Source organism: Lutra lutra, chromosome 5, assembly GCF_902655055.1.
Source record: "Lutra lutra chromosome 5, mLutLut1.2, whole genome shotgun sequence".
Classification (NCBI taxonomy): Eukaryota; Metazoa; Chordata; class Mammalia; order Carnivora; family Mustelidae; genus Lutra; species Lutra lutra.
In genome coordinates this window covers 145,472,962-145,761,319 of record NC_062282.1, presented here as the reverse complement: position 1 = coordinate 145,761,319, position 288,358 = coordinate 145,472,962, and the positions used below count along the sequence as shown (strand labels likewise).

General features: G+C 37.4%; 3 long non-coding RNA genes across 3 annotated transcripts; 2 read left to right on the top strand and 1 right to left on the bottom strand.

The window, feature by feature from the left end:
- Window positions 1-82,316: 82,316 nt before the first annotated feature.
- Window positions 82,317-200,479, top strand: LOC125100577 (uncharacterized). Its single transcript, XR_007127600.1, has 3 exons — window positions 82,317-82,483; window positions 118,399-118,499; window positions 200,449-200,479. It is a non-coding gene; the product is annotated as an uncharacterized LOC125100577 (long non-coding RNA).
- Window positions 104,482-143,120, bottom strand: LOC125100579 (uncharacterized). Its single transcript, XR_007127602.1, has 4 exons — window positions 143,085-143,120; window positions 132,451-132,515; window positions 120,079-120,157; window positions 104,482-104,635 (listed from the first exon to the last, which is right to left on the bottom strand). It is a non-coding gene; the product is annotated as an uncharacterized LOC125100579 (long non-coding RNA).
- A 207-nt stretch (window positions 200,480-200,686) lies between the features above and the next one.
- On the top strand, window positions 200,687-211,880 carry LOC125100576 (uncharacterized). The gene is made up of 3 exons (XR_007127599.1): window positions 200,687-200,743; window positions 211,342-211,515; window positions 211,616-211,880. It is a non-coding gene; the product is annotated as an uncharacterized LOC125100576 (long non-coding RNA).
- The last annotated feature ends 76,478 nt before the right edge of the window (window positions 211,881-288,358 follow it).

Genomic DNA, 288,358 nt, shown 5'->3' with positions numbered 1-288,358 from the left:
GCTGTTTTCCAGAGTGGCTACACCAGCCTGCATTCCCACCAACAGTGTAGGAGGGTTCCCCTTTCTCCGCATCCTCACCAACATCTATCGTTTCCTGACTGGTTAATTTTAGCCATTCTGACCAGTGTGAGGTGGTATCTCATTGTGGTTTTGATTTATATTTCCCTGATGCCGAGTGATGTGGAGCACTTTTTCATGTATCTGTTGGCCATCTGGATGTCTTCTTTGTAGAAATGTCTGTTCATGTCCTCTGCCCATTTCTTGATTAGATTATTTGTTCTTTGGGTGTTGAGTTTGATGAGTTATTTGTAGATTTTGGATACTAGCCCTTTATCTGATATGTCATCTGTGAATATCTTCTCCCATTCTGTCAGTTATCTTTTGGTTTTGTTGACTATTTCCTTTGCTGTGCAAAAGTTTTTGATCTTAATGAAGTCCCAATAGTTCATTTTTGCCCTTGCTTCCCTTGCCTTTGATGATGTTTCTAGGAAGAAGTTGCTGTGGCTGAGTTTGAAGAGGTTGCTGTGTTCTCCTCAAGGATTTTGATGGATTCCTATCTCACATTCAGGTATTTCATCCATTTTGAGTCTGTTTTTGTGTGTGATGTAAGGAAATGGTCTGGTTTTATTCTCCTGCATGTGGCTGTCCAATTTTCCCAACATCATTTGTTGAAGAGACTGTCTTTTTTCCTTTGGATATTCTTTTCTGCTTTGTCAAAGACGAGTTGACCATAGAGTTGAGAGTCCATTTCTGGGCTCTCTATTCGTATCCATTGATCTATGTGACTGTTTTGTGCCAGAACCATACTGTCTTGATGATGACAGCTTTGTAATAGAGCTTGAAGTTTGGAATTGTGATGCCACCAACTTTGGCTTTCTTTTTCAACATTTCTCTGGCTATTCAGGGTCTTTTCTGGTTCCATATAAATTTTAGGATTAGTGGTTCCATTTGTTTTTTAAAAATTGGTGGTATTTTGATAGGGATTGCATTAAATGTGTAGATTTCTTTAGATAATGTAGAAATTTTCACAATATTTGTTTTTCCAATTCATGGGCATGGAAAGTTTTTCCATTTCTTTGTGTCTTCCTCAATTTCTTCCATGAATACTTTATAGTTGTCTGAATTTAGATTCTTTGCCTCTTTGGTTAGGTTTATTCCGTATCTTATAGTTTTGGGAGCAATTGTAAATGGGATCGACTCTTTAATTTCTCTTTTGTCTCTCTTCCCATTGGTTTATAAAAATGCAACTGATTGGGGCACCCGGGTGGCTCAGTTGGTTAAGCGGCTGCCTTCGGCTCAGGTCATGATTCCAGGGTCCTGGGATCAAGCCCCGCATTGGGCTCCCTGCTCAGCGGAGAGCCTGCTTCTCTCTCTCCCCGTCTCCCTGCCGCTCTGCTTACTTGTGCTCTCTCTCTAGCTCTCTGTCAAATAAACAAATAAAAAAAATTAAAAAAAAAAGAAGAAAAAAAGCAACTGATTTCTGTGCATTGATTTTATATCCTGGCAACTTACTGAATTCCTGTGTGAGTTCTAGCAGTTTTGGAGTGGAGTTTTTTGGGTTTTCCACATAAAGTATCATATCATCTGCAGAGAGTGAAAGTTTGACTTCTTATTTGCTGATTTAGATTACTATTATTTCTTTTGTTGTCTGATTGACTTCTAGTACTATGTTGAATAACATTAGTGATAGTGGACATTCCCTGCCGTGTTCCTGACCCTAGGAAAAAAGCTCTCAGTTTTTCCCCATTGGCAATGATATTCCCTGTGGGTTTTTCACAGATGTCTTTGATGATATTGAGGTATGTACCCTCTATCCCTAACTTTGAAGAGTTTTGATCAAGAATAGATGCTGTACTTTGTCAAATTCTTTTTCAGCATCTATTGAGAATATCATAAGTTTCTTCTTCTTTCTTTTATTAATGTATTATATCACATTGATTGATTTGTGGATGTTGAACCAACCTTGCAGCCCAGGAATAAATTCCACTTGGTCGTGGTGAATGAGCCTTTTAATGGACTGTTTGATCCTATTGGCTGGTATTTTGGTGAGAATTTTTGAATCCATGTTAATCAAGGATATTGGTCTGTAATTCTCCTTTTTGGTGGGATCTTTGGTTTTGGGATGAAGGTAATGCTGGTCTCCTAAAATAAGTTTGGAAGTTTTCCTTCCATTTCTATTTTTTGAAACAGTTTCAAGAAAATAGGTATTAATTCTTCTTCAAATGTTTGGTAGAATTCCCCTGGGAATCTGTCTATCCTTGGGCTCTTGTTTGTTGGGAGATTTTTGATGACTGCTTCAATCTCCTAACTGGTTATGGGTCTGTTCAGGTTTTCTTTTTCTTCCTGGTTCAGTTTTGGTAGTTTTTATGTCTCTAGGAATGTATCCATTTCTTCCAGATTGTCAAATTTGCTGGTGTATCATTGTTCATAATATGTTCTTATAATTGCATAGCTTTGGTATTGGTTGTGATCTCTCCTCTTTCATTCATGATTTTATTAATTTGGATCCTTTCTCTTTTCTTTTCAATAAGTCTGGCCAGGGGCTTGTCAATCTTATTAATTCTTTCAAAGAACCAGCTCCTAGTTTCATTGATTTGTTCTACTGTTCATTTGGTTTCTATTTCATTGATTTCTGCTCTGATCTTTATGATTTCTCTTCTCCTGCTGAGTGTAGGCTTTCTTTGCTGTTCTTTCTCCAGCTCCTTTAGGGGTAGGGTTAGGTTGTGTAATTGAGACCTTTCTTGTTACTTGAGAAATCCTTGTATGGTTATATACTTTTCTCTCTGGACCACCTTTGCTGTGTCCCAAAGATTTTGAACAGCTGTGTTTTCACTTTCATTTGTTTTCATGAATTTTTTCAATTCTTCTTTAATTTCCTGGTTGACCCATTCATTCTTTAGTAGGATGCTCTTTAGCCTCCATATATTTAAGTTATTTCCAAATTTCCTCATGTGGTTGAATTCTAGCTTCAGATCATTGTGGTCTGAAAATACGCAGGATATAATCCCAGTCTTTTGGTACCAGTTGAGACCTGATTTGTGACCCAGGATGTGATCTCTTCTGGAGAATGTTCCATGTGCACTAGAGAAGAATGTGTATTCTGTTGCTTTGGGATGGAATGTTCTGAATATATCTGTGTTGTCCATCTGGTCCAGTGTGTCATTTAAAGCCTTTATTTCCTTGTTGACCTTTTGTTTAGATGATCTCTCCATTTCACTGGGGGGGGGGGCATTATAAATACTATTATTGTAGTATTGTCAATCCATTTCTTTGATTTTGTTATTAATTGGTTTATATAATTGGCTGCTCCCATGTTAGGGATCTAAAATTGTTATATCCTCTTGTTGGACAGACCCTTTGAGTATGATATAGTGTCCTTCCTCATCTCTTACTATAGTCTTTGCCTTAAAACCTAATATCTGATATAAAGATTGCCACCCCAGCTCTCTTTTGATGTCCACTAGCATGGTAGTTTGTTTTCCACCCCCTCACTTTAAATATGGAGGTGTCCTTGGGTCTAAAATGAGTTTCTTATAGACAGCACATCAATAGGTCTTGCTTCTTTATCCATTCTGATACCCTATGTCTTTTGATTGGGGCATTTAGCCCATTTATGTTCAGGGTAACTATTGAAAGATAGGAATTTAGTGCCGCTGTATTGCCTATAAATTGACTATTATTGTATATTGTCTCTGTTCCTTTCTGGTCTACTACTTTTAGGCTCTTTGCCTAGTAGAGCCCTTTCAATATTTGCTGTAGGGCTGGTTTGGTGTTAGCAAATTCTTTTAATTTTTGTTTGTCCCGGAAACTTTTTTTTTCCATTTTAATTTATTTTATTTTATTTCTTTTCAATGCTCCAGCTTTCATTGTTTATGCACCACACCCAGTGCTCCAAGCAGCTTTTTATCTCTCCTTCTATTTTCAATGACAGCCTGGCTGGATATAGTATTCTTGGCTGCATATTTTTCTCGTTTAGTGCTCTGAATATATATATATATATATATATATATATATATATATATATATAATTATATATCATGCCAGTCCTTTCTGGCCTGCCAGGTCTCTGTGCATAAGTCTGCTGTCAACCTAATATTTCTACCATTGTATGTTACAGGTCTCTTGTCCTGAGCTGCTTCCAGGATTTTCTCTTTGTCACTAAGACTTCTAAGTTTTACTATTGCATGATGGCGTGTGGACCTATTTTTATTGATTTTGAGGCGGGTTCTCTGTGCATCCTGGATTTTGATGCTTGTTCTCTTTGCCATATTAGGGAAAATTCTCTATTATAATTTGCTCCAATATACCTTCTGCTCCCCTTCTCTCTTTCTTCTTCTTCTGGGATCTCAACTATTATATTTTTCATCTTTTGGTATCACTTATCTCTTGAATTCTCCCCCTCATGGTCCAGTAGTTTTTTCTCTCTCTTTTGCTCAGCTTCTTTATTCTCTGTCATTTGGTCTTCTATACCATTAATTCTTCTATATCACTAATTCTCTCTTCTGTCTCATTTATCCTAGCAGTAAGAGCCTCCATTTTTATTGCACCTCATTAATAGCTTTTTTTTATTTCAACTTGTTTATACTTAGTTCTTTTATTTCTCCAGAAAGGGATTTTATTTCTCCAGAAAGTGTTTCTCTATATCTTCCATGTCTTTTTTGAGCCTAGCTAGCACCTTGATCATCCTCATTCTGAACTCTAGTTCTGCCATATTACTAATGTCCATCTTGATTAGGTCCCTAGCCATTGGTACTGCCTCTTGTTCTTTTTTTTTTGTGGTGAGTTTTTCCACTTTGTCATTTTATCCAGATAAGAATGTATGAATGAGAGAGTAAAATACAAAAAGGGTGGCAAACACCCCAGAAAAATAGATGTTAACCAATCAGAAGAGACCTGAAACCAGAAGGAGAAGAAAGGGGTGTAAAAATAAAAAGATAAATATATATATATAAATATATATCTTTATAAAGATAAATATATATATCTTTATAAATAATTTATGTTTATAAATAATTACAAATATATAAATATATATTTTTATATATTTATAATTTATTTTATTATATTTATTATAAATATATTTATTATATATGTATAGATAAATATATATAACCGATATCCATTTATACATATATATGTATAAATATATATATATATATATTAAAAAAACAGAGCCACCCCCTTGATTACATATATATATGTAATCAAGGGGGAGGCTTGGTCTATTCACCACTCTAATATATGTATATATTAGAAATATATATGCATATATGTATACATATACATATATATACATATATGCACCACTCTAATATATATATAATATATATAATAATATATTAGATATTAGATATATACATATATTAGAGTGGTGAATAGAATATATATATATATATGTATATATATATGAGTGGTTTTATATATATATATATAGAATATATATATATATTAGAGTGGTGAATAGAATATATATATACATATATGTGTGTGTGTGTATATATATATATATATATATATATATATATATATATATATTAGAGTGGTGAATAGAACCGAGCCATCTTCTTGATTTTGGGTGTATTCTGGTCTCTTAGAAGAAAAAACCTCTCAAAATTTTAAAGAAGGAAAATCTTACATATATACAAAAATAAGGGTAAACAGGTTGAAGGAATGGAATATGATTTTAAAGATGAAAATTTAAAAAGATTCTAAAAAAAGGAATTGATAAGTTGCTTGGAAAATTTTTTTAAAAAGAGAGAAGTGCTGAGGCTGGAGCTAGATTTAAGGTATACTTTGATCTATTAGAAGAAATTATATCCCAAAACTTTAAGGAAAAAAACCTGTATGTTTACAAAAAATAAGATTAAATACAATAAAGGGATGAAAAATGACTATAACAATGAAAATTTAAAAAGGTTTTTTGAAAGAAGTTATTGATAAGATAAAATAGTTAAAAAGGAAAAAAATACTTAAAATGGAATAAAAAATAAAATTAAAAAAAATTTAACTTAGGTTCCTGGGTGGCTCAGTTGGTTAAGCAACTGCCTTTGGCTCAGGTCATGATCCTGAAGTCCTGGGATCAAGTCCTGCATCAGGCTCCCTGCTGAGCAGGGAGTCTGCTTCTCCCGCTGACCTCTCTCCTCTCACGCTCTCTCTCATTCTCTCTGTCTCTCTCTCAAATAAATAAAATCTTTAAAAAGAAATTAATTTTGCAAGACTAAAAGATCATGGGGAAAAAGCCATGAATTCTATGTGTTGCTTCCCCCAAGCTCTGGAGTTCTGCAGTTCTTTTTGATTGAAGAACTTGGTCTTGGCTGGATGTTCTTGCTGATCTTCTGCGGGAGGGGTGTGTTGCCATGATTCCCAAATGTCTTTTCCTGAGTCGGAATTGCACCACTCTTGTCAGGGGCCAGGCTAAGTAATCTGCTTGGGATCATTCTCAGAGCTTTTGTTCCCTGAATGCTTTCCGCAGAGCTCTGGAGGATGGGAATGAAAATGGCTGCCTCCCAATCTTCGGATGGAGGATCTGAGAGCTCAGGACCCCACTCCTCAGTGCACCCTCAGAGATAAGCAGTCACTCCCTCCCATCTCCCAGTTCTCCAGCCATGCTCCGAGCTCACCCAGCCTGTGACCAAGCATTTCTGTCTCTCGCTCACAGCCCCATTTGGAGTCTCCAAACCCCACAGATTCCTGCTGCATGCTCTCGCACCACTCCTCCCTGCTTGAAGAGCAGTGTCTCAACTGTGCCTCGGATCACAGTTTACGGTAACCCCAAGCTGAGAGCCCTCTCCTCGGCTCCGTCTCTGTAGCTGGCTTTTCTGCTCTGATACCTATGAGGTCTGCCACTCTCAGACACCACTGGTCTTTCTGTGACCCCAAGGGTCCTGAGGCCACATTGTCCCCACAAGGGTTCCAGCCCCGCTTAGCCTCTGAAGCGATGTCCCTCAGTGGAGCAGACTTCTAAAAGTTTGATTTTGTGCTCTGCTGCTCTACCGCTTGTCGGGAGCCAGCCCCTCTACCCACTGTCTTCCCGTTGCTTCCAACTCACTTCTCTGCATACCCTAGTTTTCAGAAAGTGGTTGATTTTCTGTTCCTAGAATTGCTGCTCTTCTTCTCTTCTGTTTCCTGTTGAGTTTGTAGGTGTTCAGAATAGTTTGATAACTATCTAGCTGAACTCCTGGGAACTAATGCTGTTTCAGTCTGCTACTCTGCCATCTTGCTTCACTTTAGTTCTTGTTTTTTGTTTTTGTTTTTTTTTTAAAGATTTTATTTATTTATCTGACAGAGAGAGATCACAAGTAGGCAGAGAGGCAGGCAGAGAGAGAGGAGGAAGCAGGCTCCCTGCTGAGCAGAGAGCCCGATGCGGGGCTCAATCCCAGGACCCTGAGATCATGACCTGAGCCGAAGGCAGCAGCTTAACCCATTGAGCCACCCAGGTGCCCCTAGTTCTTGTTTTTTAGTTCTGGTAAACTTTTGGCTGTTTATTATTTGGTTTGTGTTGTGGAACTACCATCTTTCTCTTAGTTGTTTTCCATGAAATCCCCAGTGCTCTAAGACATGTAGTTCTCCATGTTCTGTTTCACATAGATTCAGGCCCCATCAATACTCATGGCCTGCCTTTACCCTGAGCAGAATCCCAGAACTATGGCACTGGACTGTAGGGGTGGAGCCCGGTTTTCCTGAAGTGACATCCTCATTCTAGGAGTCGTCATGGAGTGGACATGACACCTCCTGGTCTTCTTTTTCACCCTTCCAGCATAGAATTTCTACCCTAGAAGTAATCTGAGGAAAGACAGTTGGGGCCTCTTTATTCTTACCCTGACACATTTACAGTAGAGCTTCTATCCTTTGCATAGGTGTAGAATGGGAGGCTACAGACCTTATCTTTTCAGTGTACTTAGCTGGAATAGAACTTCTGCAATATACAATGGGGGATGAGAAACTCTAACATCCTGCCTTTCCATGGGTGAAATCCTATCCCCAGAGTGGATGTGAAATAGAGAGCTCTTACCTTCTTAATCCTCACTTGACAATTGTAGGATGTTTAGGGTAGAGCTTCTGTATTGCAGAATTGGCAAAGTCAGGGAATTTGGTGGTGGTAAGACCATGGTCAAAACCACAGTCATGTTCTTGCTGAAGCTTAGTAGATTTTCTTTAATGAATGTTTCTGCATTTGCTGTTTTCCCTTTGGACAAATTCCAGAGACTTTAAATAATTGGTTTGATATTTTTTATTTAATAAAATGTTTACAAATTAAATTGTTGGGGTTTTTTTGGTTTTTGTTTTGTTTTTGTTTTTGTTTTTGAGTAGAGGGCTCACCAAGCTTCTTATGTTTCCATTCAGGAGGTCTTACTTCCTATAATTGTTGTTGCCCATGCGTTATTTTTTCATCTCTTAGGACAAAGCATTCATCACTTCTGTAGTTGTGTATTTTGCCATCTATTTTTATAATAAACTACATTTCTTCATGTTTGTTAAGCCCCTGTGTAATTAAAAAGTAGCGATGTGGTCATATGTTTTGAATCTGTCTTATAGGCCCCTCTTAGATAGTCAAATTTCTAATTAGAATATTAAAGGATGTAACAACCTTACACAGAGGAAAATAGACTCTATAAAGCCTCTTTATAAAGCAGTGTTTACTGGAAATGTGACAGTGTTAAGCAAGAGTCTGTAGACAAGAATAGAACAAAGTGTGTGCTCTTGAAATTGGAGACCATAATGGAAACAGAGACATAATAAAGGTTATGTGCAGAAAACTCCCATTCAACAGAGGTCAGTGGAGGTGTATCTCTGTGGTAACAACATGAAACATATACCCTCTATACCCCAGCTGCTGCCATCCCAGCAAGGAGAAAACCCTTACCTGATCATAAATTTCCTGCCAGAGACTCAGTTTTAAAGTAAAACTGTTACTTTGAATACACAAGGTTAAATTTCCTCTCTGGCATAGACTGAATGTTCATGTCCCCCCAGAGTTCTTTGCTGAAACTTAATCCCCAGTGTGACGGTATTGGGCACTGGGGACTTCGACCCGTGACTGTCATGAAGGCAGAGATGTCATGAATGGAATTAGTGACATTATAAAACCAACTCCAGAGAGCTCCCGTGCCCCTTCTGCCATGTGTGGGCCCAGAGAGAAGTCCTCAGTCTGTAGCCCAGGAGAGGGCCCTCCTCAGAACTCAATTATTCCCATGTCTTGATCTCAGACTTCCAGACTGCAGAACCACTAGAAATAAACTTCTGTTATTTATACGCCACCGAGTCTATGGTGTTCTGTTACAGCAGATACCCTCCAACCCTGCATGAGGAAACCAGATCAAAGTTCATTTCAGTTACAGACATAAAAGGAAGTTTCCTATTTGATCACTTGAATTTTGTGATTGAAAATTCATACCAGCTGCATTGTCTTGCACATTCCCTATGTGGATGCTGCTTGAAAAATAATAATCTAAAATACAAGGTGAAAAGAAACATAATGAATCAAAATTTGCCCTCGTGTTTTTAAAAACACTAATATATGGTGCTGAAATATTAAACATAATAGGTACCCTCTTAGACCAACTCCCACTGACACACACACACACACACACATGCACACACACGCTCAGTTTAAACATACTTATACAAAGTTGGCTCTTAAATTTCTATTACTATTCCAGACTAATGTTGACAATGCATTAACATTAAATGACTGAAATTATATATAATAATTCCCAAGATTCCCCATTATATAACACTTATAATAATTGGGACAGATAAACCAGACTAGAATTTTTTTCTCTCCTTTTTCTGTGAAGGAAGGATATGTTCTAAAAACCCATAGTGTGTAAGTAGACCACTTGGGAAATGTCTAACAACTTAAGAATACACAAAAACTTTTGAAGCAGCACCAGATAATTTATAAGCTTTTATTTGTAAAGGCATTGCTGCAAGTTAATGTGGAAGACATTCTTATCTTTTCATTTAAGCGAGCCCCTTAGGACGATTAAAATGCAACAGTGAGGTGAGTTCTACTTACTGTATTCTGAAAGAAAGTGCAGTTGAAACATACAGTTTTATGCCCGACTGCTGAATTCAAGGCACAATAGTTTTCTATAGAGATTTATGAGTTCTCCCTTATTCTCACACTTTGATCTTGTCAATTAGCACCTATTCTTTTTGTATCTTTCTTCAGTTACATTATCTTTCATTCTCAACATTTTTTTTTCAGAGCTCAGTACTTTTTCTTCTCCTTTGTATATTTTCATCCCTTATACCTAAATCCCTCCTCCACAACATTTCTTCAAATTGGAGCTTTCCAGGTGAACAGAACAGGAGTAAGCAATTCCTCTTTGGGGACTGTGTCTTTAGTTCTCTCCACAGACAGAAACTATCTTACCTGATATCTCTCTGCCACAAAATTCTGCATGTGAAATAAAGGACTCGGGCATGTTTATACTGTGATGCAGTGGTTTTTTTTTTTTTTTTTAATAGCTCTGAATGCTGCATTCCATGATGTAATAGTGTCCATTAGATTTTAAAGGCCAATAAAAGTGGTGTGAACCCACTTCCCAACAGCAACATAGACTTCCTTATTCCTTCCAAATGGATCTCCCACTGGGATTCTCTTGGGAGCTGGCAAGGGACTGCTATGTAGGAATCGGTTCTGCATTCTGACACACACTTGGATAATAAGACAGTCATGATCAAATCTGCCTGCTGGAGGATCATGGCAACCCTCTGTGGTTTCTCCAGAGGCCATAGCCATCAGCAAAGACTTTTTGTTTTTATGAGCTATCAATAGTGTGCTATCCTCCAGAAGATAGAGTCACACTTATTTCTCTTATACAAACTTTACTGCAAGGAACAGCACTAAAGATTATTCATACATATCCAGTGTCACATTGCTAATAGGAGTTTTGAAATTGAGGATAAAAAAGAGTTTGGCTATTTAATTTGCATGTGTTTTCCATCACCTTGCAAACCTTTTAAGATTGCTTGTTGGGAATTCCTTTCTAGGAAACACTTCATCGTTCTTATGTAATAAATGATACACTTTCTCAATAAATTAATGTTTGAAAATGTTTCTTGTATATATATATATATGTGTGTGTGTGTGTGTGTGTGTGTGTGTGTGTGTGTATTCTTTATTATTGCCGAATTCTTTTAAACCAAGTACTCTAAAATAGGGATGACTTTTTGCATTGTGGCTAATGTGATCACTGGCATAAGCTGTCAAGTCTCCTTGGCATATGTCCTAAATCTCTAAGGTGCTGTACAGACTGGGTCTGGGCAGTGCTGTCTGGTTATTTTCTGTTTGTGCAGAGCCTATATTGAATTTTCAGAAAGAAATAGGTGGTGTAGGCTTATTCTAATTTCATAAGAGCTCCAATACAATAAGTCATATATTATTCTATATGACCTCACACAATTGGAATTTTATGTTAATATAATAATAGAGTAGAATGTTTAAGACCTCTTGAAAGCACATCTAAGCTTCAGTTAAGATGTTGTCTATAAAGGAACCCCTGGCATTGGGAAAACCACACAGTTAACAGCCTTTCTTCTGCTTGTGGAAGCTTGTGAGTCTTTCTACCCTCACTGCCAAATATTTCAACTCACTCTTGGAGGCAATGGTTTCCTCAGAAAATAAAAAAAAAAATTGTGTTATGAGTAGTTGATATTAGGTATTTTACTTATTACATGGAAAGCCAGCTGACCTTCCACTGACATGAGAATGAAGTCTGTGGCTCTTGTGGGCAAGATGTCCACCTTGTAGAAGGGAGCTGTGATCTCTAAATCTATGGCCACAGGTTTCTTTGATATTCTTCTCTAGTCAAGAAGCAGGCCATCCCCTCCTTTTGAATTTGAATGCCTTATGAATGACTCCATTGCTCAAAAGGGTTTGGTAGAGGTAAAGCTATTTGATTTCCCAGCCAAAGTTACAAATGCAACACAGCTTCCAGCTTCCTTCTGGATCAATCAGGGTTTTTTGACCCCTGAACTCCAAACAACTTTTGAGTCTTCAAGCCACGAAGAATGGCTTCATGTAGGCAAACTTTACAATAGTCAAAGCTGGGCACACAGCAGATAATGAGAATTAATTGCTAGTCACATGAATGAGCCATCTTCCAGTCCCAGCCAACATCTGACCACAGTCACATAAAGAACCCAAGCGAAAACTGTCCAGCCAAATACTTCCCAAATTCCTGATCCATAAAATAGAGAGCACAAGAAAATAGTTGAATTCTATCAGTTAAGTAATTTGTTACACAACAATAAACAACTACAATAGGAAGTAACCGCTAGTTGTCTCAAAGCTCAAAAGAGATGTCTTAAAATGAATAATAGTTTGGAGTTATTATATTTGGGACTGGGAGAATTTTTTTATCATTTAAAAAATAAAGACCATTAATATATTATTTGAAGATATCAGAGAAAGTAATGAGATTGTCTTAGATTTCATCCTGAGAGGAAAGGTGTGCCTACAGAGCTGATTAAAGATAGCAGTTATAAAAAAAATTATGCTTCCTTACATCCTGCTGAGTCTAGATTTTTTAATAAATCCAGTTCCAATCTACACAGAGTACCACCACCTCCATCACCACCATTACCATTACAAGAAATTAGTGTGTCCTGATTAAGTTGTTAAAGTCCTCTACTAAAACACATTTATTTTGGCAGGCATAAAGGACACATCTTCATACTTCCTCCTTAACCCATTTTTAGTGATTAACTAATTACCGTTGGGTTAGTTGGAGATGATTCCATAAAAGAAATCCTTTGGGAAGAGATATTGTGGTCCAGGGAGCCAGACTCAGTGCCTCAAAATAATGTAGAGGAAGAGAATTGAAAGAATCAGAAAGACAGAATAAACCTAAAAGGCAATGATTTGGTATTTTCCTAATTCCATCGATATACTGAAATTATATTATATGTGAATTATCTTCTGCTTCTTTTTATGTGAGACCCATCTTCTTCCCCGAACAATAAAAACAATGAGTTTAAGCTTCCACTGTGACCTTGCACAGCGGTAGAATCTTGCTAGCCAGGATTCACCTCTTTATTCTAACGGAACATGAGGAAGACTTTAAATGAACTGCTCTCTTAATTATCTTACAAAAAAGAATTCTCTTCGTTCCGATGTCCTACAAATTTGACTCAGAGTAGTAGTTCAAATTCTTTTTTTTTTTAAGATTTTTATTTATTTACTTGACAGAGATCACAAATAGGCAGAGAAGCAGGCAGAGAGAGAGGAAGGGAAGCAGGCTCCCCGCTGAGTGGAGAGCCCAACGTGGGGCTCGATCCCAGGACCCTGAGACCATGACCCGAGCTGAAGGTAGAGGCTTTAACCCACTGAACCACCCAGGCACCCCAGTAGTTCAAATTCTAAGGTAATCTCCAATGATGCACATCCTTGTACAATCTCCCCCACTTTGAGTGTGGGTCCGCCCTGTAAATATGTTGACATATCATTCCAGCACTGAGATTTATAAAGGTGGATTCTCTCTTTCTGGTTTTGAAGCTTTGAAGATGGAGGCTCGAGCAGGAAGCAGAGGGCAGGGAGTACAAGTACCATCTATGATCTATCTGACAGCCACCACCGGCCAAAAACCGGTGAGAAAATGGGACCTCAGGCCACGACTCATAAGAAACTGATTCTGCCAACAACTCAGTGAGTTTGCAAGCAGATTCTTTCCCGCAGTCTCTAGAAAGGAGCGCAAGTCTGCTGACTCCTCATTTTCACCTAGAAGGCTCTGAGTAATAGACCAGCCACATCATGCCCAAACTTGTGACTTACAGAACTGGGGGCTAATAAGTAGATATTCTATGAAACTGCTAAACTGAACATAATTTGTTCATAGCAATAGAAGACTAACGTGAACAATAGATTGTAATTTTACTCTATCTAATGTGGTTCCAGAAACATAAAGTTAATTGCGTATCAACTTTTTTTTTTAAAGATTTTATTTATTTAGTTGACAGAGAGAGATCACAAGCAGGCAGAGAGGCAGGCAGAGAGAGAGGAGGAAGCAGGCTCCCCGCTGAGCAGAGAGCCCGATGCGGGGCTCGATCCCAGGACCCTGAGATCATGACCTGAGCTGAAGACAGAGGCTTAACCCACTGAGCCACCCAGGCGCCCCGTGTATCAACATTTTTTAGCATTAGAAATCACTTTTGTATTAGTGTTAATGAGTCAAAATAAGGGCCAAATACACCTCAATAAAATAATTATTAGGTATCTTTGGGAATTAGCTTTAAATAAATTTATCCTATAACTACTTTTTTTAAATTGTTTTAATCATGACAAGTGTCTTATTTCAGCCATTCCTCCCCCCTCCCTGTTTGTTCTTAAGTTAAGAGTCTGTTTCTTGGTTTCTGTCTCTTTCCTTTGCTTGTTTGTTTTGTTTCTTAAATTCCACATATGAGTAAGATCATATGGTATTTGTCTTTCTCTGACTATTTCACTTAGCATAATACTCTTCTAGCTACCTCCATGTTGTTATAAATAGCAAGATTTTATTCTTTTTATGGCTAAGTAATATTCCAGTGTGTGTGTGTGTGTGTGTGTGTGTGTGTGTGTCTATACACAGACACATTCGTCTTTATCTATTCCTTAGTTGATAGACCCTTGGGCAGTTTCCATAATTTGTAACATTTATTTTTTTTATTTTTATTTTTTTATTTGACAGACAGAGATCACAAGCAGGCAGAGAGGCAGGCAGAGAGAGCGGAGGAAGCAGGCTCCCCGCCAAGCAAAGAGCCCGATGCGGGGCTCGATCCCAGGACCCTGGGATCATGACCTGAGCCGAAAGCAGAGGCTTTAACCCACTGAGCCACCCAGGCGCCCCCAGTTTCCATAATTTGGCTATTGTAAATAATTCTGCAGTAAACATGGGGGTGTGTATAAACTTTTGAATTATTGTTTGTGTAATCTGGGGGGAGGAAATACCCAGTAGTGGGATTACTGGATCATAATGCATTTCAATTTTCACTTTTTTAAGGAACTTCCAAACTGCCATACTGTTTTCCACTGTGGCTACACCAATTTGCATTCTCACTAGCAGTACACCACTGTTCTTTTCTCCACGTCCTCACCAGCACTTGTTGTTTCTTGTGTCTTTGATTTTAGCCATTCTTACAGGTTTGAGATAATATTTCATTCTTAGTTTTGATTTTCATTTCCCTGATGTTGAGTGATGTTGAGATCTTTTCATGTGTGTGTTGGCCATCTGGACGTCTTCTTTGAAGAAATGTTTTTTCATGTCTTTTGCTCATTTTTTAATTAGACTGTTTTTTAGGTGTTGAGTTGTATCAGATCTTAGAAATTTTGGGTATTAGTTCTCTGTCAGATATATCTTTTGCAAATATTGTGTCCCATTATATAGGCTGCCTTTTAGTTTTGTTGATGGTTTCCTTTGCTCCACAGAAGTTTTTTGTTTGTTTACTTGCTTGTTTTTGGTGTAGCCCCAGTAGTTTTTTGTTTTTTGTTTTTTTAAGATTTTATTCATTTATTTGACAGAGATCACAAGCAGGCAGAGAGAGAGGGGGAAGCAGGCTCCCCGCTGAGCAGAGAGCCTGATGTGGGACTCGATCCCAGGACCCTGAGATCATAACCTGAGCCGAAGGCAGAGGCTTTAATCCACTGAGCCACCCAGGCGCCCCTAGCCCCAGTAGTTTATTTTTGTTTACATTTCCCTTGCCTCAGGAGGTGTATCTGGGAAAATGTTGCTATTGCTGCCACTGATGCCAGAAAAATTACTGCCTGAGTTCTTTTCAAGGATTTTTATGGTTTCAGGTGTATATTTTGAGTTTATTTTGTGTATGATGAAAGAAAGTGATCCAGGTTCTTTTTTCTTTTTCTTTTCTTTTCTTTCCTTTCCCTTTCCCTTTCTTTTCCCTTTCTTTCTTTCTTTCTTTCTTTTTGCATATAGCTGTCCAGTTTTCCCAATATTGTATGTTGAAGATATTATTAATGATTAATTGACCATGTAATTGTGGGTTTATGTCTGACTTTCCTATTCTACTCCATTGATCTATGCGTCTATTTTTTATACCAATACCATACTGTTTTAATTACTACCACTTTGTAATAAAACTTGAAATATGTCCTTGTAATACTTCAGTTTTGATTTTCTTTTTCATGAATCCTTTGGTTATTTGATGTCTTTTGTGGTTCCATACACATTTTAGGATTGTTTTTTCTAGTTCTGTGAAAAATGCTCTTGGTATTTTGATAGGGATTGAATTAAATATGTGAAGCCTTCGAATAGTATAGGCATTTTAGTCATAATTTGTTCTTCCAAGCCATAAGCATAGAAATATCTTTCAGTTTCCTTGGGTCATCTTGAATTTCTTTCATTAGTGTTTTATAGTTTTCAGAGTACAGGACTTTCACCTCTTTGGTTAAGTTTTTTCATAGATATTTTATTGGTTTTGGTGTAATTATAAATGAGATTGTTTTCTTAATTCCTCTTTCTGCTACTTCATTATTACCGGATAGGAATGCAATGGATTTTTATACACTAATTTCATATTCTGTGACTTTATTGAATTCATGTTTTAATTCTAGTAGTGTTTTGTGTAAATCTTTAGTGTTTTCTATATGTAGGATCATGTCATCTGCAAAAAGTGAGAGCTTTACTTCTTATTAGTTTGAAGTCCTTTTATTTCTCTATGTTGCCTAATTGCTGTTGCTAAGACTTCAAGTACATGTTGAATAAAAGTGGTGAGAGTGGACAGCCTTGTCCTGTTTCTGACATTAGAGAAAAAGCTCTCAGTTTTTCTCCCTTGAGTGTGATGTTAAATGTGGGTTTTTAATAAAAGGTTTTTATTATGTTGAAGTATATTTCCTCTAGACCTACTTTGTAGAGAGTTTTTAATCATGAATGGATGTTGTGCTTTTTCAAATGCTTTTTATGTATCTATTTAAATGATCATATAGTGTTTATCTTTTCTCTTATTGATATGATGTATCATGTTGTTTTGCAAATGCTGAACCACCCTTGCATCTTATGAATAAATCCCATTTGGATTGTGGTATATGAATTTTTTAATGTATTATTGGATTCTGTTTGCTAATACTTTGTTAAAGTTTTTGCTTCTACATTCACAAGAGATACTGGTCTGTAGTTCCCTTTTTTTGTGGTGCCTTTATCTGTTTTTTTGCATCAGGGTGATACTGGCCTCATACAATTAATTTAGAAGTTTCTTATCCTCTTCTTTTTTTTTTTAATAGTTTGCAAATAAAAGGTATTCACCCTTCTTTAAATGTTTGGTAGAATTTGCCTGTGAAGCTGTCTGGTCCTGAACTTTCGGGTTTTTTGGGGGGGTTGTTGTTGTTTTATTATTATTATTATTATTGGTTCAGTTTCATTGCTGTAATTGATATGTTCAAATTTTCTATTTCTTCCTGCTTTAGTCTTAGTAGGTTGTTTCTCATAATTTATATATTTCTGAGTTGTCCAGTTGTCTTGACATACAGATTTTCATAATATTCTATTACAGTTGTTTGTGTTTCTGTGGTGTTGGTTGTTTTCTCTTCTTTCATTAGTGATTTTGTTTATTTGGATTCTCTTTCTTTTTTTAAATAGTCTGGCTAAAGATTTATCAATTTTGTTGAGCTTTTCAAAAAACCAGCTCCTGGTTTCATTGATTTGTTCTATTGTTCTTTTTAGTTTCTACATCATTTATTTCTGCTCAAATCTTTATTATTTCCTCCCTCTGGCTAGGTTTGGGTTTTGTTTGTTGTTCTTTTTCTAGCTCTTTGAGGTACAAGGTTAGGTTGTTTGAGAGGTCTCTTTTTTCTTGAGGTAGTTGTGTACTGCTATGTGTGTCTCTCTTAGAACATGTTTTGCTGAATCCCAAAGGTTTTGGACTGTTGTGTTTTCATTTTCATTTGTATCCATTTAATTTTTTACTTCTTGTTTGATTTCTTCGTTGAACCATTTGTTGTTTAGTAGCATGTTATTTAAACTCCATGTTAATAAACCTTCTCTCTCTGTTCTTTCCAGATTTTCTCTTGTGTTTGACTTTAGTTTAATAGTGTATGACTACTTTTCTACTCCAATACATATGCTGTGTCTCACTGTTGTCCTCTTTCACAAGACATGTTTAGGCATGTTAGCAATTAGTTCTCTGCAAAGAATTTAAATAATAACTCTGACCAAATTAATTACCAAAATATGTTCTTTACTCCTTCTTTGGGGATAAGTTTGATTTCAACTAACACTTCAGTGGGACATGAGTCTCAGCCCCTTCTCTCTTTTGTGATATTTTTTCCCCTAAATGTTATTTTCTCTTTTGGAAGGGTGTATATCATGCATTCATGTCTGTTTGTGTCTCCTGTGGTTACATATGGACATTCTGATCCTGGATTCACTTAGATGCTATCTGTTCTACACACTTACATTGACTGAATTTCCAGAGGGTCCGGGTCCATCAAAAGCCCTACTCAGTAAGTGACTAAATATGGTTCCCAGAGAACTTCTTCACTCCTCTTGAAAATACTCTCCTCACTTCTCTCTCCCAATGATTTATAGCCAGTTTTCTAGAAAACACAGTACAATGCAAATGGTTACATACCAACCCTATATCAGAGAATGCAATCCCAGAGAACTGTTTGTGATGAAGAAAGAGAAGTATGGCAAGGAAGAACAGAGAGCAAGCGCATGAAGATATTGGCTGAACTAGTCAAAGATTCAAGATAAATTCATTGTTCAGACTCATGAAATATCTGTAGAGAGACTATATAAGAAACTACTACATTTTATAGTATCTGGAATATTCTGGACCTGGGGAAGGAAGGAAAAAACTTTTGCTAGATTTCTTTTACCTCATCTCCATGTGGTCAAAATCCACCCCGCAGGGCCTTAATACCTGTGCTGTTGTGGACTGTGACCAAACTCGACAGGCAACCACTGAGGAGCAAAGAGCCTGTATGAATCTATTTTTGCCAACTCTACCATGTAGGGCTTTTCTACAAGTAGCAGTACTAATAAAAGTAGCAAACATCTGACAAATGACCACACAAATGAAACAAGCCATTTTTATAACTCTTCTGCTAGAAAATGAAAGAAGAGCCTGAGGCTTTGGGTATGGGTGTAGTAGAAATGATCTGAAGTTTCACAAAAAACAGAGTCAGGAACATCCCAAAACTCATTACCTTATGTGGAGATATGTATAAAAGACAATCAGGATTTGTGCTTTACCTCATAGTTTACACAGTGAACAGAGGAGACACAAGATATTGAGGTGGTATCTTACCACTGGATTCCTGCTTTTATACATTCTCCTACATCCTTTAATCCATGCCTTCATCCCTCCTTAACCACTCACTTTTCCATGGTGATCTGTGAAACTTATGGTCTGATACCATCTAATTCTTAAAATTCTCAGTCTCCTCTCTGAAGGAACCTTTCTATATGTCTCTCAGTTTATCCAGAAATTAACTTGCAATTATCACAGAGCTAAATGTAAAAGTTGCTACCATAACATTTCTAGAAGAAAACACAGGGGAAAAAAAATCTGTTGGCTTTAGATTAGACAGCTACTGGATACCAAAAATATGAAAACTGGTTTTCATGAAATTATAAGTTTTATACTTCAAAAGAGAAAGGAAAACTAGCCAAATACTAGAGAGGAAAATATTTGCACATTATATGTGTGCTTAATGTCTTGTATCCAGCACTGATAACTCAAAGCTCAGTGTTAAGAAAATAACTCCAGGGGCACCTGGGTGGCTCAGTGGGTTAAGTCTCTGCCTTCGGCTCAGGTCATGATCTCAGGGTCCTGAGATCAAGTCCCACATCAGGCTCTCTGCTCAGCAGGGAGCCTGCTTCCCCCTCTCTCTGCCTGCCTCTCTGCCTGCTTGTGATCTCTCTCTCTCTCTCTGTCAAATAAATAAATAAATAAAATCTTTAAAAAAGAGAGAGAGAATAACTCCATACAAATTGGCAAAAGTATTTTAACAGACACTCAACCAAAGTCATGTAAATGGCAAATAAGCACACAAGAAGATATTCAGCATCATTAATCACTTGGGAAATGAAAACCTACATTCACACAAAAATCTTTACACTAATGTTTATAGCAGCTTTATTCCAAATTAATGAATTATTAAAACAACCTGAATGTACTTCAGCTGGTGAATTGGATAGACAAGTTCTGTGATATGTCCATACTGTGGAACAATGAAAAGAAGAAATTCTTTTTGTCAGCAATCACATGCATAATTCTCAAATGCATTACGGTTAATGAAAGGAACCAGGCACAAAAGGTTACATATTCTATGACTGAATTTATACAATGTTCAGGAAAGGGCAAAAAAACCCACAAAACCTACTTATTAAGAAGATGTGGTATATATACACAATAGAATACTATGCAGCCATCAAAAGAAATGAAATCTTGCCATTTGCGACGACGTGGATGGAACTAGAGGGTATCATGCTTAGCGAAATAAGTCAATCGGAGAAAGACAACTATCATATGATCTCCCTGATATGAGGGAGAGGAGATGCAACATGGGGGGTTGAGGGGGTAGGAGAAGAGTAAATGAAACAAGATGGGATTGGGAGGGAGACAAACCATAAGTGACTCTTAATCTCACAAAACAAACTGAGGTTTGATGGGGGGAGGGGGTTGGGAGAGGGGGGATGGGGTTATGGATATTGGGGAGGGTATGTGCTATGGTGAGTGCTGTGAAGTGTGTAGACCTGGCAATTCGCAGACCTGTACCCCTGGGGATAAAAATATATGTTTATAAAATAAAAAAAAAACCACACACAAAAAGAAACAATTGATGTACATTACTGTATAAGTTGAAGATATACAGTGTGATGATTTGCTTTACAGATATTGTGCAGTGATTGCCATATTAGTCAATGTCTATTGGCTTACAGAGATAGAATAAAAAGAGGAGAAAAAAAAATTCTCCTTGGGGCGCCTGGGTGGCTCAGTGGGTTAAAGCCTCTGCTTTCGGCTCAGGTCATGAACCCAGGGTCCTGGGATCGAGGCCCACATTGGGCTCTCTGCTCAGCAGGAAGCCTGCTTCCTCCTCTCTCTCTGCCTGCTTCTCTGCTTACTTGTGATCTCTCTCTGTCAAATAAATAAATAAATAATCTTTAGAAAAAAATTCTCCTTGTGTTGAGAACTCTTAGGATCTACTCTCTTAACAATTTCCTGTATATCATAATAGCTGTAGTCATCATGTTGTAAATTATATCCTTAGTACTCATGTGTCTTCTAACTGGATGTTTATAGCTTTTGACTACCTTCCTCTAAATTCCCCAAAGTGAAGTGAAGATAATTGTAAAAGACAAAGTTTTCAGAGAAAAAAAATAGACAAATATTTTCCAGATATTAAGGGCAAGAAGTAGTTCACTAAAATGGATAGGACAAGGGAACATTCTGAGGGTGAAGGAAGTGTTCTGTATACCGAATGTGATGTTGGTTTATACAACTCTGCATTTTTCATAATTCATATAGTTCTTTCTTCATCTTAACTTTGTGTATTTGTGGGTTTTTTTTAAAGTTAGATCATAAATTTACTGTACAGATTTTTTATTTACCTAGAGTTTCTACTTGTTGTTCTACTTTATTATTAAGAGTATTTCTGCTTCTGTAGAATGGAATATCTTTCTAAATGTGGAATTTTGTGAAATTTTCTTGAACTTATGCATGGGAATAGCCATGGGATTTATTTTCCTTCTTGATCTAGTTTAATTGTTCCTTGCTGTCAAAGTTTCTTTAAAAAGTCTCAGTTAATTTCTCTTAGTTTTGCTAGAGTTGAGGATTCAAGATTGATTCAAAAAAGGTAAATCATTAAAAGATAAAATGATTTAGCTATGCTCTTATTTGATGAATTAGGGTTTGTTAATCCTCCAATGGTGAAGTTACTGTTACATTGTCTTCCGGCATCTTTTGCTAAATTAATACCTTGACTAAAGAAGATTATCTGCCCTTTGTATGAAATCTGTTTATTCTTTGTTCTCTGTGACTTTCTCTCTCTCTCTCTCTCTCAGTAGTCTTTAGTACTGACTGTTTGTGTTCTACAACTGAACCATGATCTGTCTAGACATGGTTTTTATGGTTATTCATTGTGCTAGACATTCCAGTCTTGTCTTCCAGGTTAATTTTTTTTTCAGATATAGAACTTTGTTTTTTCTGTTATTTCTTTAGTTTTCTTTCCTACCCTCTCATATACACCCTTTAATTTTCTTTGTTCTTTTTGCAGAAGCTATTTGAGAAGGTTAAATTGCTTGTATTCTCTTGTGTTTCTTGTATTGATTCATATGTCCTCACTTTTCTCTTAGATTTTTCATCTTCCAAATTTTGCTCTTTGGTATAAAAGATTTGCTGGATTTTTTTCCAGGTCTCCTACTAAACTGTTTCATTTTGACAAACACATGTGTGATTTCAGAAATGGCCCCATGATCCTCTGATTACTCTGTGTACATAATGGCTTCCAACAATTTCAATATGTTTTCAAGTTTTTTTCTATCAGAGTATTAATCAGAATTTTCCAAAATTATTCTTCTAATTACCCTAAATATATACTTTTTTGAAGCATTATTGTTTAATTTATTTATTTGGATTATTATATTTGGGCACATTGTGTTTTTCTCTAATCTCAGGTCATCCTGGTTTTCTGTTCATAACTATAAGGAGAAAGTGAGTAATCAAAATCTATTGTTGCTCAGCTTTTTGTTGTGAAAAGGAAGTGTTGACTATCAGACTGTATTTCTAATTGAACTTTGATTTGGAAATTATTTTCAAGATAACAAAACTTTGTAAAAATAAAAATGTTATGCAGAATGCCCATATCCTTCATCTACATGTACCTGTCACTAGCTTTTTAGTTAATTTTGTTTGTTCTATCTTTGTATGTATAGATATGTAGGTTTAGCTACTTCAGCGTGAGTTTCATACATCATTGCCTTTTACCCCTAAATACTTTATTGTGCATTTCTTAAAGATGAGATAGTCTAATGTCTTTATAGCATTTTGTCCTTTCCAGTACAGGACCCCATCTGGAATCAGGTATTTCATTTAATTGTCATGTTTCTTTATACTCCTTTAATCTACAGCATTCTTATAGTCTGTCTTCCTCTTCTATGTCACCGATACAGTTTAAACAATATATCCTCTCCCTTTGGGAAAAAAAAAAAATTCTTACTTTGTGTTTGATCCTTCCTCATGATTGAATTAAGGGCCTGCATTCTCACCTAGGATAATGCACAGGTGAAGTTTTGTCCTTCTCAGGGCATCACATCTGGAACTACATATGATCATCTGTACCTGGTTAGTTAATGTTAATTTTGATCACCCGGTCCCAGTCTTATTAGATTTCTTCACTGTGTAATCATTGTTTTTCCCCCTTGCAATTAATAAGCAGTCCGTGGGGAGGTATGTAAAGATCTTGTAAATACTTAATCCTCATCAAAATTTTCCTTGGACTTAGCATCTATTGATGATTCATATTTTATCTAATCTGTCCCAACGGTTACAAAATAATGATTTTCCTCTGCATTTATCAGCCAGCTTTTATGTTCTCCTATAAGCAAGCACCCTCAGTACTACTCCATTTATTTATGCGCTTAATATCTTGTTATTGTTGGTGAGTGTGAATTCCTATTTCACACTCACACACACACAAAAATGTAATTTTTTTTTTTGCTGTATTTTATTATTTTGCTCCTCAACTGTTGTAAGTTTGACCAGTCACATCTCCTTTAGGCTGGCTCTTTCATCCCTGTGACATTCCCTGATCATTTTGGTGGGGGTGGGGAGAGGGACACTTGCTTTTGTTTTGACACAGCAAGATGTTCCAGGGTCATCTTTTACCTATTCTGTCCCTGCCCTAAAAAACTCTTCTCTGACAAGGTCTTCATTCCTTTTTTGTTTTGTTTTATTTTCCTTTTAGGCTGTGGGAAATTTCTGCCTATGACAGTTCTATGTTTTGGGAGATGAGAGGAGAGGTAGATACTGCTTTCATTGTCTTCCAATTGTTCCCTCAAAGCTCAGCCTCAGTTTTTATAACTCTGTTTAACAAATAATAATTGGAGATTCGGCTCTGTGGATTGATATTATTTCATGAGTCAAAAGACTTCTGCTCATTGGAGACTAAAGAATCTTTAAATTGACTTCCAAACTGAAAGAAAGCAAAAACAATAGTTATACATTTAGAAGGCAAAAAGGAATCCCTATGGAATTTTGCTTTGATGAAGAAAATGATATTAGTTGATATTCATGGTAATGGTAGACTATAATAAGATATACTTTTCTTTCACATTCTTTTTCATTTTAGGGCTTACTGAAAAATTCACTCATCTTATTTTATTCTTAGGGGAGGAAGACAACCATTGATAAACATTGGTGGCTCTTCCATTCCCAGTATGTTCATGTGGGTATGTTTTGTATGGAAGACAAACTGCTATCAGGCATTCACAAGTATGTGTTGAATGAATAGATAAAGACAAGCCATTGACATCTTTTGTAATGAAGGAAATAATTTTAAAGTCAAGATAGAAAAAGAAATTGGAAAAATTCTTATCAGTTTTATTTATATCTTTCAAAGCTAATTACATCAGGAAAAATAATGAAATTTTGCCATAATAACATATGCAAATTATATAATACATAGCCACATGGTGCATTTAATTTCATTTTTAAAGCAAAGCAAAACAATGATAATTTGTCCTTCCTCTGGGTTTAGCCCAGAATGCAATTTTTTTTATGGTAACTTATTTAACAAGGATGGTCCCTGTCTATAATCTTCAAAGTATATTGGATGATGAACACTTTCAAATTACATGGTCTGCAGTTCCTGGTTCCACTACATTTACACCTGCTTTCAGACTCACTGAACTGCATTTGATGAGGCTGCATTTGGTCCAGAATCTTTCTTTGGGTACATAATTGAAACTGTTCTACCAAATCTGTTTCACTTAGACAGTCTATAGTCACATCATTCTGTCAGCCACCAAGAAATACCTACACTGCCACAGACGCTTAGCATGTGTGTTAAAATGCCATTTAATCTCTTTTCTGGGGTGTGGGTGACATTGCACCCAACAGTTTAGTGACAGTCTAGGATGACAGGTTCCATGATGAAAAACTGACTATTCCAATGGGTACAGTCTCTGGGGATCATGAGTAAGAATTCAGACATGAACATTTTGCATAAAAAGGAGTATTAAACACACTGGTCCCCAGTTTCAAAAACACATGTCTATAAAGCTTAAAGTGAAGACTTTCATCTGCCCCATCAGTTACAGATCTTGTTTGGCTCCCAATTCCTCCAACAGGGACTTTATAAAGCATCAGAGGGCTTAGTTACATAAACAGGTACTAACTACACTTCTCTCAACCCCCCCCCCCACCTTTTTTTTTTAACTCACTACTTAGAAAATGATTGATTCATTTCTTTAGTCAGGCATAGAGCAATAATGGCCAGCTTCTACGTTTGCCTTTATTCTGTATCAGAAGAAAATCTCCGTCTAGGCTTTCTTCAGTAGTACATGTTTACCCAAAAGGGAAAAATGAAAAAATGGTACTGATTCACTAGAGGAATTAATAACAGAGAAGACATGCTAAAGCAAAGGGCAGTGTTTGTTTTATTCTGGTTGTTGTCAAGATGAATATGAAGAAAATTGGATGATGTTTCAGACTAAGCCCAAAGTCTCTGAATGAAAAATGGATGGAAATAGCAGGGTTTTGAGAATGTACCTCCCGGTAAATGCCGAAGAACTTATCAGCAGCCCTCTTTGATGGAAATGTGAATCAAACATGTAGACTAATTTTGTTCAGTTTTTATTAACACGCAGGACTCTGAAATGATGCATGATAATGGCATGGACTCTAAGAAAACCAAGAGAGAATGGTTTCTAAACATGGCACAATAGAATTCTACACTCTTAGCCAGAAAATCTAGGCTAAAATCCCATTGCCTTATCCTCTATGGGACCTTAAGCTAGTCCCATAAACTGTGCTGTACCTGTGCTTTCTCAAGTGCAAAACATAGCTGTAGTGATGTCATCTCTATGCCCCAAACATTCTCAAAATGGCCAAATGAGAATACATTTTGTCAACTAGAAAGTGTTCCACAAATTGAAGCTGTTTCTAAAACAGTGAGCTCTCCTCAAGGAAGATTTCTTTGCTTCCTAGGTTGGGTTAGTTGCTCTATCCTATATCATTTCATGGTGTACCATGCTTTCCTCTAACTCAAAGACATAATTATAACATAGTGTGATGAATGCTCTCTAACTTGAAGACAATGAGCTAATGTGGGAGTGTTTCTGATTTACTTCTATATCCCTGGTGCCTAAAAGAGTGCATTTCACTTAATGGACCTTCCATAAATTTGTCATCATATTGTTGTGTGACCAAGTACAATCAATTCAGAATAGAATGTGAATACACTTAAATATACACAAATCATAAGTGTTGAACAAAAAGGTAAACACAGAAACCCCAAAGTTATTCCATCACTCCCCCATCCCAATCAAAATTAGTTCCCTATGGCATAAAACTATAAAAATACATAATACACAAAGACCATGCTTTGTCCTTACAGGAGGCAGTAGAAGACTTGGTAATGTAATTTAAAATCAGGGTTGGCTGAGTATTTGGACAAAAGTGGGTCAGAAAAATTCAAACATCACTTTCTAGCAACCAAAAAAGAAAAGTCAAAAAGAAAAGAAGAAAGTATTAGCACAGAGAAGAAAAAATACAAAAACTTGGACTTGATACAAGAACAGGGAAACCAATTCTTTTTCACCCTTCCTTTATATGTTCAATGAGTGAGCAGATGTTTTCAGAATATCCCAGTGATTGCATAGGTGATGTTTTGCTCTAGGAAATTGTGTCCTTTTTGTGTTCTGAACACCCAACTTCCAATGTGTGAATGTTAAGAGAGGGGTCATTTTCACTCATACCAACAATTAATTTTTGGGTAATACCTGGGTGTCTGAGAATTCAGCTGACACAATGTTCCAGGACATAGAATCATATTTTACAAGTGGAGGGTTCAGTCCTACAAGGCTGCTCAGCCTCCGCCTCCTACCAACCCCCCCCCCCCACCAACCTTCAGATGTCAGCGGCAGGTCCAGATTGTTACCTATATTACAGACCAACTGGCTCTCACTAAGAGGTTCCTACATCCTCTTCCTCAGATTTGATTTATTTGCTAGAGTGACTCACAGAACTCAGAGAAACACTTTCTTACTAGATTACCAGTTTATAATAAAAGGATACAACTCAGGCACAGCCAGAAGGAAGAGAGACGTAGGACAAAGTATGCGGAAGGTGTATGGAGCTTCTGTGCCCTCTGTAGATGCGACACTCTCCCCAAACGTCACTGTGTTCACCTACCTGGAAGCTCTCTGAACCTTTTCCTTTTGGGGTTTTTTGGAGCCTTTACACGGGCATAACTGAATAAACCATTTACCATTGGCGTTTGACTCAACCTCAAGTCCCTATTACCTCTCTGGAGGTCAGAGAGTAGGCCTGAAATTTCCTGTCCTCTAATCACATGGTTGGCTCCTTTGGCAACCATCCCCATCCACACCCTTTGCAAAAGTCGCTTCATTAACATGACAAAGGCACCTTAATCATTACTGACACTTAGGAAATTCTGAAGGTTCTGAGAGCTGTGAAACAAAAATGGGAGACAGAGACCAAATACACATATATTCACACGACAATATGACGGCAACTTTGTGGAAGGCCCATTAAGTGAAATGCACTATTTTAGGCATCAGAGCTATAGAAATAAATAGACACATTCATATAGATAGATAGACACACACACACACACACACACACACACACACGTATGTATGTACGTGTGTGTGTCTATCTATCTATCTCTCTATATATCTTAAAATCACAATATCGCTACATGGTTCCTATTATAATGGCCCAAGAATACAAGGATAAAGAAAGAAGCCACTTAGATTGGGAACTTGATAACATTTAATGACTTACATATTATGCTTTTTCTCACTAATTAAACTTGAATTCGTATAAGTTGAGGTAACATATGTTAGCAAGAGAAAAGCCTCATCAGAGTACTTGTCCAGGGTTGCTAGTAATATTCATATGACAGCAAGGCATACAGTCTTAACAGAAAATGGACCGAAGTTTGTCTGGTTTTGGGTGTTATTTATAATTCAAACCCAATTCTTTGTTAGCTTATTTTAAATAATGCATGGCCTAATGTTTACTCTTCCCCTAGGATACTATTCTTTGATGATTCCATTCTTTTCCCCCAACTTAGACTCATTTGACTTTTCTTAAATTACATTTTATTATTTTTACCAACTTTGAGCTCAGATACAAGATTTTCATTTTTGAAGTATTCGTAACACTCATTTGCTTATTATTTATTATTAGCCAATTAAATACACATGCTCCTTTAATCTTTCCTCATGCATAAATTTCTCCATTATATGTATCATTATTTTTCTTTGAACTATTTCTAGATGTTCTCTGTTTCTGCCTCTAGGATCTCACTTATCTTCTGGGGTTGTTAAGTGCTTAGAAACCACTAGAAGACCACCAATTAGGGCTGATCACCTAACCAGAGTGATGAAACGCGAGATTTAAATTATTGAGCTTTTATTTTTCTTTAATAATGTTTTATAGTTGATAAAGGAAAACATTCCTTTCTACCTTATGGAATGGTTGATTCATCTACTGATCTTGTGTTTTTTTTTTGTTTTGTTTTGTTTCTTTTTCTTCCTTTTTTTTTTTTTTAAGAGAGGAAGGAGGAGAGAGAGAGAAAGGGAGACAGAGTGGCAGAGAGAGAAGGAGAGAGACAAACTTAAGCAGGTTTCATGCCCAGTGTGGAGCCTGATGGGGGCCTAACCTCACAACCCTGAGATCATGGCCTGAGCCAAAATGAAGAATGAAGAAGAATACACTTAAATGACTGAACCACCCAGGCATCCCTATCCATCTCATTTTAAATAATGTCTAAGACTCTGGGGGAATGTCATGATTTAGGGAGTAGAATCTTGAACTGGCACTCTGGAAACCTGAGACCTAGGGACTCTGCAAAATATGACCATAGGCATCAGAGAATGTTTTTCATTTACCTGTACAAATAAGGAAATGATATTACCACTGTAAATGGCTGCCTTGCTTTCTTTGTAGAGCTGTTGTGAGCTCCAAGAGCTCCAAGTGAGATTCAGGTGATAAACTTGCCTTGTAAACTATATAGTACATTAAAATTCTAAAGTAGGATTAGTCCTTCATGCTTCGCACATTGGCGTATGAAACTGGTAACACTGCTACTTTTTCATGCCATCATTTATAACTGAGTTTAACTCGGTGACCATGAATTCACATAAAACCATAAGACTCTGATGAGAAAGTATTTCATAGATGACATCTCAAGCTATTACTAGGAAGAGGGTTGAGAAGGTTACAAATAGCCACATTAAGAGGGGGAATGACGAAGCATTTGAAAAGAGAAGGAAGAATGTGATTATTTTATTAGAAAGAAGGCAAGAGGTCAGAAATAAAAAAAGAAGAAACAGGAAGCTCACAAATGGGAAAAGAAGAGCCATGGAGTCAATTAGGTACGGAAAGGCTGTTCCAGATGGCCAGAGGAAGCGTGGGAGAGGAGTCTTCTGGGACAAGGACTCAGACAATTGCAACAGACTGTGACTGAGGCTGATGGTTGTAAATCAGACACTGTTTTCTTTTGGGGGGAAAAATAACACCCACAGAGAAACATTACCCTCTACCTCTTGTCATACCCCAATTTTAACCTTTTCTTTTAGGGTACACTTATAAACATTGTCGTAAAATCTTTTTAAGTCCTGTAGTTACATTAAAAAAAAAAAAGTCTTTCTAGAAATTAACGACATTCATAGGATTTCCCAGTACCATAAGGGGGAAAAATACAAATGGCTCAAATCAATACCAGGTTAACAGTCTTGCCCACACACAGCATGGGATTCTCCCAGATGACTTAATGTTGTCATATTCCAATGCTTCTTAAGAAAAGCTTCCATGAAGTTTAATAGCTGGATCAAAAAAGAAAAAATCCTATTGGGCTCAATATGTTGAAAATCTTGCAAGCAGGAAGTAAAACAAAATTGGGTTTCTCTGAGGTCATAGTAGCAACAGCCATCTACTAGGGACACTGCTTAAAAAACTCAGACATTAACAGTAGATTTCTACCAATTCAGTGTCCTCCAAATCTCTGGAATCCCACCTTTCCTCTTTATCCCAGAAGCAGCAGTTGAATTAATGCTTCTGTTTGTTCTCTTTCTCTGGGGAGGGTTAGCTCTCTCAGCAGCTTCCTGTCTACTTTCCTTACAGACAGTCTCTGCCATCTTTGTTGTTCTTCTGGGTAGCTTTCTTTAAATAGCAGTTTGTAAATGTTGTTACCAAGATGATTTTACAGTTGAAAATGATGGAGGACCCCAAAGAGTTTTTGCTTATGGGGGCTATATCTTTTAATATATTTACTCTACAGATAGTCCTCATTTGCATGTTACCACATTACCTGTAACTCAAGAATGTCCGAGATTTTACCAGAATTACCACAAAGCTGTGTAAGAAGCAAGGTCACCACACGAGTAACCATGGGTTTCAGTCAGCACCGCAGAGTGTAAAGTAGAAAATAACTTGTATTAGAAATGTGAGTTAAAACATTTACGAAGAATCTAGTTACCAGTTTATTTTAAAATAACAATAACAAATCAATCATAAGTAAACATAAATAGAAACCATGTTTTCCAAAACAAAAGAAATGAGCAGGAACACATTGTTTTACATTTTTGCAAATTTCTTTAATGTAAGGCTTCATAGAAGCCTGCTAAGTCAACTGAATTATCTAGTTCTGCATTTTATCTGTTGAGACCTGTTTTGGTTAAAGTATATGAGAAGAATATGGACTCAACAGACTCGTAGTTGGAAAAACGAGAGGTAGTTTATTAGTCTTTTCAGGTAATTGTAAATATTCTTTGATATGACATTAAAACACAATAAGAGGTAGAATCTTAAAGACTAGATGCAATGAAGAATGTCAAACTGTATCAGTTACCTTTGGATAATCTCTTACATTAAAATCCACTGGCTTATCTTCCATTTTAATGGATTTTACCTATGCACTATTTTTAGCATCATGCACTGGTCATTTGCAAAACATGAATTCATTGGATTATGTCAGCCTTCCAAATGCTGGGACATTTCACTGTAAAATATGATTAAAACACCATTCATTTATCACATTGATCTCATTAGGCATGATTGGAATTATTAGGAAACCAATAAACCATCAAAGGCAAATACAAGTTTTCAAAAATTCCAGTTTTCCTTTGAAAACATTATCATTTGCTACAAACACTATTATTTTCCTTGTATAAATGCTGCTGAAACAAGCACACTCTGTTGTCTTCCCTGTAGTGACAGCCTCGCTTCATTCCTTTTTTTGAAATCTATAAACTACCAAAATCTGAACGACAATACATTATCTCTTAATTCTTCTTTCAAGTAAAAATTATTTTTCTGTAAACCAGTTCAGCCTGGCATTCCAACAAAAATGTTTTTCCTTGAGACAGTTATAGTTTGCATCAAAAATGCCTTATGCCTTACATGTGCTTTCCATGTTATCACACAGAATATTAAAAATGCATGTCGTAATTGAATAAAATCTGTAATTTGTACCTCATCAAGGACATTCCTACGTGAAACCGGCTCACTCTTTCTAACTGCAAGTGTGTTGCAAGGAAGAATATTAAGACTACTAGCGTTCTTCACTGCTCTGAACGTCATGAGGGCAAAGGCACCAGGAGTTTTAGCCACTTTTGCTTTTCAAACATGACTCCAAATAGCAAGCTACTGGTGGTGGGGGAGAAAGAATGTCAGTATTATTTTGAAAAATGTTTTAAACTTGCATGCCCCCAGAATGTGTCTCTCAAAGGTAGAGGTGTTCCACAGACCACATTTAGAGAACTATTACATTAAAACAGATCTGATCTTATCAAGCCCCTGCTGTAAAGTCTTTAATCTTTTGTCCTAATGTCAGGCAAACAAATTCCAAATTTGACATACAGAACTTTGATGATCTGGATTCCACCTGCTTCTAGACTTTCGGCTGCCATGACTTCTGAAAGCGTACCTCCTCCATTCTGAGCTATTCACTACACATCTCGGTCTCTGCCTTTCTTTCATCACTGATTTCTGTACAGGCGTTACTTACTGTCTGGTATCATTCCATCTCTGCTTACCTCAAAAGATCCTCAATTCTTTAAGATCTAATTCAACTCTCAGCACCCATAAGAAGCCCTTTCTCTCATTCCTGGCCAGCTGGCCAGCACTAGAGACTTCTTCCCCTGGGTGGTTTTTTGTTGTTGTAGTTTTTTGTTTTGTTTTGTTTTGTTTTTTTAAATAAGATATTCATTTTTTTTAAGATTTATTTATTTATTTGAGAGAGAGAGAGAGCGCATTAGAGGGAGGAGATCAGAGGGAGAAGCAGACTCCCTGCCGAGCAGGGAGCCCAATCCGGGACTCTATCCCAGGACTCCGGGATCATGACCTGAGCTGAAGGCAGATGCTTAAGGAACTGAGCCGCCCACGCGCCCTTCCCTGGGTTTCTATAGTACTTCATTTATTCATTCAACAAAGTATTGAAAGGTGGCATTCTCAGAACAGAGATGAACAAGACAGAAAAGAACCATGATTTTCTCTATTAGAACTGATCTAATAGAACTTAAGTATTGGTGGAGTCACAGACATAATACAATGAGGTGTAAGGATGTAAGGTTTCAGATAATTGCTTTGAAAAAAAAAAATAGGAGGGATGGAGAATCACTGAATACATCACAGGGACCAGTTAAAGTGTTCAGGGAAGATCTCTCTGTGGAGGTAAGGTTTGAGCAGAGGCCCAGGAAATTTAAAGGAATGAGATGGGTCCAGAAAAGGGAAAAGACGTTCTGGAAGAGGAATTGGTAGATGTAAGGGGCTAAAGATGCCCTTAGGGTGCTGGAAGAATAGACAGAACCCTAAACCAGCTGCTCGCTGTAAAGGACTCAGATGCTGAATGGATCTACTCAAGTGAAGGCAGTAGTAGAGACATTGGTTTTCTCAAGGTTGCCTGGGAAAGCCCAGGAGAGACCCACAGTGCCCACACGGATGGCAGTGCAGACAAAGCATGCCTACCGTCATGTATACAGTGGAGCAGTTTGTGGTTTAGGGAAACCACCATGCCTGGGTCTCTGGCTCCACAGATGATGCTTTGGGCAGCTACATATCCCATAATAAATTCTCTGTTGTCTTGAATTAGCTAAGCTGGCTCTGTTGTCAGTTGCTAAGAACCCTGAGAGAAGGGGTGCCTGGGTGGCACAGTTGTTAAGCGTTTGCCTTTGGCTCAGGTCATGATCCCAGGGTCCTGGGATCCAGCCCCACATCGGGCTCCCTGCTTGGCGGGAAGCCTGCTTCTCCCTCTCCCACTCCCTCTGCTTGTGTTCCCTCTCCCGTTGTGTCTCAATCTGTCAAATAAATAAATAAAATCTTTAAGGAAAAAAAAAAAAGAACCCTGAGAGAAGAGTCCTCATTATGTATTTTTGTGGTACTTAGGACAAGGTAATCTAGGGAGTAAATAGGGGTGAGAGAACAAGCAGACTCTCTTCACTGCAACTCATTACCTCCCCAGAGAGGTGAGGCCAGCCAAGAAACTCCTTCCTGTTGGTCCCTTCTCTTCCTCCAAATTTGAGCAGTTATCCTACTTGTGTGGACACGTGTTCCCCAAATAACCTGTTATTTGCCATGTCCTCTGTAGACCGATTATTCCACACACACAACCCTTCCCCTCTCTCCTACTCAGGTCCTGACAGCAGCTGGGATTCATCTCGGATGGTACGGGCTATTTAAAAACAAACAAACATGGGAGATGGAAGCACCAAGAAACTCAGGAAAGCAGATGGCTTTCCCTGGTCTCAGAGTAAAGCAAGAAAGCAAGGAAAAGATACACAGTTAAAGGAGTCCCGGGAGAGACGAAATTTTGGTACCAACTAGAAATTCAGAGCTGATGCAGGGAGACTTAGCCTCCTGTAGGACAAAGCAGGGTGGAGAATGGATCTGGAGAGGAAAAATGGAGAAAGAACAGTATCCTCTTTTCTTAGTCTGCTCGGGCTGCCATAACGAAATCCCAGACTGAGGGGCTTACACAATAGCAATGTGTTTTCTCACAGTGTTGGGGGCTGGGAGTCTAAGATCAAGGTGTCAGTAGGGTTGTTTGCCTCTGAGATTTTTTCCTTTGGGTCATCGATGGCCATCTTCTCACTGGGTCTTCACATGGCCTTTCCATGTGTGCATCTCCCTGGAGACCTTTACTATGTCCACATTTCTTCTTCATTAAGGACACTAGTCCAAGATGGGGTTAGGGCCCATTCTAATGGCTTCATTTTAACTTAATCACATTTCTAAATCAGCAGATACATTCTGATATACCAGGTTTAAGGACTTACACCTATTAATTTAGAGGGGACAGAATTTAGCCCATAAAAACCCTCACTGTTACTGATGTAAATTTCTTACTTATCAGTTTTAAGAATATCTGTCGTCCTTTCTTTTTTTTTTTTTTTTTCCAAAGATTCCATTTATCCACCTGACAGAGATCACAAGCAGGCAGAGAAGCAGGCAGAGAGAGATAGGAGGAAGCAGGCTCCCCGCTGAGCAGAGAGCCTGATGCGGGGCCCGACCCCAGGACCCTGGGACCATGACCCAAGCCGAAGGCAGAGGCCCCAACCCACCGAGCCACCCAGGCGCCCCTCTGTTGTCCTTTCTTTTACCTCCTTTTCTTCTGCCCCTGAACACCCCATTCAGTTCCTACCCAGATTATCTGGGTGGGACATAGTAATTGTTTTCTAAATAATGAGTTTTATTGATAACTTACAGTTTGACAGACTTTGTTATAAATATTTTCAAGTTTTGGGGGCACATGCGTGGCACAGTCATTTAAGCATCTGATTATTCGTTTTAGCTCAGGTTGTGATCTCAGGGTCATGAGATCGAGCCTCATGGCAGGCTCTGTGCTCAGGGGAGAGTCTGCTTGAAGTTCCTCTTGCCCTGTCCTTCTGTCCCTCCCATAAAAAAAGTAAGTGTTTTCAAGTTTTATCTCATTTAGTCATGAATTGTAGTTGTGATATGGATGTTATTATTTTATAGCTATTTTCTGGATGAGGCAACTGAAATAGAGCTATTAACCAGTTTTCCCATAGAGGAACAGTCAATAATTTGTGAAGCCAGTATTCAAATCATGGAAATCTGATTCCAGAATGTGGGGTATAGTCAGCATGCACTATTGGCTGCCCTCCTTAATTATTTCTGAACAAGACCCAGAACCTGTCTGCTTATACACATGAAGTTCCTTCCTTCTTTTCTGATAACTTGAGATTGAAATCTGTGCTCCAGAAAGCAAATACTAGAAGAAGTTCTTACGTAATGTATTAGTTTTCTATTGCTGTATTATAACTGACTAAAAATTTAGCATGTTACAAGAATGCCCATCTATTATCTCAGTTTCTATGAGTCAGGGTTTATGACTTAGTGCAGGTGGATTGTCTGCCCATGGTCTCAGTTAAGTGAAAGGCTGTGGTCTCATCTGATTTCAAGGTTTCTTCAAAGATCATTTGTATTGTTGGTGAAATTTAGTTCTTTGCATATGTGGGACTGAGGTCCTAATTTTCTGTTGGCTTTTTGTTAGGGGCCACTTTTAACCATTATCATTACCACCCCTCAGGCCCTGGATATGTGGTCCTCTTTGAGGTCAGCAAGGGAATCTTTCTTTCCAGTCTCAAGTGACACTCTTATATAATACACTCACAAGGATCACAAGACATTATGATGAACATCTTATGAACAAGCTGAACATACTGGAAGGAATGGATAAATTCAAAGAAACATAAAACCTACCAAAGCTGAAACAGGAAGAAATAGAAAACCTGAACAGCATGAGAGCAGTAAGAACATTGAATCAAAACTTCCAAAAAGAAAGGCTCAAGACCCGATGACATTGGGATGAATTCTGCCAAACATTTAAAGAATTATTCCCAGTTCTTCTCAAATACTACCAAAAAACTGAAAAGGAGGGAACACTCTGAAACACATGTAACAAGAGCAGCAGTACCCAGAGAGCAAAGTCAGATAAGGATATTATAAGGAAAAAACACAACACAACACACTATAGGCTACTGCCCTTGATGAATACAGCTACAAAAATGTTTCAAGAAAATACTAGCAAACTGAATTCATTATCACATTGGAAGGATCATGCATCATGGTCAAGTGGGATTTATCCAGGGATAAAGATGGTTTGATATACGGAAATCAAGAAATGTAATGCACCACATTAATAAATAAGAGATAGAAATCTTATGACCAGCATTCAACACAATTCAACATCCTTTCATGGCAGAAAGTGTCAACAAAGCAGGTATAGGCTGAACAAAACTAGTGATAATAAAAGGCATATGTAACAAGTCCACAGGTAACATTATACTCAATGGCAAAAAATTGAGATCTCTCTAAGATTAGAATTTAGGGTGTGCACTCTCACTCCTCCTATTTAACATAGTATTGGTAGTCCTTGCCAGAGAAATCAGTTTAGAAAAAGAAAACGCATTGGATTCATATTTTCTCTACATAATAAATTGAATTGAGTTCCTGTGTTTGGATTCAGTGTATGCTCATGGTTCCAAAATTTATTTTAAAATCCGTTTAATAAAAAAAGGAAAAGCAAAGGCATCTGAATCTGCAAGTATGAAGCAAGATTGTCTCTGATGATGACGTGATCTTGTATATAGAAAATCATAAAGACTCCATCAGAAAACTGTGAGAACTAATCAGTGAATTCAGTAAAGTTTCAGGACACAAAATGGACATTTAAAAATCATTTGCATTTCCATACACCAACAATAAACTATCTGAAAAAGAAAGAAGAAATTCTCATTTACAATGTGTTAAAGCAATAAAATACTTGGGAACAAATTTAACCATGGAAATGAAAGATCTACACAGTGTGACAGTGAAGGAGGAAGTCAAGAAGACACAAATGAATGGAAAGATACCCTTTGTTCATGGGTTGGAAGAGTTAATATTGTTAAAATGTCCACGTTATCGAAAATTGTTTCTAGATTCAGTTCAACTATTAAAACTCCAGCTGCGTTTTTCACAGCAATAAAGAATGCTGACATTTGGGGGCGCCTGGGTGGCTCAGTGGGTTAAAGCCTCTGCCATCAGCTCAGGTCATGATCCCAGGGTCCTGGGATCGAGCCCCGCATCAGGCTCTCTGCCCCGCAGGGAGCCTGCCTCCACCTCTCTCTCTCTCTCTCTGCCTGCCTCTCTGCCTACTTGTGATCTCTGTCTGTCAAATAAATAAATAAAATCTTAAAAAAAAAAAAGAATGCTGACATTTGTATGGAGCCCTACAAGATGCTGAAAAACGCAAAACAAACCTGGAGGCAAAACAAATATGGAGGCATCACCCTTCCTATTTTTAACTCCACAACAAAGCTATGCAGTCAAAACAGTACGGCACAGGCATTAAAAACAGACACATAGACTAAGTGAACAGAATCCAGGGTCTAGAAATAAGCCTATGTATATATTGTTAATGAAATACTCAACGGAGAAGTGATGATCTCTTCAATAAATAGTGTTGGTAAAACGAGATGCCAAGGTGCAAAGGAATAAATTGAACCCCTATCTTATACTACCCACAAAAATAAACTCTTAATAGATTAAGGATTAAACATAAAGCTAGAAACGGTAAAAATCATAGAAGAAAACAGAGAGGAAAAAATCTCCTTGGCATTGGTTTTAGCAATGAATTGTGGTGTGTGACACTAAAAAGCACAAGCAACAAAAGCAGAAACCTGCAAATGGGGCTCCATCAAATTAAAAATCTTCTGCACAGCAAAGAAACTATCAACAAGAAAAGGCAACCTACGGAATAGGAGAAAATATTTGCCAACCTGTATATCTAGTAAGGGATTAGTATCTAAAATATATAAGAAACTTCTATAATTTGAGAGCAAAAACCACACAAACTAATTGAAAAGCAGGCAGGAAACTTGAATAGACAATCTCCTAAAGAAGATATATATGTGACCAATGAGGGCACGAAAACAGTTCAGCATCACTACAGTCAGAGAACAGGTAAAACAGAACCATGAGATAGCATCCCCCAGCTGTTAGAAGGCCTATTATCAAAACGGGAAAAAATTACTAATGCTGATAAGGATGTGGAGAAAAGGGAACCTTAGTACACTGTTGGTGGGAATGTTAATTGGTATAGTCAGTATGGAAAACAGATATTCCCCAAAATGTAAAAAAAAAAAAAAAAAAATAGAACTACCATTGGATGCAGCAGTCCCACTTCTGGGTATATATTCAGAGGAGATGAAATAATTATCTTGAAGAGATCTGCCCTAACGTCACTCAATAGCCAAAACATGGAAACAACCTTATAGTACATCCATGGAAGAATGGATAAAAGAAGGGTGGTGTGTGTGGTGTGTGTGTGTGTGTGTGTGTGTGTGTGTGTGTGTGTGTGTGTACATACACAGTAGAATATTATTCAGCCATGAGAAAGAAGGAAATCCTGCCATTTGTAACAACATGAATGGACTTTAAAGGCATTATGCTAAGTAAAATAGGTCAGAGAAAGAAAAGTATTGTACAATTTCACATACATGTGGAATCTAAAAATACCAAACTCATAGAAACAGAGAAGAGAAAATTGCTTGCTGGGGGCTGAGAGGTGGGAAAAATGGGGAGATGATGGTTAAAGAGTATGAACTTTCCATTAAAAGATAAATAGATTCCAGAATCATGCTGGTAGCCAGCAGTACTATATTGTCTTCTTAACATTGCTGTGAGAGTCCAGTTTTAATGTTCTTACTGTATCAATAAATAACAGCAATACCATAATTCTGTGAGGTGAAGAATCGCTTAACGAAACTCGCTGTGGTAATTATTTTGCAATAGGTACTTGTATCATTTATTCCACTCAAAGTCTGCTTATTTGAAAGTTACCCTCATCCCAAAGCACACTCACAGAAACAACCAGAAAAATGTTGGACCAAATATCTCAGCACCATGGCCTGGCCCTGCCAAGTTGATGCATAAAATTAACCAACACACCCACTCATTAACTCTGATTTTGGATAGAATTACCCAGTCATTGCACTTTTTTTTTTTAAACAGTGGCACACTTTTTAGTTTTTCAGGTTTTGGGTTTTTTTTTTTTTTTTTGTCTGAAGATCTGTGATTTATGGAATGCCAATGTGGAATGCCTCAGAGTGAATCATGTAATCACTGAGTATGTCTTCAGGCAATTACAAGGAAAGGTCAAGGTAAAACTCCTGTTGAATACTAAAATCATATTGAATTTAAAGTGAAAGTTGTTTCAACCCTGGTGAAAGTCATCCTGACCCAATGGAAGTAGAATGCTTTGAGATGGATAACCCAAGCTCTACTTCCTTTATAAATCTGTCTGCTAAACATGCAGCGATTAACGGCAGCATTCCATCCTGGGGAGGGGTAGAAAAAATGCGATGTGCACTTTGCTCTTGAAGGACCCACAAATTAGTAAGGGGGAGAAAAAGTGATAATTAATATAGGATCACAATGCCCACCCCAACAGGCCCAGACACATTCCTGGTTAAGTGTTGTTTTTTCATAATTCAGAGAATGAGATTCTCTATTAAAAACTAAAAAATATAAAATAAAATAAAATAAAACAAAATTTAAAAAAATTTAAAAAAATGATACATCATAAAAAAGAGACACCAAAAAAAAAAGAATCCTTAACCACCAAAGTCATCTCTCGTGGACATGAAGATGGATAGGGTCTGAAAAATCCAAGGCTACTGAGGAGCCGAACAGTGGCAACAAATGCAAGATGAAGAAGGTGACACAGCTTGGCTGGGAGTAAATAGGAGATGGCTTGAGGGAGAATAAATGTAATAATAATGAGACCTTCAAGTTTCACGAAATTTGCAAATGTCACTTACAGTTCATTTCACCTTCCATAAATTCAGTGAAATATAACTGCTGAAAAATTTATGAAAGTTCTCCAGACACTTAATTATCTTCAAAATACAAAAGCAAAGTTTTTAGCTGGAAATCACCACTTCTCTGACCTCTTTAATTTCTGGTCATTTGCATTAGCAACAATTTCAGTTATTTTCCTTCGCTGAGACATTTTATGTAAAGTGCAAAACAATTTATTGGGTCATAGGAACTCCTGTATAAAGAAACATACCAAAAAAGAAAAAAAAAAAAACATTTCTCTTTGAACTCAAGATTTGCTCCTGAAAACCAGCATCACAGTATGTGCAATTAGAAGCACCTGAGTGGCTCTGTAGTTAAGTGTCTGTCTTTGGCTCAGGTGGTGATCCCAAGGTCCTGGGATGGAGCCCCACATCCGGCTTTCTGGCAGGAGGGAAGCCTGTTTCTCCCTCTCCTACTCATCCTCTTTGTGTTCCCGCTTTCACTGTCTCTCTCTGTCAAATAAATAAATCTTAAAAACAAACAAACAAAAAACAATAAACAGCATATGCGATCAGAATACATGTTTCAAAAATGGAAGGAACCACAAATCTCAAACAAGCGATGTCATTTATAGCATCACGTTTAACTGTAGGGCCTCTGGACCGAAAGTGTCTTTCCGTATTTAGTATTTCGTATGGAACATGATAAACATAATAATTTCAAGCTATTAATCCTCTTTTAGAAAAGTACAGGCTATCTGGAGCTAATTGGCAGAATTGAAAATCTGAGAAATGTAACATTCAGGGAGAAGACTTCAAAAGTGTTTTTCTTAAATAAAGGTGAGGGTAAAATATGTAGAAAATGCAATGTTTATGACAGTTTTTTCCCCTCACCTTAGCATGCTGGAATTTTGCAAAGACTATCAGATTAAGCCAGGTGTAACGATCTTGTTTGAGCCAAGTTCTAGAAATTTCTTTCCTCCTACTTCATTTTTCTCAATCATCCTATTTTAAAAAATAGATGATTTCTTTCTAGAAAGCATATTCCTATTCCTTTCCATGAAATGAAATTCAAGCCTCAAATGCTGATAACACTCAGTTATAACCAGCATTCCTGTAAAGGAATATAAATTGTTTTCAGGATTTCTATGTTATTCACCATGTGGTAGTTAGAGCTAACCCAGGCTGTTGTATTTTCAAGGGCATTGCTTCTTTGCAGAGCACAATGCTGATTTTCTTATCTCAGCAATGCTGCCTTCAGTAATTTTTGTGATCTTGATTCTCCTGAATCCTTTTTTGTCAAGATTCAAAACACTATTTCTTTTGTCCTGATTTTCCTCATGAGTTTAAAATAGCATTTTGACTTTGAGGGCTTCGGGTGTACATAACAAAGAAACCTGAAAACTTTCTTCATGGCGTTGTGATTGATTTGAATTCTTTAAAGGGAGCTTTTTTTTTTTTTTTTTAATCCTTTTGCTGTTATAGGAATCATAAACCTTTCTTGTATCTAAAATAAAAAGCACCTCCCTAACCAGTTCTTCAGTAATGTTGGCATAGCATATGCACTCAAATCAGTAATTTAATGACATAATTTCTACTCAAAACATACATCATATTTTTACATGGTCATGACTTATTGAGCTAAAGTGAAACTATCTTACTATTCCTTAACTTTACTAAATATTTTCAACTCTGCATATACTAGGATATATAACCCCCCAAATATTAGCCTGATAGATATGTTCCTTTTACTTTTGTGTGAGTACATATTTTCTAACTCTGTCTCCAAGTAAAGTTTTCTAAAAAGTCAAAAAAGGTTGAGCTCCTATTCTGTTTCTATAAACTGTCCTAATACATCTTACTAGATGGAAAATAACATTACCAGCGTCCCTTGGGCTTCGAGATGCTGTCAGTTGGACACACTGACCTCTTACAAAAAAAGAAATGGAAACATTCAGCACTATATTTTTAACAGGATACCTTTGGTGAATTTAGTTAGACAAGGCTACAGCTGTCAATTGGAAATGCCTAGTCTTACTTTTCTCATTTTCCTTCTGCAAGGAAAAAAAAAACATTTCTCAAGACAATAGAGAAGTTTTCCCTAAATGAACAAATAAGGGAAGTGACAACATGCCTGTATTTTCATTTTAAGTCATTTGTTTAACTATGTATCTTTGTATAAGTTATTCCGAACTTATCTCACTGTGTAAGGTCATGTTGTAAAATTCTGAGATATGCAAAATATCACTAATTTGTCTTGGGAAAGTGAACTATGTTTCCTTCAGTACTTAATACTGAATGTACTGTATTTTTTTATTATTTTAATTTTAACTTTTTTTAAGACTGACTGCATTTTAAAGTCCCTGGATGGAACTTTTGAATTCTAGAATAGGTTAATTTGAAAAGTTATAAATATCTTACTATTAAAAGCTTATTCTCAGTATAGAAAATTCCTGACAGGAATGCAAAGCCATTTCTTCACTTGTTATATTTCTTATAATTTTAAAAGTATCCTTTCCAAATTGTTAAAATGATGAATTCCTAAAATTTTAAACCATTATTTTTTGGTGCTAACCACAGCTAATCACTAAACAACCTATGTAAGCCTGTTTATAAAGAATCTGTTTTGGGGGCGCCTGGGTGGCTCAGTGGGTTAAAGCCTCTGCCTTCGGCTCAGGTCATGATCCCAGGGTCCTGGGATTGAGCCCCACATCGGGCTCTCTGCTCTGCAGGGAGTCTGCTTCCTCCTCTCTCTCTCTCTGCCTGCCTCTCTGCCTACTTGTGATCTCTGTCTGTCAAATAAATAAATAAAATCTTTAAAAAAAAAGAATCTGTTTTTTATATAATAATTATATTTATATACTTATATTGTATATATAATTATCATATATATGAAATTGGTTCATATATGAGAAACAATTTTTAAGTGCATATAAAATTTATATATTTATAACTTCTATATTATAGATAAAATTTTCTGTATATGAAACAGTAAAACTATACAAATATATCTGCAGATATAAAGAAGTGCTATTATTGTGCAATCCCAATTCGTGTTTTAAGAAAAAAATGATAATGTAAACATAAAAGTTAGAAGTAAAGTTTTGAGAAGAAAATATGAACATGGGCAATAATGAACAGGAAGTAATTTTAAGTAACCAGAGCTACATTTATAGCAGAAACCACTGCACATCAGGAGGGTGGAAAAGCACGAGGAGGGTATGGTATCTAAGATTTGACAGATGAGGAGGAGGTTGTCCAGCATCACTATGGGGGGAGGATGGAGCTAGAGCAGGCAGGGGCTCATAGGTAGTCAAGTGAGAGCAGAATGTGTTCCTGGAGCTAAGAGAAGTTGTGACTACAGCTAGGGGGAGCCGGTGAGCAAGACAGAGAAGTCAATAGCTGGTAATTCCCAGAGGACCTTCTAAGCCATATAAAAGGCTTTGGACTCTCTTCTCAACATAGTAGGGACCCTGTGGTAAGCTTTTAAGCAGAGGAGCTTCATCCTCAGATATGATTTTTGGGATAATTCCCATGCTCTACTGGGATTGGATAGAGAACAGGGTGTATATAACATAGGAGGACAGTACTTTAGTTAGCAGACTTCAGTGTACGCTCTGAACGAGCTGATGATGAGCTGAGGTAGTAAAGAATCATTGAGACTTGAGTGTGGAGAGTGGATTCCAGAGCTATATTGGTATATTGGCATAAGAGCATGAAAGGGAGAAGAGAGAATTGTGAACGGCACAATGTACCACCAAGCAGGTGCCCAGAGCTCTGTCTTGGGCACCTGCTTGGTGGTACATTGTGCTGTCCTCTGGAAGAGTAGACCTTAAAATGAAAGAGTAATTGAGGGGGACATGGAGGATGGTTATCAGAGAGTTGATGAATTCACATTCAAACATACTGATTTAGGATCTTCAATTGGGTCATTTAAGTAACACTGTCCTTAGGTAGTTGGATAAACAGATGAAAGGTTTAGGGGAAGAATCTGGACTCAAGTTAAGGACTTGAAATTCTTTATTAAATGTACAGTTGAAGCTTGAACAACATGGATTTGGACAGCATGGGTTCACTTACATACCTGTTTGTTTTGGTAAATAGAGTACAGTGCTGTGAACTGTATTTTCCTAGTAATTAACAGCATTTTCTTTCTATAGCTTACTTCTTGTAACAATATAGTTTGTAATATGTATAACTACAAAACACGTGTTAATGGACGGTTTATGTTATAGTTTATGTTATAGTTAAGCCAACAGTAGTCAAATTTGAGGGAGTCAAAAGTTAGACATGAGTTTTCAGCCATGCAGGAGGAGGTTAGTGCCCACAACTCTCGCACTGTGCAAGGTCAACGGTAATAGAAGACAGGAATGGTTCAAATCTCTCAGAGAGAATATGGAGGAAGAAGAGTAAAGAATTACAAAGATGGAACTCTAAGAAAGCTAAGAGAAACCTAAGAGAACCCTAGGAGTAAGCTAAGAAAGAAAAGCCTGAAAAAGGACTATAGGAAAGGTACAAGGGAAACTTAGTTACAGCATGAAAAAAATCACTATAGCAAGGAGATACTTTGTATCCTCTAAGGCTAATCTACATTTTTTCCTAATTAACTATTTTTATTAACATATAACGTATTATTTGCCCCAGGGGTACAGGTCTATGAATCATCAGGCTTACACACTTTACAGCACTCACCATAGCACATACCCTCCCCAATGTCCATAACCCAACCACCCTCTCCACAACCCCACTCTCCCCAGCAACCCTCAGTTTTGTAAGATTAAGAGTCTCTTATGGTTTGTCTCCCTCCTGATCCCATCGTGTATCATTTTTTCCTTCACTGCCCCCCAAGCCCCCAACTCTGCCTCTCAACTTCCTCATATCAGGGAGATAATATGATAATTGTCTTTCTCTGGTTGACTGATTTTGCTCAGCATAATACACTCTAGTTCCATCCACATCATTGCAAATGGCAAGTTTCACTTCTTTTGATGGCTGCATAGTATTCCATTCTACATATATATCATAACTTCTTTATCCATTCATCTGTTGATGGACATCTAGGATTTTTCCATAGTTTGGCTATTGTTTATTGCTGCTATAAACATTTGGGGGCACGTGTCCCTTCAGATCACTACGTTTGTATCTTTAGGGTAAATATCCAGTAGTGTGATTGCTGGATCATAGGGTAGCTCTATTTTCAACTTCTTGAGGAACCTCCATGCTGTTTTCCAGAGTGGTTGCACCAGCTTGCATTCCCACCAACAAGTGTAGGGGGGTTCCCATTTCTCGCATCCTCTCCAACATCTGTCATTTCCTGACTTGTTAATTTTAGCCATTCTGACTGGTGTGAGGTGATGTCTCATTGTGTTTTTGAGTTGTATTTCCCTGATGCTGAGTAATGTGGATCACTTTTTCATGTGTCTGTTGGCCATCTGGATATCTTCTTTGTAGAAATGTCTGTTCATGTTCTCTGCCCATTTCTTGATTGGATTATTTGTTCCTTGGGTGTTGAGTTTGATCATTTCTTCATACATTTTGGATACTAGCCCTTTATCTGATATGTCATTTGTGAATATCTTCTCCCATTCTGTCAGTTGTCTTTCGGTTTTGTTGACTGTTTCCTTTGCTGTGCAAAAGCTTTTGATCTTGATGAAGCCCCAATAGTTCCTTTTTGTCATTGCTTCCCTTGCCTTTGGCGACATTTCTAGGAAGCAGTTGGTGCAGCTGAGGCCGAAGAGTTCCTGCCTGTGTTCTCCTCAAGGATTTTGATGGATTCCTGTCTCACATTGAGGTCTTTCATCCATTTTGAGTCTGTTTTTGTGTATGGTGTAAGGAAATGGTCCAGTTTCATTCTTCTGCGTGTGGCTGTCCAATTTTCCCAACACCATTTTTAAAGAGACTGTCCTTTTTCTATTGGACATTCTTTTCTGCTTTGTCGAAAATTAGTTGACCATAGAGTTGAAGGTCCATTTCTGGGCTCTCTATTCTGTTCCATTGATCTATGTGTCTGTTTTTGTGCCAGTATCATACTATCTTGATGATGACAGCTTTGTAATAGAACTTGAAGTCTGGAATTGTGATGCCACCAACTCTGGCTTTTGTTTTCAACATTCCTCTGGCTATTCGCGGTCTTTTCTAGTCCCATTTAAATTTTAGGATTATTGTTTCCATTTCTTTGAAAAAAAATTGATGGTATTTATATGGGGATTGCATTAAATGTGTAGATTGCTTTATGTAGCATAGACATTTTCACAATACATGTTCTTCCAATTCATGAGCATGGAACATTTTTCCATTTCTTTGTGTCTTCCTCAATTTCTCTCATGAGTACTTTATAGTTTACTGAGTACAGATTCTTTGCTTCTTTGGTTAGGTTTATTCCTAGGTATCTTAATGGTTTTGGGTGCAATTGTAAATGGTATATGTGCTGCCGAAGCGAGCACTGCAATTGTAAATGGGATCGACTCCTTAATTTCTCTTTCTTCTGTCTTGCTGTTGGTGTATACAAATGTAACTGATTTCTGTGCATTGATTTTATATCCTGGCAATTTACTGAATTTCTGTATGAATTCTAGCAGTTTTGGAGTGGAGTCTTTTGGGTTTTCCACATAAGTATCATATCATCTGCAAAGAGTGAACATTTGACTTCTTCTTTGCTGATTTGGATGACTGTTACTTCTTTTTGTTGTCTGATTGCTGAGACTAGGTCTTCTAGTACTATGTTGAAAGCAGTGGTGATAGTGGACATCCCTGGTGTATTCCTGACCCTCGGGGAAAAGCTCTCAGTTTTTCCCCATTGGCAATGATATTCGCTGTGGGTTTTTCATAGATGGCTTTGATGATATTGAGGCATGTAACCTCTATCCCTACACACCGAAGAGTTTTGATCAAGAAAGGATGCTGTACTCTGTCAAATGCTTTTTCAGCATCTATGGAGAGTATCATATGGCTCTTGTTCTTTCTTTTATTAATGTGTTGTATCACATTGATTGATTTGCAGATGTTGAACCAACCTTGCAGCCCAGGAATGAATCCCACTTGGTTGTGGTGAATAGTCCTTAAATGTACTGTTGGATCCTATTGGCTAGTATTATGGTGAGAATTTTTGCATCTGTGTTCATCAAGAACATTCTCATTTTTGGTGGTGTCTGGTTTTGGGATCAAGGTAATGCTGGCCTCCTAAAATGAGTTTGGAAGTTTTCCTTCATTTCTAAATTTTGGAACAGTTTCAGGAGAATAGGCATTAATTCTTCTTTAAATGTTTGGTAAAATTCCCTGGGAAGCCGTCTGGCCCTGGGCTCTTGTTTGTTGGGAGATTTTTGGTGACTGCTTCAGTCTCCTTACTGGTTATGGGTCTGTTCAGGTTTTCTATTTCTTTCTGGTTCAGTTTTGGTAGTTTATATGTCTCTAGGAATGCATCCATTTCTTCCAGATTGTCACATTTGCTGGCATATTGTTGCTCATAATATATTCTTATAATTTTTGTATTTCTTTGGTGTTGGTTGTGATCTCTCCTTTTTCATTCTGGACTTTATTAATTTGGGTCCCTTCTCTTTTCTTTTTGATAAGTCTGCCCAGGGGTTTATCAATCTTATTAATTCTTTCAAAGAATCAGCTCCCAGTTTTGTTGATCTGTTCTACTGTTCTTTAGGTTTCTATTTCATTGATTTCTGTTCTGATCTTTATGATTACTCTTCTGCTGGATTAAGGCTTTCTTTGCTATTCTTTCTCCAGCTCCTCTAATGGTAGGGCTAGGTTGTGTACTTGAGACCTTTCTTGTTTCTTGAGAAAGGCTTGTATGGCTATGTACTTTCCTCTCAGGACTGCCTTTGCTGTGTCCCAAAGATTTTGAACAGCTATGTTTTCACTTTCATTTGTTTTAATGATTTTTTTTCAATTCTTTAATTTCCTGGTTGGCCCATTCATTCTTTAGTAGGAGCTCTTCAGCCTCCATGTATTTGGGTTCTTTCCAAATTTCCTCTTGTGATTGAGTTCTAGCTTCAGAGCATTATGGTCTGAAAATATGCAGGGAATGACCTCAATCTTCTGGTACTGGTTGAGACCTGATTTGTGACCAAGGATGTGATCTATTCTGGAGAATGTTCCAGGTGCACTAGAGAAGAATGTATATTCTGTTGCTTTGGAATGGAATGTTCTGAATATATCTGTGATGTCCATCTGGTCCAGTGTGTCATTTAAGGCCTTTCTTTCTTTGTTGATCTTTTGCTTGGATGATCTGTCCAGTTCAGTGAGGGAGGCAGTGTTAAAGTCCCCTGCTATTGTTGTATTATTGTCAATGTGTTTCTTTGATTTTGTAATTAATTCATTTATATAGTTGGCTGCTCCCTTGTTAGGGGCATGGATATTTAAAATTGTTAGATCCTCTTATTGGACAGACTCTTTGAGTATTACATAGTGTCCTTCCTCATCTCTTATTATAGTCTTTGGCTTAAAATCTAATTTATCTGATACAAGGATTGCCACCCCAGCTTTCTTTGATGTCAATTAGCATGGTAAATTTTTTCCCACCCCCTTACTTTAAATCTGGAGGTGTCTTTGGGTCTAAAATGAGTTTCTTATAGAAAGCATATTGATGGGTTTTTGTCTTTTATCCATTCTGATATCCTGTGTCTTTTGATCAGGGAATTTAGCCTATTTACATTCAGGGTAACTATAGAAAGATAGGAATTTAGTGCCATTGTATTGCCTGTAAAGTGACTGTTACTGTATATTGTCTCTGTTCCTTTCTGGTCTAGTACTTGTAGGCTCTCTCTTTGCTTAGAGGACCCCTTTCAATATTTCCTATAGGGCTGGTTTGGTGTTTGCAATTTTTAAATTTTTAATTTAACTTTTTAATTTTTATTTTTCCTGGAAGCTTTTTATCTCTCCTTCTATTTTCAGTGACACCCTGTCTGGATATAGTATTCTTGGCTGCATATTTTTCTCATTTAGTGCTCTGAATATATCATGCCAGTCCTTTCTAGCCTGCCAGGTCTGTGGGTAAGTCTGCTGCCAATCTAATATTTCTACCATTGTGTGTTACAGAATTCTTGTCCTGAGCCACTTTCAGGATATTCTCTCTGTCATTGAGACTTGTAAGTTTTATTATTAGATGATGTGGTGTGGACCTATTTATATTAATTTTGCAGGCTCTCTGTGCCTCCTGGATTTTAATGCTTATTCCCTTTGCCATATTAGGGAAATTCTCTACTACAATTTGCCCTTATATACCTTCTGCCCTTCTCTTTTCTTCTGGAAACCCATTATTCTACTATAGCTTCGTCTTATGGTATTACTTATCTCTCAAATTCTCCCCTGGTGGTCCAGAAGCTGTTTGTCTCTCTTTTGCTCAGCTTCTTTATTCTCTGTTTTGGTCCTCTATATCACTAATTCTCTCTTCTGCCTCATTTATTCTAGCAGTAAGAGCTCCATTTTTTATTACACCTCATTAATAGCTTTTTAAATTTCAACTTGGTGACATTTCTTCAGAAAGGAATTTTATTTCTCCTTTATTTCTCCAGAAAGGGTTTCTCTAATATCTTCCATGCCTTGTTCAAGCCCAGCTAGCACCTTGAGAATTGTCATTCTGAATTCTAGTTTTGACATATTACCAATGTCCATATTGATTAGGTGCCTAGCTGTTGGTACTGTTTCTTGGTTTTGTTGGTTTTGTTTGTTTGTTTGTTTTTGTGGTGAGAATTTCAGCGTTGTCATTTTATCCAGATAAGAATATATGGATGAGAGAATAAAATACTAAAAGGGTGGCAAGGACCCCAGAAAAAAATGCATGCTAACCAAATCAGAAGATAATCCAAAACTGGGGGAGAAGTAAGGGGGAAATAAGAAAAAAAATACATATATAAATATAAATATATGTATATGTATGTATATTATATGTATGTATATATACATACATACATTAGACTGGTGAATGGAACAGAGCCACCCACTTGATTTTGGGTGTATTTTGGTCTCTAAGAAGAAACTACCTCTCAAAAGTTTAAGGAAAGAAAAACATATGCATACAAAAATAAGGGTAAACAAGATGAAGGGATGGAATATGACTGTAAATATGAACATTTTTTTAAAATTCTAAAAAAGAAATTGGTAAGATAAGTGGGTTGGAAAAAGGAAAAAAAAAGAGAAGGGAATGTGTTCAAGCTGGAGACTAGAACAAAGCCATGTGCTTGATTAGGGTATATTTTGATCTATTAGAAGAAATTGTATCCTAAAATTTTTTAGAAAAATAAAACTTTATGTGTACAAAAAATAAGGTTAAACACAATGAAGGAATAAAACATGACTATAACAATGGAAGTTTAAAAATATTTTTTTTTTAGGGGTGCCTGGGTGGCTCAGTGGGTTGAGGCCTCTGCCTTCGGCTCAGGTAATGATCCCAGGGTCCTGGGATCGGGCCCCGCATCAGGCTCTCTGCTCGGCAGGGAGCCTGCATCGCTTCTTCTCTCTCTCTGCCTGCCTCTCTGCCTACTTGTAACCTCTGTCTATCAAATAAATAAATAAAATCTTTAAAAAAAAATAAAAGATTTTTTTTAGAAAGGTATTGTTAAGATAAAGTAGTTAAAAAAGTTACAAGAGGAAAGAGGAAAAGTTAAAAAAAGTAGGATAAGAAAAAAATAAAATATAATAAATTATCTTTGTAAGACTAAAAGATTATGGGGAGAAAGCCATGAATTCTATGCATTGCTTTTCCCTAGCTCTGAATTTCTGCAGTTCTCATTAATGGGTGAGCTTGGTTGTGGCTGGATGTTCTTGCTGATCTTCTGGGGATGGACCTATTGCCATGAATCTCAAATGTCTTTGCCCGAGGCGGAATTATGCTGCCCTTGCCAGGGGCCTGGCTAAGTAATCTACTCTGGTTTGCTCTCGGAGTTTTCATTCCCTGATTTCCATACTGCTTTGAAGGACAGGAATGAAAATGGCGGCCTCCCAATGTCCAGCCTGGAGGAGCCCAGAGCTGGGGGCCCCACTCCTCAGTGCACCCTCGGAGAAAAGCAGTCGCTCCCTGCCTTCTCCCTGGTTTCTGGCTGCACTCCAAGCTCACTGGCCTGTGACCATGTGTTTCTGTCTCTGGTGCATAGCTCCAATTGGAGTCTCCAAACCCAGCAGATTCCTACCAATCACTCCTGCCACTCCTCGCAGGAGGAAGGTGAGTCTCCAGGTTCCACTTGGTGGGTCCCTGCTCAAAGAGCAGTGGTCCGACTGTGACTTGGATCAAGGTTTAAGGTAACCCGAAGCTGAGAGCCCCCTCCTCAGCTCCGTCTCTGCAGCCACCTTTCCCACTCCAATACTGGCAGCTCTGCCACACTCAGACAGCCTTGGTCTTTTTGTGACCCCGCAGGTCCTAAGACCACACTGTCCCTGCAAGGGCTCTACCCCCTGCTTAGCCTCTGGAGCGATGTCCCTCGGTGAAGCAGACTTCTAAAAGTTCTGCTTTTGTGCTCCGCTGCTCCACTGCTTCCTGGGAGCCGGCCCCTCCCCCCATGGTCTATCTTCCTGTCACTTCCTATTCACTACTCCACACGTCTTACCTTCTAGAACGTGGTCAATTTTCTGTTCCTAGAATTGCTGCTCTTCTTCCTTCGATCTCCTGTTGAGTTTGTATGTGTTCAGAATGGTTTGATACCTATCTAGCTGAACTCCTGGGATCTGATATCATTTCTGTCTGCTACTCCAATGCCATCTTGCCTCTTACCCTACATTTTTTTTTAAGTTAGAACAGTGTTTTTTTTTTAACATGTCCTCCTTAACTTTATTTCTATTTAATTAAATTTATTCAATGTTCTGAGATGCATTGTTTATGCACCACACCCAGTGCTCTATGCAGTACGTGCCCTCCCTAATACCCACCACCAGTCTCACCCAACCCCCATTCCCTCCCTTCCAAAACATCAGTTTGTTTCTGAGTCCACAGTCTATCATGGTTCATGTCCCACTCCAATTACTTTAATTCACTTTTCCTTTCCCTCTCCTAATGTCCTCCATGTTATTCCCTGTGCTCCACAAGTAAGTGAAACTATATGATAATTGATTTTCTCTGCTTGACTTATTTCACTGAGCACAATCTCGAGTCCCATCCAAGTTGATACAAAAGTTGGGTATTCATCCTTCTGATGGAGGCATACTACTCTATAATATATATGGACCATATCTTCTTTATCCATTCGTTCATTGAAGGGCATCTTGGCTCTTTCCACAGTTTGGCTATTGTGGACCTTGCCGCTATGAACATTGGGGTACATATGACCCTTCTTTTCACTATATCTGTATCTATGTTTTAAGAGTGTTACTGGAATATGTCAGAAAAGGAATGGAAATACACAGAGCAGTATTTGTAGGCAGCAATATTGGGAAAATGAAGTGAATGTATTCATTCATTCATTGATACATTCAGGAGCATTGTGTTAGGCATTCATTCTGAAATCTTATAAAAGATGTAGCAAATATAAACATGAGTTACCCACTGCACTGAGTCTAGCTTTCAAGAGCTTATATACTTTGATATGAGATGAGACATGTGGCTTAATAAATGAGCCACCTGGGTGGCTCAGTGGGTTAAGCATCTGCCTTCAGCTCAGGTCATGATCCTAGGGTCCTGGAATCAAGTCCTGAATTGGATTTCTTGCTCGGCAGGGAGCCTGCTTCTCCCTCTGCTTCTGCCTGCTGCTCCCCCTGCTTGTGTGCTCTCTCGCTGATAAATAAATAAAATCTTTAAAAAAGAAAGAAAAGATAGAACAGGACATGTTCCTAAAAAAATTGCAGAGAACATCCTACGTGAGGTTAGAGAAGGAAAACAGTGTCAGATACAATGTAGCTTCTCAGTGTGTACATACTGAAAGTTTGTGCCATCTAGGTGGAGCCTCACAAAAGGCTTTCTGTAGCAGTTGGTATTTGCCACTTAGGTTTTAATATAAGAGCAAGGATTTGAATAAGTCAATGGCAGGTAGGAGGACAACAGCTGGAGCTGCTTAATCTGGGGCAAAGACTGAGAAATGGCTTTATTTTAAAAATCTGTTTAGCATCTATGCTAACCTCAAGTTATAAACTAAAGAAACAGCTCATTTATTTGTGGCCCTGGCAATTTCAATGATCAGGAGCTAAGCATGGTATGATCATGTCCATTCAACAATTTATAGTGCCCCAAACCTTTTAAATATATATCCTATTTAATCCTCAAAGGCAACTTTAATGATCAGGAGTTATTTCTATGGATGTGACCTGAGATCTGAGTGATAAAATGTAATAGAATGTAACTCTTTGCATTGCCCTCCATCTTATGTTTTAGAATGTTCTAGGCATTTTCATGACATCCTCAATAAATAATTTTTGAGCAATTAAAGATTTATAAGGGTAGTAAGAAAAATATAATTCTTGCTCATATCAGATAAGCATAAAAATTTGTGTGTTTGGTTTTCTGTCTTGTGTAGGTTGAAGGCTTCAGATGGAAATCCTGAAATGCTCCAAATTGAAGGGCTTCCACTGAGGCTCTCCTTCTTAAATAGGGGACTTAACCCAACACAGTGAGGAAATATAAGTGATTAGCAGTTTGGGTGATCATTTGGAAGCATAATGTCTGAGTCTACATTCTTGGTTTTATCTTTGGTCATTCGCGGACTCCCTGATTAAAGCAGTCTTCCTTCTCTAGGGTGTCATAATAATGTAGGTTAGTGAGGGGATCGATGAGAAAATGACAATACTCTGAAGACCCCTTTGGGAGACGGTATCATCCAATGAGTAGAGGTGTTTTTACATGCTGTCAAGTGTCTGTGCATGTTTATACTGTGTACATTTATCCAACTCTGTGATGTATCAGGTGGTCCTAGCTACTTATCCTGCTCTAGCTAAGTAGATGTCCCTGTTATCATGCATATCGTAAAATTCATGATTCAACATCCAAAAAGCTACTTTTTAGGGGCACCTGGGTGGCTCAGTGGGTTAAGCCTCTGCCTTCAGCTCAGGTCATGATCTCAGGATCCTGAGATCAGAGCCCCACATCAGGGTCTCTGCTCAGCAAGGAGCCTGCTTCCTCCTCTCTCTCTGCCTGCCTCTCTGCCTACTTGTGATCTCTCTCTCTCTGTCAAACAAATAAATAAAATTTTAAAAAAAGCTACTTTTTAAAATTAACATATAACATATAACATATAATTTATTATTATTATTATTATTATTTGTTTCAGGGGTACAGGTCTCTGATTCCTCAGTCTTACACAATTCACAGTGCTCACCATAACACATACCCTCCCCAGTGTCCATCACCCAGTCACTTCATCCCTCCCACTCTCCTCCCCTCCAGCAACCCTCAGTTTGTTTCCGGAGATTAAGTCTCTTATGGTTTGTCTCCCTCTCTGGTTTCATCTTGTATCATTTTTCCCTCCCTTCCCCTATGATCCTCTGTCTTGTTTCTCAAATTCCACGTATCACTGAGATCATATGATACTTGTCTTTATCTGATTGACTTATGTTGCTTAGGATAATATCCTCTAGTTCCATCCACGTCATTGCAAATGGCAAGATTTGGGGGTGGGGGGGAGGCTGATGGCTGATATATATATATATATATACATATACATACATATCTCACAACTTTTTAAATCTATTCATCTGTTGATGGATATCTAGGCTCCCAAAGAGCTACTTTTTATTTGAAATAATTCTTCATAGGGTATTAAATCTATAAATAATAGCACTTGATTCTTTAAGAATGCCTGTTAACTTAGTGGTCTGAATTTGAAAATAGACACACATTTCTTTTTGAGTAAGGTATTTTTTTGTCCTCTCTCTTTTTTTTTTAAGATTTTATTTATTTGACAGAGAGACCACAAGTAGGCAGAGAAGCAGGCAGAGAGAGAGGGGAAGTAGGCTCCCCACTAAGCAGAGAGCCCGATGTGGGGCTCGATCCCAGGACCCCGAGTTCATGACCTAAGCCGCACGCAGAGGCTTAACCCACTGAGCCACCTGGGTGCCCCTTGTCCTCTCGTCTTGAAATAGTATAACAGATAGCAGTTAATTTACTTAAACTCCTACTGAACTTTCTCTAAGAGACCCCAAGATTTTTATGTGTGTGAACTGATGGTATGTTCCTGATGTACGGCAGTACTTCTATTTTATCTCTTGCTCCCTATTAATATATTAAGGTTATATTATAATTTTTAAATGCCTGCCCTTGATATGTATTGCATCAATATAATATCCCTAATGTAAAGGATGCAATATCCCACTTTGGTTCTCTGACAAGGAATAGAGCAAAGAAATGTGTGAGGTGCCTCTTAGGCCCTCAGCTAGCTTCCTTGATCAGAGAATGTGCTCCACAGCACCTGAAGACAGAGTCACTGGTTTCTGCCAAACTTCCATTTACCATTCTTGAACAGGAGCCAACTCGAGCTTTCTGCCTTAAGTTGAATGCCTTTGTCTGACACGCATAAAGTAGAATTGCTTCCAAAGCTTCCACAGAGAAGCATCCCTACATAGGAAGTCAGAAGGATGTATTATTTTCATGTTCAGAGTAGCAGTGGGAATAAAGAAGAGTTAGCTGTGATTCCAAACATACAGATCAGAGTTACTCTTAGCCAAAAAGCACTCTTCTCTTCAAGCTTATTTTTCATATCCCTGTACTAAATCATTATTGATGTTTTTGAAAATCTTAGATCTTGCTAGGAGTTCTATGGGCTCTGAGAAGAAACTATAGCATCCCCCCCCCTTTCTGTCAGTGGAATACACACAAGAACAAACAATCATGGATTTCCAAACCTGAAACTACATGTGTTTTCTGAATGGCAGGTCATGGTGAAGACCTTAATATGTGCCTTAATATGAAGACCTTTAATATGTGCCTGTGCTGGTGGGTATCATCTGGGGGTTGATAAGGTGGTGTGTGTATGCATTCTTACATATGAAAGTCATCAGCAAGAAAATAGAAGTTATCCATATGAAACAAGTACATAGGAAAATTGTCTACTTTGATTTCCCTGAATGTCACTTAATATCCGATCAAAAATAAAAATCTGTAGGAAGCAAATTTGGGGGGGGGAGGTGCAGACTGTGTAGTTTTCCAAGGGATAGATCTTTTTATTCCACCAAAGCAAGACCACCCACCAAAGCCCACTAACTTCCTAGGTTTAGAAAGTGCATTCTGTATTCTCATAGCAGTAAGATTATAGATCACGTTTAACTATGGGCTTTTTTAGGGTATAGTCAAAAAGCTTTTGATAATAAAATCTCTGGTCTTAGAAGTTTATCATGCCTCTGGAGGCCTCTGGGTTTGGTCCCATCAGCTAACAAAAGGAACTATGTCATATGAGCCTGTCATGAACCTATTTTGAAATTCAGTTAATTTGACAAGAAAAAAATACATGTTTTCTGTCATCCACTTTTATTTCTTTCCACAGTATATCATGGCATGAAATTTTGCCACAAAGAGCACAAACAGATTGCAATAGAAACGTTCTACCGAGTCCAAATGAGTTAGATGTAGGGTAGAGTATGTAATTTGATTGGACACATTAGTAAAAAACAAGGACTACTTTCCTAAATTGGAAATTTAGAATGTGAAATTTCCAGGGTGACATAGTAAAAGTTGCTTGTGTGTCTGTATATGTTGTCCTGCAGGAAAAGAGATCAAGTTCATTTTGATGACATTAGCCAAAAGCTCACAAGAACACACAAAAACTTTTTAAGATGCCTTTACATATTTAAGTAAAGACCAAGAAGGGGGATCTTTAAGATATTAGGGTCCATGCAAACCATGGATTTTATAGAATTGTAGAAAAATCTGTGGAATAAAAAGTAATTTGAGACTACTTATATACCACCCCCCAATTCTTGCTCAGACATACATGTTTCATTGGCAACATATTTATCCTTAATGATTTATTTAATATCTTACTTTATATTCTCTGTTAGAGTTGAAATGTGTTTCATTTAATACTATACCCAGTACCCAGTATGGTACCTGGCCTATGATAGGCTCTAAATAAATAACCCCCCACCCCATCCTAGCCCCCACAGTGATAAAATTGACCTTTCCTCCCACCTCTGTTCTTCCTGTCCTGACTAAACTGCCTGTTGAAGGTGTCAGAATTACACTCCCCAGGCACTCAGGAGCCAAACTTTCAGCCAGATTTCCACAGTTTCTGTTCTTCTGTTTCTTTCCATTGTGATACCAAATTCAGACAAATTCTCTCAGATTTTCCCCTTTAATCTTTTTGATTCTACCTTTCACTTCCTATCAAGGACTTTGATGGTCTTTCTCCAGTATGAAGCCTGTGGTGATGAATGTTTTCAGAAAGTGATGTAGATTCCATTTTATGTTGTGTTCCTGCTGTGTGGTGATGCATGTTTTCTTTCCTTCTTCTTGCCTTTTTTTTTTTTCCTTTCTTTCAGGGATGGGGTTTGCTCTCCTTAGCTGTAGGCATCCCATTGAATTTCCTCATATCAAACCAGAATTTCATATGTGTAAGATGTCAGCAGTATTTCCTGAAAGTTCTATAAAGAGGGAAAATTAATAATATAAGTATATAAAATAGGGAAAATTTATATATAAAAGTATATATAGGGACGCCTGGGTGGCTCAGTTGGTTAAGCAGCTGCCTTCGGCTCAGGTCATGATCCCGGCGTCCTGGGATCGAGTCCCACATCGGGCTCCTTGCTTGGCAGGGAGCCTGCTTCTCCCTCTGCCTCTGCCTGCCACTCTGTCTGCCTGTGCTCACTCTCGCTTCTCTCTCTATGACAAATAAATAAATAAAATCTTTAAAAAAAAAGTATATATAATATGCTCTGAATATATAAAAAGTGAAATTAATAATACTATCACCCAAGCAATGATATTACAAATGAGAATATATCTAGGTTAACAAGATCCTCAAAACAGCTATGAATGGATGTCACTAAAAGATCCAAGTCCATGAAGCTTCCCTAAGTAGGAAGTTGGGCTAATAAGCCTTTATTCACCTTTGAGAGTCTGAGGCTGATTACATTTATTTTTCCTGAATATACGACATGATAATACTAGTTTTGTAAATGTCCAAGTTTATTGGTATCAGAGACAATGTAAAGGAATTTCCAGTTTCTGGTAATGGCATACCAACATACCAACCTTCCCTCAGCAAGAATAATTTTAACTACCCTATGAAATATTTCTTAACTTTTTTTTTTCAAAGCAAGGGTAATGTGAAAAGATAATAGGGAATCACTAGGATAAAACTATAAGGAAATTGGGAACCATGGGTGCAAGCAATGATTCAAACTATTTTTTTTTTATCTGGATGGCATTTGCTGATGCCAGGCAATTTGGACTTCTGTTTTGAAAGCCTTGTAAGGCAAGAGGAACAAAAATCAAACTCTGTGCCTGCCAACAGTAAAGTCTTCCAATGGAAGCTTAACACAGTAGGCTGGGACCCCAAAAGTCTCAACCCTCACGATGTGATGGTAAAAATAGTCACTGTGTCATTTTGAAACTTAAAATTCGATTTAGGTATTGTTGAACATATGGATGGGGGTAATGATGAACAGGAAGTAGTTTTAAAGAACTTGAGCTGGGTTTATGGGAGAACCCAGTATATATCGGAAGTGCACGAGAGTGGCATGGGGTCCGAGATTTGAGAGATGTGGGGGAGGGAGTCCTACACCACTGTAGGGTGGGTGGGGGTGCAGGTGGGATGGACAGGGGCTCGCTTATATGTGGAAAGAAAATACAGGATGTGTTCCAGGAACTAAGAAAAGTACACTTTCTAAAATACTTGGTGAGATACATGTCTTTTAGGCTTCTTTTCAAATGTCTTTCCAACTTATTTTCACTTAGGAAAAATTGCCATATGAGTCATAATTAGATGAATGTAGTGAAATACATGACTTAGATTGTAATCCAATTCAAATATATTCACTGGACACCCTACAGACCCCTCTTAAAAAGAGGTGTCTTAAGTGTCTCAACATACTAGACACTTTAAACATGCTTTATTATTAAAATGAACTGCATTGAAACAGTTTGTTTGGGGGGGAAAATAAGAAAAAAGAAGAAATGTGTGTAATGCCAGTTGTCCACCAGGTAAAGAATGTCTGCCCCAAGTGAAGAGAATGCTAGAACGGTAGAATTTGACTAAATAATCTTCCAAATAATAAAATATGCCTACTATTTAGTGGGACTCACTTAAACTGCTACCCTTGACCCTGAGGTGTCCCTATATGTGAACAAATAGATGGTTATTTAAATTCCACATTTTCCACACTGGGCTTATCCAAAGAATAATTCTTCCATTTTCCCACTTCCCAAAGTAGCTCTCTTTTGGCCTCTCCTGACTTCTAAGTCTATCTGAAGTTCATTTTGTCCCCTTACATTAAAGACCCATGAAATGATTTGAGTTCCTTCACTAAGTTAGAATGCTCTAAAGGGAACTTCCCATGCCTGACACTTCTAACTATAGGATTATGCAAGTGATGCCATGGTTGACAACATTTTAAAGAAAAGTCAACAAAATAACCATCATAATGGAAGGATGAACATACTTCTTGGAGTCATTGATAGAATAACAGATCAAAATTGGTAGGAAAGAGAACATTGAAGCAACACTACTAATAAGCTTGAGTTAATACAAAGAAGCCATAGAAAAATGTCATTTTTCTCCAGTGACTATCCATCTAGTTTTTCTTTTCCCTTTCTTTTATTTTGACCTTATATTTTAAGTCCATCTGTTGTAAATAGCCCAAAGGTATTTTTTTTTAAAAAGTATATTCTTACAATCGCTGCCTTTTATTTGACAACTTTATGGATACTGTACACAATGGCATTTTTAGTCTTTTAAAAAATCATATTCTCAGATGTCTGGGTGGTTTAGTCATGTAAGTGTCTACCTTCAGCTCAGGTCATGATCTTGGGAGTCCTGGGATCAAGATCCATGTCAGGCTCCCCGCTCAGCGGGGAGTCAGCTTCTCCCTCAGCCTGCCTCTCCCCCCTACTTGTGCTCCCTCTCTCTTTCTCTCTGTCAAATAAATTTTTAAAAGCTTAAAAAAAAATCCTATCCCTTTCTTCTGTTTTTCCTGTTTTCTTTTGCTTCTTTTCATTTCCTGCTTTTCTATGTTGGGATAGATGGCTTTGTTCTCTCTTTTGCCTTCTTTATTTTCTCACATCTTTTATAAATTTATTATTCTCTTCTTATTCCTTTGGTTCAAACTCTTGATAGTTTCCCACATTTATTAATGAATTGTGGACTATATCCATATCCTAACCTCTGCTAACACAGTAAAATTGTTACTCTCTAATTACATTACCTCTCTGACTTACATACGCTTTTGTAAAATATTTTTTGTTTTTGTCCTATTTATTAATCTCTCTCCCCCACCCCTTTCTCTTTCCACATTTAGTTAAATGCTCTGTTGGGTTTTTTCTCTCTGTTTCCAAGCTGTAACTTTTCACAAGTGTCTAGTGAGTCTTGGTTGCTAGTTCTTATTTAAGAGAGGCATGAAAAGCTCTGGTTTGGGGCGCCTGGGTGGCTCAGTGGGTTAAAGCCTCTGCCTTCGGCTCAGGTCATGATCCCAGGATCCTGGGATCGAGCCCCGCATCGGGCTCTCTGCTCAGCAGGGAGCCTGCTTCCTCCTCTCTCTCTGCCTGCCTCTCTGCCTACTTGTGATCTCTCTCTCTCTCTCTCTGTCAAATAAATAAATAAATAAAATCTTAAAAAAAAAAAAAAAGAAAAGCTCTGGTTTGTAAGCAGGCTTTGACACTAACGGGCCTCCCTTCAGTATGAAAATGAAGCCCTTCTGGCCACCGTATTTCAGTATTTGTGGGTCTTTTCTCTGAGATCTTTGAGCTGTCTAAAAGAACACAACACGTGATGAAATAACACAGTCAATCAATACTACTAAAATAGAGGAAAGAGATTGAACTCGGTTCCTCTGCTATGAAAGATGGGAGAGCACTGGGGTAACCTACCAGGAAAGTACTAGAGTTTGCTGGGAGGAGGCTGGTCAGTGGGATTAGGTCACCTATGTTAGCCCATTGACCACCCATAGAAGTTAGACTCCCATCCTTCCACAGAGACTGGGAGAAGGAGGCGGTGTCTTTCTTGATGATTGCATTTCAAAGACATAACTTCTGTGTTCTGGAAAAAGACATTCCTGGGTGGTTGAAGATTTATATGTCAAAGGGCAAAGAAAGAACTTAGCATTGCCAAGTTTTCCGAAGTAAGTGCTCTAAGGAGAGGAATGTCATGGGCCTTTAGTCGGGAAGAAACCTGTCTGAACTTCAGGGGACGTGAGGGAAACATTAAGGTTACCTTGGTCAGAGCTTTAAAGAAAAGTATTAAACCAACTGAATTGTTTGCTTTCTGAGAATGAATGGGGAGGAAGTGTGGGGGACCTCAGAGTTTACACGCAGACTTGTCCATGTTATCCCCCAGCATCAGCCCTGCTCTGCAAAACACCCTTCTTTGTGTGATGCTGGGTTTTCTGCAGTCAGATAACCTCTGGTCTCCTGCAGGCATTGGGGTGGGTAGTGTCTGGTTGTATGGTAATGAGATACAGACTTCTTTCATTTCACCATTTTTGTTCTATCCTAAGCCTCATCCTGGCCTTCAGCATTCCCAGGAACTCTCTGGGGCTCTAACTGGCAGACTTTTCCTCCTCATTCTGCCTTTCTAGAAGTATTTAGACCTTAGCCTTTTCTTCTTAATTACTGCTCTGCTGTCTGGCCTCTATCTTCCCACAACTGGTCAGATTCCCTAATCTGTTGTCTCATTGTCATTTTCTTGGTCCTATCTGTATATAACCTTTTGTGTGATAATGTTTCCCTTTCTTCATTAGATTGCGATTATTCATGTGAGCATAAGGGTACGTACATGTCATCACCTTGGTATGATAAACTAAAAATGTAAACCCTTGACTTCCAACTTTAACTCACATTCAACCACTCCTAGCCTGCAACATGGCAAGAGATGACCACGAGTGAACAGAGTTGGATTGTACCTGATACTTTTGCTTGCTATGAAAATAAGTACTAAGTGGGTAAGCAGACAGGGTGCATGATGGCAGAATGTACCCAAAGGTTGTTCTCGCTGGTAATGGGGACCATACAAGAGGTCCGAGGACTTGTCTTCACTTTGCCTTTGAAAAAACACTCTTGCAAGTGGTGTTTCTTCATGATGCTATATTAAGTATAAAAAACATAAAACTGGGCCTATAAAATGATATTATGAGAGAGAACCAGGAATTTGAATTATTAATATTTTCAATAAAAATTTGAAAATGTCTCAGAGGGCAAATAAAAATCCTGAGATTATATATTTTTTTTAAACAAGCTCTGAAGAAAAGCTACTGAGACTTAAGAGTTAAGTTTCCCAGAAGAGCCCGCAACGATTGAGACAGGAGCAGAATATTTATAAGAAATGTCCATGAGTTGACAAAGGGAACTATTTCTACAAATCACATGTGTTCCAGGCAAAATTATTGTAAGGAACATGCTGGCATAACTTTGGAATTTCAAACATAAATTTTAAAAATCCTAAAGTCTTCTATGTAGGGAGAGAGAAAAATGTAAGAATGTTGTTAGCTAAAAATAATTGCAAATTAGGCTGACTTCAGAAATCAGACTTAAAATCTAGATTCTAGATTTTAAATCTAGACTTAAATCTAGATTCTAGTAATGTATTTTGTTTTGTTGTTTTGCTTGGTTTTATTGTTGTTGTTTTGTGGTTTTTGTTTATTTTTTAAGACTCAGAGATGAGAACACAGGATACAAAAATGACTATATACTCTGATCCCCAACGGGTAAGATAAAAAATTTGGAAAAATAAGAACATTGGGAGAAACTATGCCAAAATATTAGTAGTGGTTGCTTCTGATTGGTGGCAATTTCATTAATGTACGTTCTGATATTTTATAATTTTCTGCTACTTTTCAGATGTTCTAAAATGGTCATGTATCACAATAATAACTAGGAAACATAGAGTTAAAAATTAAAGAAAAATTAAAAAAAAAAAACATTCTTTTCCCCACTAACATTCTTCCGGGCTAAGATATGTCCAACTGGGATCACAGAATTCTGAAGCCATTTCTTGAGCTCGCTCTTTAGTAATCTCTGACTATACCTTAAAGGCTTAAGTAAGGCTGTGACATTTCAATCAAGTGTTAGATGAATCTGAACATCTTACCATGAGCTTCCTACAGCCTTAAAGTTTTTTTAAAAAGTTTTTTGGAGGGCGCCTGGGTGGCTCAGTGGGTTAAGCCGCTGCCTTCGGCTCAGGTCGTGATCTCGGGGTCCTGGGATCGAGTCCTGCATCGGGCTCTCTGCTCAGCAGGGAGCCTGCTTCCCTTCCTCTCTCTCTGCCTGCCTCTCTGCCTACTTGTGATCTCTGTCTGTCAAATAAATAAATAAAATCTTAAAAAAAAAGTTTTTTGGAACACTTTGGAGTCATAAAAGCAAACTTTCCATAAAAAACACACACACGCTATTTTTTCTTGAGAACTAAAACTTAAAATTTCTGCAGAGGCAATGATTTGTCAAAACAGAATTCCCTCAAAGGTATAAATCATGGTGGCTTGCCCTGGGTCCAGTTTGAGTTGTTTCCGCTTGGGTTAGACTACAGATAAAGAACCATCTCCCTGGCACTGGTGGGTTTATGTTTTTTGAAGGCTAGTGGAAAAACCACACAGTCTATTTTATATAGGCTGCAGTGACATTATAGATGTAATAAAATTGTAGTCTTCTACGGTAGAAGTTGCAAAATTACAACTAAGACACCCGATACAACTTATATACATGCTTTGCATGACTTGGATATTTTTTTTAAATGGATTGGTGACCAAAATCATTAAATTATAAAATGGTCCCCCCAGAATTCTGGGTTTGGAGGCTTCTCTTAAAAAACTGGAAAGCCTGGAAATATTGGGCAGCAATTCCCTGGAGGTTAGCTTGCTCTTCTTCTTTAAGAGAGGTCTCTGTTCTCCTGGCTTCCAAAAACCTACCTGACTCATTCAGGTTAACTGCCTGGCTCCAGTAGGCATTTGGATTGGTGAGTTCCGTTTAAAAAGAAGGATGTTAATCCTAATTGACAGCTATATTGATTAAGTGAAAAATGGATGCCCGTGGAGGCTACCTGTGGTGTTTCTGTGAAAAGCTATTGCTGGTTTTTGACTCAGACATCCTGGATTGTGTGTCAGCTAGAATGACTTTAGATGGAGTTCACATGGTAAATGAATTTCTCCTCAAAGTAAAAAGGCCTGAGCTGAAGTGACTCCAAGGTTGGTCAGTTTAGGAACTCAACATTGTCCACAAGGATCTAGAAACTGTCTCTTACACTGCTTGGGCATCCTCAGAGAACTGGTCTTACTCTCATGCTGGCTCCCCTCAAGGATGTAAAATGGCTGACACAGCAGCTATCAACATGCAAAGATAGTACACGGCAGAAGAAAAGTGCACCTCTTTTCTTTGGGTGTGTTTAAAAACACAACAAAACAAGCAAACAAAAAACTCGCCAGAATCCCCTTCTCGCATATCTTCCCTATTACAACATTGGCCAGAACCTTGCCTTAATGTTTAATGCTAAACCAAACATGGGCAAGGTGAGTACAAAACCTGTGATAGGTTTAGAAGAGTCAAACCCTAACAGAGACATAGTTTTGCCTTCCCTCACTGCTGGGCAGGTCACACTGGGGATAAATGGCCCCAGAGTAAAACACTGACCTATCACAGGAAAGGAACTGTGGGAAGGGGGAACTGATTTTAGATATGTAACTAACATAATCTGCTACCAATTAAAAAGGATTCTCTAGCTTTGTAATGGCCTTGGGCATATTGAACTTCTCTAACTTCAAGTTCTTTGTCTGTAGGTTAGGAATAACCATGCCCTTTCCGTGTGCTTAGCATAAATATTAAATGTGACAACATATGAGAGAGAGTAGGTATTTCATATATGGTAGCTTTTTTTTTTTAAGAAAATGCCAGATATATTTCTGAAAATGGAAAATAGTAAGAAATAAATTAGAAGGGTTGTAGAAATTCAAAACTAAACTTATTGAAATCTTTGGAAAACTTGCAAAATCCTGTTTTAGTTGAAAGTTTACCTTAACCTTAAGACATATTTTAACTTCCACTTAATCAATGGATGAGAAGTGCCATTCAAGATTTTGAAGTAGACAGCTGTGTTCGTGAGGTTTAGATCTTTGTGTGCTGGTGTATTTTATGTAAGAGAAAAGTGGACATGGTACCCTTAGCGACACAGCTGAAGTTTGGCCGAATTCGGTATATCCCCTTTCCCCACCCTGTCAGTTGGATAAATGAGAATATGGGGTTGTTTGATGTTCCACCAGAAAGGATACTGCGTAGCAAGGTACAATATAAAGCAGGTGTTACAACGTGCTCTACTGGGCAGGATGACAAGTGATGGCTTCCCCAGAGTCATAGCCAAAGACAGATTTAGTGAATCTTGCTTTATGATGGAGAATGCACACACCAGGGCTGCAGATGAAACTCTGCCTGCTGAAGTGAGAGTATTTGCATTTGCACTCCCAAGAGAGCTTTCATCAAGTGGCAGGAGAGAGTGAAACTCTGAAGTCGGCATGTAACACAGTCACCACCTGATGATCTCTATCAAGAGGACTACAAAATCAAATTAAGACCTCGGAAAACCACAGATGTAAGAATCTTGCAAATCCCTCTGGTTTTGAAGACATTACTATTTCCAAGGGGGAGAAAAAAAAAAAGTACAGAAAGCTTGCAAGGTGATCCAAGTAATAGCCGGGCATTCCAGCAGATTCTGAACGTTCTTTGCATTTACATGTTTGCAGAATTAATGCTCCTTGGAGATCATCTATCAAAGGGTATGGCTTGCTGACATTTTCGGTCGCTTGTGGCCTCAGTGATGACAGTGTACTCACGTTAGGCCTTGAAAACAAAATGAAACTACCTGCAATGGCTTCAGCTTCTACTTAGGCAAGCATGTTCCAAAAGATTTTAAAGAAAGAAAAGAAAAGGAAGAGATTGCCTTGGTAAGAAGACTGTGATTCTAATTCTAGTTTCTTCTCCAGATATAAATGCCTCAGATCCCTAAGCAAAGTCTTCTAATTCTATACTCCCTGATTTCTACACCTTCTTTAACTGTATGATAAGGATAGTAATATCTATACTTCCTGTATTATTCCTGTTCCAATTAAATTCTCAATAGGTTTTCCATGGGAATATTCCAACATTATTATGGAACAAATACTGCCAAGAATGATCAAGACGTGTACACTGATCCTAATAAAATAGTCATGTTCTTTTTTTAAAGATTTTTTAAAAAAATGTATTCATTTGAGAGAGAGACAGAGCACACAGGCAGGGGGAAAGGCATAGGGAGAAGCAGGCTCCCCGTTGAGCCATCCACAGGAGCCTGACGTGGGGCTTAATCCGAGACCTGGAGATCATGACCTGAGCCAAAGGCAGACACCCACTATCTGAACCACCCAGGTGCCCCAGTAGTCACATTCTTATTCCTTGAGGGAGAGGGACTGAAACATCTGACAGTAAGTCTCAGAGATTGTCATGACCCTTGGCCCTTAAATATTGCTCTCACCTAGCCATTGAGCAAATTTAAAAAAAAAATTAACATTGATATATCATTATTATGTAATACAGTGTACATTCATATCTCACTGATCATACAATACTGTTTCTCTCCTTTAATATGGGACAGCCTTTCCCCCCCACCCCCTTTTTTTTTTTTTTGTCTTGTCTTTCATGGCCTGTCCTTAGTGTTAAAAGAGCACAGTCTCAGTGGTTTGTAGCATATCCCTCAGTTTGGGTTTTTCTCATTGTTTTTCCATTCAATTCAGCTTATGCATTTTTGTCAGAAATAGTACATATGTGATATAGCTTCTTTCTCAAAGCAACATATCCAGAAGCACTTGATGTCAGTTTGTTCTCTTCTTGGTTCTATCAACTTGATTAATTAGTTCAGGTAGTTTCTGACAGATTTCTTTGCTTTAAAAGAAATAGCTTTGTAATTGGTCAGTAACCTGTTGGCCAGCAAATTTAAAACTACCTAAATATTTTATTGGTCAACAAACTTGAACTTGTGGTTTTAGCATCCAGCAGTGGTGATATTTATCCCTATCAAAAAAAAATTTTTTTTTTCCAAATCAGTGGTTTTTCTCTCATTTGAGAAAGTTAATGCACACATCAGGACTCTCAGTGGCCTGGCCATGTCACAGGTCTAAACATAAGTAAGTCAGCATGGATTTATAGGAAATACCTTGACAAGGAATTATAACAGGAACCAATCAAAATCCTCCCACTCACCTTGTAGCTGCCAATTCTGTTTTGACAAATGCATTCTACCGTAGAGAACAGGACCTGCTAGCCTTCTAAGGAAACCCCTGACCTCCTAGCCAAACATGCTCTGTTTCCCAGTCACGTGTCATAATTCTTTTTGAAACTTACACTTGCCCCAGATACCCCAGCAGGAGTGCTTATGGGGCTCTGTGCTCTTCCAGTCCATGGATCATCTCCCTTTGAATGAAGGACGTTAAACTCCTTACTAAATTGTATTATTTTTGTCATTTGACCTATCCCTTTCAATTTTAACATATATTCATTACTTGTTTATTGGTAAAAGCTCTGTTTCTTTTTCAAATATTACAGTCATTACAGTCATTTTTCATTTTTTTAATTTTTTTTAAATTTTTCTTTTTTAAGATTTAATTTATTTATTTGACAGACAGAGATTACAAGTAGGCAGAGAGGCAGGCAGAGAGAGAGGGGGAAGCAGGCTCCCAGCTGAGCAGAGAGCCCGATGCAGGGCTCGATCCCAGGACTCTGAGATCGTGACCTAAGCCGAAGGCAGAGGCTTTAACCCACTGAGCCACCCAGGCGCCCCTCATTTTTCATTTTTGATGCTTAAATTGTTCTAGATTTGGCCAGTGGAAGCCCCATCAAACTGGTTCCTGTTTGGTTCCCGCCTTTTTTTTTTTTTTTTTTTTTTTTGGTACTCTTTGGAGTAAGGAGACTCAGGCTCATCACAGGCTTTCCCTGAAGCAGTCTGGCGTTTCCTAAGAGCCCTGGTTCAATTTTGTAAAGAACTATATTTGGAAACCAGGAGCTTGGGGTGGATGTTGTTTTGAGGTGTCATTTCTTCTAGGCTCAAAAACACCTTTCATACCTAAGAGAAAAAACTAATATCAATCCTTATTTAAGAATTTTAAAGAAAATTAAAATGAAAAAGTAGTCACGGAGGAGGATAAAATGGGAAGTATGTCCCACTGCTACTGGAAGTTTAAACCATTGTGGAAAATAATCTGTCAATATGTAATGAGGTTGAAGATATTCATACCTGTTAAGACAGCAATTTCTTCTTCAGGCAGCCACCCTGGGGATGATGTTCCATCGATGCAAAAAGAGACATGTTGAGGAATGTTCACTTGGCAGTACAGATTAACGTAAAATTATGGGCTGTGATAAAGAAACTCTGGTGTATTTATCTGATGGAGCCCTTTTTAGCAGTTGGAATTCAAGGATTAGAAATATATGTTTTAATATACAATTCAAACCGAAAATGTAAAAATGAAAAAAAGCCATACTAAAGAGATCTATAATATGATATTATAATTTGTCTAAAACACACAGCAATGTTACTTATGGTTAATGTGTATACCCACATGCATTTCCATTATAAAAACATGAATTAGAATGATAAGGGCCAACTTCAGGTTAATGGTTGCTTTTGGCCAAAGGAGAGTGGAGGCAATTAGATAAAGCTTCAGCTCTCATTCTTAAGCTGCATTGCCTTACTACTAAAAGCAGAAATAGGTAATTTTGTAGATTTTGAAATATTTTATAATTTATAAAAATTTAAGTGATTACATATTATCCTATGGGATTTTTTTCTAACAGTATGGATATTTAGCAGAATTTTTTTTTCATTTTATTTTATTTCTTTTCAGTGTTCCAGAATTCATTGTTTATGCACCACACCCAGTGCTCCATGCAATACGTGCCCTCCTTAATACCCACCAACACGCTCACCCAACCCCACACCCTCTTCCCCTCCAAAACCTTCAGTTTGTTTCTCAGAGTTCACAGTCTTTCATGGTTTGTTTACCCCTCCGATTTCCCCCAACTCACTTCTCCTCTCCTTCTCCCAATGTCCTCTGTGTTATTCCTTATGCTCCACAAGGAAGTGAAACCATATGAAAATTGACTGCTTGACTTATTTCACTCAGCATAATCTCCTCCAGACCCATCCATGTTGATATAAAAGTTGGGTATTCATCCTTTCTGATGGAGGCCTAATACTCCATTATATATATGGACCACATCTTCTTTATCCATTCATCTGTTGAAGGGCAACAGTTTGGTGATTGTGGCCATTGCTGCTATGAACATTGGGGTACAGATGGGCCTTCTTTTCACTACATCTGTATCTTTGGGGTAAATACCCACTAGTGCGTTTGCAGGGTCATAGGGAAGCTCTATTTTTAATTTCTTAAGAACTCTCCACACTGTTTTCCAAAGTGGCTGCACCAACTTGCATCCCCAACAACAGTGTAAGAGGGTTCCCCTTTCTCCACATCCTCTCTAACACATGTTGTTTACTGTATTGTTAACTTTGGCCATTCTAACTGGTGTAAGGTGGTATCTCAATGTGGTTTTGATTTGAATCTCCCTGATGATGAACATTTTTTCATGTGTCTGTTAGCCATTTGTGTATCTTCTTTGGAGAAATATCTGTTCATGTCTTCTGCCCATTTTTTGATGTGATGATCTGTTTTGTGTGTATTGAATTTGAGGAGTTCTTTATAGATCTTGGATGTCAGCCCTTTGTAGTGTCATTTGTGAGAATCTTCTCCCATTCTGTGGGTTGCCTCTTTGTTTTGTTGACTGTTTCCTTCGCTGTGCAGAAGATTTTGATCTAGATGAAGTCCCAAAGGTTCAGTTTTAATCTCCCTTTATCTCTGGAAAGTTGAGTCCTTTAACAAAGATATCAAGATACACCCAGGAAGAATCAAAATAACCTTCCTCTTTTTTTTTTTTAAGATTTTACTTATTTGACAGAGAGAGAGCACAAGCAGAGGGAGCAGCAGGCAGAGGGAAAGGGAGAAGCAGGCTCCCTGCTGTGCAGGGATCCTGATGTGGGACTCGATCCCAAGACCCTGAGATCATGACCTGAGCCAAAGGCAGATGCTTAATGCACTGAGCCACCCAGAAGCCCCTTACCAGAACTCTTGAGAAGCAGATAGGTAGAGCAATGATGAGAGAACCCAGAAATCCAGAAACTAAGGAACGTTAGATCTTTTTTAGCTTAAGTGTTTTCTTTTTTGGAGAATGTATATCTTCCGCCCTCCCCACCCCCTCATCCCACCCCACGCCTGTTTTTCAGCAAGGCATGTAAATGTGGGATCCTCACAGTACCTTCCTGTGAGGGAGAATGGCATCTACAACACCCTGTTCAGTCATTTTGAGCTGCAGTGGAAGTAAATGTTAACATTGCCTCGAAATGCATATATACATTTTATGTCCTAGACTACAAAATGTTTAGAAAATTTAACATTCTTGAGAAGGAAGGTCATTTCAACTGAACCTAGTGTTTGAAGATATCAGAGGAGGCAGAATTAGGAACCAGTTGTCTGAGGAGAAATTAGCCTTACACAAAGACAATCAAACCTGGCAGATCTAAAGTAGAGACTAAGGAAGTACTTATCAGTAGGAACCGCACAGAAAGGAGAGGAAGGTATTCAGTGAGCAATAGGCCAGTTACTTTCATAGGCCATAATTATGAGATAATAAGACAATTTTCTCTCTCCCCCCCACACACAAAAATAATGAGAGAGAAAAAGGGAGATTTGTCCTAAACTACTGTGTGGGTGGATGGGCACAGGAAGTAGCCAGCACAATTCACAATGGTGCAGAGCTTTAAGGTATATGGAATAATTTGAATTATATTAATTAAATCATTCCTAAGCCCTAGATTCTAATTCCACTCTCAATTACTTAATGACCACTAGTGAGACACCTGACTTCCTTGAACCTCAGCTTTCTCATCTGTAAATAAGAAGGATGTACTCAGTTATCTACTTCCTTTCCTACTTTAGCATTTATGAATCTGTGAGATTCAAATCATTTAGTCAATAGATATCATACTTATCAAGTATCTGCCATGTACAAAGTACTCTAAGTTCTTTAAATGTATCCTCTCATATCATGAGGTTTTACCAGCTTTTTTGTAGAAGGTCCAAAAATTTGTTAAGATTTAATAACTTGCTCAAGATCCCTGAGCTTGTTGGTGAGGGAGCTGGGATAGACTGGGACTATGAAGAGTTCTTACTTGAAATATTTTTCCATGTAAAGACTCACTTGGGTAAGCAAGTTATATATAACGCATAGAAATCATTGTATGATTTCGCTCCTCATGTGATGCACCTTAGTGTGGATTGTGTTAATGATTTCATTTATCTGAGATACCAGCATTCCTCTTATTGTGTAGAGAAGAAGGAAGGAAGAACATGAAGGGTATGGTGGGGAAGTACACAGACCTATAGAATGGGAGATTTCAAATAACCTAGAGCAGCACCGAAAGTCACTGGAGAGCTTATAGGACAGGGAAGAAGAACTGAAGATATGAAAAGAGCTCAAAAAAGAATTCCAACTGCAAAAAAGGACTCCATCTGAAAAATACACCAGAGTGTCTTAATCACAGCCCGTATTTTGGCTCTAATCAGTAATACCCAGTGAACATTCCAGAATATGCCTCTTTTTGCAAGGACGTGATGGCACCCCCAGGGTGAAAGCCTAAAGAAGCAACAGAAGGTATAAAAAGAGTCTGACATGTGAGATTTCAGAATTAACCTTTGTAATCAACCAACTGAAGTCCAGAGCCTGCTCTACCTGCCTTTGTGGTATTTCGTAAATACTGTCAAAGCGAGAAATGGCCTTCTTTTTTCCCTTTTCTCTTGCTTATTTTACTTTCTAGTTTGTCAGAAAAAAATATTCAGGTTCAATGATAGAAAGGATGGATAATATCAATATTTTTCCCTAAATTTAGATTCCTGAGAAATACTTCCCCTACACACACACACACACACACACACACACACACACACACTTTTATCTAAAAGGGGAAAAAAGAGGAGTTTTTTCTTTAATTTAGGCAAAAAGAACCTTAGTTCCAACTATCTTACTATTTTAAGTCAAAGACGATTTGTATCTGAATGAAGGGGACATATTTTTCTTTATTCAAGAAGACTGATTTAGACGCATACTCTAAAAGACTCTGCTGGCCATGTTTAAATTATTAGAGGCCTTGGTGAGTCAGTTGTTTTCTGTTTCTGGATCATTTACATTTGTCTGTTTATTTGTTTGATGGTGTTCATATTCTAGCTACTGAGTTCAAGTACCAGCATCACAGTTCTAAATTATATTTCAATCCATGCTTCATATAAACGACCTGGTGGAAGGATGCAATAAAAGTGTACTTTGTAATACTGAGTCTACTCATGCCATTATAGAAAGTACAATGTCAGCACTTTCATTTCCATTATACACCCTATTTGTTCAGAAATTATATACAGAGCCATAAAAATTTGCTTGGCTGCGAGGTATTAGCTCAGCCCACGGATAAACAATTAGATAAAAACCATAAAATGGCTAAGACAATTGATTAAGAGTAAAGTTTGGGCCAACTGTGTATGTGACCTGGGTTCAATGTCATTTAGAAACTCTTTCTGCCATAACAAGAAAAGAGCTGTGAGACAAGGATTCTAGGCTAGAGAAAAAAATACCAAGGCATAGACACAGATGCCTGAGGCTGGTTGTTTACTAGGTAGGTTTGCATATTTCTTTGCCTCATTTGCAAAGTAAAAGAAATTAAGGTGAGAATAAAATTTCTACTTTGATGATATTCAGTATATCAGGAGAGCTTTTGTGTGACCCAAAGATCAGGAAAATTATCTTGAAAGCTCCTCAGTAGAGAAAAAGTTCCATCTTATAGATCAAGGACTGGAAGAATTCTAGAGGACAGATATCAATTAGTACTTTTTAATTTCTTATTATGTCTTTTATAGTTTGGAAAATATTAAGTAGGAATCTAGATACTGCTCATGTGGATTTCTCAACCATCTGGTGGTGTTCTAGACAGCTTGGCTACAACAACAAATTATCACAGACTGGGTGGCTTACACAGTAGACATTTATTTCTCATAGGTCTGGGGGTTAGAAGTCTGAGATCAGGTGTCAAGCTAGTGTGGGCCCTTTTTCTGGCTTGCAGATGACCTCCTTCTCTCTAGGGGAAACAGAGGAAGGGGGAAGGGTCTGGTCTCACTTCTTACTCTTGTAAGGATACCAATCCCGTCCTTGGGGAGGACCAAGGACCTCCTCCTTACCTCATCTAACCTAGTCACCTCGCAAAGGCCTCTCTTTTAAACAGCATCACACTGGGTATTAGGATTTTAACAAGAACTTGGAGGGGATAGATACAAACACTCAATCTGTAACATACAGTTAGGTTTTCTCTTTGGGCTGATTTGTTTTAAAAGATCAGACAGAGATTCCAAAAGTTTCAGTGGTTACTTACCTTGGACAAGACCTGATTGCACATGCAGAATGACTGACAGGGTTAAAAGCAATTGAACTATTTTCTTTCTCATTTGGGTCACTGAAGGGTGATCTTCCACTACTCTCTAAAAAAATGTTTTGAAGTACTATATGTTAAAAAAAAAAAAAAAAGCCCTCATACTATATAAACACTTTGGAACATTTCATGCTCTGTTATATTCTTAAAGCCCTACTGTTAAGATTTAAATTTCTATTCTGCAACTTAACAGGTATGTGAATATGGACAAGCCACTTAATCTCTCCATCCTCTAGCTTCCTTATCTCTCATACAAAGGTAATAATAATAGTATCCAGCTCAGATGTTGTTATAAGTATTATATTAACTGATAAATGATAAGTACTGCCTTCTCTCTAGGGGAAACAGAGGAAGGGGGAAGGGTCTGGTCTCACTTCTTACTCTTGTAAGGATACCAACACCTAGTAACAACTAGCTAACTGCTAGATGGGGAATGTAACAGCTTGTTCTGCCGAACCATGTTCTCCTAGCAAGGGTTCTCTGAATCCATATATTCCTAGATTTAAAAAAAAGCTTCACAATCTCATTGACCAGAAAAGAAATCCTCATCCTGTGGCACTAGACTGTACAGTAGTCTGTGACATAAAGGAAAAACAAAATGAAAAAAGAAAAAGACAATCCATTTTTCCCTCTTCCTTTGAGTTTCAACTAATAGGCTTCATTTGAGAATACAAAAATAGGATATCCATTATTTTAAAATTGTGTAAGTTCATTGTCAAGTATTAAATAATCAGATGAGACACTAAAATACTTGCCTGAACTGTTAATAGTTGCTGCTTTTTTTCTTTTAAAAAGTTGAACAAATGCAACTATTAATGTCACAGTCAGTACTTTTTCTAGAACATTTCACAAAATTTGTTCTCAAAGGTAAGATTATAGTTAACCAAAATCTACTTATTCTTTACCATCACAACAAATATATTTTAAAAATTAAATATGGAATTGTTTCAGTCAAGTCTAGACTGACTTGTAGACAGATTTTGGAAAAGTATGTAATTTGCTCAAAAGAAAATTAATATTTCCTTTAGCTTTTCTGAAATAGGCAGCATTCCATTTTTCTCATAGACAATTATGAATTTCATTAGAAGAGCTGATTAATCCAAAAGCAAATTGGTTTGGCTTAAATAAAACTGTAAAGCTGCTTAAATTAAATCAAATCAAAGTATTAGATTTAATGTCTTTAAAGACAAAAAGCATTAAACATATTTTGTTTGGTTGAGAAATATAGGTGTCTAATACAGAATTCTATTTCTGAAGCTACACATTTAAACTGAAGAAAGGAGCAAGGTCTTCTCTTCCAAATTGTTCCCATTTGTAGTATTAAGTAAATAATCACATATGGTGGTGTTATGAAGGAATCCATGAAACTTAAGTCCATTCACCAAATGTACTTCTATTACAACATGAAGACATAACCTACAAGGTAGGTTGAACCTTAGAAGGAATTTGTTGCTATACAAATGTTTTCTGGTGTTCAAGGTGTGTACTTGTCTCTATCACTGGGTAAATCCCAACAATGGCTCTACTTCCAACAGGCTACAGACAGAGAGCAATTCAATAAACTCATATGGATTGAAGGTGAAAAGTGCCAGTTCTCCAGCAAAGTTCTTGGTGCAGTGAAGACACTCCAGACAGAAAACCACCATTGCACATGTCAGGGGATTAAACAGAAATGAAATGTAGAGGACACCACTGACCACCTAAACCAGAGGATCTACTCCAGAGCTAAAATGATGAACTGCTATTCTCCATGACCATCCCCTTAGCCTTTCATCAAAAATGCCTGCAAGATGAGGGCCTCCAGTGGCTCTCTCCCAGCACCTGCACTACCTCACCGCCCTCTCCAGCTTTTCTGCAAGTTACAAGAACACTGCGGCTTGGGCATGTTGTATTTTCCTGCAAGCCCATAAGTAAGTCCTATTTCCAGTGTGAGAGCTAGAAGAAGACCAAGTGAGCACTACTTTGGGAGCAAGTTTTCCTCTCTAAAACTTCCATGAAAAGATCTAAATCAGGAAGAAACATGAATAATAAAAGGAAAGTTGGATCCACGTTGGAGACGATGAGAAATTTCAGCTAATCCTAGAGAACATGAGACGAAATGAAGGGTGGTGGGGGTGGGATGCCTCTTGTTTGCCCAAGAATAGGCTGCTTAAGAATAACTAAAGCCAACAATGGTCCAATCCTGTCCACATCCTTGACAGGTAGTATAGACTCAGAGGTGAGGCCAGCTGTGGGAAATTCAGGAGACCCATTTCTAACCAAGTGATGACTGTGGAAAGGGGTCTGTTTCCTAAAACCATATTGAGCAAAAAGTCTCATGCTCTGCAAAAGGGACCCCATAGGTACTGGCTTCTGACCAGAGAAGCCCTGGCAGGCCCTTTACAAGACTCCTGATGGTCTTGGGAAACACAAAACCGAAACTTTCCATTGCAGAGCCATAAATTTTAATTCCTGCTCTCCTTTTCTCACTCTTCCCAGGCTGACATATCCCTGGATTTGCATAGAAAATGCTTTCAATCCAGATGAAAGCCTGAGGAAATAATAGATTTACTGTAATTTAAGATAGATATCCTCACCAATCCCAAAGGAAGTTTATTTCTATTTCAACATATTCATCTTTATCAATGAGATTAATACTTGCACAGTAAATAGAAAAAGAAATACCGTATCTTGAAAAGAATTAATACAATATGTTCCAAAGAAACCAGAGCAAATATATCCTCTGAAATAGAATAGTGCAAAGGAGAAAATGACATTTTCAAATGTTTAATTTGTATTTTTAATAAGATTTTGAGATATCACATCTAGGAAACTGCAGTAGCCCTATGTAGAAAAGAGGTGCGGAAAAGCATTCCTTCAGCAAGTGTTCCTCGATTGGCTGCCCTGTTACAGGCACAGAGCTAGGCTCTGAGGACCCCATTGTGAGTGAAAAAGACACCTTTCCTGCCCTTAACAAAATTACATTTAGATGATAGCTATTCACCTAATACCACTTAATTAAAATTAATTAGAAGTGTGCACAGTGCTATGGAGATGAACTGTACCATAAATAACACAGAAAGCAGGGGAGTGCTGATCAAATCTGTGCAATCAAGGAAGGCTTCTCTGAGCAAGTGATATCTAAACCAAGGAAGAAAACAAGAGTTGGAATTAGCCAAGACTTGGGGAAAATATGAAATGTGTAGAGGGAAAATCAAGTGGGAATCAGTAAAAATGAAAAAAAAAATGGCAACAAGAAAACAAGGGTCCAGGAGAAAGTAAAGATGGAAGGCTACAAGATTAGGAAAGGGAAGCAAGAGCCAGCTCATCTCTGGTCCAGGAAGCCATACTGAGGAGTTTGAATTTTATCCTAAGAATAATGGAGGCCACTAAAGAATTATAAAAAAGATGGGGCACCTGGGTGGCTCAGTGGGTTAAGCCGCTGCCTTCGGCTCAGGTCATGATCTCAGGGTCCTGGGATCGAGCCCCGCATCGGGCTCTCTGCTCGGCAGGGAGCCTACTTCCTCCTCTCTCTCTCTCTGCCTGCCTCTCTGCCTGCTTGTGATCTCTCTCTGTTACATAAATAAATAAAATCTTTAAAAAAAAAAAAAAGAATTTATTTATTTATTTGACAGAGATCACAAGCAGGCAGAGAGGCAGGCAGAGAGAGAGAGAGGAGGAAGTAGGCTCCCTGCCGAGCAGAGAGCCCGATGCGGGGCTCGATCCCAGGACCCTGAGATCATGACCTGAGCCGAAGGCAGCGGCTTAACCCACTGAGCCACCCAGGCGCCCCTAAATAAATAAATTCTTAAGAAAAAGAATTATAAGCAAGAAAATGACATGATAAAATGTGCTTTTAGAATATTCTTTCAGCAACTCTGGAGAATAGATTGACGGAGGGTGGGAGAAGATGGGATAGTGAGGCCAGGAAGGCAACTGAGTAGTCAGAACAGGAGGTAACAGTTACTTGTAGGATAGAGGTATTCTAATATATGGGAGTCATTGGAATCCTGAAATAATTGATGGAAATAAGAAGCATTATTGCTGATGAAAAACTGCAGTGGAGGAAATTAGTTATAAATGGGGGGAAAAAACTTAAGCTGGAGGTCATGCCATTCTCTTAGAATCCAGAGGAAAAAACCAAAACAATAAATATTGTGACAGAAATATTAGGAGGAGTAGTCCAAGAAATCATACATTAGGGGATCTAAGAGGTGAGAATGGCTAAATGAAATGGGGGGGGGGAGAAGGAGCAGAGAAATGATATAAGATGGTACAGATTCAAGAAATGACCTATCAAGTGACAAAATATATGGAGGAAACTTAAATCCATCTTGATAACTGAAAGAAGCTGATTTGAAAAAGATGTCTACTGGAGGACTATGTGATATTCTGGAAAAGTCAAAACTACAGAGATGATAAAACATCAGTGTTAGAGATTCAGAGAGGGGGTGTAGGGATGAATAGTTGGAGCATACAGCACTATTAAGGCAGAAAGACTTTTATGGTTCTGTAGTGGTGGAAAAATATTCTAGATTTGTTAAAACTCATAGAACTGAACAATACAAAGGATGGAACCTAATAGATTTTAGTTAATCTTTTATCAGTATAAGTTCAATAATTATAAAACATGTACCCACCACACGAGTGAAAGATGTTAGTTAATAGGTAAAACTGTGTTTGAGGAAGTTAGGGGTGGGTGGAGAAGGGAGTATATGGGAATTCTGTATACTCTGTATAGTTTTTTTTTCTGAAAATCTACTATTGTTCTTTAAAAATAAAATCTAATAAATAATACAAGACAACTGCCCAAAGTCAAAGAAAAGCCAGAATTTACAGAAAAATATTTACCATGTATCTGGTAAAGTTGTTTGGCCACAGGTATGTGACATCAAAAGAAGGAAAGCCAGACTGAAAAATGAGGTGTTCCATAGAAATAAATTCAGCTAAAGGAGAAACAGAAGAAGGGCATAGAAGGAGAGTAGGAAAAAGTGGGGAGAGGGATGATTGTGAATCATCTTAATTACCCTTTAAAATACACAAAACATAAGGGAAAAAAATATCAAGAATATCTTAAATGAGACAGTAGAGCCCGTTCCAGCCACCAGTCAGAGCGAAATGGACATGGAAAAACAGCATTTCCTTGGGTCTGGTCTGTATGGTACAGTCAGGTGGCTCTGGTCACAGGTGATTCACATAGAGCTGAAAATGAAATAGTGAATCCTATCTGTTGAGCAAAAGCATGGGCAGACTAGACAAAAGTGAAATGAGGAGAGACGGTTTTTGGAAGACATAAATACATATTTTAGAAGTGAGGATTCCTACACATGGCTCATTGTTTCAGGCAGAGGGATCAGCTGCATGGTACAATCAGACTGGTTAGAATTGTATGCTTATCAGACATGAAGTAATTATTTTGGGGCTAAAGTAAAACTAACATAAACTCTTTTTTTTTTTTTTTTTTGCCTTCTACCAGAATAATCCATTTTGCTGGATCAAAAAAATGTGTATGTATATATTTTACTCTTCCTCGTCTATTTTATTCTGGTTTAATCAGCTATCCCTTAGAGGCACATTCCTAGCAATAAGCCCTGTATATCCTTCTTTATCTAAGACCAACTATTTCTCAGACTTTTGAGTACTTTGCACAGTGTTTTCTCATGCTGCCCCTAGTGTTCCTCTATAGTAAGAGAGACTGAAATATTGAGAATTGCACAATTTCTCTGAAATACATTGGCTAGATCAATAAAACGAGGCCTGTTTGAATGTCAAAACGTGAAAGAACCAAAAAGTACAATGGGAGACTGCATTGGTGATGGGGCTAAGGCCAACTTTTCCCTACGAAGTACTAAAAATCATTCGTGTGTGACAAACTCAGGAAGCTACTACCAGGAGAGCTGAGACAAGGGGATTCTACTCTGTGATTCTCCATGTGAAAAATCTCTCAAGGCATAAAGGCTAACAGTGATGAGGAAAAAAAAAATTCATATTGCAGGGGCGCCTGGGTGGCTCAGTGGGTTAAAGCTTCTGCCTTCAGCTCATGTCATGATCCCAGGGTCCTGGAATTGAGGCCCACATCGGGCTCTCTGCTCAGCAGGGAGCTTGCTTCCTTTCCTCTCTCTGCCTACTTGTGATCTACCAAATAAATAAATAAAATCTTTTAAAAATTCATATTGCAGAGGAAGGGAAGGAACAATCTCCTTAAAAAGAGGCATAATAATCAAATCCATTTACCAGGATTGCAATATTATTTCAGAGGTTGAGTAAGAACTTAAACTTGTATAGAGCTAGTTTTTCTTAGAGTTGCCGCCATTTTTTTTGGTTGTGAGCAAGGAAGGAAATCTTTCTAAGTATCACAGTCATTTTTATTCCTAATGGGGATTCTGCCTCAGTCAGTGTTTTCATAAAAGCAATTTTTAGGCAGAAAGAGAAGCTGACCAAATTGAATGAAAGAATATACTTTACAACACAGCTAAAAGAAGACAGAGATCAATAAATCCCTAAAAGCTAGTCCCTGCTCATATATTTAGGGCCAGGTTCAGCGGAAATCACACGGATTTTTACATAAATCCCAATGATTATTTCTGAGAGAGAGGAAAAATGAAAAGGATACAAGGGCATTGATAGTATTGCACAAAACTTCTCTTTGATGAAACAGTAGCTCCAGGTAGAAGAATCATGAAGTTTTGGGGAGAGTGATTCTTGAGTTTATCTTAGCTGTGTAAGAAAGGAAGAGAGAAAAAGATCGGAGAACCTCTGGCTTCAGTGTTTAACCAACCATGCCTTGAATCTCTGACATTGACCAAACTTGGACAATTGGCTGAATCTTAGCTCAGACATACTCATGAGTATTAATACTACCCTGATTAAATTCTTCCAGAAATTTTATCAACTGATGAAAGTATAGATGCCAGTTTTTAATTCCTTGAGTGACACAGAGAAAGAGAGAGAGATAGCACAATTTAAAATACTAGATGAGGGGTGCCTGGGTGGCTCAGTGGGTTAAAGCCTCTGCCTCCGACTCGGGGCATGATCCCAGGGTCCTGGGATCGAGCCCCACATCAGGCTCTCTGCTCGAGAGGCAGCCTGCTTCCTCCCTCTCTCTGCCTGCCTCTCTGCCTGCTGGTGATCTCTCCCTCTGTCAAATAAAGAAATAAAATCTTTTAAAAAAAATTTAAAAAAAATACTAGATGATTCGTAAAGTGACTTTCGTAAACCCAACAACTTAACATGTAATAAATAAGGCATATACTTCAACTCAACGGCTAGTTCTTGGCTCAGTTAGCTGTGGACAGAGGAGTAAATCCTGTAACACAAGCTACTGCAACCTATGATTAAAACACTGTTCAGTGTTGCTAGTACTCCTTGAGGTTGGAGTAGAGTTGCCTATGCTGATTAATGATTAATATTGAGTGTGACTGATTCGTCCAGTCAACTTTATTTTGAGGAGATTCCATCTGAGGATTCAATCTTCCATCTCAGATTATCCTTCTTCTGCTGGCCATCTGGGCTTCCATATTGGCATCAGAGAAGAGGAATAATCATGTCTCTGTTTGAAGATTGCAGGATCAGGTCACCGTAGCATTGCTTATTATGAAGGTCATTTGGAGGACTATAAATCATGAGTATAAAACTATATTCCTCTGTGCAACCTCTAAGGCTCTTGAGAAGTTTCCTTGCTTTCTTGCACATATTTATAATAAGGTACATTATGGATAACAGCTAATGTGAATATATGTGGTTGATGTTTCTTGAAACTACCTAATAGATTTGTGGAGAATTTCTTAAACTCATCCACTCGATAATTAAATAAAATTAAACACTAGACACATTTAAATAAAATTAACGTTGAAAATTTTACTGCAAGACATCAGAATGTTAAAGAAGATACATTATGAGTGTTGTGACTTTGTTAAATGAGTATTTCTTAAGCTGAGACCTGAGATGTTAGATGGTTCAACAAAAGCAAAAGAGAAATTACAATAGGAAAGTTTATTATATGGAGATACTGGAGGAAATGTATTGCATGCTTCAAAGGGCTACGTGGGGAGGGCAAGGCAGAGTACAAACAGAGACACAGTACTTAGGGTATGACCTTTATTCGGGCTCATGAGTGGAGTATTTGGGATTCTAAGACTGGATTGGTCAGTTCAAACCCCCAAAGATAAATAATTTAAAAATAAAGTTTTGGTAAGTTCCAAAGAGGTCTTGTCTCAGGGGCACACAAGAGGAAAGCCCCGGGGTGGACTGTTGCTCAAAAGGGCTGCTGGGAAGTCATACCAGCAACTTTCATTTACTTGTGCTGTCACCTGTTGGAAGGTTCAAAGCTCTTGCAGGCTACTTAGCCACAGTAAATGGATGCTGAGGAAGCCAGATCATGGAGTTATCTGAACAGTGGGTTTCCGTTAGGTGGACACAGTGTGTAGTGTATTATGACTTAATGTGACTACAGAGTCTTTCCATGTAGCAATAGTGCCATACTTAGAATAGTGCCATTCTTTAAAGATTTTTATTTTATTATTTATTTGACAGAGATTACAAGTAGGCAGAAAGGCAGGCAGAGAGAGAGAGGAGGAAGCAGGCTCCCCGCTAAGCAGAGAGCCCGATGAGGGGTCGATCCCAGGACCCTGAGATCATGACCTGAGCCGGAGGCCGAGGCTTTAACCCAATGAGCCACCCAGGCGCCCCTAGAATAGTGCCATTCTTATTTCCCTTTGATTTCACATTTTAGGAAGTGCTGCACTTGAACACCCCCACTGCTGCACTGTGTAAAAAAAGCATGAAACCAGATAAACCACAGGAATTCTTCTCGTTTTCTCATTTGTGATCAAAGAAAATAACTAAAAGAGTGTCAGAAAAATCTTCATGTAAATTATGAACTTCGTCCGGATTTTCCTCCTTTGGGTAAGTGTATCTTATTTGAAGAAAATGTCCTCATTTAGAGTGGTTAATTGATAACATCAATCATCACATAGCTTACTTGTAGTTGGTCAATGCATATACTGATCTAAACAAAGGTGAGGCATGAAGCCAATATGTCTGTGCTATAGAATATAGTTTTTGTTTTGTTTTCAGGTAAAGATGGCAGCCAGTGCCAGCCAGGCCACTGACTAGCTAAATATTCTTTGTTTTATCATGCTTTAATGAATAGTTAGGAATAGCCCCAGTAAACATATAAAAATATTGATATATGTGCGTATGTTTGTGTGAGTATATATATTGGTATATGTGTGTATATGTGTGTTTATATTATTATATACTTATTGTTTATAATGCAATTGCATATAAATTATTTCTAAGAATTTCAATTTAGTTTCTTTTTAATTTTCATATTTTAAAAGTCTTTATTGAAGTATAGTCTATATATAATAATACTTTCAGATGTAAAACATAGTGATTTGACTATTGTATACATTATGAAATTTTATTATGATAAGTATAATTGCCATCTGTCACTATATAGAGTTATTACAATCTTACTGACCATATTCCGTATGTTGTATTTTATATCTCTATGACTTACTTTATAACTTGAAGTCTGTATCTCTTAATTCCCTTAATTTATTTTGCTTGTGCCCTATACTTAGAATAGTTTCAAATCTGGGATTGTCATACCTCCAGGCTTCTTCTTTCTCAGAAGTACTGTGGTTATTCAAGATCTTGTGGTCTTGTACAAATTTTAGGATTATTTCTCTTACTACTGTGTAAAATACTATTGGTATTTTTTTTAAGTTTTTTAAAATTTATTTGTCAGAGAGAGCGAGTGCACACACAAGTGGGGGGAGTGGCAGGCAGAGGGAAAAGCAGGCTCCCCACTGAGCAAGGAGCACAATGCAAGACTCCATCCAAGGTCGCTGGGATCATGACCCAAGCCAAGGGCAGATGCCCAACTGACTGAGCCACCCAGGCATCCCAATTGGCATTTTGATAGGGATTGAGTTAAATCTTTAGACTCTTTTCAGTAGTATGGACATTTTAGTAATATTCTTCTGATCCATGAACATGTTATATCTGTTATTTGTGTCATCTTTATTTCATCAATGCAATTTTAGGTATAAGGTTAGATTGCTTATATGAAATTTCAGTTGTTTCTTGAAGTTGTCCTATGTCATGAGAAACTTCCCTCTTAGAACTGCTTTTGCTGCTTCTCAAAGATTTTGAACCACTATGTTTCTATTTTCATTGGTTTTCTAACTATTCCTCCTTGAATTCTTTGTTGACCTAGTTGCTGTTTAGTAAGTAGCATGTTGTTTAGTTTCCACGTGTCAGTGGGGTCTTTTCTTCCCTCTACTTTTTTACTGGTAATTGATTTTCAGTTTCATACTATTGTGGTCATAAAAGATGAATATGATTTCCATCTTCTTAAATTTATCAAGACCTATTTTGTGGCCTAACATGTGATGTATCCTGGAGACTATTCCATGTGCACTTGAAGAGAATGTGCATTTTTGCTGTTTTGGAGTGGAATGTTCTATATATATATATCTGTTAAATTCATCTGGTTTAATGTGTCTTTGAAAGCCATCGTTTCCTTATTGATTTTCTGCCTGAATGATCTATCCATTGATGTAAGTAGGGTGTTAAAGTCCCCTATTATTATTATATAACTGTCAACTTGTCCCTTTATGTCTATTAATATTTGCTTTTTATATTTAGGAGTTCTTCTGTTGGGTACATAGGTATTTGTAATTGTTAAATCTCCATGTTGAATTGATTCCTTTATCATTATGTAATGTCCTTAATCTCATTATATTTTTATTTTTTAGTATGTTAGTCACCATACAGTACATCATTAGTTTTTGATGTCATGTTCCAAGATTCATTGTTTGCGTATAACACCCAGTGCTCCATACAGTACGTGCCCTCCTTAATACCCACCACCAGGCTCACCCATTCCCCAGCCCCCTCCCCTCTAAAACCTGTTTCTCAGAGTCCATAGTCTCTCATGGTTCATCTTCCCCTCTGATTACCCCTTTCATTTTTCCCTTCTTTCTCCTAATGTCCTCCATGCTATTCCTTATGTTCCACAAGTTTGTTTGTTTTTAAAGATTTATTTATTTGACAGAGAGATCACAAGTAGGCAGAGAGGCAGGCAGGGGTGGGGGGTGTGGAAAGGCTCTTTTTCCATTGCTTTTTTCTTGTTCTTTCATTTGGAACATTTTACTGTTTCATTTTGTCTGGCTCTCTGTGTTTGTTGCTTTGTCCGAGGTAAGTCAGTTATGGTCCTTAAAATAATGGCCTTATGGAAAAGGAATTCTCTGCTGCCCTGTGGTAAAATAATCCCTTGTCACCAGAACCAGACGCCCCAGGGCTGTTCCTTGTGTGGCCCGTGTTTGCCTTTCTGTTCTGCCTGGGCTCTGACTGCTGCAGCTGCACTGGTGGGCAGAGCATGCGCTCACCTGTAGCTGAGGCAGGCACACTGGTGTTCAGGCCTAATTTCCCTCTCCCTGGGGCTGGAGTTGCCCTGGAGGGGTGTTATTTCACACCCAGTGGCCAGGCCATAGTCACTCTGTGGAGATGCTGGTCCAACTGAGGCTGCCTATTGAGTGTGGCAGGATTCGAGCCACATGGAGGGGCACTTTCCTGGGTGGTGGTGTTGGGTGGGACAGCTCTACCGGGGATTGCACGTCAGAGCAATGTATGTTAACAAGTTGAGATGGAGTGTCAGAACCGGCTCCTGAAAATGTCCAGCTAGGTAAATTGAAAGCAAGCAAAAAAAGAAATGGCACCTACCAGCACTTCTGCCTTTGGAGAAAGCTCCTACAGATCCTTCTTCCTCCAGGACATGTCCTGAAATTAAGCAGTAACTCTCCATGTATATCCCAGGCTCTTTTCATGCTGCTGTCTCTCTTCTGGGCCTCAGACTGATTGATACACCATGTTGTCCCTTTATGTGCAAAGAGTCAGTTTCCAGTAGCCCTCTGATTCTCCCAGAGGTAAGCCCTGATGATTTTTGAAGCCAGGAATTATGTGATCTCCTGTTCCTAAGAAAGGTCCTAAAGTCCAGGGGTGCCCAGTGTGGGGTTTGAGCTGCTCACTCCTCTGAGCTTATAATATCCCTCCCATTTGTGAGTAGCCACACTGAAGGTTTGGTTCTCAACCGTGTCTCTGTTGCTTTTGCCCTTCTCTGTGTGGCCTTCTCTCTGTATTTTTAGCTATGGAAGATCTGTTCTGCCAGTCTCTAGGCCTTTTTTGGAGTGAGATCTGTTACATGGAGTCTTGGATTGTCTGTGGGAGGATGTGAGCTCTGGGTCCTCCTCCTCCACTGCCATCATCCCTGAGAGTCTGTTCAATAGTTCACTTTCTCAAACAGGTAAACACATACCTTATAATTTCATTCACTTTAGTTATTTGTTTAGGTCCTTTGTCCTTGCCTTTTTTTTTTTTTTAAGATTTTTTATTTATTTTGAGAGAGAGAGTGACAGAGAGAAAGAGTGAGTGCAGGAGCAGAGGGAGAGAGCCGACTCCCCACTGATCAGGGAACCCAATGTGGGGCTCCATATAATGACCCTGAGACCATGACCTGATCTGAAACCCCGGTGGATGCTTAACCAACTGAGCCACTCAGGTGTCCCATCCTTGCTTTTTTGATATGAAGAAAAGCTATTTATATTATTCTAAGTTAATAAGGTATACTATGCAACCAGGATAGCCTCAGGCTCTGAATGAAGCAGCAAAGACTACTGGTGGGGAGGGGGAGCAAAGTTAAGTTGTCCATTATGGACATATACTTTCCAGCTATAACAGAATACTTAAAAATAGAATTCCTATTAGTCTTCTGGTGTACAGGTTTTGATCCCCCCAAAACTGATCATTTGGCTCAGGATAAATGATCCATATGTGGAAATGACAACTTGCAGAATATCCCACTAGTAAAATTAGGTAGAATCCTTTAAAAATGTGTGAAAAAAAGAACTCTGCCATTAAATGGAACAAATGCTATTTCTTTAGAGGACTATAGCTCTCTGATTTTCTAACTTTACCCACATTATAGTCAAGTAAAAATATTTATGCACAGATAGAGGATTAGGTAATGAACTATCCTGTGGGTTAAAAGAACTCTCGGGGCGCCTGGGTGGCTCAGTGGGTTAAGCCACTGCCTTCGGCTCAGGTCATGATCTCAGGGTCCTGGGATCGAGTCCCACGTCGGGCTCTCTGCTCAGCGAGAAGCCTGCTTCCCTCTCTCTCTCTCTCTGCCTTCCTCTCCGTCTACTTGTGATCTCTCTCTGTCCAATAAATAAATAAAATCTTAAAAAAAAAAAAAAAAAAGAACTCCCCAGGTCAAGAGTTTCATCTTAAAAACTGAACACATTCTTGTAAAATTTTTTTTTTTAAAGGTTTATTTATTTGACAGAGAGAGATCACAAGTAGACGGAGAGGAAGGCAGAGAGAGAGAGAGAGAGAGAGGGAAGCAGGCTTCCCGCCGAGCAGAGAGCCCGATGTGGGACTCGATCCCAGGACCCTGAGATCATGACCCGAGCCGAAGGCAGCGGCTTAACCCACTGAGCCACCCAGGCGCCCCCATTCTTGTAAAATTTAATGGACTTTCACACTGGTTGGTTAAATACATAATAAATAAAATTTAACCACCAGCCAACATGTATTTCTTATAAAAGCAAATGTAAAAAAAAATTGAAAGAGCTAATCTCTTTTCTGTGTATTTTCTGACTAAAGATATGTCTATTGCTATAACTCAGCCAGTGATTTTTAAAAAGAAAAATAGCAGGTATTTTTTTAACGTTTTTATGAGCTAATATTTCTAAAGGATTGATTAATTAAAAACTGCTTAATTAATGTCATAATTAAAAATTGTGGTCCAAACTTGGTATTTGTTTTGAAAAATCAAAATTTAAAAAAAAATGATAGTTGTAGCCCAGACATAATGCACAAGATCATTAAGGAGATGGTCTTATTTGGTTTAGTATTTATTAGTATTTATTCAGCATTATGGAGACTGTTCATTAATGAGAAACATCTCAAAGGGGTAACAATTGAGGTTTATTTTTTTAAGATTTTATTTATTTGACAGATAGAGATCACAAGCAGGCAGAGAGGCAGGCAGTGGTGGGGGGTGTGGAAAGCAGGTTCCCTGCTGAGCAGCGAGCCTGATTTGGGACTCAATCTCAGGACCCTGGGATCATGGCCTGAGCCGAAGGCAGAGGCTTTAACCCACTGAGCCACCCAGGAGCCCCGAGAATAACTGAGTTTTATAAAAGGAGAGGGTCATGAGGAAATGTAAAAATGGGTGTTGAAATACACATGGGCAACATGATACTTTGCATTTAGCATTTTCTCAGTATACAAATGACATATATATGGGGGATGTTCGGAGAAAGAAAAATGGTGGAGATTTTCTTAATTACTGATTTTTTTTCTGGTAGTATAGGGTCAAGTAAAGCTCCACATTGACACTGTCACTTCTGAAATCTTGAAAGACCTTGCTAGAGTCATCACACATTACACATCCACATACAGATCTCAAAATTCTTTAATATTTATCATCTCCAGTTTACAACTGCATAGGTAAATGTACTTGGGAGCAGTTTGAATTAGTGTACCAACTGGCTCCACTCAAAAATCGACTTGGGTGTGAGAGAGTCAAAGGTTATTGTCTCAACTTTTGCAATATCCACAGAAGTTCTACCTAATTGCAATGGAGTAGCTGCTTCCTAAAATTTATTTTTGTCAGAGTATGGGTACAATACAATTTTCATTCTTGATTTTTCATGATATGAAAAAAAAATTGTCATGAAGTATTTAAGAGGTTTTGGAATGACACACTGACGCAACTGGGCTTCTAGACACAGAAGAATAGATGAAGGATAAAGGAGAAGGCCCGGGGGCTGGACATGGGCCTCATGTTGAGAGCATGGGCTCCTGGAAAATAATGTGCATCAGGTAGGGAACAGAAACAGGTAGGGAAACAGAACATCAGAAACATGATGGGAAACATTTTGATTTTTAATGTGATCTTTATAACAATGACTTGAGTTTCCGGAAAAGGTAACTATACAGCAGCAATGAGCATGACTGATGATGCCATTGCTACAAGGCCAGTCTGTCACAACCTGTGTATCATTGTAGCTAGTAAGCTCTATGAATTAAGTAATTCAGAATGATCTCTAGAAAGCCTCATATGAGAAATCTCTCTGGGACACTATCAATGTTTGCCTTAGTCTAAGGAACCAATGGGCTTTCCCTTATCTGAATGTGATGATTACGTATGTAATCACAGAACCCTGTTTGTTTTGGTTTCTGGGAAGCTCAAAGGCAAACTTAAACACTCTTGAATTGTGTTCTCCCAGAACAATATGTTGACGTCCTAATCCAGTACCTTAGACTGTGACCTTATTTGAAAATAACAGAGTGATTCACAGGCTGTGTCAGGAAAATGAAGGTCCACGGATAGATATTTAAGATGATAAATGGAGGTGATCAATTTTACTGCTCCATTCAATTGTTACTTACTTGATCAGTACAAAGAATTTACTTGACAATTCAGCGTACTGCAAAGAGCTGGATTCTGTAATGAGCCCACATGATAGTCTTGAGACCTGGGCTGCTGGTGGTGTCCCATCTACATAATAGCCAGTATTGATGCAACTCAACTTCCCTCAACAGCTTTGGTTGGCTCAGTGAGGTACTTACCCATTCCTAAGTCCAAATGTCCCAGTTTTAAAATTTTAGGTCCATTCAGGGGTGCGTGGGTGGCTCAGTCAGTTAAGCATCTGCCTCTTGATTCTGGCTCAGGTCATGATTTCAGGTCTCAGGGTCATGGGACCCAGCCTCGCATTGGGCTCCGTGCTCAGTGCAGACTGCTTATCCCTCTCCTTCGGCTCCTCTCCTCTCTTTCTCTCTCTATCTCTCTGTCTCTCAAATACATGAATAAAGTCTTTCAAAAAAATTTTAGGTCCACTCAGTATCTGTGTCTGCCAGAGATGCTAACAATTATATATAAAGGCCACTGCCTCTGATTTTCCTAAGTGCTACCAAAGTGAATTAAGCAGGCTTCTTCATACTAGCTGGGAATTTGACCTGCCTTTCAATAGCATTTGTGGGGGGGGGGAGTATGTTGGTTTCTTAGGGCTGCCATAAGAAAGTACCACAAATGGGGTGACTATAGAAAACAGATTATTCTCTCATAGTTCTAGAAGCTTAAAGTTTGAGGCAAAGGCCTTTCTTTCTCTGAAGGCTGTAAGATATAATCTGTTCTATACCTTTCTCTTAGTTTCCGGTGTTGCTGGCATTCCTTGGCTTGTTGATGCATCACTCCAGTCTGTTTCCAAGGACACATGGCATTCTCCCTCTGCATCTCTTCATATGTGTTCTAAGATTCCCATCTCTCTGTGTCTCTTATCTTCTTGTATCTTCTCTTAGGGACACCAGCCATTTGTGTTAAAAGCCTACTCAACTCCAATACCACCCTACAAGTACATCAGTGGGCCTTTATTTTCCTAATATAGCCTGGGAATCACACTGTAATTTTTAGACTTTATCTTCATTCACCTCCTTCACTGTATAGTGTTCAACCTCACACACACACACACACCTTGCCAAATGTCTTTAAAAAACACACACACAGGGGCGCCTGGGTGGCTCAGTGGGTTAAGCCGCTGCCTTCGGCTCAGGTCATGATCCCAGGTCCTGGGTTCGAGCCCCACATCGGGCTTTCTGCTCGGCAGGGAGCCTGCTTCCTCCTCTCTCTCTGCCTGCCTCTCTGCTTACTTGTGATTTCTCTGTCAAATAAATAAATAAAATCTTTAAAAAAAAAAACACACACACACACACACGTGTGTGTGTGTGTATGTATCTATTTTTAAAGACATTTGACAAGGCGTATGTGTGTGTGTGTGTGTGTGTGTATGGAGTGATTCAAGTTAATTGGAAAAAGAACTAAATTTCCAAATGTTAATGAATTGTAGCAGAAGACTTTTCCCTTCTTGTTTTCTTGGTTCTTTGGCCTATAATTAACTGAAGCCCCAAAGATGTGAGGCTCAAAGAAGTGTCCAGAGCAGGCAGCTTTGATACTTTTTAGATAAAGAGTAAATTTGTGAAGAATTGACAAAAGAAAGGGTTTGAACTTGGTGTAGTAAATTAGTGAAGAAGTAACAAGATGTGTTTATACAGCTTTCTTGGTCATGAATTTCCTCTCTCGTGAGAAGGTTGTCTTCTTCCTTCCCCATATAAACAAGGTGCCATCCTGTGGGAAACTCAGTTCCTGCTTTCAGGGAGACAAAGGAGGTCAGAACATCCTTGTACCTGCTCTTTCTTAAATAACTTTAATTCTCAACAATCAATATTAGAGTGGCATATTCTGCTCCCCTCGGATTGTATTCAGTAAATTCTTACTTTACAGCACAGGAGTACCCCATAAATGCATGAGGCAAAAAAAAAAAAAAAATCACAGCTGGACCCTGATCTTCAGTTAGAAGGCAAGGGTAGCAAACAATAATGAGCTTATTTCTAGCCAAATGAGCCTATTATTACTTACCCTTAACTTCTGAATATTTCATCAGTGCTTCACTGAGAAAGAAATGACACTGTATTATTTTTTTAAGTAAGGTATCAGTGAATACCTGGTAATGGTTATTGAATCAGAAAATTTGTTCTAAGGAGGGTATAAATAAAGGGTATGGCGAGGAAGCTGTAGCACCTTTATTGCACTGGGCCTTGATTCCAAAGAACCAGACTTTTGATAAATGTGCAGTCTGGTTGCTTTAATAAGATGGAAGTTTGCAGTGGAGCTTAGATCACATCTCTTCAGAGTGGCTCATTAAATCCTACTATTATTGCTTATCCATTACTCAACAGTGTCCAGCTTTCCCAGGAGGGAGGAATTGGGGGAAAAGTGCTCTAAGGTTCTTTATATAAAGATATTACTACATTTTATGCTGTGTCCATAACTTTTCCAACTTTTTCAGTAATGCAAGTTTCAGACACTTTTTTTTTCTGTTTAAGACACAGGTAACATTAACTCAAATTATTAAATTTTCCAACATTCACTAAGTTTACATCAGTTATCTTTAAGATCTATGGAAAAGGCTTTTCTGGGGTTGGTTTGTTAATAAGGAAAAGCTACAAACGATGACTGTACAAAGTATTTGTATTTACATTTAGTCCATCAGGAGTTGAGGTCATTGTTGTATTTTATCCCATGTGGAGTTTACCAGGTGCCTGCCGCATTAGGATCACCAAACTAAATAACAATGAAGTTCTTTGTACATTCATTCGAGCTGCCAGTTTCCCAAACACACCTTCCTTTGGAAGATGCCATTGATCTTCAGAGCTCTGTTTAAGTATTTCTCTTTGAATTAAAGAAGAACTTAATTTCTAGCCATCCAAGTAGTGAGATCATAATAAGCCACTCCTATATTAAAAGGCTGGAAATAAAAGTGGCCCCTATCCCCAGACAACCCCCTCAAGAAGAAGAGATAGAAATGGCCACTTTCAACTCCCTTTTTAGAAACTCATCTCCTAAAAGTCTTTATAAGATGGAATACAACTAATTCTGATTCACCTAAGCCTTAACCATGTTCTTTCACTACCAAAGTATGTAAATATAGAATAAGTAATAATTATAGCATACTTAGAGGTTTTTTTTATGGCTGTTTGATGTTGCATGGCAGACTCCTTGAAGACAGGGATAATTTCCACTGTTTACTTGTAGCTTTCCACAATGTTGACTATTAAATCATACATAATATTAGTGCTGTTTTTCATGTGTTTAAGATATATTTTTTTCTTTAGCTTTCTAATGAAATATCAAGGAGTGGTGTTAGACACTCAAGCCAAGCATACAGTAACTACCAAATCAAGTTTATAGGTGTACTCCCTAATATTTCATTTTGGAAAGTCACAAAGACTAGTCAAGGCATTACCTGCCATGTTCCGCACTTAAAATAATGCTTACATTGGCCCTTTCATCTGACGTAAATGAACACTTCCTACTGAAATGTGTATTTTTTTTTTATTTTTACCCGTTTTTTCCAGGCCATCTCTACTTACAACTTTTCTGAGAGATAAGCTTCACTTACTAACTAGATAACTATAGTAATTCCTTTAAAATGTAGAAAAACTTAAAAATCTGCCTTCTTTTTTCAATAGTCTAGATTACATGAGATACTATACCTTTGTACAGTCATCATTTGTAGCTTCAATTAATTGTCAGTTTTCATGAAAATTTACTTCTGCATTCTTCCCATAAACCAAGAATTAATTCTGGATATTAGAGTGATAAGGATAGATATTAAAAACAAATACACATCTGATTTCAGTTTTAATTTAAAGAGCATTTTTTAAATTAATGACCAGAATTCATCTGAATTCATATTATTCATATAAAATTATTTTGCAAAAAACACAATTACATTCTGCATAAGAAAGTGGAGTGAATCACTTTATCCCCATTTAAGAAGTTTGACTGTCAATAAAAGCTTCTCAAGGAACATTCTCAAGGATTGAGTCAAAAAAGTTTGACTGTCAATAAAAGCTTCTAACATTCTCAAGGAAAGAGAAATGACACTATATAATCTATATCACAGTAGTATTTTTTTTAAGTACCAATTCTGTAACTGGAACAATATATACCTTCAGGAGTATTTTTTTTTATTTTTTTATTAACATATAATGTATTATTAGCCCCAGGGGTACAGGTCTGTGAATCGCCAAGCTTATACACTTTACAGCACTCACCATAGCACATACCCTTCCCCAATGTCCATAACCCAGCCATTCTCTCCCTACATCCCTTCCCCCCAGCAACCCTCAGTTTGTTTTGTGAGATTAAGAGTCTCTTATGGTTTGTCTCCCTCCCGATCCCATCTTGTTTCATTTATTCCTTTCCTACCCCCCAAGCTCCCCACATTGCCTTTCAACTTCAAATCTCATAATAAGGAGATCATAGGATAATTGTCTTTCTCTGATTGACTTATTTCGCTGAGCATAATACCCTCTAGTTCCATCCACGTCGTCGCAAATGGCAAGATTTCATTTCTTTTGAGGCTGCGTAGTATTCCATTCCATAACATTCCATTCCATACCACAACTTCTTTATGCATTCATCTGTTGATGGACATCTAGGTTCTTTCTATAGTTTGGCTATTGTGGACATTGCTGCTATAAACATTCAGGGCATGTGCCCCTTCAGATCACTACATTTGTATCTTTGGGGTAAATACCCAGTAGTGTGATTGCTGGGTCATAGGGAAACTCTATTTTCAACTTTTTAAGGAACCTCCATGCTGTTTTCCAGAGTGGCTGCACCAGCTTGCATTCCCAACAACAATGTAGGAGGGTTCCCCTTTCTCTGCATCCTCGCCAGCATCTGTCATTTCCTGACTTGTTAATTTTAGCATTCTGACTATACCAGGAGTATTTTTAACTAAAATTTAGAAAGGTATATATAATGAATAAGAACTCTGTTTATATATTGACACAAATGACAATTGAATTTTTTCTTCTTATGAATCTAGCTATAATTGGATATGTTGAATGAAAGATTTAGGGAAAGTTTATTTTTATCTGAAATACCAGTGTAAAATACTGTATTAGTTTTAGTTGTACAATATAGTACACTGACAATTGCATACATTATAAAATACTCACCACAATAAATGTAGTTACCATCTGTCATCATGAAAAGTTAGTACAATATTTTTGTTATGTTCCCTATGTTGTACTTTTTATCCCCCTGACTTATTTATTTCATAACTGGAAGTTTGGACCTTTTAATCCCCTTTGCCTATTGCACCTGTGCCCCATACCCTCCCCCCTGGCAACTACCAGTTTGTTTTCTATAATCATGAGTCTCCTGTTTTCTCTCAGTTTGTTTTGTTTTTTTTTAGATCCCACATTTAAGTGAAATCATATGGCATTTGTCTTTCTTTGACTTATTTTACTTGGCATGAAACCTTTGAGGTTCATCCATGCTGTCCTGAACAGCAAGATTTTCTTCTTTTTGTGGTTGAGTTAATAGTCCATCCCATACACCACATATTCTTTACCCATTCATCTATCTGCGCATACTTAGGTTGTTTCCATATCTTTGCTACTGTAAAAAATTCTGCAATAATCGTAGGGGTATATATATCTTTTAAAATTAGTATTGTGATTCAAGTAAATATTCAGACATAGAATTAGATCATATGGTATTTCTACTTTTAACCTTTTGAGGAATCTCTATACTGTTTTCCACAGCGGCTGCACCAGTTTACATTCTCAATAAATAACTGTGCACAAAGGTTCACTTCCCCACATTCTCTCCAGCACTTGTTATTTCTTGTCACTTTGATACTAGTCATTCTGATTAGTATAAGGTGACATCTCGTTGTGGTTCTGATTTGTATTTCCCTAATGATTAGTGATATTGAGTATCTTTTTGTGTGCCTTTTGGCCTCCAGTATGTCTTTGGAAAGACATAGCTGTTAGATATAGATATAGATATAAATATGTAGAATGTCTATTCATGTCCTCTACCATTTTTAATCAGATTGGTTTTTTGTTATTGTTGTTGAGTTGTAGCAGTGCATTTTATGTTTTGCAAATTAATATCTTAGCAGATATATCATTCACAAATCTCTTCTCCCATTTAGTTGGTTGACTTTTCATTTTGTTGATGTGATGGTTTTCTTCACTATATAAAAGATTTTTAGTTTGATATAGTCCCAACTATTTATTTTTGCTTTTGTTTCCCCTGTCTGGGGAGACCTAGGCAGGAAAAAAAAAAAAAATGCTAAGGCCCATGTCTAAAAGTTCATTGCTCATGCTTTCTTTTAAGGGTCTTATGGTTTCAGGTCTCACATTTGGGTCTTCAATCCATTTTGAGTTTATTTTTCTGTGTGGTCTAGAAAGTGGTTCAGTTCCCTCCTTTTGCACATAGCTTTCCAGTGGTGCCAGCACCATTTTATTGAATGGTCTTTTCTCCATTATGTATTCTTGCCTCCTTTGTCATAGATTCATTTACCATAAAAATGGTAAGTGGACTCTCTATTCTCCAATGATCTATGTATCTGCTTTAGTGCCAGTGCCATACTGGTTCCAAGTAGACGTCTAGTGTATCTTGAAATTCAGGGGTTGTGATGCCTCCAGCTTTGTTATTTACCCAGTTTGCTTTGGCTATTCAGGGTCTTTTGAGCTTCCATACACATCTTAGGATGTTTGTTTTAGTTTTGTGGAAAGTATTCTTGGTATTTTGATGGGCACTGTATTAAATCTGCAGATTACAGTGGGTACTATGGATATTTTAACAATATTAGTGCTTGTAATCCATGCACATGGAATATTTTTCCATTTGTTTCTGTTGTCTTCAGTATCTTTCATCGATGCCTTATAGTTTTGAGAGTACAGGTATTTCACCTCCTTGGTTAAATTTATTCCTAGGTATTTTATTCTTTTTGATGCGACTATAAATGGCATTGTTTTCTTAATTTCTCTTTTTGCTATTTCATTACTAGTACAAGAAAACACAACAGATTTCTAAATATTGTGTTCTCCAACTTTACTGAACCTATTTATTACATCTAGGTTTTCCCCCCAGTCTTTTGGGTTTTCCATATACAGTATCATTTCATCTCCAAATAGTGACAGTTGGACATTCCTTATCAGTTTGGATGACTGTTATTTTTATATTTTTATTTTTTGTCTGACTGGCCTGGTTAGGACTTCTAAACCATGTTGGAAAAAAAGGGGGGGTTAAAAGTGGACCTCTTGGGGCACCTGGGTGGCTCAGTGGGTTAGGGCCTCTGCCTTCGGCTCAGGTCATGGTCTCGGGGTCCTGGGATAAGCCCCACGTCTGGCTCTCTGCTCGGCGGGGAGCCTGCTTCCCCCTTCTCTCTCTGCCTGCCTCTCTGCCTGCTTGTGATCTCTGTCAAATAAATAAATAATCTAAATAAATAAATAAATAAATAAATAATAAATAATCTTTAAAAAAAAAAATAAGTGGACCTCTTCGCATTGTCTCTGATCTTAAAAGATTTTAGCTTTTTCCCATTAAGTATGAAGTTAGCTGTGGTTTTGTCGTATATGACCTTTGTTATGTTGAGGTAGGTTTCTTCTATTTCTACTTTGTTGAGAATTTTTATCAAGAATGGGTGTTTTATTTTGTCATGTACTTTCTTTATGTATTGGCATGGTCATATGATTTTTATATTTCATTTTGATAATGCAGTGTACCATCCTGATTAAATTACAATAATTGAATCATCCTTGCATTCCTTAAAAAAAAAATCCCACTGAGTCATGGTGTACAATCCGTTTAATTCATTTTTAAATTCTGCGTGTTAATACTTCATTGAAGATTTTAGCATCTAAGTTAGTCAGGTATATAGGAGTGTGTGAGTGTGTGTGTGTGTGTGTGTGTGTGTGTGTGTGTGTATTTCCTAGCATCATTATCTGGGTTTGGTATCAAGATAATGCTGGTTCTACCGAATTAATTTGGAAGCGTTCATTCCCCTTCTGTTTTTCAGAATAGCTTGAGAAGGGTAAGTATTAACTCTTCTTTAGATGTTTAGTGGAATTCACCTGTGAAGCCATCTGGTCTCTTTCTGTTGGCAGTTTTTTCTTACTCATGATATATTTATTAGTAATTGCTTTGTTCAGATTTTCTAATTCTTCATCATTCAGTTTTGGGAGATTATAGGTTTCTTGGAATTTATCCGGTCCAATTTAGACCTGTGATGTTTTTCATAGCAGTGTCTTCAAATCCTCTTTCTGTGGTGTTGGCTTTAACGTTTCTTTCATTTGTATTTGAGTCTTCTTTCTTTCCTTGATGAATCTAGCTAAAGGTTTATCAAACTTTTAGTTTTATTTATGTTTTCTATTGTCTTTTTATGCCGTATGTCATTTATTGCTGCTCTAATGTTTATTATATCCTTCTTTCTACTAAATTTGGGCTTTTTTGTCTTTTTTCTAGGTCTTTATGTATAAGGTTGAATTAGCTTAGCTGAAATTTTTCTTGTTTCTTGAAATGGACCTCTATCACTAGATACTAGATACTTTCCTCTTAGAACTGCTTTTGCTATAAACTGAGATTTTGAACTGTTGTGCTGCCATTTGCATTGGCCTCGAGGTGTTTTTTGACTTCTTCTTTGATTTCTTCATCAACCCATTGGTTGTTCAGTAGCATGTTATTAACCTTAGATTACGGTTTGGGTTTTTTTTTTTTTTCCATGTTTCTTATTGTAATTGATTTCTAGTTTCATAACCATTGTGGTTGGAAAATGCATGTTATTATTTCAGTGCCCTTAAATTTTTTGATACTTGTTTTGTGACACAACATGTATCTTGGAAAATAATCCACATGTACTTAAGAAGATTATGAATTCTGCTCCTTGGAGATTCTGTATGTATCTGTTATATCCATCCAATCTAGTGCATCATTCAAAGCCACTTTTTCCTTGATTTTCTGTCTGGATGAACCACCCACTGATATTAGTGAGGTGTTAAAGTCCCCTACAAATTACTGTGTTACTGTCAGTTTCTCCCTTTATGTCTGTTAATATTTGTCTTATGTATTTAGGTGCTCCTATGTTGGGTGCATAGATATTTATAGTTGCTATATCTTACTGCTGGATTGATTATATCATTATGCAATACCCTTCTTTGTCTTTTGTTTCAGTCTTTGTTTTAAAGTTTACTTTGTCTGATATAAGTATTACTATTGAAACTTTTCTTTTCACAAGTATTTACGTGAATTATCTTTTTCCAGTATTTCACTTTCAGCCCATATGTGTCTTTAGGTCTGAGTCTCTCTTTGGTAAGCAGCAAATACATTGGAAGTATTAGTCTATTTAAGTTTGAGGCAATTATTGATAGATACAGATACTGATTGCTATTTTCTGGTTACTTTTGTAATTCTGTGTTCCTTTCTACCTCTTTTGATCTCTTGTGATTTGATGACTTTCTTTAGTGTTATTCTCAGGTTTCTTTCTATTTATTTTTTGTGCATCTTTTGTAGGGTTCTGGTTTGTGAATACCATGAGGTACTATAACATCCTCTGTATATAGCTGTCTGCACTAAGTTGATGGTTGCTTAAGTTTGATCACATTCTAAAAGCAATGTATCTAGTGTATGTCATATATGTGTATTTTTTAATTTTGTGTATTCTTTGACAAATTTTTGTAGATATATTGATTTTACTGCTCTTTTATCATTCATACTAGCTTTATAAGTAATTGATTTACCACCTATACTGTATGTTGTTTAATCAGTGAAATTTTTTACTTTTATAATTTTATTCCTTCTCATTATGGCCTTTTGTTCTCCACTTTAAGAAGTACTTTTACCAGGATGCCAGGGTGGCTCAGTCTGTTAAACATCACACTCTTGATTTCAACTTAGGTCATGATCTCAGGGTTGTGAGATCAAGCTCTCCATTAGGTTCCATGCTGGGTGGGAAGTCTGCTTGATATTCTCTCTCTCTCTGCTCCTCCCCACCCTCAAGCATATGCTTGCTCTCTCTCTGAAATAAATCTTAAAAAAAAAAAAAAAGATTTTCTTCCTCCCTTTGCCCTTGCCCCCTCTGTTCATATACTCTCTCACTCTCTTTAAAAAAAAAATGTCCTTATATCATTTCTTGTAAGACTTGTTTAGTGGTGATGAATTCCTTTAATTTTTGTTTGTCTGGGAAACACTTCATTTCCCCTTCAATTCTTAATGATAACCTTGCAGGTTATCCCTGGATGTAAGTTTTCTTGTTTTTTTTTTTTTCCCCCCTTTTTATCACTTTGATTTTATCATGCCTTTCTGGCCTATAAATTTTCTGCTGAAAAAAATCAGTTGTTAACCTTTTGGGATTTCCCTTATGTGCAACTGTTTGCTTTTTTTTTTGCTGCTTTTAAGATTAACTTTTGCCATTTTCATTATTGTAGGTCTTGCTGTGATTCTCCTTGAACTCATATTGTTTGGGGCTTGGTGTGTGTCCTGAACCTGGGTGTCTCTTTCCTTCCTCATGTGTTCTGCCCCCTCTTGTCTCTCTTCTCCTCCTGGGATCCCTATAATATGAATCTGTATTCTTAGTGTTATCCCAGAAGCCCCTTAACCTATTCTCATTTTTTTTAAGATTTTATTTATTTATTTGACAGAGATCACAAGTAGGCAGAGAGGCAGGCAGAGAGAGAGGAGGAAGCAGGCTCCCCACTGAGCAGAGAGACTGATGTAGGGCTCGATCCCAGGACCTGGGATCATGACCTGAGCCGAAGGCAGAGGCTTTAACCCACTGAGCCACCCAGGCACCCCCTATTCTCATTTTTTAATTTTTTTTCCCTTTTGTTACTCAGCTTGGGTGCTTTCCACTCATTTTTTTCAGATTGGGTTCTGGTATTCTGCATCCTGTATTCTGGTGTTGATTTCCTCTAGTATATTTTTCATTCAGATCTTATACTCCTCAACTATGACTCATTCTTTTTTATATCTCCTATTTTTCCTGCAATTCTCAGTGTGTTCATCCACTTTTATCCAAGCTTATTGAGCATACATATGACTACTGCTTTGCACTTTTTATCAGGTGCTTTTCTCTGTATTGCTTAGCTCTTTTTCTGAGATTTTGTCTTATTTATTTTTTTCATTTATAGCATTATTTCTCTGGCTCTACATCTTGCCTTTCTGTGTTTGTTTCTATGTATTAGGTAGGTCAGCTATATCACTTGGTCTTAAAAGTAGTAACCTATGTAGAAGGCATCCTTTGGTGCCATCTAGCACAATATCCCCTTGTCACCAGAACCAGGTACCCTAGGCATGTCCCTTTCGTGGACTGCCAGTGCCTTGTTACTGTGGCTGGCCTGTGTCTGCTGTGGGTACACTGGTTGGCGAGGCTGGCCCCCAGCCCAGATGGTTGCAGGGCATACTTGTGACTGCTTTGGGTGCACCAGTGGGTGGGACTGGTCCCCCCACCCTCCTCAGGGCAGGAATCACTCTGGACGGATACCAGTCCCAAATGATGCTGCCAGCTGGGTGTGGTGGGGTGGTAATCACTCTGTGGGATGATGGTCCTTACTGAGGCTGCCTGCGAGGTGTGGCAAGGTGGGAGCCACTTTGGAGGGGCACTTGCTAAGGTGAGCATGTTGGATGGGGTAGATCCAATGGAGAATGCCCGGGCAGAGCAAGCAGTGCTAGCAGGACATATAGACAGCTTCATAACTGGCTCCTGCAAGCATCCAGTCAGCCTGGCAGAAGAAAGGCATACAAAAGAAACGGTACCCACCAGCACCTCCATGTCCAGAGGAAACAACAGCAGATTCCTGTCTCTCTAGTATACCTTGTAAAATTAGTCAATAAATTTCTTCCTTGCATACATCAGGTTCTTTTCAAACTGCTGCTTCTATGCTGTGTCTTAGACTGAATGATATAGGAGGCTGGTCCTTTAAGAGGGGAGACTCATTTTTCTTTAACCTTCTGGTTCTCCTGGAGTTCAGCCACACTGATTTTTAAAGTTCCTAGGGGCAAGCTCTTACTTTTCAAAGCCGGACATTATGAGGGATCATGTTCTAGTACAGGCTGCATTGCTCGATGTGGGGCCTGATCGCCTTGCTCCTCCATGCTTATGCTCTCTGATCTCTGTCCTACTCGAGGGGCACAGTGCCGGGGTTTTGTCCTTGACTGCTTTTCTGCTGCTGCTACCATTCTTGAGGTGGCCTCTTTTTTATGTCTTTAGCTGTGGAAGTCCTGCTCTGCTAGTCTTGTCATTTTCCGAGCAAATTGCATTTCATGTAGTCGTTGCTCTAGTGTGCCTGTGGGAGGAGGAGAGCTCAGGGTCCTCCCACTCTGCCATCCTCCCTGAGAGTCCTGAAATGCACATTTTAGATGCCGAAAACATAGCTCCGGCATATACAGAGCTAACTGAAATGCAAAAGCCAGATCTAAAAAGTCCTAGAAAGACTTTTATAGTCTAACAATTAAAGACATAAATGAAGCTAACATAAACTTTTTTCTTAATAATCTGTTGCTTATCAAAGCCACTATTCAGTTATTCAATTCCTAGAATTAGACATACTGGCATCTCCTTTGTTTCACTGAATTATATAGAACTCTTGCTCAAAGTATAAGGGAGGTTTAAGAACTGGCTCTGATTGACTTATCTCGCTAAGCATGATACCTTCTAGTTCCATCCACGTCGTCGCAAATGGCAAGATTTCATTTCTTTTGATGGCTGCATAGTATTCCATTGTGTATATACTAGAGGGTATCATGCTTAGCGAAATAAGTCAATCGGAGAAAGACAACTATCATATGATCTCCCTGATATGAGGGAGAGGAGATGCAACATGGGGGGTTAAGGGGGTAGGAGAAGAGTAAATGAAACAAGATGGAATTGGGAGGGAGACAAACCATAAGTGACTCTTAATCTCACAAAACAAACTGAGGGTTGATGGGGGGAGGGGGGTTGGGAGGGGGGTGGGGTTATGGACACTGGGGAGGGTATGTGCTATGGTGAGTGCTGTGAAGTGTGTAAACCTGGTGATTCACAGACCTGTGCCCCTGGGGATAAAAATATATGTTTATAAAAAATTAAAAAAAAAAAAAAAGAACTGGCTCTGACTTTTTTTTTTTTTTAAGATTTTATTTGTTTATTTGACAGAGAGAGATCACAAGCAGGCAGAGAGGCAGGCAGAGAGAGAGGAGGAAGCAGGCTCCCTGCTGAGCAGAGAGCCCGATGCCGGGCTCGATCCCAGGACTCTGAGATCATGACCTGAGCCGAAGGCAGAGGCTTAACCCACTGAGCCACCCAGGCACCCCATGACTTTCTTGATGGAGTTGGGAAAAGAATGAATCTTTATTCCTCTATACAGTTTTCCAAGAAGAACACACTGGATGTCAACCGTGTGCTAGACCCTGTGCATATATTGTGGCTCTAAGTTAAATAAGACAAGAAACTGCCCGGGACAGGGTGACTGAAGACAGAAATTTAGCTCTTTTAAAAAGCACGTGTTTAAACTTTTTCTAACATAGAAACCTTTGCCAGGAAAATAACTGTGGCTTCGTAGAGACACGCTGTACTTTTTTCCTTAGTTATCAGATTTGTTCTGGTGGCAATTAAAGGTTTTCAGATTACTGGGAACAGAGAACAATTTTTTTTTTTCAGTGTGTGTTACTTTTAGGCTATTGATACTTAAACACAATTGTCAATATACCGGATTAGAGAAAGAGGGAGGGAGGTGGTCCGTAGGAGGAAGGTAGCATTACTGATGTACCCATTATGTTCCATGAATTATATTTACTTTATGTATTCATCTTAACAATTCCTCTGAGATAGCAGTTACTACCCCATTTACTGATAAGACATCTGTAACATTTAGAGATTGTGTAATCTGACCAAAATCATTCAGCAAATATAAAAACAAAGATTTGAACCTATGTATGCCTCTTCCCCAGTCCACCCTTATGTCTCTACACTGTGTCCTCTTCGACAATTAATGGAAAAATGTAAATAACCCATTAACAAGCTTGCTGGTTTTGTTACTAGTAGGATACTAAGCAGTTTGACTCTTTTCTATTGAAATGACAAATTGATTACTTATGGTTTCTTTGAAATGCCATGTTTACACAATATGGCTTCAAAGTTACTGCAGAAATAAAAGAAGACCACCCAAATGAGAACAAACAGAGGTTATTTATTCAGAGCCTGTTAGAGGAAGGGAGTCAGCCACTAGCACTTGCATTTGGCAGAAACTCCAAGGCAGGCAGTGTTGGAAGAAGACTTTTATAGTAAAAAAGATGGAAGTCTCCTGAGATGCTCCAATGGAAGGGTTATTGGCATGGGGAATCTGGTAGCAAGGTAACTAGAGTGTGGCATTTTTTGTGATTGGTTTGGGGAGTATCTTTGGCTTTTTCTTCTTGGTCCTGAGCTGGAATGAGGAGTAAAATATAGGGAAGCTTGATTCACTGACCAAGCTGTGACCGATCTATAGAGGGCTTTTTTTTTTTTTTTTTTTTTTTTGGCCTTCTTGGGCCAACTGCTGCAGAAGCTGTACATCAGAAATCTGTTGTCATTTGTGGGCTTGCTATTGTCCATTTGTATATTTAGCCTCAATATTAATGATGCAATAGTACTATTTCAGAATTTAAAGTATTTAATGCCATGATTGGGCTGTATAAATCTGGTAATATACACAACAGAATTCACGTGTTCCCATATTTTCCCTCTATACTTGCCTACTTACGGCAAGCTGCCTAAACCCTCTCTGCAAATTTCCAGATTCTAGTCCTCTGATATCAATACTCATTTGCTGACCACATTGACTATTTTGAAGAGAAAAAGGTATACTGAGGAAAGGACATCCATAGGTTCCCACTACTTCCTTTACTCATGTTCCTGTAAATGCAACTGTGTGTTCCATCTCCCTTCCTGCTACTCAAAATGAACTGTCTATACTCACACCTCAAGGCCAATTCTGCTACTCATACACTGGATTTCATGCCCTTCATTCACTCAGATATCCATCCAGAAATTATCCCCTTCCTCTCATGAAGCATTTTTCCATGCCTTCTGTATTATTTCCAGGAGCATACTTTACATGTTTTAAATTATACCATCTTAAAACAGTCTTCTTTAGACCTCACATTACCCTTCAATAGCCCCATTTCTAAGTTCCTCATAGCAAAATGCCATAAAAAATTTTTCTGTTCCATCTCTCTCACCATTCATATTTTCATGAATCCATGTCTCTTTGGTTATTACTGCTGAGTACTCATTTTCTGAAATTACATGGTTAAAAGAGGCCACTTGTTTTCTTGACGTATAGATAAATTGGGTGGTATAGACATTCTCAAGTTTTTTTTCAGAATGTAAGCAAAAAAATACATACTACAGAAGGCACTTGAAATACAGAAGGCACAGAAGGAGAAAGAAAATCTTCATAATCTAATTTTAATTCTATTTTTTATTCAAATATATACTTATGGGCAAAAAAATTACATACTGGGTGGAAAATTCTCAACCGGATGTATATTTCTGATCTTCTGGTAGAGTTTGGAGTTCAGTTTTTAGATAGGCTTTCTCTAAAAAAATAAGGAACATTTCCATAGATGTTTTAGGTGGGAAGCAGTGAAACATGAGAAAACATCTGAAAGTATAGAGAAGGTAACAGTTTATTATATTCCTTGAGGCTTGACATTTTATTATGATTCATTTTCCATTTAAATGGACTTTTAAGAAGAGTAAACTCTTATGATAATCATTATTTACTCAAGCATCATAAGAATTTGGTCTACGAAATCACTAATCATACTTGCCAAAGAGATTTACTATTTTTATCTTATATTTGAAATAACTCAAAACTTCATTCAATTAAAAGTGGACTAGAGTAGCTGATAAATAGAATTCTGTACACAAAAATTAAGAGGGTCACCTCATGACTCAGGCTGTAATACTCTGATATTCTACCTGAATGGACAGGACAAGCAGTTGAGGAAAATGTGTTGAGACATTCATCAATACCTATTTTTAATTAATTAATAGAAGGGAGTTGGGGGAAATTAGAGGGGGAGATGAACCATGAGAGACTTTGGACTCTGAAAAACAATCTGAGGGTTTTGGAGGGGCGAGGGGTGGAGGCTGGGTGAGCTAGGTGGTGGGTGTTATGGAGGGCACGTATTGCATGGAGCACCAGGTATGGTACATAAACAATGAATTCTGGAACACTAACAAATTTAAAAAATAAAATTAAAAAAATACATTATTATTTATAGCTATTTGAGATTTATAGAAAAAATGGATTTGAAAATCCAGAGAATTTTTATACACAACTTTCTTGACCCCATATTATTAAATCCATAGTTTACATTAGGGTTCATCTTTGTGTTGTGAAGTTCTATAGATTTTAACAAATGTATAATATGTCCATCATTATCATACCATACAGAATACTTTTGCTCTTAAACTCCCTGTTCTCTACCTACTCATTGTCCCTCCCTCCCTTCCACTGAATTCCTGAACTCTTAGCTGAATTTCTTCAGTATGCCATATTGTTGGAATCATATGGTATGCACCCTTTTCAGATTGGCTTCTTTGGCTTAGCAGCATGCTTTTAAGTTTCTCCAGGTCTTTTTGTGGCTTGATAGCTCACTTATTTTTATTTCTATATGCTATCCCACTGTCTGAATACGCAATAGTTTACCATTTACCTTTTGAAGGACACCTGATTGCTTCCAAGTTTTGGTATTTATTAAAAAAAAAAAACTGTTTTGAACATTTATGTGCAGGTTTTTGTAAAGATACCAGTTTTCAACCTCATTTGAGTGAACATCAAGGAGTATGATTGATGGGTTGTATGGTAAGAGCATATTTAGGTTAGACAGTAAGAAACACTGCCAAACTGTTTTCCAAAATGTCTGTACCATTTTGCATTTCTACCAGCAATGAATAAGAATTCCTCTTGCTCTGCATCCTTGTTAGCATTTGGTATTATTGGTGTTTTGAATTTTAACTGCTCTACTATATGCATAATAGTATCTTACTGTTGTTTTAATTTGAAATTCCTTCAGGATATAGGGTGTTGTACAACATTTCATGTGTTTATTTTCCGTCTGTATATCTTTTTTGCTGAAGAACACATTTTAATGACCTTTGTTTACTAAGCACGGCATCATATGTCAGGAACATTTGTTAATCTTTCACACAGGAAAATATATACTGAATTTGCTATATAGTTGCTCAGAAAAGTCAATTACATTCTAAGGAAAGTAGCAGTTAGCTAGTGGCAGAAGCTCTGTCATTTGTAGGGAAATTCACCATGGAGCCACTGTTTTCAAATTATGTGAGCAAGACACTATGTAAAATCCCATGTCCTTTTCCCTTCTAAAGTGGCTTGTCACACTCAGAAAAATGTGCATATGCTACATATTTATAAGAAATGTCAAATATGTATCTCAACATACAGATATCTTATTACATAGAAATTTCACTCATTAAATATACCCAATAAAACTGTATGTATATGTCTGTCAAAAGGCATGTAAAATAATCTTTAGAACAGCATTAGTAGGGCGCCTGGGTGGCTCGGTGTGTTAAATCCTCTGCCTTCAGCTCAGGTCATGATCCCAAGGTCCTGGGATCAAGCCCCACATCAGGCTCCCTGCTCAGTGGGGAGCCTGCTTCCTCCTCTCTCTCTGCCTGCCTCTCTGCCTACTTGTGATCTTTGTCTGTCAAATAAATAAATAAGATATTTTAAAAAAAGAACAGCATTAGTAATTTCCCCAAACTGGAGACACCCAAAATCTTTCACCTGAATACTGAATTAATAATTTGTGATATATGCATTCACACTGAATACAAAAAAAGCCAAGTGAATGAGCAAATAATTGCTTTAAAAAAAACAGCCTGAATAATTCTCATAGTTATAAGGTTAAAAAATAGAACCAGTCATAAAAGAACATAATTTGGTTTATGTGGATTTCAAAATCAAAAAGAAACAACCACAGTGCTAAATGTCAGGATAGTTGTCATCCTTGGTTATAGCATACCTGTGTGGAATTGGGCAGGTGACTAGGATGAGGCTTGGGGGGTGCTGGTAATGTTCTCTTTATTAGGAACACTTCAAAAAGTTAGTGTTATATTTTTTACTTTTTGAGGAACCTCCACACCATCTTCCAAAGTGGCTGGACCACCTTGAATTCCTACCAACAGTGTAGGAGGGTTCCCCTTTCTCCACAGCTTCTCTGACATTTGTTATTTCTTGCCGTCTCAATTTTTGCCATTCTAACTGGTGTAAGGGGGTATCTCAATGTGGTTTTGATTTGAGTTTCCCTGATGGCTAATGATGATGAACATTTTTTCATGTGTCTGCTAGCCATTTGTATGTCTTCCTTGTAAAAGGGTCTGCTCATGTCTCTTGCCCATTTTTTGACTTGATTATTTGTTTTTTGGGTGTTGAGTTTGGGAAGTTCTTTACAGATCTTGGATATTAGCCCTTTATCTATGGTGTCATTTGCAGATATCGTCTCCCATTCCATAGGTTGCCTCTTTGTTTTGTTGACTGTTTCCTTTGCTGTGCAGAAGTTTTTTATCTTGATGAAGTCCCAAAAGTTCATTTTCCCTTTTGTTTCCCCTGCCTTTGGAGACATGTTTTTAAAGAAGTTGCTGCAGCCAATGTAAAGAGGTTACTGCCTATGTTCTCCACTAGCATTTTGACGGATTCCTGTCTCACATTGAGGCCTTTCATCCATTTAGAGTTTATCTTTGTGTATGATGTAAGAGAATGGTCGAGTTTCATTCTTCTGTAGATAGCTGTCCAATTTTTCCAGCACGATTTATTGAAAATACTTTTTTTCCATTGAATATTTTTCCTGCTTAGTCGAAGATTGGTTGACCATAGAGTTGAAAGTCCATATCTGGGCTCTCTGTTCTGTTCTATCGATCTGTGTGTCTGTTTTTGTGCCAATTCCATGCTGTCTTGGTGATCACAGCTTTGTAATATAGCTTAAAGTCAGGCAATGGGATATCCTCAGCTTTGTTTTACTTTTTCAACATTCCCTGGGGAATTCAGGGTCTTGTTCCATAGAAATTTTCGGTTTGTTCCAGCACTTTGAAAGATGTCATTGGTATTTTGATTAAGATGTCATTGGTATTTTGATTGGAATGGTGTTGAAAGTACAGATTTCTCTGGGTAGCATAGACATTTTAACAATGTTTATTCTTCCGGTCCATGAGCATGGAATGTTTTTCCATTTTTGGTGTCTTCAGTGTCTTTCATAAGTGTTCTGTAATTTCTAGAGTATAGATTCTTCACTTCTTTTGTTAGGTTTATTCCAAGGTATCTTATGGGTTTTGTGCTATTATAAATGGAATTGATTCCCAATTTCTTTTTCTGCAGTTACATTGTTAGTGTATAGGAAAGCACTGATTTCTGTGCATTGATGTATCCTGCCACATTACTGAACTGCTGTATGAGTTCTAGTAATTTAGAGGGGGAGTCTTTTGGGTTTTCCACATAAAGTATGTCATCAGTGAAGAGAGAGAATTTGACTTCTTTGTTGCCATTTTGAATACCTTTTTGTTGTCTGATTGCTGTTGCTAGGACTTCTAGTGCTATGTTGAACAACAGTGGCTAAAGTGGGCATCCTTGCTGTTTTCCTGATCTTAAGGAAAGTGCTCTCAGCTTTTCCCTATCAAGAATGATATTTGCTATGAGTTTTTCATGGATGGTTTTTTTTTTTTTTTAAAGATTTTATTTATCCATTTGACAGAGAGATATCACAAGTAGACTGAGAGGCAGGCAGAGAGAGAGAGAGAGGGAAGCAGGCTCCCTGCTGAGCAGAGAGCCCGATGCGGGCCTCGATCCCAGGACCCTGGGATCATGACCTGAGCCGAAGGCAGCGGCCCAACCCACTGAGCCACCCAGGCGCCCTCATGGATGGTTTTTATGAAATTGAGGAATATTCCCTCTATCTCTACGTTCTAAGAGTTTTAATCAGGAAAGGATGCTATATTTTGTCAAATGCTTTTTCTGCATCAATTGAGAGGGCCATATGGTTCTTCTCTTTCTTTTTATTAATGTGTTATATCACACTAATTGCTTTGCTAAAGTTGAACCACCCTTGGACCCCAGGGATAAATCCCACCTGGTCATGATGGCTAATCCTTTTAATGTACTGTTGGACCCTATTAGCTAGGATCTTGTTAAGAACTTTGGTATCCTATGACCCAGCAGTTGCACTACTGGATATTTACCCCAAAGATGCAGATGTAGTGAAAAGAAGGGCCATCTGTACCCCAATGTTCATAGCAGCAATGGCCACAGTTGCCAAACTGTGGAAAGAACAAAGATGCCCTTCAACGGACAAATGGATAAAGAAGATGTGGTCCATATATATAATGGAATATTATTCACCCATCAGAAAGGATGAATACCCAACTTTTGCATCAGCAGAGATGGAACTGGAGGAGATTATGCTAAGTGAAATACGTCAAAGAGAGAAAGCCAATTATCATATGGTTTCCCTTACTTGTGAAACATAAGGAATAGCATGGAGGGCATTAGGAGAAGGAAGGGAAAATGAGGCAGGCAGAATCAGAAGGGGAGATGAACCATGAGAGACTATGGACTATGGGAAACAAACTGAGGTTTTCAGAGGGGAGTAGAGTGGAGGGGGTGAGTTGGCCTGGTGATGGTTATTAAGGAGAGCATATATTGCATGGAGCATTGGGTGTTATATGCAAACAATGAATCATGGAATACTACATCAAAAATGAATAGTGTACTGTATGGCAACTAATATAATAAGTGTTAAAATCTTTGAGTTATACACTTGAAATTTACGCATTTTTCTAAGTATTATACTTAAATGTTAATTCTAAAAACCAAATAATATAGTAAAATATATATTTTTAGTCCTTAATCTACATATGAAGTAAAAATTTAAGTAATTTAAGTAACTTTTGTCAACAAAATACAAAGGAGTAAAATCTCGAATCTAGCTGTTTCTGTATATACTTAGATGTTAAAAAAGTTTGAAATGAAATACAGAAACCATTAAGCATAAACATGTGTATTTGCATTCTACATAGGTTTTGTATTTGTATCTCGTGTGTGTGTGTATAATACATATATAGGTATATACACATATAAAATATATATATATATATTTTTCCACATCTTAAATGGCTTTCTACATCTATTTAATCCTTTTTTATTTGTAATTGAAGAATAGTTACATAGTATTTTATTCAGGTATACAGTGTAGTGATTTCCCTTTTATATACATTATGAAATGTTCACCCAAATAAGTATAGTTAAAATCTGTCACTGTACAAAGTTATTACAATATTATTGATTATATTCCCTATGCTACTTTTCATGACTGTGAGTTATTTATATTTTAAGTGGAAGTTTGTACCTCTTTTTTTTTTTAAGATTTTTATTTATTTATTTGACAGAGAGATCACAAGCAGGCAGAGAGGCAGGCAGAGAGAGAGGAGGAAGCAGGCTCCCTGCTGAGCAGAGAGCCCGATGCCGGGCTCGATCCCAGGACTCTGAGATCATGACCTGAGCCGAAGGCAGTGGCTTAACCCACTGAGCCACCCAGGTGCCCCAAGTTTGTACCTCTTAACCCATCACATCTATTACCTGTCCCCCCAAGCCCTCTTTGCTGGCAATCACCAATTTGTTCTTTGTATCTATCATTCTGCTCTGTTTTGTACTATTTGATGGTTGTTTGGTTGCTTTGTTTCTTTTGCTTTCTAGATTCCACACGTAAGTGAAGTCATATGGTATTTTTCTACCTGACTTATTTCATTTAGCATGATACCTTCTTGGTCCATCTATATTGTCCTGAATAGCAAGATTTCACTCTTTCTTAGAGTAGTATTCCATTGAGTAAATATATCTTTTTTTATTTAATATTTACCTGCAGATGGACATTTGATTACTTCTATATTGTGGATATTGTAATTACCAAAATCAACACAGAGTGCACATATACTTTTAAATTAATATTTTTGTTTTCTTTGGGTAAAAACCCACCAGGAGAATTACTGGGACACATGGTATTTCTGTTCTTAATTTTTTTTTTTTTTTACCTACCCACCAAAGTGCACAACGGTTCCTTTTTCCTCCACATCCTCAACAACACCTGGTTTTTCTTGTCTTCTTAATACAAGAAATTCCAGCAGGTGTAAGATGACTATCTCTTTGTGCTTTTGATTCACATTTCCATAATGATCAGTGATGCTGACTATCTTTTCAGGTGCCTGTGGCCATCTCTATGTCCTTTTTGGAAGAATGTCTATTTAGATCCTCTATCCATTTTTTACTGGGCTATTCAGGGATTTTTTTTTTTTTTCCGTTGAGTTGTATGAGTCCTTTATATATTTCTCCCATTCAGTATATTTGCTTTTCATTTTGTTCATAGTTTACTTCACTGTGCAAAAGCTTTCCAGTTTGATGGAGTCCCACTTGTTTATTTTTGCTTTTGTTTCTCTTGCCTACAGAGACAAATCCAGAAACATATTGCTAAGAATTATGTCCAGAAGTTTACTGTCTATGACATTTAGGGCTTCAATTTTGAATTTCTTTGTAGGAGGTAAGAAAATGGTCCAGTTTTCCCAGTACCATTTATTGAAGAGAATGTCTTTTCCTAGCTCTATATTTTTGCCCCCTTTTCAATAGATAAATTGACCATAAAAATATGAGATTATTTTGGAGTGTTCTATTAGCTGATGATTACTGTGTATTTTTGTGCCAGTACCATACTATTTTTATTATTAGAGTCTAGTGGTATAGTTTCAAGATTGATACATCCAGCTTTGTTCTTCTTCTCAGGATGACTTTGGCTATGTAGAGTGCTTTGGGGAACATGGGCAGCTTAACGTTATTAATTCTTCCATTCCATGAGCCAGATAAATCTTTCCATTTATTTGTGTCATCTTCAATGTCTTTCATCACTGTTTTATAGTGTTCAGAGTACAATTCTTTCACCTCCTTGGTTAAGTTTATTCTTAGGTATTTTATTCTTTTTGATACAGTTGTAAATGGGATTTTTTTCTGTACATGATTTGTATGTTACAACTTTTCTGACTTCTTTGATTTCTTCTGATCATTTCCTTGCAGTCTTTATGGTTTTCTATAAACATTATCATTTCATCTGCAAATAAGGAGTTTCACTTGTTCCTTATTAATGTAAAGGATTTTATTTCTTTTTTATTGTCTCATTGCTGTGACTAGGACTTCCAGGACATATAACGTAAAAAAAGTGATGAAAGTAGACAGGAATGTTTTGTTAATCTTGAAGGGAATGCTTTTAGCATTTCATCATTGACTGTGATGTCAGCTGTGGGTTTGTCATACATGGTCTTTGTTATGTTGAGATAAGCTTCCTCTATACCCACTTTGTGGAGAGTTTTTATCATGAATAGACATTGAATTTTGTCAAATGTTTTTTCATATCTATTGACATTTTCATATTGTTTTTATTATGGATTTTGTTAATGTGGTGTATCACACTGATTTGCAAATAATGAAACATTCTTGCCTCCTTGGAATAAATTGCACCTGATTGTGGTAAATGATCCTTTTAATGTATTGTTAAACTTGGTGTGTTAATATGTCGTTGAGGACTTGCACCTTATTCATCAAGGATATTAGTCCATAGTGTTTTGGTGGTATAGCTGTTTTGGTGTTAGGTTAATGGTGGTCTTATGGAATGAATTTGGAAGCACTACTTTTAGTCTGAGAAGTTTAAGTGTTAACTATTCATTAAATATTTGGTAAATTCACCTGTGAAACCACCTGAGGCAGGACATTGTTTGTTGGAACTACTTTGTTTAGCCATCCAATTTTATAACTAGCCACCAATTTGTTCAGATTTTCTATTTGTTCTTGATTCTTTTTTAGAACATTGTATTTTTCTTGAAATATATCCATTTCTTCTCAGTTGTCCAACTTGTTTGCATAGTTTTTCATAATACTCTAATCCATTTATGTCTGTGCTGTCACTTTTATCTTTTATTTCTGATTTTTCCCCCATCCAAGTTTTTATTTAAATTCCAGTTAACATACAGTGGAATATTAGTTTCAGGTATAAAATTTAGTGATTCATCACTTATATACAATACCCCATACTCATCACAACAACTCCCCTCCATACTACCCACCACAGATTTCACCCGTTCCCCCTGCCCACCTCCCCTCTGTTAACATCAGTTTGTTCTCTATAGCTAAAAGTCTGTTTCTGGGTTTTCCACTCTCACTTTTTATTCCCCATGTGTTTGTTCGGTTCCTTAAACTCCACCTATCAGTGAAATCATATGGCGTTGTCTTTCTCTTAGTGACTTATTTTGCTTATATTATATTCTGTAGCTCCATCAAGGTCATTGCAAAGGGAACCATTTCATTCTTTTTGATGGCTGAGGAATATTCCATTGTATCTTTATCCATTCATCAATCGATGGAAATTTGAGCTGTTTCCATAGCGTGGTTATTGGTGATATGCCACTATAACCACTGGGGTACATGCATCCCTTCAGTATCCTTTCATTAAATACCTAGTAGTGCAATTGCTGGATTATAGGGCAGCTCTGCTTTTAACTTTTTGAGGAACCTCTATACTGTTCTCCAGAGTGGCTACACCAGTTTGCATTTCCACTGACAGTATAAGAGGGTTCCCCTTTCTCCACATCTTGGCCAATTCCTGTTGTTTCCTGTCTTGTCAATTTAAGCCATTCTGACTGGTGTGAGGTGGTACCTCATTGTAGTTTTGATCTGTATTTCCCTGATGCTGAGTGATGTTGAGCATCTTTTTTTTTTTAATTTTTTTATTTTTTCAGCATAACAGTATTCATTATTTTTGCACCACACCCAGTGCTCCATGCAATCCGTGCCCTCTACAATACCCACCACCTGGTGCCCCCAACTTCCCACCCCCCACCCCTTCAAAATTCTCAGATCGTTTTTCAGAGTCCATAGTCTCTCATGGTTCACCTCCCCTTCCAATTTCCCTCAACTCCCTTCTCCTCTCCATCTCCCCTTGTCCTCCATGCTATTTGTTATGCTCCACAAATAAGTGAAACCATATGATAATTGACTCTCTCTGCTTGACTTATTTCACTCAGCATAATCTCTTCCAGTCCCGTCCATGTTGCTACAAAACTTGGGTATTCATCTTTTTTTTTTTTTTTTACAGCTTTATAAACATATATTTTTATCCCCAGGGGTACAGGTCTGCGAATCGCCAGGTTTACACACTTCACAGCACTCACCATAGCACATACCCTCCCCAATATCCATAACCCCACCCCCCTCTCCCAACCCCCTCCCCCCATCAACCCTCAGTTTGTTTTGTGAGATTAAGAGTCACTTATGGTTTGTCTCCCTCCCAATCCCATCTTGTTTCATTTACTCTTCTCCTACCCCCTCAACCCCCCATGTTGCATCTCCTCTCCGTCATATCAGGGAGATCATATGATGTTGAGCATCTTTTAATGTTTCTGTTAACCATGAGAATGTCTTCTTTGAAAAATGTATCTTCATGTCTTCTGCCCATTTTTTAAAAAGATTTTTATTTATTTATTTGACAGAGAAAGAGAGATCACAAGTAGGCAGAGAGAGAGAGGGGGGAAGCAGGCTCCCCACTGAGCAGAGAGCCCATTTGCGGGGCTCGATTCCAGGACCCTGAGATCATGACCTGAGCTGAAGGCAGAGGCTTTAACCCACTGAGCCACCCAGGTGCCCCTTCTGCCCATTTTTAACTGGATTATTTCTTATTTCGGGTGCTGAATTGGATAGGTTCTTTATAGATTTTAGATACAGACTCTATATCAGACATGTCATTTGCAAGTATCCTCTGCCATTCTGTAGGCAGCCTTTTAGTCTTGTTTATTGTTTTCTTTGCTATGCAAAATCTTTTTCTTTTGATAAAGTCTCAATAGTTTATTATCACTTTTGTTTCCCTTCCCTCAGGAGACATACCTAGAAAGAAGTTGCTCAGGCCAGTGTCAAAGAGGTTAATGCCTGGCTTCTCCTCCAGGATTTTGATGGTTTCCTGTATTATATTTAGGTCTTTCATCCCTTTTGCATTTATTTTTAGGAATGGCCTAAGAAAGTGGTCCAGTTTCATTCTTTTGGTTGCAGTTGTCCAGTTTTCCCAACAGCATTTGTTGAAGAGACTCTCTTTTTTTCCATTGGATATTCTTTCCTGCTTTGTCAAAGATTAATTGACCATATAGTTGGGGGTTCATATCTGGGTTTTCTATTCTGGTCTATGGATCTATGTGTCTGTTTTTGTGCCAGTACCATACTGTCTTGATCACTACAGTTTTGTAAAAAACTTGAAGTCTGGAATTATGAGGCCTCCAGATTTGCCTTTTTTTTTTTTTTTCCACAATTGCTTTGACTATTCAGGGTCTTTTCTGGTTCCATACAATTTTAGGGTTTTTTGTTCCAGCTCTGTGAAAAATGCCGCTGGTATTTTGATAGGGATTGTACTACATGTGTAGATTGCTTTGGGTAATATAGGCATTTTAACAATATTTGTTATTCCAACCAATAAGCATGGACTGTTTTTCCATTTTTTTGTGTCTTCTTCAATTTCTTCCATGAGTGTTCTATAGTTTGGAGATAAGAGACCTTTACCTCTGTGGTTAGGTTTATTCGCAAGTATTTTACGGTTTTTGTTGCAATTGTAAATGGGATCAATTTCTTGATTTCTCTTTTTGCTGTTTCATTATTGCTGTATAGGTATGCAACACATTTCTGTACATTGATTTTGTATTGTGTGACTTTACTGAATTCATGTATCAGTTCTAGCAATTTTGTGGTGTGTCTTTTGGGTTTTCTATATCGTATCTTGTCATCTGCAAATGGTTAAACTTTAAAAGGCTATATTTTGGAGATGGAGAGGAGAAGGGAGTTGAGGGAAATTGGAAGGGGAGGTGAACCATGAGAGACTATGGACTCTGAAAAACGATCTGAGAATTTTGAAGGGGTGGGGGGTGGGAGGTTGGGGGCACCAGGTGGTGGGTATTGTAGAGGGCATGGATTGCATGGAGCACTGGGTGTGGTGCAAAAATAATGAATACTGTTATGCTGAAAAAATAAAAAATTAAAAAAAATAAAAGGCTATATTTTAAAGAACCAGCTATTAATTTCATTGAACTTTTCTACTTTTTATAGTCTTTATTTCATTTATTTATGCTAGGATCTTACTTCCTTTTTTCTACTATTTTTGGACATTATTTGTTATTTCCCAATTCTTTTAGGTATACGGTTAGACTGTATATGTGAATTTTTTTTCTTTTTTCCTGGTTTAAGCCCATATTCCTATCAACTTCCCTCTTGAAACACTAAGTGTGTCTTAGAATTTGAACTGATGTGTTTCCATTTTCATTCGTCTCAGGATATTTTTATTTCCTCTTTGATTTCTTCATTGATCTACTGGTTTTCTTAGTGTATGTTGTTTAGCCTCCATGTGTTAGTATTTTCTTCTACTTTTTTCTTACAATGGATTTCTAGTTTTGTACTATCATGGTTGGAAATTATCCAGATATGATTTCAAGCCTCTGAAATTCATTGATACTACTTTTGTGGCCTAGAATGTGTGTATCCTGAGAAAGGTTTAATGTGACTTGAAAATAATGTGTTTCTGCTGTTTGGGGATTATTTCGGGCCCAATGTGTGGTTCAAAACCACTGTTTCCTTATTGATTCTCTCTCTGGATGGTCTATGCATTGATGTAAGTGAGGTGTTAAAGTCCTCTGGTAGTACTGTATTACTATAAGTCTCTTTATGACTGTTAACATGTGATTTATATATTCTGGAACTATTATGTTGGGTTCACAGGTATTTACAATTATATCCTCTGGTTGCATTGATCATTATGTAATGTCCTTCTTTGTTTGTGTTAGTCTTTATTTAACATCTGTCTAGTCTGTGCGTTGCCTGGGTAGCTTAGTTGCTTAATCATCCAACTCTTGATTTTGGTTCAGGTCATTATCTCAGAGTCCTGGGATTGAGCTCTGCCTCAAGCTACATGCTAAATATGGGGAGTTTACTTGAGGATTCTTTCCCTCTCCTTTGCCCCTCCCCTACCTATGTTCTTGCTTTCTAAAATAAATCTTTTTAAACAGTAAAATTTGTCTAATCTGATATAAATATTGCTATGCCAGCTTTTTATGTTTTTGCTTCTGTTTGCATAGAATACTTTTCCCATCTAATCTGCATGTATTTAGGTCTACAGCAAATCTCTTGTAGGCAACACAGAGATGGGCCTTGTTCTTTCAACCATTCAGTCATCTTTTGTCATTTGACTGGAGCACTTACTCTACTTACATTTAAAGTAATTATTGATTGATAGGTATTACTTACTGCCATTTTTCAAATTGTCTGATTGTTTTTGTAGTTCTATTCCTTCCTTCTTCTCTTGCTCTATTTCCCTTAAATATAGTCTTTGGGATTATGTTTAGATTATTTTTTGAATATCTAATTACAGATTTTTGGTTTGTTTTTACCTTGTGGTTCATATCTAACATCTTGTGTGTATAGTAATCTATAATAAGTCGATGGTAACTTAAGTATGAACACATTTTAAAAGCACAGCCTTTTTCTTCATACTTGTTTAATGATGTGATGTCATATTTTACATCTTTTAAATTGTGTATCCCTTGACTAACTTTTATAGATGTAATTGATTTTACTACTATCATCGTTTTAACTTCATAGTAGCTTTAAAAATGATTGATCTACTACCTTGACTGTATGTTTTTATAAGTGAAATTTTTTTCCTTTCAGTTTTTTTCTTCTAATTATGGCCTTTTCTTTTCCACTTAAAGAAGTCCCTTGAACATTTTTCACAAGACCAGTTTAGTGGTGATGAACTCTTTTTACTTTTCTTTGCCTAGGAGAGTTCTCATTTCTCCTTTAATCCTGAATGATAACTTTGCTGCATAAGGTATTCTAGGTTGCTAAGGCAGGGAGGGACTACCCTACAGTCTGCAGGCCAGAAAGGAGAGAGATGATATATTCAAACTTTCTTCTAAAGAAACCAGCTGATATCCTTATGTATTTTCCCTCTACATAATTCTCTCCTTTTCTCTTTCTACTTTTAACATTCTCTCTTTAAATTTTGCTATTATTGTTTTGCTATATTGTTTGCTATACTACAGAATTCCTTAAGTTCTTCATGTTTGGATCTCTCTGATTGTTTGGACCTGGATATCTGTTTCCTTGCCCAGATTAGGGAGGTTTTTTTAGCTATTTTTTATTCAAATAAGTTTTATATTCTTTTCTCTTTTCTTCTGGGACCCCTATTTTGCAAATATTAGTATGCTTGATGTTGTTTGCAGAGGTCTCTTAACCTATCCTCATTTTAAAAATTATTTTTTCTTTCCCCTGTGTAGCCTGGTTACTCTCCACTAGTCTGTCAGATTGCTGATCCATTCTTCAGCATCCTCTACTCTGGTGATTCCCTCTGAGTTCATCAAGTCTTTTCTCCAGTCTGGTGGGTACGTTTTTGAATTTTTTATTGGATAGATTGGTTATATGTTTCTTTTAGTTCTTTTCCTAGAGTTCCTTGTCTTCTTCCTGCAACTGTTTCTATGTATTAAGTAGGTCAGCTATGTCTCCTAGTCTTACAGTATGGCCTAAGGTAGAAGGCATCATGTAGCACCCAGCAGGTCAGTCCCTCATGGTTTTTAAAATCAGGTGCTCCAGGGACATCTCTGGCTGAGATGCATGCAGCCTTCTTTTGGGGCTGGGTTGAGATGGCTGCAGGTGCACTGGTAAGCAGGTCTTGCCCCCAGCATAAGTGCCTTAGAGGTTTGGCTACAGTCACTCTGAGAGCACTGGTGAGTGAGGATGTCCTCAGCCTGGCTGTTTGCAGTGACCAGTCACAACTATTTCAGGTGTGCTGCTGGCACTGTCTTACCCCACCTTTTCAAAGTGGTAAGTACTCTGCAAAGGCACACTCTTCTGGGTAAGGCTGCCTGTGCAATGTGTCAGGGCAGCAATCTTAAGTCCCAGCTGAGTATCCCCCTCCAACCCAGATCGGGGTGGGAGCTGCTTTGGAGGGGCACCTGACAGAGCAGGTATGGTAGGTGGGGTGGGTTCCCAAGGGATAGCTAGGTCAGGGCAAACCTATTAGCAAAATAAATGGAGTGTTGCAATTGGCTCCAGTTAAGTGTCCAACAAGCTAGGCTGGAGGGCAGGAAAGATGGTAACCACAAGCACTTCTTTTCCAATGAAAAGATCCCTCACCCCCAAATGCATGTCCTAAAATTAGTCAATAGATCTCCCTGATGTATATACTAGGTGATTTTTCAAACCTCTGCTTTGGTGCTGGGTCACAGGACCAAAGTGATATAGCATTCTGGTTCTTTATGGGTAAAGAATCATTTTATTATAACCTTTGAGCTCTCCTAGAGTATAAGACTTAGCAGTTTTCAAAACCAGACATTTTAGGGGTTATCTTCCTTGTGAAGGTCCCTGCAGCTGGGTGTGCTCAATATGGGGTTTGACCTGTTTGCTTTTCAGGGATATCCCTCCCACTGTTGGATTGCTACACTAGGCTCATTGTCTGGTTCCCAACCATGTGTCTCCCCTTCCAATCATTTTGAAAGTGAGTTCATTATATGTAGTTCTAGCTTTCTTGTGTTCTAGGAGGAGGAGAACTCAGGATCCTATTACTCTGCCATCTTCCATATCCTCTTTATTATCCCTTTGAATCATAAGATTTGGTTCAGTTTGAAAATAAGGCATAATGGCTATTAAGATTGTATAATGGGGAATATATTATTGATGGGAGATTCCTTCAGGACATAATTGTGTTTTTTTCTTTCTCTTGTCCATGATCTACAAAGTTAATAATTTCCCATGTTAGAACTAATTAATAGTGTTAATATATAAGATAGAGTCCAAGCAAAGGACATAAATGGGTCATACAATTCTATGGTGCAGTGTCTTCAGTTTGGGGACCATGATAGATATAGTGTCATAGTCTGGTATTACTGAAAATATCTTCTCCTTTTGCAAATAAATTAAGAAGTAATTATTCCAATTTTACAAGATTATGTTTAGCTCACCAATCTTTTATCAGGTTCATTTATGAATACTCCTCCTATTCATCCAGCTATTTTCATATCCTTCTCTTTCTTTGTATCACTAAGCAAAATAAATAAATAAATAAATAAATAAATAAGCAAGCTGTATTTACATATTCCTCAAACATGGTTAGCAGTCTGGGAAGAAAATATTTAATTTCCTAGAAAGGAAAAAGCAAAGGCAGGAAGAAACTTGGATAGTAAGGTGACATCTCAGACCAGCTGGTGATAGTGTGATTCAATGTCCTCTGTTTCATTAAGAATTAAATGGGATGAGGAGAGTGGGAAAAGATGGCAGGAGGATTCAGAGCTCACCTCCTTCCACAGAAACACCAAAGCAACAAGTACATGTAATTCAATTCACTCTGAAGATGAACTGAAGACCAGAGGAACATCTTCCACAGCTAAAGACATAAAGCTGAAGGGCTGGATGGGCAGAGACACATCTGGGAACTAAACTCCTAGAGCAGGAATGCATAAACAGGTGCAGAGGAGTAAGAGGGATCAAGCCCCACATCTGGCATGCTGGTGACCTGCACAAAGATGAGCTCCCATAATGTCCGGCTTTCAAAATCAGCTGGGCTTAGGTCCAGGAGAGTCAGTAGGGTAGGGTATATAAAACTGAGTATCTGCTCTTAAAGAGCCAGGGCTTTAGTACTCAATCCAAGACCCAGCTCAGAAGCATAGGTTTGAAAAGCACTAGGGTTACACAAGACAGAGATCTATTGACAACTTTTAGAATGTGTGCTGGAGAGATACCTATCTATAGGGCTTGCCCTGAGGATGGAAAAGCTGGCAGGTACCATTTTTATTACCCTTTATCCATCTATCTACCTTGATACTTGCTAGAGCCTGTTCTGACACTCTACATTTACCTAGCTAGCACTCTTTGCCCTACCCAGGCAGGGGCCCCTGCAAAACAACTCCCTGCTTACCACACATCCTGGGTACCTCAGTTGGGACTGTTATTGCCTTGGGGTGATGAGCACAATATCTCACCCATGGACCAGCACCAGTGCCCCTAGAGAACAAATCCTGCTTGCTCCAGAGATGGTCCCACCCACCAGATGGCCCTAGTATTTAAAATCATGCCTCCTAGGCAGCTATACCAGGGGCAAGCCAGCCTACCCATGTACACAGGGGAGTCTGCCAAGTCATTGATGATAGCCAGGTTGAGGGAGGAAGCTGCCTACCAGGATGCATGCAGGCACTGGGGACCTCTAGAACATTTGGTTCTGGGGACTAGAGGACATTGATAAAAAGGCATCAGAGGACACCTTCCATATCGGGCCACACATACAGACAAAATAAGGGGAAAAGGAGTATGTTGAAAATGAAAGAACAAAACTCTAGAGAAAGAGCTAAATGAAACAGAGAAGAAATTAACCTGAAAAAAGTTCAACGTAAAGGTCACAAAGATTTTCTTCAGACTGAGAGAAGACTGAACGAATTGAGAAGTTTACCAATGAGTCATATCTGAAGAATACAATTACTGAAATATAAAATCTATTAGAGGGAATCAACATCAGATAAGAAAATGCAGAAGGATATATCAGCAATCTGAAAGACAGGTTAGTAGAAAGCAACCAAGCTGACCAACAAAAAGACCAAATTTAAGAAATGAAATGGGCTAAGGGCCAAATTCAAGCATACTAAGATTCACATTATAAGGGTCCCAGAAGGAGCAGAGAAAGAGGCAGAAAACGTAAGTCAAGGAAGAATAGATGAAAAGTTCCATATCCGGGGAGAAAACAGACATCCGGGTCCAAGAACTAGAAAGAACCCCAAACAAGATGAACCTAAGTGGCACACAAAGATAAAGACAAAATCTTAAAAGCAGCAGGAGAAGAGGAAACAGGTTCATTTGGTTCCCATCAAATATAACAGTTGATTTTTCAGTAGAAATTTACAGGCCACAGGGAATAGTATGATATATTCAAAGTGCTAAAAGAAAAAACTCTACAACCAAGAATACTCTAAATGGCAAGGTTATCATTCACAATTGAAGGAGAAATAGTTTCCCAGACAAAAGTTAAATGAATTCATTACTCTTAAACTATACAGGAACTATTAAAGGGACCTTCTTTAAGTGGTAAAGAAAATGTCTTCACTACAAGTAAATTTCACTGGTAAAAGTAAACATAGAGTGATTGTGTCAGTCACTCATAAAGCAAGTATGAAGAGTAAAAGTAGTAGTGAAATTTAATGTACAAAATTAGACAACACACAAAGGAAAAAGATATAAAATATGACATAATGTACATAAAACCTGGAATGATAAACTAAAATTGTAGTGTTTTAGAATATATTTGAACTTCAGCAACCATCAAATACAGACTGATACATACATAGGATTTTATGTGAAACTCATGGTAACCACAAACCAAACACCTATAACGGATATATAACATATCACAAGAGAAAAGAGCAATAAAAGAAAAAGGGACAGAGAATACCCACACAAATAACCAAAACACCAATGTAAACAATGGTGCTAAGTACATAACTATCAATATTTGCTTTAGAAGTACTTGGACTAGGGGGCGCCTGGGTGGCTCAGTGGGCTAAAGCCTCTGCCTTCGGCCCAGGTCATGATCCCAGGGTCCTGGGATCGAGCCCCACATTGGGCTCTCTGCTCAGCGGGGAGCCTGCTTCCTCCTCTCTCTCTCTCTGCCTGCTTCTCTGCCTACTTCTGATCTCTGTCTGTCAAATAAATTAAAAAAAAAAAAAAGAAGTACTTGGACTGGGGTGCCTGGGTGGCTTAGTGGATTAAGCCTCTGCCTTCAGCCCGGGTCATGATCCCAGGGTCCTGGGATCGAGCCCCACATCGGGCTCTCTGCTCAGCGGGGAGCCTGCTTCCTCCTCTCTCTCTCTGCCTGCTTCTCTGCCTACTTCTGATCTCTGTCTGTCAAATAAATTAAAAAAAAAAAAAAAAGAAGTACTTGGACTACATGCTCAAAAAGAGAACACATTAAAAAAAAAAAAACAGCAATGTGCCTACAAGAGACTTGATGAAGACCTAAAGACACATATAGACTGAAAGTGAAGGTATGGAAAAACATATCTCATGCCAACGGTGTGTGTTTGGGGGGGAGAACCTGGGGTAGCAATACTTGTTCCAGACAAAATAGACTTTAAAACAAAGACTGTCAAGAAAGCAAAAAGGTCTTAATGAGAGACAAAGAGGACATAATGATAAAATGACCAACCCAACAAGAAGATACAACAATGGTAAATATCTATGCATCTAGGGACGCCTGGGTGGCTCAGTTGGCTAAGCAGCTGCAGGGGAGCCTGCTTCTCCCTCTGCCTCTGCCTACCACTCTGTCTGCCTGTGCTCATGCGCTCTCTCTCTCTCTCTCGAACAAATAAATAAATAAAATCTTTAAAAAAAAATATCTATGCATCTAGCACCAAAGCACCTAAGTACATAAGGCCAATATTAACAGAATTAAAAAGAAGAAATTTTTAGTTTTTACATATTAATAGCAAAGTGGCAGGAAGAGAAATTACAAAACCAATCACATTCACAGTTCCACTGAAAAGAAGGAAATACCTAGGAATAAATTTAATCAAGGAGGTAAAAATCTTGTACTTTGAAAATTATAAGACTTTAATGAAAAAAACTAAAGGCTGAAGGAAACACAAATAAGTGTAAAAACAAACCATGCTCATGTATTTGAAGAATTAATAAAGTTACAATATCCATACAACCAAAAGCAACTGCAGATTTAATGCTGTCCCTATCAAAACACTAATAGTATAATTCTACATTGTGTAAGGGACTACAAAAGACCTTAAGTAACCAGAGCAATCTTGAGATTGAGAACAAACCTGGAGATACCATGATCCAAGATTTCAAATTCTAAAAGGCTATCATAATTAAAACAGTATAATACTGACACAAAAATAAACATATGGAGTGATGGAACAGAATAAAGAGCCCAGAAATAAACCCATGTTTGTATGGTAAATTAATCAATGATAAAGGAGGTGAGAATATACAATCAGAAAGAAGTAGTCCCTTCAATATATGGTGCTGGGAAAACTGAACAGCTACAGGCTAAATAACTAGAGGATCACCTTTTTGGACCATACACAGAAGCTGGCATAAATACAAGTCCCTGAACTGTAAAACTCCTAGAAGAAAGTATAAAGAGCAAAGTCTTAGGCATTGGTTTTTGCAGTGTTTTTCTGGCATGTCTCTGTAGGCAAGAGAAATATAATAAAAATAAGCAAATGGGATTATATCACACTAAAAAGCTTTTGCACAGGGAAGGAAACCATCAACCAAACACAAAGGCAATCTACTCAATGGGATGAGATAATTACAAATGATATATCCAATAAGGGGTTAATATCCAAAATATATAAGGAACTTCTACAACTCAACCCCCCCCCCCAAAAAAAAAATCCACATCATCTGACCAAAAAAATGCACAGAGGACTCAAATAGACATTTTTCCAAAGAAGACATACAGATGGCCACTAGACACCTAAAAAGATCCTCAAAATTACTAACCATCAAGGTAGTGCAATTCGGGGTCTCTCCTGATTCCATACAAATTTTTGGATTATTTGCTCCAGCTCTTTGAAAAATACTGGTGGAATTTTGTCGGAATGGCATTAAAAGTATAGATTGCTCTAGGCAGTATAGACATTTTAACAATGTTTATTTTTCCAATCCAAGAGCATGGAATGGTCTTCCATCTTTTTGTGTCTTCTTCAATTTCTTTCATGAGTGTTCTATAGTTCCTCGAGTACAGATCCTTTACCTCTTTGGTTAGGTTTATTCCCAGGTATCTTATGGTTCTTGGTGCTATAGTAAATGGAATCAATTCTCTAATTTCCCTTTCTGTATTTTCAATGTTAGTGTATAAGAAAGCCACTGATTTTTGTACATTGACTTTGTATCCTGCCACATTGCTGAATTGTTGTATGAGTTCTTGGAGTTTGGGGGTGGAGACTTTTGGGTTTTCCATATAAAGAATCATGTCATCTGCGAAGAGAGAGAGTTTGACTTCTTCATTGCCGATTTGGATACCTTTTATTTCTCTTTGTTGTCTGATTGCTGTTGCTAGGACATCTAATACTATGTTGAACAAGAGTGATGAGAGTGGGCATCCTTGTCGTGTTCCTGATCTCAACGGGAAGACTGCAAGCTTTTTCCCATTGAGGATGATATTTGCTGTGGGTCTTTCATATTGGAATCAGAAGAGACCCTGAATCACTAAGGAAATGTTGAAAAACAAAAATAAAACTGGGGGCATCACGTTACCTGATTTCAAGCTTTACTACAAAGCTGTGATCACCAAGACAGCATGGTACTGGCATAAAATCAGACACATAGACCAGTGGAACAGAGTAGAGAGCCCAGATATGGACCCTCAACTCTATGGTCAAATAATCTTCGACAAAACAGGAAAAAATATCCAGTGGAAAAAAGACAGTCTCTTCAATAAAGGGTGCTGGGAAAACTGGACAGCTATATGTAGAAGAATGAAACTCGGCCATTCTCTTACACCGTACACAAAAATTAACTCAAAATGGATAAAAGACCTCAACGTGAGACAGGAATCCATCAGAATCCTAGAGGAGAATATAGGCAGTAACCTCTTCGATATCAGCCACAGCAACTTCTTTCAAGATATGTCTCCAAAGGCAAAGGAAACAAAAGCGAAAATGAACTTTTGGGACTTCATCAAAATCAAAAGCTTCTGCACAGCAAAGGAAACAGTCAACAAAACAAAGAGACAACCCACGGAATGGGAGAAGATATTTGCAAATGACAGTGCAGACAAAAGGTTGATATCCAGGATCTATAAAGAACTCCTCAAACTCAACACACACGAAACAGACAATCATATAAAAAAATGGGCAGAAAATATGAACAGACACTTCTCCAATGAAGACATACAAATGGCTATCAGACACATGAAAAAAATGTTCATCATCACTAGCCATCAGGGAGATTCAAATTAAAACCATATTGAGATACCACCTTACACCAGTTAGAATGGCCAAAATTAGCAAGACAGGAAACAACATGTGTTGGAGGGGATGTGGAGAAAGGGGAACCCTCTTCCACTGTTGGTGGGAATGCAAGTTGGTGCAGCCACTTTGGAAAACAGTGTGGAGATTCCTCAAGAAATTAAAAATAGAGGGATGCCTGGGTGGCTCAGTTGGTTAAGCTGCTGCCTTCGGCTCAGGTCATGATCCCAGGGTCCTGGGATCGAGTCCTGCATCGGGCTCCTTGCTCGGCAGGGTGCCTGCTTCTCTCGCTGCCTCTGCCTGCCTCTCTGCCTGATTGTGTGTACTCTCTCTCTCTCTGGCAAATAAAATCTTTAAAAAAAAAGAAATTAAAAATAGAGCTTCTCTATGACCCTGCAATTGCACTACTGGGTATTTACCCCAAAGATACAGATGTAGTGAAAAGAAGGGCCATCTGTACCCCAATGTTTATAGCAGCAATGGCCACGGTCGCCAAACTGTGGAAAGAACCAAGATGCCCTTCAATGGACGAATGGATAAGGATGATGTGGTCCATATACACTATGGAAGATGTGGTCCATATACAGTCAATTATCATATGGTTTCACTTATTTGTGGAGCATAACAAATAGCATGGAGGACAAGGGGAGTTAGAGAGGAGAAGGGAGTTGAGGGAAATTGGAAGGGGAAGTGAATCATGAGAGACTATGGACTCTGAAAAACAATCTGAGGAGTTTGAAGGGGCAGGGGGTGGGAGGTTGGGGGAACCAGGTGGTGGGTATTGGAGAGGGCACGTATTGCATGGAGCACTGGGTGTGGTGCAAAAACAATGAATACTGTTACGCTGAAAATAAATTTAAAAAATTTAAAAAAAAGGTAATGCAATTCAAAACCACAATGAGATGTCACTTCACATCAGCCAGGATAACTAAAAGAAGGTAAGAAATAACAAGTGTTGGCAATGACGGGGAGAAAAATGGCCTCTGTGCACTGATGGTGAGAATGTAAATTGGGATAGCCACTATCAAAAACATACTCTATGACCCAGTAATTCTACTTGTGGGTACTTGCACAAAGGAAACAAAAACAAAAAAACTCTGTGTTTTTTGTAGCATTATTTATAACAGCCAACATAATGAAAAAACCTGTGTACTGACAGGTGACTATACAAAGAAAATAAGGTATATAAACACGATGGAATAATATTGAGCCATAAGAAAGCAACATAGTTGGACCAAGAGAGCATTTTGCTAACAGAAAGAAGTCAAATGGGAAAACACAAATATTTTCATGATTTCATTTATTTGTGGAATATAAATATATATGTACATGTTTTTGTTGTTCATTGATATGTGCATATATACATATGTACGCATATACATACACATACACACATATATACACACACACATAACAATGAACAACAAAAATGAATAAGCTCATAAATACAGAGAACAAACTTGCCTGAGGGAAATATGTGGGGAAATGGATGAAATAGATGAAGGAAATTAAAAAGTACAAACTTCTAGTTACAAAATAAGTCATGGGGATGAGAAGTACAGCACAGGGGATGTAGTCAATAATATTGTAGTAACTTGGTTGACAGTGACTATACTTAGTGTTGTGAGCATTTTATTATGTATATAATTGTAGAATCAGTATGTTGTGCATTGAAACTAGTATTTATCAACTATACATCAGTGAAAAATAAAATTTAGAAAAAGAATTAAATTGGGTGAGACTGGAGGGCACTGGTCAATAATAATGGCCAAAAAAAGGTCCTATAACTTTTGTTGCTGTTAATCTAGCAGTAACTGATCATTTAGCTTCCCCAGATCAAATGATTATTTGAAAACTCCTAAAAATGGGGGCTTTGCATTACTTTTCTAAGTAACTGGGTCATTCTGTTTCCAAGTCTGATCATATTATAATTTCTACAGCAAAGAAAGAGCACTGATGCCCCAACTAAAATTAGTTATTATAAATGGAATAAGATATGGTCTTTAATACAAGTACTAGAAACAAACATTTTACAATTCTTAAAAATATTATAATATTTTTAATTTTAAAAAATACTAGGTAAGATTTATACTATGGTCATATACATGGTCCAATACATCCATAAGAAAAACTAAACCTCAAACGCATGTGTGATGCAATCATATATATACTTGTTCAGCAGCTATTTGTAAAACACAGGGTATAGGAAAATTTTTTTTTAATTCTTCTTGCATATTATTTAAATTGCAGGCCTGACTTTCTAAACAGACTAACTGCTGTTCAGATGTGCAGGTCTTCTTTATACAGTAAGTCCACTGTTTGCAAGGCTTTTAGAAATGCACGATTTGCCACTAAACTAGCTCTAATAAAACATTCCCTGCAGCTCTGTTTATCAGCAGGACATTCTACATCTTCCCAAAACACACAACCAAGCATTCATGCATATGCACACAGAAACATCTGCATACTTCCCATTCAGAGTTTACGTTTTTTAGAAGACACACCAAGTTGGAGTTACAGGACAGTTGGAACCAACTATTAATTAGATTTTAATTAGGAATACCATCATCCTTATTAAGCAATGATATTCTTGATGTTTGTTTTCTGTCCCACTGTTTCATAGAGATGATGGTGATGCTGCTAATCTCTAAATCTTACTTACCATGTGCTGAAGCTCTTAAGTATTTTCACAGGCAGTGTTATCATTTACTCCTCTCAGAAGTTCTATACAATTGCTATTTTACAGAAGAGGAAACTGCAGTATTCTAATGTTAAATACCATATAAATGTAAACAGGTTCTGTTTAATTCCATTACAATATGAATTTTGTTTTGTTCTCCTTTACTTTGTTTTATCTCAATACTAAAAATACTCTGACATATTTTTATATTCTATTCAACCCCTCTAATTCCATTTTTATTTATTTATTTATTTTTACTTAAGTTACATAGTTTTTAAATACTGAGGAATCTACGAAGACTAGCCTCAGAAAGTTGCTTTGTGAAGTGCACTGGGGTGAGGGCTGAATAAAGCCATGAATGAGGATTCAAACATCCTTCAAACCACGTCAGATAAAGTGCTTAAAATGTTTCTGAACACAATACATCCAAACCAAATGTAATGAAAATAGACAAATTCTAGGTGAATCTACAACGTGCTTTATATAAATACAAATATGTTAAACAGTTGAATAAATCAGGCTCAACAAAACACCAGAAAGTACATTGGAAGAAATAGTCTTGTTTAGGGAAGTGAATGGATTGGATATTACTGTGAAAAAAAAAAAAAAAGTTCACTTAAAAACATTTTTTAATGTTGACTAAGTAGCTAGGATTTCTAAGGCTTTTGAGGAGAATAAAGTCAGTACATTTTCTCCCACTGTGAACATTATAGTATTAATGACCTTGTATCAAAATTAAAAAGTCAACCTCAGATGGAAAATAAATCACATATTTAAATTAGTAAGTGAAAGTAGGAAGACAGTGTCTACATGTTGCTGGGACATGATGCTTTGGAAGTAGATGATGGTATAGGATTTAGCAACTGTGTGCTAAATCCGTAAGACCAGGTCCTGTTTTCTTATTGAATATCTGTGAGGAAGGTATACTACCTTACACAAACAGTAGACACATACAGAGTAAGAGCACATTATTCCAAGATAAAGTTGAGAGTTAAACATAGTGGGACCGTTCCAAGAAGGAAAATAGTGACACTGAGAAAAAGGATGAAATTAGATGAATACTGCTTATAAGAATGTAGAGTATGTTGTATTATTTTCAGGTCAACACAATAACAAATGCCTTGCCTGGTAATCAGACCATCGATAAGCCTGAGGTCCTCAGGCTGAGTATCATTAAATGATGAAGCAATAAACTGTTAAACCCGGCTATACCCATACATTTTAGGTTCCAAAATGCCAAATGCCATGTATTTGCTTCTTCATCAAGAACACAGGTAAAGGTAACATCTTTGTAAATGCTTTCAAGAAACAGATTCAAAGGTGTATTAGTTATGAAACTTCATGACACAAAAGGTACCAAAAGGCCTTATATAAAAAATTCGAATGGGCTTTAGAGGTCCAAGATGGCAGTGGAGGAAGAACCTGAACTCACCTTCTCTCCCAGCCACACAGAACCTACACCTAGAGGAATGCCTCCTGAGGAAGAACTGGGGGTTGATGTGAACAGCTTCTGCATGAGAGAAGGTAGAGGGAAGATAAAAAGAAGGCCAGGGACCTGTGCTAATGCTTTTTATGAAGAAAAGATCTATTGTATTTTTTCAAAGCCATACAAACTACACCTAAAAGATTTTATTTTTCAGAAACAAAATGGTAAATATGTCTCTCTAGATCTTAAGTTTATATACCTTTTATAGTTTTTTATGTGAAAATGTGTATTCTATCAAATAAAAAATGTTCAAGGACAAAAAAAAAAAAAAAAAAAGAAGGCCAGGGAGATAGAGAAACAATTCTGCTCCTGATGTTGCAAGGTGCAGTAGGGAGGGAGATCAATGAGGGACCCATGTGCAGTTTTCTTGCCCTGGGGCACAGAAAAAAATTGATTTGAGGAACAACCACACTTTAAAGGGAATCCACTTATTCACTGTACATTCCCACATGTGGGGGAACTGCTGGATCTGTCCCCATGGTCACAGCCACTGGTAAGATGTTCTCCCAACATGAAACAACAGACAAAGCAGAATCTACATGCTCTACCTAGTGAGCCCTAGGCCCGTAGTCATCTCTAGCTCCAGCTGTCCCAGAGCCCTCGTGTGGCCCACACCCCAATTTGTGCCCAATCTACCTTTTCACAAAAGGTAAAGATAAAGGGTCCTAACCATGATACTAAAGAAAGTCATCATATCACAAGGGAAGTGAGAAGAGAAGAAAAGAACAGAGAAGAACTACAGGAATAACCAGGAAAAAAAATTAAGAAAATGGTAATAGGTATATATGTGTCAATGATCACTTTAATGCAAATGGAATAAGTGCTCCAAATCAAAAGACACAGAGTAGCTAAATAGATAAAAACAAAACAAAACAAAACAAAAAAAGAACAAAAATCAAGAACCAACTATATGCTTTCCACAAGAGACTAACTTCAGAACTAAAGACATATACAGTCTGAGAGTGAAGGTATGGAAAAATATATCCCATCTAAAAGGAAGAAGAAGAAAAAGGCTGAGTTAACAATAGACTTTAAAACTAAAACTATTAACAAGAGACAAAGAGTACTAGGTAATGATAGAATAATGAATCCAACAAGATGATATAACAATTGTAAATATCTGTGCACTTAACACAAAAGGATCTCAATATATAAAGTAAATATTAACAGTTAATAAAAAGAAATTGACAGTAATGCAATAATAGTAGGGACTTTAAACACCCCATTTATATAATGGATAAATCATCTAGATAAAAAATCAGTAAGTAAACAATGGCACTGAATTACACATTAGACTAGATAGACTAAAAAGGTATATACAAAACATCCCACCCCAAATTACCCTAATACACATCCTTTTCAAGTTCCCTTGGACTATTCTCCAAGATACATCACATTTTAAATTATTGAAATCATAAAACATATTCTCTTGCCACAAGGGTATGAAAATAGAAATCAATTTTAAGAAAAAGCAATGAACAAAACAAACAATTGGAGGCAAAACGGACAAACAAATGTTTGTTTCCCTTGGCCCAAAACAAATGGGCCACGGAAAAAATCAAAGTGGAAATTAAAAATCTCTAGAGACCAACTGAAAATGGAAACACAAAGTTTCCAGTCTTTGGAATGTGGCGAAAGCAATTCTAAATGGAAAAGTTATAGTGATATAAACCTACCTCAAAAATAAGGAAAAAAATCTCAAAAAATTATATAATATAATCTTTACCTAAAGGAATTAGTTAAAAAAAAAAAAAAGGACAAAATCCAAAGTTGGGAGAAGGAAGAAAATAATAAAGATCATAAAATGTATTAAGGAAACAATGGGAAAGATCAATAAAACTAAGACCTGGTTCTTTGAAAATATAAATAAAATTGATAAGTGTTCAGCCAGAGTTATCAAAATAAAAAGAGAACGCAAATAAAATTAGAAATAAACAAGTTAAAACTGACACCAAGAAATACAAATGTTTTAAGAGACTCTTGCAAAAAATTATGTATCAAAAACTGCAAAATCTATCCTTGCCAAACTATTCCAAAAATTTGAGAGTTTTCCAACTTTCTATTATGAGCCACCATTATCCTGAAATCAAAATCAGACAAAAAACAACAACAAAGTGAAAATTACAGAACAATATCCCTGATGAACATAGATACAAAAATCCTTTACAAAATATTAGCAAACCAAATCCAACAATACCTTAAGATGATCATCCACCATCATCAACTGGGATTTCTTCCAGGGATGCAAGGATGCTTCAGTATCTACAAATAAATCAACATATACATCACATTAACAAATAAAAAAATCATCTGATTATCTTAAAGGATGCAAAATAGGCATTTGACAAAATTAACATCCATTCATAATTTAAAAATCTCAACAAAGTGGGATTAGAGGGAACATAGTTCAACATAACAAAGGCCGCTTGTGAAAAACCCGCATCTAATATTGTATTCAATGGTGAAAATCTAGAAGCTTTTTAAGTTCAGGAACAAGGAAGGATGTCAATTCTTACCTTTTATTCAACATAGTGCTAGAAATCCTAGACGCCGCAATCAGACAAGAAACAAAAAGTGTCCTAACTCACAAAGAAGTTATACTGTGACTCTTCATAGATGACATATTACCTACAGAAAACCCTAAAGACTCCATCAAAAAAAAAAAATCAAAAAAAGTAACAAACGGGGCACCTGGGTGGCTCAGTGGGTTAAAGCCTCTGCCTTCGGCTCAGGTCGTGATCTCAGGGTCCTGGGATCGAGCCCCGCATCTGGCTCTCTGCTCAGCAAGGAGCCTGCTTCCTCCTCTCTCTCTGCCTGCCTCTCTGCCTACTTGGGATCTCTGTCTGTCAAATAAATGAATAAAATCTTTAAAAAAAAAAAGTAACAAACAAATTCAGTAAGGTTGCAGGAAACAAACCAATATACAGCATGTTACATTCTTATACACTGAAAATAAAGTAGCAAAAAGAAGAATTAAGAAAACCGTCCTATTTTAAATTGCATCATAAAGAACAAAAGACCTAGGAATAAATTTAACCAAAGAGATGAAAGACCTGTACCCTGAAAATGATAAGATCTGGAAGAAACAAGTCAAAGATTATACAAATAAATGGAAAAACATACTATACTCATGGATGGGAAGAACTGATATTGTTAAAATACCAAACAAGCTACAGATTTAACGCAGTCCCTAACACAATACCAATAGTATTTTTTCACAGACCTAGAACAAAAAATCCTAAAATTTATAGAGAAAGACAAGAGAATCTGAAGAGTCAAAGCAATCTTGAGGTAAAAGAATCTATTCCCAAATTTCAAACTGTATTATAAAGCATAGTAATCAAAACAGTATGGCGCGATACAAAGTAGGTATATAAATCAATGGAACAGAATAGAGAACCCAAAAATAAACCCATGCTTATAGGGTAACAATCTACAAAACAGGAGGCAGGAATATACTATACAAAAAGACAGTATTTAACAAATAGTGATGTGAGAACTGGATAGCTCCATACAGAAGAATGAAACTGGACCACTTTCGACACCATAGAAAAAAATAAACTCAAGTGGATTAAAGACCTAATTCTAAGACCTAAAACTCCTAGAAGAAAATGCAAGCAGTCACCTTCTGGTCACCGGCCTTAGCAATATATTTCTAAATCTTCATCTTCAGGCAAAAGAAACATAAAGCAAAAAGAAATTAGTGGAACTGCATCAAACCAAAGAGTTTTTCAAAGCAAAGATAACCATCAACAAAATGAAAAGACAACCTACTGAATGGAAGAAGATAATTGAAAATGATATCTCTAATAGGATGTCGATGTCCAAAATATTAAAAAAAAAAAAAAAAAAACTCCTACATTTCCAAAGGAAATAAAAAGAAATTTAAAAATGGGAAGCGGACTCAAATAGATTATTTTCCAAGGAAGATTTAGAGATAGCCAAGAGACAAATGAAAAGATGCTCAATATCACTCATCATTAGAAAAATGCAAATCAAAACTACAATGTGATATCACCTCACAGCTGTCAGTGTAGCTAGTATCAAAAGACAATAAATGGTAAGTGTTGGTGAGGATATGGAGAAAAGGGAACTCTCATGCACTGTTCGTGGAAATGTAAAACTGGAACAGCCACTGTGGAAAACATCACGGAGGTTCTCCAAAAATTAAAAATAGAAATACCACATGACCCTGTAATTCCGCTTCTGGATATTTACCAAAAGAAACTGAGCTTGCTAATTCAAAAATATGTACACACCTCTATGTTTCTTGCAGCATTATTTACAATAGCCACAAATAAAGCAACCCAAGTGTCCACTGATAGGTGAATGGATAAAGACGTTGTAGTATGGAAAGGAATGCAATATTACTAATGGAATATTACTTAGTCATAGGAATAAATAAAATCTTGCCATTTCCAGCATCACAGATGGACCTAGACAGTATTATGCTAAGTGGAATAAATCAGACAGAAAAGGTCAAATACTATTATCATCTCACTTATATGTCCAATTTAAAAAGCAAAACAGACAACAAAGATAGAAACAGACTCTTAACTATAGAGAACAAAGTAGTGGTTGCCAGAAGGGAAGAAAGAGAGGATTAGGGAAATAGATAAAGGATATTAAAAGGTACAAACTTAGAGTTATAAAATAAATAATTCCTGGGCGTTTGAAGTACAGCATAGGAAATAGTCAATAATATTGTAGTCATTTTGTATGGTGACAAATGGTAACGAAACTTACAGAGATCATTTCATAATAGATACACATGTTGAATTACTACATTGTATACCTGAAACTAATATAATACTGCTTATCAACTATATTTTGATTAAAAATTTAAAAATACAAATAGAGAAGAAGAAGAACCACTGCCTATATTAAAGAGAAAGCATAACCCTAAAACTTGTCTTTTCAGACAGAAAAAGTGCTATGTCTACTCAGAGAGCTTGATACTTAGAAGAGCTTGAAGTCTGCAGGAGCAAAGATTTAATGAGTTTTCATTCCCAATATATTTCTGGGTACAGTATTTACTGTAGAATTGACTCAATAAATTTATTTCAAGTATCATATTATAATGTTATATCGACTATGCAATTTCCCTTTTTAAAATATTTAACCAGACCCTTAAAAATCCTTTACATTGACTTTCTGACTTACGCACAATACAATGGTTAGAAGAACACCTTCAATGGCATCAAGAAACAATGTGAAAAATCCAAAATGTAAGACATTTTATTAGACAACTAGTTGGGTCTCTTCAAAACTCTATAATAGTCCTAAGAAGGTATTTTTAAAAGAAACAAAAATTATAACAATAATAGGATATGATCAAGAGATTTTACATGAAATCGAATACGGCATAAATGTTAGATGATATCAGGGAATTATTGGTCTGTATGATAAAGGTAGTAAGTGGTACTTAACATAAAGTCATTACTTCTTATGATCCCATGCTGAAGTACATAAGATGAATGCTATGATTTTTTAACTCACTATAAAATTACTTTAGCAAACAGTAGATGAAGAAAACATGCCAAAGCTAACAACTGCTAAATCCAGTTTTGGATATACTGTTATTCATTATATAATTATTTTTGAATGTTTGAAAAGTTATAACTTTTATAATTTATTATAATATTATAAAGTTATAATGTTATTATAAAGTTATAAGAGAAAAAAAGAATTATGGTGGAGTAGGAAATACTTTTTCCCAATCTACATCAATTTATGAATTAAAATGGTTTAATAGAAGTCTCAAAATTCCTAATCGAGGGAACAGTAAACACTTCCTAAAAATCCTATCACCTTGATACATAAATTTCAGCTTTGATATGATACATTCTCTGATAGCATTTTTATGTGTTTTGTGCATTCATTACCTTCCTCTTCAAGAAAGTCTTCTAAGAAAGAAGAAAGAGAAGAAAGAAAAAAGGAAGGGGAGAAATGGGGAAGGGAAAGTAAATAACAGAAGGAAGGAGATAATGAAAGAAGACAGGCAGACAGGGAAGCAGGCTGAGAAGCTGGATTATACTTGCTTGGATGCAATTAAACTTTCCCATCAGGTAAAGTTTCCTTCAAGGTCCTTGCTTGAGTGCTTACATAGAAATTGACTCCAAAAGACGTAAGTCTCCTATGAAGGGCATGTATTTTCTGAGTATAATCTATGATTTCAGAGATGTCCCAGTGGTATCTTAGTACTAAGAAATTAATCACAGCATTTATTATGATAGATTTCATGGAATTGTTTTACATTTTTTGTTTTTGTTTGTTTTCTTGTGGCTGTCAATGTTGTTGTTTAAACAGTTCAAAAGCTGGTCGTCAATGGTTATTGCCTTTTAAAACTTTGTCCAAAAAGCTGGGGAAATGATGGATTAAATCAAAGAGGCAAATTTAGGTGTAAAACTTCCTGAACCTTAAATATACTATAAGATGTAGTGGTTTCCAAATTTATTTTGGAATAAAACTTAAAAAAATACTATATTGAGAAAGTTGTATTCTATGTAACATTCTGAGAAATGCTGCTTCCAATTTTTATTCCAGCTCAGGGACCATAAAATGAAAACCATCATAATGAGAGTCCCTCTGTAAACCAGAGCCCGAGACAACCTTCATTATATAGATAAATATACTATAGGAACTTAGGGAGCATGAATGAAAAACTAATTATTATGAAACTGGTAAGGCAGAAGTAATCAATCCAAGGATGCAATGACTTGCTTACTGCCATAGGCAACTTGGAATTTATGCTTTTTGGCATTCTTTATTGAACCATGGAGAAAAAAATTCTTAACTGACGAACTAGGAGACTGTAGTTCCCAATTAATAAAGGACTGTCTGATCAGTTGTTAACTCCACCATAGTTACGAGTTCATGCCTGAGTTAGAATGGATGCCTAGTTTTGTGTGAGTGCTCTACACCATATAGTTTTGGCAAGATGGTCCCAAAGATATGGGGCAGAGGTCAGGACATACCACAGTTCAGTGGGTGACAGAAATGGATACTGAGGCTGGATACTGAGATCACTGATGGAACAACAGAGAAGAGACCATAAATAGAAGAGAAGGAGTGAGACATCTTTCTCACTGTGCCAAAGAATGGAACGTGAAGGAAGGGGAGGCATGTATTAGAAGAAATACATCAAGTAAACCACTACTATGAAGATGAAGTGTGCTTGAGGACAGGTAAATATATAGGACCAGGGGACTGAATCCATGAAATCTGGGAAGAAAGGAAAGCAAGCCCTGAGTTGTGGCATTCTCACCACTTCTTGACCTTGTTGTGGTATCCGTGTTGTGCCTCAGCCTTGTTAAAAAGGACCGGCATTCTAAGTATCCTACTCCTGTGGCAGTCTTCACCGACAGTTACATGAACTGGTGTCCAAGGAGTTTAGAGCAGCAGTTCTTTTTTTTTTTTTTAAAGATTTTATTTATTTATCTGACAGAGATTACAAGCAGGCAGAGAGGCAGGCAGAGAGAGAGAGGGGGAAGCAGGCTCCCCGCTGAGCAGAGAGCCTGATGTGGGGCTCGATCCCAGGACCCTGAGATCATGACCTGAGCCGAAGGCAGAGGCTTTAACCCGCTGAGGCACCCAGGCACCCCTAGAGCAGCAGTTCTACTAGATTCACTGACATAGTGTATTTTTTTTTATGAGCTGTCTTCAAATGACTATGTCATCTCACTCCTAGCTGATTTGTGTTATCATTCTGTATTATTAATATTGGCATCTAAGATTCTAGATATACTAGCCACTCATCTGGTTTCATACTGTCAGCTTACAGGTTTATGCTCATATTATTATCTTGTTCTCCCGTCATGGGTTGTGTACTATTATTAAGCCTTTGCTCTTTGCAGCCACAGGTCCGGGGTCTTGGCTGCTCATTATATGAAGGTGAAACTTTTGCAACTGGAAATGAGACACTTTAAATATGCTTAACCCATTTTGATTCCTGATAGTGACACTTTATAGTACAATTTTGAGAGATTAAAAACCAGGTTGCATTATCCATTCTGGAAGTCCTAGCCTAAAGTAATTCTCAAGAGAAATGTGTCAAAGTGTTTTAAACTCCCATTTACATTCGTAGCATTTTTTTTTAACTGATAGGAGACAAAGTGAGCCATCTTCACTGCCTTTTTTCCATCCCTTACCTTTATTGGTTAGAAAAAATTTCCTTTGGGACGCCTGGGTGGCTCAGTGGGTTAAGCCTCTGCCTTCGGCTCAGGTCATGATCTCAGGGTCCTGGGATCCGCATCGGGCTCTCTGATCAGCAGGGAGCCTGCTTCCCCACTCTCTCTCTCTCTGCCTGCCTCTCTGGCTACTTGTGATCTCTGTCAAATAAATAAACAAAATCTCTAAAAAAAAGAAAGAAAGAAAGAAAGAAAGAAAGAAAGAAAGAAAGAAAGATTTTCCTTCTACCCTTCTAGGTTCTTTGAGTGGTCTAAAAATCAAACAAACCTAAGACAGATTCACAGGGAAAAAAGAAATTTTAATGACATGCACAGGGACCCTATGAAAATATGACTCAGTAAGAAGCTAAGCAACTGAGGCTTATATGCCATCTCGAGCTAAGGAATGGGACAGGACCCAGCCTTTAAATGGGAAGAGGGTAATTCACAAACATCACAAGAGCAGATGTTTGGTTATTGGTATTTCTCCTTCCAAAGATATAGGTCATTCAGGTTAAAAAGGTTTTTAACTAGCTCTCTCTCTGGGTGAGGCCCACTATCTCAATTATTTTAGGTATTTTGAGGGTCAAAATTCTTTCTTGAGTCTGGTGGGTCTTGATTTCCTCTAGTTCAAAACAGTCCACGTGGCAAAGGAGCATATTTTGGGGTGACATTCTGAATGCCTTCACCTTCAAAACTGTATTTCAAGCTTACAAAAGCATTTCTTTAATTTTCTTCTTTTTTTTTTTTTTGCATTTCTTTAATTTTCAAACAAAATGAAAAAAACCCACAAAAGACAGAAAAGAATGTATATATAAACTCCCAATTAGTTGCTGAAGAAAGCATGTTACCCCTATATGCATTTTATTCAGAAAGTAAAAAATCTGAATTTATAAACTGAGTTCACTCAAGCTTAAACTGCATTTGAGCTTCAAAAAGCTCACAGCATTTGGTTTTGCTTATAAATAGTGCTTGACACTTTCCAAATTCAATCAGCTTGGATTCTTGCAAAGTCACATTATAAGCAAAACTTGAGTCTATAAGTCTATTTTAAAATAGCCTAAGTATATTTTAGTGTGTGAGATTATATTTTCGCTTTGTTTTTTAAATTGTTACTTCATTTCAGGGAATAGATGAGTTCTTTTTTTTTTTTTTTTATCATGAGTATGGCTTTATTGGGTACTTGGGGGACTGGAGGTTTTGGTTTGATGCTTTTCAGTTTTTGGACTCTTTAATGACTTCATTTCAGTACTGAAATCAGAGAAACAATGAAATCAGTTTTTCTTGCCTTGTGTAAGCTAGAAATGCCTTGTTAAGTAGGTTTTACTTCCTGTATGGCTAAAAGTTCTATGAAGAGAATTTTTTGTTTACTTTTTTCTCTTAAAGACTCACAAGTGTTTAAAATATAGTAAGCAAACCTGATATATATTAAAAGCCAGGATAAAAAATACCCACTGTTTGTGAAAAGTTATTTTTGAAATGTCTTTTTCTTAAATCACATTTTGTCTCCGTCTAAGAGCCTGACTACAAGAAAAATAGAGTGCAAAAAGAGGGACAATCTCCTATTTATCTTTTTTTATTATAGTAATAATATACGTTTTACAGACAAACATTTAGAAAAGAGAGATCAGCAAAAACAAAACCATCTTCTATAATCTCCTCACTCAAAGGTAACTTTTATTAACAATTTTATGCATATCCTTACTGACTCCTCTCTATGCATATGAGATTAAAAATATAAAAATCACTTGAACAGTGCCAGCAGTGGTAGTACTCATCCTTATTATGGTTACATTTAGTACACTCCATTGTGGGCTGATCAACAATTCATATATTCATTTAACACATATTTGAATATCTATTATGTTTTAGGTACTATTCTTTGAGATGAGGAAAAAGCAATAGAAAAAGCAGGTAACAATCCTTATCCTTCTGGAGTTCACATTCCAGTGCAAGTAGACATCCAGTGTGTGTGTGTGTGTGTGTGTGTGTGTGCATGCATGTGTGTATGATAAATAAACAGATAAAGTAAATACAATAAACAGATAAACAGATAGTAGTCCAGTAAGTGCCATGAAGTGATAAGTGCTATGAAGAATCTAAAGCAATGTAGAACAGAGAAGCAACAGTAGATGGTAGGGAGATGTTATAATTTAAAATAAGTCAGTAGGGGAAGCACTGCTATCAAGGGAATATTTTAAAAGGCTTTAAAAAGGTTAAACACATGCACACACATACACACATGCACACGCACACACACACACACACACACACACACACGGCCTGGCAGAGCAGGGACAATTTGAGCAACAACATAAAGTAGTATTGGATTATAACCCAAAATATGCAATAAATCTCCATGAGCTCATACTGTTATCAATAAATATTGAGTGAAGAGAGTAAGCAAGTCTCCTTAACCGAAGAGTTCCAAATGATTTATGTAAATACTGTACCCTGAAGGAGGTAGATAATAACTCCACAAACTATAATAAAAAATAATAGCTGTGTGTGTTTTTGCTGAAAATATTTTTAATGAAAAATAAATTCATTGGTAATACAGAGAAAAATAAAAAGATAAGGGAAATAATCACACATAATTTTGGAGAAGAGCATTCCAGGAATCAGGTGAATGCCAAGCATGTCTAAGAAGAGCAGGAAAGCCAGTGTGGCAGAAGCAGAATAAGGAAGAAAGGAAAGAGCAGGAGATGAAGTTGAGTATAATAATGTAGGGATTTATGGTTACTAAAGGACTTGCACTATTTCAACTGAATATAACCATTTGCCACTGCAGAGTTACTGAACAGAGGATTAGCACATCCTGATTGGTAAAGTCCAATGTTCCCCTTGTATGCTGTGTTGAGAATGGATTACGTATGTAGGGGATGGTGAGATGGCTTGAGGAAATAAATGAGGAAATCAGTAAAGAAGCTGTTACAATAATCCAGGTGAGAAAAAATGAAGGCTTGAACCAGGGTGGTGGCAATACAGGTGACAGAAGTGCCTGAGGGCACATGTAAGAGAAAATGCAATTAAGATGGCTCCAAGGCTTTGGGAGGAAAAAGTTATCATTTATGTTAAGTTTAAGAGGTCCATTACACATCCAAATGTTGACAGTGAGTAGGCAGTGGAAGAAATGAGTCTGGAGTTCAGTGGAACCATCAGAGGAGAAACTGTATAATCGACAATACTTAATTGACAATCAAATGGGTGAATATAGTAGGGGAAAAAAAAGAGAAATGAGACTTAAGGGATAAGCAATAGCAAATTCCACAATTTAGAGGCTGTGCTGATGAGGGAAAAAATCTGGTAAAGAGCCTGAAAACATCAGTACATGAAGGAAGAGGGAAACCAACATGTGTGATGAACTAGAAACCAAGAGAATAAAGTATTTCATGCATGAAGTACTAAAAAAATGTTTTCAGTGCTACAAAAGATCCCTCCCCTTTCCTTCCCCTCGGTTCCCTTCCAGGTTAGACAACTGTTTAGCAACCTTGTAATCATTGGTAGGGTGACCACATGTGCAAGTTACCTGAGACAGTCCTGCTCTGCGCCCAGTTCCTCGGTGTCATAATCATTTGTGCTCCCTTTTCCTTTTCAAAGATGCCCAGGCTTGGAAACATGTTTCATTTTCAACCAAGCTATTGATCACCTTATAAGAACTGCTTCATGAAGTGATGTGACAGAAAAGCTAATTAAAATGAAATCAAATGATAAGGGAAGGTAGAATTAGAGAAACGAAATGGGCACCTTTTGGAAAGGATTTTGCTGTCAAGTAGAGCAGAAAAACCGAATGGTAGCTGAAAATGATTACAGGATCAATAGAAGGCTTTTTTAGGTGAGTGAAACGATAGTTTTTACCAAGCAAATTGGAATTATCTGGTGAGAGAGGAAAAAAAAAAAAGATGCAAAAGAGAAAGGAGAGATGCTGAAGTGCGAAGTTGAAAGGGGCTGTATCTGCTGCCTGAGTGGGATGCATGACCTCAGGTAGGAACACAAAAAAATCATCCCATACTAACAAGAAGAGAAACAAAATATACAGAGGCAAGTAAGTGAAGTTTGAAAAGTGCCAGAGTTATGTGTGAAGATCCACTAACTCATTTTAGGATGTGTACCAGAGGGCTGGGACCTGTACAAGCTTTTGCTGGAATGCAAATGCTGACAGGGCCATTTTTTCTTGGCCCCCCACCCCCTTCAACCTAGCTAGTCAGATGCTTGCAAGAGCCTGTTTTGGTTTTTTCCATCTAGCATGGAAAAATGGACCTGTGGACCTGTCCTTGCAGGTATACCTCCAAAATGGCTCCCACCCCAGTCAGGACCTGTCTTCCCCCGGAGTAACTACACTTTGTCAGCTCTGGCAGGCAGCTCCAGCTGAGATCTGCCCTCTCCAACACAGGTTCAGCTCTGGGGAAAGGGAGGTACCTCACCTACCAGCTCACTGCAAGCTGAAGTTGAGCCTCTCAGCCAGCCATTCTAGGGACAAGTTGTGGTCACTAGTGTATGCATATCATTTGCAGTCCAGCCACAACAGGAGGGTACACACAAGTAACAGAGGGCATGCCTGGGGTACTTGGTTCCGCTAATAGGAAGAGACTATGCTATTGGGTACCACAAGATATTTTTATTATTATTAATATTATTATTATTATTATTTTATGTTAGTCACCATAAAGTTTTTGATGTACCGTTCCAAGATTCATTGTTTACGTGAGTGAAATAAGTCAAGCGGAAAAAATCAATTACCATATTGTTTCACTTAGTTGTGGAACAGAAAATACTTTCTATGTAAGGCCACTCCTTTGAGAATAGAATGTGTAGGCAACTTACCTAGCCCCAAAGAAACACAATGAGTCAGACAAAATGAAGAGACCAAAAACTATGTTCCAAATGAAAAAAATAAGACAATTTCCGAGAAAAAAGAGATCAACAAAACAGGCAATCTACTTGATCAAGAGTTGAAGTTAATGGTCATGAAGGTGCTCATCAGACTTGAGGGGAGAGTAGATCGACTCAGTGAGAACTTCAACAAAGAGAAAGAAAATATTAAAATGAACCACTCAGACATCAAGAATATAATATCTAAAATGAGTGACACCTGAGTGGCTCAGTTGGTTATAATTGTGTGTCTTCTTCTCAGGTCATGATCCCAGGGTCCTGGGATTGAGTCCCACATGGGGCTCCTGCTCAGCAAGGAGTCTGCTGCTCCCTCTACCCTTCCTATCTGTTCATGCTCGCTCTCCCTCACTCAAATAAATAATTTTTTTTAAAAAAGAATACAGCTGAGTGAAATAAGTCAAGCAGAGAGAGTCAATTATCATATGGTTTCACTTATTTGTGGAGCATAACAAATAGCATGGAGGACAAGGGGAGATGGAGAGGAGAAGGGAGTTGAGGGAAATTGGAAGGGGAGGTGAACCATGAGAGACTATGGACTCTGAAAAACGATCTGAGAATTTTGAAGGGGTGGGGGGGTGGGAGGTTGGGGGCACCAGGTGGTGGGTATTGTAGAGGGCACGGATTGCATGGAGCACTGGGTGTGGTGCAAAAATAATGAATACTGTTATGCTGAAAAAATAAAAAATTAAAAAAAAAAAAAGAATACAGTACCTAAAATGAAAAATACCTCAGAGGGGAATCAATGACAGATTAGAGAATTCAGGAAAATGGATCAGTGATCTGGAATAAGTCTAGCAGAGAGCAACTAAGCTGAACTGCAGAAAGAAAAAAGAATTTTTTAAAAACAAGCGTATGTTAAGCAACCTCTCTAGCGACATTAAGCATACTAACATTTTCAATACAGGAATCCCAGGAGAGAGAAAGGGACAAAAACCTTATTTAAAAAAAGGAATAACTGATATGTTCCCTAACCTGAAGAAGGAAAAAAGATACACAGGTCCAGGAAGGGCTCCAAGAAAACTGAACTGAAGGAGGTCCACACCAAGCCATAAAATAACTAAAATGGCAAAACTAAACATAAAGAGAGGATCTTAAAAACAATATGAGAGAAGGAACAGTTGTGTAGTAGGTAAACATAAGTCCATTTTTCTGCAAAAACTTTGCAGGCCAGAAAGGAGGGCATGATATACTGAAAGTGTTAAAAAGAAAAAAAGGTATATCCAAGAACACCTTAGCCAGTCATGCTATCATTCAGAAAAAAAGGAGAGCTAAAAAGTTACTAAGAGAAACAAAAGTTAAAGGGGTTCATCACCACTAAGCCAGGCTTACAGGAAATACTAGACACTTCTTTAAGCGAAAAAGGCTAGAATAACTAGAAGAAAGAAAATTACAAAAGGAAAAAAAAAGCCACTAACAAAAAGCAAACATATGCTAAAGGTAGTAGATGTATCACTAATGAAGCTAGCAAGAAATTTAAAAGACAATGGTAGTAAAATCAACTTTATCTGCAGAAACTAGTCAAGGGTTACACAAAATAAAAAGAAAATATTATATCATTCACATATATATATACATATATACATATATATATATATATATATATATATACATACATATACATACATACACACACACACAATGTGGAGGGAGGAGTAAAAATGAAGTATTTTAGAATGTGTTTGAACTTAAGCTACTATTGACTTATTATAGACAGCTATATACATAGGATGTTATATATGAGCTTCAAGGTAACCAAAAACCAAAAACCTATAATAGCACTCAAAAAGTAGAGAGAAAGGAATCCAAGTATAACACTAAAGAAAGTCATCAAATCATAAGGGAAGAGAGCTAAAGGAAAAAGAAACGGAGAACTACAAACACAGCTAGAAAACAACTGACAAAACGGCAATAGGCACATACCTATCAGAAATCACTTTAAATGTAAGTGAAATAAATGCTCCATTTAAAAGCATAAGGTGACTAAAAGGATTAAAAAATATCTATATGCTGTCTGCAAGAGACTCACTTCAGAACTAAAGAAACATACAGGCTGAAAGTGGAGAGATGGAAAAAGATAGTCCATGCAAATGAAGGGAAAAATAACCCAGGGTAGTAATGCTTATATCAGAAAAGTTACACTTTAAAACAAAGACTGAAAAAGACAAGGAGGAGTATTACATAATGATAAAAGGAACAACTCAACAAGAGAGTAGAACAACTGTAAATATCCATGCACATAGCAGAGGAACACAGAAATATAAATGTAATAAGCAAATATTTACAAATATAAAGGAAAAGGTTGACATTAATCCAACAGCAGTAGTGGACTTTGACCCTCCTCTTATGCTAACGGTTATTTCATCCAGACAGAAAAGCAGTATAAAAAGGTAGGGTTACAATGACACGTTAGACCAGTTAGACTTAACAGATACACACAGGACATTCCATCCGAAAACAACTAAATACACTTCTTTTCAAGTGCACATGGAATATTTTCTAGGATGCATCATGTATTAGGTCACAAACAAGTCTCAATAAATTTAAGAAGACTGAAATTGTACCAAGCATTTTTTCCAACCACAAGAGTATGAACTAAAAAAATCAATGACAAGAAAAAATAAGGGGGGAAAAAACCTGCAGAAATATGTGGAGGCTAATCCAATCAAGAAATGGGCAGAGGACATGAACAGACATTTCTGCAAAGAAGACATCCAGATGGCCAACAGACACATGAAAAAGTGCTCCACATCACTCGGCATCAGGGAAATACAAATCAAAACCACAATGAGATATCACCTCACACTAGTCAGAATGGCTAAAATTAACAAGTCAGGAAATGACAGATGCTGGCGAGGATGCTGAGAAAGGGGAACCCTCCTACACTGTTGGTGGGAATGCAAGCTGGTGCAACCACTCTGGAAAACAGCATGGAGGTTCCTCAAAATGTTGAAAAGAGAACTACCCTATGACCCTGCAATTGCACTACTGGGTATTTACCCTAAAGATACAAACGTAGTGATCCGAAGGGGCACGTGCACCCTAATGTTTATAGCAGCAGTGTCTACAATAGCCAAACTATGGAAAGAACCTAGATGTCCATCAACAGATGAATGGATAAAGAAGAGGTGGTATATATACACAATGGAATACTATGCAGCCATCAAAAGAAATGAAATCTTGCCATTTGTGACGACGTGGATGGAACTAGAGGGTATCATGCTTAGCGAAATAAGTCAATCGGAGAAAGACAACTATCATATGATCTCCCTGATATGAGGGAGAGGAGATGCAACATGGGGGGTTAAGGGGGTAGGAGAAGAGTAAATGAAACAAGATGGGATTGGGAGGGACACAAACCATAAGTGACTCTTAATCTCACAAAACAAACTGAGGGTTGATGGGGGGAGGGGGGTTGGGAGAGGGGCGGTGGGGTTATGGACATTGGGGAGGGTATGTGCTATGGTGAGTGCTGTGAAGTGTGTAAACCTGGCGATTCACAGACCTGTACCCCTGGGGATAAAAATATATGTTTAAAAAAATTTTTTTTAATTAAAAAAAATTCCATATTAAAAAAAAAAGAAATATGTGGAGACTTAACAATGTGCTTCTAAACAGCCAATGGGTCAATCAAGAGATCAAGAAGGAAAAAAACAAAACAAAAACAAAAAAAACCTGGAGAAAAGTAAGAATGGGAAGCAGTGGTTCAAAAAATCTTTGTGATGCAGTAAAAGTAATTCTATGAGGGAAGTTTATACTGATTCAGTCCTACCTTAAACACAAAGAATCCCAAATAAACAATCTAATCTGACACTAAGTTCAAAGTTATTAGAAGGAACAGTAATAACGATCTGAGTGGAAATAGAGAACAACAAAAAAAAAAAAAAGAAAGAAAAGCAATAGAAAGAACTAATAAAACTAAGAGCTGTGCTTTGAAGAGATAAACAAAGTTGATAAACCTTAGGCCAGACTCATCATAAACCCATGCATATATAAGCAGTTACTCCTATATGACAGAGAAAACAAAAATATACAATGGAAAAACGACAGTCTCTTCAATAAAAGGTGTTGGGAAAACTGCACCAATACATGCAAAGAGAGAATGTGGACCACTTTCTTACACCAGATCCAAAAATAAAATGGGTAAAGACCTAAATGTAGGACATGAAACCATAAAATTCCTAGACAAAAGCCTAGTATACTAGTGGACATCAGCCTTAGCACTATTTTTCCAGATCTGTCTCCTCCAGTAAGGAAAACAAAAGCATCAACAGGCAGGGATTACATCAAACTAAAAAGCTTTTTAGTCTATGATGAAATTTATAACATCAAAGTGGAAAAAAAAGTATCTGTGCTATTCCTCTGTAGCTACAGAGATGACTACTACTGAATCTTATTTTAATCCTAAAGAATGGTCATTATCCTGTTCTAAGATAGGAGCTTATACTATGAAATGTTGTACATTCATTGTAATTTTAACTTTACATTGTATGAAGCTGTCCTGCAAAGTTGAGCTTTGTAAGCTTTTCATGTGTAATATATAAATTTATCTTTTGAACATAATAAATGCTTTCATATATCAAAAAAATCATGAAACAAAATCATCGAAATGAAAAGGCAGCCAACTGAATGGAATATATTTGAAAATTATATATCTGATAAAAGTTAATATATAATAAATATAAAAAATCCATCCAACTCAACAGGAAACAAAACAAATAATCTGATTAAAAATGGTCAAAGAACCTGAATGAACATTTTTTTAAAGATGACCTACAGATGGCCAATAGATACATGCAAATTTGGTCAACATCACCAAATCACCAAGGAACACAAATTCAAATCACAAAGAGGTAATACTTCATACCAATCACAATGTCTAGTATCAAAAAAGATAGGAAATAATAAAAGTTGCCACGGATGTGGAGAATAGGGTATCTTCATGCACTGTTGATAAAAATTTTAATTGGAGACGCCACTATAAAACAACAGTAGGGAAGTACCTCAAGAATTAAAAATATTATATAATCTAATAATTTTATTTCTGGGTATTTACCCAAAGAAAATGAAATTAATAATTGGAAAAAATATGTAAGTACCTCTTATGTTTATTGCAGCATTATTTACAATAGCCAAGATACAGAGCAACCTAAGTATTCATTAACAGATGATTAAAGAAGAGGTAGCATATACACATAGTGGAATATTACTCAGCCATAAAAATAATGAGATTTGTCATTTGTGACAACATGGATAGACACAAGAGGGTATTATGCTAAATGAAATAAATCAGACAGATTTATTTATATGTTTTATCTAAAAAATGAAGAAACTATCAAAATTCCAACAAATTCAACAAAAACCAAACAGAAACAGACTTGTAAATACAGAGAACAAAAACAGGTGACCGCCTTCTGGGATGAGGGGATAGGTGAAACAGGCAAAGGGAATTAGGAGGTACAAACTTCCAGTTTTAAAATAAGTCAAGTCATGGGGATGAAAGCACATAAAGGGAATAGAATCTATAATATTGTAGCAACTTTGGCTGGAAGAGTTTGTCACTATACTTACTGTGATGAGAGCATTTTATAAGGTATGAATCATTGAATCACTATGTTATATACCTGCAAATAATGGCAACTAGGCTTAAATTAAAAATTATTTAAAAATTGTATCACAGGTTTTATAATATCTAGATTATGACTATAGGAAAAGAATTAACATTGGAGAAAGACAGAAGATAAAATCCTCAATGTCTGATGGGGTATGGCTTCAGGTTAGTATATGACTAAGGGGTATTAGATTGTAGGATCTGGTGACATGACATTCAGGGCTGAAGATTTCTGGGAGAAGGGAGGAAAAATAACCTCAAAATGCTAATGAGGAAACAGGCAGTTTATCTCTTTTACTTTGGGTCCAATAGTAGGAGAGATATGGGAGGAACATAAACTTGAGAAGGTTTCAAGAAAACAGATGATTGAGGAAAAGGCAGGTTTTTATTAGAGCAAGAAGAGAGAAGAACAGTAAAATTAGAGAGGAGTTCACTAATTATTGATTTTGGCTGTTACAGAGCACAGTGTAAGGATTAAAGAAGTTATAGAATGGAAGAAGATTGTATTCAAAAACAAACAAAAAAAGAATAGTATTAAGAGCTTTAAATATATTGGAATCCAAGTTATCATGAAATATCTGGAAGTCGTGAGCTTCTGGGAATCATTGACATAGCGGTATCCTAATGTTACAGTCTGTTAGGCCTTATAATCTCAAAGCGGAGAGTGGTCTTGAGAGATAAGAATTAAGGGTAATGGGAGCAGCAATCTCCTTGATGGTGTCCACAGGAACATCTTTCTAGATATTTCTCTCAGGCAAAGGGAACAAATCCAAAAATAAACTATTGGGACTATACAAACAAAACAAAACAAAACAAAAAAAAAAAAACCCCAGCTCTTTCACAGTGAAGGAAACCATCAATAAACAAAAAGGCAACTTCCTGAACAAAAATATAAGAGTAACTCCTATAACTGAACACATACACACACCCCAAAATCCATAAATAATCCAGTTGGAAAATGAGCAGAGAACATGAATAGATAATTTTCCAAAGAAGACATACAGATACATGAAAGGATGCTCAGTATCTTTAATCATCAGGGAAATATGTATCGATACCACAATGAGCTATCACATTGTATCTGACAGAATGGTTAGTATCAAAATGAAAAGAAATAACCAGCCTTGGCAAGAATGTGGAGAAAAAAAACAGAAACAGTAATTTGAAAAGATATATGTATCTCTTTTTTTACTGTAGCAATATTTACAATAGCCATGATATGGAAGCCACCTAAGAGTCTATCAATGGATAAAATGATAAAGAAGATGACACACACACACACACACACACACACACACACCATGAAATATTACTCAGCCATAAAAAAAAAACAAGCTCCTGCAATTTAGACCAACATGGATTGATCTAGAGGGTATTATGCTAAGTGAACTCATGCAGAGAAAGACGAATACCTTATGATTTCACTTATATCTAGAATCTAAAATATAAAACAAACAAAACAGGCCAAAACCAGATCTATAAATAAAGAGAACAAATTGGGGCGCCTGGGTGGCTCAGTGGGTTAAGCCGCTGCCTTGGGCTCAGGTCGTGATCTCAGGGTCCTGGGATGGAGCCCCGCATCAGGCTCTCTGCTCAGCAGGGAGCCTGCTTCCTCCTCTCTCTCTGCCTGCCTCTCTGCCTGCTTGTGATCTCTCTCTGTCAAATAAATAAATAAAATCTTAAAAAAATAATAATAAAGAGAACAAATTGGTGTTTACCAAATGAAAAGAGGGTGGAGGTATGAGCCAAATGGACAAAGGGGAGTGGGAATTACAGCTTATTGTTAGGTAATGTATGTCACGGGGGTGAAAGGTATAACATAGGGAATATAGTCAATGGTATCATAACATATTGTATCGTAACAGATGGGGACTACACTGGTGAGTATTGCCTAACGTGAAAAATTGTGGAATGACTATGCTGTACACCTGAAACCAATGTAACATCGTGTCCACTACGACTGAATGAAAAAATTAAGTACTAGGTACTAGTATGAGGTAAAAGGATTATTGCTTTTGGTTAAATCTAAGTCATGAACTATTGTTTAAGTCATCAAATACTTTATGGCATAATTATAATGGATGAATTTAGTCTACTGTATAGACACAAAATAATTCACAAAGTTAATTCAGTGAGCATTTATTAAATACCTAAAAGGTGTTAGTCACAACAACCGCTAGGGATAAAATCCAGGAATTCAGATACAGATTTGCTTTGATTAAACTGGAAATACAACAGAGAAATATATGGAAGAACAATGGGAATGAGCATTCCTAAGTTACTACGGATGCTCAGAAGAGGCGGGCATAGGAAGAGGGTAGTGAGAGCTAAATGAAATTGAATTTACTAGGCAGAGATGAGAGGGTTGGATTGAATGAGAAAATATCTCTGGGAAAATAAAAGGAAATACATACATACACACATACATAAATACATAAATAAACAGACATAAAGTTTGAAAGGACAGTGGTTAATGAGTGGACAGTGGCATAAAGCAGAGGCAATGAGCAGGTGCAGAATACACAGCTTTGTAAATCTTGGTAAGAGGTGTTTCATTTTGTGTCTTTTCACTTTGCACTATTAGACACTTGGGTAGTTGTCACCTTTTCTCTATTATCATAACATGTTTGTTGTTTGTGATAATGACTGTCTCTTAGATAAATCTTTTCCTTTGGATACTCTAGAATTGTTTATTGGGACAAAAACAACATCAACATTTATTTTGTCAGCGGGGGGCCTTGGAGGAGAGGCAGAGGGACAGGAGAGAGAATCTTAAGTAGCCGGACACAGGGGTCAAACTCATGACCTGAGCTGAAATCAAGAGTTGGAGGCTTAACAGACGGAACCACCCAGGCACCCCACAACAACAATATTTTAATCTAATTTTAAAGTGTTAACAAATTATACTTTAAGTAGTAAGGCTTCTTCCCCCTCACTTTCCCCAAAACTGTACTGCCAGTTAATTCCATATGATAGATGAAACCTGAAGTCTCATTGTCTTTCTTTACTTGTGATACCAAGCACTTCTGTTGGCTATATTGTCTATATAAATATATAAATTGTCAACATATATCTCCTATTCCCTTAACAGTCAAGTATATATCTTTTGACTATTTTTCTTCTCTGTATCGTTCCAATTTTTGTATATGTGCTGCCGAAGCGAGCACTCTTTTGACTATTTTTATCAGAATTTTACTTTTAATTGATTTTGAGGGCTTTTTTTAATTAGTAAAATTAGTTCTTTACTTTTTAGTAATATTGTCCTGGTTTATCTCTGTCTCGACTTTTATATGATATTTTTGCTATACAAAAAATATTCATTTTCTTTCTTTTCTTTTTTTTTTTTTACATTTTGTTTAGATTTTATTTATTTAATTTGTTCATTTATTTGAGTGGAGAGGGAGAGAAGAATAAGAAGACTCTGCACTGAACCCAGAACCTGATGGAGGGTTTAACTGACTGAGCCACCCAGGCAACCCTACATTTTAATTTTTATAGTCAAAAATTTTATAGTCTTTTAATTTATAATATTTCATGTTATGCTTAAAAAGGCTTTTCCCATTCTAAGATCTGTGTTCTTTTCCCTAATGTATCTGTGATTTCTTTGTTTTTATTTTTATGTGGCTTTATTTTTTATTCGTAATTTTTATACAACTGAAATATGCAGTTTGAGGAAGAAAGAACCAAAGATGTCTCTGGGATTCAAACCTACAGATTAAGAAGCTAAATATGTCATTACCTAACAGAAAATATGCAAAAGGAGGTGCCAAGGAGTAGACCATAGAAGAAGCAGCTTTGTTTTGGGAGCTGTAATGTTACGTGTCTTCTAGAACTCTCAATTTACAACTCTGTAAAAAAAGGTTAAATGATCCTAACTGCATTAGTAAAATTATGACACTCAGCTATTAGTTACTTAAGTTCACAGCACAAGTAGCCTGTTGGATTATCCAAGCAGATTCTTGGTACAAGTCACTGTAAATTATGAAGAAAATAATTTCTTCCCTGCCCTCCATTAAAAGTGTGCTAGAGATATGCCCCTGAAAATGGCTATGATACATCATAGCTGGCTGTAATCTAAATTATATTTAAGCTAAGTGGTTCTGAAAGGAGATAAAATGAAAATTCATAAAGCCTTTCACAAGAGGCATCAAGTTCGTAATTATAGTTATTACTTCATATCCAAATTTTCTATATGAACTTCTGTAGCTCTATTTTATCTGCATATCTATAAGTACAGTAGCCTCCATTCCCATATTGTAGCCTTCATTTTAATATCCTTCCATGTTTATTCAGAGTCAAGAAGTGAATAAGTTTGGGCAACAATATAGACACGTTGTATCCAGTCATGATGGAAAGTCAGCACCTCATCAATATAATCGATAGGAATTGGAAACTATGGGGGAAAAGCTGCTGTTCTTGATTAAGTATAAGCATTAATATTTTAGTAATAGTAACTGTGAAATGTCCTTTCTCTCCTTGAATTCATTAAGCCACCAGAGAAGCTTTATAGACTCATTATCTTATTCATGTTGGGCTTTTCATCTATGAATCTCGAAGAGTAAAAATGAGACTTAATAATTTTTGAGGTCATGGTACTTTTCACATCTACTGAATTATACAGAAGATCTACCTCATCGACTTGACTTTGACTGGCAATGTGATCTCTGAACTTCAACAATTTAAATTCCACAGAGGTCCTTTTTTGTTCAAAGTATGGTACGAATACAAAAAAAAATGCACAAATCATAAAGAGATACCTCAATATATTATTGTAAATTGAGCACACCTGTGAAAGCCCACCCAATTCAATAAATAGAATATACCAACACCTCAGAACATCACCTATTTTAACATTAAAAAAAAGGATGCTTTCTTCTTCCCTCCCTTCCTGCCTTTTCTTCCTTCCATTATTTTTAACCTAAATTGAAGTACAATCTTTACTGAATTTGACTAGATACTCATAAACTTCAGAGAAAAGCATCCTGAGATCTCTGGGTTGAGGAATACTATTTATTTATATTTTCTATAAAATCCTAACCTGTGGCTTCAAGTATTGGGCAAATGAACTGATTTTTTTAGGATTATAAACTTCGCCATCTCCAGATGTGTTCAAATAGATGTATTCCTAATGATTAGGCAGGTTTTCCTACAGCTTGCAGTTATCCATAATTTACAATAAATAATTCTAATATTATATTTTATATCAACACAAAAATAAGTAGTTTGCATTTCAACAGCAAATTTTTGTAATTTTTCATCCAGTGTGAATTCCAAAACCCTAACTCTTATATAAGGGTCAATTCTTGAGTTCTAGGACAGATCCTGGGTGGACTTCACATCTGACTACTGGGATGCCTCATTCATCTTCATGAATACTTTATTTAATAAATATTTAATCTTACTTATGAAAACATTTTATGTTGCCCATTATTTTAAGTCCCCAATTAGTAAGTAGCTATTTTAGTTTAAGCTGTCAATAACATAAACAGTTACCCAATTAAATGTGTTTGTGTGTTTGATTAATACCTGTGCTTGACTTATGGAACTTTCCTATTATTTTCTTAATTTTATGAATTTTTCTAAGTGAAAAAAGTTATAGTTGTAGCTAAAAGCCCCACTCTTTACCATTTTTCCCTTACTGTCAGTTGGTATCACTCCCTACAAGTTGTTCTCTAAAGTCTCCATCTATATTTTTATATATTTTGAATTAATGTTTCTTTTTTTTTTTTAAAGATTTTATTTATTTACTTGACAGAGAGAGATCACAAGTAGGCAGAGAGGCAGGCAGAGGCGGGGAAGCAGGCTCCCCGCTGAGCAGAGAGCCCGATATGGGGCTCGATCCCAGGACCCTGAGATCATGACCTGGGCCGAAGGCAGAGGCTTAACCCACTGAGCCACCCAGGCGCCCTGAATTAATGTTTATTCTTATAAATATTTATCATATAATACCATATCCTTTTACAACTTGATTTTTTATTTTACATTTTGGCAGTTATTTTGTGTAATAAAATCATTTTTATATCTCTATAACATTTCATCAAGTGAATAATCCACAATTATCCATTCTCCTATTAGTAGAAAATTAAGTTGTTTGCATTTCTTTGCTAGTGTAACAGTGGTATAATGCACATTACTATTCCTGTTTCCTTATATACAGGGAAGTTTATTCAGGATAAAACTCAAAAGTAGTCTTTAACTTACTAAGAATATCAAATTATCTTCCACAACAGTTACATTAATTTTACTTAAAATAACAATATGCAAGAGTTCTCATTTCTCAAAACCTTGTCAATATTTTGCATTGTAAAACACTGTGTTGTTTCGCCAATGACTGAGGAATAGTGTATTTCCATAGCATTGACCCAGAGGTTGTCATACAACTTGCTGTAGGTACAAAAAATGTAGGAGGGTAGCTGGGAAGGGGAACTTCTATATGGCTTAAACTTCCAAAGTTGTGGTTTAGGTAAAAAAAAGAAGGAAAAAGTGGGATTATTAGGCCAATATTCTAATAATGTAGAGAGTTCCTTTTTCTGTACTTATGCACAGCACAGTAAGTGCTCTGGAAATACTAATGAGTATGAATAGATATTTATTTTTGTAGTGTGAATATGATGGCAAATTTATTTGTAGTATCATAAACTAGTGGGGAAAATGTACTCTTTTGAGCTAGACTGATGTTCTCTTATTTCATAAAGAAATTACAAATATCAGAAAAATATCTCTCTATATTTTTGCCCCAAACTGAATATTTTTATGAGATTTTTTAAAAAATAGTTCATCCCCTTCCTTAGGTATAGGAACAAAGATATCCAACTTCTTATTTAGTTCCTTTATAGATAATTGACATCCCAATGATTTCCTTCTTTTTCCTAAAGAACTTCATTTTGTCAGTCACATTTGCTTTTCTTTCCCTTGTATCTTTTGCCTTCTCATTGTTTGTGAGTTTTTCCATTAGCATTTCATCTAGCCTCAATACCATTCCTGAGAAAACAAACAAACCTCTTCTTGATTATCACCCCATGTTTTCCACCACTGCCCTCATACACTTTAACTTGATTGCTGAGGTACGTCAGAGTAGAGTGCCTCTTTAACACTCATTCACTACACAGCCTACTTATAGGTCATGCCTGTCATCAAGCTCCAGAACAGAGCTTCTCACCAGGTACTTTCTTTGTCACATTCTAGTGATGCATTTCAGTCCTTGTCCTAGTAAAATGTTGATAGTATTTGCCTCTGTTGATGTATCACTCCTTGAAATAAACTTCTGGTTATTGCGTGTGTTTCTGTTAATATAATGTACAATTTATTCTAGAATGTTAATGCAGAAAGTTATTTTTAATCACCTTATAATACAACCATGTGGGACAAATATATGTAATCTTTTTATTTTTTTTTACTTCCAGTTTTTAATTTTTATTTTATTTCTTTTCAGTTATACTATTACTATGATTATCTATACATATATTATGTACACTGTCTTTATACTCAGTATGTTGGAATTGCCATTAAGACGACTCTGAAATTTTACTTTAAAAGGTAACATTACTGAGGGCAGAGGAAGCTGGTAGAGTAGGAAGATACTGAGCTCGACAATGAGCAAGGAGATTAAGCCCCACATTGAGCACTACTGGCCACGGGGACCCATACCAGGAGAACGAGACCTCACATTTTCTGGCTTTGGTAAGTCTTTGCTCCAGGAGATCTGAACATCACTGGGGTTTAATTTTTGGACAGCCAGGGGGCAATGAGAAACCAAGTTTACCTCTTAGAGGGCGAACAGTACATCATTAGGTCTGAGACCCAGACCAGAAAAGGCAGTTTGAAAACCGTGTAGGGTACACATGAAAATTTATTGACTAGTTTTAGAACATGTGCCAGAGCAGCAGGGATCTAAAGGATCTTTCTCTGGGAACGGAAGTATTGGTGGTTACCATTTTGTCTTGTCCTCCTTCTGCCTAGCTGGCCAAATGCTGAGTGAACTTCATTCTGACACTCTCCATCTACCTTGCTATATAGTGTTTGTCCATCCCTGACATTCCCCTACAGACAGGTGCCACCCAATCCCTTTGTACTGGCAGGTGCCCCTGAAAAGTTCTCCTGCCCTGCCACACACAGAGGGCAACCACAGTTGAGACTGGTGAGTGCTGAAAGAGACTACCTTATTGCCACACCCTAAAGACCCTAGCAGGGGCCAGTGCCCTTGAAAGCAACTGCTACCCTGTGGAGGGGAGGAGTTATCCCCATACATGAATATACTAACTGCTGCTATCAGAGAACCTGTCAGCAAGCTGAACCAGGAGCAAGCTGCCCTCCAGAATGCCTGCAGCAGTCAGAGTCTGGGGATGACAGGTGGGTGCACAGAGCCCATACAAGGGACACCCCTGGAGCACCTGGTTCTGGTGGCCAGGGAAATTTGTGCTATTGGCCACCTGCAAGAACCCTTTTATAAGGCTATTATGTCTAAACAAAGAGACATAACTGACCTACCTAATACATAGTAACAAACTCAGTGAATCAGACTAAACAGTGAGATAAAGGAGTATGTTCTAAATGAAACAACACAACAAAACACCAGAAAAATGTGCTAAATGAGATGGAGATAAACAACCTACCTAATACAGAGTTCAAACTAATCATCATGAAGAAATTCACCAGTCTTGAGAGAAGAGTGGATGAAATCTATGAGAATATCCACAGATAGAAAAAATAATTCCTCAGAGCAGAAGAGTCTAATAACTTAAATGATAAATCAACAGCCGATTAGATGATGCCAAATAATGTATCAGCAATCTTGAACACAGGGTAGTGGAAAGCAACCCAGGTAAAAAGCAAAAAGAAAAAAGATTTAAAAATGAAGATAGGTACAGGAGTCAAGATGGCGGAGAAGTGGCAGGCTGAGACTACTTCAGGTAGCGGGAGATCAGCTAGATAGCTTATCTAAAGATTACAAACACCTACAAATCCAACGGGAGATCGAAGAGAAGAAGAACAGCAACTCTAAAAACAGAAAATCAACCACTTTCTGCAAGGTAGGACTGGCGGAGAAGTGAATCCAAAGCGACTGGAAGATAGACCGCTGGGGGAGGGGCCGGCTCCCGGTGAGCGGCAGAGCAACGGAGCACAAAATCGGGACTTTTAAAAGTCTGTTCCGCTGAGGGACATCGCTCCAGAGGCTTAACCGGGGTGAAGCCCAGGCGGGGTCAGCGTGGCCTCAGGTCCCGCAGGGTCACAGAAGGATCGGGGGTGGCTGAGTGTCGCAGAGCTCACAGGTATTAGAACGGGGAAGCCGGCTACAGAGACAGAGCCGAGGAGTGACTCTCAGCTCCGGGTTACCTTGAACCGGTCGCAGGCTCGGTCAGCTCGGAGCGCGGCCAGAGGCCAGGGTGGCAAGAGTCATTGGGCGCTGTTCTCTGGGGGCACACTGAGGAGTGGACCCCCGGGCTCTCGGCTCCTCCGGGCCAGAGACCGGGAGGCCGCCATCTTCATTCCCGTCCTCCGGAACTCTACGGAAAAGGCTCAGGGAACAAAAGCTCCGGAAAGCAAACTGGAGCGGATTACTCAGCCCGGCACCTGGTAAGGGCGGTGCAACTCCGCCTGGGGCAAAGACGCTTGAGAATCACTACAACAGGCCCCTCCCCCAGAAGATCAGCAAGAAATCCAGCCAGGACCAAGTTTACCTACCAAGGAGTGTAGTTTCAATACCAAGGAGAGCGGCGGAATTCCAGAGGAGGAGAAAGCAAAGCAAGGAACTCATGGCTTTCTCCCCATGATTCTTTAGCCTTGCAGTTAATTTAATTTTTTTTCTTATCTTTTTCAATTTTTTTTCTTCTTCTGCTAAATTTTTTTAACTTTTACCCTTTTCTTTTTTAACATTTTTTAACTAGTTTATCTAATATATATATATTTTTTTCCTTTTTATACTTTTTCTTTATTGGTTTTCTTTTTTTAATTTTTTTTCTTTTCTTTCTTTCTGAACCTGTTTTTATCCCCTTTCTCCCCCCCCCCCCAACGACTTGGGATCTCTTCTGATTTGGCTAAAGCATATTTTCCTGGGGTTATTGCCACCCTTTTAGTATTTTACTTGCTCCTTCATATACTCTTATCTGGACAAAATGACAAGGCGGAAAAATTCACCACAAAAAAAAAAAGAACAAGAGGCAGTACCAAAGGCTAGAGACCTAATCAATACAGACATTGGTAATATGTCAGATCCAGAGTTCAGAAGGACAATTCTCAAGGTTCTAGCTGGGCTAGTAAAAGGCATGGAAGATATTAGAGAAACCCTCTCGGGAGATATAAAAGCCCTTTCTGAAGAAATAAAAGAACTAAAATCTAACCAAGTTGAAATCAAAAAAGCTATTAATGAGGTGCAAACAAAAATGGAGGCTCTGATGGCTAGGATAAATGAGGCAGAAGAAAGAATTAGTGATATAGAAGACCAAATGACAGAGAATAAAGAAGCTGAGCAAAAGAGGGACAAACAGCTACTGGACCACGAGGGGAGAATTCGAGAGATAAGTGACAACATAAGACGAAACAACATTAGAATAATTGGGATTCCAGAAGAAGAGGAAACAGAGAGGGGAGCAGAAGGTATGTTGGAGAGAATTATTGGAGAGAATTTCCCCAATATGGCAAAGGGAACAAGCATCAAAATCCAGGAGGTTCAGAGAACCCCCCTCAAGATCAATAAGAATAGGTCCACACCCCGTCACCTAATAGTAAAATTGACATCTCTTACTGACAAAGAGAAGATCCTGAAAGCAGCCCAGGAAAAGAAGTCTGTAACGTACAATGGAAAAATATTCGATTGGCAGCAGACTTATCCAGAGACCTGGCAGGCCAGAAAGAGCTGGCATGATATATTCAGAGTACTAAACAAGAAAAACATGCAGCCAAGAATACTATATCCAGCTAGGCTATCATTGAAAATAGAAGGAGAGATTAAAAGCTTCCAGGACAAACAAAAACTGAAAGAATTTGCAAATACTAAACCAGCTCTACAGGAAATATTGAAAGGGGTCCTCGAAACAAAGAGAGACCCTAAAAGAAGTAGATCAGAAAGAAACAGAGACAATATACAATAACAGTCACCTTACAGGCAATTCAATGGCACTAAATTCATATCTCTCAATACTTACCCTAAATGTTAATGGGCTAAATGCCCCAATCAAAAGACACAGGGTATCAGAATGGATAAAAAAACAAAACCCATCTATATGTTGCCTACAAGAAACTCATCTTAAACCTAAAGACACCTCCAGGTTTAAAGTGAGGGGCTGGAAAAGAATTTACCATGCTAATGGACATCAGAAGAAAGCAGGAGTGGCAATCCTTATATCAGATCAATTAGATTTTCAGCCAAAGACTATAATAAGAGATGAGGAAGGACACTATATCATACTCAAAGGAACTATCCAACAAGAAGATCTAACAATTTTAAATATCTATGCCCCTAACGTGGGAGCAGCCAACTATATAAACCAATTAATAACAAAATCAAAGAAACATATCAATAATAATACAATAATAGTAGGGGACTTTAACACTCCCCTCACTGAAATGGACAGATCATCCAAGCAAAATATCAACAAGGAAATCAAGGCCTTAAATGACACACTAGACCAGATGGACATCACAGATATATTCAGAACTTTTCATCCCAAAGCAACAGAATACACATTCTTCTCTAGTGCACATGGAACATTCTCCAGAATAGATCACATTCTTGGTCCTAAATCAGGTCTCAACCGTTATCAAAAGATTGGAATCATTCCCTGCATATTTTCAGACCACAATGCTCTGAAGCTAGAACTCAATCACAAGAGGAAATTTGGAAAGAACCCAAATCCATGGAGACTAAACAGCATCCTTCTAAAGAATGAATGGGTCAACCAGGAAATTAAAGAAGAATTGAAAAAATTCATGGAAACAAATGATAATGAAAACACAACGGTTCAAAATCTGTGGGGCACAACAAAGGCATTACTGAGAGGAAAATATATAGCGGTACAAGCCTTTCTCAAGAACCCAGAAAGGTCTCAGGTACACAAACTAACCCTACACCTAAAGGAGCTGGAGAAAGAACAAGAAAGAAACCCTAAACCCAGCAGGAGAAGAGAAATCATAAAGATCAGAGCAGAAATCAATGAAATAGAAACCAAAAAAACAATAGAACAAATCAACGAAACGAGGAGCTGGTTTTTTGAAAGAATTAATAAGATTGATAAACCCCTGGCCAGACTATCAAAAAGAAAAGAGAGTGGACCCAAATAAATAAAATCATGAATGAAAGAGGAGAGGTCACAACGAACACCAAAGAAATACAATTATAAGAACATACTATGAGCAACTCTACGCCAACAAATTTGACAATCTGGAAGAAATGGATGCATTCCTAGAGACACATAAACTACCATAACTGAACCAGGAAGAAATAGAAAGCCTCAACAGACCCATAAGCAGTAAGGAGATTGAAACAGTCATCAAAAATCTCCAAACAGGGGCGCCTGGGTGGCTCAGTGGGTTAGGCCGCTGCCTTGGGCTCGGGTCATGATCCCAGGTCCTGGGTTCGAGCCCCGCATCGGGCTCTCTGCTCAGCAGGGAGCCTGCTTCCTCCTCTCTCTCTGCCTGCCTCTCTGCCTACTTGTGATTTCTCTCTGTCAAATAAATAAATAAAATCTTAAAAAAAAAAAAAAAATCTCCAAACAAACAAAAGCCCAGGGCCAGATGGCTTCCCGGGGGAATTCTACCAAACATTTAAAGAAGAACTAATTCCTATTCTCCTCAAACTGTTCCAAAAAATAAAAATGGAAGGAAAACTTCCAAACTCATTTTATGAGGCCAGCATCACCTAGATCCCAAAACCAGACAAGGATCCCATCAAAAAAGAGAACTACAGACCAATATCCTTGATGAACACAGATGCAAAAATTCTCGCCAAAATGATTCAACAGTACATTAAAAGGATTATTCACCACGACCAAGTGGGATTTATTCCAGGGCTGCAAGGCTGGTTCAACATCCGCAAATCAATCAATGTGATAACAACACATTAATAAAAGAAAGAACAAGAACCATATGATACTCTCCATAGATGCTGAAAAAGCATTTGACAAAGTACAGCATCCCTTCCTGATCAAAACTCTTCAAAGTGTAGGGATAGACGGCACATACCTCAATATTATCAAAGCCATCTATGAAAAACCCACCGCAAATATCATTCTCAATGGAGAAAAACTGAAAGCTTTTCCGCTAAGGTCAGGAACACGGCAGGGATGTCCGTTATCACCACTGCTATTCAACATAGTACTAGAAGTCCTAGCCTCAGCAATCAGACAACAAAAGGAAATTAAAGGCATCCAAATCGGCAAAGAAGAAGTCAAACTATCACTCTTCGCAGATGATATGATACTATATGTGGAAAACCCAAAAGACTCCACTCCAAAACTGCTAGAACTTGTAAAGGAATTCAGTCAAGTGTCAGGATATAAAATCAATGCACAGAAATCAGTTGCATTTCTCCACACCAACAACAAGACAGAAGAAAGAGAAATTAAGGAGTCCATCCCATTTACAATTGCACCCAAAACTATAAGATACCTAGGAATAAACCTAACCAAAGAGACTACAAATCTATACACAGAAAACTATAAAGTACTCATGAAAGAAATTGAGGAAGACACAAAGAAATGGAAAAAAGTTCCATGCTCCTGGATTGGAAGAATAAATATTGTGAAAATGTCTATGCTACCTAAAGCAATCTACACATTTAATGCAATTCCTATCAAAGTACCATCAATTTTTTTCAAAGAAATGGAACAAATAATCCTAAAACTTATATGGAACCAGAAAAGACCTCGAATAGCCAAAGGAATATTGAAAAAGAAAGCCAAAGTTGGTGGCATCACAATTCCGGACTTCAAGCTCTATTACAAAGCTGTCATCATCAAGACAGCCTGGTACTGGCACAAAAACAGACACATAGATCAATGGAACAGAATAGAGAGCCCAGAAATAGACCCTCAACTCTATGGTCAACTCATCTTCGACAAAGCAGGAAAGAATGTCCAATGGAAAAAAGACAGCCTCTTCAATAAATGGTGTTGGAAAAATTGGACAGCCACATGCAGAAAAATGAAATTGGATCATTTCCTTACACCACACATGAAAATAGACTCAAAATGGATGAAGGATCTCAATGTGAGAAAGGAATTCATCAAAATCCTTGAGGAGAACTCAGGCAGCAACCTCTTCGACCTCAGCCGCAGCAACATCTTCCTAGGAACATCGCCAAAAGCAAGGGAAGCAAGGGCAAAAATGAACTATTGGGATTTTATCAAGATCAAAAGTTTTTGCACAGCAAAGGAAACAGTGAACAAAAGCAAAAGACAACTGACAGAATGGGAGAAGATATTTGCAAATGACATATCAGATAAACGGCTAGTGTCCAAAATCTATAAAGAACTTAGCAAGCTCAACACCCAAAGAACAAATAATCCAATCAAGAAATGGCAGAGAACATGAACAGACATTTCTGCAAAGAAGACATCCAGATGGCCAACAGACACATGAAAAAGTGCTCCACATCACTCGGCATCAGGGAAATACAAATCAAAACCACAATGAGATATCACCTCACACCAGTCAGAATGGCTAAAATTAACAAGTCAGGAAATGACAGATGCTGGCGAGGATGCGGAGAAAGGGGAACCCTCCTACACTGTTGGTGGGAATGCAAGTTGGTGCAACCACTCTGGAAAACAGCATGGAGGTTCCTCAAAATGTTGAAAAGAGAACTACCCTATGACCCAGCAATTGCACTGCTGGGTATTTACCCTAAAGATACAAACGTAGTGATCCGAAGGGGCACGTGCACCCGTATGTTTATAGCAGCAATGTCTACAATAGCCAAACTATGGAAAGAACCTAGATGTCCATCAACAGACGAATGCATAAAGAAGATGTGGTATATATACACAATGGAATAATATGCAGCCATCAAAAGAAATGAAATCTTGCCATTTGCGACGACGTGGATGGAACTAGAGGGTATCATGCTTAGCGAAATAAGTCAATCGGAGAAAGACAACTATCATATGATCTCCCTGATATGAGGGATAGTAGATGCAACATGGGGGGTTTAGGGGATAGGAGAAGAGTAAATGTAACAAGATGGGATTGGGAGGGACACAAACCATAAGTGACTCTTAATCTCACAAAACAAACTGAGGGTTGATGGGGGGAGGGGGGTTGGGAGGGAGGTGGGATTATGGACACTGGGGAGGGTATGTGCTATGGTGAGTGCTGTGAAGTGTGTAAACCTGGTGATTCACAGACCTGTACCCCTGGGGATAAAAATATATTATATGTTTATAAAAAATAAAATTATAAAAATTAAAAAATAAATAAATAAAAATAAATAAATATTCGTACAAGTATAAAAAAAATGAAGATAGGTTAAATTACCTCTTCAATAACATCAAGAATAATACAATTCACATTAAAGGAATCCCCAAAAAAGACAGAGTGAATGGGGCAGAAAACTTACTGAAAAAGAAAAAAGTAATAAATAAGATTCCCCTAACCTGGAAAGGGAAACAGACATCCAGGTCTAGAAGTAGAGAGCCCTCAAAGAGATGAACTCAAGGAAATCCACACCCAGACACATAATAATTTGAATGGCAAAAATAAAAGGTAATAACTAGAACTAAAAAAAAAAAAAAAAATGAAAAATTTTCAATGGTGAAAGCAAATATACAATAAAGATAGTACATCATTTGCTTATAAAGCTAGTACAAAGGTTAAAGACAAAAGCAGTAAAATCACATCTATAACTATGGTCAAGGGAGGGTGCCTGGGTGGCTCAGTGGGTTAAGCCTCTGCCTTCAGCTCAGGTCATGATCTCAGGGTCCTGGGATCAAGTTCTGCATTGGGCTCTCTGCTCAGCAGAAAGCCTGCTTTCTCTCTCTCTCTCTGTGTCAAATAAATAAATAAAATCTTTTTAACAAAGGGTCAAGGGACACACAAAATAAAAAGATATAACATATGACATCATATATCCAGAATGTGGAGGGCAGAATAAAAATGTAGTATTTTTATAATGTGTTCAAACTTAAGCAATCATGAACTTAATGTAGGCTGTTATGTAATTAGGATGCTATATATGAAACTCATGGTAAACATACTAAAAAATAATAGTAGTATACAGAAACAGAGAAAAAAAGAATCCAAGTATAATACTAAAGAAAGTCATCAAGTTGTAAAGGAGAGATAAAGAAAGAAGTAAGAGATAAGAGGGACTGCAAACACAACAATGAAACAATTAATGAAATGACAATAAGGCCAAACCTATCAGTAATTATTTTAAATGTAAAAAGACTAAGTGTATGGAGTATTATGCCTCTATCAGAAAGGGTGAATACCCAACTTTTGTAGCAACATGGACAGGACTGGAAGAGATTATGCTGAGCGAAATAAGTCAAGCAGAGAGATTAAGTATCATATGGTTTCACTTATTTGTGGAGCATAACAAATAGCATGGAGGACATGGGGAGATGGAGAGGAGAAGGGAAGTTGAGGGAAGTTGGGAGGGGAGGTGAACCATGAGAGACTATGGACTCTGAAAAACAATCTGAGGGTTTTGAAGGGGTGGGGGGGTGGGAGGTTGGGGAAGCCAGGTGGAGGGTATTGTAGAGGGCATGGAGCACTGGGTGTGGTGCAAAAACAATGAATTCTGTTATGCTGAAAAGAAATAAAACAAAAACAAAAACAAAAAACTCCAGCCCATGCTAGTCTTGGCTCTAATCCTCTCAGCACTCATTTATTATAGGGATAGTCATTTTGCTTTCACACTTCCTTTGTTTCACTATAAGACACATGTTTCTAAATACTAACTTAATTTCATAACTCTCTTTTTTAATAAATATGGAGCAAAATGTAAATCGAAAAAAATTATCAAAAAAAAAAATAAATAGAAAATAAATAAATAAATAGAAAAAGAAATCCTAATAACAACAACAAAAAAAGACTCAGTGTTCCAATCAAAAGACATAAGCTAACTGAATGGAAATTCTTTAAAAAAAGAACTATTTATATGCTACCTACAAGAGACACACCACAAACCTAAAGACATATAAAGAATGAAATGGAGGGATGGAAAGAGATGTTCTATGCAAACGGAAGCAAAAATAAGCTTCGGTAACAATACTAATATCAGACAAAAATAGACTTATAAACAGAAAAGAGATAAAGAAGTGCATTTCATAATGCTAAAAGGATCAATTAAATAAGAGTATGTAACAATTATAAACATCTAGGTACTCAAGACAGAAGCAGCTAAATAAATACATAAAGCAAATGTTAAGAGACATAAAGGGAGAAATCCACAGTAATATAGTAATAGTAGAGTTACTTTTGCACCCCACTTGCATCACTAGATAGGTCATCCAGAGAGATAATCAATAAGCAGACATTGCCTTTGAATGACACATTAAATCAGATGGACTTAACACATATACAATGAACATTCTATCCAAAAACAGAAGAACAAATATTCTTTTGAAGTGCACATGGAACATTTTCCAGGAGAGATCATGTAAGGACACAAAATGGGTTCAGTAAGTTTAAGAAGACTGAAATCATATCAAGCATGTTTTCTAAACACAACAGTATAAAAGTAGCATTACAAGAAAGGCCAGAGAATCTGAATTTGTATTTTTCCAAAGAAGACATATACATGCTCAACAGGTATATGAAAAGATGTGCATCATCACTCATCATCAGGGAAATGAAAGCCAAATAAAAAACACAATGAGATATTACCTTTCATCAGTCAGCATGACTAGTATCAAAAGGATAAGAAATAACAAGTGTTGGTGAGGATGTAGACAAGAGGGAATGCTTGTGCACTGTTGGTGGGAATGTAAACTCACATAATCACTGTGAAAAACAGTGATTTTTCTGGGTCTATAAGTAGAGAGCCCTCAAAGAGATGAACTCAAATAATTTAGGTGATTCCTCAAAAAAGAAAAATGAGAGATACCATATGATCCAGTAATTCCACTTTTGGGTATTTATCAACAGACAGCAAAAACACTAATTTGAAAGATATATTTACTACAATGTTACTGTGGCATTATTTACAATAACCAAGATGTGAAACAGCTTGTATCCAGGGAAAGATGAATAGATAAATAAGATGTGGTATATATCATAATGGAATCTACTCAGCCATAAAAAAAAGAATGAGAGCTTGCCATTTCCAATAACATGGATGAACCAAGAAGGTATTATGCTAAGTGATATATGTCAGATATAAAAAGACAAAAAACGTATGATTTCACTTATATGTAGAATCTAAAAAACAAACCAATGCACAAAAAATCCGGACTCAAATAGAACAAACTTGTGGTTCCCAGGAGTTAAAGGGAGTTAAAAGGAGTTAAGAGGTACAAACTTCCAGTTATAAAATAAAGAAATCATGGAGATGAAGAAGTAACAACCAACAGTATTGAAATACAAGAGATTATAACAGACAACTATGGAAAATTACATGTCAAGGAACTGGATAACCTAAAGGAAATCAGTCAATTCATAGGAATACATAATCTTCTAAAACAATAAGGAAGAAATAGAAAATCTAAACAAATTACGAGTAATTAAACAGAATTAATTTTTAAAATTCCAAACAAAAGTCCTAGACCAGATGGCTTTAAAGGTAAATTCTACCAAGCATTTAAACCAGAGTTAATGCCTAACCAACTTGAACTATTCCAAAACACAGAGGAGGAAGAAATCTTCCAAATTCATTATATAAGGCCAGTATTACCCTGGTACCAAAATGAGACAACAACATTACAAAAAAAAAATTACAAATATATATCCATGATGAACACACATGCAAATACCCTCAACAAAATATTAGCAAACCAAGTTCAAAAATACATAAGAGGGTCTTTCAAGTGAGATGACTTCAAGGATGCAAGAATGGTTCCTTATTCAGAAATCAGTCAATCTGATACATTACAGTAAAAAAAAAATGATGAAAAAATTTAATGATCATCTCAGTAAATGCCTAAGGGTTTAAGAAAACTCAGCATCCATTCATGGTAAATACTATCAACAAAGTGGGTATAGAAGGAACATCCCTCAACATAATGAGGGCCATATATGACAAACCCAAATCTAACAGCATACCTGGTGATAAAAAACTGAGTTTTTCCTCTAAGATCAGGACAAGACAAGGATGTCCACTCATGCCCCCTTTTATTTAACTGAGTCCGAGAAGTCCTAGATAGCAGTCAGACAAGAAAAGGACAATACAAAGAGAAAAAATTGGTAACAAACAAGTGAATTGTCACTTGTCACTGCAGATAAAATACTATATATATAAAAAGCACCAGATTTCATTGGAAAGCTATTATACTAATAAATGAATTCAGGGAAGTTCCAGGGTACAAGATGAATATACAGAAATCTGTTGTGTTACTATACACTAATAAGAAACTTGCAAAAAGGGAAATTTAAAAATAATTTCCATTTACAATTGCATCAAATAAAATACCTAAGAATAAATATAACCAAGGAGGTGAAAGACCTGTACTCTCAAAACTGTAAGAATTAGATGAAAGAAAGTGAAGAGGACACAAATAAATGTAAAGATATACTATACTCATGAATTGGAAGAATACTGTTCTAATGTCCATTACTAGCCAAAGCAATCTACAGATTTAATGCAATCCCTATCAGAATACCAATAGTATTTTTCACAGGACTAAATTTTTAAAAATCCTAAAATGTTTACAGAACTACAAAGTACTTGATATTATAGGTCATATATATATCAATTTTTAAAATTATAACTAAATAAAATATAATAAAATGTAACATTTGACTAATTATAAATAAATAATACTGTAGCATACAAATAACTCAAATTTTAAAATGTGTCTAATGTCCTTCTTGAATGCACAATCATTTCTAGGATACTCAAGTGACTATCACAATAAGTATTTATTTCTAACCAAACAATGTATACAAAAAATGGGGAAATAATGATAATATCATAATCTATTAAATATTTTTCAAAAATAATATTTTTACTTGTCAAATACCACCCTTTCCTATGTACATAATTAGAGTAGCTTTGCTCCAATCACCAAGTGTTTTAACTGGTATGTTTTAAACTTTAGTATTACCTGGTGGTGGGTATTAAGGAGGGCATGTATTGCATGGAGCACTGGGTGTTGTACATAAACAGTGAATCTGGGAACACTGAATCAAAACCAATTGATGTATTTTATGGTGACTAACATAACAAAATAAAAAAAGAAAAATAATAAATGAACAAATTTTAGTATTATATTTCTCATAAGAATGTTTCCTTTTTCAAAATAATGTTTATTCTACTGGGTGAACTATTTGAGCTATATATGTATACACACACACATATATATATACATTTTTAACTTGCCAAAATTATTTCTAATTTAATGATGAAGGATTTATGGTGTTACAATACTAAGTTTTCAACTTTGATATATATATATTTCATTTTCTTCTTTTTTGTCCTTAGTAAGTTTTCAGTTTTTGGTCTATTTTGGTATCCTCTTTCTTTTTTTGATATGTGTAATTTAGTTTTGCTACTGTGAATGAAGTATTTCTTGTCAGTAAATTTCCAATGGGTTGTTACAATTTTAACCCAGCTTGTGCAATGTCTGTATTTATATTGTCTCTACTATGCTAAACTATTAGAATTAAGTTTTTGATTCTCAGATTAATTGAAATAATATTTGAGATAATCTGTTTTTCCTCATCTTTTACAACTTTTATATCTCTTTAATGTTTCTGGCTTACTGCTTCTTATTCAACTTCTAAAATAATATTAAATAATGATATTGATAGAAGGTGTACTTGACTTATTTACTGATACCAATGCAAATATTGAGTGTGGGGCCATTGTATGTGATGGGGACTGTTTTAGGATAAAGATCATTTGTTATGTTAAAGAAATACCCATTATTCCTAACTTATTAAAACTCTTAAAGAATGAGAAATAACTCAAGTGTTTCTTAAACATTTATTAGTAATATCAATAATGTAACTAATAACTGATGTACATCAAAATATCCTTAAATAGGGGCACTGATGGCTCAGTCGGTTAAGTATGTAACTCATGATTTTGTGTTTCAGTCATGATCTCAGGGTCATGAGATTGAGCCCCACATCAAGCTCCATGCTCAGTGGGGAGTCGCTCAAGATTCTGTCTCTCCCTCTCCTTGACTCTATGCCTCCCCCGCTTCAAATAAGTACATAAATCTTCAAAAAAAATTCTTAAAGCAACCCTGGATTAATAGGTTAAAACTGGAGTTCTGGATTTCTAGATACTGAAAGATAATAGTGGCCTCCAAATCTTGCAGTACAAGAGAAAAAAAAAAAAAAACGTAAGAAGGTCTCGCTTTCAGAGTAACCTGGAAGTAGAGAATTCCTAAGTATCAAAGTAATAATTACAAAGAGGAAAAACACGATTGCCAGAGCATGATCTCATATGTCCCTGCTCTACCTCATGCCAGCCACAAGCCTTTATAGTGGGAAAAGCGGATTCCCTGAGAGCAAATAAACTGATGAATCCCTAACCAGATTAACCAGGAAAGAAGAGCAACGACACATACTAACAGTAGCAGGATTGAGACAGGTGACATCTCTATAGTTTCTGGTCATTGTCCTCATTATGGACTTAGGGGAGGAAATGATACATTGGGGGGACATAAGGGAGAAACCTATGGGGCTGAACCGAAATTGGAAGTATGTGTATGAATTTAGTCACAGCTAAATTTCTTAGCTCTGGCCCTTGGAAGGTCCTAGAAGCAATAATAGCTCAGTATCCAAGAGCACACCTGGCATCTAGATCTTGGTTTCAAAAGAAGTATTTAAATGGCAGTTGCTGAGTTTTACAACTACTGACAAGCAGGTTGCATAGAAAAACAATAACATAACTGAGACAAGACTGATTCACACAACACATGATTTGAGTCCTTTAGTCCAGATATCAACACTCAGTTTTTAGGGTTTCCCCCACCCAGTACTTAATAGTAGATTCCCAACCACAGCCATTGATCTACTGACTTGGAACTTCAAAAAAATCACAAAAATACCCAAAGTCGAAGGTCTTATTGAAATCCCAAGATTTGGGAGTCATAATTGAGTCAGAAGACTGAATAGAAACCATTGTGTTTAACTTCGGAATGAGATCAGCACATTTTCTTTTTTTTTTTTTTTAATATTTTATTTATTTGACAGACAGAGAGAGATCACAAGTAGGCAGAGAGGCAGGCAGAGAGAGAGGAGGAAGCAGGCTCCCCACTGAGCAGAGAGCCCGATGCGGGGCTCGATCCCAGAACCCTGAGATCATGACCTGAGCCGAAGGCAGAGGCCCCAACCCACTGAGTCACCCAGGGACACCCATTTTCTTTTATTTTCAAAATTAACATTCATCTTACTCATTTAATCCATTCATAGTGATACATTTATGTGTACATCATTTTGCTCTTGAATTTATCACAAGTGTCTATTTAAATTGGTCTTTTCCTAGGAGGCAAGAGCCATGTTGTTAAATTGATCCATTTACGACTCAGCACAACAGATAATTTAATGAATTTTGCCTTAATGATAATGATGGTTTAGAAACACTACTAAATTGGAAGTTTACAGATTTGCCTCCTCTTACTTCTGATGGTCATTGCATTGATTGTGATGAACAGATGGTATGTGGAGAATCATAAGCTATTTCACACAGAGAGGATACTCTTTCTCAGCTTACCTCAGCCTCAAATATCACATAACCTTATGTTTTTTTCAGCTGAGAAATACCGCCAGGCATTCCACTGCATGCTACCAGCTTTTAAAAATCTTACCAACAAAATACAATAGCGATCAGGAACAAAATGTTAAAAGCATAATTGTCATAAATTCATGGTGAGTTTGTGTCCAAATTTTGTTTGAGTCATTAACAAAAAATCAATAAAAAGCAAAAATGGTTCAAGAGGGGAAAAAAATCCCCACATATAAAATAGTAAGTTTTAGAAAAAGCTTAGATTTTAAAAATGATTACTAAAATTATAACTTAGGAAATTACCTTCTCTGTAAGACAGAAATCAATTACATCAACAGTGTACAAAAATAACTTTCCTATTATCTATTTTCCTCAACTTAATCTCTAACTTTGCAGAATCTGGGTCCTGAGTAGTAGTAAATAGTGAGACCATTAAGTCATATTCCCTTAGAGATTCAGATGACCTAGTTTGATAAATAGCACTTTAGTATGATACTGAAAGAACATAAAGTCCTTTTGTGCCTTATTTCCAGGTTTTAAGTTTTGCTAAAAAAATATTACATTTATTTTTGGTATTAATTACAACGTATAAATTAATGAACTGTATACTACTCAGTGAACTGCTTTTTTATTTTCATAAAAGCAAATGATTTTCCAGCAGTTTAGTTTAAAATAAACTTTATTTCTAATCTTTATACCCATCAATCCCAGATATATGAAATATATGGTAAAAAGGACATTTTTTATGGCTCAAATGATATACATATAATACATACATGCATATATGCAAACACACTGATATGAATGTCACTTGCCACTTTTTGGGTACTATATAATCTTAGTCTAGTCAAAGAAGTAAAACACTATAACTGGAATGGAGAGTAGTATCTGATACTATTACTATTCATTCAGCAGTGTGATATGTAATGCTCCAACCTGAGTATGAAGGTACCAACAGGTTGTTTCCAATTCATTATCCAGAGGATAACATTAGAATTTATACCTGGTTCACACTTTGGAAAATACTTCTAGACCTGGTGCTTTTGCAGTTCAAATGCTCTGTAGCAGAATTAGTTAATTTTATACAATTATTTTTAATCCTAAGAATACATCTCTCACATTGCTTTTGATGGTTCTGAAATATTATCCTCACCCTGGTTTTTGCATATTGTTTGTATCTATGTTCTGTTTTCCTGACCACATTTGAATATTCATGTTTTAACTCAATGACGTAAACTCCTTTGTTTTGGTGGTAGCTTCACATATGGGTCACTGGCATGATTTGATTCATTTATTTTCTTGAGAGCTGAGACCCATGTTTATGTTATTTGGAAAAAGAATACATGATTCTGAAAGTGTTCTAAGGAAGAATTTGTTACATGTTCAGGTTAGGATACTGATCTTGAATGAATTCTTTCAAATGGCTGTCATATAAATCACTTCTTGCCTTCCAAAACTCATCAGCTACTGAGCAATTTCAAGTTTCAGACAATTGGGGCATTTGAAATGGTGTACTGCTTTTCTGCTTAGTCAGGTGATAAAAAATGCATTAACATCCATAAGATATATTTAATAAAGAAAGAAGATGTTTAAATCCTTAAATTGTTTTTCACTAGCTCTCAGAAAACTAAGAAGCTTTTAGCTCATGTTAGACTAACATTATAGTAAAAAGAAGGAAAGAAAAAAGAAAGGTGGAAGGAAGGAGGCAAGGAGGGAGAGAGAGAAGAAGGAAGAAAGTAAAAGGAAAGGAAAGGAAAGGAGAAAGAAAAAGAAAGGAAGGAAGGAAGGAAGGGAGAGGGAGCGAGGGAGAAAGAAAGAAAGAAAGAAAGAAAGAAAGAAAGACCGACCAACGGACCTTTATCTTAGTTATTCCTTGTTTTATTAGCTGGGCATCATTTGATTCCTTTTTGGTAACCTACTAATACTATTTCTAATCAAACATTCTCAAATGCATAGTGCCTGTTATAGACTCTAGACAGAAATCCTAACACAACAGTATTAATCAGCAGGATTTCTGGAATCCCATCTATTCTGTCTTCTGCAATTGGGCTATTGTTGACTGACGTTACAAATCCTTACTACAGTGCACTGTATGCTGCCAAAGAACATCTACAAAACTGGAATTTAGACTACAAATGAAGCATGCATTATTCTTTAAGTCAGAAACAACACACATCACTTCTGAATCCACCTTTCAACAAAGCCTAAAATTAATGATGGATGGGGAAATTTTTTAAATTCAGCCACTTGGAAACATAAACACAGAAAATGCTAGAAGTGGGTGACCCAATATATAAGCCACTGTCTTACAAGTGACTGAATTTTAATAAATTAAAATGAAATAAAATTAAAAGTTCTATTCTTCAGTCACAGCAGCAACATCTGAAATATTCAGCCACATTCATCGTTGCAAAATGTCTTATCAGTGCCGCAGTAAAGCAGTCACTATCAACTTCTCTATTAATCTGACTGTGTTATGTGTTAACTAATTTTTATTCCGATTTTATCTATACCAAGTGAATGTTTGAGCAGATCCATGATCTACATTTATAAGGTAAAGATACTCATTTCTATCCATTGGAAACCTTATAGTACTACTTTCTTGATACTTCTGTTCTTGGCAGAACAGAAAGTGATATATATTAACATTTGCTATTAATTGGCTTCCTTGTTAATTTACACTGGAATTTTTAACACTTTTTCCTAAATGTTATATTGCCAGTTTATTTAATGCATGGAGGATGGAAGCTGTAATATCTTCTGATGACTTGTAGCTTCCATTAATCCCAAAACTCATTTGTATCTTATTTCTCTTAAAAAAAAAAAAAAGTCCTGAGTGAATATGATGCTCGCTCTTAACTGAGAACAATGTTTTATAGCAAAAATAATTAGAAAGAAATGTTTCATTTCCTTTTACTTTCTATTGTGATTTGGAAGTCAGTATCCTGTTTTTTAATTCTACATGTTTGTAGAAAAAAAGTGTGCTTAATGCCCCCAGGCAACCATGCCAGCTTAAGGTCTTCCTGTTTCTACACCTGTGCCAATACTTAAACTAAATTGTGTGATTCACTATTTCCCAAGCCTGTATTGGGTTTCTGGCCTATTTGATTTTTTTTTCCAGCTTGTATCCTCGCCAAAATTACCACCTCACCCCATTCAAACTTCAATATTATTCCAGATTTTAACATTCTTAATACACACTGAGTAATTTTTATGTATATAATTCATTTCTTTATTCTCCTTCTACTTCATAAGCTTCTTGAATGTAGGAATTTGTAAGTTACTGGACTATGTTATTATCATGGAACTAAGTATATATTAGGTGCCTAATATATACTAGGTTAACTTAATTGACTTTTTTTTTGAGAGAGAGAGAGAAAGTGGGGAGAAGGATGGACAGAGGGAGATCTCAGGACCCTGAAATCATGACCTGAGCCAAAGGCAGAGGCTTAACCCACTGAGCCACTCAGGTACCCCCTCAATCATGTTTTTCAACTTCAGTAGGTACTGCCATGTTTTTGAGATGCACTATTAATCCAGAAATTATCTTTTAGAGGTGGGTTGTCCTTATGCACATACCATTATTTATGTTAAGATTTTAGTTTCAAGATTATGATTTAAGATTATTTTAGATTTCAAGATAATTTCAGATTTCAAGATCATTATTTAGTTTCAAGATTTGTCAAGAATTTAGTTTGAAATAAATGGCTTTTGCTTATTATTTAGAACCCCAGAGCATCAAAGAATATTTCTTAAACAAGCAGATAATTATTTCTGCTGTATTTTGTTTCTGAACTCTTTTAAGGTTTAAGTTAAAGAGAAAAAAACTGTATTCCTTTGTGAGGAATTTTTTTAATTGCTTTTCACTGACTTCACAGATAAATAAACAGTGGCTGCCAATTTCACTATTAGGATAATCAATCCAAATTATCCAGGCCAAAGCTCTTTGAAAAATGCAAACCACAGTCAATCCTTAGAAATATAATTGATTAAGGAGGGAGGAGTCAAGATGGCGGAGAAGTGGCAGGCTGAGACTACTTCAGGTAGCGGGAGATCAGCTAAATAGCTAATCTAAAGATTGCAAACACCTACAAATCCAACGGGAGATTGAAAAGAAGAAGAACAGCAATTCTAAAAACAGAAAATCAACCACTATCTGAATGGTAGGACTGGCGGAGAAGTGAATCCAAAGCAACTGGAAGATAGACCGCGGGGGGAGGGGCCGGCTCCCGGGGAGCAGCAGAGCAATGGAATACAAAATCAGGACTTTTAAAAGTCTGTTCCGCTGAGGGACATCGCTCCAGAGGCTTAACTGGGGTGAAGCCCAGGGGGGGTCAGCGCAGCCTTAGGTCCCACAGGGTCACAGAAGGATCGGGGGTGTCTGAGTGTCACAGAGCTTACCGGTATTAGAACTGGGAAGCCGGCTACAGAGACAAAGCCGAGGAGTGAGCTCTAAACTCGGGGTTACCTTGAACCGGTCGCAGGCTCGGTCAGCTCGGAGCGTGGCCGGAGGCCAGGGTGACAGGAGTCATTGGGCGCTGTTCTCTGAGGGCGCACTGAGGAGTGGGGCTCCGTGCTCTCGACTCCTCTGGGCCGGAGACCGGGAGGCCGCCATCTTCATTCCCGTCTTCCAGAACTCTGTGGAAAGTGCTAAGGGAACAAAAGCTCCCGAAAGCAAACCCAGCAAACCAGAACCGATTACTCAGCCCGGCCCCGGGTAAGGGCAGGGCAACTCCGCCTGGGGCAAAGACGCTTGAGAATCACTACAACAGGCCCCTACCCCAGAAGATCAACAAGAAACCCAGCCAGGACCAAGTTCGCCTACCAAGGAGTGCAGTTTCAATACCAAGGAGAGCGGCGGAATTCCAAGGGAGAAGAAAGCAAAGCATGGAACTCATGGCTTTCTCCCCATGATTCTTTAGCCTTGCAGTTAATTTAATTTTTTTCTTTCAATTTTTTTTCTCTTCTGCTAAATTTTTTTAACTTTTACCGTTTTCTTTTTTAACGTTTTTTAAATAGTTAATCTAATATATATATATTTTTTCCTTTTTATATTATTTATTGGCTATCTTTTTTTAATAGTTTCTTTTTTTTTTTCTTTCTGGACCCCTTTTTATCCCCTTTCTCCCCCCTCACGATTTGGGATCTCTTCTGATTTGGCTAAAGCATATTTTCCTGGGGTTGTTGCCACCCTTTTAGTATTTTACTTGCTCCTTCATATACTCTTATCTGGACAAAATGACAAGGCGGAAAAATTCACAACAAAAAAAAGAACAAGAAGCAGTACCAAAGGCTAGGGACCTAATCAATACAGACATTGGTAATATGTCAGATATAGAGTTCAGAATGACGATTCTCAAGGTTCTAGGCGGGCTTGAAAAAGGCATGGAAGATATTAAAGCAACCATCTCGGGAGATATAAAAGCCCTTTCTGGAGAAATAAAAGAACTAAAATCTAACCAAGTTGAAATCAAAAAAGCTATTAATGAGGTGCAATCAAAAATGGAGGCTCTCACTGCTAGGATAAATGAAGCAGAAGAAAGAATTAGCGATATAGAAGACCAAATGACAGAGAATAAAGAAGCTGAGCAAAAGAGGGACAAACAGCTACTGGACCACGAGGGGAGAATTCGAGAGATAAGTGACACCATAAGACGAAACAACATTAGAATAATTGGGATTCCAGAAGAAGAGGAAACAGAGAGGGGAGCAGAAGGTATGTTGGAGAGAATTATTGGAGAGAATTTCCCCAATATGGCAAAGGGAACAAGCATCAAAATCCAGGAGGTTCAGAGAACCCCCCTCAAAATCAATAAGAATAGGTCCACACCCCGTCACCTAATAGTCAAATTTATAAGTCTTAGTGACAAAGAAAAGATCCTGAAAGCAGCCCAGGAAAAGAAGTCTGTAATGTACAATGGTAAAAATATTAGATTGGCAGCAGACTTATCCACAGAGACCTGGCAGGCCAGAAAGAGCTGGCATGATATATTCAGAGTACTAAATGAGAAAAACATGCAGCCAAGAATACTATATCCAGCTAGGCTATCATTGAAAATAGAAGGAGAGATTAAAAGCTTCCAGGACAAATAAAAACTGAAAGAATTTGCAAATACCAAACCAGCTCTACAGGAAATATTGAAAGGGGTCCTCGAAACAAAGAGAGACCCTAAAAGTAGTAGATCAGAAAGAAACAGAGACAATATACAATAACAGTCACCTTACAGGCAATACAATGGCACTAAATTCATCTCTCTCAATACTTACCCTGAATGTTAATGCGCTAAATGCCCCAATCAAAAGACACAGGGTATCAGAATGGATAAAAAAACAAAACCCATCTATATGTTGCCTACAAGAAACTCATCTTAAACCTGAAGACACCTCCAGGTTTAAAGTGAGGGGGTGGAAAAGAATTTACCATGCTAATGGACATCAGAAGAAAGCAGGAGTGGCAATCCTTATATCAGATCAATTAGATTTTCAGCCAAAAACTATAATAAGAGATGAGGAAGGACACTATATCATACTCAAAGGAACTGTCCAACAAGAAGATCTAACAATTTTAAATATCTATGCCCCTAACGTGGGAGCAGCCAACTATATAAACCAATTAATAACAAAATCAAAGAAACACATCGACAATAATACAATAATAGTAGGGGATTTTAACACTCCCCTCACTGAAATGGACAGATCATCCAAGCAAAAGATCAACAAGGAAATAAAGCCCTTAAATGACACACTGGACCAGATGGACATCACAGATATATTCAGAACATTTCATCCCAAAGCAACAGAATACACATTCTTCTCTAATGCACATGGAACATTCTCCAGAAGAGATCACATCCTCGGTCCTAAATCAGCTTTCAACTGGTATCAAAATGAGATATTTTCAGACCATAATGCTCTAAAGCTAGAACTCAATCACAAGAGGAAATTTGGAAAGAACCCAAATACATGGAGACTAAACAGCATCCTTCTAAAGAATGAATGGGTCAATCAGGAAATTAAAGAAGAATTGGAAAAATTCATGGAAACAAATGAGAATGAAAACACAACGGTTCAGAATCTGTGGGACACAACAAAGGCAGTCCTGAGAGGAAAATATATAGTGGTACAAGCCTTTCTCAAGAAACAAGAAAGGTCTCAGGTACACAACCTAACCCTACACCTAAAGGAGCTGGAGAAAGAACAAGAAAGAAACCCTAAACCCAGCAGGAGAAGAGAAATCATAAAGATTAGAGCAGAAATCAATGAAATAGAAACCAAAAAAACAATAGAACAAATCAACGAAATTAGGAGTTGGTTCTTTGAAAGAATTAATAAGATTGATAAACCCCTGGCCAGACTTATCAAAAAGAAAAGAGAAAGGACCCAAATAAATAAAATCATGAATGAAAGAGGAGAGATCACAACGAACACCAAAGAAATACAGACAATTATAAGAACATACTATGAGCAACTCTACGCCAACAAATTTGACAATCTGGAAGAAGTGGATACATTCCTAGAGACATATAAACTACCACAACTGAACCAGGAAGAAATAGAAAGCCTGAACAGACCCATAACCAGTAAGGAGTTTGAAACAGTCATCAAAAATCTCCAAACAAACAAAAGTCCAGGGCCAGATGGCTTCCCGGGGGGAATTCTACCAAACATTTAAAGAAGAACTAATTCCTATTCTCCTGAAACTGTTCCAAAAAATAAAAATGGAAGGAAAACTTCCAAACTCATTTTATGAGGCCAGCATCACCTTATCCCAAAACCAGACAAGGATCCCATCAAAAAAGAGAACAACAGACCAATATCCTTGATGAACACAGATGCAAAAATTCTCACCAAAATACTAGCCAATAGGATTCAACAGTACATTAAAAGGATTATTCACCACGACCAAGTGGGATTTATTCCAGGGCTGCAAGGCTGGTTCAACATCCGCAAATCAATCAATGTGATACAACACATTAATAAAAGAAAGAACAAGAACCATATGATACTCTCCATAGATGCTGAAAAAGCATTTGACAAAGTACAGCATCCCTTCCTGATCAAAACTCTTCAAAGTGTAGGGATAGACGGCACATACCTCAATATTATCAAAGCCATCTATGAAAAACCCACCGCAAATATCATTCTCAATGGAGAAAAACTGAATGCTTTTCCGCCAAGGTCAGGAACACGGCAGGGATGTCCGTTATCACCACTGCTATTCAACATAGTACTAGAAGTCCTAGCCTCAGCAATCAGACAACAAAAGGAAATTAAAGGCATCCAAATTGGCAAAGAAGAAGTCAAACTATCACTCTTCACAGATGATATGATACTATATGTGGAAAACCCAAAAGAATCCACTCCAAAACTGCTAGACAGCATGGTACTGGCACAAAAACAGACACATAGATCAATGGAACAGAATAGAGAGCCCAGAAATAGACCCTCAACTCTATGGTCAACTCATCTTCGACAAAGCAGGAAAGAATGTCCAATGGAAAAAAGACAGCCTCTTCAATAAATGGTGTTGGGAAAATTGGACAGCCACATGCAGAAAAATGAAATTGGACCATTTCCTTACACCACCCACGAACATAGACTCAAAATGGATGAAGGATCTCAATGTGAGAAAGGAATCCATCAAAATCCTTGAGGAGAACACAGGCAGCAACCTCTTCGACCTCAGCCGCAGCAACATCTTCCTAGGAACATCACCAAAGGCAAGAGAAGCAAGGGCAAAAATGAACTATTGGGATTTTATCACGATCAAAAGCTTTTGCACAGCAAAGGAAACAGTGAACAAAACCAAAAGACAACTGACAGAATGGGAGAAGATATTTGCAAATGACATATCAGATAAAGGGCTAGTGTCCAAAATCTATAAAGAACTTAGCAAACTCAACACCCAAAGAACAAATAATCCAATCAAGAAATGGGCAGAGGTCATGAACAGACATTTCTGCAAAGAAGACATCCAGATGGCCAACACACACATGAAAAAGTGCTCCATATCACTTCGCATCAGGGAAATACAAATCAAAACCACCATGAGATATCACCTCACACCAGTCAGAATGGCTAAAATGAACAAGTTAGGAAATGACAGATGCTGGCGAGGATGCGGAGAAAGGGGAACCCTCCTACACTGTTGGTGGGAATGCAAGCTGGTGCAACCACCCTGGAAAACAGCATGGAGGTTGCTCAAAATGTTGAAAATAGAACTACCCTATGACCCAGCAATTGCACTGCTGGGTATTTACCCTAAAGATACAAACGTAGTGATCCGAAGGGGCACGTGCACCCGAATGTTTATAGCAGCAATGTCTACAATAGCCAAACTATGGAAAGAACCTAGATGTCCATCAACAGACGAATGGATAAAGAAGAGGTGGTATATATACACAATGGAATACTATGCAGCCATCAAAAGAAATGGAATCTTGCCATTTGCGACGACGTGGATGGAACTAGAGGGTATCATGCTTAGCCAAATAAGTCAATCGGAGAAAGACAACTATCATATGATCTCCCTGATATGAGGGAGAGGAGATGCAACATGGGGGTTTAGGGGGTAGGAGAAGAATAAATGTAACAAGATGGGATTGGGAGGGAGACAAACCATAAGTGACTCTTAATCTCACAAAACAAACTGAGGGTTGATGGGGGGAGGGGGGTTGGGAGAGGGGGGGTGGGGTTATGGATATTAGGGAGCGTATGTGCTATGGTGAGTGCTGTGAAGTGTGTAAACCTGGTGATTCGCAGACCTGTACCCCTGGGGATAAAAATATATGTTTATAAAAAATAAAATTAAAAAAAAAGAAATATAATTGATTAAAAGTCTAAAAGGGTATATGTTGATTTAAAAGCTATATATTTAACCAGACCTGGATTGTGCCCTTTAAGGATACACAGAGTACTCCTTTAGAAAACTCATGACTGAATCAGTGCATCTGGAGGGCATTTACCTAGGGTCTTTTAATGGCAGAACACTGAGCTAGGTATGTGTGAGAGAATACGACAATTCAAAATTGTGAAAGATACCTGACTTTTTAATTACATCTAGAAGAATCGTTTGCAAACTATAAATCCTACTGGATTTGTGAGTTAAAAAAACATCCATGAGACTTGATGTAACTGAAGAATACTGAATGAGAGAGAGTGATTTGCGTAACTTACGGCAAGAAGAACATTCCCCGGCAAAGGAATGCCCTAACTGGAATAGTTGCTGGGTATTGGAATTAAGCATGGATTGAAATGAAAAGGAGAAGACACCAATGGAATCCACTGTGAACTATATTTTGAGTTTCTTTCAGAGTCCCTGACTTTTACAATTCCTTTCTTTCTGTTCATGGCCTTGATAATCCATAATGGTGAGCTCTTCACACATGTGCATCCTCTTTCACTTTTTGAGAAAGAGGCTTGGGAAAATATGGGGATGTTTTATTGTCAGCTGATAGACCTCTGCTGAATCAAAACTATGGGTGAACATAATCTTTAGGGATAGGTTTCCTTACAACCACTTCACCAGATGTGTTACAAGAACATTCACAAATTTATCAGGAAGAGAAATGAGGCGTAGAGAAATAAAGTGGTTCAGCCATCAGCAAAGAGTGCTTCTGGGACAGAGTTGAAGAGAATCCTAAGGTTGGAAGAAACATTCAGAGGTCATCAATTGCCGCTCTCATGCCTCTGTTTATTGTACTATTCAGTGCCCTCCAGATGAGAAATTTCTATGTCTTTTCTCACTACCTTCTCAAAAGTTTACAAGTCCACATGAGTTCACTCTACCTCAAACTACTCTTTTATTTTTTAATTTTTTTTTAATTTTTTTTTTTTATTTGACAGAGAGAGAGAGATCACGAGCAGGCAGAGAGGCAGGCAGAGAGAGAGAGGGGAGGAAGCAGGCTCCCCGCAGAGCAGAGAGCCCAACGCGGGGCTCGATCCCAGGACCCTGGGATCATGACCTGAGCTGAAGGCAGAGGCTTTAACCCACTGAGCCACCCAGGCGCCCCAACCTCAAACTACTCTTGCCTGAGCGGCCCTCTTAAGTGGAATGAATCTTAGTCCAACAGGTAAGTTTGCTAGTACTTTCATTGACCTGCCCAGAATGGCACAGTACTGCTAATTTTATTGATTTCTGATGTAAAATGTTTAAATCTGTGTTCACTATGAAGTCAGGAAGTTAGAATAATATCTCTTTTTTAGACTTGAAGAGATGAACTGAGGTACAGCCACGTTAGTGTACACAGGTTTTGAATTTGTTGTATGTTCCATACTTAGTTTCTGTTCAGTTTACTGTGCTCATATATCTAGCATGTTCCATACTAAAAAGCAGGTGAGTTGGTGAGGAAAATACATGACTTCCTTCAGGAGTCACTGATTCTTACCCTGTTACTCTACTCCAGATGTTAGTATTACCTCATATCCATTCCTGAAGCCTACATTTCAGGCCCCATTGTTGGAAAAAGTATGCTGCTGCTACTACAGATTTCAAGGAACTTTAAGAACCAAATTGCACAAAATAGAAAAATAATTACTGTTCATCATGATGTACTTCTATCCAATCAAGTTTTAACTATAATGGCAGCATGATATTTTTACATGTTGATGAAGTGAATAATTCATAAAAGAATCTGTAAAAGAAAACAATGCTGGGCTCACCTGCAGAAGAGAGGACCTTTTTAAAATGAGTATGAAAAACATAGTCTTTAGATTTCCTTACAGAGTTTTCCTCTAATAAACATAAACTTTATGTCACTAAAGATATTAAACTGGATGAGATTGACATAATTATATGCATATGCTTTGATAATCACTACTCTGCACAAAGGTCAACTAGATGCCATTTTCCTTCACCTTCAAAGTGACATCAGTCCAGTGACTTCCCCTTCTCTTGTGCTGACATTTTCCCTTACCACTGGATCATTGCACAAACAGCTTACAGCTCTCAGCTACTTTAGGATTTGCCTCAGTTCCAGAGAGCTGCCTGAACCCAAGCGCATGCCTCTCCTGGCGGGTGAGCATACAGCCAATGACCGATTTTTGCAGGCTTAGAAAAACCCAGATATTTAATGCAAAATATTCTTGAGACTCCATTTGTATATTCACAGCCCTCCACCAAATGCCCCAAGGCTTTTTTTTTTTTTTTTTTTTTTGAGCCTGCATCACAGTTCAAACGCATGACATCTCAAATTCATCCTCTACTCTACCCTGCTTTCTTCTTTTCCTTCCACAGGAGTTGATCCCTAATACAGAATGCAAAAATCCTTATCTCAGGGTGTGCTTATGTAAAATGCTATTGATGGTGGCCTTCTTATCAGGGTCACAATATGATTGTTCTTCACACTGCTAAACCCAACGGCCAATTTTCAGTTCTCATCCTACTTGGACTACTAATTGGCCCTGAGCCTCTCTTCATGCCTTATTTTTTTTTTTCCAGTATTTTTTCCCAGAGCAACCCAAACAATCCCTTTAAAACACAAGATAATTCATCTCCTTCCTTTGTTCAAGAGTATCCGGTGTTTGCCAGGTCAATCAAACCAGAAGCCAGAGACCTAATGATTTCCTCCTATGTCCAATATGACAACTCCTTCACCCTTACCCTTTGACTTCATCCCCTAATACCTCCCCCTTGCTCACTTTGCCTCAGCCACATTTAGCCTTATCACTGTTCCTTAATCAAGCCAATCATGCTCTTGTCTAGTGGCATATCGTAAATGTGAACTAGTCTTATTTCCTTCTATGCTCCAGCACATACTTCTTGTGTAGAGATCTTATCTACATTAATTACCCCATCCCTTCCTGACCTTCATATATTCCTGTTTCTTGTCATTTTTATTTTTCCCCATTCTATTTTTTGCTATCTGACACACATGTGTTGATGTTTTTTGTTCTTTTCCTCCCACTAAAAAGTAAGTTCTATTACAAAAGAAACCTCTTTGTTCAGTACTATAATTATAGAACTCAAAATAAGCCACAAATTCATCAGCTGAATAAATAATCATTGAATGAATGATTTAACTAATCCACTTCTAAGAGTACAATACTTTTTCTGGGGAATAACAACAGAGTTACCTCGGGTTTGAACCATACAGTGGCCTAATATTTTACAATATACCAGAGATCCATAGCATCATTGTACAGCTCTGAAACGAACAAATTTAGAACACCCACCTACTGTTCACTTAATATCCCTCCTGGGTAAATGCCTTTCCAAAACTACAGTAATTGATAGAAGTATCAAACATCACTTGGTTTAGGAATCTTTGCAAATTCTAAGGGTGTTCTGAGTGCTGTCATTATATAGAGAAATGAAAGTGGAGTTTCAAACCCAGAATTCTATTTTAAGAAAAGGTTAGGAGATTTAGTCACTACAATAATAATTTTGACACATATTCATTTGCAAGAAAGATGGATGGTGATGAGGTCTTCTCAGAATACAAGATAGTTTTAAGGATATTCTTGTAACTAAACCAAAGACCTTTTTGTCACATTAGAGTAAATGCCACTAAATCAAGAATCTCAAGTAAAATTTAATCAGTCAGATTCTGTGACTAATGGAATGACTCAGCTAAGACCTCTGGATCTAAGGATCCAGATCTGCTTCCAATCTGCATTTCCTCAACTAAATTTAGGATGTGCACACCCTAACAACAGATGGACATTCTGACTACCTTGACCCTCATGTAGGGGGGTGATTCAATTATAACTCTCTCTAAGGGGAAAAAGTAAAGAAAAGAAAAAAGAAGAAACAAATTCAGGATTCCCAGTTAAATGCTGATCACGCTGGCAGAAAAATGAACATCTGGTTACTTCTCCTTATTCTTCATCAGAAAAGCACTTAAGCTTGGGGTATGCACCTGCATTACAAACACGTGATTCCTTATCTATGCAGATTTAGAGGGGAGACGGAAAACTTTTTCATCAGTAATGAAAAAGGCACCAAGAACAATTTATTAGAAGAAAGAGTATATAAAAAGTGTTACAGTTGGGACAGCTTTTCAAAGCTGAAAGAGAACCCAGATGTGTTGGTTTCCAGTAAACAGAAAATTAATACTGACATATGTAAAATGGGTACATTTTAAGTTAAAAGCCATCTGTAGAAACACAATGTAAGACCCCCAAATTTTAGAGTTAAGTACTAAGAGCACATTTGGAATTACATATTTAATTTTGTCTTTAACTTTAATAATGCACTTTAAAATTTGAAATTAAAGTCTCAACTGTCATCAGAACTATAGCCTCTTAAGAAGGCTCAATATCTTAACTATGTAAGTAAAGAGAAGCAGAATTACAACATATTGCTCATAAAAGGATTTTTCACTGAAGCTTATGTGTAATTTTACTGAATTGAGAGCTATTAGTAATATTAATAGTAAAAATACTAGTATTGGCTTTAAAAAAAAAAAAGATTTATTTTTAGAGAGGAGGAGAGGCAGCAAGAGAGAGAGAGGAAAAAAGTACCAAGCAGGCGCCCCACTGAGCCTCGAGCTGGATGAGGGTATAGACCCCAGGACCCTGAGATCATAACCTGAGCCAAAATCAAGAATCAGATGCTTAACTGACTCAGCCATGCAGGTGCCCCTACTATCTACTTCTATTAAGTGCTACATGCCAGCCAATATTTTAAGAGTTTTCCATATATTTTCCCCTTTTATCTTCATGACCCTCTCCTACTCTGAGTTAGGTACTATTACAATACCCATTTACAGATGAGAAAACTGAGACTGAGAATTCGAATACTCCAGGCAAGGACACAGAACTAAGTGATGGGGATAGATGCCTGACCTCTAAGCCTATGTTTTTAATCACTTCACTGTTAATACAAACAATTAGCTTAGGGAACAGAAGTGGAAATACAGAGCTACAGCAGTATGTCTGTCTTCACGATGCCAGGAGAGCTAGTCATGAATTGCAAAACCCAGGCAATCTTCAGGTCATTTTCTCTCCCTGGTGGCAAATAAACAGCTTGACTAGTAGTTTTGACAGAGCACATCGGCTGATTTGGCATTGGCAGGCAAAGTCTTCGTCTAGCTACCATATACTACAGGGAGGTTCTTGGCCAGAGTCCTTGTCAGCATTGTTTCACAACACTGTTAATCATGTACTCCCAGCAGAGGTTCAGGCCACAACAGAGTACATTAGATCAAGTCCTCACAGCTCAGCGGGTTTAAGAAAAATTTAGAGGATAGCACTATGCCCTCTACATCATCTTATTGCCATATCAACAGATTTACTCTTGGGCAATTACTTTAGGAGTTTGGCTATGCAAAGAAATTCCTCAATACCCTAAGAAAGGAAATAGGTTAGTGGTAATGATACTTTTCTACCTCAAGTTTGCGTTGCATGTTTGTGACAAATTAGGTAGGGTTAGAAAATGTCACACGATGCTTAAGTGACAAATAGACCAACTTCATAAAAACTACTGTGTCCCCACAGACCTTAAATTGACTTCTTTTTAGGCTCTACAGTCTCACATTTAGAAGGCTTATCTTTTCTTTTGCACTTAACTATGAGTTCTGTGTAAATATCGCTCAAATAATTTCTAATCCTATAAACTCAGCTGGCCCAAGTAACTCAACCTCTTGAAAGGAAAACAGTATGTTAGCACATTTCAAATATCCCTTTAAATATAGTTAAATGGAGAAATTTGATGCTGAATACTAACGGTGTTCAGAAATAACATTCAACAGCAACAACTTGTGCCATCTGCCTGGATCTCAGCATTACCGCACCAGGTTACCGCCTAAACTGACCTGATCTAGGAACTGTCTTGACTGTAAATAGAGATCTGACTCAAAGACCATTACATGGTGAGGAAACGAAGTCATGGGAATCATGATGAGAACATAAGAGGAGAAGCTAGGGAAATAACAAAGAGAAAACTACAGAAATGGCTGGAATCGTAAGTATGCTAGAGAACAATCCTGTGTCTTATGCCTTAAGGAAGCATTAGCTGTGCATCGTGTAGCAAACTACTTACAGCTTTAAGACAACATGTATTTATTATCTCACAGTTTCTATGGGTCAGGAATCCAGGCATAGTGGAGCTGAGTACCTCTGGCTCAGGGTCCTCATGATGAGGGGTGTATTCAAGCTGTCAGCAGGGGCTACAATCATCTGAAAGGATTAACTGGGTCTGAAGAATTTGATACCAAGCTCACTGTCCTGGGCCTCTCCTTGGGTCCGCCTCATGAGATTGCAGTTAGCTTCCCGTAGGGTGAACTAGCTGTGGCCACAGGCAAAGGGAGAGAGAGCACAGCCAAGACGTGTGCTATTGCACTTAAGCAGCTTATTCTCAGAAGAGACATTCCATACCCTTGTTACATTCTGTTCACCAAGGGTAATTCAGAAGATCCAGCTGTTACTGAAGGGAAGGAGGATATACGAGAGAGAGAACACCAGGAAGCAAGATCACTTAGGAGCTAGTTTAGAAGCTGCCTATCAGAAAGCGTAACAGAAAAACCAGAATGCTACTGAGTTAGGAAGATCCTAGCTTTATTTCCATTTTTCCTAAAAATCGCTCTTTAATTAACAGGCACAAAGGGTGAAATTGACGGTAAAACAGTAACAGTAGGGGACATGAACACCCCACTTACATCAATGGGTAGATAATACAGACAGAACATCAATGAGGAAACAATGTCTTTGAACAACATATTAGACCAGATGGACAGATATAAACAAAATATTCCATCTATAAATACCAGAATATTTTTTTCAGGTGTGTATGGAATAATCCTCAGGATACATTACACGTTAGGCCACAAAACAATTTTCAAGGAATTTAGGAAGTTTGTAATCATATCAAGTAACTTTTCTAACCACACCAAGGTAAAACTAGAAATCAATTACAAGAAAAACTGCAAACTATATAAAGGCTAAACACAAAAGGTTAAACAACATGCTACTGAACAGTCAATGAAGAAACCAAAAAGAAAATCAAATGACAGAAATGAAAGTGAAAGACAAATGAAAATGGATACATGATGTTTCTAAGACTTTGGGAAACAAAAAAGCAGTGCTAAGAGTTTGTAGCAATATAGCCCTACCTCTAGACACAAGAAAAACCTCAACTCCAATCTTATATCTAAGGGAATTAAAACAGGAACAAAGCCAAATGTTAGGAGAAGGAAGAAAATAATACAGATCACAATGAAAGTGAATGAAATGAAGATTTAAACAAACAATAGAAAAAGATCAATGGAATAAGCTCCTTATTTGAAAAGATAAAGTTGATAAACCTTTAGCACAGGACTCAAAATAATCAGAAATGAAAGAAGAGTTACAACTGATACCAGAGGAATACAAAGGATTATAAGGGAATGCTATGAAAAATTATACACCAACAAATTAAACAGCCTATAAGACAGAGAAAAATTCCCAGAAGCACACAATCTTCTAATATTGCATCAGGAAGAAATAAAAAATTTGGAAAGACTGATTACTACTAACAAAATTGAACCAGTAATCAAAACACTCCCAAGAAACAAGAGTCCAGAACCAGATGGCTTTGCAAGTGAATCTATCAAAAATTTAAAGAGCTAATACCTATAATTCTCAAACTATTTCAAAAAACAAAAGAAGAAGAAGGAATGCTAGCAAATTTATTCCATGCGGTGAGCATTATCTTGATACCAAATCAGACAGACACTACACACACAAAAAATTGAGAATTATAGACCAGGAGTGCTGATGAACACAGAAGTAAAAATTCTCAACAAATCTTAGGAAACCAAATGAAAATAAGATAATTCACCATAATCAAGTAGAACTTATTTCAAGGATGCAAGAAAAGGTCAACATCTATAATTCATTCAATGTGATATACCACATTAACAAAATGCAAAAAACCTCACGTGATCATCATGAGATGCAGGAAAAGCATTTGACAAAATTCAACATCCATTCCTTAAAAACAAAACAAAAAAGTGGGTTTAGGGGAACATACTTCAACACAGTGAAAGCTATACATGACAAATCTAGAGCTAACATCATATTCAAAGATAAAAAGCTAAAAGGTTTTCCTGTAGGATCAGCAACAACATAAAGTTGTCCATTCTCACCACTTTTATTCAACATAGTCCTGGAAGTCATAGACACTACAATCAAGTAAGAAGAAATAAAAGGCATCCAAATTGGCAAAAAAAAATAACTGAAATTTTGACTATCTGCAGGTGACATAATAGTTATAGAAAACCCCAAAGACTAGTTAGAAACAATTAGTAACTGTTCAAGTAAAAGTTAGAAATAGTATGTGAATTCAGTAAAGTTGTAGCATAAAAAATCAATATAGAGGGAGACAAACCATAAGAGACTCTTAATCTCACCAAACAAACTGAGGGTTGTAGGGGGAAGGGGGGTAGGGAGAGGGTGATTGGGTTATGGACATTGGGGAAGGTATGTGCTATAGTGAGTGCTGTGTAAACCTGGTGATTCACAGACCTGTACCCTTGGGGCTAATAATACATTATATGTTAGTAAAAAATAAAAAAATTTAAAAAATCAATATAGAAAAATCTGTTGTTACTATACATTAATACTGAACTAGGAGAAAGAGAAATTCAGAAACCAATTCCATATACAACTACATCAAAAAGAATAAAACACCTAAGGATAAATTTAACCAAGAAGCTAAAAGATCTGTATTATGAAAACTCTTGAGACTATGACGGAAAAAAAAAAAAAAAAGATGATGATGCCACAAATAAATGGAAAGATATACCATGCTCATGGATTGAAAGACTGAATATTGTTAAAATGTCTATACACTACGCAAAGCAATTTACTGATTTCATGCAATCCCTATCAAAATACCAATAGTATTTTACACAGGACTAGAACAAATAATCCTAAAATTTGTATAGAATCAGACACACAAAAAATAGCCAATGTCATTTTGAAACAGAAGAATAAAGCTCAAGGGATCACAATTCCAAGTACAATCTATACTTCAAAGCTCTAGTAATCTAAACAGTATGGTACTAGTACAAAAATAGATATACACATCAGTGGAACAGAATAGTAAGCCCAGAAATAGACCCACATTTTTATGGTCAATTCATCACAAAGATGGCAAGAATATACCATGAGGAAAAGACAGCCTTGTCAATATAAGGTATTGGGAAAACTGCACAGTACATGCAAAATAATGAAACCAGACCACTTTTTTATACCATACACAAAAATAAACTCAAAAGGGATTAAAAATGTAAATTTCAGACCTGAAACCATAAAACTTCTTGAAGAAAATATAGGCAGTATTCTCTTGGACACTAGCCTTAACAGTATTTTCCTGAATCTTTCTTCTCAGGATAAGGAAAACAAGAGCAAAAATAAACAATTGGGACAACCCCAAACTAAAAAACTTTTGCATTGTAAAGGAAACCATCAACAAAACAAAAGGGTAACCTACTAAACAGGTTAAGATATTAGCAAATAGGGACGCCTGGGTGGCTCAGTTGGTTGGACGACTGCCTTCGGCTCAGGTCATGATCCCAGAGTCCCGGGATCGAGTCCCACATCGGGCTCCCAGCTCCATGGGGAGTCTGCTTCTCCCTCTGACCTTCTCCTCGCTCATGCTCTCTCTCACTGTCTCTCTCTCAAATAAATAAATAAAATCTTTAAAAAAAAAAGATATTAGCAAATAGTATGTCCAATAAAGGGTCAATGCCCAAAATAATAAAAAAGTCATATAACTCAACACTGGAATAATCTAATAAAAAAATGAGGGAACCTGAATAGACATTTTTCCAAAGAGGATATACAGATGGCCAACAGACACATGAAAAGATCCTCAACATCACTCATCATTGGGGAAATGCAAATCAACACCATGAGATAGCACCTTATACCTGTCAGTGTGGTTAGTATCAGCAAGACAGGATGTAAGAAGTATTGGCACAGATGTGTAGAAAAGGGAACTCCCATGCACTATTGGTGGGAATGTAAATTGGTGCAGCCACTATGAAAAACAGAATGAACATTACTCAAAAAATTAAACAAATATCATGTGATTCAGTAATTCCAATTCTAAATATTTATCCAAAGAAAATAAAAACATTAATTCACAAAGATATATGTGCCCCTACATTTACTGAAGCATTATTTACAACTGCCAAGATATGCAAGAAACCTCAGTGTTCATCAATAGATAAAGAAAGAAGATGTGAAATACATATAGATGATGGATTACTACTTAGGGAGAAAGCAATAATGCTGCCATTCGTGACTAAATAGATACATCTAGATGGTATTATGACAAGCGAAATAAGTCAGATATTAAAAGACAAACACTGTATGAGTGTGCTATTGTATGTGGAATGTAAAAAGAATATGAATGAACAAAAAATCAGAAGCAGACTCATAAATGGAACAGAGTGGTATTGCCAGAGAGGCAAGTAGGGTGGAGAGATGGGAGAAATAAGTGAAGGGGATTAAGAGACACAAACTTCCAGTTCTAAGTCATAAGGATGAGAAGTACAGCATAGGAAATATAGTTGATACTATTGCAATAACTTTGTATGGTGATAGATGGTAACTATACAATCACGGTAAGCATTTTGTAATATATATACTCAGCAAAGTACTATGTTATATACCTGAAACTAATAGAATATTGTCTGTCAAATATACTGCATTAAAAAAAAAAGACATGAATGGAGGATTCACAAAAGGAAAAAGAAAAGAAAAAGAAATAACAGTAGTCTTCACATTCCATTATACATTAATGTCACTTGGGGAACTTATTAAGACCCTAAATTTCCATGGCCTCACCTCTAGACACCTCAATTGAAGAAGATTAAGGTGGGCTAGATGCATTTCTAGATTTATCAACCCCCTCAAAAATTAGAACACAAATGGCTTGCTGATCATACCTCAGGGGAACACTGATCTAAGTATGCATTTTCTTTATGACATAAGCAATAAGATGACTGTAGTCTCTACTCCCAAGACACTCATTAAAATGTTTTTTAAATAAAACAGTAACATAAGGAAGTATTTAAAAGATTGAACACAATTCCCCTCCCCTTCCTTTTTTTTTTTTTAACAAAAGCAATTTCAAAACTCTTTTTGAAATATCACTCAAATGTATTTACCATCTCAGTTTGGGTGGAGTCCTTGATTTACTGGTGCCAGAGGTCAGTCCTAGTCAGCCTACTGAATCACCCCTAGTGAGAAGAGTACCCTGATGCTGGGGATGAAAATTCTCATGCTATTTAGTACTACTGGGCAGATTGTTTCAAACTACCCAAATTCTGTTTCTTATTCTTCGTCTCTCTCTCTCTTTTTTCTTTGGGGTGGGGGTGTGCAAAATGGTGGTTTATTAAAGCATGGGGACAGGACCCATGGGCAGAATGAGCTGCTGCCTCAGGGTTGTGAGGGATGACTAATGATATACTATGGGGTTGGGGGGAGGTAAGGAATGAGGGAGTTTCAAAAGAACTTTCATTTTAGGGGCACCTGGGTGACTCAGTCCATTGAGCAGCTGCTTTCAGCTCAGGTCATGATCCCTGAGTCCTGGGATTGAGCCCCACCTCAGGCTCCCTGCTCAGCAGGAAGCCTGCTTCTCCCTCTCCCACTACCCTGCTTGTGTTTCCTCTCTTGCTATGTCTCTATCAAATAAATAAGTAAAATCTTTTTAAAAAATGTTTTTAAAAAAAGAACTTTCATTTTAAAAGCAGTCGTCATAATATCCACCTCTGTATGACTATGTTGTGAATTAAACTGGTTAGCCAACAGAATGGGAAAAAGTAACAAAGTACACACCTGACTGGCAGCATTTGACACTATATCATGAACTCAGGAATTGGTAACTCTTGTCAATGATTACTTCAACAGGATAATTTGTGATTACCAGTAATTTTATTTCTCCTTTGGTGAATTTTCTCTTTTCGGGTGTCACGTGAGACCATCACTGTTAGACTGTTAGGTGTTGTTTTGTTTCTTACTATTTTTTATATGTTGTTTAGCCTTAAATTTTTTCAAAAGTATCCTTAAACCTGGATTTATCTGATTACCAACATTATGAACTAAATGGTATCTGTTGAATCTTTTTATTTTTATTTTATTTATTTATTTTTTTAGATTTTTATTTATTTATTTATTTGACAGATAGAGATCACAAGTAGACGGAGAGGCAGGCAGAGAGAGAGAGAGAGGGAAGCAGGCTCCCCGCTGAGCAGAGAGCCCGATGCGGGACTCGATCCCAGGACCCCGAGATCATGACCTGAGCCGAAGGCAGCGGCTTAACCCACTGAGCCACCCAGGCACCCTATTTTTATTTTTTTAAAGATTTTATTTATTTATTTGACAGAGATCACAAGTAGGCAGAGAGAGAGACAGAGAAGGAAGCAGGTTCCCTGCTGAGTAGAACGCCCTGATGTGGGGCTTGATCTTGAGACCCTGGGATCATGACCTGAGCTCAAGACAGAGACTTAGCCCACTGAGCCACCAGGCAACCCTGCTAAATCTCTTTTTATGCACAAGTAATCACTCAGCATGTTATTACTACCTTTTGATGACATGTCTTTTTTTTTTTAACCTTTGCTAGTGTGGGGTTTAGAGTTTGGGATATGTGTTTGTGTTATTATTTTTCTGCTTGTAAAATGATGTTGCCATTACAACTCAGTATTGTGGCCACACATGCACTAATTATTTTGGCAATTCTATGTTTAAATGGCTTCAGAGCTCATCACTGTCCTTTAAACATTCACAAGTCTTGATCTCTACCTGACTGTAAAATGTATGTATACCTATATATTTTTAGTAGCCTGTTGGCAATGTGTTTGTAAGCCCCCCCCAAAATGTTACATTGCCAAAAACAAGGAATAAAAAGTTTAAAGTGTAAAATTTTCCCTTGAAACTTCATAATTATTTCTCCATTACTGTCTTATATTTGCTTTTGAAGAGTAAAACTAAATTCATTCTGACTTCTACTTGGCAGGTAAACCATATTTTTAGCACAGATACTTGCAAAAATTTATTCCTGATCTTTGTAATTAATTGTTTTGCCAGAATATGTCTAGACTTGTTGACCTCTCTTCATATTTACACTTGCATTGTGATAAGCCATTCAATGTGCTCTTACTGGTTCTTTTTCTTTGTTGTAAAAAGGGGGGGTGGTCACAAACTCCAGTAACTCCAATGTCTAGACAAGTAGTGAAGTAGGTCCTGAGTCAAAATACAAGCCCCATGTAAAGGGAGTACCTACTACTCATATTCAAAAAACAGGTGCCATGTGGAAATAGGGTCTAAGTGTGCCCATTAGCCAAATTTTTCAGGTGAATTTGTTAAATCACGCTATTTAATATCAGCATAACATTTTTTTCTTAAAGTGACATCGTACAGGCCAAATAAAATATCTGCCAGCCCCATTTGGTTAAAGACTATCATTTGACAACACTTAGTTAATCAATTTTTCCATGATCCATCTGGTCAATGAATACTGACTAAATGACTATAATATACTAATCATTAGTTAGGAAGCTGGTATCAAGGAGTATCTCCATTAGTAAATATTACTGATATGAATTGCTCCCCCATTGTACTTTTTCTGAACTTCTGAAAAATCTTGGTTTGGATGTCATTACCTGCCTTTGCATTTTTATTTCCTTTCTTATTTTAGTTCTATTTTCAAGTTTCTCGTCCACATCCTGGATGCAATTTCTACAATGCCAGAACTTTCTTCACCAGTATGATAAGAATTTTATTTATAGTACCATTTTAGTGTCCTTGCAAATCCACTTTATGTTACCCAACTCTTTTAATTTTCATTTTTTTCCTTCTGCTTAGAAGTTATATCATCATGCATTTTACTGCAAATCAGTTTTGAAGTCCTCGGTCTCAGAATATTCAGAATTATAGCCCCTATTTCTTGTATTGTCATGTTTGTTTGCAGGTCCCATTTTGGCTAGTTTCTGGGTTTTTTTTCATTTAAGTTCTTTACTGTTACATGAATGAGAAAAACTCTTTTATTGATTCAGTGTATACCCACCAAGAGAGGGACCTTAGGTCTCTACTCAGAATTGAAACCTATACTCTGATTCTGTTGAGAACCTTCTCTTGGATTTTGGAAGTAGAACAGGCTTCTATGTAAGGTTCCCAGCCTAATGTTCAGTGTTCAGTATGGATTCTCTAATGTGGCTGTGCTCAGCGAGAGGAGAATGAGAGGATGAAGAGCAATGTGGCACTCACACTGCTGCTAAAATTCCTCCGGGCTACAATCGGCCTGTAGCTCTACTGAGGTAGGCATCACCATCCCACAATCCATGTGATAAATGGGCTTTAGAAGCTTCCCTGCTCCTCCGCTTTCCAACAAGCTCAACTTCTTGTCTGGATTATTTATTCTGAATAGAATAGGAAAGGTGTGGTACAGAGAGGAGGACTGTCTTCTGAATGACACTAATAGGCTGGTACGTATTAACTCTCAGTATATCATCTGACTCCATCAGATCAGTTTTTTAGGTTCTCTTTCAAGCAGTTCTAATGATTTGTAAGGGTGAATTTTTAATAACTTCTATTCTTAAGGTTTCCCTGCTATTAAACAGAAATTTTACTCATTTCGAGAAATGTAATAGAACATCCTCAATCTCGCCATTACTGTATGGATCCAGCGAGTCTTATCTATCTATGCTACATAATGGAACTTTAGAGCTTAATATTTCCCAGATTTTTGAAATATTTTATTATTCACCATCTTAGAGATTATTTTATCATTAAATCTTCATTACTCATCAGTTACCATCAATGATGTATGAAATAACTAAAACAGGAAGATAGAAAGTATCATGGAGTGGCCTAGAAGAATGGTAAAATATCCTTCCTTGGTTTCTTCTTTTTTTAAATTTATTTGACAGAGAGAGAGATCACAAGTAGGCAGAGAGGCAAGCAGAGAGAGAGGGAGAAGCAGGCCCCCTGCCAAGCAGAGATCCTGATGCAAGGCTCAATCCCAGGACCCTGAGATCATGACCTGAGCCGAAGGCAGAGGCTTTAACCCACTGGACAACCCAAGCACCCCCTTCCTTGGTTTTCTTACTGTATCATCTAAAGTATTACACCATCTTTCTAAAGACTTAAAGAAGACTTAAGACATTCTCTGCATTGTGTTTACTTTTATCAAACACAATTGAGAATTCAGAATTTTTGAATCCCCCCCCCAAAATACCAAACCAAAGAAAACTGACAAAGGAAGCTGTCTTACAAGTCAGAGCAGCACTCGAGAGATAAAAATGAGAGTAAGATTATTTGTGTAACTGAAACCCATTACAAATTTTTTTAAAACCAAAGAACTTCTGAGGGAACAATGTATTTCTAAGACTGTAAAGGAAAAATATATGCCATAAAACAGACCCTAAATCATCCCATTTTGCTAAAAGTATATGCGATGGTATTCTCGCACCTTTTATCATGTTTGTACACCACAGTCCTCTCAATACAAAAACCATTGCTATGTTTAGATTAATAAGTCTAGGGTTTTTGTTTTGTTTTGTTTTTTTACCGTCTGTTTATTCTTCTGTAAATTTTTTCATAAAATGACTAAGAAGTATAAAAACCTATAACGGGTTTATTGGCCCCAGGTGGCAAATGCAATAACCATATTCCTGCTTTCCTAAGGGCTTAGTGAGTGTCACGTGTTAACTAATGGCAATATTTCATTATGGTACCTTCCTCATCATCAACATCAAACCATTTAAACCCATAAATGAGTCACTAAGGAATCTTTCTCAATTAAGTGATATACCTTCACTATAAGAACGATAGGGTAATACGTTCATCTTCACTTATGATTAAAAAAAAAGGTAAAATTTCCTATTTATCTGCAAGTGCACACTGCTAGGCGAATGGCAGATAGGAAAATCTCCATCAGAGGCTGCTAACTAAATAGTCATTTCAAATGACAAGTCTGTATTTCTTTGTTTTAAAGAGAAAAAAAAAAGAAAATTGGAGAGAAAGAATCCTAGATATTAAAAAAAAAAAAAAGACAAAGGAAGGAAAAAGAAGTCAGGAAGAAAAGATTAATTAAGGGAGAAATGAAAAAGAGGTTCAAAAGAAAAGAAAGGGCTTATGAATTGGAAGGACCTTTAGAAAGAGTGAGAGAGTATCCAATTCAAACGTGTTATCACTCATGCATTTATCAGTCACATATTTACTCAGCACTGCATCTGAATGTGCCAAGAACTATGCTGGGGACACAAAGACCGAATCTGTCTTCCCAAGGTTCACAGTGCAGCAGATAAGATGAAAAAAAAAAACCTGTTTTCCCTGTTTCACAGTCAATTCTCAGTTTCCTATGCAACCACCTCTCAAATGACGTATTCAGATGGACTAAAAGTAACGCAGCCAACATACATAGGGATGACAGACGGGATGAGAAGAGAAGAGATAAAAGTACAATGGAAAGTCAGCAATAGAAAAGTCAAATTCAACAATGTATCAGAAAATACTATTCTATCTCATGTTTTGTCAACAAAACAATCCTACTTAAAACTTATAGTACCATTTATAAATAAGTGAAATTTTTTAAGGTACAGAGAAGGAAGGAATTAATCATGCTTGGTGGAGGTCTTCATGAAATTAGCCAATGGAGGTTTCAGACAAGAGGAGACGATAACAACTCTTTTTAAGTATAAGATTCCCAGGTGTACCAGAAGGAAAAGGACATTCTAAAGACAAAAGAGTAATGCACAGGCTTGGGAGAATACAAAGATGTTGTATTCAGGAAGTATAAAAATCAACAAATTTGAATGAAACCTAAAGCATATCATGGGGCACTGTGTGGCACATTTAATTAAGCATATGAATCTTGGTTCCAGCTCAGGTCATGATGTCAGGGTCCTGAGATGGAGCCCCAAATTTAGCTCCTGCTGAAAATTGTCTCACCTTCTCTCTGCTCCTTCCCTCTGCACTCCTGTGTCTTCTCTCTCTCTCTCTCAAATACATTTTTTAAAACAGATAAAACACATCAGGTGCAAAACTTTGGTGACAGGTGACACTGCCAAGAAACTGGCCACATTTGGCACTATCTGCACAGGAATTTATGTATTGCTCAGAAGGCAACAGAGGGCTATTCAAGCAAAGCGTGATATTAACTCTCTTCAAACCTTGGTTTTCTCTTTTATAAAATAAAGATAAAAGACAATTTTTTAAAAAACTGATATTATATACTGGATTCCCTATTTTTGCTGATGAATAAAAGGATGAGGATGTAAGGTAGTTATACTTGACCTGGCCAATTAAAGGGAACTTGGTTTCTTCCTGTTTCAGACAAACTTTTTCAGATTGACTTTTTCATTCACTTCAAAGCTCAAAGTCAACACCTGGAGTGCTTGCTCCCTTCTCGAAGCATCTTCTCTCCCTTTTCTCTTTCTGAAGATGCTTTGGGTACAGAGAGGAGTTCTCATCTGCTCTTAAAGAACTAGGCAGTGGGCTCCCAGGTGCACATGTCATCTGTATTTGTGGGGACTAATGAAGTCTTTTGTTCTTGAACTTTGGAACTCAGGATCCCTTTCATATTAAAAGCTGAGAAACCCCAAAAGTTTGCGGGGTTATGTGGAATGTACTGTTTATGTGGGTTATATTGCTTATATGCTCATATGGGTCATCTCTTGATTATTTACCGTAAGTCAGAACAGAAAAACAAGTTAACTGCACATTGATTTCAAAATAAAAGTCCACTGCATTTTAACACAAATCATTTTCTCATGAAAAACAAGTACTGCCCCCCCCAAAATAATGAGTGATAAGGGTGGAACTGCCTCACATTTTGCAAAGCTCTTTAATGTCTAGACATCTGGATCCATAGAATATAGTTAGAGTTTCATAAATACCTGTGTATTCAATCTGGTGATACGTTTTAGTTGAAATATTTAAAGAAAACCCAGCCTTGTACACTTATTTTGCTGGAAAAGGAAGGAATATTCTAACAGTATTTTCACAAAATTATGGTTACTCTTTTTTTAATATTACAACAAGACCCAACTCAATGAGTAAGAGCATCTTAAAAATAAATATTACCCGAGTAATCTGGAAGCTTATCAATGAATTCATTTGCACTCCCTTTGTACTCAAGTTTACCTTTCAATTTGCACAGGTCTTCTATTCATGCATAATTTTGTAACATCTCTTGGAAAATATTGGTTGAATAAGTTATGTAAATACTCTCTATGTTGACGCATTTCATTATACAACATCAAAAAATTATTCATTAATATCACGGCTGATCTTATGAGAAATATCAGTCAAGGTAGCAATTAAGTTTTTCACACGTATCAGTTTTCTGCTGTTGCCATAAATCACCACTTGCTTATGATCTCAGAGTATGTTTTCAGAACTCCAGATGGACCTAGATAGTTTTTCTACTCTGAATCTTGCAAGGGTACAATCAAGATACTGACCAGCAAAAAAAAAAAAAAAAAAAAAAAAAAGATACTGACCAGCCTAGTCTCTTATCTAGAGGCCAGAGGGAGAATGTTTCTAGGATCATTCGGGTTGCCACAAGAATTTGATTCCACGTGGCTGTAGGTCTCTGGTTCCTGGTTCCTCATATAGTGTCAGCCAGGAAGGCTCTCAGCTCCCTAAGGAGCCCTGCATTTCTAGCCATGATGCTCTCTATCCACAAACATGCAACAGCATGTTACACACTCATACTTTGAAGCTCTCTGACCTCCTCTTCTGTAACGTCTCTTTTGCTTTTAGATAGAGAAAGTACCCTGCTTAAAAGGCTTATGTGGGGCGCCTGGGTGGCTCAGTGGGTTGAGCCGCTGCCTTCGGCTCAGGTCATGATCTCAGGGTCCGGGGATCGAGTCCCGCATCGGGCTGTCTGCTCAGCAAGAAGCCTGCTTCCCTCTCTCTCTCTGCCTGCCTCTCTGTCTGCTTGTGATCTCTCTCTGTCAAATAAATAAAATAAAATCTTTAAAAAAAATAAATAAATAAAAAAGGCTTATGTGATTTGCCCCACCAGGAAAATCCAGGATAATCTCTCTCATTTAAGGTGAGTAACCTTAATTGTATTTCCAAAGGTCATTTTGTCATGTAACTTCAAGTATCCTGGAGTTGAGGGCATGGACCTTTTAAGGTGAAGGGGTATTATTTAGTCTACCTCGCCAAATTTCTAGTTTTTCCTTGAAAACTCTTATTTTGCTACCAAAAACAAAGACACTGTTTTTTTTTCTTGAAATGACAAGCAGTCTTTGTTCATATTCAAGCCAAGTTTAAATAATCATCCTTTCTCTGTAGTTGTTCTTTTAAATAAAAACAGTGATCCTGGGGGATTAAAAAAAAAAAAAAAGAGCTAGTTTAGCTCACAATTCAAAAAAGCACCCAAGTGGTTTTCCTGGACACAACCATCCTAACTTATTACATGGAATTTTTGCATATTTTCCATTTTGTCACACAGAATAATAAAATAGATGTATACTCAAGGATTGAGATATAAAAAATCAGCAATTTTTACTACTTCGTCAAGGATGTTCTTTTTTTTTTTTTACAGATTTTATTTAGTTATTTGACAGACAAAGATCACAAGTAGGCAGAGAGGCAGGCAGAGAGAGAGAGGAGGAAGCAGGCTCCCTGCTGAGCAGAGAGCCCGACGTGGGGCTCGATCCCAGGACCCTGAGACCATGACCTGAGCCGAAGGCAGAGGCTTAACCCACTGAGCCACCTAGGCGCCCCCATCAAGGACGTTCTTAAGTAACATTGCCAGTTTTTAAATTCAAGTGCATGACCAGCAAAGCATACAATGACTTCTGTGACTTGGTGTCACTGCTTTGATTCATGCTAATGCACCAGGAGTTTTGGCCAATATTGCTTGTGTACCATCTATGCAAACATCAAAAAATATCTTACAATTATATAAAAATAGATTTGACTTTGCAAATTGCCTAAAACAATCTCAGGGACTCCCGGGTCTGCAAAACGTACTTTGATAAACACTAAACCCCAAAACTCATTTTTTTTTTTCGACAAACTATATGTTTGGCTTTGGTACAAAATTGACCCTGAAATGTAAGTAACTTAATATGTTAAAGGCAATTTTCACTCATAAAATATCCATTCCTGGCAGGGGTGCTTCACCAGGAGAGAGCTCTTTTCCATATAGTGATGAAATGTTCTTGGACTCTCTTTGAATTATCTATTGTATTGTTGTTCTGTTTTTTAAGGCTCTTTGCACTAACTGGGCTCTGTTGGAGGCTTCTCACTTGAGGTTTCCCATATAAAGGCAGAAAGAAACTGGCCAAAGCTGCAGGTATCTCTAAGCGATCAACTGAGCGAGACAACCAGCACGGCTCCCTCATACCATAGGACAAAGGCTCTTGGAAGCTTGACTGGGGCTACTGAGTGCTTATATTTAGCTTTCTTTTATGGCTAAGCATCTCATGACATTGAGTTTGGAGATTCCCAGATGGCTGTCCCCAGAATAAGTGTTTCAAGAAACAGTAAGAAAAATTTGCCTGCCCCTTGAAGCCTGGATATGAAGACTGACACATTACTTACACCATGTTAGGAGGCCCAAAGCACTCACAGAATCTGACCTGATTCAACGGGGAGAAAGATATAATCAGGAAATTTGTGGTCACCTTTCCCCCTTTAGCGCTTGATCGAATCCTGAGAAATACTACGATCTACCACATTGTTTTGAATATACGCACTTGGGGGTAGTAGCCATGGTCTGGTCCCTGGTTCACCCTATTGCTAAACTTGTCTATCAGAGCATCCAACTTAAATCTGCTTTTGAAGTTTATGGTCCCTGTTGGATTTCACTATTACGAACCCTTAAAGCTCCCATGTTTAAAACATCGGGTCTCTTCCTAATGACTGCTTTTTCAGCATCTTTTCTTCCTGTGTCCAGGATATTAGGATACCTCTAGATCTCCTACAGGCCTAACAGCAGCTAAATAAAATTTAACACATTTACACAGTTTATGATAAGGTTCTTCTTTAATGGGTTATACTTTTGGGGGGCAACATACGGGGAAGAGCAAAACAACTCCCACTCTCCAGGAACCTTCTCCTGCAAGCCTCACCAGGTATTTCTATTACCCCTACCCTTGTAATTTGACCTGAGAGTTTGGAGAAGTTCAAGGGCACTCATGTCCAGCCACTTGAATTTCTATTTTTCTTTGGCTTTACCTCTCAGTGACAACAGGTCTTTCTACTTCCCTCTTGTCTTAAAATAATATCCCTTAAGTCCATTCCCTTCTGCAATCCAATTTCACCACAACTAGTTCTCCATTGGTGATAGGAAATACTTATAATTTAGAAGGGGGAAAAAATTTCTTTCTCAATGAAGTCTAGGTTTCAAGGATATTTTTTCACTATGGCACAATTCAGGAATGCCCTATTTGTTCTACTTCATAAACTATAGCATGCAAGCCAAATCCAGTCTGTGCACCAAACTGAATCAGTTTTTGAATGGTCCATAAGCTAAGAATAGATTTTATATTTTTTTAAAGGTTGTTTTTTTTTTTATTTATTTGAGAGATGTCTCTCTCAAGCACACAAGGAACAGGGAGAGGGGCAGAGGGAGAGGCAGACTCCCTGCTGAGCAAGGAGCCGGATCTGGGGCTCAGTCCAGGACGCTTAACCCATTGAGCCACCCAGGAGTCCCAGATTTTAGATTTTAAAAGTACTGTTAAAAAAAATACACACACATGATCAAAGAAACAAGCACACAAACAAAGCACAACAAAGAAGAATATGAGACAGACATGGTGTTTGATTCACAGGGCTTATAATATTCATTACAGTACTTCACTGAAAAAGGTTTGACAATCCCTGTTCTGTATGGCATCTTCTCTCCTCCAGAACTGATAATTGCCTTTGCTGAAGTGCTTGGAGAGACACAGTGAAGCTTGGTATCTCAATTTCACTAAATCAGTTTAACTTTTTCTTAAAAAAAAAATTCTCATTTTTTGCATAGGATCTATTTAGATATCTGATATTCATTGAGTGTTCAGTAAATTCTTATTCCTATCCAGCCCTCTTCTCCTCAATCAAGATGTTGAGACAAGAATATATGTGATTTAACTAATTAGAGAGATGAAAACACTGATGTATTAGAAGCTTATTGTATTTAACTGTTTAAATGGACCCATTTAAAAGGAGAAAATGATAAATTTGTTTAGAGACAAGTTAAGCTTGATGTCCCTTCTAATGACTTCTAAGGGAATCATTTTAAAACTGTGGATGCATTTGGGGATGGTATGTGCTATGGTGAGTGCTGTGAAATATGTAAGCCTGATGATTCACAGACTTGTACCCCTGGGGCAAATAATACATTATATGTTAATATAAAAATTTTTTTAAATTAAAAAAATATGGATGCAATTTGAAGAAAAGATTGGATGCTAAACAGATCAAAGTGCTTCTCATTCGGGCAAATATATGACAAGAAGAACCATGAGAGTAGAGGAGTCAAATCACTAAAAAGGAAATCAGGAATAATAAGTGAAAATACTGGAGGCTAGTATTACTGGTCCAGACTAGCAGTATAGGAGACTACAAACATATTTAAGAGTCAGAGAAAGGCCAGTGAGTGATGGAGCAATAGAACCAAGTACAGCTCTCTCGGGATGCCAAGGAAATAATTAATGAAGAAAGTGATACCCAAAGAATTTAAGCAATTTCCCCAAGACTCCCCAGCTAGATTTTGCAGAATTAATATTACAAATATCAAACCTAATGCCTCCCACTACTAAATGCTTGACACACCTTTCTCCCAAACCAACTTGTATTAGTTTCCCATTTCTACTTTAACAAATTACATTTGACCCTTCAACAACACAGGTTTGAACAACGTAGGTTCACTTATATGTGGATTTTTTCCCCAATAAGTACATTGGAAACATTTTTGGAGATTTCTGACAATTTTAAACAACTGGCAGACAAACCATGTAGCCCAAAAATACGAAAAAAAAAAAATAAGAGAAAGTTAAATATATGTAGATAGCAGTGTATTTTATCATTAACTACCATGCAATATGCACAAATCAATTATAAAAAGCTAAAATGTATCCCAAGTTAGGCACACAAACCAAAATGCAGTTGAGAGAAATGTAAACACAGGTTAAACCTGCAATATTAAATCAGAACTGCATAAAATTAATTCTAGTACATACTGTGTTACTGTAATAATTTTGTAGCCTCTTCCATTGCTGTTGCAGTGAGTTCAAGTGTTGGGAATATCTCCTTTAAATATGTGTGATGCTAATCATCTCCCTGGGAGGAGTCTCTCCAAAAAATTGCTCATCACAGTAAAAAGGGATCTCTCGAAGTTGTATTAGTTTTTAAATTTGGGCAAAGTCAAAAAGTTGGTTGCAGATTTTCGACAGTGTGGAGGTCAGAACCTCTAACCTCCAAGTTGTTCAAAATCAACTGTAAATATATTTTCTTACGATCCTGGAGACCAGAAGTCTGTAATAGGTCTCACTGGACTAAATTCAGGGTGTCAGGAGGAGGGGTTCATTTCAAGGCTCTGAGGGAAAACCTGTTTCCCGGCCTTTTCTAGCTTCTAGAGACTGTCTACAGTCTTTACCTCATAGTGACATTCCATTCTCAAAGCCAGCAATGGTCGATTGAGTCTGTCTCCAAGGGTATCACTCTACTCTGGCTGATACTTTAACTTTTGCTTCCCCCTTCCACATTTGATGGAGATATGTAATTAGATTTGACCCACACAGAATATCCAAAATAATCTCCCTATTTGAAGGTCAGTCAATTAGCAACCGAAATTGCATTTGCAACCAAATCCCCCTTTGCCATGTAAACTAACATATTCATAGGTTCCTGGGATAAGGATATAGAAGTCTTTGGGGGCCCTTGTTACTACCACACTATTGTAATTCAAATTGCTTCCCACCCCTTAAGAATCCCATCTCAAAAGTGAGAGTTACTTCTGTTTTCAGTCAGTTGCTAAATTATGACAAGGCTTCTTTCATTCATTTAGGCATCATTTAAGTACATATAGAGTGACATCAGGGTTCAGGGTAATATTTTTGAGGAATAAACTACAGTGCTTATCTTCAAGAAGCTAAAGCCTGCTGATTCAATTTGATATACTTCTTGTTTTTCTTCCTTTTTCTTTATCATTATGCCTGAATTAAAGTAACATTTCACTCTTTCTCTTCTTTTATTCCCTCTTCCTTCACATGTAGAAGCTGAATTTATGTGAATATTCAGCCCGTGTCTCAGGTTTTTAAGTACCTGCTCCTTTATTTCAGCATTCACGTGTTCTCTTATAAAGGGTATATCCATATGTGCAGACTGCTCATGAGATGTCTGGTCTAAAAGAGACCTTTCAGCTTTCTAGCCGTTATTCTCTCCAATGTGGATAAGAACTCAAATGCATCTTCTTTCTCTTACTGTTTCCTACATCCAAATACCTTTCCTGGCATCTCGTTCCTGATCTACAAGCAACCCATATAGATGATAACACGGCTTCATTTTGCTACTTCCCTGTTCAAAAGTACTTCACTTATCAAACATATCCAACACCAGTCTTGTAAGTCCAAGCCCACACTCTACTATTGGGACCGCTTCGCCTATGAATTATCTCCATGATTGTGACGGCGTCTCCTCCTACTGCGGGCAATCTGTCCTTTACCTTCTGATCATATCATCCCCATTCCAACATTGAAGCCACATGTTCCTGCACCTACTCCTTCCTGGAGTACTTCTCCCCTTCTGCTCCTTTGTACAATCATTTTTATACCTTATACCTGGGGTTCTTCTGCAAACCCTCCTTCAATATCTTTCACCTGATGATGCAGTTTTTCACTTTTTGACCTCACTTTTTGACCTCCCATAGAAAGGACTATCATTTTCATGCAGCCTACTACAAGACAACCCTAGTCAAAAAACACAGAAACCCTAAATTTTAAAGCAGCTTGTCAGTGGCCAGTGGTTAAAAGAGCAGGGAAGGAGAGGAAGACATTGTGACATTACCCATAAACCACCAATAAACATCACAACCCAATTGTAGAAAACTGAAAAAAAAATCAGATAATCTGATAATTAATAATATATAAATAATGTATTTGGAATGCTATTCCCTATATTTATTCCTCTCGTCATTAAGCACCTATAAACTTAGGCATACCAACAATGTATTTCACTTTTCCAAAGTAAGTCATGCCTTTTACCTGTATGCTAAACTTGAACTTTCACACATGTTGGGCATGTATTGAGAATCATATGTTCAACTTAGTTGGACAGAACTGAACATTTTATTGAGAGTTTTAGAAGCTTAGTACCTCATGACATAACAATTTTTTAAAATAATGCAAAATTCATACTTTAGCCAAATCACAGCCAAACCATGTTTATGTCCAAAAACATTTTTACTGATGAGTCAATTCCTAGCCAAAGTGAATTTATATCCCAAAGTACTTTCCACTGATGAGACAGTTAAATATTGTAATGAAATTTTGCCACCTTAGTAAAACAAAACAAAGACAGTAATAAATACAAAGAAAACAAATTGAATTAAAAAGCCAATGCCTACTTTAAAAAACTGACAAGCAAGAAAGCAAGCAAAAGTATCAACTCCAAGAACTAAAGTGTACAGAACAAGTGAGCCATTCAATTTTCTTTATGGCTCTGTGGTCTGGTTTGACCCACTGATGTCATGCTTCACTTCTTGAAGAAGTCAGTCACCATCACATCTGCTTAATTCTCATCATCAAATGACTTCACAATACTTCCAATCCTAAGGTCTTAGCCTATTGATTATCTTCCTGAATTCTAATCTTAAAGTAATGTCATAAATGCATTCCACCCAAAAGAGAAAGCATGCAAGGAGACAAAGGTTCTCTTGAAGATTAGACTTCATGGCTGTCCTCTTACTTCTCCTAAGTATCAACAGTGGTAGCATTTTAAAAGTATTTGAGGACTTGATCTGGAATAATGCAATCTCTCTATAATAATAATAATAATAATAATAATTATTATTATTGTATGTCTCAACATGTAAGCAGAATAAAAAATGCCACAGTGCTCCATATTGCACAGTACTGCTGAGTCACTGAGGAGGTGACAGGACACTGCTGTAAGCAACAACATGTTTGTCACTCCAAAATTTAAAGCAAAATAAAGCAAAGAACAAAAAACCAAAAGGGAGCTATTGTACATGGAATCACTCTGCTGGTAAGAGGTTGCAAATGAAGCACAAAGGTGAGAGGCACCAGCGAGGCTTGAGATACAAAGGGTGATACTTCTACAATTCTTCACACCACACAAAAATTACTGCACATAGAGATGGATTGTGTGCCAGACAATTAGAACAGGAATTCATAAAGTATTGTGTGAATATCACTGTCTTGTATGAATGTATTGTATCTCATAAATCACACTATTTGAGATGTACTAAAATAAAATGCAAAAACATGACAATTAAATGTTGCCCTTCTAAACACTTTTTTAAAATTTTAATACATGGAAAATTCTTCTGTTGGTGAAGCACATGCTCCTTTGAAAATGCTTTCATATTCCTTTTGTTTTCTTTTTCTATTTTTTATTTCTTTTTTTTTATTATGTTCAGTTAGCCAGCATATGCATGCATATATATATATATATATATATATATATATATACACATACATATACATATACATATATAAATATATATATATATTTTTCCCCCCTATCTACTAGGGAACATCTCATTGGGAGATGCCCAATTCTCACAACTGGTGGTCAGATTGTCCTGTAGACATTTTCTTTAGAGAATCTTCCTACCACTCTCCTTTAATTCCTCTTCCAAAATTCAAAAGGTCTTAGAGAAAGAAAAAGGTTACAAAAAGACAGTTCTTAAGGCTAAGTATATAAAAGTGGTTGCTTTATTTAAACACAATAATTAATACATCTAACGTCTAACAAAAATCAGAAACCAGCCTACCTTGGAAGTTCTTTGTGTGTAAAGCACTATGACTATGGGAGTAGTTTTTAGCCTTTCTTCATCCAGCCTCCTATGTATCCATAACCAAAATGGAATATTAATAGAGAAAATGAGGTTTGACAGTGATCATTGGAAAAGGTAGGAGAGATCAAAGCTAGTATCTAGGAATCATCTCCAACAAACCTGCACTATGCTGGTGGACTCCAACAGCACTGGGCCAGATGCTTCCACTGTATGAGGGCCATGATCATTGGGAAGTGATTGCCATTTAATCTGAGGCCATACATGTTATGGGACCATGAAAGAAAAATGATAGTAACTTTTCCATTTTTGTATTTTCTGCTAAGATAAACTGTCTTGCTTTCTTGGTGTAGCCAAGTGCCCACAGTGCTAGGTGTACCTGACCCCATCTAGGTGAACTAAGGTGAAATCAATGACAAGTGATATGAAAGAGTATTTAAAATGTGAGAAAGTATTGATATATTAATCCAAGGAATAAAAATGTAGCTAGAAGGCTTGCTTGGCTGTCTCTTAACTTTTAAGAGAAGTTAAAAGTGAGGGAAAAATATTGTTTTGCAGTTACACTTCAAAGAAAAGATAGTTTTAGACCTTAAAGGCTCGGTGAACTTTGTTTCATTCCTTTTGTTCTCTATTTGTTACTACTAGTGAACACCATCGAAAAGGAAACAAAAACACCCTCAAAATTATGTTCATTCTTAGTTTCTATATGGGAAGAAAATTTTCTATCATTAGATTTTAGACAGCTATGACAAAAAAAACAGCTGGTGTTTTCTACAGCGGGAGCAATTCCTGTGGTGGTCAACAAGTGGGACTAAGAAACACCCCAGGAAGCCACCCCTAAACCCATAAGTAATTCCACAGGAGAGTTTTCCAGAAGACCCCTCTTTAGTAAATCCAGACATATCTCAATACAGCTTTAAGTGGGGAGTGTAGTGAAGATCACAAGAGGACAGATAAGCGTCAAGTCTCACATGGGGCTGGCACCTCCCCACATCCTCCTGGGAATGGTCAACTCTTAAGGAGCTGCCCAGTCAGTGAAAACCAAACTCTATCCAAACCACATTTTCAAATTCTATTGCAAGATCTCAACCTGAAACTAATAAACCATAACTTCTGGGGAAAAGACTCAGTAATCTCTACGTTTTAAAGGACCCCCAGTGATCCTGGTAATCAGCTAGTTTAGGAACTATTATTTTAAAGATAATTAACTCTTGATTACTTAGACTAGTGTGAATTTTTTGCAAGCACTGAGAAGGATTGACTAGATTCATACAATTTTATGTTTTTGAATGTTTAATAGAATTCAGTAGTGAAGCCAACAGGTCCTAGGCTTTTCTTTAATGGGAGATTTTTTGAATAGTGATTCAATCTCCATACCAGTTATGGATCCACTTAGGCATTCCCTATCTTCATGACTTTGTGCTGGTACACTGTATAATTCTAGAAATCTATCCATTTGTTCTGGATTAGCCAAAACAGTTCCTTAGCCTATAATTTCTTATAAACCTTCTGATTTCTGCATTATCAGTTGTAATGTTCTTTAATTTCTGATTTATTTAAGTCTTCTCTTCATGTCACTTAGTTTAGGCTAGGGTTTGTCAATCTTGTCTTTTCAAAAAAATAATTGATTTTTTTCTGTTGTTTTTCTATTTTCTATTTCATTTATTTTTGCCCTTATTTTTATTTTCTCCCTTCCACTAACTTTGGGCTTGGTTTATTAATCCTTTTCTACCTTCTTCAAGTGTAAAGTTAGGCTGTTTATTTGAGATCGGTCTTCTTTATTTTTTTTTAAAGATTTTATTTATTTGACACACAGAGATAGAGAGAGACAGCTAGAGAGGGAACATAAGCAGGGGGAATGGGAGAGGGAGTAACAGGCTTCCCGCTGAGTAGGGAGCCTGACTTGGGATCCTGACTTGAGCTGAAGGCAGACGCTTATTGACTGAGCCACCCAGGCACCCTTGAGATCTTCTCTAAAGTACTCATTTGTCACTTTGAATGTCCCTCTGTATACTGATTTTGCTGCATCCAGTAAGTTTTAGTATCTTTATTCATTTTCATTGTCCTCAGGTATTTTGCAATTTCCTTTTTAATAATTTTTTTCCTTTGACCCAATAACTGTTCAAGAATATATTGTCTCATTTCCACATTTTTGTGAATTTTCCAGATTTCCTTCTGCTCTTGATTTGTTATTGTATTCCATTGTGGTCAAAAAAGACAGATGTTGGTACGCCTGGGTGGCTCAGTTGGTTAAGCAGCTGCCTTCGGCTCAGGTCATGATCCCAGCGTCCTGGGATCGAGTCCCACATCGGGCTCCTTGCTCATCAGGGAGCCTGCTTCTCCCTCTGCCTCTGCCTGCCATTCTGTCTGCCTGTGCTTGCTCTCTCTCCCTCTCTCTCTCTGACAAATAAATAAATAAAAATCTTAAAAAAAAAAAAAGACAGATGTTATAACTTTAATCTTAAATTCATTGAGATTTGTTTTGTGAAGTAACAGGTGATCTTCCCCAGAGGAAGAATCATGTGCACTTCAAAAGAATGCGTATTCTGTGGCTTTAGGTTGAAATGTTCTTTATATGTCTTTAGTTCCATTTTTGGTAGCTCACTCTACGGTGAGCCATGAAGGGAAGTTATGGAATCTTCCAGCCCAACCTATTATCTGTGTTCTCCCCTAAGATGCTACACTGTAATGGACCCATCAAGTGCCAAGACTGGCAGAACTGACATCAATCCTCTGCAGAGCCCCCCTTGGAAAAGCTGGGGAACCAGAGATGCAAAGCAATGCTAACCCTCCTCTGGGAGAAACTAGGAGCCACAAGGTCTCCTTCTGATCCTGTGGCCTTTACCTCAGTAAGTGACTGCTAAGAGAGTGCCCATAGCTCCTTACTAGCTTCGGTAAGTCTGGTTTTGTGTATTTCCAGAGTGTAAGACTCCTTCATTTACTTTCCAGATTTCTCAAAGGGATTTTGTCTGCTTAATTAGTGTCTGTGGGTATAAGGATGGCCTGGGGGCTAACTACTTTGTCATTCTGTTGATGTTACTGGATCTAATTAGTTGTTATGTATTTCAATGCCAACAACTTTGAATTGGGATCCATGTTTATGAACATAAACCTGAGACCTTTTTTGTTTTGTCTTGTTTTCTCATCAAGGAGGAGGAGGTAGCTTCTACATAGCAAAGGAAACAATCAGCGAAACAATCAGCAAAACTAAAAGACAGCCTAGTGAATATAAGATATTTGCAAATAACCTAGCTGATAAAGAGTTAGTATCCAAAATATAAAAAGAACTTTTATAAAACTCCATATGCCATACGTGAATAATACAGTTAAAAATGGGCAGACGACATGGATAGACATTTTTCCAAAGAAGACATACAGATGGTCAACACACACATGAAAAGATGCTTAACCTCACTTTTTATCAGGGAAACACAAATCAAAACTACAATGAGATATCACTGCACAGCCATGACAATGGCTAAAATCAACAACACAAGAAAACAACAGGTATTGGTGACACTGCAGGGAAAGGGGAAACCTCTTGCGCTATTGGTGGGAATGCAAGTTGGTTCAGCCACTCTGGAAAACAGTACAGAGGTAGAAAGAAAGAAAGAAAGAAAGAAAAGAGAGAAAAAGAAAGAAAGAAAGAGAAAGAAAGAAAGAAGAAAGAAAAGAGAATATAGTATGGATTTTCCTCAGAAAGTTCAAAATAGGGTGCCTGGGCGGCTCAGTCGGTTAAGCGTCTGCCTTCAGCTCAGATCATGTTCTTGGAGTCTTGGAATCCAGGCCTGCTTTGGGCTCCCTGTTCAGTGGGGCGTCTGTTTCTACCCTTCTCCCTGTTCATGCTCTCACACTTTCTCTCTTTTGAATAAATAAATAAAATATTTTTGTAAAACAAATTAAAAATAGGACTACCCCCCCACGATCCAGCAATCACACTACTATGAATTTACCCAAAGAATACAAAAATATTAATGCAAAGGGATAAATGCACCCAATGTTTATAGCAGTATTATCTACAATAGCCAAATTATGGAAACAGCCTAAGTGTCTAACTAAAGAATGAATCAGGAAGTAGTGGTTCATATATGCAAACGAATATTACTCAACCATAAAAATAGTGAAATCTTGCCATTTAAAACAACATGGATGGAGCTAGAGAATATTATGCTGAGTAGTAGGTTAGTCAAAGAAAAACAAATACCATATGACTTCATTCATATGTGGATTTTAAGAAGCAAAACAAACAAGCAAAGAGAAAAAAATAAGAGATAGGGAGGCAAACCTAGAAACAGACTTTTAACTATAGAAAATAAACTGATGGTCACCATGAGGAAGGTTGATGGGGAGAATAGATGAAACGTGATTGGGACTAAGGAGTACACTTGTGTTTATGAGCACCGGGTGGTGTATGGAAGTGCTGAATCACTATATTGTACACCTAAAACTAATTACCTTGTAGCCTAATTGGAATTTAAATAAAAACTTTAAAAAAAAGTGAGGTAAAAAGGAGCTAACTCAAGTTCAGATAGAAGTGAAAATCAGACAGAGAGATAGGAAGAAGCAGGCTCCCTGCTGAGCAGAGAGCCCGATGTGGGGCTCGATCCCAGGACCCTGGAATCATTACCCAAGCTGAAGGCAGAGGCTTTAACCCACTGAGCCACCCAGGCCCCCTATTTCCTACTTTTGATACAGATTTTAATTTTGCTTTAGAAGTGGTAAAAGGAGAAATGATACTATAAGAAATCAAATCAAGGTGTTGAGGGCAAAGGAAGATTAATACAAGAAAGTATTAATTGAGAAGATAACAGAGGACAGAAAATAGAGATATAATTAATAGATAACTGTAGCTCCTGGAGAAAATAACTGAGTAGACATCAACAATAAAACAAAAAAAAATTAATAATAGCATGTAAACTATGGAACATCTTGAAATCAAAATGCCCATTTAATATCACAATTAACTGAAAGAAAGCCATATCTTTTTTTTTTTTTAAAGATTTTATTTATCTGACAGAGAGAGATCACAAGTGGGCAGACAGGCAAGCAGAGAGAGAGAGAGAGGAGGAAGCAGGCTCCCTGCAGAGCAGAGAGCCCGATGCGGGACTCCATCCCAGGACCCTGAGATCATGACCTGAGCTGAAGGCAGAGGCTTAACCACTGAGCCACCCAGGTGCCCCAAGAAAGCCATATCTAGACATTTCATGATAAATATTTTTAGAAGTTTTCTTATGTATTTTGGAGAGAACAGAGAGAAAGAAGGAGCACATGTGTGTGAGTATGGGGAAGGGTAGAGGGAGAGAGCGAGAATCTCAAGCAGACTCCACACTGAGTGTGGAGCTGGACACAGGGCTCAATCTCAGGACCCTGAGATCATGACCTGAGCTGAAACCAAGAGTCTGACATTCAACCAACTGAACCACCCATGTACCCCTCTATGATTAATATTTTTAATAAAGGAAAAAGTTATTGTATGAATCTACATGAGGAAAATATTACCTATAAGTGTTCAATACTCTGATTATCCTTAAAGTTTTTTCCTTTCCCATACCAGAAAATAATGGGGACATTACATAGATGTCTAAAAGGAAAAGTGTGTGCCCCAAATGTTTTACTCTAGAATGTTTCATCTAAGACAAATGTATGATTCTGGAATGTTTCAGGAAATACTTTACCAATATGTTTGAATATTTTAAAGTTATAATCCAGGAAGGTAACAAGTGAATAATAACAATGCTCAAAAACTGAGAATTTATGAAATAAAGATTTAATCCTAAGTATTGTAAGAAGTTAAAATATTCAGCCTAAATATTTGTTGAAAGAGCATTAAAAATTGAAGGCAAACTAACGGTTCAACAGCAATAAACTGGATCTAAAAATCCTAGATTATGTCAACTCTGAAAGTGAGTGGATTAAAATAAAGATTCCTGATTAAATATTTAATTAGAAGATGTAAAGAAAAGCATTTTATTAAAAACATGTTAAGAAAAAAAAGAAACATATTAAGATAGTTTAGATAAAACTGAAATGCAATAAACTGCACATATTTGAAAGGATAGAAATTAGTATGTTTTGACATCTGAACATGACTTTGAAACTATCACTACAATCAAGATAATGAGCATCATCCCCCAAAATTTCATCTTGTACCTCTGTAAATTTAACCTCAGCCCCTCTCCCATGCCCCTGTTTACTCTAACTATAGATTAGTTTACAATAATAGTTTTTATATAAATAAAATCATACCATATGTATTATTTTTGAGATTCATTCATGCTATAATGTGCATTAATTGTTTTCCTTTTTGTATGGCCATACCACAATTAATGTATCCATGTACCTGCTGATAAATTTTAAAAGAATGGACAGAGGGACATGAACAGACATTTCTCTAAAGATGACTAAGAGACACATGGAAAGTTACCTCACTAATCATCAGGGAAATGCAAACCAAAACCATAATGAGGTATCACATCACAAAGGACAAAATGTCTAAAATAAAAAGCTCAAGAAAGAAGCACTGGTGAAGATGTGGAGAAAAAGGAACCCTCACGCACTGTTGGTGAAAATGCAAACTGGTGCAGCCACTCTGGAATATGGCACAGCAATTCCTCAGAAAATTAAAAATAAAACTACACTGTGCTCCAGTCATCCCACCAGTGGGTATTTATCCCAAACCCTAATTCAAAGGGTTATATGCACCCCTATTTTTTACTGCAGCTTTATTTACAATAGGCAAGTTGTGGAAGTAGCCTGAAAGTCCATTAACAGATGAATGGATGAAGAAGATGTGGTATATATCTACAATGGAATAATATTCAGCTCGAAAAAAGAATGAAATCTTGCTATTTGCAACTATGTGGCTGGATCCAAAGAGCATAATGTTAAGTGAAATAAGTCGGTCAGAGAAATCCGAATTCCATTTCATTACTATGTGGACTTTAAGAAAGAAAACAAACAATCCAAGGGGAAAAAAAAAAAGAGAGAGAAAAATCAAGAAAAAGACTCTTAATTATAGAGAACAAAATGGTTACCAGAGGCAAGATGGTGGGGATGGGCCTCAGTAATAATATGCAATTTTGAATCATTATACTGCACACCTGAAACAAATACAACACTGTATATTAACTGCACTGGAATTGAAATGCTTTTTCAAAAAGAAGGAAGAGGTAACATTTTCTTTATGTATGACTCAGTGTGTTGAAGTTTTAAAAAATTTGTGATTCAATCCTTCCCTATTTAATTTTGGTACAATGTGTCTTTTAGAATATATTCGATACATAAATAAAATTTGATTTAGTCATTTTACCATCTAGTCATATTTATTGTTGTATAAAAGCACTACAGAATCAGTGAAAAACAATGTGGAACAAAAGAATAGCTGTGAATTCTGAAATTCTAATTTTATGATAGTGTTTATTTTTGGAAAACTTTCTTTCAGTTGATTCATAGATATGTTAGCTTTTTTAGTGTTTTCCCACGCTGAACGAAAAAGAATTTTTCATGTAAACCCATATAGAGACCTTCAGGGAGAATAAAAATACTCCTGGAATGTACAATGAAATTTAATGCTACCCTAGAACATTTCCAAATAATGGTAAGATCATTACAAATGGACAGTCTCTATGACTCCATTTTTAAGAGATTATATAATGCCTAGACAATTAATAATCCTGATAGGGTACAACAAAATATCTGTATCTATGTGGATAATCATCCTTGCCTTAAGGAAGTACAGATGTTAAACAAATATAAACACTATAAATAAGTAATTATAAATTAGTAACTGCTAGGAGGCTAACTCACAGCCAAGTAAGAACACTGACGAACTTCAACTTCCATGGCTGTTGTACATTAACAGAGAATTCCATGTCAGCAAAATAAGTCCTTGTTGTGCATGGCTCTCAAAATATATACAAAGTCTATTTGACTTGATAAAATGTGTTAAATATGCCATACATGGAGAAGTCTCAGAGAAGACAGCAGAGTAGGTGGTTCTAACCTCACATCCTTCATGGACAGATCAGGGCTGCAACTAGATATATACAATAATAATATTACACACACACACACACACACACACACACAATGGAATATTACTCAGCTATAAAAAAAATGAAATCTTGACATTTGCGACAACATGGATGGACCTAGGACATATCAGGAAATCATAAGTAAAATAAATCAGAAAAAGACAAGTACCATATTATTTAACTTACAGGTGGAATCCAAAACAAAACACCAGGCTCATGAATTCAAAGAACTGATGTTTTCCAGAGGGTAGCTGGCTGGGGGGGATGGGCAAAATAGATTGATGGGATTCAGACTTCCAGTTAGAGATGAAAAATATAGTATAGGAAATATAATCAATAATATTGTAGTAACATTGTATGGTGACAACTGATGACTACATTTATAACAGTGAGCTTTGAGTCAAGCATAGAATTGTTAAATCAATATACTGTATACCTGAAACTAATATAACATTGCATGTCATTATTCTTTAATAATAAATTTAAAATACATTAATTAATGGTTTAAAATGCCACATGTGATACTTGAAAAATCAGAATGACAATAAATCTGCTAAAAATCCCTCATCACAATCGCCCACATATATTTTCAGAACATCTACACTTCAGTTACAAAGAGCTATACAGCTTTTGTAATGGTATTCTTCAGGGGCACCTGGGTGGCTCAATCAGTTAAGCATCTGCCTTCAGCTCAGGTCATGATCCCAGTACTCTGGGATCAAGTCCTGTGTCAGGGTCCCTGCTCAGTGGGGAGTCTGCTTCTTCCTCTCCCTCTGCCCTTACCCCTGCTCATGCTCTCAGGCTCTCATGCTCTCTCTCCCATTAATAAATAAAATCTTTAAAAAAAAATGGGCATTCTAAAGGCATACTACTATGATAATGTATATGGATGGCTTCCTTTTTGTTATCTTGTAGGGTAAAAATGATCTCAATGAGTCAATGGCATTCATTTACTCATTCATTATGTATCAATATTCAGTTTGTTTCAGGTGATATGTCAGACACTGAAAATACTAGAGAACAAAAGAGAAGTAGTCTCTGTTTTGGCAGGCATACTGACTAGTTATAAAGAGAGCTATTAAGCTAATACAGAAAATTGTGTTATATAGTTACAAATTATAGTAAGAAAATAACAGAGTACTGCAAGAGGAAATTATTTGGAAAGACTCATTAAACTGAGGTGCAAGTCATTTTAGTGTAGGTAATATGGAAGTCTAACCAATGCTCAATATATGAGAAATTTTACCCAGAGTTCTCTGAGGTCAAACACTTGATTAGCCATTACACTGTGATCAGAAGGATTCTGTGAGTTTCCAGTATTTCAGGTTTTCTACCAAGACCTTGGATGCAGAATATCATCTGTATCAGCAATTTTCAACTTGTTTTCTATCCTAGCATGATGATGTTGATTACTAATATATTTGGATTTATTTCTACCAACTTCTTGTGCTTTCTTCTTACCCTGCTTGTTCTTTGATGCTCTTCTCTAATTTCCTGCACTCTGTTCTATCGGCTGAACTTTCTTTATTATCTTTTTCCCCTCCACTGGTTTAGAAGTTGTGTATCATATCCTTTTTTGAACATGTGTACGTGATTTAACAACCTAAAGTCAATTTCTCTGCTCTTATGCTGAAGAGTATAAGAAATTTAGACTTCTTTAACTTTTCTTACTTCCACCAAACATCTACATGTATGTATACACACAATCACACACAATATCTGTATTCATAGTAGGTATCTTTCTTGCATTTCACCTACACCTTGTCATTCAAGACTGTTATTAAATGAAATGAAGAATAAAGGATATCAGAGTACCCTACATTTTACTCTAATTTGTAAAGCAAACAAGCAAAAACAGTAAACCATTCAAAACATGTTTTCCTTAACTTTGTAACTGGTGATACCTCAAACAATCACAGGTCACCACAGGTGTTTAATTTCTACGGGGTTAGGTTAATATTATTATAAACACTAACCACCTCAATAATATAGATTGCATGAGTTCAAATTCTCTTCTACTCATTTTGTGACCAAAGGTTTTCTTTTATTACTAGTGTCAGACCAGAAATACCCTGCTATACAACAACCACATCATACAGTCAATGCCAAAATGTGGCTTGCTCTGCTAGCATTGTATCACGTTCAGTCCCTATCACTGTAGAGGGTGTTTCAGAGAAACTGCTCCAAGTTAACATCTGTAATTCCCACTGCATTCATGGCATCTGTGCTTTTATTAGGTATATTAGAAAATGCAAAAAATAAAACTGGGTTAAATACAGTAGATAGCAGTACATGTGGAAATGTCTTCTGGTTTTATATAATTTTAACCAAATTTCTTACAGGGTGATTTAGTAATATTCATGTCCTGATGAAACAATTCAGGGAGTCTAGGAAGATACCAACAGTTTATTTATATATTGTATTAGGCATAAGAAAACATTCAGACATGTGTATGTTCCAGTGTTGGTTCTAGTGCTTATGGCCTGTGTGGCCTTCAAGTAATGATTTCACCTTCTGAATTTCAGTTTCTGTATCTATAATCACATCTATGTTCCCAGTAGTTATGAAAGATGAAGTAGGTCAAAGTGATGTGAAGTGTGTAGGTACAAAAAGCTGGCACAATACCTACACAAGTCCAACGAGCAGTGAATGAAATATATTTCATTCTTTTTGCATGAAAAACATTACATAGGATCATAGTCTAACCTGACTGAGCTGTAAGAGTATATTATTTAAACACTGTCACTAAGAAATATTCTTGGAGCAGTTAAAATAACGACACAGTACAGAATAACTTTCAGATGGACACTAAGCAAACAATTCTTTTTTTTTTTTAAGATTTTATTTATTTATTTGACAGATAGAGATCACAAGTAGGCAGAGAGGCAGGCAGAGAGAGAGGAGGAAGCAGGCTCCCCGCTGAGCAGAGAGCCCAATGTGGGGCTCGATCCCAGGACCCTGGGATCATGACCTGAGCCGAAGGCAGAGGCTTTAACCCACTGAGCCACCCAGGCGCCCCGCAAACAAATCTTTCAATTACATTGAAAGACATTTAAAAAACTGGATTACTTAGACAATGGCTAAAGCACAGTATCTGGGAAAAAATGCCATAAAATCCACCACTTGCTGTTTCCAAGAATACTACCTTTACAGCATCATATTTGCTATATGAAACTTTCATGGCTCCATGCATTCTCACATATGCTTAGATGTTGCCCATAAAATAAACATTGACTTGGCTCATCTCAGTCCTAAGAGAGGCATGGTGGAGCTCTAACTAACTAAAGGGTAAATCATGTAAATAAAAGACACAGATCCTATATGGCCATTTTCTTTCAAATTACTTAAAAGTGACACCAACAAGAGAAGTTTCAAACAGAATAAACATGTCAAACATAAGATATAGGTTTATGCTATTATATAAGAAAGCATAACATATCTGGAAACTATATAATGGATGAGATATAGGAGGAAAAAATGGATTTTCTTATTGAACTGAAGATGAAAATGATAGAGGAATACATTAATTAATCTATAAGGCTATAAGGGTGAAATGTCTATGAAGTACACTTTGCCCACGTAACATAGCATGTTTAAGAACCACTGAAGAAAACATCATCTTCTGAATGATCCTCTACTCTTTTTTCCTGAGAATGATTATGGAAACTAAGGGTCTTTCCCAGACTCATTTTAGGGAAATATTTTATATCAACTTCCTACAGAAAGAGTTAAGAAGAGGCAGAAGCCTACAAGATGAACTTTTTACTTTTACTTAAGTAGTATATACATTTCCCCTAAATGGAAATACCCACAGGGTTTAGTGGGACATGGTTCTGGGTATTGCTTTAAAATTTGTCATCATCATGGGGCACCTGGGTAGCTCAGTGGCTGGGCATGTGCCTTCAGCTCAGGTCATGTTCCCAGGGTCCTGGGATCACTGATCCATGATCATCAAAATAAAATTTTTCATCATCCTAACAGAAAGAAGGAAGCTCTTGAGAGAAGCTTTCTCAAACAGAACCTCTATTTTCTCCCTTAAAACCTAGGAAGACAATGAAAAAGATGAAAATTTAACATGAGGCTGACTACTTAGAGAGATGTTATGAGGATCAAGCAAATCAATAAATTTGAAACACTCTGAATGGTGCCTGGTGCTCAATAAATGTTAGGGGAAAAAATATCTTGTCAATAGATTCACACAGAAAACCCATGAAAGTTGAAGTGCTGCTAAAATGAAAACTGCTAAGCCATACTACTCCAAAGAAAGAAAATTTAAAAAAAAAATTAAAATTAAATTAATTAAATTAAATCCAAGTAATACAAAATGATTTTCCCACAGAACTCACATTTTGAAATAATAGGTGGCTCAGTCAGTTAAGTGTCTGCCTTTGGCTCAGGTCATGATCCCAGGCTCCTAGAATTGAGCCTGCTTCTCTCTCTGCCTCTGTTGCTCCCCCTGCTTGTGCACTCTCTCAAATGAATAAATAAAATCTTTAAAAAGAAAAACAGGGCTTAGTATAATAAGGTACTGTGCAACAGATATTCTCAGCCAGTTTTACTAGAAGTATGCATTAAACACAATCTTTCTGAAAAGGACTTTGACCATATTTATCAAAAATTTTAAAGAAATACTTATTTGTCTAAGGAAACTATCATAAGAAAATGCAGCCAAAATACAAACCCAAGGTATACTGTATCTGCATTTATTTGCAGCAAGGAATTATGTGGATGCCTAATAATAGGGAAATTATTGTAACCAAAGAAATGATCATTTACATAACAGACAGTATGCTTTAGTTAATATATTAAGGGGCCACTTTAAGACATGAGAAAGTATAATTATTCTCATTTATATACATTTCTCCATTCATTCAACAGCTATTTATTAGCCAGAGAAAACTATAACTAAAGGAAGCCCTGCAGAAAGTTAACAGACCTTATTCTGAATATATAAGGAATATATAAACTTTTATTTTTCTCAGTTTTGCATTTTCTACTTCCAATAGTTCTAAAACACGTTCTTTTTAGCTTTTCGAATTAGCAAAGTATTATTATATGTAGCTATGAAAAGCAAAAGTTAAAGCTTAGAGTCAGACTATAGCTCTATGCATTGTTTATAGGATCAGCTACTCAACTTGTAAATCAATAAGTGTATGCTGAGTTGTTTTGAGATTTTCCTTGGGGTTTGCTATTGCACTGGAGTGTAACTAGAATTGTTTAAAAACATTGATTTAAGACCCAGAGTTTCAAGTGTAAACAAAAAATCGGTCTTAAGGATATATTTTAGCTTGCCACCTCACATTCTGAACTGGAGCCATACCAATCTGAGAAAAAATAAACATATGATTTGTCTTTTAAAGATCAGATGACACTCCAAAAATAGTTACCATTTGGCATTTTCTCATTCTAAATAAGAATCCCAACATTCCTACCTAATGTTAATGAAGACAAAAAGGAATGGATTCAGATCATCACAGGGTCCCTGTATGTCCTCCTATGTCAACAGACAGGTAAACTCCAAGAACAGACTGGGTTTAGTTTAGAAAGAGCACCAAGGGAGAGAAAAATTTAATGTGACACATGCCGCTATCATTCACCAAAAAATAGTCAGGAGCTGTCTCATAGAAATAACAGAAGGTTGTAGGTTCAAAAGGGGTATTTAATCAAAATAAACGGCACTGTAAAGTTAGCAAGCAGGATTCTTAAGAGATGTTTTGTCAAAGTTCAAGTGATTTTGGGCTCATTTTAAATGTGGTGCAGCTTGAGGTTGGCCCAGTATGTCACAGAAAAAAAGTCCATGAAGAAAAGTGATCAAGCCCTTTGCCATTTATCACAACCTTAAGTGAAAGGGGGTGTTTTCGCATGATGGTTTAGAAAAGGAATCTGAATGGCACCTATGTGATGTATAGCCACTGGAAGGTGGGCAGGGGAAGAAGAGCTCTGGAAAGTAGAAAACACGAATGAAAGACCCTACATCCAAACAGGTCAAGGTGTCATTGAAGATAGTTTGCAAAGGGGAATTTCATGTTCAGATTTGTATTTTAGGAAGATTATTTCCACTGGTATATAGAAAATGGGTTGGTCAATACAGAAGGCAGAGGTAAAGAGAAGGAGTCATCAGGTGATGGCTGTCTATGCTAGGGTTGGAGGAGAACAACTAGAAAGAAGTGGATAGACAGGAGTGAGTTTCATGAACTCACAAAAGTAACCTTTGGTGGTTGATTGAACTTGGAAGATGTGACAAAGAGAAGAATCAAACTGGGATACTGGTTTCTCTTAGAGACTTGAGGGTGTGCTCACTCACTGACATTGAAAATAGACAAGGGGAAAATGACAGTTCCAATACAGGAAAGGTAGAGATATCCAATAGGTCACTGGATATAAGGATTTCGAACCCAATGGAGAGGTTCGGCCCAAAGAGCAAATTCTACCATGAATATGAAGGGGATCATCTAAAAAGATAAAAGGACCTGATGTGAAGAAGGAAGGGCTTAAGAAGGAACAATCACAGAAATGGGAGAAAGACTAGAAAATGGCCATGCCAGAGAAGTTAAAGAAATATTTAAGTATCCATTATCGATGAAAAAATTATCAAAGATTTAAGACCACCTTTAATTCACCATCATATATATATGGTCAAAGTTAACACATGTAACTCCCACTGCAATATACCGTTTCATATTCATATATATATATATAGATAGATAGATAGATAGATATAGATATATACACATACATATACACACACACATACACATATATTTTTCCCCCCTCTAACAATAAGAGAGAGGGAGGTTTCCGTTACTTGGCATCACTACCTTTTACGAAGCTTTCCTTTTGTCTGAGCAATTCATGTAGGGGCAATGTATTAATCTGAGACAATCCTACATATGTTTGCTTTTCAAATGGGTGGAGGTAGAGGGGGAGACGATTTTAAAACACATCTAGCAAAGAGTCTTTTAGGAGGTAATTTCTGAAGAACTCTACCAGATGCACAGTCTAATGAATATTTCCCCCAGGAAACCCTGATGGGTCTACAGCCCCTTTGTGTGTACATCTGGCTTCATTTGCAGCCTCCTGGTCCCAACTCCAGCATGACTGTTAACTTTAGCTATGCTGCCCATAGAACTGATGTGTATTGAGGCCAGCCAATTACATTACTTTGCTAATTGTATTAGAATATTTAACCAAGCAGAGCCTATTTATAGATTGTACTCCGTAAATAAAAGTGTCTATTCAAAGTGGCAAATCTGTTTCCAGATAATCCTTAGAGATGGCAGTTAGCATACAACTCTCTGCTATTATTTTTTAGGATTCACATCCTGCATTTTCTAAATCCTTTCAAAGTCTCGAAGCAGGAAACAATAAATTCCTTGCCAAGTATTTCTTTAGCAGAATCAGCAAATGCACCTCCTCCAAATGGCAGGAGGATGCAGATCCTGGTCATGTTTTTATTATCCTGCTCTAATGAACCGAGTCCAAATTTCTAAAATGTGTGTTCTCCCTTTTAGGCTGGAGTCCCTGAGATTTGTAATCCTCAACTAGAGCCAGAGACTGTTTTCCTATCAGCAAAACAGAGGAAACCATATTTGCAAATTCTTCAAGATCTCCCAAACCAATCTGTTTTAAAAATGAAAACTATTATTATGACAAGACTTAGCCCATAATTTATTTGTTGTGCCACAGTAATCTCCTTATTTATTCTGATTGAAGGCAATCACAAGTCTGTTCAACACTCAGAGTAAGTGGAAATATGCCAAATCTAGTCTAAACACTGAGAACAGAAAACATAGGCACCAGGATGTTTTCAGGGCTAATGGCTGCATTTGCAAGGTGACCCAGAATGCTGACCTTGAGTGTGCAAACAAATTTGATTCTTATCTTAGAATCCAGAACTTGGGACTTCATCCTACCCCAAAGGAAAGAGTTTAGCTTCATCTACTTATAATGAGCAGAATTCAGTTAACATTGTCAAATAGCCTGGGTTATTTAAAAAAAAAAATGCCCAAAAAACAGGAAAATTTTTCGAACCTCTCTCCCACCCACTCCTACTCCACCCCCCAAACAAGAAACCCCCCCACTCAGCTATGGATGAAGCTTTTAAATGGCTATAAATCTCATACACCAACACTTTTATTTTTTCCAATGGCAGGCTACCTAATTCAGTCCAAAATTCATAATCATATATTTGCTTTGACTTTTTCTTTGTTTAATCCTAAATTTATCAAAATCAACTGTTCAAACTTTGTGATCTCTCTCATGTTATTTTAGGATAACCTCCTGTGGACATTCAGAGACCATAATTAACTTTAATGGAAAGAGGCTATTGAAAAACTGACCTGTTAAAACATTTCAGCTAATTCTGTCTTGGCACCAATCAACTGTTCTTATTAGTTAAGTTTAGGCTACAGAGGAACAAACATACCGTTTTCTATGCACATCTTCACCAAGGGTAACCTCTCCTTTTATAATTTCTACAGATATTCAATATTTTCCCTTTTTTTTCTTTACTATGTTATGTTAGTCACTGTACTAACTATATGCTAGTCATCATTAGTTTGTTTTTTTTTAAAGATTTTATTTATTTATTTGACAGAGAGAGATCACAAGTAGAGGGAGAGGAAGGCAGAGAGAGAGAGAGGGAAGCAGGCTTCTTGCTGAGCAGAGAGCCCGATGTGGGACTCGATCCCAGGACCCTGAGATCATGACCTGAGCCGAAGGCAGCGGCTTAACCCACTGAGCCACCCAGGCGCCCCTCATCATTAGTTTTTGATGCAGTGTTCCATGATTCATTGTGTATAACACCCAGTGCTCCATGTAATAATCCCTGCTCTCCTTAATACCCTTCATTGGCCTAACCCATCCCCCCACATCCCTCCCCTCTACAACCCTCAGTTTATTTATACCCATAGTCTCTCATGATTCATCTTCCCCTCTGATTTCCCCCTCTTCAGTTTTCCCTTCCTTCTAATGTCCTCCATGCTATTCCTTATGTTCCACAAATAAGTGAAACCATATAATTGACTTTCTCTGCTTGACTTACTTTACTTAGCATAGTCTCCTCCAGTTCCATCCATGTGGATGCAAATGGTGGGTATTCATTCTTTCTGATGGGTGAGTAATATTCTGTTGTATATATGGACCACATCTTCTTTATCCATTCGTCTGTTGAAGGGCATCTCGGCTCTTTCCACAGTTGGGCTATTGTGGACACACTGCTGCTATAAACATTGGGGTGCATGCAGCCCTTCTTTTTACTACATCTGTATCTTTCATCCAGCAACTACACTACTGGATATTCAATATTTAAAACTCTTGGTCTGCAATAGGAAAAGTCCTACCTCTGCAAGAAAAACAACTCTCAGAAATTAATCCAGTGTTATTGTATTTACTCAGGAAAGTAGTGAAGAGACAGCAAGCGAACATTCCTTGACTGTGTTGCTTGTCAGGTATTAGAACCATCTTGATCAAGAACACACTTTGAAGGTTATCTTTCTGTTGCTTTGTCTTTTTATGAGCCAATCTGTTTGGGAGTCGCCTGTGGTCCTCTCCATAAATGCTAAAAAGGCATCTATGGTATAAAATGTCAATTGATTCTACATTTCACACTGCCAATAAAAATGCAATACATACAAATTTCATTCTTTTCTCCCTCCATTTATTGAAAATGTATTTTAAAATTATCAACTTCTGTAATTAAAATTACCAAAATTTAAGATACTAGCTGTCATAACTGCTCTTTCTCATTATTCTTGCTATTTTTGCAGAGCAATTACAGGGTAGAGTTACAAATCCTTACCCAATGCAGTGGATGTTAAGAAATGCAGTCGAGTTGTGTGCCCAAAAGAAAAGAGCAATGGATTTAAACAACTAGGAAGTCTCCCCCATAAAGCCTATAGAATAAACACTAATATAGTATGATGTGAATGGATGTATCTTTAGAAGGTCAGTTCTTCTCTGAAACCTAAACTTCCTTTCAGACTAAAAGTTTTCTTAAAAATAGCTTTGTACATAATGATTTGACTTACTCTATCAGATCCCAACTTTAATATACCATTTCTAATTAAAATCACTCTTATTTACCAACCAGTTACACTACTTTAGTGACTATACCATTTAGCCTAAGACCATCATTTTGCCTAGTGCCAATGCTTAGGAGAACCTTGTGACATCTCTGCATTTCAGATCAAGCTTCCTCTTCAGGCTCTGATAGGTACAGCTTGACTCTTTAAATTCTTACCTGAAAACAGTTAACAGCTCCAGGGGCTTCCCTCCCATATTCCTCATATCCTATGTGTCACCATTACTTGAATCTGCCCTTTCTTCTGACTTAATAAGGTGGTTGTCCTCAGCACAATCCCTGAGGCCTGTCTCCCTCCATCCAAATGCCTGAACTTGTGCTAACTCTTCCCATGACTAGTACTCCTTGGGGAACAGTTAGTCAATTTACTCCTCAATGTCACTCATTATCTGGGGCAGTAAACATCACAAAGAATGGGACCTAAAGGATTCTGATAAGTGTACGCTGCTCTGGCCGGTTAAGGGAAGCTCTAAAGAAATCTGAAGCTGAGTTAAATGGAACCAGATCCAAAATGAAAAAAAAAAAAAAAACAAAAAAAAAAACAACAGATTTCTTAGGAATCCAGAGAATGAAGAAAGGGTTCTCAAATTCAAGATAAAAGAAACAGAAAGGCACTTGACAGGATAGTGAAAATAACAAACTCAGACTGTTAAACCCACACCAAGATTCTCCGTTGTCTAGACTCAGGTTTTTATGGCTCTGTTAGGGATAAAGTGGGAAAAGAAAAAAAGATAAATGTACTTCTTTTCAGTCTTTGCTCTATCATCTTCTTTGCTTATACAACCAAGTGAATTCATGAAACCCACTGGTTGAAATAAAACCTAGAGCACTTTCTTTTTTTCAAACATCTGTCCTTACAACGTTACACCAAGCCTTTTTCCTACAGGATAGTGAACTTTTTTTTTTTTTAAAGATTTTATTTATTTGACAGAGAGAGAGAACAACCAGGGAGAGTGGCAGAGGGAGAGGGAGAGGGAGAAGCAGACTCCTTGCAGAGCAGGGAGCCCAGCACGGGGTTGGAGGTGGGGCTCGATCCTAGGACCATGAGATCATGACCTAAGCCGAAGGCAGAGGCTTAACCCACTGAGCCACCCAGGCACCCCAGATAGTGACCTTCTTAAGTAAACTTTAGGCTTTCCATGGTCTCATTTTTGGGCCATTCATAATGTCAATCCATATTTACTGTGACACAGTTCTGTGCTTCTTGAGGTTATAATCTTGCTTTCAATTCAACAAGAAAAAAACTTCTCCTCCCCTTCCTCTTTCCCCACCAACACTCCCTCACCCTAAACAGTCTCACATCAAGACTGAATGGACAGTTCCTCAAGGGCCAAAGGAGAGAGAGAAAAATGAAAGGTTCTTTCACACATGTCTTTCAGCTGGTGTTGAGGCTGGCAGGGATAGGAGAGGCAAAGCTTCCGTGTGTAAGGACCCAGGACTGCTTTGAATACCCTCTCTGTTCTTGGTTGCTTTTCATGATGGATTATCTCTTTCTGACAGATAAACAGATGCCATCTCAGGCTTAATGTGTGCTGTGTTTGTGGGTTCTTAAAAGAGCACCCACACATACACCCCTGGTGTTAAATCAGACTTGGGTTTGACCTTCTTCTTCCATATCCACATTTAGTCTCTGCCACTGGCAGTACAACCTGCTGGGATCCCACAGCAGCATTAGGATCACGGGGTACACAGATAGGAGATGGGACTGGTGAGGAGGACCGTTTCGAAGGTTCATTTAACCTAACACAAACATCATCTATTTGCTCCATAAATGTGCAGAGGTAATGACAGATCAAAATTAGATTTTTAGAAGCCTGAAGAAACATGTGTGTGTTAATATATTTTTGAGTGTCTACTGATTTTTGTTTTAATGCTGCCAAATGTATGTTCTTTTTCCTGAAGACAGAGATTTAAATTTCCATTTCTTGGGTCTCTTTATATTCTTTAGGAAATAAGAAAAACAAACAAAAAAAATTGCATGGACCCTCTCTTTATGTGTAGAAAAATACACAGCCTGTTCTAAAATGCAGAGGCAGAGAAAAGAAAGAACGGAAGTTCATCAGCCCCCAAAAGGTATGGATCCTCTGGATTTGGGAAAGTGGAAATTTCTGGTGGAAGGTATGAAACTGATGAGATTCCAATAAGCCTGAGCTTCGGAACTGTCACTAGATCCAAAGAATAGATTAAGAAAGGGACATAGGCACCAGGTAAGCTTTCTCCAGAGAGCCTCAAAAATCCTAAAGGATTGAACATGATTGCCCCCAAAATTTCTGTAACCATATTTATATGATAAATGTTTTATGGTGGTTGTTTATTAAAGAAAAAAAAAAAAGATACCAGAACGCTAGTGGATTGGATAAAACCATCAACAACAAAAGTTCAAGATAATCACTTTCTCTTGGTCAGCATAAACACTGCAGTAAGAACAACCAAAAAACAACAACTTTTGCAATTTTCATTTCACTGGTGTAGAAATAGAGCCATGGTTTTCTTTTTACTGTAACACAGAGAAAAAAAAAAAAAAGAAAGAATAGTTGAACTATATCATGTGGCATCCCTTTAATTATCTCTAAAAATACTGATAATTAAACCTAATTTGTATGTAGGAAGCCCTTGTGATGTAAAAAGATTCTAAGATCCATCATGAAAGTCTGCAAGTACATTTTTCATTACCTGGTCAGTTACAGTTTATTATTATATATCTTTAAACTCCAGTAATAACCTAACTAAGGCAGTATCACATTAGAAAACAGTAAAAATACAATCTAAATTGTTTGGAAGACATTACTAGTTTTTAATACTCAAATGAGACAATATCACAAAGATTTTTTGTGAAATGCTTTTTAAACATAAGGTCTTACTGCCTGAAAACTACCCCCCCCCGTTTTTTTTTTTTTTTTTTTTTGCTTGTCATGATCTTTAATGCAGTGGAGGAAACTCTCTTGTTGATTCTAACTGAAGAAGCTGATGTCATTATGGGAACTTGATTTCCTATTATTATTGGAATGGTAAGTGCAAATATTGAGGGAATGTTCAATTTTGTTTTGAGACAGCCCTTCCTCCCAACCCTCTGCCATCAGCTTAAAGAAAAATGCTCTTTGAATGAATTGCTTGAGACATGCTATCTATTTCTGAAATTAGCAGAAAGGGCCAGTTTCAGGATTCATTTAAATCATCTGTTTCACAACCATAGAAAAAACAGAACTTGGTATTATATTTTTCTTAAATATGGAAAGTCTATGGATAAAGACTGTCAGGCTTGGCTGTGTTAAGCCCCACTATCAAATCCACATAATTCTATATGCAAATGACATGCTTATATGGGATCTTCATCTCTGATTTAATATTTTCATTTTACTATAAGCTAGCTAGAGGTTCTCTGAATTCATTTTTCCTATCTCTTTATTCTCATTCAAATTATTATGTTAACATTATTCTATTTATTAGAACACCTCTCAGCTAAGGATATTAAAGAGCTTGACAAGCATGAATTAAATCTCCCCTAAGAAACAGGTTGGCACAAAGCTGAGATAGAATGATAGGTGGGTCAAACAAAGAAAAAAAAATTCTGGAGGTTAAGTTCTCCTGCTCAAGGTCAATCTGGAAGGAAATAGTCTGTGTCTACTCTATATCCAAGAGTTTAACCCTTTGCAAAAGAAGACCCAAGTGGTTAAGTAACGCTATTTAGACAAATTCCTTGCAAGGCTAAACTCTGAAGCAAAATAAATAGTCTTAAAACTAAAGAGTTTTTGTGGTTTTTTTTAAGATTTTATTTAATTATTTGACAGACAGAGATCATAAGTAGGCAGAGCAGCAGGCAGAGAGAGAGGGGAAGCAGGCTCCCTGCTGAGCAGAGAGCCCGATGTGGGGCTCGATCACAGGACCCTGGAATCATGACCTGAGCCGAAGGCAGAGGCTTAACCCACTGAGCCACCCAGGCACCCCAAAACTAAAGAGTTTCTGACAAAGGCAATTTCACAAGCTCATAAAATGGAGTATCTCTTAAGTACAATTAATGAATGAGCCTCATAAATGTGTATTTTAGGATAGTTATTGGCACCTATCACACAGGGCTGAGAAATCCTGACAGTGACCAGTATGATCTCTCCAGTCTTGGTACACAAGAAATTAGGTAAAAGCTCATGCTGCTTAAATTTGCCAATCCATGGGAATGTCATTTTTTCTTATTCTAGTGTGACTGGTAGATCTGACATTAAAAAAAAAAAAAAAAAGGAACATATGAGAGTACAATATAGAGCACTTCTTGATAATTTCCTTCTACTTATAAACATATTCCTCAATTATAAAATAATTCTAAGTCACATCAATGCATCCAGGGAGATTCACAGATTTGCATTAAGGACTTCCTGTTAAAAATGGAATGTACATTGCAGCATCATTTATAGATCCCTAAGTTATTTAGTTTCATTAAACTGAATATTTTTAAATAGACATGAGAAGTATGATTCATAGTAGAAAAAGTTCATCATGATCTAGATGCAGCTATGTTCCACAGGAAAATTTCAGCCACCAAAAGTGCAAAGAAAGAATGACTGACTTTTCTTCCACACAAAATACTGACAGTATTCTGTGATAGGCTATTCTTAATTGTTAGTTGGGATGCCAAACATAGAGTATACTGACCTTTAGAAGTAGGGATTTAATGAACAAGAAGACAGGGCAGGGTAGGTATCAAGCATCAGAATGAATTCAACTTAAAAACAAACTGCTTTGATGTCAACCAAACCCAAAATCTATCCAGAGGCCTATTTAGATAAATATATAATATAAATATTTAAACTAATTATTTTATGTGTGTTTTTAAGTTTCAGTAGTAGGATGTCAATGAAGAGATAAACAGTAAATTATGGTTTACTGACATGTAGAATACGCTGACATATTTAAAAACATTAGGCATATCTAAGCTCATGGGCAATATGTATTTTATATTGTAATTGTAGAACATTATGCCACATTTCCGTGAAGACAACACCTATGCTAAATACAAGTGTATGCTTGTATCATAAACACAAATTTACAGATAAATGTTCAAACGTTAACATTACTTGCCAGTATAGAGGGGAGTGGAACTGGTAAGCAAAGGGGGAGCTTCAGCTTTTACTTTCTGTATACTAAAGGGGTTCAGACTGAACATCTTTGGCATATGGATTACTTTGAGCTAAAGTCAGTGAAGGTCCACAAGACTCAGGAAAAGCTTTTATGCACCCCCCCCCCCCCCCCCCCGCTTAACTTCCTAGAAGAATTCAGACAGAGGGCCAGGTCCAGGAAGACTACTATTACCAAAGTAGCTATAAAGAGTATGGGCTACGTATGGTGGGGTGGGGGGTTGGAGGGAAGCTCAGCTCAGCAGGGCCTGGAGATAAATTTCTTCTCTGTGTCCTACTCTCTCCACATGGCATGGCAAACATTTCCCCCACCAAATAATTGTTCTTCCCATCCTCCTGTAAGTTGTATCCCACCGCCTTGAAGACTCAGACTTCTACCCCTTTCTCCTTTCCCAGCATAGCAAGGAAGCCTCAGTGCCTGACTGCCTGGGGGAAGTCTCATAATCTTCTGGGGTTCCTGTACATACATAAGTAAATGTGTTGTCCTCCTGTTACTCTTATACCTCTTCAACAGCTAGGGAGCCTAGAAGGTGAAGGAAAACTTCTTCCTCCCTAACAATATATATTATTTTAAGGTTTAGAAATGGAGCATCCATTTAGGTGTTATCTGACCAATTTTTGTATGATTTGAAAGTCAGCATAGCATGGTGGTTAAGACTAGAGGCTATGGATTCATTGCCTGTGCTCAAATCCAAATGTCTAGCAGTATAGCCTTGGGTAATGTGCTCTATGTGCCTGTTTATACATATAAAAAAGTCAATAATAATGGCTCACACCTCAGAGTTATAATGGAATTTAGCAGTTTAGAGTAAGTTCTTTGTTTAGAGTCAACCTCAGTAAGTAAAAAGAGGTTACATATATTGGCTATTATTATCATTATATTAGATGATTTTGATAATTGTGATGATGGTGGCAATGATGATGATGATGATGATGATGATAATGATGATGGATGAGTAAGGCATCAGAGAAGAGTCTCGAAGGTATAAAATCAGAAATAAAATTCAAAATGAGATTTAAGCCATGGTAACATTTAATTTAAAAGAGAGTAAAGTGGGGGAAGGAATCAAGATGGCGGAGAAGTAGCAGCTGAGACTACTTCAGGTAGCGGGAGATCAGCTAGGTAGCTTACCTAAAGATTGCAAACACCTACAAATCCAATGGGAGATCGAAGAGAAGAAGAACAGCAATTCTAGAAACAGAAAATCAACCACTTTCTGAAAGGTAGGACTGGTGGAGAAGTGAATCGAAAGTGACGGGAAGATAGACAGCGGGGGCAGGGACCGGCTCCCGGCAAGCGGCAGAGCAACGGAGCAGGACTTTAAAAATCAGGACTTTTAAAAGTCTGTTCCACTGAGGGACATCGCTCCAAAGGCTTAACTGGGGTGAAGCCCACGCAGGGTCAGCGTGGCCTCAGGTCCCTCAGGGTCACAGAAGGATCGGGGGTGTCTGAGTGTTGAAGAGCTTACAGGTATTAGAATGGGGAAGCCGGCTACAGAGACAGAGCCGAGGAGTGAGCTCTCAGCTCAGGGTTACCTTGAACTGGTCGCAGGTTGGGTGAGCTCAGAGCGCGGCCGGAGGCAAGGGAGATGGGAGTAATTGGGCGCTGTTCTCTGAGGGCGCACTGAGGAGTGGGGCCCCGGGCTTTCTGCTCCTCTGGGCCGGAGATCGGGAGGCCGCCATCTTCATTCCTGTCCTCCGGAACTCTACGGAAAGCGCTCAGGGAACAAAAGCTCCTGAAAGCAAAACGAGCAGATTACTCAGTCTGGCCCCTGGTAAGGGCAGTGCAACTCTCCCTGGGGCGAAGACACTTGAGAATCACTACAACAGACCCCTCCCCCAGAAGATCAACAAGAAATCCAGCCAGGACCAAGTTCACCTACCAAGCAGTGCAGTTTCAAGACAAAGGAGATCAGCGGAATTCCAGAGGAGGAGAAAGCAAAGCACAGAACTCATGGGTTTCTCCCCATGATTCTTTAGCCTTGCAGTTAATTTAATTTTTTTTTTCAATTTTTTTTCTCTTCTTCTGCTAAATTTTTTTAACTTTTACCCTTTTTTAACGTTTTTTAATTAGTTTATCTAATATATATTTTTTTATTTTTTATATTTTTTCTTTATTCATTTCTTTATTTAATTCTTTCTTTTTTTTTTTTTTTTTTCTTTCTGAACCTCTTTTTATCCCCTTTCTCACCCTCATGATTTGGGATCTCTTCTGATTTGGTTAAAACATATTTTCTGGGAGTTGTTGCCACCCTTTTAGTATTTTACTTGCTCCTTCATATACTCTTATCTAGACAAAATGACAAGGTGGAAAAATTCACCACAAAAAAAAGAACAAGAGGCAGTACCAAAGGCTAGGGACCTAATCAATACAGACACTGGTAATATGTCAGATCTAAAGTTCAGTATGACGATTCTCAAGGTTCTAGCCGGGCTCGAAAAAGGCATGAAAGATATTAGAGAAACCCTCTCAAGAGATATAAAAGCCCTTTCTGGAGAAATAAAAGAACTAAAATCTAACCAAGTTGAAATCAAAAAAGCTATTAATGAGGTAAAATAAAAAATGGAGGCTCTCACTGGTAGGATAAATGAAGCAGAAGAATTAGTGATATAGAAGACCAAATGACAGAGAATAAAGAAGCTGAACAAAAGAGGGACAAACAGCTACAGGACCATGAGGGGAGAATTCGAGAGATAAGTGACACCATAAGATGAAACAACATTAGAATAATTGGGATTCCAGAAGAAGAAGGAGAGAGGGGAGCAGAAGGTATATTGGAGAGAATTTTCCCAATATGGGAAATATGATACAACACATTAATAAAAGAAAGAACAAGAACCATATGATACTCTCCATAGATGCTGAAAAAGCATTTGACAAAGTACAGCATCCCTTCCTGATCAAAACTCTTCAAAGTGTAGGGATAGACGGCACATACCTCAATATTATCAAAGCCATCTATGAAAAACCCACCGCAAATATCATTCTCAATGGAGAAAAACTGAAAGCTTTTCCGCTAAGGTCAGGAACACGGCAGGGATGTCCATTATCACCACTGCTATTCAACATAGTACTAGAAGTCCTAGCCTCAGCAATCAGACCACAAAAGGAAATTAAAGGCATCCAAATCGGCAAAGAAGAAGTCAAACTATCACTCTTCGCAGATGATATGATACTCTATGTGGAAAACCCAAAAGACTCCACTCCAAAACTGCTAGAACTTGTAAAGGAATTCAGTAAAGTGTCAGGATATAAAATCAATGCACAGAAATCAGTTGCATTTCTCTACACCAACAACAAGACAGAAGAAAGAGAAATTCAGGAGTCCATCCCATTTACAATTGCACCCAAAACTATAAGATACCTAGGAATAAACCTAACCAAAGAGACTACGAATCTATACACAGAAAACTATAAAGTACTCATGAAAGAAATTGAGGAAGACACAAAGAAATGGAAAAATGTTCCATGCTCCTGGATTGGAAGAATAAATATTGTGAAGATGTCTATGCTACCTAAAGCAGTCTACACATTTAATGCAATCCCTATCAAAGTACCATCCATTTTTTTTCAAAGAAATGGAACAAATAATCCTAAAACTTATATGGAACCAGAAAAGACCTCGAATAGCCAAAAGAATATTGAAAAAGAAAGCCAAAGTTGGTGGCATCACAATTCCGGACTTCAAGCTCTATTACAAAGCTGTCATCATCAAGACAGCATGTTACTGGCACAAAAACAGACACATAGATCAATGGAACAGAATAGAGAGCCCAGAAATAGACCCTCAACTCTATGGTCAACTTATCTTCGACAAAGCAAGAAAGAATGTCCAATGGAAAAAAAACAGCCTCTTCAATAAATGGTGTTGGGAAAATTGGACAGCCACATGCAGAAAAATGAAATTGGATCATCTCCTTACACCACACACGAAAATAGACTCAAAGTGGATAAAGGACCTCAATGTGAGAAAGGAATCCATCAAAATCCTTGAGGAGAACACAGGCAGCAACCTCTTCGACCTCAGCCGCAGCAACATCTTCCTAGGAACATCCCCAAAGGCAAGGGAAGCAAGGGCAAAAATGAACTATTGGGATTTTATCAAGATCAAAAGCTTTTGCACAGCAAAGGAAACAGTTAACAAAACCAAAAGACAACTGACAGAATGGGAGAAGATATTTGCAAACGACATATCAGATAAAGGGCTAGTGTCCAAAATCTATAAAGAACTTAGCAAACTCAACACCCAAAGAACAAATAATCCAATCAAGAAATGGGCAGAGGACATGAACAGACATTTCTGCAAAGAAGACATCCAGATGGCCAACAGACACATGAAAAAGTGCTCCATATCCCTCGGCATCAGGGAAATACAAATCAAACCCACAATGAGATATCACCTCACACCAGTCAGAATGGCTAAAATTAACAAGTCAGGAAATGACAGAATGTGGCGAGGATACAGAGAAAGGGGAACCCTCCTACACTGTTGGTGGGAATGCAAGCTGGCGCAACCACTCTGGAAAACAGCATGGAGGTTCCTCAAAATGTTGAAAATAGAACTACCCTATGACCCAGCAATTGCACTGCTGGGTATTTACCCTAAAGATACAAACGTAGTGATCCGAAGGGGCACGTGCACCCGAATGTTTATAGCAGCAATGTCTACAATAGCCAAACTATGGAAAGAACCTAGATGTCCATCAACAGACGAATGGATAAAGAAGAGGTGGTATATATACACAATGGAATACTATGCAGCCATCAAAAGAAATGAAATCTTGCCATTTGCGACGACGTGGATGGAACTAGAGGGTATCATGCTTAGCGAAATAAGTCAATCGGAGAAAGACAACTATCATATGATCTCCCTGATATGAGGGAGAGGAGATGCAACATGGGGGGTTAAGGGGGTAGGAGAAGAATAAATGTAACAAGATGGGATTGGGAGGGAGACAAACCATAAGTGACTCTTAATCTCACAAAACAAACTGAGGGTTGATGGGGGGAGGGGGTTGGGAGAGGAGGGTGGGGTTATGGACATTGGGGAGTGTATGTGCTATGGTGAGTGCTGTGAAATATATAAACCTGCGATTCACAGACCTGTACCCCTGGGATAAAAATATATTATATGTTTATAAAAAATAAAAGTAAAAAAAAAAGTAAAAAAAAAAAATTCAGCCATCGAAGGGTATGTGGGTTATTCCCACTTTTTCGCTGTTATGAATAAAGCTGCTATAAAGATTTGTTAAAAAAAAAAAAAATATATATATATATATATATATATAGTAAAGTAACGATTTGTAACTCTGAGAATTGAAGACAATTCTATATAGTTAAATAACCTGGTAGATTGTCATTCAAATGTTAAAGAAACAAATAGGGCTTATGAAATACTAAAACAAATATAGCAGTTTTAGTGTTCAAGGCACACCAAATATATACCTACAAGCCGAGGAATTCCTCCTGAAAAAGTAAGAACAGCTGACTGAACAGTGTGTGCAGGGCAAAGGATAGAGGGACCACAGAGAGAAGAGTAGGAGCCACGGAGCCACGGTAATGATTGGAACCTGCACCCCATGCTATGACCTGCAATAAGGAGGGACCTGCATGTGGATTTACCTGCCTTTGGGCACAACAGTAAACAGTAGTTTAAACGACAACTGGAGTATAAGTGAAGGTAATCCATTTACTAACCCTATAGCTCCTGCCAAACAATAGGGAAACTGCAGAAACTCTAGTATCAAAGGTGCTGGTGAGGACCACTATTCATGTCTGACCTTCGCCTTGATGGCATAGCCAGGGGAAGATCCAGGAGGGCTCTAGCTGGCCTGCTGGGGCTAGGCTTAACAGATATACCGAGAGTATTCTATCTAAGAACAGCTAAATACACCTTCTTCTCAGGTGCACCTGGAACATTCTTCATGACACATCATATGTTAGGCTACAGAACAATTCTCAATAAATTGAAATTGTATTGAGCCTATTTTCTAGGATATGAAACCAAAAACTAATTATAAGAAAACAGAAACTAGGGGCACCTGAGTGGCTCAGTGGGTTAAAGCCTCTGCCTTCGGCTCAGGTCATGATCTCAGGGTCCTGGGATCAAGCCCCGAATCGGGCTCTCTGCTCAGCGGGAAGCCTGCTTCCTCCTCTCTCTGCCTGCCTCTCTGCCTACTTGTGATCTCTCTCTGTCAAATAAATAAATAAAATCTTAAAAAAAAAAGAAAGAAAACAGAAACTAGAGAAAATAGAAACACATGTAGAAACACTAAAACAACAAATGTGTTAAAGAAAGAAAAAAAATACCTTCAAACAAACGAAAGAGGAAACCATATCAGATCAAATCTTTGGGATACAGCACATGCAGTTCTAAGAGGGAATTTTATAGCAATTTTAGAGATCTCACTCAAGAATCAAGAAAAAACTCAAATAAACAGTCTAATCCCATACCTAGAAAACTAGGAAAAGAACAAACAAAGCACAAAGTTAGTAGTAGGAATGTAATAAAAATCAGAGCAGAATGAAAGAGATACTTAAAAAAACAGAAAAGACCAATGAAAATAAGAGCTGATTCTCTGAAAAGATAAAATTAAAAAACTTTTAGCCAGATTCATCACGAAAAAGAAAGACCGTCTTCAAGAAAGGACCTAAAGCATCTACAAATAAACTGAGGGTTGCTGGAGGGGAGGGAGTGGGAGAGATGGGGTGGCTGCGTGATGGACACTGGGGAGGGTATGTATTGTGGTGAGCACTGTGAACTGTGAAAAACTGATGAATCACAGACCTGTACCCCTGAAGCAAATAATAAATATTTATGTCAATTAAAAAAAAAAAGGATCTACAAATAAGAAGCAACAGGAAGAGAGAAAATAGGACAGTGTTTTAGAAGCATAGACCCACTGACAGCTGAGGAAGTTTGGGGAAACATTCTCCAGGAACCAGAAGGTCAGAAACTGAAAGGTCTGAGACTTTTTAGTTTGGCAAGCTAACAAATTATGTTGCCCGAGTTTCATGGATACTGAGAGGGGACCCAAGACTCCTGGGTCAGGGAAAAGGAAGGGTATAATTCATCACAGGAAAAGAAGAAACCAGATAATCAGCATTTGCACTAGTTCCTCAAGCCCTAATTTCCACAGCATGATAAAAGAATAACACATTCACAAACACTGGGGTGGAAGTAGGGGGGACATTACCACCCCAAAATATGCCTCTTGGCATAGTGTTTATTTTAAACATTTTTAAAAAATACAATTGATGCACCATGCTATATTAGTTTCAGGTGTGCAACGAAGTGATTCAACATTTCTATACATTATGCTATGTTGAAGTTGGTTGTTTTTAAGAAAAAGAAGACATAGGTGAAGCTCTGAAAACTTAGTAGAAGTTACCCTTTTGTAAGAGACTGACATTTACACGGAAAACTCCTTTTGTAAGTGTTTCCCTCTCCTTACCAGGAAGGATGCCTCTGAGAAGCCAACGACTTCAGTCTGCATCTGCATGCAGAACAGTCTTACCCTGTTCACTGGTTTCCCTAGTAACTTCCCTTAATTGGCCTTCCCTCCAATCCCCAACATCTTTTGTCTTTAGTTGGGGATGGTATTTAAGGTGGTGGCTTGTACTATTTCAGGCAGTTACTTGGTTTTCCTGTGTATCTCCCATGTACACAAGAAGTATACATGTTATTAAACTTCTACTTTTCTCCTGTTAATTTTTCTTTAATCACAGGAAGGGCCTTAGTCAAGAAACTAGAAGTGTAGAGGGATTATTATTTTTCTCCTCCACAGGGTACATCACAGGAGAGGGTCTCTGACCTTATGGAATGCATGCTTTTATCATGGACAGTATCCTGTATAATCTTTGCTCCAGAGGAAGACATTATTTTTATTATACTAAAAAGTAAAAAAATTACCCTTTGCTCTGAAGTTAGAAACTCTGTCTTCAAAGATTGCACCCTACACAAACATATTTGAAAAGATAGTCTAGAAAAAAAGGCGGGCAATATCTCCATTGAAAAGACATGCAGAGACATAGAATAGCCATGGAGATTTTTCCCCATACACAAATATAACTATTCAGAGACCCATCCTTGAGGACTTGTATGTCCAGATGAAAGAGGACGACATGGAAGGGGTGGCCAGTCGATCCTGGGCTATCAGGAGCTGAAGATGGAAAACATAACCAAAAGCAAAGGCATGATCTTGATCCCAGGAGTTACAGCTGAAGAGCCCCAGCAAAGAAGAATTACAACTTAACTGATCTCTGAAGACACTATGAAAGAAACAGCATTTCAACTGAGAATGAGTTAGCCCATCGCATATGGGATTAAAGGTACTCAGTTGGAAGGAAATATGAAGAGTCAAAACTCGGAAATAAATCAAAGGTATGATTCGGCAACCAGAAAGAAGTCCAACACTGCTGAAAGAAGACAATTTATGTTAGTGAGCATTTTAATGCTCATTCTCTAAGTACTGCATTCTTGTTCTTCTTGCCCCAGTAATAGAATAACTTGCAATGGCAGCAATGGGGAGAAAGAATTTCATATGTGAGGGAGGAGGATAGGCAAAGAACTAAATAGAATACAATCCACCCTCCACCAAGACATCTAATATCTCCATTGCCTAAAAGAAAAATCCTTAATATAAGCCTACAAACACTGAGACAAGACCAACAAAGTTAAGGAATTTGAAAGCAACATTTTCCTAACAACTTGGCAAATTTTAGATTCTCTTTATTACTGTTTTAGGTATCAGAAGCAATTAATTGTGAATTTGCCTTTAGCTTCCTGTCCTTTTCTCCTAACTATACAAATGCAGCTTACTTCCATGAATGATAACAGATTCCAATCTAACATAGCATGTCTTGCTCTGACATTTACAAACACACAGCTGTGGGAACAGATAAATCTGGCGTAATGTTTATTTTCTAAGTGTGTGAACGGAAATGGAATGCTTCTGCTTAATAAAGCTCCTATAGCATTATAAATTTAAACAATATGATGAAAACTGTCCCTGAGAGGGGAAAAAAAAAAAAAGAACAAGGGATAGCATAATCTGAAATGTCCGTTATATTATCTAATGTTATGTTGTATGGGTGTCTCACACACCATGATATATAGCTGGTTAGAATCAGGTAACACTGTAGTGCATTTTCTTCAATTCACATATTTGGAAAATGAGAAAAGGACTCCAAATATATGCCTAACATTCAAAACTTCTTTTAAAAATGCAGATGAAGAATGAAACGATTGAGCTCTTATGTAGTCCTAGAAAGACTTGATTATCGGGTTTGCCTTTGAAAATAGAACTATAGATATTTTCAGTGATAAACCACCTCTGAAATACTTTTAAACTCTCCCGAGGATTACACTCAACAGCCCGCTACTTCTTCCATTATACTTTTCATTCTTTCTACACCCAATTTCCATCTTTTCCAATTACACTGTTTCTGCCGCACACACAGCTATCTTGACTTAGAAAATGATAAATATAAAGTGAGGAATACATTCATTAGAGGGACAGAAGGCAGTATTGTACAATGGCGACAAGAAAAAAACAGGATCTTTTTTGAAAATTTTGTTTTTATAATTCAAATACAATTCCTCTCTTGGCTCACCTTAACAGCCCTTAAGAGCACATGCACCAATATGCCTGGCTGCTCTCGAGAGGACATTATTTACAGATCACTTGTTCTCAGCAGAGAGTGGGGGTGGGGGGCAATTTCTTCCTCCAGAGGACATTTGGCAATGTCTGGAGACATTTTTGATTGTTAGGATTGGAAGGGGAGGTTGCTACTGGCATCTAGTGGGTAAAGTCCTGGGATGTTGCTAAATGTCTTCCAGGGCACAACACAGTCCCCAAACCAAGAATTATCCAGCCCCAAGCATCAATCGCGCTGTGGTGGTGAAGCCCTGCCTTAGATTAACATTTCATCCACCAGCATTCCAAACTTCCAAAATATCCATTCTCCATGCTCTTCCTCTGAGGACCTTTTTGATTCCTGTGATAGGCCTTTTTCTTTGAGAGCACCAGTTGCTGACGATTCAACTAATTCAGGTCAACTATCATAACTTGTTCTTATATTCACAAGCTGTATTTCTTTACTTTTTTTTTAATTTTTTTTTAAGATTTTATTTATTTGACAGAGAAAGATCACAAGTAGGCAGAGAGGCAGGCAGAGAGAGAGGGGGGAGGAAGCAGGCTCCCCGTGGAGCAGAGAGCCTGACATGGGGCTTGATCCCAGGACACTGGGATCATGACCTGAGCTGAAGGCAGAGGCTTTAACCCACTGAGCCACCGAGACGCCCCTGTATTTCTTTACTTTTTATGTCCAGTTGATTAGAGTGCGATGGGATCTCTACTTCCTAACCATGCAACCGGTCTTTGTGGTCTGTAGCAACTCACCTTACTTCTTTCTAGAATATTCCCTGAAAAAACAATAAAATCCTGGGGAAAACGACAGCATCTGTGGCTCCCCATTCTGAGCCTAAATATGCCCTTTGCTCCTGAGCCTGCTACTGAAAACCTCCACATTGCTAGTTAAACCACCTATCAAAAATGGTAATATACCTATATAGAGTCAAACACCCCCATCACAAAATATGCCTGAAGAACTGAAATCATCAGGAACCCAGCAAAGAGGCATTCATATCCAGGGAATTCAACCAACATTTATTTCAGGAAGACAAACTACAATTAAGCACTTGGATTTTTCCTGAACTGTTTTTTGTTTTGTTTTGTTTTGCTTTTTTTGATTCCTGCGTCTGTCTGGATGCTTACCCTGGATTGTTAACGGCTGTGATTTGGGTGACAGACTGAACATTTCACTGAGCTGTTGGAGTGAATTCCCTTTAGGATTTACAGGTTTGTTCCCACAGCTGCTGGAGAGCACGCAGCTAAGCCTCCTGCAATGCCCAAGCCCTCCCTGGGACTTGAAGAGAGTCACCTTGGCAAAGGTCAGGCCCTTCCCCTGAGCATGCTGCATAGCAGGACTATGCAAGGGTACAGGACCTGACCACAAATCCAGACATCTCAGATGGACAATAGATGAATTGGGCTCCTCCTGAAACTTGGGTTTTACTGCCTGGAAGCTAAACTTCTTGCTTTGCATAATCCAGCTTTGTGTCCCTACAGGGACATTCCCTCATAAACACTCTGCCAACTCATCTTTATTTCAGAGTCTCTGGGAAATGACCCAAAAACCTAGAATCTGTTAGATCACCTTCTTATACTATAAGAAAAATACATTTTATACAACAGTAATACCTATTATACATAAAAATAGGTAGTGCTCATGATAGTGAAAATGAAATTGGGTTGTAGACCTTCGTTACTAAATAAAAGGGGCTCAACCCAAATGAGTGCCTTCCTTCCCTTTTACATGCTAAGGATTTAATAGATTATATTTATTTGACTTCCTAACACAGAATCAGTGTACTGATGACTATTTACTGGTTGAGTCCAAATGTGGATGGGCGTAATTTTGCTAACAGTTCTCTACATTTTCTTTCTTTCTTTATTAATTTTTTTTCTTTTTGACAGACCCTAGTTGATGGACCACCAAGTTAATTTATAGATCCCGCTGTGTTAGATAGGCCTCTGTTTGATTATCAGGCTCTCAGGTGGAAAACTGAAATCACTGTGCATTCAATTAGTTATTGAATCTTGACACACCGGGTGCAGAGGTCAGTCCACAAAGTGGTAGCTTTTGAGCAAGAAAACACACTCAGGGAAAGGTTTAAAGGAACTTGGCACTGTTGAACCATGTCTTGATAGATTACCTGAAATGGCTCATGTTCAACATCAGAATTGGGCTGCATTGACAGTATGAGAGGGGATAAATCAATGCATCTGGCAGTGCTATAGACAAATCAATACTCCCCTCTCCCCCCCAAAAAAGGGAAGAAAAATTGGGTTTTCCACAAAGTTCCAGAAGTACCCTCTGGACTTAGATAAAATAGTGTCAATATTCTGAGAGCTCTGACGTTAGGGAGAGAATCAGTCAATTAAATAATGGAGGGCCTTCCCCCCACATTGCCCTTTCCTTATCATTTCTTAATTTTTGATGCTTATTAGGAATTAGCATAAATACCCAAAACACTTTATTCTTCAAGCTTTTACTATCACCAAAGTGTAAATCATAAGGGATGGGGAACGGACAGGGGGAGAAGAGCACTGTTCCACTTTGAATGCCCTTTCTTATGAGAAGTAATAGCTGCTGGTTAATTCCAAACAGATAAAATAGAATTAAACATAATTGGAAGTTCTGCATCTTCAGTTTTTGCATAAATCCACCCAGCACAGTATCAGGCACTTAAGAGGTACCCCATAAATGCTCATTAAGGGAAATAATCTACTAGGTCCATATCCATAACTCAAAGAATGAATTACACTTACCACCCCGCAAAAATCCAACTTCCCTTGGCTGGCAGATCCACAAGCCAGGGAAGGTTTATTACAAAACATGAATGCCTCTAACTGTTTCAGCTGCCTTGTTCCAGCTCTGCCGGAAGAAAAGGTGGGGTTTGGGGGTGGGGAAAGGAGAGCAAGGGAAGCTGCTGCTGATTTCCTCAATCTTAAACCACCTTCTGGGAAAATAGGGGAAATTAGTTAAGTCACCTGCTGACATGGGTTTCCACGGTGTCCTTTACAAAGGGCTCTAACCATCACTCTGCATGCCTGCCTGCTCTTGGAACTCAATCAGCCCCTTGATGGGTTCTGAAGGCCTTGGCACAGGCGTCTATCATTACCAAGATCCTTCTCTGATTTCACGATCTTTGCACATATGCTGACATTGGCCTCAAATTCCTTTCTTCTCCTCTATCAAAGGAGAGTAATTTTGTTTGAGCCATTCCCCTCAAAAGCCATGAGTCCCCCTTAGGAACTCTTTGGACCACATCCACACAGACTGTTGTCTCATCAAACAACAAGGCATTACTATCCCCACTTCTTTCCAAGGACATAATTAAACCCTTTGCTTTAATGACCACGGGGGTAAGAAAGATGTATAAATTATCATCCCTGGCTTATTTCTAATAGGTAATCCTACTCACAGTGACATAAACACTTACCCATGTTTGCTAAATTATTCCTTTCTAAGTTACAGTGTCCAGAACCACTTGTTTTATAACAGAGGAGCTGTACTCTGTGCAATTGTTTTCTTCCATTCTCCTTAGACCCAAATCACTGACTTTTTAATCTATAAATACACCCTCTTTCCTAAGCTTTAGGCTTTTAAAAATTTACTTCCAGGGTTAAGGAATTTGGCCAACACTCACTTTATGAAAAAGTCCTATCTTTCTCACTTACACCTTTCTGTTCTTTCAGATTTGTATGCTCAGCCCTCCTGCAACCTCATATGTGGGATATTAGACAAAGAAATTTACACAACTTTAATGCATTAAAGGTATGTCCTCAACACCTTCAACTAAAATACTTATCTCCACCACCACCTGTGCTATATTTTAATTCAGTGTATTATTAAAGCCTAAACCTGATAAATTAACATAATTGCATGGGAAAAAAGACTTCTAGGAAAGAAAGTCTCACTTTTGATCTCTGCTAGCATTCCTTAGATAATATCTGTCTCTCACCCATTCCTCCAAACCATATATTGATTCACTTTTATTTTGGGTCAAACAAACCTGGTGAGGTATACTAACATTTGAGTTCAGAACTAAAGCAGGAGGTTTCCTGGTCTGCGACCTCAAATGATGTCCAGACTTTTTGAGATGCTACTCTTTATAAATGAAAAGTAAATTGCAGCAAGTGCAAATAGAGTTTCTCAGACCAAGTATTACTTGTCCAAGTGGGATTCTTCAAGTTTTTTGTGTTTACCTAATTTAAAGTGCTTATTTTGAATGACTTTTGAGGTCAAACTTTCAAGATAGAATCCATGAAGGGAACTATCACATTTATTAGTGTAATTGAGTAAAATATTAATAACAAACTAATTTTTGTCTAGAAACAGAGATAATCCAAACTATGGATCAAGTTTGGCTTTCACAGTAGGATGACCCATTGCCCCAATTTTCCCAGAATTGTTCTTGCTTTAAAGCTGAAAATCTCACATCCTGGGAACCCCTCAGTTTTGGGAAAACCATGGGTCACCTTATTTTCAGAAAAGCTTATAAATCATCACCAACAATTTATAGCATATGTTTTTATTTTATTTTTTTTTTAAGATTTTATTTATTTATTTGACAGAGAGAGAGATCACAAGCAGGCAGGGAGGCAGACAGAGAGAGGAGGAAGCAGGCTCTCTGCAGAGCAGAGAGCCCGATGCGGGGCTCGATCCCAGGACGCTGGGATCATGACCTGAGCCGAAGGCAGAGGATTTAACCCACTGAGCCACCCAGGTGCCCCGGTATAGCATATGTTTTTAATCATCTCTCTTGAGAGCAACAGAAGAAAATCATCAATATGGACAAAAGAGACTAACTGTTTAAGACCTAATACAGTAAAATATGTTGTATACTTTTGATGAGGTTCAGGGCAGGCTGCCCCAGAATGTGCCATTTTGGCATCTGCTTTAACTGAGCTGAAGGCAGTTAAAGCCTTAACACTCAAGAAGAGCTTTCTACATCCCCCTTACCTGCTTAAAAGAAACTATAATGGGGTCCTGTACCAGGAAGAAAGCTATTACCAGAAATTAATTTTTTACATCAGAAAGACTTATCTGCATGGCATGGCAAACATTTCTTTACCAAACATTTGCTTTTCCCTTCTTCCTGTTAGTTGTCTTCCTTCACTTTGAAGCTCCAAACACTTAGCCTCTTCTCCTTAGTTCAGGGTGGCATATAAACCTTAATTGCCTGTCCTTGAATCTCACATCTTTGGAACTCCAATATGAATGAAGGTAAATTTACTTGGTTTCTTCTGTTAATGTGTTTTGTCAGTTTAATTATAAGACCAGAAAAAGAACCTAAAAGAGAAGAAAGAAAAAATTTCCTCCCCTCTGGTTTGGTTATTCAGAAATATTTATAGTATCTAATATGTCAGCTACTAGCTGGAAATTATTGATGTTGTAACAAGTGTTTATAAGTAGATACTGTTTTATACACACACACATACACACACACATGCACAGAAGACAGGAAAAAAAAAGAACAAGGGAGCACGGCAGGAAACAGCAGAAAGAAAGAATTTTAAAATTCACAAGTTTAAGCATTTATGGTTCTAAACAGTCATGCGAACACAAACTGAGTATGACATTTGGGACAGCACTGAGGCTAACAGTGATTTTAAAATAGACACAAGTACTTTGTTTCAAAAATTAGACCTAATATGCAGGCCAAATGAAAAATTTTAATCCTAAATTAAATCTAAGAAATACAATGTTTTAAACATTTCTGAATATGATATAACTATGGCCTATCAGCTAAGGTCCATTCTGGAATTCTCTTTGAAGAAAGGATGTAAAATGTTTATGGTGCCATGTGAAAGTAGGAAAATACACAACCCCTAAATCTATCTCTTTACCATATTGATTACCTTAAGCTGTTTATCTTTAAGGAGGAACAGACATAGGCGAAGCTCTGAAAACTCAGGAGCAGTTACTTTCATAAGAGACGTCGACATTTACAAGGGAAATCTTTTAAAAGGGAGTCTCCTTTTCCGTACCAGGAAGAGAAGGATGTTCCCAAGTTTTCAGAAACTGATCAATTGGGAAGACTTGGACTAAAATCTGCCTAAGAGCCTTACTTTTGTTTACTGCAGTTTTTCTGGTAATCTTCCAAAACTGTCCTCCTTCCCTTCTGCCCTTCCTCCTCAACATCTTTATTCTTTAGCTAGAATGTTACTTAAGGCGGTGGCTCTGGCCACTTCTGAGGGTTTTCCTGGGTATCTCACAAGTATACAGGAGTTATGCATCTTAAATTTCTCTTTTTCTCCTGCACACCTGCCCTTTTATTACTTGGGGAGAGGGGACTCTTATCAAACAACCTAAAACAACCTATATCACCAGCTAGACCCCACGACCTGATCTTTCTTATCCACTGTTTGTACTCACTTTTGTCCCATATTTTTCCTGAAACTCTTTTGTCCAGCTTATTATCTCTTAACTTAGGCAAATGGGAAGCAAAACTGTCCCCTCGAAAGCTATAACAACAGCCCTACAAGACCTCCAGCTGAGCCAGACCACCCAGACCAGTTTAAGCCAAAGTCCCGACTTTACCTATACAGAAGGACCATGGAGTGACCTCTAAAATGACAGACAACTACTTTCATGTCATTGTGATACTAAAATTTCTGCCCAAGGAGCAGCACAAGCCTCAAGTACATAACACACAGTGCATGTATAGGTATGTTTCCTTAAGGTGCATGTGTAACCTTATGCCCACTTCCACATGCGATGACAAGAATCTCCTTTTAAAATAGTCATCCTCCAGGGGCACCTGGGTCAGTGGGTTAAGCCTCTGCCTTTAGCTCAGGTCATGATCCCACGACCCTGGGATGGAGCCCTGCATCAGGCTCTCTGCTCAGCAGGGAGCCTGCTTCTCCCCCCACCCTACTCTGCCTGCCTCTCTGCCTACTTGTGATCTCTCTCTGTCAAATAGATAAATAAATAATAAATAAATAAATAGTCATCCTAACCCTGAATAAAAAGAACCTATCCACCCTAGCTTGGGGAGTCACGGCTTTGGAAGTTATTCCCTGTGTTCTCATTTGCTACAAATAAATTTTACTTATATTTTAGTTAAGTTTTATGACTCAACTTGGTATAGTTTCTAACTGCAACTCATCAAAGAGTGAGCTCATGTTAGGTCAGTTACCCGTAGAAGGGTAGAGGAAAAATAATGTTTCCTCCCTCACTATAAGCACAGAATGGGGCATTAAGGATGTGCCTCCAAAGATCTGTAATTAGAAGCAGTGGAATGTACAGTTTAAATAGGATCTGAAAGAAGGTTATGTCCAGGATTTAATAACAGTTTTGGATGCACATCTGTGCAAAGTTACTCACGAGTTACTCCAATCTAACAAAGGTATCAATTAGTGAAGAACTATTCTAGCTACTTAAAACTGCCCATCAAACTTTCTAGTGTTTCCCTAGTTTGTTCTCTTGACTGGGTCTGGGTATTTCATACATTTTTCAATTTTCTCAAACTTCCTACCAATCCCTGCCATCCACATGAAAACACAATTTTGCTGTATTTTTCACAGGAAGGGCTAATGCATTCTGTAAATTCTCAACCACTCAGTTAACAAAGTTTCCTACATACACACTTATCCTTTCTCATTCTCTCTTGTTATAATAAACTCAACTTCTAAGACACATTGTGCAAAAAATCTTGGAAACCTATCGTCTCCCAGCCTCCAAGGAATGCACATTACTCATTTTGCCTTTCATACCATACCCCTTCCTGCCATTAGCACTTTACTCTTCTCCAATTTACCTCATTTATGAAAAACAAAAACAAAGCATTAACAACATTAGCAAAAGCCCTTAACCTTGTATATGTTCTCTAATGGCCTAAGCCTATCACTCTTTTTCCTTCTTCAAAGAAAATTCCTTAAGAAAAGGTGACCATATAAGCATGAAAAATTTAGATACTGTACTATGCTTTCTGTATCTGTTGAGTTGGAAATCAATAACAAAAAAGTAAAAGGAAATAGTCATTTGAAAATTTAGAAATATGCTTCTAAATAGGCATGGTCACACTTATAAAGAAATAAATCCTAATGAATATTTGAACATATTTAGAAACAAAAGAGTGTACATAAAACTTGTAAGATGCAGATAAAGCTTTGCTTTGAGGAATATATGATAACAGGTATTAGGAATAAAATACTGGTTCATCCATGAGAGACTATGGACTCTGAAAAATGATCTGAGAATTTTGAAGGGGTGGGGGGTGGGAGGTTGGGGGCACCAGGTGGTGGGTATTGTAGAGGGCACGGATTGCATGGAGCACTGGGTGTGGTGCAAAAATAATGAATACTGTTATGCTGAAAAAATAAAAAATTTAAAAAAAAATACTGGTTCATATTAGAATAGCAAGAAAAGAGTACGTTTCAAGTAATTCAGAATGACAGAAAATGAAAAGGGACTAGAAGAGGAGAAGAATAAAGATAAGCGAAACATGGGCTAAAATAGAAAGAAAGACTATATGAAAATAGATCAGCAGAACAGAAACTGATTTTTTAGAAAAAGCTTTAAAAAGGAAAAAAAATAGTGGCAAGTCTGATCAAGAAAATTAAAAAAAAAGGAGGTATCATTCAACAAAGGGAAGAATTCAAAGGTGACCATGATTACATAATTTATGAAAGGACACAAAAGTTGCTAACATAAATATTTTCAACAATTTCATACCAATTAAATTTAAAAATCTGGTTTAATGTAACTGTTTAGAAGGATACAATTTTCCAATATTGAACCATTTCCCTGACTTAGCCTGTAACCATTAAATACACTGAAACAGTAGGCAAAATCTATTCAGAGAAATGCATTAGGCACACACAATTTTCAATGTGAATATTATCAGATATTCAAAAAGTCGATCTTACTCAAACTTTCAGAAAATACAAGAAGAAAGAATGAATCATTTTTGGATTTTCTAATTTTTGAGCCTTTTTGAACTTGATATAAAACTTGAAACACCCAAAAATAAAATAATAGCGTTTAGTTTTTTAGTGAACCTAGATACAAAATCCCTAAGTAAAACATGAGTATATGTCGAAGATGAGTTGACCATAGAGTTGAGGGTCCATTTCTGGGCTCTCTATTCTGTTCCATTGATCTATGTTTCTGTTTTTGTGCCAGTACCATGCTGTCTTGATGATGACAGCTTTGTAATAGAGCTTGAAGTCCGGAATTGTGATGCCACCAACTTTGGCTTTCTTTTTCAATATTCCTTTGGCTATTCGAGGTCTTTTCTGGTTCCATATAAATTTTAGGATTATTTGTTCCATTTCTTTGAAAAAAATGGATGGTACTTTGATAGGAATTGCATTAAATGTGTAGATTGCTTTAGGTAGCATAGACAGCCTCTTCAATAAATGGTGTTGGGAAAATTGGACAGCCACATGCAGAAAAATGAAATTGGATCATTTCCTTACACCACACACGAAAATAGACTCAAAATGGATGAAGGATCTCAATGTGAGAAAGGAATCCATCAAAATCCTCGAGGAGAACACAGGCAGCAACCTCTTCGACCTCAGCCGCAGCAACATCTTCCTAGGAACATCACCAAAGGCAAGGGAAGCAAGGGCAACAATGAACTATTGGGATTTTATCAAGATCAAAAGCTTTTGCACAGCAAAGGAAACAGTGAACAAAACCAAAAGACAACTGACAGAATGGGAGAAGATATTTGCAAATGACATATCAGATAAAGGGCTAGTGTCCAAAATCTATAAAGAACTTAGCAAACTCAACACCCAAAGAACAAATAATCCAATCAAGAAATGGGCAGGACATGAACAGACATTTCTGCAAAGAAGACATCCAGATGGCCAACAGACACATGAAAAAGTGCTCCATATCACTCAGCATCAGGGAAATACAAATCAAAACCACCATGAGATATCACCTCACACCAGTCAGAATGGCTAAAATTAACAAGTCAGGAAATGACAGATGCTGGCGAGGATACGGAGAAAGGGGAACCCTCCTACACTGTTGGTGGGAATGCAACCTGGTGCAACCACTCTGGAAAACAGCATGGAGGTTCCTCAAAATGTTGAAAATAGAACTACCCTATGACCCTGCAATTGCACTGCTGGGTATTTACCCTAAAGATACAAACGTAGTGATCCAAAGGGGCACGTGCACCCGAATGTTTATAGCAGCAATGTCTACAATAGCCAAACTATGGAAAGAACCTAGATGTCCATCTACAGACAAATGGATAAAGAAGAGGTGGTATATATACACAATGGAATACTATGCAGCCATCAAAAGAAATGAAATCTTGCCATTTGCGACGACGTGGATGGAACTAGAGGGTATCATGCTTAGTGAAATAAGTCAATCGGAGAAAGACAACTATCATATGATCTCTCTGATATGAGGGAGAGGAGATGCAACATGGGGGGTTAAGGGGGTAGGAGAAGAGTAAATGAAACAAGATGGGATTGGGAGGGAGACAAACCATAAGTGACTCTTAATCTCACAAAACAAACTGAGGGTTGATGGGGGGAGGGGGTTGGGAGAGGGGGGTGGGGTTATGGATATTGGGGAGGGTATGTGCTATGGTGAGTGCTGTGAAGTGTGTAAACCTGGCAATTCGCAGACCTGTACCCCTGGGGATAAAAATATATGTTTATAAAGCTGTAAAAAAAAAAAAAGAAAAGAAAAATGAAAGGATGAATACCCAAGTTTTGTAGCAACATGGACGGGACTGGAAGAGATTATGCTGAGTGAAATAAGTCAAGCAGAGAGAGTCAATTATCATATGGTTTCACTTATTTGTGGAGCATAACAAATAGCATGGAGGACAAGGGGAGATGGAGAGGAGAAGGGAGTTGAGGGAAATTGGAAGGGGAGGTGAACCATGAGAGGCTATGGACTCTGAAAAACGATCTGAGAATTTTGAAGGGGTGGGGGGTGGGAGGTTGGGGGCACCAGGTGGTGGGTATTGTAGAGGGCACGGATTGCATGGAGCACTGGGTGTGGTGCAAAAATAATGAATACTGTTATGCTGAAAAAATAAAAAAATTTAAAAAAAATGAGTATATGAAATCTAGCATTATATTTAAAAGATACTTATACCAAATTGGCTACATATTAGTAATACAAAGACAGAAAGGCTATTAATGTAACTGATGGCATTAATAGTTTTTTTTTTAAGATTTTATTTATTTATTTGATAGAGAGAGGCAGGGAGAGATGGAACACAAGCAAGGGAGCTGGAGAGGAAGAAGCAGGGAACCTGATGCAGGACTCAATCCCAGGATGCCAGGACCATGACCTGAGCTGAAGGCAGATATTTAATGACTAAGCCACCCAGGTGCCCCTACATTAATAGTTTTAAAAAGAGGGGTGCCTGGGTGGCTCAGTGGTTAAAGCCTCTGCCTTCGGCTCAGGTCATGATCTCAGAGTCCTGGGATCAAGTCCCGCATTGGGCTCTCTGCTCAGCAGGGAGCCTGCCTCCTCCTGTCTCTGCCTGACTCTCTGCCTACTTGTGATCTGTCTGTCAAATAAAAAAAAAAAATCTTTAAAAAAAAATAGTTTTAAAAAGAAATCTACCAAATAGAAGTTACTCATTCATTTAAAATTCCTTAGTAAAATTAGGATTATGAGAAATATTCACTAACTAAAAGTTATTTGGAAAACAAAGGAAACAATCATAATTAATGTCAAAAAAGTAACATAATTCTCTTTAAAACTAGAACAAGACAAGTAAAATCACCAATATGGTTTTTCTGCCTAAGTTCCTATATACTGTAACCTGCTAATCTGTCTTCCTCCTCCATTGTTCTTCTGAAATGTTCTCAACAAAATCAAACATGATTCTCTTGCTGTTTAGCCTAAAGGACTTCCGCTGATCCACTGTGATAGGCAAAATTATCCCCCTACCAAAATGTCCACATCCTAATCCTGGAACCTGAGACTCTGTTATAGCATTTTTCAAAGGAGATTTTGAAAATGTAATAAACATAGTAAGATGAACCCAATCTAATTAATATGAATCCTTAAAGACACTTTCCCAGTTGCAGTCAGAAATAGAAGTACAAGATTTGACAAAGGAAGAAAGGTTACAGAGATATGATATGGCTAATCCTGGAGATGCGAAAAGGGGGCTCACGATCAAGGAATGTGGGCAGCCTCCATAGCTAGAAAGAGCAGGGACAGATTGTCCCCTAGAATCTTCAGGAAGGAACACACTCCTCTTGACTAGCTTATTGAGGCCCTTGTCAGACTTCTGATCTTTAAAACTATGAGGAAACACATTTCTGCTATTGTAAATCATGAAATCACCATTTCGTACAGCAGCAAGAAAAAAACTAATATGTTCACCTTATTGTGTTTTTTATAGCTTTTGACATCATTTACCACTTCTTCCTTGAATTACTATCTCTTCCTGGTTCTATAATTTCATGTTCCTCTGGTTTCCCTCCTTTGTTTAGGGCAGATCCCCCTCAAGACACTTGGAGGGTGGTTCTTCTTTTATTATTAGTATTACTCGTTTTTTACTGTGTTATGTTAGTCACCATTTCAAAAAGTGTTGATGTAATCTTGGTAATTCCTCTCTATCCTAACAAGTTTTCCACCTAACTCTGCTTTGGTTACATCTTTTATACCAGTGATTCTCAATCAGGGACAATTTTGCCCTCCAGGGGACAGATGACAATGTCATTGTCATTTTGGGGATGCCATAAATGGTGGATGTAATGCGAATCCACAGCAAAAAGGCCAGGGATGTTGCAAAGTACCCTACAAAGCACAAGACAAATCAACACAACAAAAATTATCTTGTACAGAACGTCAGTAGCATTGAGGTTGACAAACCCTGATCACATAGGCTGATGACTTCCAAATCTCCCTTTCAACTTAGATCTTAGAGCTACACACAAATATATCTAACTGGTCTACATCTAAAAAGGAAAGGATAATCTTTTCCTCAAATTTGCATTTCCTAAAGTTTTTCTTACTAAAATAAATAACCACAGCATTTTTCCAGTTTCCAAACCTGCTGTTTTGGATATTATTCATGACTCCTTCAAATTTGATCATTGCCCAAATGTCATTACTTTGCCTTCCCTAAAACTTCATGTAAACCTGGACTTCTCATCTCTCTTAGGGCTCTTTATCTCTGTCTAGATTATGCTGGAGCCATATTATACAAACGTAACTTTTGCATAATTAACTTTACTTGTTCTGCAAAAATAAATAGGGCAAAATTCTTTGAACAGCATAGGCAATTCCAACTATTTTAACTTCATAACGGGTTGCCCCAGAGCCAGCAAGAGATGAGATAGTTCTGCTTGTTGGTTCCTCCTGAGGTCCACTTTCATGTGTAAGCTTCTTGTTGACCTAAGCCTGTAGACAGTTTTGAAAAGTACAATATAACTCCTAAATGCAATCTAGCCGTCCATTTAGTCAATCACATGGCAGACACTTTAACCAATGAAGGAAAAAGTACCTGTGTTGTGTATCTATTTAAAGTTAGTATGTTGATCCCAAACTGGTACTTTCTTGGTTGATTTTAAGGCATTTCTGACCACCAACAATGTTTTTGAGCTTACCTACTGAATTTAGAAACAAATGACCACTCAGGTATGAGTCTACTGCACTGAAGCAGACAGCTTCTCCCCAACACTTCTATAGCAGCTGAGGTAAATTCTAAACAATAAAGCTAGTTATTATTATCTAGGGTAAAATTTTCAAAGCCTTCTCATTATTGACAGGGCAAAATCCAAACTCACTTTGGGGGAATAAAATACTTTTCAGGATCTAGTTTATCTCTTCAGCCTTTTTTCTCACCATTTCTCCTCTTATAGGCAAAAGATACATAATAGCACTATCAACTTAATAATACTCTCAAAAATCTTCAATCTAACAAGATTTAGGATAAATTGGCAGATTCCTAGCATCAAAGACTAAACTTTAAAAAGAAAGCTAGCTTCTGGAGTGTATTTAATACATTTAGAGAGAATTCTGTGGAAAATAAGATTGGGTAGAAAGCTTCCTACTGTCCTGGTATTGGACCCAACAAGAGCCAGCACCCTCTCTTCTTCCTACACATTAGCAGAAGCCAGTTAGTGGGCTAACTGCCTCTATTCACACAACCCACATGCTTTGTCCTTATCTCTGTAAGAAGGCAGCTAAAGAAAGGAGGGAATGAGAGTGAGTGTGAAAGCAGAGTCAAGTGTGGTTTCTCTAGCTCAGATTTACATGCTGATTCCTTCCCATCACACCAGGAAAGCAGGTTGGATGGAAAGGGTGCATGGAACTGGAGTTGGATCTCAAATGCTAGGACACTGGGCAAAAGGGAAGCTTCTAAAGCATTTACACATGTACTCCAGGGAATTTTTGGAAGCAGCCATCTCAAAGAACTGGTGCACCTGCATGCCCAGTTCAAGAAAAAGATTTTGTCTCTTTCCTTTAGTAAATCCTTCCTGTTCCAACATCAGAAAAGCAAGGAGAGAATTAAAAGAGCCCAGGTCCCTCTAGCCAAGGTCAGAGCAAAGGCAGGGGTGAGGGTGGGTGCAGAGACAAGATCAGATGTTGAAAGACCAAGATCAGTTGAAAGACAGGATCAGTAGGTTGAACCCCCTTGTGCTTCTAATTCAATGAAAGTGACTCAAAATGGTGTCACAGTGTAGGGATGGAGAAGGATGACTGTATATGCAAAAATACATGTTATTTCCTAGAGATGGGAGAAAAAATAATTCTATTTCAAGTTTAACATCACCTCAAGCTCAGGTTGTTCACTAGATGGTTTAATTTACAATTCTGATACATAAAATATCAAGAAAAATCACCCTAGAGTACAGTAGAGGATAAAATGATTTTAAGAATATCTACTCATTAAAAAAATTTGAGGTGGCTAACTTTTACTTTAATCTCTACACTTTTATTCTGTTGTGAAAGAACATTATAGAGAGATAAGCAAAAAAAATTCTTAATCCCATCACTCACAAAACTCCTGCTGACATCAAAATGTATATTACATGTAAATGGTAAGAAAATATATACAAAAGGCTTTGATATGAAATTCAAATATCTTTCTTTTCTATTCCTACAACCAGTCTCCTCTGTACATTTCCTCAAAGGTACCCATATTTTAAAAAATTTATCCTTCAGCATATACACTAGTGTATATAATATTTATTTGTTTATTTTTACCAAAGGACCCTCTATTTCCACTTCAAAACAAGTAGATTTACCTCATTCTATTTAACACCTGAAGTCTGTATTTTTTAAGCACTTCTCAACCAATGGATATTTAATATATTCTAGCTTTTTGCTGTTAAAAATGATGCTGCAGGGGTGCCTGGGTGGCTCAGTGGGTTAAAGCTTTTGCTTTCGGCTCAGGTCATGATCTCAGGGTCCTGGGATCGAGCCCCACAGGGGGCTCTCTGCTCAGCAGGGAGCCTGCTTCCTCCTCCCTCTCTCTGCCTGCCTCTCTGCCTACTTGTGATCCCTGTCTGTCAAATAAATAAATAAAATCTTAAAAAAAAAAATGACGCTGCAAAGTATATCCTGTGCATGTATGTTGGCTTCTTTTGTGAAATATAGGGGTTCCTGTTTCACCATAAATATGCCAACACTGAACACCATCAAATTCTTTAAATAGTTGCCAATATGATGGGTTAAAATATTATCTATTGTTTACTTTGACTTATATGTATTTAACAGAGATTGAGTTTTTCATGTACTTAATGTCTTAATTTTTTTCTGTGAAATAGTCATGCATACACCTTACCCATTTTTTTCCTATAGAAGTCTTCCTCTTTTTCTATTAACTCACATAAAATCTTTGTAAATAGGGTACAATTTACTTTTTGTTTGAAATCTGCATTGTACTAATTTTTCATAGGTATGCATTTTATTTACCATTTTCTAGGTTATTTTCATCATACAAAGGTTGAAAATATTTAATTAGTAAAATTACTTAATCTTTCCCCCTTTATTTTTGGTCCCCTGTATGATTCACCAAATACCCTACCTTTTTCCAAGAAATAAATCCATTCTTATTTCCTTATCACAAGTTCATGAATTAAATTTTCACAACTACATTAAAGCTTCAGTTGGGAATTTATTTTCGTTTACTGACAAAGACATATAAAATTAGATGATTGGTCATTTCTCAGTTGCATGTTATAGACTAATCCTTGTCCCCCTACTCATTTGACATGAAACTCCATCATACATAGAATATCTTTATCTCTTAAGTCAGGAACAAAACATCAATCCCTAATGTCACCACTGGTCTTAGCCTTTTTCTAGAAGAAGGAGCTAATGTAACTTGAAAACTGAAGAAATAAGAAATGCCAAAATTATAAAGGAGAAGGAGACATTATCACTTCCTCTCAGATAATTCCATTATAATACCAGAATCTTCCCTCACAAAACCAACTGAAAAACTACTGGAAAAGAGTAACTAGGTTGGTGATAAAATTAGCAGTTCTTCAACTGGCTCATTCTCTAAAGTATTAGAGTTATCACTATTGAATCATTTTTCCTTTCATGCCATGAACTTTAACTGGTCGAGGTATACTGGTGTATTATACTTCTGTATAATTTAATCAACTTGCTAATATAGGCATTCCTTGTTATCTGAATTAAACCAATTCTGAAAACAGCTTGGATATCAAATTTTTGAATAACAGGAACCTTTGTTCCATTATTTTAAATGTGAAAAATAATGCATTCCCAGCCTATTCCAAAATCCCACCCAATTTTCTCTAAATATCACTTAAGCCTCCTAGACACTTCCTTAATAACTCACTAAGAATTCCTTCATTGTATCATACATGCAAGACACTAATTACCTAATTATTTAATAATTGCAGACATGCAAGGATATAAACGTGGGGGTGATACATAAAAATCCCATTTAGAATGCAATCACAGAACATTAGACTATATAAGGTTTGTTTTGAGCTGATTGGGAACAACAATGACTTTGAGACCTATTACATAATCATCAGAATTTAGTGCTAAGGGAGGTGGGAAAACCCTAATCCAACACAGAGTAAGTTAGGCCTCGTAGAATGCAGTGTTCAGGATGGTTTTTTTTTTTTTTTTTAAGTGACACATAGTAAAAAAATCTTAAATCATTATTAGCCCTGGAATATCAGTTAAGTTGAGTGGCTGCTTTAGTCCAAATGGTCCAGCTAAATCATATGGCTATAAACTGACAAGTTCATCCTGGGCTGTTTAGCTACATTTTGACTTGCTTTTTCTAAGAAGATGATGTGTATTTCATCATTATACTATGTGCCATCATTTTCTTTCTTTTCTGTTTTACTTTAATTTTTTTCATTATGTTAAAAATTAATTTTTTATTATGTTAGCCAACATATAGTACATCATTAGTTTGTGATGTAGTGTTCCACGATTCATTTGTTGTGTCCTGTACTGCTTTGAACAATCTGTTGTTCACCAGACCATAGTTTCAAGACCCATACCTGCAGAAAAGGTATTTTTCAAAGTAGTTATACCTGCATTTCGCATTTTGTTCAAGCCCAACTCAAACACAGTGGATCCCAGACAAACCTCCATCAGACTAGCTATCTGTGACACACATTCCTGAGGCAATCCACAGACAGACAAGGGCCAATTTCTTTCAACCCCTTTTAGATAATCTAGTCCCTCTTTTTATTTACCTATTGAGTTAGCATCACTATGAATGTTTCCCTTTTTTACTAGTTCACTGGTTAATCTTGATTGTTTTAAGAAGATAGCTCTGAGGGCAATGAGGCAGACATCAAGTTTCTAGAAACATGATAATTTGACTTGATCTTTGTTATTGATGCCACACAGAGAAGTGAATATATAGAGACTATATGGGCCATACAAGGCCAGTCACTTCTCTTATTTAGTAAAACCATGTGTCCTTCAATACAATAAAAAATTCGAATATCTACAACATCACTTTATTAATATACATTTTTTAAAAAAGCATTTGCCCTGTAGGTTCACCATTTAGTATCACTTGTAAATGATGAGTAAAGGCAGAATTTTTTTCTTCATTTGAAGGACTATTATACAAAATACTTATAGGAATAAAAAAGAGAACCATAAACTGAGTTTGTACACAATGGCCTCTAGATCAGTTCTGCCCATTTCTATTATCTGGGTACGTCATAACTCCTCACTTCAGTTTTCTTGTTTATAAAAACAAGCAGCTTGGAATAATCTCCAAGATTTTCCAATTTTGCAATCCCATGAGTTTTATACTCTCTGAAACAATTTCGCAGGGACACACCTAACTAACTAGTCTGGACTCAGGGTTTTCAATGTTTAAATACTTCCACCAAATGGGTTATTCATTTAAAACATGTTCTCATTAAACTGTCTTTTCTTTCATAGAGTTTATTTATACTAGATTAACACAAAGCATTACAACAACAACAAAAAGAATGTGTATAACTACTTCAAACTCAGACACTGATCTTTTTAAAAAAAATAAAGTTAAAATCATTTAGGGCATTTTACAAATTTACTATTTACTTTTGTCTTTTCACAGCTTCTGAACTGTCTGATTTTCTGAAAACCACATCAGTCACTTGTGTAAACATAGGAAGGAAGACTTTCATTATGATTAGTCATGCTTTCCCCAGGAGGTAATCTCAGAAGAAATCTATTCTTGTGGAATTATAAGTTCAAAGAGACCTGGATAATTTTCTGATAAGCATCCTCTATATTTCATGTTTTAATCATGATGCAGATTTTATGTTTTTGTAATTATTCAATTTCTAATGACAGTATCATAGGTTTGTATAATTCAGACATAAATAAAAGGTTCCACAGATTAGCCTATTCATACCATATCAGGGAAGTATTTTATTTGTTCTGCTGCTTTAAAATGTGTGCCGTTATCAAGCTTTGCCTGGAAAATACTTCTATCTTGGTCAACTCCTGAAGTTTCCAGCACAGAGGTGTAAAGCACTCCTTAGCCCCAAGATTCTATTTACCACGCCACCCTATGTATGTGAAGTCTTTTAGAATCTGTCCCATCATGCTGGTCTTCTCATCTTTAAGCACCTTAAATCTGAGTCAAAATCAGAAAGCCATGAGATTTTTACTTGCAGTGCCAATGTCTTCTCAATAAAAAACACAAATCCATCTGACTGGGGGATATTTTTAGGAAAGTTTTGTTGTTGTTGTTTTATTTTAACATTTGTTGTTCTTTTCAGAAATTCCTCCTCTATTCTCATAATTTATGTCCATTATAGTCTTTCTTTGGTTAGATTTTTCTTCTTTAAAATCCTTTCCCATTCATATTTTCCATCCTAAAATTCCAATTTAATCTCAATATAGAGCAAGAGGGACACGATCCACGTCTGGGGGTCCAGACTCCTTCCATCTATTTGTATGCAGAGGGCAAGCCTCCTTTCAGAGCAAGGGGCAATTTAAATGGGACATCAACACCTTGCCCCCTTCCACTGGCATGCCTGTTCTTGCCATCACTATTGGTACTGAGGTCAGCAGACTTATTTTTAGGTCTGAGGCTGGAAGGAGCCCTTGCTGACTTCTACAATTTGGGGTTGATATGTTACTGACGTTCTGAAGGACATGGTTAAAGTAAGTAATAATGCCCATAGTAATTAATTACTTAACCACTTAGCCTACATATATCCACGTAACCAATAGTGTTGTTTGTAAGTGGGAACATAAGACATAAACAGTACCGCTTAAATGTAGTAAGATGAAAAAAATCATGAATTCTGAGGTGTGGCAGGCCTGGTTTCAAATAAGGAGGCTGCCACTCTTTGGCTTTTTGAATTCAGGCAAAACTCGAAGTATCTCTAAGCCTTGGTTCTTTGTTTATAAATAAGTGTAACAACTGTATCTACTTTACCAGTCACTTGGGAAGGATAAATGAGATAATGTACATATAATGTTTAGAAAAGTATTTAGCCTAAATTCTCAGTCAATGATAGCTATCACATGTTTTATTATTAACAGGTATATTGTAGACTTCATGGCATCAGAGATTATGTACTCAAAATAGTGAACAGGACACAGAGCCTGATACAGACATAAACATGTGTTTAATTCAACTAAACTATATTTAATCACTATTTCTTAAATCTTCATTATGGAAATTCCATCCCATATACCAAATAACAAACTTACCAATGAGCCTCTGGTGTTCAACTTATGAATAAACTATATAATATGCTATTTTCACATGTTTTCTTAATACTTTGATAGAATATCAACATTAAGAGTAATGAGGATTACCAACATATGCTTATGTCCCTTCAGTCACATCGAGGTTTCATTATAAGATGAATCAGTGGTACAGAGAATATAAATTAGATGCTCCATTTTTAAGAAAACACAAAAGCATTAAAAAGCAAGAAATTAAGAACAGATAAAAAGAAATACTTCTCTGCATAAAGCCAAGTTAGCCCATGGAACTACGTCCCAGAGGAAATCACTGAAGCCAATAGTTTAGTATGATTCCAAAAAGTATTAAGTGTGATGAAGCAAAATTTTGAAAGCGGCTTGCCAATTTATGCCTTCAGATTATCAAAGGAAAATGAGATCTGCCCAGAGGAGTATGCACTCTGGCATGCAGAGAAACCAGAGGTGAAAATTTAAAGGTCCACCTCAAAAGCTAGGTTGATGTTGCTTTTATAAACTGGGTTCCATTAGTTAAATATCCTAAATTTGTTACTGAAACAAACAAACAAACAAAAAAACCTGAGACATTTAGAGACTGAACTAGAAAGCTGTCATCTGTTTGCCATTCAAGAACCAGAAATTTCAAATAACCAGGACAGACTCTAGTCTATTTTGGAAAGAAAGATTTTAAAAATGGCAAAGAAGCTAACGGCTCTGAATCACACAGGAAGGAATATTCAAGTGTCAGCCTGGTCCTTGGCAGGACAGCAGGCCCCACAATGATGGTTCATACCCCTGACCACAGCAGAGGTAATGGCCTTTGACATAATTATTCAGTGTTGGCCATTGTAAGATGGACTTCACATAAACAATCTTATTAATCTTTACAAACATGGGAGGCAGCTATTAGAATATTTTGTTATTTTTAACCTGATGAAAAAGCTGACGTCTTAAGACAAATGGTCCTACTTCATGCAGCTAGCACAGAAAAAGCCAGAATGAAACTGAGTGGTCTGACCTCAGACTATTCAGCTGAGGATTCGCAGACCCTGATTGTTTTGATGAGCAATCATCAAAGGAAGATTATCTTCTGTTATAGTTTTATTGTTAATTGCTCCCTTTCACATTATTTTTTAGTATGAATTCCATTAGAGATTACAAATTAACCAATATACAAACTTCCTAAGTACATCTGAGTTTAATAGACAATGAGCAATAACATCTTATCATCTTGCATACCTGAATAGAAGAGGGTTTTACAGTAAGGACTTCAATCACAGGAGCTTGCTGACCATTTCCTTGGAAGTATATAATTTCATGATCCCCAGCACTCACTGAAGACTGAGAGAAATAACATGGGAGTGTGGATTTTGTGATATTTTTTTCGGCCCTGGTGATCACCTTTATTGTTGCTGAATTTTCAGAAGGAAAATAAATGATTCTTTGCCAAAACTATCTCCTTTCCTATGTCACTGCGAAGTTTTCATCTACACAAAGGAACCAAATGGAAAATTCGTTTAATTACCATAATAGTATCTGTCTTATACTGGGCACTCGATATTTGCCAGGATGTCAGATCCTCATAATGTTAAACACATCTTTTTAATATTAATACCACATATTATAAAATATTAAATATTTTTTAATTATGGAAATATATTAAGTTAAGTAATTTGTATCCATACATAAAGCCATGGGTGAGGTGGGGGTGTCTGGGTGGAAGATCGAACCAGGTCTATGGAACTTAAAACCCAAATATTTGCCATTATCCTAACCTGCATCTTAGGTACAATTTACAGTTGGTCTCCCACTTCTAAGATGACAATGTATATACGATAGACGAAAATAACCATGTTCATTTAAACATAAAAACTAAGAGGAACATGCCAAGAGTGAAATGTAAGGCTCACAGAGCCCAACTAATATTATACCCATCATCATTAATGCTTAGTTAATTACTAAAAAATGATATTAAGTGATTGAATATTCAGCACGCCTTATACACTGCATCAAGACTGCAAGGTGATTTTACAGCATGTCGAGATTTTTCCATTACTCTAGCAACAACCACAAGGCAGGAAACAAGTATCGCCATCTTACAACGAAGTCCAAGAATAATCAACAATTCATATATGATCACACCAAGTTAGTTCAAGAGCAGAGGCTGAACATAAACTTGGGTATTCTGACTTCAAATTCATTGACTGAAAGAACCCTGTTTTGTTATTCTTTTGTAAACTAAGTTAATGGAACTTGCAGTAACATTAGTGAAGACTTTAAGGATGGGATTTATATCCCCATAGGGGTTGGGTTCTAGCTTCAGCTCTGCTGCTTTCTAATTAAAAAAAAATTATCTCTCTGGACTGTCTCCCAGCCATAAATACAAAGACAATTACAACCATGAAATAGAATTGTTTTGAGGACTAACTGGAAGATATCCTTGTAAATGTTTTTGGCAATTATATATATTTCACTGATAATCTCTCTGATCCCAAATTAATATTTTTCCTTTTTTTTATTATGTTATGTTAGTCACCATACAGTACATCATTAGTTTTTGATGTAGTGCTCCAAATTTAGGACAAACTTTTCTTTTTTTTGTTGAAAGTAAACAAATATTTCTATATTTAATGTTAATATTGGGTTCATGATATAAAAAAAACACACACAAAAAAAACTGTTCCTTAAATTTTTTTTTTTATCTTTTCACTATTCTATTTGTTTTCAATCTCCCCTCTGGCTTCCACCAATTTTGGTTAATTGAAATAATTTCCCTTGCAGTTCTTATCATTAGAAACACAACGTGTTGTGTCAAAGTTAATGTTCATACATTCTTGAGATCTGGCCAAAAGTCAAGTTTCTGTCTGTGTTCTGAATACAGCATAACTCTTTCTCACACAGCACTCACACCATAGTTCCCATGGCTACTTATTTAGTCTATGGTGCTGACAAGTGGGGAAAAGAGATTTTAATCACAGAGTTGAATAGCTATGACATCTAGGTTACATGGATGTAGATTTATGTAGTAACTGGGGTTATTTCATCTCAGACTTCTGACACATCATCAAGCAGGAAGAGGCCTCCAGCCACAGAGTATCCTGGTTTTCTCTCTTGTCTTTCCACTTATCTTTGTCCTAGATCCACCAACTCATCATGGCCATGTCCAGGAAGTACAATTCTGATTTCATATATATATATATATATATATATATATATATGCACACACATATGTATTTTATATATGTATGTATATACATACATAAAATATATATATATATATATATATATTTTTTTTTTTAATTTCTTTTTTCTCCCTTTCTTCTCCACCTGGGTCTGGGTCTCTTCCATTTTGGTTAGCATACATTTTTCTGGGGTCCTTGTCACCTTTTTAGTATTTTATTCTCTCATTCATATATTCTTATCTGGATAAAATGACAAGGCAGAAAATCTCACCACACACACAAAAAAGAAAAACAGGCAGTACCAATGGCAAGGGACCTAATAAATAGAGGCGTTGGTAATATGTCAAAACTAGAGTTCAGAATGACAATTATCAAGGTGCTAGCTGGGCTCGAAAAAGGTATGGAAGATATCAGAGAAACGTTTTCCAGAGAAATAAAATCCCTTTCTGGAGAAATAAAATAACTAAAATCTAACCAAGTTGAAATTTTTTAAAAAGTTATTGAGATGCAATAAAAAATGGAGGCTCTTACTGTTAGGATAAATGAGGCAGAAGAGAGAATTAGTGATATAGAAGACCAAGTGACAGAGAATAAAGAAGCTGAGCAAAAGAGAGACAAACTACTACTGGACCACAAGGGAAGAATTTGAGAGATAAGTGATACCATAAGACAAAACAATATTAGAGTGATTGGGATTCAGAAGAAGAAGAAAGAGAGAGAGGGCCAGAAGGTATATTAGAATGAATTATAGTAGAAAATTTCCCTAATATGGCAAAGGGAACAAACATCAAAATCCAGTTCTCCTCGAAAATCAATAAAAATAGGTCCACACCCCGTCATCTAATAGTAAAACGTACAGGTCTTAGTGACAAAGAGAAAATCCTGAAAGCAGCTCAGAACAAGATGTCTGTAACATACAATGGTAGAAATATTAGACTGATAGCAGACTTATCCACAGAGACCTGGCAGGCCAAAAAGAACTGGCATGATATATTCAGAGCACTAAATGAGAAAAATATGCAACCAAGAAATCTATATCAAGCCAGGCTAACACTGAAAATAGAAGGAAAGATAAAAACCATCCAGGAAAAACAAAAATCAAAAGAATTTGTAAACACCAAACCAGACCTACAGCAAATATTGAAAGGGGTCCTCTAAGCAAAGAGAGAGCCTAAAAGTAGTAGATCAGAAAGGAACAAAGACAATATACAGTAACAGTACCCTTACAGGCAATACACTGGCACAAAATTCAAATCTTTCAATAGTTACCCTGAATGGAAATGGGTTAAATGCCCCAATCAAAAGACTCAGAGTATCAGAATGGATAAAAAAAACAAGACCCATTGATATGCTATCTGTAAGGAACTTACTTTAGACCCAAAGACACCTCCAGATTTAAAGGGAGGAGGTGGAAAACCATTTACCATGCTAATGGACATCAAAAGAAAGCTGGGGTCACAATCCTTCTATCAGATAAATTAGGTTTTTTTTTTTTTTCAAAGATTTTATTTATCTGACAGAGAGAGATCACAAGTGGGCAGACAGGCAAACAGAGAGAGAGAGAGGAGGAAGCAGGCTCCCTGCAGAGCAGAGAGCCCGATGTGGGACTCGATCCCAGGACCCTGAGATCATGACCTGAGCTGAAGGCAGAGGCTTAACCACTGAGCCACCCAGGTGCCCCGATAAATTAGGTTTTAAGCCAAAGACTATAATAAGAGATGAGAAAGGACACTATATCATACTTAAAGGGTCCGTCCAACAAGAATACCTAACAATTTTAAATATCTATGCCCCTAACATAGGAGTAGCCAATTATATAAAGCAATTAATAACAAAATCAAAGAAACACATCAACAATAATACAATAATAGTAGGGGACTTTTCACCCCTCCTCACTGAAATGGACAGATCATCCAAGCAAAAGATCAACAAGGAAATAAAGGCATTAAATGACACACTGGACCAGATGGACATCACAGATATATTCAGAACATTCCATCCCAAAGCAACAGAATACACATTCTTCTCTAGTGCACATGGAACATTCTCCAGAATAGATCACATCCTGGGTCACATATCAGGTCTCAACTGGTACCAAAAGACTGGGATCATTCCCTGCATATTTTCAGACCACAATGCTCTGAAGCTAGAACTCAACCACATGAGGAAAGTTGGAAAGAACTTAAAAAAATGGAGTCTAAAGAGGATCCTACTAAAGAATGAATGGTCAACCAGGAAATTAAAGAAGAATTGAAAAAATTCATGGAAACAAATGAAAGTGAAAACACAGCTGTTCAAAATCTGTGGCACACAGCAAAGGCAGTCTTGAGAGGAAAGCATATAGCCAAACAAGGCTGTCTCAAGAAACAAGAAAGGTCTCAAGTACACGACCTAATCCTATACCTAAAGGACCTGGAGAAAGAACAGCAAAGAAAGCCTAAACCCAGAAGAAAAGAAATTATAAAGATCACAGCAGAAATCAATGAAATAGAAACTCAAAGAACAGTAGAACAGATCAACGAAACTAGGAGCTAGTTCTTTGAAAGAATTAATAAGATTGATAAACCCCTGGCCAGCCTTATCAAAAAGAAAAGAGAAGGGACCCAAATTAATAAAGTCCAGAATGAAAAAGGAGAGATCACAACCAGTACCAAAGAAATACAAACAATTATAAGAACATATTATGACCAGTGAAAAGCCAGCAAATTTGACAATCTGGAAGAAATGGATGCATTCCTAGAGATGTATAAACTACCAAAACTGAGTCAAGAAGAAACAGAAAACCTGAACAGACCCATAACCAGTAAAGAGATTGAAGCAGTCATCAAAAATCTCCCAACAAACAAGAGCTCAGGGCCAGATGGCTTCCCAGGGAATTCTACCAAGCATTTAAAGAAGAATTAATACCTATTCTCCTAAAACTGTTCCAAAAAATAGAAATGGAAGGAAAACTTCCAAACTCATTTTATGTGACCAGCATTACCTTGATCGCAAAACCAGACAAAGACACCATCAAAAAGGAGAATTATAGACCAATATCCTTGATGAACACAGATGCAAAATTTCTCACCAAAATACTAGCCAATAGAATCTAACAGTACTTTAAAAGGATTATTCACCATGACCAAATGGGATTTATTCCTGGGCTGCAAGGTTGATTCCACATCTGCAAATCAATCAATGTGATACAATACATTAACAAAAGAAAGAATAAGAACCATATGATACTCTCAATAGATGCTGAAAAAGCATTTGACAAAGTACAGCATCCTTTCCTGGTCAAAACTCTTCACTGTGTATGGATAGAGGGTACATATATCAATATCATCAAAGCCATCTATGAAAATCCCACAGCAAATATCATTCTCAATGGGGAAAAACTGAGAGCTTTTCCGCTAAGGTCAGGAACACGGCAGGGATGTCCACTATCACCACTGCTATTCAACATAATACTAGAAGTCCTAGCCTTGGCAATCAGACAACAAAAATAAATAAAAGTCATCTGAATCAGCAAAGAAATAGTCAAATTCTCACTCTTTGCAGGTGATATGATACTTTATGTGGAAAACCCAAAAGACTCTACTCCAAAACTGCTAGAACTCATACACGAATTCAGTAAAGTGTCAGGATATAAAATCAATGCACAGAAATCAGTTGCATTTCTCTACACCAACAGCAAGACAGAAAAAAGAAAAATTAAGGAGTCGATCCCATTTACAATTGCACCCAAAACCATAAGATACCTACGATAAACCTAACCAAAGAGGCAAAGAATAGGTACTCAGAAAACTATAAAGTACTCACGAAAGAAATTAAGGAAGATGGGGTGCCAAGGTGGCTCAGTCATTAGGCATCTGCCTTCGGCTCAGGTCATGATTCTAGGGCCCTGGGATCAAAACCCACACCTAGCTCCCTGCTCAGTGGGAAGCCTGCTTCTCCTTCTCCCTCTCCCACTACCCCTGCTTACATTTCCTCTCTCACTGTCTCTCTCTGTCAAATAAATAAATAAAATCTTTAAAAAAAAATTAAGTAAGACACAAAGAAATGGAAAAATGTTCCATGGTCATGAATTGGAAGAACAAATATTGTGAAAAGGTCTATGTTATCTAAAGCAATCTACACATTTAATGCAATCCCTATCAAAATCACATCAATTTTTTTTAAAAGAAACAGAATAAATAATCCTAAAATTTATATGGAATCAGAAAAGACCCCAAATGGCCAGAGGAATGTTGAAAAAGAAAGCCAAAGTTCGTGGCATCACCAGTCCAAACCTCAAGCTCTATTACAAAACTGTCATTATAAAGACAGTATCATACAGGCACAAAAACAGACACATAGATCAATAGAACAGAATAGGGAACCCAAAAATAGACCCTCAACTCTAGTCAACTAATCTTCAACAAAGCAGGAAAGAATGTCCAATGGAAAAAAGACAGCCTCTTCAACAGATGGTGTTGGGAAAATTGGACAGTCACATGCAGAAGAATTAAACTGGACCATTTCCATACACCACACATAAAAATAGACTCAAAATGGATGAAGGACCTCAATGTGAGACAGGAATCCATCAAAATCCTTGAGGAGAACACAGGCAGCAACCTCTTCAACCTCAGCTGCAGCAACTTCTTCTTAGAAATGTCGCCAAAGGCAAGGGAAGCAAGGGCAAAAATGAACTATTGGGACTTCATCAAGATCAAAAGGTTTTTGTACAGCAAAGGAAATAGTAAACAAAACCAAAGACAAGTGACAGAATGGGTGAAGATATTAAAAAATGACATATCGATAAAGGGCTAGTATCCAAAATCTACAAAGAACTTACCGAACTCAACACCCAAAGAACAAATAACCCAATCAAGAAATGGGCAGAGGACATGAACAGACATTTCTGCAAAGAAGACATCCAGATGCCAACAGACACATGAAAAAGTGCTCCATATCACTTGGCATCAGGGAAATACAAATCAAAACCACAATGAGATACCACCTCACACCAGTCAGAATGGCTAAAATTAACAAGTCAGGAATGGCAGATGCTGGCGAGGATACGGAGAAAGGGGAACCCTCCTACACTGTTGGTGGGAATGCAAGCTGGTGCAGCCACTCTGGAAAACAGCATGGAGGCTTCTCAAAAAGTTGAAAATAGAGCTACCATATGACCCATCAATTGTACTACTGGGTATTTACCCTAAAGTTACAAATGTAGTGATCCGAAAGGGCACATGCACCTGAATGTTTATGGCAGCAATGTCCACAATAGCCAAACTATGGAAAGAACCTAGATGTCCATCAACAGATGAATGGATAAAGAAGTTGTGATGTATATATATGTATGTATGTGTGTGTGTGTGTGTGTATATAATGGAATACGGCACAATATTATATGTATGTGTATGTATGTATATTCCATTATATATATGTGTATGTATGTATGTATGTACATACACATACATATAATGGAATACTGTGCAGCCATAAAAAGAAATGAAATCTTGCCATTTGCAACGATGTGGATGGAACTAGAGGGTATTATGCTAAGCAAAATAAGTCAATCAGAGAAAGATCATTATCATATGAGCTCTCTGATATGAGGAATTTGAGAGGCAGAGTTGGGGGTTTTGGAGGGAGGTAAGGAAAAAATAAAACAAGATGGGATCGGGAGGGAGACAAACCATAAAAGACTCTTAATCTCACAAAAACAAACAGGGTTGCTGGGGGGATATGGACAGGGTGGTTGTGCTATGGACACTGAGGAGGGTATGTGATACAGTGAGTGCTGTGAAGTGTGTAAGCCTGATGATTCACAGACCTATACCCCTGGGGCAAATAATACACTATATATTAATAAAAATAATTTTTAAAAATCCTTTTTAATCTTCTTGGCAGGGTTTAAGTCTCACTTCAAGGAGAATCCCCTGACAGGAATGTCTCCTTTCTCAGAATACTAATAACCTTTCATTTCTAATACAGAGCTCATTGTAGATGCTTTGGATTTAACTATATGTGACCAACCTTATACTTTCTCCTAGATTATGAGTTCCTGGTAAGAGGACTTTGCTTAATCTGTATCTGCAGCTCCCTCAATGATAGCTATAGTACCTGACCCAGAATAATTATTTAGTAACTGTTAAATCATTATCCAGGCTATAAAAAAGAAAAATTCCCAGGATAGGAACAACTACAATAATCCTCTCTGGAGAGCAACAGCAGTTGCTGTTACAAAGGGATTTTTTTTTTAAGTAGCTTTTGTTCTATATGGTCTTTAGATTTATTCAGGCACTTGAACACAAATGCTTTTTCCAACAGTGACATGATATATCCCTCAGCCAGAGTAGCATCTGGCTGCAAAGGAGTGATGTTTTACCTAAGCCACTTTTTCTATCTTCCCATGCATGCTTCATTCATGTTCAACAACATTCTTGCTAGCAAAGACCATCAATGCATGAGCTGCAGGAGGTTGGAGTTGAATCTCATCCATCTTTTTCTCTTTTTTTTTCTCTCTCCATCTTGTGCAAAGAAAATTCAGTGGAAGACATATTGCTTGTTCTTTTGAGGGTAGCCATGCATTGCTATTGTAGCAAATAACAGCATGATAGCAAATTGCTAGGACGTCATGGGGGAAGGAAATCGGGGGTTTCTAGTGGACAAAGTATCATTTGTCTTTAAAAAAATGTTTTTTATACATCTGTAGAGACGCTGTTATAGTTAAAAGATCAATTATAGGGCATGGCGGCACAAAACACCAGTATGCATACCAGGAGACTAACAAATGCTGTTTCTTCTGTCAGGTGACCAATCTGAATGCTTACACTGTAAAACATCCCTGAGATTATTTCTCAAGTCTCTGATGATGATTTCCGTATCTGATAACATATTATTGCTCACTTAGGAATAAATAAAAATTAAAACAGCTGCAAGAATTTCTACTACTTGTGTTAAAAAGAAAGCCACAGGCACAAGGTGGAGTTACTTGCCTCCAGGACAGCAAAAAAGACTTAACTGCAGCTTCAACCTCTCCAGAGGTGGACTTTCAAAACCAATCAATCTAAAATTTTCTGGTCAGCACCTGCGAGGTCATGTGTTGCATGGGCCCTCTCCATCCCTCAAAGATGATGATACAATCCACCTAAAGAGACTCCCTGCCCTTCCCTCTCAGGGAAGGTGATCTTTCCTGAAACAGTCCTTCCTTTTCTTTTGGTAGTAACTTCTTGCCGCACCTTCCTTCCTTCAGACTCTTCCATTTTGTACAACTTCTCTGAGCTCCCTTCTGCTTGCTAGATGGGATGTTGCCCAATTCGTGAATTGCTTATTAAAGCCAATTAGATCTTCACATGTACTTAAACTATTTAACACCTCTCAAGGACTATTAAAAGAATTTTTTTTATATTCATTCATGCAATCCTTACAATAGCTCTATGAAGGAAATACATTCATTTTACAGATTAGAAAATGAAGCATGGTCTAATTTATCCAGCTTCCTATTTGGGCAAGTGTTAGAATACACAGTTGGGCTCCAGTGTAAAAAGTGATCCACAGCTATGCAACTCAAAGTGTATTTCACAACCTGACAGCATCAGCATCTCCTGAAAGCTTGTCAGAATTAAATAATCTCAACTCCGCCCCTCTAAAGCTACTCCCAGGTGATGATTTATAAGTAAATGAAAATTTGAGAGGTATTCATCTAAAGCACCATACCCTTTTACCCTGCATCTCTAAGGCTTCTAACTCAAAAATAGTCAAAGAACATGCACCAGAATTAATATCTGGTGTCTTATAGTTGCCTTGAAATTATGTGTGTCTCCAAACTCAGAATAACTCTTTTGTACTATGTTAACTAATGAAGACAAATGAGGATGAAAACAATTTTCTGACTCTACTCAGTGACAGAGTGGTATTTCTCAGTTTTGATTATAGTATTGTCTGTTACACAATTAAAAATTGAGATGCCAGAGTTCTCTCCATTTATTGATATAAACCAACAAAATCATTTCTGCATCAGTCAGCTCAAGAAAGACACATTCTGTTTTTCATAAGACAGAATGCACTTTAAAAGAGGAATAAGAAAAAAAAGGTTTTTTTTTACTTATCTAAATTTGTATTAAAATATGTTTTCAAAGAAACATTGAAAATGAAATGCATGTATCTAATCTGTTGCCATTAAATAACTAGTAAAATCTATATTTAGTATATAATCTCTCTTCTTTAAAAATAATGGTGCCCTTGCAAAAATCTGATGGTTTATTTCATTAAAGGGAATCGTATTCTGATGATGTCACTCTATTTTTCCAAATAGATTCAAATAGATTATCTATTTTTTCAAATAGATTCAAATAGATTATCATCATGATTTTTCTTCTTATTCTTTTCTATTCTTTTTTTTTTTCATTCAACAGATTTATTGAGCTCCAAAGTACCAAGTATAGTTGCTGAGGAAATAAGAGAAAATAGACAAAACCTCTGCCCTCAAGTGGCTTAGAGTTTAAACTAATATCATTTCTCCAGTAGCAAGTTAAGATAAGCTTACTAATGGTAGACCAGAAAGATCTCTCTATACAGGAAGATTCATATAATAGATTCTAGTAAATTTCTTCTGAGAACTTCAAAACAATATGCGTATTTGGCACATTTAAAGAGAGGATCCTAACAATCAATGAAGGCGGTGTCTAAAATAGCTGTTCTGCAAAATACTAAGTCAAGCTAAATTTCTTAAAAGAACAACATTTTAATTCTAAATATATGTTGTAAAAGTTACTTTCTAATTAGTTAATTTGCACTAAAATTTTCAGTTTAAATTCATCTCTGCCAAATATTCCAGAATAACATTACCCAGTTTTACTGTAACTATTTATATCTGTCTTTATATGATAATCACTACACATAATGTTTATAGTTATATAATATGCTATTGTCTCTAAAACAGTTTACATTATTCAATATATTCCACAGGAAATATGTTAAATGAACACATATGAACAAGCATGTTTTTACTGAAACTTGTTAATATCCTTGAATTATCTACTTTAACAAATTTGAAAAATGCAGAATTTTATTTTGGAAGAGAGATAGTTATCCAAAACTAGGATACATAAAAATGATCTATTCATATGTCCTGAGGTCACAAGCCTCAATATCTTTAAATATCCTCAATGAGTTTTGCTGATCTTGTATAGCTCAGCAGGGAAGCTACACACGTGGATACAAAGAAAAAAGTCTAAATACCTAAATAGAAAGTACTCAAAGGGTGAAAAAGAGTATCCTATTAAGCTTTAAATGGAAAATGAGTTTCAACTTTATTAGTTTTTTAAAAAGACATTCTTGACTGAATGAGTGGGACCTTAACAGTCTGGCAAAAGTGAAAGAATGCTGCCATTATGTAGAGCCATAAACTTGTGTGGCTTCTCCTTTATTTCTTACCGAAGTACTCTACTCTAAATCTCCTTATCTGAAAAACACTGAAAAACTTAATTTCATCCACTAAAGCATCTATGGGTTTTTGAAGGACCATAGGCCGGTCCAAACCCAAACAATTTCACTTAAAAAGTAGGTTAAGGATATGAATAGGCAACATCCCCCCGCCCCCAACACACACCCCCTTGCACATCAACAATGGTGATACCCATTTTTATCTTTCAGTTTAGTAAAAGTTAGATAGTTTAATACAGACAGTGTTGTAAGCAGGTGTGGAAAGGGGAACTTTCATAACATTTTTATTGGGAGTATAAATTGGCACTATCTTTTTGGAAGATATTTTGGTGGAATCTAATAAAATGTTAAATGCACATATTCTTTGAACCTCAAAATCACTTCCAAAAATTCATCCAATAAAACACTGATAAACATGCAATATTTGTGTACAGATCACTGGTGTTTGTAAGTAATGTATGTTTTTAAAAAAGAATGAGATAAATTTATGTGTAGTGATAAAGGAAACCTTAGGTTCCATTTAACAGAAAAAGCAATCCATTGGTACTAAAAAGTTAGTATTCCACTTTATATACTTATATCTCTTGGTATATATTCTTGATTATGCTTATAAAAATTCTTGAAACAAACACAAAAAATGTAAAATGCTTTCATGTGGAGAGTGGGACTGGGGGGTGTCAAATAGGAGGGGACTTTGTTTCTTACTCTATGCTTCTATATTTCGTCATGTTTTTTGAGACAAGCATTCATTCAGAGTACAGGAAAACATGATGAACTAATGATAAATTACCAAAAGGTCATGTCTACCCATAAACGCTATCCCTGTCTCTTTTATTAAATCTTTCAATGACACTGCAGTGCCATCAAGATAAAAACCTTGGAAATCAGTCAGAAAAGAGAAATAATGCAGCAGAAACTGAAGGGAGCAATAGGTGAAATAAACAGCTACTGAAAATAAAATAAAAATAGATAATAGAGGCAAATATATTTTCAATCACTCTCATACCTCAAAAATAAAATAAAAGGAAAGAATAGCAACAAGCCTCTGCATGGTCCAAAAGACATATGTCCCTTGCCACCTGGGCATTACCTTGATCACTGACACATTGAACATCATTGCAACCTATCGTTTCTTTGTCTTCCTTGCCTGTACATTGTGGTTCTTTGAGGGCATAAACCACAATTTATGTGTTTATTTTTGGGGGGTACCTCCTCTAGGTACCTGGCACAGAGTAGAATACTTAACATGTTACTGTGAATCAATGAATGATTCATTTATACCCTGCATAGAGCAAATAGCAAAAAGGAAAGGTGTACTTCCTTCAGGGAATGTCCTGGAGAGAAAAAAAGAACCACAGTTATTTCAAATCCTGATGTACTTCATGATTTAGGAAAACAAAAGTTATTAATCTGTGCCAAGGGTTCTGAGAGTTATTATGTTATAGATATATTTATTAAATAATCATATCATAATATGCACTTTTTCTGTCCATTAGGGTGTGAGGTCATTAAGGACTAGATCTTAACTCTTTCTGTCCCTAGTGCCTAGTAATACAACTGCCAAGTAAGAGACGTTCATTTGTATTTGCACAGTTAAAATGAATTGTACAGAAAATTAAGGGACTGTAAAAATATTAAATGTTTCTTCAAGTCAATAGTATATTAACTTTAGATAAATGTTATGACACAGAATAATCATATGTATTATATGTACATGTACTTTAAAGCATTATGGTACTTTAAAGCATTAAACTTAAGGTATGGTACTGAAGGTACATTAATTACATAATAGACTGATATTTTGTATAAGGAATATATTGCCAATTTATGTAGTATAGAGCAAAGGAGGAGGAGTCAAGATGGCGGAGAAGTAGCAGGCTGAGACTACTTCAGGTAGCGGGAGATCAGCTAAATAGCTTATCTAAAGATTGCAAACACCTATAAATCCAACGGGAGATTGAAGAGAAGAAGAACAGCAATTCCAGAAACAGAAAATCAACCACTTTCTGCAAGGTAGGACTGGCGGAGAAGTGAATCCAAAGCGACGGGAAGATAGACCGCGGGGGGAGGGGCCGGCTCCCAGCGAGCGGCGGAGCAACAGAGCACAAAATCAGGACTTTTAAAAGTCTGTTCCGCTGAGGGACATCGCTCCAGAAGCTAAAATGGGGTGAAGCCCAGGCGGGGTCAGCGCGGCCTCAGGTCCCGCAGGGTCACAGAAGGATCGGGGGTGTCTGAGTGTCGCAGAGCTTACCAGTATTAGAACGGGGAAGCCGGCTACAGAGACAGAGCCGAGGAGTGAGCTCTAAACTCGGGGTTACCTTGAACCGGTCGCAGGCTCGGTCAGCTCGGAGCGCGGCCGGAGGCCAGGGTGATGGGAGTCATTGGGCGCTGTTCTCTGAGGGCGCACTGAGGAGTGGGGCCCCGGGCTCTCGGCTCCTCCGGGCCGGACACCAGGAGGCCGTTATCTTCACTCCCGTCCTCCTGAACTCTACGGAAAGCGCTCAGGGAACAAACGCTCCCTAAAGCAAACACAGCAAACCCGAGCAGATTACTCAGCCTGGCCCCGGGTAAGGGCGGTGCAACTCCGCCAGGGGCAAAGACTCTTGAGAATCACTACAAGAGTCCCCTCCCCCAGAAGATCAACGAGAAACCCAGCCAGGACCAAGTTCACCTACCAAGGAGTACAGTTTCAATACCAGGAGAGTGGCGGAATTCCAGAGGATAAGAAAGCAAAGCATGGAACTCATGGCTTTCTCCCCATGAATCTTTAGCCTTACAGTTAATTTAATTTTTTTTTCTCTTCTTCAATTTTTTTTCTCTTCTTCTGCTAAATTTTTTTAACTTTTACCGTTTTCTTTTTTCAAAGTTTTTTAAATAGTTTATCTAATATATATATATATATTTTTCCTCTTTTTATATTTTTTCTTTATCGGCTTTCTTTTTTTTTAAATAGTTTCTTTTTTTTTTTCTTTATGAACCCCTTTTTATCCCCTTTCTCCCCCCTAACAATTTGGGATCTCTTCTGATTTGGCTAAAACATATTTTCCTGGGGTTGTTGCCACCCTTTTAGTATTTTACTTGCTCCTTCATAAACTCTTATCTGGACAAAATGACAAGGCGGAAAAATTCACAACAAAAAAAAGAACAAGAGGCAGTACCAAAGGCTAGGGATCTAATCAATACAGACATTGGTAATATGTCAGATATAGAGTTCAGAATGATGATTCTCAAGGTTCTAGCCGGGCTTGAAAAAGGCATGGAAGATATTAAAGCAACCCTCTCGGGAGATATAAAAGCCCTTTCTGGAGAAATAAAAGAACTAAAATCGAACCAAGTTGAAATCAAAAAAGCTATTAATGAGGTGCAATCAAAAATGGAGGCTATCACTGCTAGGATAAATGAGGCAGAAGAAAAAATTAGCGATATAGAAGACCAAATGACAGAGAATAAAGAAGCTGAGCAAAAGAGGGACAAACAGCTACTGGACCACGAGGAGAGAATTCGAGAGATAAGTGACACCATAAGACGAAACAACATTAGAATAATTGGGATTCCAGAAGAAGAGGAAACAGAGAAGGGAGCAGAAGGTATATTGGAGAGAATTATTGGAGAGAATTACCCCAATATGGCAAAGGGAACAAGCATCAAAATTCAAGAGGTTCAGAGAACCCCCCTCAAAACCAATAAGAATAGGTCCACACCCCGTCACCTAACAGTAAAATTTACAAGTCTTAGTGACAAAGAAAAGATCCTGAAAGCAGCCCGGGAAAAGAAGTCTGTAACGTAAAATGGTAAAAATATTAGATTGGCAGCAGACTTATCCACAGAGACCTGGCAGGCCAGAAAGAGCTGGCATGATATATTCAGAGTACTAAATGAGAAAAACATGCAGCCAAGAATACTATATCCAGCTAGGCTATCATTGAAAATAGAAGGAGAGATTAAAAGCTTCCAGGACAAACAGAAACTGAAAGAATTTGCAAATACCAAACCAGCTCTACAGGAAATATTGAAAGGGGTCCTCTAAGCAAAGAGAGACCCTCAAAGTAGTAGATCAGAAAGAAACAGAGACAATATACAATAACAGTCACCTTACAGGCAATACAATGGCACTAAACTCATATCTCTCAATACTTACCCTGAATATTAATGGGCTAAATGCCCCAATCAAAAGACACAGGGTATCAGAATGGATAAAAAAACAAAACCCATCTATATGTTGCCTACAAGAAACTCATCTTAAACCCGAAGACACCTCCAGGTTTAAAGTGAGGGGGTGGAAAAGAATTTACCACGCTAATGGACATCAGAAGAGAGCAGGAGTGGCAATCCTTCTATCAGATCAATTAGATTTTAAGCCAAAGACTATAATAAGAGATGAGGAAGGACACTATATCATACTCAAAGGAACTGTCCAACAAGAAGATCTAACAATTTTAAATATCTATGCCCCTAACGTGGGAGCAGCCAACTATATAAACCAATTAATAACAAAATCAAAGAAACACATCGACAAGAATACAATAATAGTAGGGGATTTTAACACTCCCCTCACTGAAATGGACAGATCATCCAAGAAAAAGATCAACAAGGAAATCAAGGCCTTAAATGACACACTGGACCAGATGGACATCACAGATATATTCAGAACATTTCATCCCAAAGCAACAGAATACACATTCTTCTCTAGTGCACATGGAACATTCTCCAGATAGATCACATTCTTGGTCCTAAATCAAATCTCAACCGGTATCAAAAGATTGGGATCATACCCTGCATATTTTCAGACCACAATGCTCTAAAGCTAGAACTCAATCACAGGAGGTAATTTGGAAAGAACCCAAATACATGGAGACTAAACACCATCCTTCCAAAGAACGAATGGGTCAACCAGGAAATTAAAGAAGAATTGAAAAAATTTATGGAAACAAATGAGAATGAAAACACAACGGTTCAGAATCTGTGGGAAACAACAAAGGCAGTCCTGAGAGGAAAGTATATAGCGGTACAAGCCTTTCTCAAGAAACAAGAAAGGTCTCAGGTACACAACCTAACCCTACACCTAAAGGAGCTGGAGAAAGAACAAGAAAGAAACCCTAAACCCAGCAGGAGAAGAGAAATCATAAAGATCAGAGCAGAAATCAATGAAATAGAAACCAAAAACACAATAGAACAAATCAACGAAACTAGGAGCTGGTTCTTTGAAAGAATTAATAAGATTGATAAACCCCTGGCCAGACTTATCAAAAAGAAAAGAGAAAGGACCCAAATAAATAAAATCATGAAGGAAAGACGAGAGATCACAACGAACACCAAAGAAATACAGACGATTATAAGAACATACTATGAGCAACTCTACGCCAACAAATTTGACAATCTGGAAGAAATGGATGCATTCCTAGAGACATATAAACTACCACAACTGAACCAGGAAGAAATAGAAAGCCTCAACAGACCCATAACCAGTAAGGAGATTGAAACAGTCATCAAAAATCTCCAAACAAACAAAAGCCCAGGGCCAGATGGCTTCCCGGGGGGAATTCTACCAAACATTTAAAGAAGAACTAATTCCTATTCTCCTGAAACTGTTCCAAAAAATAGAAATAGAAGGAAAACTTCCAAACTCATTTTATGAGGCCGTGATCCCAAAACCAGACAAGGATCCCAACAAAAAAGAGAACTACAGACCAATATCCTTGATGAACACAGATGCAAAAATTCTCGCCAAAATACTAGCCAATAGGATTCAACAGTACATTAAAAGGATTATTCACCACGACCAAGTGGGATTTATTCCAGGGCTGCAAGGTTGGTTCAACATCCGCAAATCAATCAATGTGATACAACACATTAATAAAAGAAAGAACAAGGACCTTATGATACTCTCCATAGATGCTGAAAAAGCATTTGACAAAGACAGCATCCCTTCCTGATCAAAACTCTTCAAAGTGTAGGGATAGAGGGCACATACCTCAATATTATCAAAGCCATCTATGAAAAACCCACCGCAAATATAATTCTCAATGGAGAAAAACTGAAAGCTTTTCCGCTAAGGTCAGGAACACGGCAGGGATGTCCGTTATCACCACTGCTATTCAACATAGTACTAGAAGTCCTAGCCTCAGCAATCAGACAACAAAAGGAAATTAAAGGCATCCAAATCGGCAAAGAAGAAGTCAAACTATCACTCTTCGCAGATGATATGATACTATATGTGGAAAACCCAAAAGACTCCACTCCAAAACTGCTAGAACTTGTACAGGAATTCAGTCAAGTGTCAGGATATAAAATCAATGCACAGAAATCAGTTGCATTTCTCTACACCAACAACAAGACAGAAGAAAGAGAAATTAAGGAGTCCATCCCATTTACAATTGCACCCAAAACTATAAGATACCTAGGAATAAACCTAACCAAAGAGACTAAGAATCTATACTCAGAAAACTATAAAGTACTCATGAAAGAAATTGAGGAAGACACAAAAAATGGAAAAATGTTCCATGCTCCTGGAATGGAAGAACAAATATTGTGAAAATATCTATGCTACCTAAAGCAATCTGCAAATTTAATGCAATTCCTATCAAAGTACCATCCATTTTTTTCAAAGAAATGGAACAAATAATCCTAAAATTCATATGGAACCAGAAAAGACCTCAAATAGCCAAAGGAATATTGAAAAAGAAAGCCAAAGTTGGTGGCATCACAATTCCGGACTTCAAGCTCTATTACAAAGCTGTCATCCTCAAGACACCATGGTACTGGCACAAAAACAGACACATAGATCAATGGAAAAGAATAGAGAGCCCAGAAATAGACCCTCAACTCTAGAAAATAGACTCAAAATGGATGAAGGATCTCAATGTGAGAAAGGAATCCATCAAAATCCTTGAGGAGAACACAGGCAGCAACCTCTTCGACCTCAGCCGCAGCAACATCTTCCTAGGAACATCACCAAAGGCAAGAGAAGCAAGGGCAAAAATGAACTATTGGGATTTTATCACGATCAAAAGCTTTTGCACAGCAAAGGAAACAGTGAACAAAACCAAAAGACAACTGACAGAATGGGAGAAGATATTTGCAAATGACATATCAGATAAAGGGCTAGTGTCCAAAATCTATAAAGAACTTAGCAAACTCAACACCCAAAGAACAAATAATCCAATCAAGAAATGGGCAGAGGACATGAACAGACATTTCTGCAAAGAAGACATCCAGATGGCCAACAGACACATGAAAAAGTGCTCCATATCACTCGGCATCAGGGAAATACAAATCAAAACCACCATGAGATATCACCTCACACCAGTCAGAATGGCTAAAATTAACAAGTCAGGAAATGACAGATGCTGGCGAGGATGCGGAGAAAGGGGAACCCTCCTACACTGTTGGTGGGAATGCAAGCTGGTGCAACCACTCTGGAAAACAGCATGGAGGTTCCTCAAAATGTTGAAAATAGAACTACCCTATGACCCAGCAATTGCACTGCTGGGTATTTACCCTAAAGATACAAACGTAGTGATCCGAAGGGGCACGTGCACCCGAATGTTTATAGCAGCAATGTCTACAATAGCCAAACTATGGAAAGAACCTAGATGTCCATCTACAGACGAATGGATAAAGAAGAGGGGGTATATATACACAATGGAATATTATGCAGCCATCAAAAGAAATGAAATCTTGCCATTTGCGACAACGTGGATGGAACTAGAGGGTATCATGCTTAGCGAAATAAGTCAATCGGAGAAAGACAACTATCATATGATCTCCCTGATATGAGGGAGAGGAGATGCAACATGGGGGGTTGAGGGGGTAGGAGAAGAGTAAATGAAACAAGATGGGATTGGGAGGGAGACAAACCATAAGTGACTCTAATCTCACAAAACAAACTGAGGGTTGATGGGGGGAAAGGGGTTGGGCGGGTGGGGTTATGGATATTGGGGAGGGTATGTGCTATGGTGAGTGCTGTGAAGTGTGTAAACCTGGCGATTCGCAGACCTGTACCCTTGGGGATAAAAATATATGTTTATATGTAGTATAGAGCATTATTTTAGTTTTGTAATGACTAGAAGTGTGTGGTTGCTGGGTCTTCAATAATGTAACATGATGGGGCACCTGGATGGCTCAGTGGGTTAAGCCTCTGCCTTGGGCTCAGGTCATGATCTCAGGTCCTGGGATCAAGCCTTGCATCAGGCTCTCTGCTCAGTGGGGAGCTTGCTTCCCCCCTCTCTCTCTGCCTGCCTCTCTGCCCACTTGTGATCCCGGTCTGTCAAATAAATATATAAAATCTTAAAAAAAAAAAAAAAAGTAACATGGTATCAGTGAGAACTATAATTTATCAGATAACAAATTCTTAATATCATGTACTTCAATTTTAGTATTGCTCTGCAAAGGACCACTTTCTATTGCCAATTTATTTCATAATTAGGTTTGAAGGAATAAAGCAAACTAAGAAGAGTATTAGTGGAACTAGCAATATTAGTAACAAACATTTCTGTAGCTATTATTAGGGGTTAGCATTTCTTCCACACACAGTTGACACTGATTATATCATTTCCATTTTTCAAATGCAGAGACCAAGTCACAAAGAAGATTCGTAACTAGCCAAAGTTCACAAATCGACTAAGTGGCAGCATCCACATTTGATGGCAGTCTGACAGTTCAGCTCTGGAGAGTATGCTTTTACCCACAGAACAAATTTTTCTCCTTAAATCCCATCTAACAAAGAGTTCTTATGATGGCAGAAATATGTGGCCATTCTACAATGTTCTAAGTTTACTATATTAAATCTCCTTTTTCATGTGTATGTGTCTATTAGTGTGTGTGTGTGTGTGTGTGTCTAGTTAGGATTTCTGTACAGCTATTTAATGTACGTGAGACAGAGAGGGTGAGGGTTGGATGAAGGGATGAGAATGGCTAACTTGTAGCATGCCATTATGCCTCAGGAGAGAAAAGGAATCCGTGAGTTTTGTTCCAGGGCATCATCATGACAGATTTTTTTTTTCTCCTACATATTAAAATCCAGACCGAATGCTAGGTTAGAGGGGCCAATAAATATGCCCACTACTTCCCTGCCTTTTGATCACTGGCATCACCTGAGAGCTTGGGACCAAGGCAGAATTTCAGAGACCACCCCACACCAACTGAACTAGAATTTTTTTTTTCCTTTTAAAAACAATATATTTCTTTTTTTTTCTAATTTTATTTTTTATAAACATATATTTTTATCCCCAAGGGTACAGGTCTGCGAATCGCCAGGTTTACACACTTCACAGCACTCACCATAGCACATACACTCCCCAATATCCATAACCCCACCCCCCCTCCCAACCCCCTCCCCCCATCAACCCTCAGTTTGTTTTTGTGAGATTAAGAGTCACTTATGGTTTGTCTCCCTCCCAATCCCATCTTGTTTCATTTACTCTTCTCCTACCCCCTCAACCCCCCATGTTGCATCTCCTCTCCCTCATATCAGGGAGATCATATGATAGTTGTCTTCCTCCGATTGACTTATTTCGCTAAGCATGATACCCTCTAGTTCCATCCACGTCGTCGCAAATGGCAAGATTTCATTTCTTTTGATGGCTGCATAGTATTCCATTGTGTATATATACCACCTCTTCTTTATCCATTCGTCTGTAGATGGACATCTAGGTTCTTTCCATAGTTTGGCTATTGTAGACATTGCTGCTATAAACATTCGGGTGCACGTGCCCCTTCGGATCACTACGTTTGTATCTTTAGGGTAAATACCCAGCAGTGCAATTGCTGGGTCATAGGGTAGTTCTATTTTCAACATTCTGAGCAACCTCCATGCTGTTTTCCAGGGTGGTTGCACCAGCTTGCATTCCCACCAACAGTGTAGGAGGGTTCCCCTTTCTCCGCATCCTCGCCAGCATCTGTCATTTCCTGACTTGTTAATTTTAGCCATTCTGACTGGTGTGAGGTGATATCTCATGGTGGTTTTGATTTGTATTTCCCTGATGCCGAGTGATATGGAGCACTTTTTCATGTGTCTGTTGGCCATCTGGATGTCTTCTTTGCAGAAATGTCTGTTCATGTCCTCTGCCCATTTCTTGATTGGATTATTTGTTCTTTGGGTGTTGAGTTTGCTAAGTTCTTTATAGATTTTGGACACTAGCCCTTTATCTGATATGTCATTTGCAAATATCTTCTCCCATTCTGTCAGTTGTCTTTTGGTTTTGTTCACTGTTTCCTTTGCTGTGCAAAAGCTTTTGATCGTGATAAAATCCCAATAGTTCATTTTTGCCCTTGCTTCTCTTGCCTTTGGTGATGTTCCTAGGAAGATGTTGCTGCGGCTGAGGTCGAAGAGGTTGCTGCCTGTGTTCTCCTCAAGGATTTTGATGGATTCCTTTCTCACATTGAGATCCTTCATCCATTTTGAGTCTATTTTCGTGTGTGGTGTAAGGAAATGATCCAATTTCATTTTTCTGCATGTGGCTGTCCAATTTTCCCAACACCATTTATTGAAGAGGCTGTCTTTTTTCCATTGGACATTCTTTCCTGCTTTGTCGAAGATGAGTTGACCATAGAGTTGAGGGTCTATTTCTGGGCTCTCTATTCTGTTCCATTGATCTATGTGTCTGTTTTTGTGCCAGTACCATGCTGTCTTGAGGATGACAGCTTTGTAATGCCACCAACTTCGGCTTTCTTTTTCAATATTCCTTTGGCTATTCGAGGTCTTTTCTGGTTCCATATGAATTTTAGGATTATTTGTTCCATTTCTATGAAAAAAAATGGATGGTACTTTGATAGGAATTGCATTAAATGTGTAGATTGCTTTAGGTAGCATAGACATTTTCACAATATTTGTTCTTCCAATCCAGGAGCATGGAACATTTTTCCATTTCTTTGTGTCTTCCTCAATTTCTTTCATGAGTACGTTATAGTTTTCTGTGTATAGATTCTTAGTCTCTTTGGTTAGGTTTATTCCTAGGTATCTTATAGTTTTGGGTGCAATTGTAAATGGGATGGACTCCCTAATTTCTCTATCTTCTGTCTTGTTGTTGGTGTAAAGAAAGACAACTGATTTCTGTGCATTGATTTTATATCCTGACACTTGACTGAATTCCTGTACAAGTTCTAGCAGTTTTGGAGTGGAGTCTTTTGGGTTTTCCACATATAGTATCATATCATCTGCGAAGAGTGATAGTTTGACTTCTTCTTTGCCGATTTGGATGCCTTTAATTTCCTTTTGTTGTCTGATTGCTGAGGCTAGGACTTCTAGTACTATGTTGAATAGCAGTGGTGATAACGGACATCCCTGCCGTGTTCCTGACCTTAGTGGAAAAGCTTTCAGTTTTTCTCCATTGAAAATGATATTTGCGGTGGGTTTTTCATAGATGGCTTTGATAATATTGAGGTATGTGCCCTCTATCCCTACACTTTGAAGAGTTTTGATCAGGAAGGGATGCTGTACTTTGTCAAATGCTTTTTCAGCATCTATGGAGAGTATCATATGGTTCTTGTTCTTTCTTTTATTAATGTGTTGTACCACATTGATTGAGTTGCGGATGTTGAACCAACGTTGCAGCCCTGGAATAAATCCCACTTGGTCGTGGTGAATAATCCTTTTAATGTACTGTTGAATCCTATTGGCTAGTATTTTGGCGAGAATTTTTGCATCTGTGTTCATCAAGGATATTGATCTGTAGTTCTCTTTTTTGTTGGGATCCTTGTCTGGTTTTGGGATCAAGGTGATGCTGGCCTCTTAAAATGAGTTTGGAAGTTTTCCTTCTATTTCTATTTTTTGGAACAGTTTCAGGAGAATAGGAATTAGTTCTTCTTTAAATGTTTGGTAGAATTCCCCCGGAAAGCCGTCTGGCCCTGGGCTTTTGTTTGTTTGGAGATTTTTGATGACTGTTTCAATCTCCTTACTGGTTATGGGTCTGTTGAGGCTTTCTATTTCTTCCTGGTTCAGTTGTGGTAGTTTATATGTCTCTAGGAATGCATCCATTTCTTCCAGATTGTCAAATTTGTTGGCGTCGCGTTGCTCATAGTATGTTCTTATAATTGTCTGTATTTCTTTGGTGTTCGTTGTGATCTCTCGTCTTTCCTTCATGATTTTATTTATTTGGGTCCTTTCTCTTTTCTTTTTGATAAGTCTGGCCAGGGGTTTATCAATCTTATTAATTCTTTCAAAGAACCAGCTCCTAGTTTCGTTGATTTGTTCTATTGTGTTTTTGGTTTCTATTTCATTGATTTCTGCTCTGATCTTTATGATTTCTCTTCTCCTGCTGGGTTTAGGGTTTCTTTCTTGTTCTTTCTCCAGCTCCTTTAGGTGTAGGGTTAGGTTGTGTACCTGAGACCTTTCTTGTTTCTTGAGAAAGGCTTGTACCGCTATATACTTTCCTCTCAGGACTGCCTTTGTTGTGTCCCACAGATTCTGAACCGTTGTGTTTTCATTCTCATTTGTTTCCATAAATTTTTTCAATTCTTCTTTAATTTCCTGGTTGACTCATTCATTCTTTAGAAGGATGGTGTTTAGTCTCCATGGATTTGGGTTCTTTCCAAATTTCCTCTTGTGATTGAGTTCTAGCTTCAGAGCATTGTGGTCTGAAAATATGCAGGGAATGATCCCAATCTTTTGATACCGGTTGAGACTTGATTTAGGACCAAGAATGTGATCTATTCTGGAGAATGTTCCATGTGCACTAGAGAAGAATGTGTATTCTGTTGCTTTGGGATGAAATGTTCTGAATATATCTGTGATGTCCATCTGGTCCAGTGTGTCATTTAAGGCCTTGATTTCCTTGTTGATCTTTTTCTTGGATGATCTGTCCATTTCAGTGAGGGGAGTGTTAAAATCCCCACTATTATTGTATTATTGTCGATGTGTTTCTTTGATTTTGTTATTAATTGGTTTATATAGTTGGCTGCTCCCACGTTAGGGGCATAGATATTTAAAATTGTTAGATCTTCTTGTTGGACAGTTCCTTTGAGTATGATATAGTGTCCTTCCTCATCTCTTATTATAGTCTTTGGCTTAAAATCTAATTGATCTGATAGAAAGATTGCCACTCCTGCTTTCTTCTGATGTCCATTACCATGGTAAATTCTTTTCCACCCCCTCACTTTAAACCTGGAGGTGTCTCCGGGTTTAAGATGAGTTTCTTGTAGGCAACATATAGATGGGTTTTCCTTTTTTATCCATTTTGATACCTTGTGTCTTTTGATAGGGGCATTTAGCCCATTAACATTCAGGATAAGTATTGAGAGATATGAATTTAGTGCCCTTGTGTTGCCTGTAAGGTGACTGTTATTGTATATTGTCTCTGTTTCTTTCTGATCTACTACTTTGAGGGTCTCTCTTTGCTTAGAGGACCCCTTTCAATATTTCCTGTAGAGCTGGTTTGGTATTTGCAAATTCTTTCAGTTTCTGTTTGTCCTGGAAGCTTTTAATCTCTCCTTCTATTTTCAATGATAGCCTAGCTGGATATAGTATTCTTGGCTGCATGTTTTTCTCATTTAGTACTCTGAATATATCATGCCAGCTCTTTCTGGCCTGCCAGGTCTCTGTGGATAAGTCTGCTGCCAATCTAATATTTTTACCATTTTACGTTACAGACTTCTTTTCCCGGGCTGCTTTCAGGATCTTTTCTTTGTCACTAAGACTTGTAAATTTGACTATTAGGTGACGGGGTGTGGACCTATTCTTATTGATTTTGAGTGGGGTTTTCTGAAACTCCTGGATTTTGATGCTTGTTCCCTTTGCCATATTGGGGAAATTCTCTCCAATATTTCTCTCCAACGTACCTTCTGCTCCCCTCTCTGTTTCCTCTTCTTCTGGAATCCCAATTATTCTAATGTTGTTTCATCTTATGGTGTCACTTATCTCTCGAATTCTCTCCTCGTGGTCCAGTAGCTGTTTGTCCCTCTTTTGCTCAGCTTCTTTATTCTCTGTCATTTGGTCTTCTATATCGCTAATTCTTTCTTCTGCTTCATTTATCCTAGCAGTGAGAGCCTCCATTTTTGATTGCACCTCATTAATAGCTTTTTTGATTTCAACTTGGTTAGATTTTGGTTCTTTTATTTCTCCAGAAAGGGCTTTTATATCTCCCGAGAGGGTTGCTTTAATATC